This window comes from Patiria miniata, unplaced genomic scaffold (genome assembly GCF_015706575.1).
Source record: "Patiria miniata isolate m_02_andy unplaced genomic scaffold, ASM1570657v1 HiC_scaffold_1, whole genome shotgun sequence".
Classification (NCBI taxonomy): domain Eukaryota; kingdom Metazoa; phylum Echinodermata; class Asteroidea; order Valvatida; family Asterinidae; genus Patiria; species Patiria miniata.
The window spans coordinates 3,768,139-4,037,552 of NW_024037047.1; the positions used below are offsets into that span (position 1 = coordinate 3,768,139).

Sequence of the window (269,414 nt, forward strand, 5' to 3'; positions counted from 1 at the left end):
TATAGATGCCGTGCATTTTAGGTGCTGCAATATTCTAATTCTGTGCTTAATAAACCTTTCGCTATTATTGTTATGTAAATCATAACTGCTTAATCAATGCATGTTTTTTTTTTCACTTTTGTTTTCTTCATAAAATCCCCTTATAATGTAAAGTATATATATATACACCTGCTCTATTGAAAAACTTGAGAACACACTCAGCTTAAACTTTACAATCCGAGCTCTCACAAAATAAATTACTATAAAAACAGTGTTTTTAAATAACCTAGAAATCGAAGAGGAACCACTAATAATTTAGTGGCAGTAGTTGTTTTTATCTGAGGTGGATTGGAACTCACGTCATGGGAACCATGGTCAGTCGTGTCACCAAGAAGAGTTGATCTTCATGTGTACGTGTCAGCCACAAAATCCTCCATTGCCAGGTTTATCTTTGTAAGAAAAAAATACCTTTTCCTCATCAGAAATTCAGATGATATACATCCGCTGAAAATATATCACTCTTTATTCCAATGTGTGTGCGTAAGATTAAGACCGAGTGGTGAGTTTTGACTACATAGGCAAGAACTAGGTGTGGTTTACATACCATAAAGAATCATTATGCGGCGTCAATAAAAAGTGAGTTTAATCTTAAGTTGGCCAGTATCTGGCGACTTTCAATCATGGCATGAAAATAACGTAGCCTACCTGCGCCTCGGTAATCATAGTGCCCAAGATCCTCTTTAAATTGCTGAAAGTTGGGCGCTGAGATGGTGAATTTTTCCAACACTCCTTCATAACAGTGTAGCTATGAAACAAACAAACACAAACTTTCCAGATGTTCCATGGAAAAATGAATCAGTGTTTGCCTATTATAAAGATGGAATATGCTATAATTATTATAACTATATTATAGTATCAGCGATTGTACAATGTATAATGGTTCAATATGCTCTATTGTCACAAAAAAAACATCCATTTCTTGTGTCTGTGACTATTTACTAGAAAATGTGAATAATCGTCTTCCTTTTTTAACCCTAGTATAAATATGCATGAGTGGGTCGGAACCCAAACCTATCAAGCCATGGTTGACCGATCGATATAAAAAAAAAAAAAGAACACATTCCACCAGACACAAACAAAACACATCCCTGGTAGCTCCACTCTGGTAAGGAGTTACCTGGTAGCTCCACTCTGGTAAGGAGCTACTTTGCATATTCATGAGTTAAGGGTTAAATAAGAATGGCAAAGTTAAGCTTGATTGAGTGTAAGAAAATGAGAAGGACATTGGTCAAAAGGTCGTTAGAATTCTAAGGAAAGTGAGGGTGTGGTCTCAATGATTCATATCAGAGTAGATACACAATCACTGCTCGGCTGCAGCGATACAATTTTTTTTAATACTTTAAGGCAATTCAGGCCCTCAGATTTTTTTTTCACAAGCAATCTGGCTTGTGAATTTGCAGCAGCCTAAAATATTCAAATCTCTAGATATTGTTCAAGCAAATTTCTGCCTGATTTTGTTTTCAACATTGGCGTGAGGGAGATAAGTCAGCAACATCGACCGTATCAGTAAACGTAGGTTGAAAATAAGTTAACTGTTCCACACTTTCATTAAAAGAGAAGAAAATGGTGTTTTCCCTTCATTATATTTATTTTTGTCAGATTCAACAGGATTGAGTATTGAATCTAAAATTCGAACGTTTGAAATAATTTAGATTAGCTGTATAATATGTTGATTGTTGCATACCTGATTTGTGTATCGGATGTCGATTTTATTTTTTTAACTGAATTGGAGAAGTAGTCTAAGTGACATAAGATGGCAATTTTGTGATATTTTGAGGATTAGTTTTGAAGACAATTTGAATTGTTACATTTTGTAAAGTAGCGAAATGAACAATTGATTGTTGATTCAGTGTGTTTTTCGAACTGTGACTCAAAATTACCGGAGAGAGCATACTAAAAGTTATAAATTTACAGGCAGCCAACTCTGGTCCTTTAATGGCACTAGAGTAGCAAGAGGGCTGATGGCAGCTTGCAGCATTTGACGTATCTCCTTAGGGTGCATGCCTTGCAATTACGAGAAAGACAGTTTATATGTATTTATATAAATGCTAAATTGTATTGTAATAATAATTGATGTCCTAGATAACTCAGTGGTGAGCCTGCTAATGAAGTCTGTATTTTGAATTTGATGTAACGAAAAATGTGATGTGAGATTGTCACTTAAAGCTTGGGAAATTATTTATATTTGTGACTTCATTCACACAGACCCTGCGGGGACTGGCTTTGCAAAACTGTCATATTTGTAGAAAGGAATTTGAAATTTTGATTCCAATCATACAGCGAAGTTTAGTTGCGTACTCACATATTTTGGAGAAGGTTAAATTAATAACTTGACAGTTTGTGAATCTTGGGTAGATTGAATCGTTCAGATTAGTCGGACTTTTTTTTACTGTAATTTGACTTGTGTGGATTGACTCGACATTCATTCATAGTCAGTTTGGATGCGATAGTCAAACACGGCTGTGACATTTACTACTTATATATTTGATTACAATTTACAAGTGGTGGACTTTAGAAGTATAATATCAAGCTTGACGTATTGTAGTAGGAAGGGGTGAATTCAGAACACAGAAGAATTTGTGGACAATAGTTTATTTACCATTGTCTATTAACAGTATATGAGAGGGGTTATACTGGCTCTGACATTATTATAACTATATTATAATATCAGTGATTGTACATTCTAATGATTGAATATGCTATATTATTACTATAATATAACAACTTGTTTGTGTTTGTTTGACAACGAATGTAAAATACATGTTTATACCTAGTCCCAGGGTGATTTGTAATCAAGTCATCACACGTTATTTCTCTCCCAGCCAATAAGTAAGTCCGTTACGGGACATGTCTTCCTGTCTCAATGCAAGGGCAAGTGAACTATGTCACAATTTCACCTGTGTAATCCCCTTGTGTAACCTTTGACCTGACTTAGAATCTACCCAATGATGGACTTGATTATAACGCTGGTCCGGAGAGAGAGAGATTCGATAGGCATGGTTAGCCTGATATCGTCTGGTTACTAGACTTCTCTGCCAGCTAAACACCACATTTCAGATATTGAGTTGATTTATGTCTTCAAGCCTGATTACGTAAGAAGTCCATTTACTCACAGTTGTTTGCTGCAATGGGAGGGACTGGGCAACCGAAAGCCCTCAACTAAGGTGTCAATTATTTCACTTGCGGACATTCCACGGTAGGGATGGGCACCTGCGAACATATAGTTACAATGGTTCGATTCGAATTAGACAAAACAATGCAAAGAACACTGTACCGCATAAGACATCGGAATATTAAGTGCAAAGTTCAATTTACAGAAGAAAACAAAATCTGCTTGTAGTTTGAAAACTCTGCTCACTGATCATCTTTACAAGACTATCATTTTGTTCTTCGCAAAGAGCAGACTCGAGGATGAACTTGGAAAAGCAATTTACGATTCGTTACTATGTGTGTTCTATAAGCTCATCGTAACTGACATTGTTATTTGGTAGGTTCCATTCCATAACAATTACGTAAGATACAATCACGAAGTCCAAATTTGCCAGGGCAATCTCTCTTCAAACTCTTTTGAAGCAATGTCCGCTATCTTGGGTTACCAATGACGAACGCGCAGTAAACGCACTTTTCGTTTTTGTTTTTGTTTTGAGCATTCCTATTCCTTAGATTTGGCAACATCCAAAGAATAATTGATATTGGGGACATTATTGATGACAGCGACAACAAAAATGCAACTGCAGAACGTGACGTTAGTTTGAACCAAAATGGTGGATTAGTTTTGCTTCATGTCGAATTGGCCAATGGGCATCTACTCCAGTGAGTAATGAGGTCAGTTAAACGTACCTAGAGTGACAATCTTTCACAGCAAGACACCAAAAGACCACACATCGCTCATCGTAGTGTACTTGTTCTCAACTAGACACTCCAAAGCAAGCCAGCGTACAGGAACCAATCCCTGAAATATTGAAATACAAACAGAGATAATTAAAAGTTCCTGGACAAGTGAAGTTTTGGATGTTATGATTTGGGATAAGGACACGGGGCCGAAAGTCAGTGCATGTAAACGTTCGCTAGTACCTTGTAAAGACGTTCACGAATTGTATGTAGGCTTGAGAAATCAAGGTCCTAGATCCCCAAGTTGACACATTTGATCACGAATGACAGACCGCCTCAACATTTTCCGCTTTGAAAAGTATTCAACTTAATAATGACATTTCATTGTGCTTACAGTGTTTTGTCTACAAACTAAAAGGCAGTAAAGAAGACCGTAATAGTCCACTGGTCTAACACTTGTAAAAGGCTCATGTCATGAAACGTAGTTGGGAATATATTTTGTTGCAACGTTCTTATCCTCTTAACTGTATGAAAACCAACTGACAATCCTTTTTAGATAAATCTATTGAAATGTGCACCTTTTTAAACATTATACAATTTCCCATACTTTTCCTAACGAATGAGGGAACTGTTGAAGTGAAGTCATTACAGGATGACACTGTTAACTTTAGGGGTTTTCTGTTAAAATTGTAAAACCTAAATGTGCTTATTGAAAACATTTGTGAGAAAACTTTGCTCATTGGTTTACCGTCATGTACTTAAACAACATTAAACAAAGTTACGACAGCAAAAATATCTTTAAAAAATTGAAAAATGTTGGTACTGAAATAGCTTCTGCTCATTAAAATAAAATATGGAAACTGGCATTAGCATAAAAAAACCAATATGCCTTAAAAGTGGAAACATGAAAATTGATAATAACGTTAAACGGGACACAAAGATGCATTTTCAAGTATTTCATTGAACATAATAACATCACATGGGCCCTTTGAATTAGAACACTTGGCATATTATTGACACCTAACAGTAACGTTCCTTCAAATGTTAACACATATGACTTCAAATCATAAAAGCAAGACAATTAAGGTGAACCTGGTAAAGCTGGACCCTTAGCCCACAAAATTCAACTCAATAGATTCCAAACGACTATTTGTTATAATGTAGTAACTAACTGATAATGTATCACCAACCGATAATGTCACACAAATTGACCGATACTGTATCACTAACCGATAATGTAACAGAAATTGACCGATTGTGTAGTAAATGTTACTACACTATGGGTCAATATTTGTTACATTATCTGTCCTAACCGATTATGTAAAACAAATTGACTGATAATGTAGTACATTTTTACTACACTATCGGTCAATTTCTGTTACATTATCGGTTAGTGATACAGTATCGGTCAATTTGTGTGACATTATCGGTTGTCGATATATTATCCGTTGGTTACTACATTATCAGTTGTAACACTATTATTGTGTCTTCTCATACAAATGTAACTACATCGGGCCGCATTTAGCCCATTCATTAGCGTGACGAGGTAATCCTTTAGGATAGCACTGCCCAGCTCACAAGTGATAGTGGGTGAGTCAGTCAGTCAGTGACGTGCACAGAGAATTATGTTGACTCTCCCTGGGTCCAGAAATAAGAAACAACTCCATATCAGTCGAGAAAGTAGAGGAGTATTGATATATGTTACTACTGATATCAAATTAGGTGTTGAGTCTGGCTCAGTGACATTGCTATAATTAGGCCTATAGTTAATTTACCAGGGATGTTTTCTCATATTGTGCAGTCTCAGAAATGTCACGTGCCAATCCAAAGTCCGACAGTTTGCACACAAGGTCGTCGCTGAGAAGGATGTTGCGAGTAGCCAGGTCACGGTGAATGCACTGCCAAGAGCATGGAAAAAGAACTTAACACAGTTAATACGTGGTAATCGACCAATCATCTCTATTGGCTGTGTAGACCCTATTTTGTTCATGCATTTCTTGCTTAGTGCCTTTCGTGATACTCAATTTATGGAAATTGGATAACAATGTTTGTTTTTGCCTGTAAATGTAATTTTACTCCTACTTTGAGTCTTTCAATAGGTTCAATTCTTAGTACTGGTTCTGATTTTTTTTCGTAAGAAACAACCACAATATTTTTGTTCAGATATTTTGGTGAGAATCCTATGTATTCCGCAGCCATCTTGGAGTTTTTTTTCAGTTCATTTTCAATATGCAACACGCCATGCGCTAAAGGTCTGTTCATGCAATGTGGAACAAAAGCATACACCTCAAAGCGGGTAGCAGGGCAACTTTGAAGTTTGTTATCTGCTCTTTTGTTTTGTAATGAAAAGTTGCTTCTATTTCGATTTGACCCACTTACCCCCATGAAAGAGAGGTATTCCATTCCGGTGGCAATCTCAAAGGCAAATGTCAAGAGTTGGAAAGGGCAAGCAGGCTGTGCGCCCTCAACGGCACCATCTCTCCAGGCGTCTCTCTTCGCCCTCAGGTAATCCTGTAAGTTGCCCCCGGATATATACTCCAATATCAGGCAAAAAGGTTCTGTAGATGTCAAATAGTGAGAGCATTTGGAGCGAACATTTATCCCAAGTTGCGTGCATGCATTGACTTTAAGTCTGTACCTACTGGACTGGCTGTTACGCTGATTGGCCAATGCGCCTACAAGCAAGTGTTCTGCCATCTTGTATCACTAAATATAGGTCTTTTTGCTTTCACCCATTGATTATTTTTTTCCAACTTTCAACGACAATTTCCCTAAGGCCAAAAAATGTCTTCGGTTTCTGGTATGGTGCTTGCCCCAAAAATGGTGCGGCGACACGGTTTCTTTTTTTTTTGGAGACATCATCTTACATAGAAAAAAAAACGTTTTAATTTTGCCGACGCACATGGTTACGGCGACGCGCGCGCAGACCAGAAACCGGACCCCTTTTTTTGGGAGGGGGGGGGGGAGCAATACACTATTCAATTGTGTTCGGATGTTGGCCAGTCCTACAGGAATAGTATTGTTTACCCGGTCATAAAATACATTTCCGTAACTCTGAATAAGAAATACACCACCTACCCGTAAACCAAATGCGTTTACTTTGCCTATGTCATGACAGATCCAACACGGCGGACGCTTTGTCAATGCATGAGCATTGTCGGCTAGTGTGTGCAAGTATACAATTTCCCAAAAGGTCAAACGGGGTTAAAGGTTGATCACTATAAAAACAATAATAAATCAAAAGAGAAATAAGCCAGCAGGAAACCAAACTGAAAGTGTGTCATTGTTTACTCGATGTGTCACCTATTTCTTCCCTGGAAATGAAAGCAGGATCTTCCCTTAGCAGGAAATGAACGGGGTAATAATGCTTGAAACAGTCAGTCCCGAAATTGGGTTGTACTTTAAGCTTTAAAACACACATTTGATATTGCTTCTCAATACCAAACAAATACAGTTTATTTTGATTTGGCAAAGCACAGATGTCATCGAATAAATCAGTGTTTGTATAACACTTGTGCGTTATTATTTTTTTCAAATGGAAACACGCTAATACAAAACTCTGCATAGTGTTCTTTTTTTCACTCCCAGCCTCAACCAAAAGTGGATTTCGCTGATAAATACCATTATCTATATAACGTCCTTTTGAAAAGGGGTGACAACGATTGACCAAAACAATATTAGTTTATATATGTTCAACGCTCATAGTTGACTTACGCGTTTCCATGCAATAGCCCAGCATGGACACGATGTTGGGGTGGTTCATTAGATCTTTCTGTATCGCAACTTCCTTTTTGAAATCAGCAATCACATCCGCATCAGGCGACTCTGAAGCATAATAATCTCAAATGTTATTTTATTATTATTTCGTTACGTATGTCCCATACGTAACGAAAGTTTAAACTTCTACGATATGCATGGATTTCTGTTTGTTTGTTTGTGTTTATTTATTTTTTTTTTTTATTTTTTTATTCTACTGTTGGAGATCTGCAAGGAGAATACCCACAAGATTTGTCATGTTATTAGTCTTTGCGATGACAATGTAACTAAAGAAAACATGGTGTTACGTATAAGGCCAACAAAAAATAACGGGGACCTCTACTTAAAGGTGTCATATATTTACCTTTACTTCATTCCTTTGTTGATTTGTCAAACATTTCGAGTGATGTCTCAATTGAGCAAAATCAATTGAAGTCAGCTACTGACAATAATTTGTAGTTGTCATTTATACCAATGCAAAAAGAGGCATTTAATAACAAAAGAATGGGGACCACTTGTTCCCATTACATGATCTGGCAAGTATAGCTTTATGGTTTGTCATTTCAATGCAATTATCCTTATTTCCTTTCTTCTCAAAGATAGATTAGGCCTGAAGCAAACTATACCAACCCAACAAATACAAAACTAGTCTGAAGTCATGTTAGTAATGTACTTGAATGGCAATTGAAATAGGTAAGAGGCAGCAGGGACATGACATTTACCAAACCTTGGATGTAAAATGTATAGACTCGTATACACATGAATTTATATTCAGAAATTATTTGAAAACACCGCATACAAAGTGATATAAATTCAGGCATCAATATAAACATGATGAATAGAAAAACTTAATAAATGCACATACTCTAAATTCGAAAGGGTAAAAATATACTTGAATCGAGTGAAAATTCACTCCATCCAACTATAACTAGGGACACGAAGTTTTCAAGTAAAATGCATTAATGCATTCGCAACGATCAAGTTTTCAATGTGAGTTTCGTCTATGAACGATTATTTTTCAAAGTATCAGTCTTAAATTAGGGTGATTTTCACTCAAACTGATTGTGTTAAAATTTCAAGGGAGCATCCTTCCTTACTTTTGAGTATTTTGACGGCCACGTCTGACTTGATTCCTGGACGGTATATGCCATCGGCCGTGGCTCGGTACACCAGGCCAAAGTTACCGCTGCCTAGCACCTCATGCAGGGCGATCCTCCCACGAGGAAACTCGTAGTCATTCTGTGATTGCTCGATTGTCTCTCGGGATCCATCGGTAGCAGACATCTCCTGGATCATACAGTACAAATAACTTCTGTTTTCAACTTACTTTTAGGCAATGAAGAATCAAAATGGAAGATAAACAATAATAAAAATGGAACATTAATCACAGTCTTGATACTTTAGTTATATCGATGGAAAACTGAGTGTGTCAAACACAAGTGTCTAAACATTGCTGTCTTAAAAACGATTGTACATCACCTCAGTAATTTGACTGCCGAGGCTCATGCTCTTTGAAAATAAGTTGAACTATATCCTGCCATCAGTTTGACTTCTTTTATAAATTGACAGTCAAATACTCTTAAAATGTCAAAACGACCCGGCAACCGGGATCTGTTTGGAGTTATCCTTATGAGCTTAACAGATGACACTTTGTGGGATGAAAATTACACTCCTCTGGATTTTCGAGGTCCTTAACACACGAAAATATTGGCAAAAGTGTCATTTCGACCCAAGGAATGAATTATTTGAACCTTGAATACTTTTAGGTTAAAAAAAGTATGAACTCGCCGATTCCAGGCCTAAACTGACTAGAGTGTAAAAAGCAGATACAATCATGCAGGGGATACAAAAGGTGATCGAAATATAATTAAGAAAAACATCAAATGTAAATTGCAATTTATTCAAGTTGGCCTACTTTTTTTTCTCTACTAAACTCTACAAAATAGCACTGAATACATACTGTCAAGTTAATTTCGTTTGACGTTGCGACCTCCTCCTTGGCACGAGCATGCTGGTATTTTCGTCTCCGGATGCAGAATATTGCTACGGCAACGCAGATGATAACAAAAGACGTTACAGGAATAACGACAACAACCACCAAAAACATGTGCATAAGCCTTGTGACGTCACTGATTGGGTCATCGGTTGTTGACAGAAAAGTGGTGGCTCGTTCAGGGGTCGATGTGCCGAGATCTGGGGGAAATGAATGAAAATGTGTTTAATTTTAAATTCCAAAATGTTAATTAGGAAACTTTTTTTTCAATGCCTCTCAACACATGTGGGCCATACTTCAGCCTCCACTTTAAAGGAACTATTGACAGCGAATCACTGCTAACGAAACGCAGCTAGTAAGGAATCTTTAGACCATTAGTTTCACGAAAAGACTTCTCAAACATATACTAAAGTAGGTCAGTGCTTAAAGGTATAGTATAGGCCTAACTTGTGTGCTTATATTTACGGTATTTTTGCCAACACTTACTTACTACAGGAATAGTGACAACAGTGTACATGATGGGAAGCCTTGTGACGTCATTGACTTTGTCCTCGGTTGTTGACAGAAACGTGGTGGTTCGTTCAGGAGTCGATGTTCCTAGATTAGAAAAAGAAATGCATTAAAAAGTCTATTAAAATTAAATCCCAAAATTTTAATGAGGAATGGTGTTCTTTTTTCCGTGCCTCGCAATCATGCGGGCCATGCTTCAGCCTTCACTTTAAAGAAACTATTTTCAAGCGAATTGCTGCTAACGGAAAGTTTGTTAACTTTACAGAAGCCATAATAATTCTAGTAAGGAATCTTTGGACCTTTAGTCATGAAATTATCCCAAGCTTTCATGCCTCAAGATTTTCTCAATTGCAGAGCTAATGTTTGCCTAGCTGTTTTTATAGAAATTACTCCATTCATTCTTCAAACCCTTTCACCCCAGTCTGGGACAATAATGACCGTTACTTAACTTGCACTTACTGGGAGTATCAATTGAAAGATACACTGCTACCTCTCCGTATGCTCTGTTACCCGGAAACAATACCTTGCATATTATTCTGCTCGAGGAGTGATCCTCCGTGATATTCAAGCAGATTTCAGTTGACGCCTCCCTGTACATGTTGTTTCCAATCAACCTATCACAAGTGGTCTTTATTTGTTCTTGTTGGCCCTCTTTTTCGATAAGCCACGTGGTGTGATTGGCTGGATTTATAATACCAGACACGTTACACCTGAATCGGTAGGGGCGACCAATCTTTACGTCAACCTTGTCCTTGACTACTGTGGAGTCCATCTCAAGAGTGAGGCTCGTTGCACGTTTGTCTGAAATAAATAAATAAATAAATACATAAAAACATTGCTGATATTTCTTTCCCTTCCGTCTGACTAACTGCTTATTTCACTTTTGACTAAACGTTTTTGTTCAGACTGTTCCTCCCCTTTCAACCTTTATTATGGAATTAGTAGTGAGGCCAATGTAATCACAGTTAATGGACAATATACATGTATTTTCAAAACGATAGCCAGGATTTTGTAAATGGAGTATTAATCAGTGGGACAAGATAATAACAGTTTTGTCAGGTCCCTCTCCTCTAACGTGCTGATATTGGGCCAGTTAATAAAAACAACCGTATACACATTCAAACGACCAACGTTGAGAAATCCAAACATTCAGACACTGATTTTATTTTGTTTGTTTTTTGTTGGGTTGTTGGGTTTTTTTTTAATTGGTAAAACACATCAACAACTGTATGGAAGGCACAAAGGTCTGACACGAAAGTTGAGTGTAAATAAGAAAGTTGATTAATATGCTGATAAAACATGTTTTTGTGGGGTTTTATTGTGGACTGTATTTTCTTTTGGCCCCGTACTTGTTTTCAACGATCGAAGTGTTATGCAACTTACATAAGACCACAAGGTTCAATGATTTGCGAGATGAATGCAAGCCAGTGATTGTGACGTCAGAGTAGAAGTTCCCCTGTGAAGCAATGTAATATTGGTGCTTTTGCTCTCCATCATCGTTTGAGTACCGAATAAATCTTCGCCGTCAAGAGTCCAGCTAACGTAATACGGGTTCTCCTTCACTGCTGGAGGTGTTGCTGTGCATGTAAACTCTGCATTTTGACCCTCTAGGTAATACTGACTTGTCCCTTTAAGTCTAAGTGTCACGTCTGCAGCATAAACTTTTAAAATGGAGATAAAAAAAATATCAGTCCAGGTAAAAGCAAAATCAAATAAAAACACAAAAATATTGTAAAAAAAAAAAAAAAACGCGTGACACGCATTTTAAGGATATTTCTATTTAAAGCAAAACTTCTTCAATGTTTTTTTTTTCTGAAGGTCTTAGCACCCTCGAATGATTACAATAAAAAGGAAAACAAACACACGACATGCATAATGTGAACATTTACATCAAAATATGGTTTCCAAATATTGTTAATCGTCTACTGCCAAATTAAAGCTACAGTCCATCATTATGCACCTATCCCAAAAGTAACTGACGAAGGTAGTGTTAAAAAGCTTACTTGGCTTAAAGATAGTAAAGGGACTAAACTCCCTGTGAAATTATTCTTTCTGGCATGGTGTCATTTGAAGAAAACATTGAAAGAAGGCAATTTCCAACGATGCGTCTAAAGACGCATTCTTGGAAATGTCCGTTAGTAGTTAGTTTTTTAATTCGGCGAAGCAAGCAGGTCATTGACAATAGGCACACGCGCGCGCGGTTGCTATAATTCGTCGGTTAAGTGCACGACATCGCGTAGCTGCAATCGGCTGAATGAGAACGTGTCCCGAAGAATTCGGGCGTGATTCAAAACACGACTCGCCAACTTTTGATTTGAAATCGAGATCCTAAAATATTGTTTTTCTCGGAATATACAGTATTTACTGAGCTAAACGTTCAACAGGTCATTTGTTAAGCACCATATTTAAGATTTTAAGAACTTGTCTTGCTTCAAACGAACATAATGCATACATTTACAAATGATGTATCATGTACTCTACATTTAAACATTATTTTCATCAACCAATTCAACTGAACTTACCTGAGCGGAGGCAGCCCACGAAAAATGGAAAAAGCGAGTTAAAATCAAGAAGTGCCATGCCAGTGCGAAACAAAATATGCAATCTTTGAGGATATGGCTTTCCCGTTTGCAGAACGGCAATTTTTTGCATGCAGGCCTAGAATCTGCAGACTCGGAGATGGCATCCATTGAAGTTTTACTTTCATAATGAGAGTAATGATTCTCATTAAAAAAAAAAAAAATAATTGAAAACATTTCCGCGTTGGCATTGCGTTAATATAAGTGACCTGCCATAGCATAATGATGAAATAACCCCCTCCTTTGACTTTTGACATTATGTACATCATGTTAAAAGCGCAAATCATTGACTTTCCAATGATATCACATTTATTTCCGTAGATTAAGTTTTTTTCTTGGATTCCTTGGCTACTCATAAATACAAAACAATCAATGTCGATTTTGACAATATTTTGTCTAGTATATCCGGCTTCGGGAATTGAAAAAAAAACCTCAAAACAGGGTTTTGGGGAACATTCCTCATTTTGCCTCGGTAGGTCACATAATCACACACTTGCTTGGGTTGTCTGTTGGGTTGTTTGTTGGGTGTTTAGTTGTTTGTTTGTTTGTTTGTTTGTTTGTTTGTTTGTTTGTTTGTTTGTTTGTTTGTTTGCTTGCTTTTTACACACTGAAATATTTTGTTCTTCGGAACGTCACTTTCTCTTTCCAATGAAGGCCCTACATTTTCATGAAGGTTTGGTTTTAGACGATTTTTGATTGCTACCTGCCTGTCCTGTCATGAGATGCTTTATTGTTCAAGGTCTTTCTTTTTTAATCCGACTTACTGAATTTCACTTAGTTGCTTCAGTCTCGCCTTGGCCCAAAAGTTTGAAATAGGATTGCTGTGTATATATTATACGCCAACGAATGGGCTACATCGGGTCTACTGTGTAGGCAACCCGCTTTACTAGACTTGCCTTGGCGTATTAGTTTGAGAAAAGGAACGGACTGAGAAAAGTCAACTCGGGGCCAAAGTGAATTCTTGAAGTGTAATGATAATGTATTATTAATTATGTAAATGTTTGATAATTAAGAAGTTTTGTTTTAATTTTCTTTCTCGTTTCACGGCAAAGCCCCGTCTGGGGGTCCTGGATTGAAACACTTAAACAATGCAAATTGCAGGAAAATACATTAAAAACCGATTGGTTATTAAAAAGTACGGTACATAATACACAGAGAAAATTACATTTTACAAATTAGTAAAAAAAAACAAGGATTTAACCAAATCTCCAATTATACATAGCATGAACCAACTAGATAAAGCAGTAAATCAACATCAATAATTAAATCAGCTGCATGTTTTGCTAATTCGACTTAACCGATGACAGCGCTAAAACGACACTGTAAAAATGGTGCTCAGATTTTAAACACTTCAGTTTTTTTCACATGTCTAGTCTGACACATGTTTATGGCTTTGTACAGTATGGAAGCCTGACAGTGACATTAATAACTGATAAGAGAGTCCAAAGTATACGGTTCGATTTTCGTATACAGATAATAATGACATTGTGATGAAAGTGTGCATTGAAACTGTCATTTGACTTCATTCCGATAAATCATTTATATTTATTTTTCACAATTTATACTTCATGGTACTAATGGGCTTTCGTTTGACACACATCAATAAATCTTAACACAAACTTAAACAAGTGGGTAAAAAAGTGTTTAAACTCTAAACACAGTTTTGACAGTGTACTTTGCGACTAGAACTTTAATAACTTCAATACAATATAAAAAATAATCTACGAGTTAAATAATCTGATCCCCTTTTCTGAGCCATCATCCAATTGTCACCTATAACATGCCATTGCGTGCATGATTTTCAAACCACACGTAATGTAATTAACCGGGATATTTGTTTATTCCCAAACAATAAATTGTTCATCCAAAAAGAGCACAAACATTAGCCACACATCTCAAGAGTTGTTTTTTGTCCAGGCATCAATGAATAGATGCTGATATATGACCTCCGGCATGTTAACCATGTAGCTGGGACAATAGAAAAAACATAGAAATGTGAGTAGTCTTGATTCCAGGCTGACCTCACAGCAATATGGGTTTTAGATTGTGCACAAGTTTGTGTAATCCTTTCACCGCAATTCTGAGCAAGCACCTGAGGCCTGTCAAGTGACACTGAAGGACCTATCCTGATCCATACTAGGATCTTCTACTGCGTGACCTCCAGCATGTTTACTATGTAGCTGGGACAATCTAAAACATAGAATGTGATTGGACTTAATTCCAGGCTGGCTCAGAAAAGCGTTATACTTTCATGACTCGTATGATTAAACAATATACAGCTTACGAAGCAAGACATGGGTTTTTACTATGTACATCATGTTTATGTTTAAAAACAATTTAGTAAGGTTTAGGGGCGGTGTATGCAGGTTGAAACCCCTTAAGCGTCAATTATTTACTAAAACCTGTAATCCATTTCATATAGTTATAGTTTTCCTTTCTCTATTATAACAAACTTGTTTGCTGAATCTACCGAGTTTACATTATTGAGATCGACTGAGAACTGAATTTGGAATGGAATCAGGGTTCCCGACAGAAATTTGGATAAAATAATGAAATTCCACGACAAAATTAGGGCTTTCAATTACCAATCCCCTATCAGTCTTGGCATCTGAAACATAGGAACATACTCCAGTAAGCCATCACTCTGAGGCAAGGGACATCACACCCTTTCTGTCTCCCAGTGTGACACAGGACCACTGACAGCGGCAGCGCAATACGGGGCATCATCCCTCACCCCACACGAGTCTTCCTTGCAAGCCAAGCCCCCCCCCCCCAGCTTTTCGTTTTTTTTGCACGGCATAATAATGGTAGAGCCTGGCCACTGAACACCACAAAACAAAACATCACAACGATACATTGTACGGAGCATACGTGATACGCACAAAGAGGAAATAATACAGGCTAATAAACTAGAAATAATATATGCCTATAGGCCTATAAAAGTAGAAGCATATGCCAAGGCCTATCAGACGGCCACACCCTAATACGCATCATCATCATCATCATAGGCTGTGCACAATTCAATGATATTTTCCATGACTATTACTTGGAACATTCACATCCCATGAGTCACATGGGCGTTGCCAGGATTTTTTTTAGAGGGGAACAACACTTTTCCCCCACCCCCAAATCCCTGTACATCTCGCTTTCTCATTTTTCGAGGGTGGGCACGGACATTTGCCCCCCCCCCCTCCGACCCATATAAATAAACAGCAATATGACTAAGCCCCCACCTCCCCCCCCCCCTTGCCCTCCCCCCTCGCGACGCCCTTGATGACTCATAACATAATAACAGACTTGCATGACCGTTCATGAAAGCTTTCAATTGCAGTATTTTGCAATTGTTAATAACTCCGAGGACCCGTTACCGTTAACCCCGCCGCACACGAGAGCTACGCTACGTGCTCAGCACGTAGCTCACACAATATCCCCGTGTGCGGTGATTTTTTTTTTTTTTGCTGAGCTACGCGCTGAGCTAAAAAGATTAACCAGCCAGTATGCATTTTGCCTCGCGAGGCGAGATAAATCAAACATGGGAGATATTTGCCTCAGGGCCTCGCGAGGCAAAAAAAAAAAAATAACCGGAAAGTCACAGCACACCGGGATATTGTGCAAGCTACATGATGAGCAAACGGCCTCGAATGACATTTTGCTCAGCACGTAACTCTCGTGTGCGGCGGGCTCTATTAAAGCAGCGGAGAAGAGATGGGCTACGTTAACATTAACTGGCAACAATTTAAAACAAAATTGTGTTTCCTCTTTTGTTTCCAAAATTGGGAGAATTCCCTTACATGTATTTTGATTGAATTTTTCTCCCATCGACAAAAGACTGCACATGACGATTTAGAGTGGAATTTATTCGATCGCATACATCGATTGTTTACTTGAGCTTCCCTTCCATTCCGATTTCTTTCAAAGTATTTCAATCTACCGGTGAAGCCCCCCCCCCCCCACACCCCAATCGCCTCTTCCCTTGAGCTTTCACTATTTTTGTATGTTTTAAAGTCGTGCCTATTTTTCCCTAAATGGAACAGAGACAGCATGTGATACTGCGGCGTGCGCCCTGGTCGTCTTTTGCCCGAATATAATACGAACCAACAAATATATGTATACATGTAGATGTCATTTATACAAACACAACATTAAACAAATCTCGACAATACAATATTAAGGCTAATATTTCACATTATGATCGTAGTTATATACAAGATTATGTTATCAGTTTTTCCTACTCGAGCATAGTTTTCCCTTAACAAGTACACAAGAACCCGAACCAGCTGCAGTTGATTACTAGTCTACCGTTTGAGATTCGGATACCGCTTCAGGCGACGGTCATCTGCGGAAGAATGAAAACGCAAGTTTACCATTATTTTTGAAGTCATAATTTTGTATTCTCTCAATTCAAAACACATTTTAAGTTTACATAATTATGTTAAAAAAATTCAGGTATATGTTCTTAGGCTAGAACAATAATGTAAAGGTCCATTTAGTTTTTAGTTATGGCCAAAAGCTCCAACACAATTAATTTTGTTTCCCCGTACTCGACCGTTTTGTGAGCTAGAAATCTTTATTTTCTACCTACAGCCTAAAAACAGATTGGTTAACATAACCAATCATTGGTTAAAATAACCAACAATTGGTTAATATGTGTCCCAACCAATCGATCGGTTGGACACATATTAACCAATTGTTGGTTATTTCAACCAATGATTGGTTAAGTTAACCAATGTTGTTTTTAGAGTGTAGTGCAACATACCTTGTTTGTGCGGATTCTGATCTTTTAGAATTCGTTGCGTTTGTGATAAACGTGGCTTCTTCGGTTTGACTTTGCGGTCTATTTCTTCGTCTGCCGATTCTGCCTCCATTTCGTCTTCTACAACAAATAATACAGCCAAAGAGACAATTATTCTGTCAGTCACTACTCACTCACTTCTTTCTTAATATTTCTTTCCTGAAAGTTTCAGATATAAATGCCACACAACACAGAACGTATACCTCCGATCAAAACGTATCCAAACGCTATAGTAAAACAGGGTACATGTACAATTTCGTTTTTGAAATTATCTGCCCTATCGAACAGAATCATCCGTGACAAAATTGTAGCACGCTTCTTACTCCACTTGAAACTTTCTCGAAGGATAAATATGGACATTTTTAAGTTCGGATCTTTATCAGAAACTGCTTCGACCACATGTTAATGCCAAGAGTGTTAATGCCAAAACGGATTTAACAAAAAAAAACCGATCATATGCTTTTTTGCAATGTCATTCCATTAATATTTCTGTATATCTTACCACTTTCTTTCACTGCTTGATGCTCTACAGAATCTTCCATTTCTATCTCTTCATGCTCGCTGCCACTCTTCGAATCCATTGGTTCATCATCGCTTGAAAGTGGGTTCGGTAAGGGTACAGGTACTTCAGGACTGCCCGCTGCAGATTGTGGATCTTCCCAGTTTGTCGATACAGGCATATCAGAGGAGTTATCAGGTGTTGTTTGTGTGAAACTTGGTATGGGCGTATCTTCGGGAGTACCAACGTGACTCATGTGTGTATCGTCCTTATACGGCGTTGTTTCGGGGACTGGTGTTGGAGTGGCAACAGATGCAGCAGCAGCCCCTATAGAGAAATGTGGTGATGCAGTATCGTTGCATGTAAAAGGTTTAACAGCAGCAATGGGCTGTGTGGGATTTAGATGGTAGTTTTTATTTGGTTGGGTAGGAGCTACATCGGGATCAGAAATGGTTGGGTAAACGGCAGGAGACATGGTGGCATCACCACCTGCAAAAGAAAGAGTTTACAGACAAAATTACACCTTATAAAAAAACACCAGAAGCGTAGAAGAAAAATCTTGGTTTTGATAAAACATTCCATTTTTTCCTGGCTTTTAACACCAAAATACGACTGACAGATGTTGGATTGAATCTCCTTATGACTTTCTCGAAGGTGACATTTTTATTAGTAACCACAAAATTCATTTTCCAGAAAAATTGTGATGCAAGGTTTCTTATGTACAATTGAAGGAAAAGTAATAGTGACTTTTGTGTAGTTCTAAAAACACTGCAGTACCTCCTACCTCGTTCAATTGCCTTGTTTGCAGGGGCTGTAGGATTCATCTGTTCGCAAGAAGGGGGTTCCGAAGATTTCTGCGGCTTCGCATTTTGCACAGACGTTAAGCATGGGGATTTTCGATCTCTCCTTTTCTTTGCAACTGGTATTGTTTTCGACAGTTTTTCGCCGGACACTGCGTTCAAATTGTCATCAATTGGTTCTGGTACAGATGGGACTGGGCGGTTGGGGTTCGATGGACTCGATTCGACAACGGATGCGATGCCTTCAGATCCACATACCGCGACTTGCTGATTTGATGTTTGTTCTGGATCTGGAAACGGAAAGAGTTCAAGCAAATTATTTCGTGCAATTAAGCCTCAATATAAATATTAAGTCGACTATACATCTATCAAGGCTATTATTCCAACAACAAAATATATTCAAACTCATCAATGTTTGTAGCGCTCGTAAAGCGCCTTAGTTTAGACTAGATTACCGGGACTTCCAAATATATTTTTAAAGATGTTTATAGCTAACTCACGAAACGGTGGTTCCAAAACATGAATGTTTCGTGATTCACCTTTTTCTGGTGTTAAACGATGTTCGTCTCTTTCCTTTTTCTGCGCTTTTTTGTCTCCCGGTTGCAGCTGTGATTCTAACTGAGAACCAGTCTTCGATGTCTTCTCATCGTCAGATGTGAGAGGAACTTTAACTGGATACTTTGTTTTCCATTTCGGTTCCACTTTCGGCCTTTCTTTCCACTTTGCTTTCTTCTTGTTCGCTTCAAGCTTCCCCTTTTTGCCCTTCTGATGGCCCGGTGACAAATTATTGTCTCCTTCACTTTTGTCATTTTCAACTTTTCCTGCTTTGGTTTGGTCTTGAGTTGGGTTGGATGACAGCTTTGGTCTATCGGTTGTCCTGCTCACATCAGGTTTTGCTGTCTTCACACCTGAAAAGAAAAACAAAACTTATATTTGTAACATCCGAAGCATGCAAGCATGGCTGCGTTCCATTAAATTGTGCAAATCTGCCTTATGTTGTTAATTGGCCTTGCAAATTACCTTCCTTCTCATCCGAAATTTTCATTTGGACTTTCTTTTCAATTGTCTTGGTTCCTGTTTCAGCGATCTCGGTCGGTGCTTGTTCAGGTGCTGATGCTGTCTGAGGTGTCTCCTCTTCGACCACTGATGTCTGACTGGAACAACCAGTCTCGCTGTCTTGAAGCGCTTGCTGCCCCTCCATCCAATCTGCGTCCGTGAACGTGATCAAGCTCATTGTAATGTTTTAAGAATTCACAATACCAACGTGTCCGTAACATTCATTCGTCACTTAATTAGCATTATATGATTTACCTATGCTTAACAATTATCTTAAGTTTATGGGGCTAAAAGAAAATCAAAATGATGAGTCCAGAGGATTCTGGCTCAAGAACCAGCATTGGCATTTGTTTTTACTTTTGTACATGTAATTACTCAATAAAATGCTACAATCTACTCCTTTCATTCTGCCTGCCAGATATACAGGCAGCTACCCTGAAACTTATTTCATATTTGGCAGTTAAAAAAAAAAAAAAAAAAAAAAAAAAAAAAAAAAGAGTTCCGATGACCATCTTTGTAAATGTCTGACTGTCTCACTGACTGACTGGCTCATTGACTGCACTTGTGAGCCGGGCAATGATATTCTATTGGATTACCAATACAATAGCACCAATGAATAGGCTAACTCCGGCCTATTGTGTAGACCAGATGCAGACTTCTGAATCAATTGAAAAGAATTGTGTACGCTCTTGTACCAGTTTTACTATCCTTGCCTTGTCTAGTCCGTATAAGGAATAAATAAAAGAAGATGAGCTTATAACCTTGGTGATCCTTGTTGTTTCCCTCGTCCCCCAGTAATTTGTCTTGCTGTTGTTCACCACTCGTCTTAGAAGGTATTTCATCTTTCGGCTGCACAATTTCTACAAGAGGAACTTTCTCTTGTTCTGATTTTGCACACTCGGGAGTAGTGGCCTTCTGCAACACAGGCTGTGTTTCACCTGCATGTGTGTCGAAACACAAAACGGTATGCTATATTGGAAAAGGCTATCCATTTTTTATATTTCTGAACTGTCCTGTAGGTTGCGGCAAGGCTACTATTGGCAACTGAGCCTTTGAGTATAGTGCACCACATCTTCGGAACAAACTTCCACTTAATGTTAGGAACACTGCTAGCCTTGGTGTTTTAATATATCAGTGCTGAAGACTCACCTTTTTTAAACAATCTTTTCATTAATGTGTGTGTTTTTGATATGTATTGATTCTTTAACGATTTTTACTGTCAAGATGTTTAAGCCTTTTTACCGATTATTGTGATTTCATACATATTCTTGAATGGGGAGTTCTGGAAGGTTTATGTGAAATTATGAATTGACTGTGAAAGTCTCCAGCTTTTTATAGATTCACTTGTGACATTTTTATAATTTACTAGATCATTTGTATATTTTTAGCTGTTATGCGCTTGTGTACTTGAATGGAATGAGCCCAATATAAATCAATTATTTATTATTATTTTTTTTTCTGAAACGTCTCAGGAAAACTGTCCTTTACCAGCTTCACGATGGCTAGATTTCTTCGGCGTTAAATACTGTTTGGATTTCGGTGCGGATCTCCGTGCAGTAAGTGATGGTTTCTTGGATGTCACTTTAACAGGTTTTTGTGACGAGGCTGATACTTTATGTGGTACCACCATTACCACAATTCTCTCGAAAGTTGTGCAGGACTTGGGACTGCTTCTGATGTATGCATTCGTTTGGTCCGCGTTGGTCCTCGACGAAGAAGATTCTCCTGATGGATGCATCAACAAAATATTACTTAAATAATAGTCTTGGTTAAACTTTGTTGACCGTGATATTTGCCCAGCATTGGTATGAATTTACCTTATTTCTTTCAGGTAAAAAATACCGACTAACTGAAAGAATTTGCCAAGGATTTTTCGCAACTATTAAGTGCATATATTCAATCAATTCAATTTAGCTTTTGTCAGGATTACTCATTACAATACCAATCGTCAAAGTATTTAAACTTTGCGTTATGCGCCTTAAAAAAGTTACAATACAATTCGTATTGTATTATGTGTATTTGCTGCAGTACCTGCGTGGTGACGATTAGTCTTCTTTCAGATCTGACAGATTCAATAATTACTGAATTTAAATACCACAACAAAAAACTATTTCAACAGGCCCTTTCGTTTCTGCGCTTCATTTTGAATGTAAAACTGATTTCAATTCTTGGTCTCTCTTACCACAAAATCCAGTTGTATGACGCGTATTAGCTGCAGTGTCTGCAGTCAACCATGACGATTTGTCGTCTTTCAGATCTAACGGGAAAAAAATGTAATCAAATTCTGAAAAAGCCGGCATATTTTGCAGGGAAAACATCACTACTCATATTAACTGCTTAACTATTGGTGGTATTAACATTGACTGATCACTATTCTTGTCATGCATAGTAACATCTTTGCAGTAAAAAAAAACACAGAAAATGTATTACACTTCCATTGCAGAACAGGTTTCAATCGAAGTCACTGGCGTCTTGATAACTCAAAACGTAGCAAAATAATGTTGCCTTACGTTTCTCTTGCATAATATCATTGGATACCCCCATCTCAATTTAGGTACCGGTATATAGTTTTAAGCAAATTTATCTCAGTACTCCGTGTTGTTCACAGGATTCTTTCATTCCAATATCAAACACTTATTGTTGAATATTCTTATGTTATGCTTTACCCGTGTGCAGTGCTATAGTAGAGTCCATCACAAATCCCTACAAGTCCCCACAAGTCATGCATTCCCAATTCAACTCACAATCTATTCAAATGCACGGTGACTATTACTTGCAAGTTCATTTGTTGTTGTTCACCTGTTATGTGACACTGGACGTGTGAATGGACTTATTTACTTGTGACTGAACTTGTGAATTGGCACTTCTGTAACACAGCATATTTGTGCAACATGGAACTCAGTTGTATATGAAAGGGATTTTTGTTTTTCAGGTGTACTAATTACTTGATTTCGATGTAATATAGAAAGTCTCACCTGAATCTACTGATGTATCAGTTCCAGTGGCTTCAGTCAAAGGTGTTAATTCGTGAAAACCCTCATCTAAAGAAATGAGAAACAAATCAGCTGAACAGATTTTGATCGACGAAGTAAAAAAAAAGAAAACCGACAAGCCTGTCTATGGATAAATAATTACACTTGCATAACCTTGGGTTCTTTGGAACTGTTCGACAATCACGTACAACTACATGTAAAGAGGAAACTTCTACTCCCCCCCCTTATGTTTCAGTAAAAGACAACCCTTTGAATCAGAAAAAAAGAACCCAGATACCTGCAGTCGCCATACTGGTTTCATCTTGGTGTTCCTCAATTGCAATCAGTTCAACACTTGTTTCTGAAACATGGATCCAAAATTGTAATTGCATGCATGTACCACTGGTATTAAGATATGATCTTTTAAAGTTGAACCATCCTTTACGCAAAATTATGCGTCAAGGGCTCATCCAAACAACACTCTAAAAAGAGCAAGGTCTAATTGGACCCGGAACCTGGGTTCTAGATGATCTAAATGACATTTTCTGGTTTAAAATGACACCTATAATTATCCAGGAAAGTGTTATTTTGACCTGCAAAGTGTCATTTTCAATCTTAAAGTATCAGATCAAATCTGGCTCGGAACTTTTTAGAGTGAACATTATTAGACAATGTGTGATCTTGAGCTTTACTAGGGGCTATTTTGAAACCACATCATGGCCCAAAATAACAGCTATGAACTTTTCAGAATAATTGTTATTGTTTGCAGTTCACCATGAATGTCAGAGATACCCACCTTGCCGGTTCTGTTGTATCTGATCCTCAGGCTCGGGAAATGTACCAGAGTGTTTCCACACGAATAGAACAATCGCAACTAAGCATGCAATTACTGACAACAGACCGAAAATTAAACCTAGTATCACACTGAGCTTCACATTCCCAACATGTCCAGGCTCATGAGTAGTTACCATGGGCATCTCGCCTGGTCTCGGATCTGGTACAGGATAACAGGAATAAAAAGTCAACTTTAGACAAAACAAGACACAACATCATTATCGAAAACCTCCTCCTAGCTAGCCCCCCCAAAAATAGATTCCCGTTTGCTCCTTTCCCTATCAACCACCCCAAAAGATAGGCCTGTCACCTTTTCCGTTGACATCGATATACCCATATTGATCTTGACACAAGGAGCACATCTTTTATTATCAAAGCCTCCTAAAGAAATTGTAACTAGCAACAAAAATTGATTCCCAACTGCTCTTTTCCCTATATCAACCACCCCAAAATGGTATACCTTTTCCGTTGACATCGATAATCCCGGATTTTAGTTGTGATCCTGACACAGAGCGATGACACCAGAAACGACTGTAGTTGCTTTTCAGAGAGTTGATAACCAAGGAACTATCGACGGTGATGTTGTATTCCTCAAGGTAAACGTTGGTTTCTCCGTCTGAGAACTTGACTCCGATGATACTCGTAAAATCAGACTCCCCGGTGTCTAAACACCAGTAAACTGTGGCCCGGCGGTTTCCGTTTTCTGGTAGTGCAGCGGGGCATGGAAGTTCGTGTCGTTGTCCGCGGGTGAAATTCTGTTCCTGCCTTGTCGCCAAAGCGTCATCAACGGCGGGAAACTGTTTATCTGAAATAAAAGGGGGGAGGGGGTTCATAGTGAAACTCTCGGCTGCTACCGTATTTCTCATTATGCGTTCAATAAATTGTAATGTAACCATAAAAATATCTATATATGATCGTTCTATAAAAAAAATATTGCATTAATATTTCCATAATTCGTAAAGTAGACCAATGCTGGAGCATGTGAATGTGAGATACTATACACACAGAGACATATAATAACGGCAAACAATAAACTGGTCTGTGCACAAATCACACAGTGGAGAAATACTTGGTAAATAAATTGGTAAATGAGTTGGAACTGACAGAAAAAAATTTCCATAGCCTTAATTTGCCTTTGGGGGACTAAAACAAAATACAGGTGTGAACAATCTTAATGGTCCTGGCTCTACCGATGGTTTCGTGCTAAATCTGCGGACTCGAACCAACCAAAAAGAACAAAGATGATTGGGGACAGGCTTAGATGTTATCAGTCTGGAGAATAAGGAAGAATGGAAAGTTAAAAGCAAATGTGATGAATGAATATCCTCGCTCTAAGACTTTTTGCAAACGCGACACGCTAGGCCATGACGTCGGAAGCAATTCACCAATACAAGTTCATTTAGAACTTACAGCAGGACTGTTCTTAACAGAACAAAAAACTACTTAGCAAAGTTGATAATAAGCAGGACAAGTTCTTCTCAGAACTAATATTTTCTAAGCAGTAGTTATTACCACATGGTGTTACCGCAAACCGAAACGATACCGATACCCCACCATGCAAAGCCTCAAATCTCATAATTCACCAATATGCCTAAAACTCACCTAATACAGTGACATCGGTTGAGCTTCGTCTGCTTTTGGAACTTCCATAGGGTATAACCCTACAAGTGTACGTTCCGCCGTCATCCTGTTCAACTTGCCTGACTATCAGACCATACGTGCCAGACAATTGAAAGCGATCACTCTGGGTGAAGTTGGTATCCCCCGCTACAATCGTATGTCGGGCAACGAGGTCTCCTCCTTTAAACCACAAGAAGACGCTGACTTTCTCGCCTTCTCTTCGGATCGGGCATGGCATGTGAAAAGTCTGGCCCATCTGCAAGTAGACTTGGATGCTGGGTGTGCCGTAAAATGGTTCCTTGATGATGGAGTCATCACCTGGGTTTGAATAATTTTAGTTTTGGTAATTTTCAGTCTTCTAGATCTATCCATTTAAATGTCAAATTAATGAGGGGAGAAAAGTGTAGATTATTTACGGTTCACGTGCATGTGGGTCGGTCTTGAGTGTCCTCGTTGTATCTTCTTCACTGACTATTCATATTCATATTCGTAAATTATAAGACAAATTCGCATTTGAAAGCTGTATTGCATGGTTATAACATGAACTAAAATATAAACAACAAGCAATAATTTGAATTAACAATAAATAAGAACTTCAAAATTATAAAAACAATTACGAATATAAATTTATCAATTTTAGAATATTCTAAAAACACGCAGGGTTCCATAACAATTATATTACTGATTAAGACGTTTTGTCAGAGAGGGAATTGCACTATTGCCATACCTATTGGTTTTGTGATGAAGAATCTGGTAAATGTTGGATTGTCTCAGAGTCATATTGTGGGTACTATTATTGGGTAGAAACCATTCTGCATGTCCGTCTGATTTTGTACATTTTTTTTTAGCAAATTGGGAGCAGAGATGGAGTTTTCTGTCCTCCGAAGTTTGGAGGCCTACCCAATTACAAGCCTATGAACATCACTCATATGGTCAGCTCCAAGAACAATGCGACATGCACGCTTTTGAATGCGTTCAAGTTGATATGTCTGTCTGAGCTGACTAAATGACCGACTGGCTTTCACTTGTCAACAAGAAGAAGTCTCTTTTATTCTTCCATGTCATCTAACTCTTGTGTAACTAGGTCTGGTTTCAGAACTTACTTTTACCCAACAGGTTCCTTACTCCAGCATTCATTCATATCATAACTTCTTAACTTCGTGTTTGTGTCATTTTACATTTGAGCAGCCATTGCGATCATGCTTTTTGCCTAGCGCCCTCTCGCGGCCAACTAAACTTTTTTTTTTACAGCGCGCGCCGCCTAGAATTTTGCTCAACTATGCAATGGGCGTAGCGAGCAGGCGAGTTTTGCATTCCACCGCGCTTTGTTTAAAGCCCGAGTCCATCATTTGCAGCTATCCAAAAAAGTAACTGGCGTAATTATTGTTGAAAAACATACTGGTTGAAAGATAGTAAGGGGACTAAACTCCCTGTGAAATTATCCTTTCCGGCAAGCTCTCATTTTGAAGAAATCAACGAAAGAAGGCATTTCCAACGGTGCTTCTTAAGAAGCACCGTAGGAAAATTTAAATTAGTTGTTCGTTTTGTTATTCGGCGCAGCGCGCACAAGCTTTGGGACGACGCACAGGCGCGCGCGGTTGCTATAATTCGTCGGATCAGTGCGCGACATCGCGTAAAGCTGCAATTCAAAACATGATTTGGCAACTTTTGATTTTAAATTGAGATCCTAGAATGCTGTTTTTCTCGGAATATGAAGCTGAAGCTAAGCTGAAACTTCATCAAGTAAGTTGTTCAGTATCCTTCATTAGATTTTGAACACTTTTGTTGCTTCAAACGAACAAAATACACTAATTACAAATGATGGACTATAGCTTTAAGAGAAATAGCTGACATTCCGGGCGTTTCGGTTAGTTTTCTTGTAAGGCCTGCTGCGAAATAACTTTGATTTCGATCCAACACCTTGTAGCGTTCAGACCATCATTTTGCGAGCTCTTACACTCTCCACTTAAATCTGCAAATTTTGAGTGAGGCTCCCTGATACTTGTGATAGCAGTAAAATATGTTCATCTATTTTAACTGCTGATCTTCGATTTTGACATCGGACACGGAGAATGCATGAACGTAGACCATCCCAAGTGGTGAGTAAATCCCTTGTCTGATATTTCACTTTTTATGCCTAAAACCTTTTTATGCCTAAAACCTTTTTATGCTTGAATCTTTTTTGCCATCATTTATGCAACATTCTGGTCTTTTGTATGCTTTGTTTATTGCCAGAAATTAAGGCCGTCAAAACGGACACGGCCGGAAATTTGCCTTGCGATCACGACTGATTAATAACTTTAGAAATAAATCTGTTGTCGTGATTTGCAAGTATTTTAGAGAATCAGTTTTTCCCCTAATGATTCTCTATTTAATTCCTGCATAAGTGGCATGGCAAAAAGGATTTTCTGTTGACTTTATTTTATACTTTGAACATTTTGTGTAAACACCGTCGATTTATTTAAACACAATTTCATACTATTTTAATATTTTTTTCGGCAATTCCGGAAAACAATGTTATCAGGTACATGTACTTTAGTTTTGTGAATCTCCATTTTTCCTTTTGAAAAAAAAAAAATTGGTAACTTCTGAGCAACACGAGTATGCAAACTTTAACTTAAATTTTAGTGTTGCTATAATATTTATGTTCACATTTATCATTTGAAATAGACTTTCCCATTTTCCCCAAACTATCGGTTTTCTTTAAAGTGCTATGATCATTCGGGAATTCGTTATTAGGGTATGGTATTATATTCTTATTTCATTATTTTATAACATAACTTGGTGAATAATGCATTTCTATTTTCGGATTTAAAATTACACTACATGTATATAAAATATTCATATTCTTGCATAATTGCCATTTAAATAATTCTTCTGTTTGGGCAACAGTCATTTTATACCACAGTTTGTTCCTTTACTGATGCATGTATAAAAAAGTGTTTGATTTACAAATAAGGAAACCGGTTTTTCCCAAATTTCTTTAAATTAAATATCGTTAATAATGTATTTGGATCTGGAAGTTATTCCCATAATTCATTAGTCATTTATTGTTTTTATGCATTTCAGATACCATCCTTGGAGCGACTTCATTAGCCTATTTTCTCTTTTGACTGTCGTTTTTATGCACCCAACAAAGTCGTTTGATATACCCAAAGCTCATATATATATACTGTAATTCTTTTGTAAATACCTAATAATTTGTATATAATATTGTCTCATATTTGTGCTGTAAATAAAACATTTGATATTATTGAGACAACAGAAAACTTTGCTCTACCCAAATCATTTTTTAGTGGAACCACTCGGTTGTAAGGAGAGTGCCGCTTTTTAAAACTAATATATTTCACTCTCCCCGGTTACACTTGGAAAGGATAAAGTTGATTTATCTTCGTCATTTTTAGAATTATTTTCCGGTCAGCCGTGCGTTTTTGTATGGAAAGGTTAAGAAATCGCTAAATTTTTGACAGCTTGGGCGGAGAACTTAATTCAATGACCGTATCTCTGGACCCTCCAAGTTACCACCCATCCCCCCCCCCCCCAAAAAAAAAAACCCTCATCTTACAAGCATTTTCGTGATTTTATTGGAGGAAATTTCCTCCGTCAATTTCGACATCAAAAAGTTCATATGAATAAAAAAGCGTCAGCGACTGTATGCTCTCCCCTTAAAAATATAAATCACCAGAGGCTAGGGGTAAAGTAGTCAACGTGTGTGTCACCCATAACCATCGGACATTTTGTCATCACAATGTATTTCATTTATTGTTAAAAGAAATTGACTGTGCTGCACTTCACAGTGCATGGTCACTGCCGCAGGACCTTCTAGCACCAACCCCGTTAGCCTGAGGCTACCCCGAGCCAGTGTCGAAAAACAACATCTCTTATTTTGCCCTGTCCCCCTTCCTCCACAAAGGAAAACCCACGAACAAACAAAATAAATAAAACGAATTTATATGGACCCCTTAGACCGTATCAGACTGGGAGCAGCTTTACTAAGCTTGCCTATATAGTCTTGTTAAACATAGTGTTTTAACCAACAATTTAATTGCTATCATGGTTAATTGTCCAGGAGAGTAGCAATATTCTCTTCACATTAAACATAATATAGGCCAAGCATGCAGCGGACGACTGCATGAATGGAATACTACTAATAATGGAAAATAAGAATGTTAGCTATTATTATTGCACACCGACTGTCGTGGCTGTGGCTGGTTTTTTTCTCGATATATACGCCTATGTATGCTATTTCTAGATCATGGAGTTACAAGACCAGCCGTTTTTTTCAATAATACCATCAAAAACGTCACACAACATAAGAAAACATGAACACAACTGTGTTATAGGTTATATCCATGTCATATGAACCAGTCGGATACAAAAACATACACGAACATCAAAAGAAGTTTGTAATGGTGCAGCAAAAACGACGATTAATATTATTTAATGAAGATACCTTCTCCGCGCCATACTTAACATTTGCATGGCTGACGTCATGGTAGGTTGAAAAGGGGAAATCCCGCTCATCAGCAACGGGAAGTATTGTTCATTTTAAGGGTAGATCGCCTGCCAGTATTACCATTTCCCGATTTTGTTTGGCCCAGCAATTGTGTACTAGTTGGATCCAATTTGTCTTCTATCTGTGCGAACATCATCATGGAGTATCTGGCCATCAGATTAAATCTATTTAATTTGATTATTATCACATAAATGCTCGGATGACCAGATTTTTTTCAACTAATACACTTGTATTTTTTCTTTAAAGTTTGGTATTGTGTTTGTTTTGTCTTGTCAACCTGCATATTCCTGAAGTTGAACGATCCAAATGTGCATACATTAATGCTATTATATATTAGCTGCGCCCTATAAAATCCATTTCGCTAAATTTATTATAAACGACTGAGTGAACGTTGATATGGCCTCTTTTTTTAAGTAATATTATTTAGAAACCATGAACATTAAGGGTTTAATTGTGAATTTTGTATTCTTCAAAAAGTACTTACTACTTCGTTTGGACCGACTCGCAGCTAAAATTTCAATCCTGCTACGAACACTCGCCCTTGCACGGAACGTGTGTTGTTCGGGTAGAGGAAGGCCAGAAATGCCGTGACGAAGATTCAGTGTACAGAACACAAACAAGGCAAGCAGCATCTTGAGGAATCCACGAACTGGCATCTGAAAGTGTGTGTGGGGGGGGGGGGGAAATATTGTCAATTTTTCGATACATTTGTGTTCATTATTTAAAGTATATAGGAAAATCCAACATTACGTGTCGAGTCTCCCCACCATATGCTATGATACAGCGGTCATGTAGAAATGTATTATGTTTGTTTTGAGCTACCCCGGAGAGCTGGAGCTGTAGTGTAGTAAAACTAGTAGTAGCATTGACCGTCGCAGAAGCGATGTCACTTTGTAAGTCATAATATATGAAGTTGTCCTTCTGAATTCGTTTGTTTGTTTGTTTGTTTTAATTTCCATTCATATAAAAAAGTTACACACAATGGGAGCATGTCAAAATAAATTAAACAAATATTGTATTGAGAACAAAGAGGAGCACCCAAGACTGCTGTCGAATTACAAACAAATATATAATTATACAATCTGTTTCGGTAGCATAACTTCAATTGAGATGTTCATTTCCGGGTTTAATACAAAGTAACTGATAACACCTACTGCCTTGCTCCTTATGGACAGGACAAACAGTTAAGATTGGCACAGAGAAAATTCCTTGTCTAAATAACCCTATTTTAAATGCTTCATGAAAACTGTCACCCGTTTTTTTCACAAATGCACTAAGTCTTATTTCTTAAAAAAAAAAAGTGGGAAAGAATTAACAATTCCATAGGCAAAACATGTCTTTAATTAGCAGAGACAATGTCTAGCCTACAAGTGGTTTGCAAATGGATGAGATTGCCGCCTTGGTAGCACACGAGTGGATACCTGGTTCAAGGGGGAAATCATAACAACTTGATTTTTTTAGAAGCAATTTTTGAAAGTAATTATAATAGTGTGAAGCAAAATTATAAACTTCTTCAAACTGAAGAATTTTAAACTTAAAACAGTGAGAAAGGTGTAATGGTATGGGCATTATATTTGGCATGACAGGCATTCCTAATGCAAGTTCTTCAGTTGTAGAGTTCTAAACAATCCACTTTCGTATGCCAAGACTCCATAATTCAAATACGAATTAACCAATACATTGTAAATAGAAATATAGCCCCTACTTTATCCTATTTTATCCTCATAAGTATTTTGGTTCTATCAAGAACATAATTTGTTTTGGAAATTTTATTACAAACATGAGAAATTTGTTTCTTCCAGAGCATATTGTTCTTAAAATTAATGTGGCCTGACGTTGCGAACTTAGCAAGTTCTTCTTCAGAGGCTAAAACAGAAATGTTTTGAAATGCCTCTGAAGAAGAACTTGCTAAGTTCGCAACGTCAGGCCACATTAATTTTAAGATTTATATATTTCAGGTCCATCCAGTCAGTAAGCAGTTTGCAGCAGTTTTACTTTTTTTCATTTTTTTTTCAGAGCATATTGTTATCAGTCTCAAGACCTAAAAATCTAGTACTAGCTTTTTTGAGAACAGTTTTTTTTTAAAAACAATGATATATCAGGTAAGTACTGTTCCTTAAATTTTGCCAGGATGTTTCATCATATGATGGACTCTTAACCTATTTGCTCTGAACCAATTTTATTATCTCTGTTAACCTTCATATTCAATGCATTCAAGTCATTCCCAGAGGCAAGAAGAGTTGCGTCATCCGCAAAATAAAAAAGGCTGTACAACAAAACACCAAAATTGCGTATCATTAACATAAATTATAAATAGTATAATATAGTGGTCCCAGTGTGGGGCCCCAGGGGGACACCACAAATAATACCTTGGTGGTTGGAATCTACTCAAATTATTCAGTGTCACATATGCATTGAAATAATCCACCAACCAATCAAGTGATACTCCGAATTAGGGCCCAAAATAATGGAGCTTGTTTAATTTACAGAAAATCATGATTAACAGTAGTGTACTGTGTAGTGTCCAAAAATATGGGGCCTATACTAGATCTAAAATTTGAACTGAAGTTAACGCAAAACCTGCAAAATGTTACTTACCATTCCACATAGGCTAAAAATCTGCAAAATAGTGAATAATTTTGCGCAACTACATTACACGTCGTAAACGTATAGGGGTTTCCCACTTTTTTTTAACGGCCGCCTATAGTTCAAGGTTCATCGGAGGGCGCTCATCAAAACATCGGCGCGGCCACGTGACGTCGACGGACGTATCGTGCCGGCAGCAACTTGCATCACCGGTACTTCGCTGCTGCCGATCTATATCTGGCCGTTGTTGTGTCCAGGCGTACATAACTACCTATCTTTACCCTCGACATTAGACAAAATGTCAAATAATTGTGTGTTGCGAGTTGACATCACGCTAGATGAGAGTAATTTAGAGGAAGGGGCCCTGAAATTGTTGAGTATAGTGCGGCCAGAATGGAACCAGGAACAGATAAAGTTCAAGGTTAGCCTAGTTAGGCCTACTCGTTAATAGCATGGAGCAAGGAAAACCTTGCTCCATGATAATAGTCACCGAGCAGAATGATCAGCGACACTACTACTACTAGTACTGCTGACAATGACAATGATATACATGTATACATCATCACGACATGGGGACATTCGCCAGCAATTTTTCTTATTCCTCCTTGAGCTGATTGAGCTTTCAGTTTCAAGCTGCTGCATGCTGATCATGACGTATGCCTAGTCAGACGCTCATCATGACATGACACTACAAATTGTATGAGCGTGGTACGTCGAGGGCAGGGGGGTCATCAGACAGCACGACAACTCGACTCGGCCGGGACAGCTCACCACACCGACCAGTGAGACAACATGATCGTTGGGCATGTTGGGACAACTCAACTGCACATACATACTGTGCGTACTTAAATATTAATGGAAAGACTAGCCCTGCACTAGTGTGGCCGCGCTATGCTAGGTTCAGCCATGGAGGAATATTCCTCCATGGTTCAGCGCAGCATACCGCGGCGACACTAGTGGGGCTATGGCAAGACAAGTCATCCGTTGAGACAAGTCTACTCGCAATATATCGGGGAATATTAGTAGGCCCTACCAGGGCTTTTTCATTGTGTTTGGGTTTGATATTTGGGTTGGGGTTGCTTGACGCGCGGGAATATGCCGGGACTCCCATTTATGCTAGAGCATTTGGCCGTCAGGTATGGGATGTGGGATGTGGAGTAATATGTATTTCGACCCTTTGTGAATTCGAAACGGAGCTCATGAACAACTGACAAGAGTTGAAAATTTACAAAACGGATATGTTTTACTGATTTTCCTACATTATTACACTTTTCAACAAGAAAGGGCATTTATGAATGGGAATTAAACAGTGATGAATGACTCGGTCTTAATGGCTGTTTAAAATCTTGCAGGGTCGTGGCCATGATCATGACTTGCAGGTCACAGGTCACACACAATCTATCCAATCAGAGCGTAAATTCTATCAGCCCTTCCCAGCATCCTGTTTGCAGGGCGGGAGTACGAGCAAACTGGGGTTGCTGGACGGGGTTGGCTTATTTTACAAGTTCAGGAAAATGTTGGCGCTATCCCATTCATCATGTTCATTGGCATACGGGATGGGTGGACATAAGAAATCGGGTAGGTTTCGGATAATGATTGCATTGTCTAAACGATCGAGTTGTCCCGAGTCAACTTGATTCAACGGTCGAGTTGTCTCAACGGTCGAGTTGTCCCGAGTCAACTTGATTCAACAGTCGAGTTGTCTCAACGGTCGAGTTGTCGCAAGTCAAGTTGTCTCGAGTCAATGTCTCAACGTCAAGTTCTCTGACATTCGTGGTATGACTACGTACTGACTTACATGACCAGATGTATGTACACATGTCAGTTTACAACTTGTTGGGCGCAATCGGTCGATATGCGTAGTTGGTCGATTCTGTAGGATATATCTCAGACTGTATATGAACCTTTAAAAAAAAAATCCTCCAGAGTTGTGAATTAAAGAAGAAAAAAGTTGTTCGACCATGGTTCGACTTGTGGCAACGGGATCGACTGAATATGCATGTACATGTAGCATCACGATCGACCGATAGCGTAACGCGATCAACCGATAGCGCACATCAGCTGATGGTGTACACCGACCGAATGCGCACAACATTAATATGGCAATTTTATGTACACGACACTATAACTTGGATATTTAATTGTAAAAACATTTATTTGCTAACTAGGTGAAGTGTTGACCTAGACTGTGTGGGTAGGAATTCATGGTATTTTTGAAATGTACACATGTACATGGTACATACATGTGATCAATGATGCAGATAATGCACCCATCAATTGTACGACGGTTTGACGGACCTAGTGACCCTCCTGCATGGTGCGTCAAGAGTAGGGCACTTCTATGTTCTACATGGCTGTGACGTGACACTGGTGAGTCAAGTCACGTTTTGGTCATGTTTATTGGGTGCGTCACTTTTTCTCTGTCGTGTCAGTATCAGCACACAGGTACATGTACATGTGTACAATGTACATGTAGTTCAATGTTGCTAAATAGTGTCGAAACTATCCATTTGGATTCCACCTAAGGATGACCCACTGTTGGACAATGACACACCATTCCTGGGGGTCATATGGGGTGCGTCATTTGATTGGTGCATAACTGTGCAAAACCTTGCATTTTTTCAACTTCTATGTGAGTGGTACTTAAATTTTGATGAACTTCTTATTACAGGTTTTCACAGCAGGCATCTCCGACAACAAACTCATAGGGGGCTACCTTCCAAAAGATAAGTCAGACATGGTCTTGGTTCGAATCTACGGCAAGAAGACAGAGCACCTCATCGACCGGGAGGCTGAGATCAGGACGCTTGTACTTCTTCACCAAGCAGGATGCGGATCTAAGCTGTACGCCCGATGCAACAACGGTCTGTGCTATGAGTATCTGCCGGGAGTCGTTCTGGATCCAAGGACGGTCAGGGAAGAGAGAATCTACAAGTATGTGCCTTGCCATCTTCGCCTGTACCCACCACTAAATCCAAGGGTACTGGTGATTACTAATCCTTTTCGCAAGAATTGTAGGGAAAACATGCATCAGGTGAAGCCGAAGACCACCATGAGAAACCAATTGCCTCAGTGCCCCCAGGTAATATGGTGAACTTGTGAAGAGTAAGATTAATATCCTTCCAATGCATGAGAGCACAAAGAAAATACAGGTTAGGGCTGTGCATCTGAACAGGGTACCCGAGCACCCAACCTCGTCCCCAGTGCTTACTTTATTTCCAACCGCGTTTCCAATAGTAAACCCTGGATAGGAAACTTTCTTCCTGTATCCTGATTGGATACCGCAATTGGCTAGTAATGGATTTTTATCGTGTACTTGGTGCTATATATTCACAACGTGCAGTACGTGTTTTCGCGATCATTCGTCCACGCCTTCTCGAAAATACTAGTTTCCTTTCCAATTTGCTCATATTAATATGAAATATGATACTGCATGTTGTCTCGATAAGATCGTAACAGTTTGATTTCAAAAATCGTGTTTTCGTAACTCACGCCGTGCTCGCGCTGCTACGAATTGACTGTTTTTACCCCAGACACCGCATACAAAAACGAACACTAATGTGTAACGCATATCCAGGCACCAGACTGTTCCTCATTTGCATACGTGTGCAAAAATCTTGCACATGCAAATGATCCAATACCAGGGTGAGAGAGCAGGTAGTGGTGGGCGCGTACTGCTCGACACCCTGGGTACGAGGTTGCCGAGCACCCAACTGTTCATGTCAGGAACCGGTTCCAGATTATGGAATTGGGTACCCACAACCAATTTTGCAAATTACTTAATAACTTACCAGACAATAACAAAAGAAGTATTACATATATCATTAGTGTAGGATGTCACAAATGAAAACCAGGCTACATGGGAAAACAAAACATATATATTTCGCATTTATGATGCTCGTGAAAGTTGTAGTTTACACCATGAAGTTGTAAAGCTCACTGCACACACTTGTATCTTGCTGTATTAGCGCATCGATGTGGCAGACCTTTATGAACAACCTAAACAGCCACTTCCAAAATTTTGGGTAGGGTTTCTTTCATGGGTACCTGGGTACCCGTGTTTTTTTTTCAATCAGGTTCCTGGGTAACCGTCTTTTTTTTTTTTTCAATCGGGTACCCGGTTCCCGTGCTACCCGTAAATGCACAACCCTATTACAGGTCACCAGCACCCGTGGAGAGGTCCAATAGGTATAAATGAAGCCGTGGAGCCCCATCAATTTCATTTTGGTAGTTTATCAATGTCCCATACATGTACCTTGGCTGTTAAGCTGGGTTGGCTTCAGGCTACCTGTATGCATGATCTTCCTGGCCGTTGGGGATTCCAGCTCAGTAGTGGGCATGGGCAACTAGGGAATTTAAGTAGTCACAACTAGTTGGGATAAAATGTTAAATATTCAAATATTCACAGTAGCAGTAAGTTAGCAGCTAACTCTGCTACCGGTAAATGCAACATAAAGGAACAAAGGTGGGTAAAAAGTTGTTGCATATCGTTGCACTTAGCAGGCAACTCATAAAGTCCCTGTGCACTGTTTCATCTTATTGCCTATTGCAGGGTCACTGCTCATATAGTGCCTAGGTGATACAAAAGAATCCACTGTTGCATATGGTTGCATTTAGCAGGGAAAATGCAAATCCACTTTTGCAAATTTGTTGCATTCTTATTTCAGCCAAGTTGCCTTTTTGTTGCATTTGGCAGGGTGGCCAGAGAAAGCCTAGCTGTTGGGAAATAGGTGTTAATATTTGATTGATGTTCAAATATTCAAATATTCGGTCTAAAACCCTCCGTATACATACTCAAGGCAGTGTTGTAGTTACTAAAGGATGAATCACAAGTATATCACAAGTCAAGTCAGGAGCACAGTCAGAAGTAGCTGGTGAATTGACCCGGGACTGGATGATATGGGATTAGACAGTTATATTAACTGACTTTTAAAAAATACATTTAATATTATTATTCTTTTAACTAGGCTTGTCATCAAGGAGATGATAAAAATGCACAGCATCAAAGCACAAGATGGCGCTGTGACTTCTCCGTGCCTCTTCCGATTAATTGATGAATGGCTGTCCATTCTTCCTGAAAAATTTGAGGATGAAGAAAAACAGCAAAGGTGAGTTTATAAAAAACATTACAATTTCTTGAAATTAGCACACACAGATACATGTACTTGTTGGATGCAGTCGGTGGATCTACGCGATTGAAAGATCGCACTACGCTATTGGTCAATCTTGCCATATCATCTTCAATCACGCACACATTAGCATGATCAAAAAGCCTCTGTATTAATGACGTCACACTTTGTTTACATGCGCAATTTCCTATGGAGCCAGTGGGGGCCCACGGTCCACTGAGCACCATAGGAAAGCACACACGTTTTGAAAAAGGTAAGTAAAGTTTGAGATATCTTGCAGGATCGACCGTTAACCATGTTAACGCAGATCCACCAAATGCGCTCAACATATATGTGACTCGATTTCTTTTTTCAAATTTCAGATTAAAACAGTAATACCTTCAGAGTTTGGATTTGATCCAATTTAAAACCTGTCACTCACACTCACAGTAGTATTGGGCAGGTCCAGAGTTTTTGGAGCCAGTTCTAGTTAAGAAAAGTTCCGAGTCAGAACCGGCTCCAGGGACATTCAAAGAATAACATAAGGCCTTGAAATTGCATGTAAAACGTAAAGTATGACACATTGTGAAGTCCATACTCCATGGTATTTTCGGCGTGTAAATGTTATTCCATTGTATGGACCTGTATGCCCCGCGGCGAAGCCGAAGGGGCATACTGTTTCCGCCTTGTCCTTCCGTGGGTGGGTGGGTGGGTGTGTGGGTGGGTGGGTGGGTGTGTGGGTGTGTGTGTCCAGACAAATCTTGTCAGCGCGATAACTTGAGAAATACTTAACATATGAACTTCAAATTTGGTTTGTGGATTGTCCTTGGCAATCCTAAGAAGCCTTTTGCATTTGGGGCCGAAAGGTCAAGGGTCAAGGTCACAGTGGCTGAAACAATAGAAATTTTGTCAGCATGATAACTTGAGAAATACTTAACATATGAACTTCAAATTTGGTTTGTGGATCGTCCTTGGTAATCCTAAGAAGCCTTTTGCATTTGGGGCCGAAAGGTCAAGGGTCAAGGTCACAGTGGCTGAAACAATAGAAATTTTGTCAGCGCGATAACTTGAGAAATACTTTACATATGAACTTCAAATTTGGTTTGTGGAAATTGTCCTTGGCAATCCTAAGAAGTCTTTTGCGTTTGGGGCCAAAAGGTCAAGGGTCAAGGTCACAGTGGCAAAAACAAAAGAAATTTTGTCAGCATGATAACTTGAGATATACGTTACATGTACATATGAACTTCAAATTTGTTTGTGGATTGTCCTTGGCAATCCTAAGGAGCCTATCGCATTGGGGGTCGAAAGGTCAAGGGTCAAGGTCACAGTGGCTAAAACAATAGAAATGTTGTATTTATTCTGAGATCATAGGGATTAGGGATTAATTCATATAAAACCTACAGAAGACACTAATGCTGTCAATGAACGTTCCATTTGACCAAGGTACATGTAAGTTGATGTTAGAGTGGTGTTATGTCATGGAAACAGTCACGGTTGCGGGGCATTTGTGTTTGTAAACACACCTGACTTGTTTTTATACATGTACCGGTACATATAATCATGTACCCATGTACTCGCAGTTCCGGTTCTGTGGAGCCGGGTAGAGCTGCACGAGTACCCACCGGAACCGCCTGACACTAACTCACTGCATGTTTTTAGAATTCTTTTCAGGCAATTACATTGTCTTTTCACATGATTCAGGTATATGAGGACAATGCCATCTCACGATCAGCTGCGTAAGGAAGTCAGTGATTTGAAGAGCGCCCTCACATGTCTAGAAATGCCCATTGTATTCTGCCATAACGATAACCTCCTTGCCAACATCATTTTCAATGAGCAGAAAGGTGAATGAACTTTCGATACTTTAATAGTACTTGTTTTAAATTGCATGCCAGATCAAGTCTGTTGGATTTTGACACGGTGAAACTTTTGCACAATTTCATATACATGTATGTATGATTAACCCTCCTAGTCTTCTGTGCACTTCACAACCCGCCTTCCAGTTTTGCAAAACCACTTTTGCCCATACATGTACAGTGAGAACCCACGCTTCAAATTCATTTGAGGTAATCTTTTGTGACCAATACATGTATGAACAATCCCTGCACAATAAGTGTGTGTGCCTAATTAAGCTCAGGGCAAGTACACGTTGGGAGATTCGATCGCACTTCACTGCTCTCCACAGTGCTGTTGTGTGTGCAGTGACCATCTGTACTGTTTGACAGAGTCACTTGAACACTTCCTATCCCTTCACCCAGAACTGATCTGCAGGGTTTTAAATGATTTTACATATTGCTCTGAATATTGACTTCCCACTAGGAGGGTCAAAATAACTGTCTACCTGTTTTTAGTAAAATATTAAGCATTTATGTATAGATGTATTGTATTTAAAGAACACCTTGCCATTTTTTTAAAGTGGAAATGGGCATCTACCTTTACCAGCCAACTAGTGTAAAATCTGAAACTCTTGCAAGATGCTTCCTTGGACTATCCAGATCTGGTTGTTGTGCTGAATGATAACAATTTGCAGGAAGAGATATGACAACTATGGCACATTTCTGCCAGATTTTGGCTTTTTAACCCACTTTCTGTCATTGCTTTTCTCAATTTTACAGGTAAAGTTTCTTTTATAGATTATGAATATGCTGCTTTCAACTACCAAGCCTTTGACATTGCGAATCATTTCTGTGAATTTGCAGGTAAGTTTGGCTAACCAAAGGTTTAACCAAGGGCTGAAACACATCTTCTTCAGTTTAAAGTTTGGATTTCATTTCTGTATTGTAACAGGTCCAGAGTGATGCACAACGGCATAAAAAAAGCCTGGAAAATGTAAAGATAGATTCACTTTTTTCCTTCTTTTCCCCCTTTTTTTCGGGGGGGGGGGGGGGGTGGAGGGGGCGGGCAGGAGGTTGAGGCACTGCAGTCAATCCATAAAACCAAAAAGGGGTGAAGCAATGCATCAAGATTTACAAAAATATGTTGGTGTGTTGTCAGGGGCAAAGGAAAATGAAAATTCAGCAAAGTATTTATACTATGTAAACAATAAACATTGGTCAGTAATAGATAATTGGTTGGGTAGAAAGGTGACAGAAAACAATGACCATTTCACATTTGTTGCATAAAGTATACTTGGGTTGGGTTCATGTCATATTTTTGTTGTCAAAAAATTCCAATGCTAAATTTGACCCCAAAAATGTGTCAAATTAAAAAAAAAAATAACAGCGTTGCTGTTGAAACCCCTCAGCCAGAGTCAAGTTATCATCCGGAAACCATTAACCTTTAACACAACGTGGTGACCTTGACCTTTGGCCTTTGACCCCAGAACCAGTCCCAACATGCCTGTACCAATGGGAAACCCCCTACTGAAGTTAGACACCAACATTTCATTTCTAACTCAAGTTATCATTCGGAACCATTTACATTGAACTCACCACGGTGACCTTGACCTTTGACCTTTTGACCCCCAAACCAATCCCAACTTGCCTGTACCCAAGGGCAAACCTCTACCTCAGTCAGACACCAAAATCTCATTTCTAACTCAAGTTATCATCCGGAAACCATTTACCTTTAACTCACCATGCTGACCTTGACCTTTGACCTTTTGACCCCAAAACCAATCCCAACTTGCCTTCTCCCAAGGGGAACCCTCTTCCAAAGTTAGACACCAAAATCGCATTTCTAACTCAAGTTATCATCCGGAAACCATTTACCTTTAACTCACAATGGTGACCTTGACCTTTGACCTTTTGACCCCAAAACCAATCCCAACTTGCCTACTCCCAAGGGCAACCCTCTACCAAAGTTAGACACCAAAATCGCATTTCTAACTCAAGTTATCATCCAGAAACCATTTACATTTAACTCACCACGGTGACCTTGACCTTTGACCTTTTGACCCCAAAACCAATCCCAACTTGCCTACTCCCAAGGGCAACCCTCTACCAAAGTTAGACACCAAAATCGCATTTCTAACTCAAGTTATCATCCAGAAACCATTTACATTTAACTCACCACGGTGACCTTGACCTTTGACCTTTTGACCCCAAAACCAATCCCAACTTGCCTACTCCCAAGGGCAACCCCCTATCAAAGTTAGACACCAAAATCTCATTTCTAACTCAAGTTATCATCCGGAAACCATTTACCTTTATCTCACCATGTTGACCTTTGACCTTTTGACCCCAAAACCAATCCCAACTTGCCTTCTCCCAAGGGCAACCCTCTACCAAAGTTAGACACCAAAATCTCATTTCTAACTCAAGTTATCATCCGGAAACCATTTACCTTTAACTCACCATGGTGACCTTGACCTTTGACCTTTTGACCCCAAAACCAATCCCAACTTGCCTACTCCCAAGGGCAACCCTCTACCAAAGTTAGACACCAAAATCTCATTTCTAACTAAAGTTATCATCCGGAAACCATTTACATTTAACTCACCACGGTGACCTTGACCTTTGACCTTTTGACCTCAAAACCAATCCCAACTTGCCTACTCCCAAGGGCAACCCCCTACCGAAGTTACAACCCCAAACAACATTTCTAACTCAAGTTATCATCCGGAAAATAAGCTGCCCGGACGGACGGACGGCCGTTCTAGCCAGACGGACTTGTGGGGTGATAGCATTGTGTTCCCATTATCCCTTTTTCTAAAGATTCCCTTCTGGGGTGATGTTTTTCCATTGTGTAAAAAGTGGGGTGATGTGTTCTGAAAGGAACATCACCCCACAAGGGTGGTCTGGTCAGAACGGACACACACACATCCGGACGGACGGACGCCCTAGGCGATGACAATACCCCTCGAGCCTCTCGGCTGAGGGGTAAAAATGGTAAAATTTGTCAAAAATGTCAAACTTTCAACAACAAAAAAAGGTAAAATTTTCAGAATGCTGTTAGAGAACTGTTCATTACTCACGTCATCTTGTCCTATATTCTCTTCCTGAAGGTGTGGAGGAGGTTGACTACAACCTCTATCCCAAGAAGGGATTTCAGATGAAGTGGCTGCGAGAATTCCTGACAGCTCAAAATACGGCTAATGGCGTCGAGGAAGAGGTCACGGAAAGAGATGTGGAAACCCTGTATGTCAAAGTGAACAAATTTGCACTGGTAAGGAAAAAGTTCACCTTCTGTAAAATCATTCACCTCATTGTAACAACATTTCAAGCACTCAGTACCAGTGTTGTAGTCGAGTCACCAACAGCGAGTCCGAGCCTCGAGTCACAAACCTCGAGTCCGAGTCCCAGTCACAAGTCCCTTGTTCTTAGTTGTTCACCAAACTATTAAATCATTTTTTTAGATTATTTTTCAATCATCCATTCTGTCTTTTAAGTAAATCCCAGAGTATATAGTTTACATTGTGTGTGTACCACTCCATGTTGTTTAGACCCAAAATGTTTTTTCCATTTAATTCCCATTCCTAAAAAACCTTCTCCATCCCGTCCCTCCATGTTTTATCATACAAACATTATTCCTCAATGATCCTTTCCCATCCCTACGTTGTGTTTTTTTCTTTTGATGAAAACACTTGAATCGAGTCATGAGTCACCAAGCCTGTGTCTTAGTCATCATGGTTGAGTCCGAGTCCGTGTCATTTTCCAATGTGACTCGAGTCGAGTCCGAGTCACGGAAAATCTGACTCGAGTCCGACTCGAGTCCAAGTCCTGGACTCGAGTCCTACAACACTGCTCAGTACTGACAGGGCTATAGACCCTTTGCATTCAGCAGCCACATTTGAGGTGCTCTTTTTATTCTAATTCAATAATGGCGAACATGGTGAAAGCACAAGTGGCCTGCTTATGTATCCCACTGGAATAAAGGCATGCACATCAAAGATGGCTGCTGTGTAAAGGATCTATGAAGCATGATCTCTATCTTTAATTACATTGTCCTCAGAATTCCTCAAAATTAGCTATCACACTTGCATGCTGTGCAAACAATGAAAGTTCACTTATTTGTATTCCTTCAAATTTTGTTTTACTAGGCATCCCATATGTTTTGGGGAATCTATGCCTTGATGCAGTCTCACCATCCGACCGTCGACTTTGACTTTTTAGAGTAAGTGTTCTGTCAAAAGCATTTAGAGTAAAGTGTCTTTTTTGTATTGAGCTGTAAGCCCATTTAGTACATTGCACCACACTGTAATTATTCCTGTATTAAAGGAAACATGCAATAGAAATGTTATAAATGACTTATTAATACATATATAAAGCAGCTTTCTTGCCATGTTACCGGTACTATGACTTTCCACCTCCTTTCATGCCTTTGTAGCAGTAAAAAGGAGACATTTCAACATTTTAGTTTGTATGCTAATGAAAATGTCCAGATTTGTGAGCCAATTGCAAAGAGTGATGTCACTCAAGGCAGAACAGTATAGTTTCTCTATAGATTTGGGTAGAAATACATCAAACTGTCTTTATTTTCTTGGAGTAAGTTCCACTTTTTACTTGTTTATCATGTTAAACAGCTTGTTTGGACGATAGAAGTGACCGATATTTCTTCAAAACTTTTTTTGTGGGTTATTTTGAAATTGAAGGACTAATTTTTGTACTTTTGACAAAGATGACCTTGTGTGACATGCAAAATAGCGCCCTTTAATTGAAAAATAACCACTTTCTTGTCACTTCCAATGAAAATAAGATCTTGTATGTATTGTCGCAATACATAGTAATGTGCATGAAAACAAGATGAGCTGAATTTCAACTGCATGTTTCCTTTCATACATAAAACCATAGAGTGCTGGAGCAGTATTGGGCAGTATAACAAGTATTACAGGCAGGGCACTTTGGAGCAGTAGAGGGGGTAACAGCTTAAATACCATTCTCCTAGGCAGTTTACTAGGAATCTTCTGATTTTGCCAAAATCCAACAGGCTGCAGTAAAGTGCTCTCTAAATTCCAAAGAGTAAACTTAGGGACTAGATGTTTAAGAGTGAAAATCACTCTCATTTTGATTGAAATAGTCTGAAAAAAGAACCACTTCAGTTGAAGCTCGAGTGAAAACTCAATCTTAACGATTGAAGGAATTTCACTCTAAAACATCTAGTCCCTAGGTTCCGACTGTGGGAGTGAATCTTCGCTCAAATGGAGTGAATTTTCACTCTTTAGAATTTAGAGAGTGAGCCAGCATTTCATAGTAAAACAATGTATTACCTCTCATAATGTAACCTCAGTTTAGTGCGCAGGTGCAAATGATGACTGTTAGCCTGAGGCAAATGATTCATATCCCCAACCGCTGAAGGATTGTACACAGCTTGCATAACAATACACTGAAATTGATTAAGGCAAAGAACTTGTTCACAGTGTCCAGACAATATTGTTGTGATCAGATGACCATTGTGCAGTGAGGTGTGAAGGAACCTAAATAAAAGTCGCAGGGGTTGAGGCAAATGCTCAGGAGTATCTGCACTATTAAACATTTTCGAAATTTACTAAGTTGTTTTGTTATTTTCCAAAATATTTAGGCGGACACTTTTCGGGACATACTGTATAGTTTATTAGTGTGAATTATATGTCTTGCCCACCTGTGTTCGATCATGGGACCCTGTTCCCTTGCATTGGGTCTTTAATGGTGTCCACAATTGGGCAAGTTGAAGTCTAAGGCCTGAAGAGGATGTCGTGCTCATGTAGATCCTTTGCATTGCAGCCAGCTTTGAGATACATGCTTATGGCAAAGGATACCTAAGAACACCTGTAGAATCTAGAGCATTCAGTATATATATCTGAATAAAAAAAAAAAAAAAAATGAAAAAATCGAAGGTGGCTGCTGAATGTGCAAAGCAAATGTGATGGGATCAGGCCAAATGAGTCGTTTGTCAGGAATTTTCATTTGGAGACTTCATCACATCTCTAGGTGTTCTGACTTCCATAATTCTTGAACAAAAGATGGTATCAGCATGCAGTTTTCACATCAGTATGATGCTGAGATTGGGGTCTGCTCATAAGTCAGACGCCTCATCAGTCTGACAAAATCGCATCCCCTAACCAAATGAAGGCCCATAAGTCGGAAGCCTCATAGGTCTGATGCCTCATAGCTCCGACGCCTTGTAGGCCCGACAAATTAACCGCCTCGTTTTTCCGACGTCGGACTTATAAGGCGTTGGACTTATGAGGCGTCTGACCTACATGTATGAGGCGAAGTAAATAAATGTTATGCCTCATAAGTCTGACGCCTCATAGGTCCGAAATTTCGGACTTATGAGGCCTTCGACCTATGAGGCGTCGAAGCTATGATACGGCCCCCTGAGATTGTACTCTTTTTAAATCTGTACACCAAAAAAATGACCAGGGTTGACAGATGACTCATTTACCGGTAGCTAAGCTTGATCGCATCACAAATAATGTCAATCATTTTTAATCAAATCATCAACTTTTACCTTTTTGTGCTCCTCTTGCCTAGGTACTCGAAGCTCCGACTGGATGAATACTTGCGTAGAAAAGATGCTTTTTTGGCACTGACACTACCAAAGTAACAATGGCAACTTGACTTTTTTAGTAGCAACTGCCCTCGGGGTGTATAGGCGGACACTTTTCTGGGTTAGCCTTCATTCAAACATTGTCAAACTGTATACGACACAAAGAGAGCTCTTGTCAAATTAAAGAAAGAACAAGGTTGAATATCAAGGTTTCGTTATATTGCCATCCCAACATACGCAGAAGATGTTGAAGGATTCGTGCACCATCGAGGCTAACCCTGACCTTCCCATCCATGCTGATTTGGAAAACCTGCTCAACATGCGCCTGAAGTCCCGCAAGCCCTTCTGGTCTTCAGTCAAATTCCTGGATGACTTTGACCCTGCGTAGTGGCGCGGACTCTTGGCAGATGTGAACACCAACAATGGAGCTCTAGATCATCACAGATCCCAAACTAAAACCACCCGGATTTGACATCCACAAGCAGTGTCTAACCCTGAACAAAATCTGCACCCTCCATGCAAAAAACGCCCATCATCTGCATAAAAATGGGGGATGTCATGGAAGAGCCCTGCTTTGACTGTGGACATCCAGACCAGACCATCCAGCACATCGTGAATGACTGCCCACTGAGGCATTTCCCTGGCGGCATCGAAGCCATCTACACCGTGACCGATGATGCCCTGGCCTGGATGTCTACCCTTGGCCTACAACTGTAGTCTGTGCATGCCATAAGCAAGAAGAAGATTATATTAACCCTATGAGGTTTATTTTACTGCAACTCTGAAACAACAAAACATCACAGCTTTGGTTTACCATATGAATTGTCTAAAAATTTCTGTGTGCACCTGATACATGTACACTGGTATGAGATACAAAACAGCAGATTGTCCTGGGCGAGTTAGTGAATTTTCCAACTCGAGCACTGCACAGAAATTACTCAAGAAAAGTTGAGTACTCGCAAGTAGTTTACATGTTTACCGTGGTTGACCTTTTAAAGGTCTGGAGTATCACTAGTGGAGGAGTAAGGGTTGTAGAAAAATTAAATTCCTTGTACCTAGGTCTGGGTGCTTGGGTCCTGAAAGAAAGCATCATTTTGAATTTTGTCACATACTATGCAAATTGCCAATTTCTTTCATACCTGGCTGCCAGTAAGTTTGCAGTACATGCATTCTGCTAAATCTAAGATTTTTTGGAGCATGCTGAATCGTACAGAATCGAACAGCTACCGCAGAAATTCTTCCTTTTAGACCAACGAAACCCAATAACACTCTTGTAGGCCCTAGATTTATTCAGGAGGGTATATGTAGAGCAAACAGTTTTAATGCTTCTACTAGTTTTTTAAGTGATCTAGGTCTACATGATATATGTATGTTGATTGTTTTTTTTTATGAGATGTACGGGTACATACTGTACATGACTTGTCACGATTATAATGTCATTCCTTGGCGCACAATGTATTAAATATTCATTCTGTTTATTATTTACGATAAATTGTTGCTCCTGTTGGTTCATTATGCTCTTCCAATACAAAATACATTTAGCCAGATTTGATGGACACTTCCATAAAAAAAGTAACATGACCGTAACCCTAACTGCATTATTTAGTTATCACTCACCTCACTGAAACTCTAGTAATAACCCATACCAGGTATGAAGCCTGCCTAACAGAATCAATCTGAACATCCCCACCAAAAATCCACAGTCATTGGACGGCCGGGTCATAATTTTGAATCTGATTGTCTTATGATGACTTCATTGATGTAGGCCTTTTGTAGAATTTGGTTAGCTACATTGTTTTGCTACCAAAGACTGTAGAATCGTCCAAGATTGACAGTGGTTTATGAAAAGTGGTGCAGTTGGAAAAGTTCCAAATTTAAAAGTACGCGAGGATCGGAGTGCCCGAACAAAGCGCGGGTTTATATTCCGACGAAAAACCCGCGTGATCCTATTCGGTCAAAGTTAGTGCGCGAAGTTTTGCGGGTGCTTACGTAGAGCAATTTTCGAAACATCAGCTTGGTTTAAGATTACAAATTGGGACCCAGACTTTGAACGATTACTCCGGCTCAAAAATGAATCTGTGATGAACAATGTATGCTATTTTCGAAAACTTGACCGATGGCAAAAATTTAGCGTGTGTCCACTTCATTGGGAAATTATTACTGAGCTCAGATGGTGGAGCGAGAGCCACCGCTGCAGACGAAACCGATGTTTGACAATCGTGATCAACGGGCTTGTTCCCAGACGTCAAGTTCGGTGAACAGTGAACACGGATGACAGAAGTGCTGCGGCACCACGGTGACCGTTTTAGCCGATTTTCGGCTAACTTTGATTTTTGTGGTTGTTAAAAAAGAGTATGAGTTGACAGAAAATTTGACAGAAATTGTTTGAGGTTCACTGGGAATCGGACTTCGTCGTGACGCGCAACCATGTTTTGCCTGAAATTTACGCAATATAATTTCTTAACATCTTTATGTGACTATAGATTGTTTATAATACGGTATTTTAGACTTAATTAAGGCAATATCACAAATCTTCATGTGATTTAAAGTGTTTATACTGTATTTCGAATAATTCTGGGGAATTTGGCAGATTTTTGATAAAATTGACAGATTTTTGAAGTGCATTTAGCAGAATTTGGTCATGACCTTACGGTCACCCTTGCGGCACGTACCACGTCCATGACATTCGTGTTTGTAATAAATTGGCCTTTTTTTAACCTGCGACATTTAACAAAATGTCAAATGAGTGTGTGTTGCGAGTTGATCTGACACTAGATGAGAATAATTTAGAAGAAGGGGCGCTGAAGTTGCTGAGTTTGGTGCGGCCAGAATGGAACCAGGAAGAGATAAAGTTCAAGGTAACTAGGCCTGTTTTTGTACTGTAGTCTGTACTATGTCTGTATGTAGCAACTACATGTACATGTATAGTCGGACTCCCTATTATCGCGGCATGGGAAATTTCTCTTTTTACAGTGTCAAAACTCCTTCAAGTGGCGATTTCTATCCAGTTCACCAGTCATGTATAAAAAGGACGATTAAAAAATGTTGTTTCTTTCGGGACTTTAAACGATTTTAATAAATATTATTAACGTTTTCCAAAACTTGCAAAATTTTCCCTCACCGTGTCTGCTAAATAAAAGGTACCGTTTATATTTTCGCAGTGGCTATTGTTACGGCAGCCGTAACGCATTTCCCATTTTCTATCGTTACGGTAGACTGCAACCTGGCAACTTTTATAAAAAAACATGACAAGAAAATATAAAATTAGAAGGAAAAAAGTGAATTTGAACTTTATGAAATTCGGACTTTATTTCCCTTTTAAAAAAAATCCTCCAAAGCCTCAGGTTAGAAAAGGAAAAAAATTTGAGTGCAAAACTGAGATTCGAACCCGCAACCTCGCGGTGCAAAATCCTACCCTCTATCGGCTGAGCTGGCGCACTGCTCGATAAAACGTGGGGAAACAAATAATTATATACCTGCGTGCGTATCAAAAAAATATCGTAGAGGGCGCTAAACAACGAGTGCCGTAACGATAGCCACTTCGTTATATTTTAACATAAATCTTTAATTGCGCTCTGTCCATGAAAGTTCCATTGTCTGGTTCCCATTCTTCAGCTGCAAATGTAAGGCGAAATAAAAAAAAAACATGTTTAGCGTCCTGCCTCTTTGACAAAAAGGAAGGAGGAGGCCCTTTTTTTTTTTTTTTTTTTTTTTTCAAAATGGCCGCCCGACACATTTTTCAAGACAACGCGGCCGGGCTATTTTTCAAGATGGTTACCAGCTTTTTTCAAAATGGCCGCCACTTGGACTCAGGAAATGACATATTGGCTTCTTATGGGCAAGATGCAACAGAAAATGAGACCAAAATGATGTAACTATGCAGAACCGAACATCTCTTCTGCGCAGAGATCGTTAAAATTTATCAATTTTTGTCTTTAAAAAAAAAAAAAAAAAAAAAAAAAAAAGGAGGCGGCCTCTAAAAAGGAAGCGGGCGGGGACGCTAAACATGTTTTTTTTTTTACTTCGCCTAAAATGAAGTCGAACGACGATATTTGCAGCGCGAAATCGTAACAACTTTTACGGGATCAAAATAAGCACCGCGAAAATAAAACGGCACACTGTGTAAAGTGAATGGCGCCCTCAATCGCCGATCAGTAGACTTGCCTCAGGGATTTGTGTTCTCCTTTCGGGGGAAGGGCAGGGTCTTAAGAAATCATCCTGCAGACATTTTGTCTTTAATCAACTTGAACGTTACAGGGAAAATATCAGAATTTATTCAGGGGGTGTTTTGGTCAAAGATAAACTATGAACATGATGAACAAAAAAAGTTGGGATCATTATAAAAACCACTTCCCGCATACCGCGATAATAGGGAGTCCACCTCCGTTCGCACACGCCGCACATGTCTATTTTCACAGGCATCGTACACGGAATAAACCACACCACCCGTCAGATTTTTTTATATTAATTTAAAAAGGAAGAGTTATATTACACATAAGACAGGACAATTCTGGAAGGTTAGTGGGCAATCTCTATTTCCGAACGAGAAACGTGATAAGTACCGCAATAATACGGCGTTCCATCCTACATGTACTGATGTAGCAGTAGCAAGCCCCAGCTAGGGCCCGATTTCATCAGCGCTGCTTAAAACAGCCGACTTTGTGCTAACCGAGCATTCATCTATTTCACAGGGACCGTTAAGCAGTGTAAGCTTAGCACAACAAAAGCACGCTTAACCCCAGCAGAACTTCAGAAGATATCCAGTAGGGAAAATAAATGACACAAATCTGCAAAACAGAAATGGGGCCTTTAGTCTAGCCCTAGGCCTAGACATGTATGTTAGAGAAATCTGCAGGATGTGTGGACAATTTCCAACATTATTTTAAACAGCAATTAAGCAACAAGATGTTTCACATGTTCTGCATGATGTACATTTGTAGGCCTAGGCCTATGTAGTTTAATAAAAGTTTTATAAATTAAAGTTTATTATACAATCCAATGATCAGCTTGATCGGTGAATATTTTTTTGCAGATGGCAAATCTTGATGGCTATCAAAGTTTTGCAAGTGTCTTTGTTCACTTTAGGTAGATATTTTGCCGGAGGTAATGCCGGCAAACTAACGTTTACTTAAGGTTTGCCGGTGGCAATCCATATCAACAGAGGGCGCTGTACTCTTTAAAATAGGGCTGAATTATAAGATACATAATTCCTACCAAAAGTTGTGTAGCACATCTGATGTAGTGGTTAAGCAACAACTCTTGTGAGCTGAATGACCTGGGTTCGATCCCGATCCCCGCCACATTTCTAAGGTTTTTTTTCCCATCCCCAAATAAATAAGAATATTCTTCTTTTATTATTTTAACATGTCTCAAACATTTTATTGCAGAGTATTACATTTACTTTTTCAGATTTGTGGCTCTGGAGGATTTATTTTAAAGGGAAATAAAGTCCGAAATTATAAAATGGTCTGATTCCCATCTTGTGAATATGAAGTTACAACGATAATATTGGCATGGAGCCAGAATAAAATTTGTTACCGGAAAATGTTTAAGTGAAAAAAAACAGTAACTGTGCATGTTCAGTGCATATCCGGCAAACTAACGTTTACTAAAGGTTTGCCGTCTCCGGCAAAATATCCACTGCCTTTACTTTAAGTTAGATTGACTATTGTCGCATTCTACTTGGTTCTGTATGTGCTTTGGGTTCCCCAATGGATTTCTATTAAACAAAATATAGAAAGTAGAAGTAGAAAAGTATTATAGAACTTTTCTTAGGCCAAAAAAAAAAAGTCTCCGGTTTCTGGTATGCGCGCGTGTCGCCGTAGCCATGCGCGTCGGCAAAATGAAAAAGTTTTTTTCAATGAAAGATGATGTCTCAAAACCGCCAAACTCACTGGTTTGACTGGAATCCTGCTACTGCACAATTTTAACATGTTTTTAGATGGGGTTATGATCGAGAATAAGCTTTATGTGGCCTCTCTGGACTCCCATATATTTGCACTAGTTTAGTCGGGCACCATTTGCAGTCATCAGCCGACATTTGAAGCAAAAAAGTCGGGTAAAAAAAAAAAAAAGCCGCGTCGCCGCACCACTTTTTGGACAAGCTCCATACCAGAAACCGGAGACTTATTTTTTTTGGCCTTATCTCGATGAACTTCTTTTTGCAGGTTTTTACGGCAGGCATCTCCAACAAACTCATAGGTGGCTACCTTCCAAAAGATAAGTCAGACATGGTCTTGGTCCGGATCTATGGCAAGAAGACGGAGCTCCTCATCGACCGGGAGGCTGAGATCAGGACGTTTGTACTTCTTCACCAAGCAGGTTGCGGATCTAAGCTGTATGCTCGATGCAACAACGGTCTGTGCTATGAGTATCTGCCGGGAGTCGTTCTGGATCCAAAGACGGTCAGGGAAGAGAGAATCTACAAGTATGTGCCCTGCCAAGTTTGCTCGTACCCGCCACTTTACCCAAGGGTAACCCTAGTATTCGAGTATGATATACAAGAGCCATGGGGTCAGTAGTACATTCTGCATACTCAGTACAGAGGACTGACCCAACGACTGTTGGATGTCGTACACAGCATAAATAATTGAGGTGCCCTGTGATTGGCACATAGCCACAGCGTCTTCGTGGTGAGCAAACAATCAGGCATTGTTGGCAATGCCTTCCAATGTTACTTTGAGTGGTCTCCCCTAACTCTTTCAATTCCTTACGTACACAGCATAATCGAGGCTCCCTGTGATTGGCACAAAACCACAGCATCTTCGTGTTGAGCAATCAGGCGTCGTTGGCAACGCTTTCCAATGTCACGTCGAGTGGTCTCCCTAACTCTTTCAATTCCTTACTGTTAGGGGTTACTAAACGGAGCACATTGGGACATTACTCAAAAGAGGGTTCTTACAAGAAAGACGGTTTTGACTTTTTGATACCCTTATATTTGGAGAATTGGAAGTCTCTGTAATCAAGATACCATTTTAGAGAACATGGGCTGTAATTTGGATACCCACTTTTACAAATTATTTACGCTTTATTCAGATGTACTTTATTAGTCTTAAAATAAATGCAAACTGACTTTTCATACATTTGATATTTATTTTGGTTTTAGGCTTATCATCAAGGAGATGATAAAAATGCACAGCATCAAGCCACAAGATGGCGCTGTGACTTCTCCGTGCCTCTTCCGATTAATGGATAAATACCTGTCAATTGTTCCTGACAAATTTGAGGATGAAGAAAAACAGCAAAGGTGAGTTTAAGAACATGAGAATGTCATGAAATTAACAAAGAAAGAAATAACAAATCTTCAATTGAACCAAATAGGGAACCTGACTAGGTGCATTTTGATAATTTTAAAAGTTGAACAAAGAAAGTGACATGAGTGGGATTTGAACCTGCGACCTCCAAGATTCCATACAAGTGATCCCTGGTTGCTGTTCCCATGCTTGATATTTTACATCAGAGTTTTTGACCTTTGAACTTTGATTACTGGACAGGAGCAGATATTTACTTAAGATTGTTCGTCACTGCAGATTTCAAGCTGTAGTTGGTGACGTCTGGGATTGGGTGTGGCAAGCTGTTCCAGCATGGGATTGTCCAGCCTAGGAATGAAGCTGTTAGTGTAAATAAGAGGATGATGGCATCTCGTCTGTTGTGTCAGTCTGATGTTGCTCTTTACATTGTAGTCAATATCAACAAAATTGTGGGTTATCCTGAATATCATGTTAAGCATGGTGGAGAGAATGCTTTACAATATTGAGTTAGTAACATCATGACCTTGAGTGTGATCCCTGGCTATACTGGTTTATGGCTTTTGACTTGTGCCCTTGAACAAATGCAGTGACAAAAGGGAAAACCGCGGCACCGGCACAGGGCTGGATAGCTTAGTTGGCAGAGCCCCTGTCGTGCCTGTACAGTATTCCAAAGGTTGCACGTTCAGACATCATGTAATTGTTGAATACGAACGGTGGATCTACGCTATCTGTCAATTACGCTATCAGGCGATCGTGCCCTCATCATACGCTATCAGGCGATCATACGCTATCAGGCGATCGTGCCCTCCAACATAGGGCTGGGCTGGATAGCTCAGTTGGCAGAACGCCTGTCGTGCCTGTACAGTATTCCAAAGGTTGCACATTCAGACATCATGTACTTGTCGAGTACGAACTGTGGATCTACGCTATCGGTCAATTACGTTATCAGGTGATCGATTCATTTCATGGTTCCTGGGGATTGTTTTAAAAAAGAGAAGTAAAGTCTGCGACATCTTGCAGGATCGACCGATAGTGCAGCCTGATCTACTATTAGCACAAATCCAATGATCGCGCCCAACACACATGTAACTCAATTTTTTTTATATTTTTAAATATTATCAGAGTCACTCACAGTAGTGTTGGGCAGGTCCAGAGGTTTTGGAGCTGGTTCCAGTTCCCCCCCCCCCAAAGCCCCATTTCCAAGTCAGAACCGACTTCCTGGAAATTTAAAGGAAAACAAGCCTTTGAACTTGCAAAACATACATGTAAAGTATGTCACATTGTGAAGTCCATGCTCCATTGTATTATTGTGCAATATGTGTTATTCCATTTGTATGCATGTACCGGTACAAAATGTACATGTATGTTGTTAAATACATTGTACATGTACCCAGTTTTTTAAAGGATTGGCCCATGGAGGAAGGAATTAACAGGAGTTTGAACGGCCCGCCAAGCCGCCACAGGGTATTTACTGACCAATTAGCGACCCTGGCTGACCAGTGAAAAAGGCATGGAGGCCTCCCGCTGTGCGCCCACTGACCAAGTGTTTTACGACCGCGATAAGACTACTCTGTGCACAGGCTTCGTTGCCGCCCTGGTCGCTTCATTGGAGCATTCCAGTTTGGACTTTGAGCCGGGTAGAACCGAGTACCCGCCGGAACCGCCCAACACTATTAACTCACTGTACATGTATCTCAAATTCTTTTCAAGCATTTTACATTGTCTTTTCACATGATTCAGGTATATCAAGACCGTGCCATCTCATGATCAGCTCCGTAAGGAAGTCGGTGATTTGAAGAGCGCCCTCACATGTCTAGAAATGCCCATTGTATTCTGCCATAACGATAACCTCCTTGCCAACATCATTTTCAATGAGCAGAAAGGTGAATTGACTTTCTAGTACTTGTTTTGGAATGCATTCCAGATCAAGTCTGTTGGATTTCGACATGGTTAAACTTTTGCATAATTGCATGTACACATGCCTGGATCCTAGTCTTGCACTTCACAACCATTCAAGTTTTGCACTTTTGCCCATGGAATAGAGTTGTAGTACCCACACTTCAAATTCCTTTGAGGTAATCTTCTGTGCAATATGGATAGTTTAATTAAGCTCAAGGCAAGGAGGCGGATGCGATTTCGCCTCACTGTGTGTACGGAGACCTTTTACTGTGTGACAGAGTTACTTAAACACTTCCTATCCCTTCAGCAGGGTTTTAAAGGATTTTACATACTGATCCGAATATTGACTTGCCACCTCAAGAGTTAAAATAATTGTCTACTTTATATATAGATCAATTTTAATTCCTTGGTATTTTCGTTAGGATGTTTGAAGTGGAAATGGGTCTCTAACTAAATGCCGAAAGACTAGCGAACGTGCGTGTACCTGAAACTCTTGCAAGACGCTAGGGTTCCCTGGACTATCGGAATCAGGTTGTTGCCATGAATGATAATATTTTACATGAAGAGATGACTATGGCACATTTCTGCCAGATGCTTGCTCTTGACCCACTTTCTTTCATTACTTTTCTCGTTTTTGCAGGTAAAATTTCTTTCATAGATTATGAATATGCTGCTTTCAACTACCAAGCATATGATATTGGGAATCATTTCTGTGAATTTGCTGGTAAGTTTCGTTATTAACAGATTTAACCAAGGGCTGAAACACATCTTCAGTTTTACATGTAACTTTGGATGTCATTCCTTAGCGACAGTCCCAAAGTGTAAAAACCCAAGCTAGCATATAAGGATGGAAAATTTAAAGATAGTGCCTAAAGCAAAAATGCTGAAGCAACAGAATCAGAAATGACCATATTATTGCAGGAGCTAAAGAAAATGGAAAATTGGTATATTTTACGTTATGCAAATAATAGTCTTGGGTCAGCTGGATGGGATTGGATGGTTGGTGAGAAAAACATTTTTTTATTTCACCATTGTTTCATAAGATGTCCTTGTGTTAGTGTCACATTTGACTTGCCAAATAGGAAATGTGTCAGCATGTCAAAAAACTTTAATGTCAAATGTGACAAAAAAGTCACATTGTTAAAAACTGTCATTTTTTTTGAAATTATGTTGAATAACTGTTTACTCACGTCAACTTGTGCTATGTTTTCTTATTGAAGGTGTGGAGGAGGTTGACTACAACCTCTATCCCAACAAGGAATTTCAGATGAAGTGGCTGCAAGAATTCCTGACAGCTCAAAACGAGGCTAACAGCGTCGAGAAAAAAGTCACGGAAAGAGATGTGGAAAGCTTGTACGTCATAGTGAACAAATTTGCACTGGTAAGAAAACAAAGTTCCCCTTCTTACAAATCATTCACCTGCATCATATGAACATTTCAAGCACTCAGTACTGCATTTCAAGCACTCAGTACTTACAGGGCTACATGTATGCGGTTTGTTAGTGGGAAGTCAGTTCAGTTTAAACCATGCCCACTGGTCGTTAAGTAGCATTGGAACCAAACCTGAAGCTAATGCAACTTTAGTTTTTATCCAATGGGTGCTACTAATCATGAATGCACGCACGGACGTTTTTACTAACAACATGGATAGACCCTTTGCATTCAGCAGCCTAATTTGAGGTGGTGTTTGTTAATTTAGAAGCACAAGAGGTCTGCTTATGTAAATCCCACAGGAACAAAGGCACGCACCTCAAAGATGGCTGCTGTGTAAAGGATCTTCTATTAAGCATAATCTCTATCTTTTATTGGATTGTCCACAGAATTCCTCAAAATTAGCAACCACACTCACATGCTATGTTAACTATGAAACCTTCACTTATTTTTATTTCCTTCAACATGTTCAAATTTTGTTTTCCTAGGCATCCCATATGTTTTGGGGAATCTGGGCCTTGGTGCAGTCTCACCACTCGACCATCGACTTTGACTTTTTAGAGTAAGTGTCATCAAATCAGTTCGGCATGGAATCTTCTTGTCGATTTCATTGTTTTGTTTAAGCCGTAATCCCTTTTAGTACATTGTGCTCATACAGCTATATTAAATTATTAGATCGCTGACTCATGTACAAAGTGATGCCTGCTGGGCGCATCCGTATTTGTGCCTAAACCTATGGAAAACTGGAAATTTTGTACAGCTATTTGCAATATCTGCATTTGTATTCATGTAGGTGCGTTACCGAAGTTGATACGACCAAAACCGAAATGCACGATCAGCAAATGAGCATTTCATTTTGTTCTGTACAAACAGCGCAACCCGTGCGCATATCCGTGCGCATATCCGCTGCAGATGCCTCTTGCCGTGTGTTTGCTTATGTTCTTCTTGCGCGTTGCAATAAGAGTACACTTTTAGAATTCAATCCATCTAATTTCACTGTGTTCTACAAACACGCACATGAATTCAAAATGTCTGCACCCAGAACGGCTTCAAAGCATGAGGAGTTAGCGCTCTAGTAATTACTATAGCTCTATGACTGTACCACACTGTAATTACTCCTTGATTACTACATAAAACTATGGAATGCTGGGACAGGTTTGGGCAGTATAACAAGTACTACAGGCAGGGCACTTATGAGCAGTAAATGGAGTAATAGGTTCAATAACATTCTCCTGTGCATTTTACTAGGAATCTTCTGAGTTTGCCAAAATCCAGTAGGCTGCAGTAGGCCAAGCCAGCATTTCATAGTTTATATGACCTCTAATACATGTAAAGTAAACCGAACAAGGTTGAATGGACACTGTGTTCCATATATTGTACCCGTTATTGAGAATGAGGCCAATCACAACAACATTGTCATATCGTTTCATTTTGCAGTAACACCATGTGGTAATAACTACTGCTTAGAAGATATTAGTTCTGAAAAGAACTTGTCCTGCTTATTATCAACTTTGCTAAGCAGTTGTTTTGTTCTGATAAGAACAGTCAGTCTCCTGACGATGACTAGAGCAGGCTAGTCGAAACGTTGAGACCAATGACAAGTTCGTTTAGAACTTTCAGTAGGACTGTTCTTATCAGAACAAAACAACTACTTTAACATGTAGCAAAGTTGATAATAAGCAGGACTAGTTCTTTTCAGAACTAATATCTTCTAAGCAGTAGTTATTACCACATGGTGTTACCGCAAACTGAAACGATACTGATACCCCACCATGCAAAGCCTCAAATCTTATCACATTGTCATAGATTATATCAACTTGTACACTGTCAGAATCAGGGACTGTCACTCGCTATGTTGGACCCAACTTGTAGGATTTGGGAATCCCTTTCACACTAACAAGAATCCAAAATGGCTCTGGTGCTCGATCTTCACGGTTACACTTCCACGGTTACACTGTGGTTGGCACTAGGATTAAGAGGTAGAAAATCCAAAATCTACAGCCGACTTGTGTATACAATAGTGTGAATTGTATTTCTTGCCTACCTGTATTCGATCACGGGCGCTGGTTTCAATTCGATAGACCCGTGATGATGCCAACATTGGTCCATGTAGGCGAGTTGATGGTGTAACTAAGGCCTAAATAGGGTGTTGTGACCTCATATAGATCCTTTGCATTGGAGCTATCTGATATGGCACAGGGATATTACCTGAGGGACTCTTGTGCATTCAATTTAGCTGCATTAAAAAAAAAATGCCTGTTTAATAAAATAGGTCTATACGTGAATAATATGAAGTCAGGGCCCAATTTCACGGCGCTGCTAAGCACAACAATTTGTTTAGCACAAAAAAGGTCTGGCTTATAAAAGCAGGTTACCAGCCAAAACTCCATGTGATTTTCATACTAAGCAAACAGCAGCTGAATACTAATCACGAGCAATATACATCACGTGGAGTTTTGGCTGGTAAGCTGCTTTTATAAGCCAGCCTTTTTTTTGTGCTAAGCAATTTTTGTGTGCTTAGCAGTGCCGTGAAATTAGCCCCAGGTCATAAGTTCGATGCAACCATTTCTTGAGAAGTACATAAATATTTTCAATCCTTTTAATCAAGTCATCAACTGTTACCTTTTCTGCTCCTCTTGCCTAGGTACTCGAAGCTCAGACTGGATGAATACTTGCGTAGAAAAGATGCTTTTTTGGCACTGACACTACCGCAGTAACCGTGACATTGACATGAGCCTTCATTCAAGCTGTATGCGACACAAGATGAGCTGTTAAAGTTTAGGTTAAATATCACACTTTTATTACATTAGGCCACAAAAAAAATAGTTCTGCCTCCGATTGCATGGCATTTGAAAATAGGGTAGGTAGGTTGGGATTTTTTTTTTTTTGGCCAATTTTTTTTGTGTACAATCATATGGAGGCATCTGCAAGCAGTCAAGGGTAAAAGGTATAAAGTGATGGTTTTGGGTGTTTTTTCTCATTATTTACAATAAAAAAAATAGGGTAGGGCTGTCAGAGAAGGGTAGGTAGGGAAACCGGAAGCAGAACTATTATTTTTTTTGGCCTTAACTGTATGAGGTTTGTTTTAGTGCAACTCTGAAACAACAAAACATCACAGCTTTGGGTTTTTTCCCATTCAAATCAATGGAACCAAAGCAAGGCTGCAAGGAAAACTAGGCTGGTTCCTTTTTTGCACAAAACAATTATTATTCAGTACTGTTATTGGGTACACGGAACTTGACAGAAATGGTGGCAGCATGATAAAGGCCTTTATCTTCAAGCAAACTTGATTCCTCGATCCTGGTTGGTCGATCCATGGCAACAAGCCGTGCTACATATAACCATACCGCACGACCACGGTCCATACCGCACTCCGGGTATTGTGCTATTCTAAGCCTACGTGACGCGATTAGTGCTGCACAATTCACTGTGAATTCAAAAGTTGCGCTTACATGTAGGTTACACAGCATGCGTGTTTCAACTTTACTGTGCGTCAAGTTTGCTTGAAGATAAATTCGTTATCACGCTCGCGCGAGTGGAACACGGAAAATGTAGTGCGTCTGTGTCCCACATACCACTCGGCCTTCAGCCTCGTGGCATGTGGGACACAGACGCACTACATTATTCCGGAAAATGTAGTACGTCTGTGTCCCACATACCACTCGGCCTTCGGCCTCGTGGCATGTGGGACACAGACGCACTACATTATTCCGTGTTCCACTCGCGCTCGCAAGATAACTAATAATACACCAATGCTGACGATTACAATTTAGCAGGATGTCCTGGGCGAGGGGAGAATTTTCCAACTCAAGTATTCGCACAGAAATTACTTGCGAGTAGTCGAGCACTCGCAAGTAGTTTACATGTTTATACTGTGACAAATAATATTGTAAAGGTCAAGGGTATCGTGGAGGAGTAAAGGTAAAGAAAAATTCAATTCAATGTACGGTTTTCTGCCATAATGATCCAGCTAGTCGTGTTCTTCTCTGGAATCCTGATGCCCCTCATCATAGAGGTCGGTCCTAACATGACCCTGAAAATATCCATCGAGTTGGAAACTGATCTGAGCGGTCCATCTCTTTCCAACACTATGCTTGACAGGGACAGATGGTCCAAGCTCATCAAGTCATCACAAAAGTGAATTAACAAATGGATGAATAAATGTACATGTACTAGGTCTGGGTGCTTGGGTCCTGGAAAAAAAATATATCAAATGTTTGATTTCGTCACAAAGTATGCAAATTGCCAAGTTCTTTCCCATAACCTGACTGCCAGTAATTTTTCAGTACATGCACTCTGCTGAATCTAACTTATATAATTAAATCAAGCATGAGACCTGCTGAATCCTCAAGAGTCCAACAGCTACAACAAAAAAGTCTTCGGCTCGGGTCAATGAAACCCAACAGGCCCTAGATTGATTCAGTTAGGTTCAGAGAAATTGGTTTTGTTGCCTCTGAGGGAGTTTTTAAATTGATGTGGAGTAATTTTTATGTGATGTGATACAGATATACATGTAAATTCATTCCTTTGCACAAATTATATGAATATAAGTATTAACTTGATAATATATGATGAATTGTTTCTTCTGTTAGTGCATATACGTGTATATGCTCTTCCAATACTAAATCCATTTCGCCAGATTTGCACAAATTATATAAGTATTAACTTGATAATATATGATGAATTATTTCTTCTGTTTGTGCATATACGTGTATATGCTCTTCCAATACTAAATCCATTTTGCCAGATTTGCACAAATTATATGAATAAGTATTAACTTGATAATATATGATGCATTGTTTCTTCTGTTACTAAATCCATTTTGCCAGATTTGCACAAATTATATGAATAAGTATCAACTTGATAATATATGATGAATTATTTCTTCTGCTGGTACATATACGTGTATATGCTCTTCCAATACTAAATCCATTTTGCCAGATTTTGACATTTTTTTAATGTAAAAGTAACGGTAACCGTACTGAGTTATTTAGCTATGATGACATCTCTGAATCTAATAGTATCCAATTATAATGAAGGTAAAGAAACCTGCCTTATCCAACAGAATCATTCCATCTTATGAAGGCCTATTTGTCACTTTTCATAACATAATGTAGAAGTATACATGTCTGTAATTGTTTTTCTGTTTTTCTGTAGTTATTCGTCAGTTTTTGTGTAATGGCATGCCTGATACAAGCTATGCTTTCAAGGTTTTGCCACCTCTAGCGGCCTTCCTATCCTGTTCAATACTTATATTATTTTTCATTTGTCATGAAGAGGAAGTAAATGTGTGTTTGAGAATGTCCAACAGAATGTCCCACTGTTGGATGTTCTTAGATTTATTTGCATGACAGTCAGTATTGACCTTATGCCTAGCAGCCATCTTGGAGGGCTATGCCTTTGTTCTGCTAGGATACACAGGATTATTTTGTGCATTCATCGGTACAGAATTAAAATGAAATGCCTCTAAGATTGAAGATGGCGACTACTTTTGTTGTTGTTTTCATTTTGAAGTTCATCATTGATTCATTGTCATTTGAAAGGGGCAGTTACTTTCATTAATGTTACTATGCATTTTTCACTTATTCACAAAATTTAATAAAATGTAGTACATGTAGTATTTTTATCATAGTTTTGAATTTATTAAAAACATTATATTTCTTATGTCCTGTATTAAACCCTTTCAATACATACAAGATGTATTAAATCCTGCATCTTGGGTTTGTTGCTGGTTCACTACAATGTGTGAATATGGAACTGAAGGTGTCAATAGTTCTACCTCATGTTTGTGTCCGATCATTGATATTTGTTTCATGGTTTTGATAAGTACACTCGTATAAAATGTGTTGTATACATGTCGCGAGAGAGCATAACTTCATGTGAATTGGTCTGAATAGATCGGTTGCATTCAGCAGCAATCTTTGATGTAATTCGCTGTGTTAATTCATTGACAATGAATGCAAAAGGTCTCCATGGGTATCACAATGGAGCAAAAACACAACGACAAGCTGCAGTGCAAACATGTATAGTTTGGTAAACTATCCATGTTTCAAGCTTTTGTGTGCTGTTCATCCAATTGATGAAAGTCTAAATGTAATTAAATCATGGAGGAAGGAACACAGCAGTATTAATCGCGGTATCAGGAATGTTGAAATAAGTAGGAACTAGAGGTTATAATATATTCCTGTGTTTTGTTATCAATTTCAATTGTTTTCTCCTAGGCCTAGGCCTATGATGTCATGTGTGATTTGGAAACTTTGCAAAAAAAATTCCTAATTCAGGTTTTGATCCATCCGTGTTATATACCGTACTGAATTTCCGCGTAAACATTTTCATGGGTCCAATTTTTTTCTTTCTTTTAATCGTGATGGTAAATATTGACTTATAAATCAACCGGTAAATATAAAAATAAAATTTTAAATGATAAAATAAAGGCTGAAATAAACTACTTTCACAAGAACAATTTTGTTTTCTGATGGCAAGTTTTTAAGTGTGCTGATTGTGTTGTGAGCCTTTTCCCGCAACAAGTGGATTGGTTTTGGTAATATTACATGTATGTATATCTCCAAATATGAACTAACTTTAGGCCTACTGCAGATGAGGTTTCTGAAGGGTTTAAGTAATTAATTGAGTTTCCCAAGGAACGGTGGCGGGGGAGAGAGAGAGAGGGGGGGGGGGGGAGGGAGGCAACAATAAACGCTGCGTTGACAATGACAATGGATATCATTGCGGACGAATTCGACATCACACACGTTTCTCTGCAGTGACCTACAAATGTAGCTATCAGCAATCTGATCAAGCGATAGCATGTCCTAGAAAGTCAAATCATTAGGAAAATGCTGAAACATTTGCTGAGAAAACACAATGGCATTTTTCTGACCAGTCTTGGCGTTTAATTGTGCACATGGTGTCAAGACTCAAGTGATGTCCAGGTGTGGAACACTTTCCATAAATTGTACTGTACATTTGTACACGTGTACAAATTATGGATAATTATTTTTGTTGGCATAATATTATGTACATATAAATGATGCATAATATTATTAACTGTGGCTGCCACTATAATCATGGAGCTATCCTTTTTATAGCTCCATGCTATAATCAATACAAGTTGTAGTTCTCAAGTAATTAAGCAACTTATTTTTGATAGCCCTCCCCCCCCCCCAAGACCACAAGTGGGGGACCAGGCAGGTGGACCACGTCTGACCCTGGATCTACAGTTATTAGTAGGGTTGCGAACCTGCCCAGGATAAAACAACACGCAATTAAAACCCGAAGGTTTACATAAAGACTGACAATTACGGCCCGAAGGCCACATAGGCTTGTACACGTGGGGGTTGCACTAGGGGTACCAACCACTTGTCAAATGCACAGATAACCCAGGGATTCAACCGCCGTAGCGGACCAATTAGGAACGCACAACAATGATCACCCAAACATGCATCCATGTTCAAAACCATCTCAAACGCCACAGGTCGATTTTGCCTATACATGCGCATATATAAACCATGTACAAAAACCATCTCAAACTTGAACGCCACAGGTCGATGAGCCTGAACATGCATATAAACCATGTACAAAAACCATCTCAAACGCCACAGGTCGATGCACTCATGCAGATTTATTCCGCGGCCAGTGCCAAACACAGGTCGACTTATTCGTTATGACTCCACAGAAATACATGAAAAAGATTCAGGAACAATAAACCACTGAAGAAGGACCGGGTCCGAACGCTTGAGAATTATTTTGGTAAGCATGCTACTTTGCCGGAAATTTTCTATACCTCCATATAACTTGCATGAAATATTGATAATATGCACTTAATTCAGACGTAACTTATAATACAAATTAAGCACGATACATTTGGCAAAAAGGACACGTAAAACATTCCAAAATTGAAATCAGCCTGTACATAATAAAGAAAAACACACAACAAACTTTTTTATAACGAAACACTTCCAGGCTAAATTATCAACGCTAAGCCAGTGAATGACTTGATCAAGTCTAAACCAGCCTCGCACGGCGCCCTCGTGTACGTACGAAACCCCGCCATTTTCCTTCGGATCTTTCTGCTGATGCAGCGTTCGACCTGTGGCGTTTGAGAAATAACATCGACCCTGACAAACCACCCTAACATCTGCCGCACGAATTTGGCTGCATTTCAACCTGTGATACACCGATATACTTCACAAAATGTCAAACGGTGGTGTTTTGCGAATCGATTTGACGCTGGATGAGAATAATTTAGAGGATGGGGCGCGAAAATTACTGTATTTGGTGCGTCCAGAGTGGAACCAGGAAGAGATCAATTTCAAGGTCAGTCAAGTAACGTAGAGCAGCAGTGCTCAAATTTGTATCCTTGTGGAGACACGCACACAATAGGGAACAAAACATAGTAAAGGTCTCCACAAGGCAATTTCTATAGATGAATATAGGTCTCCACTGCAAGGTTTTCACGAAATAGATATATGGATTTTACTCAAAAAAAAGGAATTTCCAAGGTGGGTTGATGTGTCGCAAATGGAAGAGTTTTAGAAAAGGGATATTAAGTCCGAATTTCAGCCAAGGGAATTAATTCTGGTTAAAATAAGAGCATTTTGAAACTTCACTTTCAAAATTGAAAACTTTACTACACGAGAACAAAGAAATGTCTCCACAAGGATACAAATTTGAGAGTGTGTGTTCACGCGTGTGGGTCATCAATTTGAAATGCATCATGTGCAGCCAGCTGGCTAGCTGTATCAGAGCCCCAATGTAACATGGGAAACACCAAGTTGAGCATTTGCTTGGGATTACTATGGAGGAAGGGATTACACTTCACTTTACTTTACTTTATTTTCATCTCATGGTAAATCAATATAGATTATATAGGCCTACAACTTAATTGAATTGTAAATACAGTACATGTAATTTTAATGTGCAAGGGCGGATCCAGAACACAATTTTTTTGGGGGGGCCCAAAACAATTTTGTCCCAAAAAAATTCTGCCAAAAAAGTGGGTCAAAAAAATTACGGCGTGGGGTTCGGGGCCCGCTTAAGGGCCCCGAAATTTTTTTGGATTCTAGATGCTCTGTGGTGCGATCTGAGGCAATTTCTGACCACTTTAACCAATGTTTTTTTGAGGAAAAGATGGTGGTGTACTCATTGCCTGCCTTTATTGCGATGTCACATAAAAAAAAAAAAAAATGGTTTCGTTTGGGGGGGGGGGGGCATGGCCCCCTTTGGCCCCCCCCCCCCCCTGGATCCGCCCTTGTTAATGTGCATAGCATTTTTGGTAAGCTATGAATTAATTCTTATTAATACCAATTAAGAGATGCAGGGGACCCACAAAAAGCAAAGCTTGTCAAATGCGGGACCCCTGAACAAGAAAGAATTAACGACATGCAGGAAAACAGACAAAAACAACTTGTGAACAACAAATAAAACAATATTAATTATTTACAGGATACATGACCAAAAAAACCCCAAAATAACAAACGTATAGATCTACTGATCTCAAAAGACGATGAATTTAACAAATGAATTTAAGGTGACTTTTAAAGAAACTTAAATTAATATGAATAGCTGCGTTTCTATAATGAGGGCTCATGATAGACAATGATGCTAATATACAGAAAGAAAATAATCAAAATATAAGCAATTTAATGATTGGCATGGCTTAGGTCTAATTAGCATTACTAAAACAAGAAACAAAATCAAACGAACGAATCAAACGAAACAATTTTACCAACAATGGATAATGGACTCACAAATATGAATATTAATTAAATTTGTTAAAAATAATTGTTTCTTAATTTTGAATGTATCGATTTCTTCAAAAAATTGGCAAGGGAATTCCAGAGTTTATTTATAGGGCCTTTCGCAAATTTAACACTTTTCTTTGCAAGGGATGTCTAGGTTACTGATGCAAATTAAGTCGGATGAACATTGTTCAAATGTAGGTCTTTATGGGCAATGTAGCTAGAAACTATAACCACTAGATCTGTTTTTGTCTTCACGTACCCTGACTCTCTAAAGGCTTCTTCTAGTTCTGGCTCCGGTGAACGCCGGAATGTAGTATATCCAGCCGCCATTCCAGTGGTTAAAGGGAATATACATCATTTGCTTTTGCTGTAATTTTCAGAAATGGATGGAATTGGGGGGTTGGAAAAATATAGCAAATAGGCCCTATAGTTACACTGACTTTTGTGAGGTTTTGGGTTCGAAAATACTATAAAAACCAAGAAAAACGATCATTTTCCTGTAGTCTGGTTCCCTGACTCCATATAAGAAGAAACAGAGCAGTTTATATACATTGGGGAATTGTAAGGTCAGGGAACCAGTCTAGCTGGCTCGTACCCGTTCATAGGTTTGTAATCGATTGCAAACAAGTGCGATGGTCAATTGGGGCCAGTATTTGAAGAAAAAAAAGCCAGTTGTTTCCAACGCTGATCGGCCGATCAGCGTTGGAAATTGATACAAAAATACCACTTTTCTTGAAAATGACAGTTTACCAGGTGCCATGATTTTACAGGATGCTTTACACTGTCATTCACTAACAGTCCAGCAAGGTATTTCAAAATGATTTGGTAGTTTTATTTTTTGATGTTTGCAAATGTTGTATTTTCCCTTTAAAGTCTATGGAGAGTCAAGAACATTTTCAGTATTTCCTAACAAAATTGGAAATCAGTCCCAGAATCATTTCTTCTCAACATTTTTTTTGGCAATGACTGACCTTCATTGGGATAATTATGCATTGGCGTCGCCAGGATTTTTCCCCTTTTTCCCAAAAAGCACACCCCCCCCCCCCAAAAAAAAGAAAACCTTGTACTTCCTCCAGCATAGTCAATTTATCATTTTTTTTAGGGTGGGCGGGGAACATTTACCCACCCCCATTGCCACCCCTGCAGTAGCCCATTATGTTAAATGTTTATTAAATTAATAATTAAATCAAAAGGCCTCAACGTTTTTACTTTCTCTTCCGGGGGGGGGGGGGGCTTGCCCCATCCTGTCGACTCCCATAGGATGAGGAAAAAATGTGGCGTCATGATGCGACACTCTTTCCAATAATGAATATAATATGAATGATCGACGCTAACTTACAAAGCTGTTAATGATCCTGAACATTATATACGTTAGTGCACGTGACTTGATTAGACACTGAATGATTTTGTGAAGAATAAATGACCATTGTATAGAAACTGTGATTGACATGTAATTTGTGATTGACTTGTGATTGACATGTGACTGACTTTAAAAACATGGACTTGACGGCATTATCCTGATACGCACTGTCATATGTGTCTATTTGTAGAGCGCGCTGGTCCGTACGGTGTTTGACTCATGTGCGAAGGTTCGTGGCTTCGAACCCTGCCAGGAACATAGTGTTTGTGCCCTTGGGCAAGACACTTAACTACAATTGACTCTCTCCACCTAGGAGTTTTAAATGCATGGTACCGGTACCTGTGAGGGTCGAGTACCAATTGAGCGCTGATATCTGCTCGCGTGGTCCCGATCCCGTGGCCTGATGGACGGGGTAATAATTGTAAAGCGCTTTGAGATTGTTGATACGATGGAAAGCGCTTATACATGCATGTATACTTCAGCAAATAACTATTTCTTATGCAGGTGTTTACGTCGGGTATCTCCAACAAAGTCGTAGCCGGATTCCGTCCCGAGGCTAAGTCGGATATTGTCCTGATTCGGATCTACGGCAAGAATTTAGATCTTCTGATCGATCACGAGACTGAGATCCAGACATTTGCGATTCTTCACCAGTCCTCCCAAGCAGGATGCGGAGCTAAGCTGTACGCTCGATATAACAACGGTCTGTGCTATGAGTATCTTCCAGGAGTCATTCTGGATCCAAAGACGGTCAGGGAAGAGAGAATCTACAAGTATGTTCTTTGTAAATCATCATGTAATTTGGGGGTTTACAAAACCCTGGCTTTGTCTATAAAGCTTTGATCGTCGTCAGGCTCAAGTCAGACTGGGACCTTGCGGGAAAAAAACCCCAAAAACATGCAAAACAAAATCAGGTCAACTTTACTCACTCTCCAACAAAATTCTCCAAAATTGTCATTAGGCAAAGACAAAGTCCTCAGTTCATCACCGGCCAAGTTTGACATCTAAATTCAACTTTTAAAGGAGACTTTTCTTTAACATTTTACACCTTAAAGAGTCCAAGTGATTATCAATTTGAAGCCTTCATCTAATTAAGACTAGACTGGTGCCGTACATGTCCAACTTTTTGAAAAGATTGACTGACCCTTCAGTAGTTTGGTGGCATGACCTGCTCAGTGCATGTATGGAGAGAATGTGTAGAACTTTGATGCAGTACTACTAAGGGGTGTTCGACTAGTGTCTTCATTGCAACAGTCCATTTTCTTGTAATACATGTTTTCACTATCTTAAGTTTTGGGACTCTCGTACACAGTACAGAGAGTCCCAAATTTTCGGACTATGTTTGACCTTTTGGTCCGACAGATATTGGATAGTGTGAAAGAGTCTTAACATGGGTGTCGGTATAGCCTTGGTCTAGGCGCTAATTGTTTTTTTATCCGGCCGTAGCGAGGTAATGCATGCAGTCATAATGTCTATGCGCTATGCATGCAGTACAGTGCATTAAAAATACTGCGCGAACAGCGACCTCACGCGGCCACTATTTTTATGCAAATCAGTTGGACCCAATATAGCGCCTTGGTTCAGTCGTCCATGTGAGGTTTTGGGGGTGGAGCTCATTATGTTAATAGCCTTAGCTGACCTTAAATGTCGTTTTCTTATTGGTCGATCGTTGCGGGGAAACTTGCTTAGTAAAACGTGGCACCGTACATAATCCATACATGTACACGTACACGTTATGTGTCTCTGCACACGGCACCAATGCACAAAAACTGTGGTTCCTGTCACGTCCGCAAAAGGCGAATAGCTAGCTGCAAACAATTTGATGACGTCCGGATTTACCAAGGTGTGATTGGACACTCCACATATTAGCCCCGCCTACACTTATCTGTATTCGCATACGAGGTCGTGCGCTAGAAATCCAGCGCAAAATAAAGAAAAACATAAGCTTTTGCCGACGATTGAACCAAGGCGCGATATAGGGTCCAACTAATTTGCATAGAAATGGTGGCCGCATGAGGTCGCTGTTCGCGCTGTATTTTTAATGCACTGCATAATGCATGGCCCTAGCGAGGATATCGTTTACGCGCCACGGCCGGGATGAATAACATTTAGCGCCTTGACCAAGGCTAGTGTCGGTACAAATCTCTCACATCCTGATTGAAAAAACTTCCTGTTCAGTTGGAAACACATTTTCCTCCGATATGTTAGTGGTTAGTATGACAATTATGCAAATTCTTCAAGGGGTCCTTGATGAAAGTACTCTATCCTAAGCGACAGAGTGTGACTGGCTTCAGATTTGATTTTAGAGAATAATGGGATGTAAATATATAGATGCATTGTACACACCTGCAGAATTGCAGTTAAAGTCTTTAATTGACAATCACATCTACAATATTTTGTTTGTGGCTTCGAAATCTGTCCATTTCAGGCTCATCATCAAAGAGATGATAAAAATGCACAGCATCAAGCCACAGGATGGCGCTGTGACTTCCCCTTGCCTCTTCCGCCTGATGGATAGATGGCTGTCGATCCTTCCAGAAACATTTGAGGGCAAAGAAAAACAGAAAAGGTGAGTTAAGCAAGTACTTCTGAAGAGAAGGGAAAGATAGAATAAGGTCATTCACTTATTCAGATGATTTCTGAATTTTGCTGGTACCGGAGAACCAGAGCCTAGTGTACTGACTGACACTTGCAGGGGTTGTAGTATAACACTTGAAGCTTTGTATGGCGGATAGGATAAAATAAGAAACATTTGCGGGTAACACCATGTGGAAAGAAATCTCTTCTCGGAAGAAGTGAGTGTGGTTCTGAAAAGAACCGGTTGGTTGAGTGTCTCAAGACAGCCCGGCACTGCTTAGACATGTACATGTACATGTTGGCCTTTGTATAGACCATGTGCCCTGTGACGTCATACCAGCAGGCAACCGATGGGCAACCCTATATAAGCATCTTTTGCATGTTATTTCTCCGCATTAAACAGTATGTCAACAGTTTTATACCGATCGCATTTCAAGAGATACACGTGCAGTGCAGAAGAGGACAGTTTTGCTGAAAGTTGTGAGGACATGACCACATACAAAACAAGTACAAGTGGCACATGGTCTATAGGATTGGATAAATCCTGCCCTTTAGCAGTTGTGGTGGCCATGCTTTAATACTAAGTTTGCCTACGTGTAGTCTTCTTGTCAATCTAATGCATTTTTCTGGTCATGTGAATTATATAGGTACATTGGAACAGTCACATCGAAGGACCAACTCCGTAAGGAAGTCAGCCAACTGAAGAGCGCTCTTACATGTCTAGAAACACCCATTGTATTCTGTCATAATGATATCCTTCCCGCAAACATCATTTTCAACGAGCAGAAAGGTGACACTACGCGTATCCATGTCTGTGATTGATTTCCTGCCAGGTCATGTACGCTGGATTTTGACAGTGGGAACTTAGAACCAGAATTTTGCCTTTCCATGATTTGTTAGTCACAGGGCTGTTGTGGTAATAGGTTGCACAAAGACCTACTGCTAGCGAGTGTATTTAAAGGGAATATACATCATTTGCTTTTGCTGTAATTTTCAGAAATGGATGGAATTGGTGGATTGGAAATATAAAGCAAATATAGTTACACTGACTTTTTGGAGGTTTTGGGTTCGAAAATGCTATAAAAACCAAGAAAAACGATCATTTACCTGTAGTCTGGTTCCCTGACTCCATATAAGAAGAAACAGAGCAGTTTACATACATTGGGGAATTGTAAGGTCAGGGAACCAGTCTAGCTGGCTCGTACCCGTTCATAGGTTTGTAATCGATTGCAAACAAGTGCAATAGTCAATTGGGGCCAGTATTTGAAAAAAAGCCAGTTGTTTCCAACGCTGATCGGCCGATCAGCGTTGGAAATTGATACAAAAATACCACTTTTCTTGAAAATGACAGTATACCAGGTGCCATAATTTTACAGGATGCTTTAGACTGTCATTTACCAACGTCCTATTAAGGTATTTCGCAAAAACTTGGTAGTTTTATTTTTCGATGTTTGCAAATGTTGTATATTCCTTTAAATGACTGATAGATCTACTTCAACTTATATAAGACTGGCACTCCAGAGTCGCACCAAACCAAATGTTAACGAATTAAGCAGTTGAACAGTTCCACATTTGAAACAGGACCGACCATGTCAAAAGTATCCAAAGAGTCTATACTCAATGGCAAAATGATCAAGTTTGCCTCTCTGTCTCTGAAACGACTCTATTTTGGGTCAAACCGAGACGCTCCTCACACTTTTTAGTTTGGCCAATTACACTCTGGACATGCTGGAAGGACGATCTGGATGGAACAGGTGCTAATCACTTCTCAGGTGGTCTGAATTAGTAACAGAGTCTACTACTTGTAGATGATAAAAAAAAAAATGCGTCAAGAGATAGGACTACTAAGCTGCCGTCTCTAAACGTAACTTTCATGATCTTGACTGTTTTCTTTTTTTTCAATTTTGCAGATAAAGTTTCTTTCATAGATTATGAATTTGCTGGAACAGGTGTTAATCGCTTCTCAGGTGGTCTAAAATGGTAACAGACTCTACAGATGATACAAATTTGCATCAAGATATGGGACTACTACACACTTGTAAGCTGCCGTCTCTAAACGTAACTTTCGCGATCTTGACTGTTTCTTTCTTTTTCAATTTTACAGGTAAAGTGTCTTTCATAGATTATGAATTCGCTGGTTTCAACTACCAAGCCTTTGAAATCGGGAACCATTTCTGGGGATTTGCATGTAAGTCCCCTTCAATTTGATGTCAAACTACATTCCTTTCACATTCATATTTCTAGCATTAGCACTGGTCCCTTTTGTGAAACAGTTTTGACAATACACCCCTACCCCCAACAAATCAAGATTTTAGGATTTTTTTCATCACCACCACCTCCTCAGTTGTAGACACAAGTTTACGCCCTTGGAATGTCGACTACAACCTCTATCCTGAGAAGGATTTTCAGATGAAGTGGTTGCAAGAATTTCTGACAGCTCAAAATGAGGCCTGCAATATCAAGAAAGAAGTCACAGAAAGAGAAGTGGAAACCCTGTATGTCAAAGTAAACAAATTTGGTCTGGTAAGAACAACTTCTCTTTTTTTTTTTTTTTTTTTTTTTTTTTAAACATTACAGGTTTTATTAAGAGCTGTAATAATCTCCGGTAATGATTTGATCTTTGGCAGAAGTTAGGTTCATTTCATGTATAATCCTAGCATTTTATTAAATGACAAACACATACGTTTACCGCTTTTAATTCTTATATGTATATATATTTTTTTAGGCTGCCCACATGTTTTGGGGCATTTGGGCCTTGGCAGTTGCACACTACTCGACCATCGACTTCGATTTTTTTGAGTAAGTTTTATATTTTAAACGATTAATAAACCATAAACCCCATAACAGTAGAGCGTACACCTTGACATTTGTCTTACCCACGTATCTGCAATAGCGAATCTAAAGGGGGTGGTCGCTGACTGTTATGAAACTAGTAAAATGGGGCAACAACTTACAAATGGAATGCTTAAGTTCTTCAGTTTACTCTGAAATTGCCACACAATGCAGGAGACAGCACCGTAAATTTCAAAATGTTCACTACCCCCCCCCTAACCTGAATGCTAGATTCGCCCCTGATCTAGAAGTGTCTATGTGACTCTACAAAAGTGCCCTCTTACTCAATAGGAATTTTAATTCCTTGAAGTTCCAAACTTCAAATTGTGTTTGAATGCTTTAAAGCGTTCAAACACAATTTGTAGTTTGAGTCAATGTGCAAACACACATGCAAGTACGCACACTCTCATGCCATAGAGCAAGGACCTAGCTCTATGCTCAGGCCTACCTTACAGACCTAGTGTGGACCTTCCTTTGCCTTATTTCATGTAAAGAAAATCCGGGAGGAAAAAAATTATCTTACGCGGACTGTGAATAATCTTTTAACCCAATTCCATAATTTCGCCGAGTGTTCCTCCATTTTGTGACAAATAACCCGAACCCAGAAATGCCTCTAAACCTGTTTTCCCAGGGAGGGGAAAACCTCGTGTGGACCTGACTTAGTCCACAACATGTGGACATGTTTTCAGGTTCAGACAAAGACGGCAAGGTTTGCACACATGCTTGCCGACATGTGCACATGGTGATCACCATCTGGGCAATTCCATGGTTACTCACGTTACATTTTTCATGTACTTTTGAGTTTCCTTGGGCTGTAATTACCATACTAAAAAGGTTTACCAACTGTTATCCCCATGGTAGATGGAGTAGACCTAGACCTACCTAAACACCAAAGATGACATCGAGAAAAATGTGTTAGGCCTATGTATGATAAACAAGACGCACAAAATCGGTTACTCACGTTACGAAAATGTAACGTGAGTAACCGATGGTGTGCGTCTTGTTTATCATACATAACACATTTTTCTGGATGTCATCTTTGGTGCTTAGGTAGGTCTAGGTCTACTCTATCTACCATGGGGATAACAGTTATCAAACCTTTTCAGTAAGGTAATTACAGCCCAAGAAAACTCAAAAGTACATCAAAAATGTAACGCGAGTAACCGTGGAATTACCCATCTACTTTCCACTCACGGAGTCCATGTGTGTGGACTCTAGGATCTCTGCACGAGTGCCCCCTCAATATTGATATCAAAATTTACAGATTTCAAGAAGCTTGAACCGATAACGCCCATTACTTTGAGAAGCATAAAATATATTTACATCATGTTTCCTTTTTCAATTCCTCTGGCTTAGGTACTCAAGAATTCGCCTGGACGAATACTTTCGCAGAAAAGACAATTTTTTGGCACTCACATTTCCTGAGTAACCATGATAATTTAACATTTTCTGGACCAATAAACTTGACAAACTATGTCGGTGAAGGGCAAACACCATAATAAATTCTAGGTACTGTTTGTAAGTACACGGTATACACGCGTGGGTCTTAAAATGAACTTCATATTATTTGTGCAAAATATATTAAATTATTTAAATAATTCCCATAGTTTGGACAACAGCATTATTTAAATTTTAAAAGCGTACTTCAAAAAACAAAATAACAAAAAAAAAAGAAGTGATATTTCAAATTCCATTAATTCCATGAATCATGTAAAATTTTATTCAGTACTCTGCATTATTCGTATCGTTGCCACTAAAACATCAGGAATAATTAAGTTAGAAGGTCTACATTATTTGTTTTCTCTTCCTTGGACACTCATTATGCAACTTTAAATTTTGCCACTGGTTTTTAATTCAGTTTTTATTATCCATCTCTTTCAGTTGTTGTAAAATGACCATGCTGAAATATACTCTGATAAACTGTTCATATATCCACATTCCTTATCCTTACCATATTACTATTTCACCAATCCTTGGTCAGTCATCAAGACAGAGTATTATCCATCTCTTTCATTTTTTTTTTTACATTGAACATGCTGAAATATACTCTTGAACTCTCTCATATATCTACATGCCTTATTCTTTCCATATTACTATTACATGTTTCAGTATATCAACTGGATTTTTTTTCATAAAATGGGTTAATAATACTACAGTATTTTCACAAGAACAATTTGTTTCCTAATTGCATGTTGTAATATTTACCTTAATGTGTTGTATTAGGTTCATTTTCCCAAATCTCATGACCTTTCCCCAAAGTGTCCTCTTACATATTTTTTTAACACTGAGCATGCTGTTTTGACTTTTTATACATCCAAATGCCTTATTCTTTCCATTTTGTTATTGCATGTTCCAGTACATCAACTGGTTAAAAAAAATCATAAAACGGTTGAATTTACTATTTTTACAAGAACAATTTGTTCACTTATGTTGTTAAATGACATTTTATGTGTTGTATTATAGGTTCATTCCCCCAAATCTCATGACCTTTCCCCAAAGTGTTCTCTTACATTTTTTTTTTTTAAAGTTGAACATGCTGATATATTATAATCATTACATTTTAATATATCCGCATGCCTTATTCTTTCCATATTACTATTACATGTTTCAGTATATCAATATGCCTTATTCTTTCCCTATTACTATTACATGTGTCAGTATATCAATATGCCTTATTCTTTCCATATTACTATTACATGTGTCAGTATATCAATATGCCTTATTCTTTCCCTATTACTATTACATGTGTCAGTATATCAATATGCCTTATTCTTTCCCTATTACTATTACATGTGTCAGTACATCAATATGCCTTATTCTTTCCATATTACTATTACATGTGTCAGTATATCAATTGGACAAAAAACGATTTTAAGTTAAACGCTTGAATATTACTATTTTCACAAGAATTTGTTTCCTAATTGCATGTTGTTTATTGACGTTGATGTGTTGTATTAGATTCATTTTCCCAAATCTCATGACCTTCCCCCAAAGTGTTCTCTTACATATTTTTTTAACACTGAGCATGCTGTATTGACTTTTTATACATCCAAATGCCTTATTCTTTCCATTTTGTTATTGTATGTTCCAGTATATCAACTGGTTAAAAAAATCATAAAACGGTTGAATTTACTATTTTTACAAGAACAATTTGTTCCCTTATGTTGTTAAATGACTTTTTATGTGTTGTATTTAGGTTCATTCCCCCAAATCTCATAACCTTTCCCCTAAGTGTTATCTTACATATTTTTTGTTTACATTGAACATGCTGAAATATTATAATCATTAACCTTTTTATATATCTGCATGTCTTATCCATATTACTATTACACGTTTCAGTATATCAATATGCCGTATTCTTTCCATATTACTATTACATGTTTCAGTATATCAATTGGACAATAACTGATTAAAGTTAAACGGTTGAATATTACTATTTTCACAAGAAGAATTTGTTTCATAATTGCATGTTATTTATTGACTTGTGTTGATGTGTTGTATTAGGTTCATTTTTCCAAATGTCATGAGCTTTCCCCAAAGTGTTTTTTTTTCTATGCCAATTCGTACGTTTGAAAATTAATCCCAACATTTTGTGTTAAAACTGATGAAACAGTTGCTTGTTGAATTTTTGTAATGTTGCAGTGGAAAAGCACTCGTTCCAGTCAAAAAGGCACACCATTTTTTTCTAGGTATTGATTAAAAACATGTATGGAAAAGCTTGAAAATCACCCTTACCGGAGAAAGAAACAGTTGGGATAACAGTACCAAATGTTTGAAAGGTTTAATCAGTTGGGTTTTTTTGAAAAACTTATAATATTGAAATATCACATTGTACACTGGAATCAAATATCTCCACTAAGGCACCACTAAGTTCCTCTGTCTCGATTCTGCTCTGTGGACCCAACCACTGCATATGTTGCGTAGAATCCAATGCGAGTCACGATGTCGTCACTGACGAAGATGACAACGATGTGATTAGTGTCCGATTGCCAGGATCGGTGACCACCGAAGAGACTCCCACAGAAAGGCTCGGACTTGCGACTGGAGCCGATGTCCAAAATCTGTTGGACACAAATGGGAGAAGAGGTCATTGAATATCCAAAACAGTTAAAGTTAATGAATGTATATACTGGCCCGTAAGCACCTCTGCTAAATTCTATACGTGTAAAGGTACCATTAAGGAGACACGTTATCGTAATTTCTTTGTTAGGGAGACATTCTTCTGTCTCCCTAAGGCTCGGACTTGCGACCAGAGCCGATGTCCAAAATCTGTTGGACACAAATGGGAGAAGACGTCATCGAATATCCAAAACAGTTAAAGTTAATGAGTGTATATATTGGCCCGTAAGCACCTATGCTAAATTCTATACGTGTAAAGGTACCATTAAGGAGACACGTTATCGTAATTTCTTTGTTAGGGAGACATTCCTCTGTCTCCCTAAGGCTCGGACTTGCGACCAGAGCCGATGTCCAAAATCTGTTGGACACAAATGGGAGAAGACGTCATTGAATATCCAAAACAGTTAAAGTTAATGAGTGTATATATTGGCCCGTAAGCACCTATGCTAAATTCTATACGTGTAAAGGTACCATTAAGGAGACACGTTATCGTAATTTCTTTGTTAGGGAGACATTCTTCTGTCTCCCTAAGGCTCGGACTTGCGACCGGAGCCGATGTCCAAAATCTGTTGGACACAAATGGGAGAAGACGTCATTGAATATCCAAAACAGTTAAAGTTAATGAGTGTATATATTGGCCCGTAAGCACCTATGCTAAATTCTATACGTGTAAAGGTACCATTAAGGAGACACGTTATCGTAATTTCTTTGTTAGGGAGACATTCTTCTGTCTCCCTAAGGCTCGGACTTGCGACCGGAGCCGATGTCCAAAATCTGTTGGACACAAATGGGAAAAGACGTCATTGAATATCCAAAACAGTTAAAGTTAATGAGTGTATATATTGGCCCGTAAGCACCTATGCTAAATTCTATACGTGTAAAGGTACCATTAAGGAGACACGTTATCGTAATTTCTTTGTTAGGGAGACATTCTTCTGTCTCCCTAAGGCTCGGACTTGCGACCAGAGCCGATGTCCAAAATCTGTTGGACACAAATGGGAAAAGACGTCATTGAATATCCAAAACAGTTAAAGTTAATGAGTGTATATATTGGCCCGTAAGCACCTATGCTAAATTCTATACGTGTAAAGGTACCATTAAGGAGACAGTTATCGTAATTTCTTTGTTAGGGAGACATTCTTCTGTCTCCTTAAGGCTCGGACTTGCGACCAGAGCCGATGTCCAAAATCTGTTGGACACAAATGGGAAAAGACGTCATTGAATTTCCAAAACAGTTAAAGTTGATGAGTGTATATATTGGCCCGTAAGCACCTATGCTAAATTTTACACGTGTAAAGGTACCATTAAGGAGACACGTTATCGTAATTTCTTCGTTAGGGAGACATTCTCATGTCTCCTTAATGTCACAGCCCCCCTTTAGAGGCAACATTTTACTGTCGCAATTAGATTATATTTGTTGCTCGTGGTCTAATTAGTAAACATACCGAAATTTGTGGAAAAAGGACAAGGGAATATTGGGTTAGGGCACATTTAAGTTTGAAAAACTGTGTGTGCAAGTCTATAGTGATGTTTCCCAAATGTCAAATCCAGGGTAATACTTATTACACTGTATTTATTCCCTTATGAATCCATAAAACCACACAGTCCTTGGGCAGATTGGGATGGTATAAGGAGTAACAAACATGTTTTACATATGTGGCTCACATTTTACATGGATAGAGAGCTGCAAAGTGTGGCTACATCTCCAACAAGTTTGAAGTCCGCATTACCAAATATAACTCAATATCCAGTGAGCGACAAAATAATGATACCCCCTGTAATTGCCCCCAAAAGATAGGCCACTGCAACTGTTGCGCCACGGCGTTCAAACCAGCACCAACTGATTTGCACATCATAGCCTAGCTGTGTAAGATTGCTGTTCGCACTTCATGCAGTATGTGCGAGTCATGGCGTGCGGCTGTGGTTAGTGGCTGGACATCCATCATTGGACACTATAATCAACACCTTGAGCAAGGCTAAACAGGGCAGTTTGAGACAATACAGGACTTGGGGGTAACGGGGTACAATTTTCCTTTCAGTACCATAAATAACACAGTTGACAAGTCCTCCAGATCCTCCATGATGCACATTCTGGGTGTAGCATTTAGGACTCAGTGCATGAACAGTATAGGGCTTTCATGACCACTTGTGGAAGCTCCAATGGAGGGGCAGATTGCATGCGGCACTGGTTAGGGGTACTTGGCATGCAGTCCGCACAAATAACTTTATTCTGAATACAACCCTTATCATGTTTTAGCATGAGCACAAGGCACTTGGACAGCAATGCATTCGAGTCCCTCTGGCTGGCGTTTTCAACACCCCAAAAATAAATCAGGTGACTGTTTTTAACGGTTGAGTGCTCCCTGCATTCATAAAGCAGGATTGCCTGGCTGTGATTGTTATGAAAGAAATTATATCTATGCTTTGACTATATGAGATTGGTAAGCCAACTGTGCCTCCTAGTCACTAGCTGCGTTTGTCTGTTAATGGAATATGAATGTCACAGTACACACAAGAAATAATTATGATCTGAATGTTGGTGACTGGCCTGTGTAAAAGCCATGGCAGGGGAGTCTTACAGACTATTCATAATTTAGGTTTTTTTTTCCATATGCAGTAGGAAGTGCATACTTTGCTCTTTTCTGATACATCACTCAGTTCTACATCTCAGTTTTTACAGATATATGGGTGAAAAGGTCAACTGTTACTATTGATTTCCAGTTTGTGAAATGCTGTATGAAAAGGCCTTTCACTCATAAGTAGCTCTTTTGACTTAATAATAATAATAATAGTATTTATATAGTGCTTTTTGCCAGAGGATACAAAGCGCTTGGGGAGAATGCAACCAAAGCCAGGTAAATGAAGTATATGAACATATGAGACCCATTATGTAGCACCTTTTTGCTAGGTGCTGCGGCGCATAATTGCTGCCACTGCCAGAAACACCGGGGCAAACCCCTCCTCTTAGCGACAAGTGTTACTGGGTTCTTTAACATGCATTACACAACACACGGGACCTACGGCTTTACATCCCATCCGAGGGACGAAGCAATAATGGTAAAGTGCCTTGCTCAAGAGCACAAGCACCATGTTCCCACGGTCAGGATTCGAACCCGTGTACCACGGCACACGAGTCGAACACTGTAACCATTGGACCACAGCACCCCACCACTTGTGACCGATTGTGTTTGGATGGGTAACATGTTTTGTTGAGTATTTACAAATATTTATAAGCACAAGGGATGAATAGTTTTTGGGGGGCTTGGTGGGTTCTTACCTCCACCCGGTCCCATTGACACCCGCGGTGCTCCTCAATGTCCATGAAGTGGAAAGTGACGTTGATCCGCGTACCCACGTCTGTCTCAATCTCTGTGCGACAGTTCTGATCATTGTCGTATTCGTAAGGGAAGTTGGGCGACGTGATCACGCCCCGCTCAGCTGACATCTCAACGTTGCACTTGGACACTGTTGGAAGAACAATGTAAATACTTGAAGTTTTACACGGTGAACCTAAATAATTCTTATTTGTTTATTTGTTCCAAGTATGCCGCAAAATGAAACCTATCGACAGCAGTTTCTCACAAGCTCTCAGCTTGATCTGAATGATCACACTTGATGGCCAACAATTCGTCGGGTGCCTGGAAGAAGGTAGTAAGGGCGAAAAATGGGTCAAAAGGTCAAATTCGAATTTTGCAGGTAATCGATAGAGCTTGGAAATATCCTTCATTCGATATACATATATTGTCTCAAGCGGCTACGTAGTTTTGATGTAATTAACAGTAAACAAAGGACGGAAGGAGGTTTTTCATTATTTGTGCCTGGCAAAAGGTCGTAAGCATGTAATTCTTATGTAACAAAAAATGTTCGAAGTGCCCCAACGTCCCACTCAAGTGATACGCAAAGCCAATTTTGTTTCCGGCAAAAGGACATAAGGATTTAACATGCCGCTTAAGCGTACATTTAAGGCACTGGAAGTTCCCGGTAAAAGGTCGTTAGCATAAAAATTGAAATAACTTCAAAATTAAGTTATATTCTGACATGAAAATGCACCATATTATTTTAATCAATAACGAATGTCATCAGTTGAGATTTCAACCTTATGTGATTTTTAATCTAGAAATGGCAGCACAAAACCTTTCAACTCTATTATCTCCAAAAGTGCTGTTTGCGTGCCTGGGCTGCTTACATCCTTTTCCTAGTCACACGACTAGGAAATGGCATAAGTTAAACAAGAATTAGTTACATTACGGCTAACTGTACATTATTAAATTTGCTCCACACAAGCCTCGGGATGCAGCCTAATACATGTATTGATCTGATAAGTTCTCAACTACATCAGTTCAACAGCAGAGTGATTCACTAAGCCCTGCCCCATGATGTTTTGACCGAATCAAAGCCAATATGTCCAACGTGTGCCAGGCAAATAAGGCGTGTGCATCTAAAGCATACAGCGCGACATGGAGAGGTGCATGTGTTGTTGCCCATGTGTGCGCAGTGGGTGGGGCATAACAAACGTGTCTATTGTTGACAAGTACATGTACACGATCAGAATTAGTTGATTTGTGATTCTCAAGTTACTCCTAATTGGCTTACCTATGGCTGGTAGGTTCTCTGTGGGTGCAGGCACGAGCGGAGCCGGATAGGTGATATAGTGAGCAGTGTATCCCTTCATCCTTGTGCTAGCATCACTATGGAACTCCAACACCACCTCATTGGTCCTGGATACCCAGTTGAAAGGGTCCAAGGTGCCGCAATATTTGTCCATGGGTCCCTCCGGGAAGTTTTTCAGCTAAAAATGGCAAAGTGAAGGACAGCCATTTCATAATTAGTCCTAACTGATATGCATTTTGAGGGGACCTTTTCTGAATCCACCCAAAAATTCATAGGAAAATTATGGCAGATTTCTCTAATTCTCAAGGGTTATCAAGCTTTATGCAAGGTAAAAGTAGATGGGGTCTATCTTCCTAAATAGGGCTGTGCATCGGAACCAGGTACCCGAGTACCCGACCGTTAATATCAGGAACTGAATTGTTCCAGATTATAGATCGGGCACCTGCAGTGTAACCAACTTTCTGATTTACTTAGTTACTTTGCAGACAATGAAAAGGAAGGTTTTGAAGCTAATTTTTTTTAGGTGATTTTAAAAATGAAAACCAGACCACAAGGGAAAGCAAAACAAATTTCATGTTTATGACTTTTGCGAAATTTGCAATTAATACATCGGAAAGCTATAAGTTACTGTACACACTTGTGTCTTGCTGTTTTGACACACAGATGTGGTGTGTTATCGTGAGGACCTTTATGAACAATCTGAATAGCAACTTCGAAGATTGAATTTTTGGGTTTGGTGTGTGATACCTGGTTACCCATTTATTTTTTCAATCAGGTAGCTGGTTCATGTACTACCCGTAAATGCACACCCCCACTTAATACTACGGAATGTTCCAAGACTCCATAATGGATTTTGAAGGTTTGGGAGGTACATGTTCAATGAATCAGTGGGTTTTTCTTAAGGACTCAAGGACTCAGTTTAGTTGAAAATCATGAAATACCCTACTATATATAGTCGAGGAAATGACAAGCAACGTCAAAATCTTGCCGAGTGGGGGGAGCAATATCCTGCATGCTTGCTACATTTGTACAACCATGCGACAAACAGTACCAAATTTATCCATTGAGCTGGTGAAAATACTCGTATTCAGCAAGATCTCATACTTTCTGTGTTTGTTATAAGCGACGTGCTTGCCCATAGAAATGTGCACAAAACTGCAGGGACCTATAATATGTAGTCAATTATATCCTAAATCTTATTATGGCCGAGCTCGTAATAACGGCAGTCGACTGTAATGGGTTACAGATTGTGAATCGTTTGTCATGTTTACAGTTTATCAGCCCCAGCTTAGAAACACTCCGGTTTCTTTTAGTTACAAATATAGATGTAAAAATGCTCATCGGCAAACACAATCCATTTCCTGATATTAAACTTTATAGGCCTACTCACCAGAACATAGTCATAATCGCAAGTCTCATGAAACTCAAACTCAAACTCTGAAAAGTATATCTGGATGACATAGCCTGGTTCCGCTGTGATTGTCGTGCGACAATCCTTGTTGCTTGGATATTTTTGAGGATACAGAGGGGAAGATAGGGTACCATTTGGGGTGAACAGACTCTCGTCACAAGCTGTGCAAAATATGAAAAGATCATGATAAACAACAAGCCATAAAATATACCAATGTACCATAAAGAATAAACTATGAAGTACATTACACCCGAAAATGTATGGAACCATTTCATGGAAACATCCCATGGCCATGGCAATAACCCTAGCCATAACTACAACATAAAAGAACCAACTTCAAAGGTGGCTGGGTTCATTTACCATCTGCACAAAAAATTATAGGAAACCATAAGCATATAAGCTACAACCCATAAACCATACAATTACCATTCCCATGGCAAATCAATAACCAAGACAATAATATCAATTCAACAAATGCTTGAAGTTGCTGGGTACCGGTAGCAACCAACTGGTGGTAAACCAAAGTAAACCACATTCATGAACTATAAACCATATTAAACTGGCAACGCATAGCCTTAACCATGATAAAATCTAACGAACCCTTGAGGCGGCTGGGTTTGGCAACCAGTAGCTTACAGTAAACCAAAGTTCACCATAACCGTTAAAACATAACTAGTAACTCATTAACCATCACCCATAGCTGAATATTCCAGAGGGTATAGCCTTAACCATGATCAAATCAACCGACATTGAGGTGGCTGGTTTAAATTTGGCGGCCAGCTCATAGTAAACTGTTGTAAACCACAAACAATAACTTTGGAATAATAAATAATAGCCGTAGCCACAGTCAGAATCAACCAACCTTTGAGGTGGCTGGGTTTGGCAACCAGCTCATAGTCAGCCTTGAAGCCCGTGCTAGTTACAATGTAATCACTGTGGAAGGTAACTATGGCAACATTCCCAGATGACAACCAGGAAAATGGAGCCTTGACACCGCAGAAGGTTTGTGGTGCACCAATGCCCTGGGTTCGAATCTGAGATCAGGAGAAAAGGAGTTTATCATTTTCATTTCATCAAAAGTCACACCCATTTTACGTCTGGCATTCAGAGTAGCATTCAAGTGTATTAGGAGCAATAGCTGACTCCAATAGATTTGAATTCATTCTGGTGGCATGGGTGGCATAGTGCGTAAAGCACTCGCCTATCACTGCTGTGGCCGGGTTCGATTCCCGTCTCGGGTCATTTGGGTCATATGTGAGTAGAGTTGTTCGTTGATTGTCTCTTGTGCCTTAAGTTTTTCTCCGGGTTGTCCGGTTTTCCTCCCTCTACAAAAAATCAACACTTTCGATCAATTATTCCCGTTCATCAGGCCATGAGACCACACGGTAGCCGACATTTAGTCTTCTACTCTCACAGGTGCCCATTTATACTTCCTTCCACATCTACCAAAAATGACCCCCAATTGAAATAAGCAAGAGACCTTCATGGGCTTTCCCAGCTGAATGTCAAATAACAAAAATGACGTACCACTACGTAATCATAGGAGCAGCTTTCTGACTCCTCAACATCAAATACTGCAAAGACTAGCTGGATCAGGTGGTGCTCCTGCCCTGTTACCGTGGTTACACAGTGGAGATTGTTGCCATACAGGGACGGAAAGCCTGGCGATTGGACAGTGCCCTTATCAGCAGTGAGGCTGCTATCACAACCTGCGTGACAAAGATCAAAGGATGTCACATGTAGCATTAACCAATGTCGTAGTCAAGCCCATCACAAATCCAGTTATATGCAATTACAAGTTCATCAAAAGTTGGACATAAGTAACAAGCTATACAAATGAACTGTGATGAATGCATTTTTGTTGAAGATAGTATCCCGTACTTGTGAATGGAAATGGTTTTGTGATGTACTTGTATGGACTGTGCATGCCCCCTCAACTGTTACATACATGTAAATGTCATGTTCACTGGAAAAGACTCTTGAACGAATTGCCAATGCATGGCGCCTGACACTCATGTGAAAACACTATGGGCTTGTGCACATTCAGAATAAATGTAATTGTGTGTAATTTACGCCATATGTGCAGTATCCATATATACATGTACCAAGTCTCAAAAGTTGCCATAAAGTGTTATCTACTGTTCATGCACGGAGGCCACTGTAAAATTGGCCTTTGGTGGAATTATTCAGTAAAAACATACAAATCAAGTATATATTTATCAGCTCTTCAAAAGAAACAGCACAACATATACACTAATTCTTTTTGTCTTCTGAAAAATACAATAAATTGCATGAAAAGTGTAGCTCTTTTTACCCTAATCCTTTTAATGGGGTGCATGAAAAATCATGTTCAAATTAGAGCATTTACATTTACTGTTAGGGTAAATGTTCATTACAACATAAATAACAGCAATGCAACAGTAATAACTATCTTAGTTGTAAAGCGCATTGAAATGTTAATGTAATGCGTTCATAAGTGTAAATATATATTATTATTATTATTATTATTATTACTATTATGTACACCGACTTACTAGAGAATGGCTCATTGGTGACAGCTTTGAATGTGGCCTTGTAACCTTGGTAACCGTTCTGGTCATCAGTCTTGAATTTGACGATCACCACATTGCCATCAGAGATCCACGTGAAGGGGTCTTTGTCACCGCAATAAATATCTGTGTCTCCAATGATGGCATCTGTGAGCTATAAAACACAAGAAATGCCATGCTCATTAATGTGACAGTTCATTTTGTAATTTATTGTTGATATATTAAAGGGACACTAGGTCCTGGAACAGCCCAATTGGGCTACAAAACACGCTTTGAACGAGATTATGTTAACTGGAAAGAACATTTAGAACTAGGATAGAAACATCCACACAACTATCCTTTAAAAACTGGGCGTTTTTGTGTTATTCCTGTATTATGCGTGCGAGAACGAATTTCTGGGTCCCACAAATTCGAGCCGTTTGGATGCTAGTTGTGATTTCTTTCGTACGCGTAAAGTGTTCGCCTTTTGCAGACGTTGAAGAAACCACAATTTTTTTGCCATTGGTGATTGGTCGCCGCTGTTCCCGAGACACACAACGTGTATATCGTACACGTACTGTATGAGGTGAACGACACGAAAAACATATTCGTACTCCGTCGTGTCCGATGTAAACAACCGTTTGTTTTTCGTCTTTTCTCGGGAACGGTAAGACATTAGGTTGGTTTCTTTTCAACCACATATTTGAAATATGATAAGTAAACAATCCAAACATGAAATTTTCAGGGATTTCAGGACCTAGTGCCCCTATAAGAGAACACTAAGAAATACATGTAATCAAATGAGTCATAATTCTCCGTGTACAGAAAAGGTTGTGAATTCATAACCAGCATTAAGGGCAGGGACATTTCCCACCCCATTTTGATGTTTTTTTCTTTGCCAACCCCCTTTTGTATACTCCTCTGCAAAGATGTATGTACTCTGGCCCTCCACTTTCAGAAATGTTCCACTGTGCAAACACAATGCCTCATGAGGAATAACACTGCCTTTACAGAAATTTGGCAACTAAAATAAGTACCTGCGGTTGCCACACCACCCTGAGGTGGCGCTCTTGTATTGTATTACGCTCGAGGACAGACAACAAAAGGAGCACAAAGGAGCCTTTGACCCTCGGACGACGGTGCCTATTGTTAAAACCGGTCCTCGATCGTACGGTTATGTGCTTAGTCTATGGGAAAGTGTTATATTAGAGGGACAAAGGAAAACACAATAGTTGTCCTCAGGCGTATAGTAAAAAAAGACTGTGCGCACCACCCTTTCACATACACCACACGTAGCCAATGCCAGACGGGTTCTTAAATTTGAACTTTCTCCATATATTGACCACACAAGGAAGTCTCACCTCCACAAAGTCTTTCTGGCAGTTTGGATCGGACTCCACACTTAACACACTGAAGGACAGTATAACGTGTTGGGATGGATCCACCTCTATACGCTGGTAACATATCAAGGAGTTGTTATACGGGTCAGCACTGGAGGCATTGTTTGGTGATTGGACGACACCTGTCTCTGACGTCAAGGTCTCGTTACATCCTTGCAATGGGAAAGAGACATAATTCAAAAGGAAAATGTTATTTTTACAAAGCAGACTTCATCAAAAAATGATAACGTCTGGCCGTTAGGCGGCGCGAGCCAGACACTGGTCCCACACGTGACTCAGCATGTACATGTAGCCCCCTCGTCCCTGTTCGTGTTCTTGGTTTCCCTCATCCAGAGTGCTTCTTTCACCCATCTTGTAAATTGAACTGTTTCTCTGTCCGAAACTTTGCTGTTGTCCCTATCAGTATCAATTGTGTGAATTTCCTGAGCTACATGATCTTTTATTGCCGATTTATTGCAGTCTGCTATTGAAGTTTTTCTCTGGGCTCTTGTGCATTTCCTATTGGACACTCTTTCCACATCTTTTCGATGTTCTTTTCTCACCACAAAGAGACAGTTATTTAATCATTTCACAACCTAAATCCATTTTAACTGAGCATTTTACACACAGGGTTAGGTTTTAACTGTTCAACCTAACCCACCCAGATGCAAAACAATACAACAGGTGTTAAAGTCTCTGGGGCCTTGCTGCATTTTGTGCCAGCAACACCAGTACATACATGTACACTGCCAATTCTGAGACAAATGGTAAATGGAAGCTAGTTCTCTTTGAACGATGCCATATTAGGATCCTGTTGCAGTGGTGGGTGACCACAGATAAATGAGGCAGTTTGGCCTTGGGAATTTTGACCTTTTGGATTTTGTTACATCGTGCATGGTTTTCCCTCTGACACTCTAGTCTGGTCAGGGTTTCTAGACAATATACCTTGGATGCTTAGGGTTAAAACACAACACATTTTAAAGACCATTAATTAACCTATTGGTAAACAGAAACGTTTAAGAAACAATACCAGAAACAAATTGACAGTAAAAACCTGACACTTTGAAATTTGAAAGAAACTCGAGGTTCTGCCCATACACTTTTCAACATGTTTTGTCTTCAGAATATTCCACATCATAATTTTGTTATTTAAGATATTTGTTCAAAATTCATCAGAGCTAACCTGCGACTTCAGGTATCCGTGGCAACACCGTGTAATACGCTGAGTACCCAGGGTACGTGTTGGATTTGTCAGATTCAAATTCTAAAAGGATTTCGTTGCCCGTCGAGGACCAGGTGAACGGTCCAAGGAGGCCACAAAGTGTGGTGGAGCGACCTGTCGTAAGATCTGTGAGCTGTTGAGAAACAGGTAGACAGGAAAGTTGTTTGAACAAATGACAAATCTGGTTCCTTGACCTAGTACCCGACAATCACCTGATGTCTTTTAATGGATCACAGGTCAGGCAACTGTCAATTTAACTATAAAACAAAGTGCATTCCTAGTCCGAGTGCATGCTTGGTAAATACAACCATTTTACCCCGGAAACAAACCTGAGCGTGTTGCCAACACATGTCCGAGTGGCAATAAGAATATGTTTGGAATCTTCAGGCATTTTCAGAAACTCAGGAAACTGCTGTTTGGGTCACTTTGAAACTGGTGAAACTGGCACTTTTATGACCCGAAGTCTTTTCAGAATATTTCATTTGAAAGTTGAACAAAGAAATTGTCTGTAGCGGGGCTTGGACCTGCAATCTCGAAAAATATTGATCTGCTGAGACTAGTTTGCTGCAGCACCTCGAGATCAGCACAATCAGGTACCCATTCATCTGTTAATACCCTGGTGTGGAGGGTGACAATTGTGTTAAAGTGTCCTGCCCAAGAACACAACCACACAGTCTTTGAATGAGATTCTTACCTTGAGATAATCAGTTGTACATCCCACGTCTCGAGTCTCCTCCTCGAGCTCAAACTCATTGAAAACTATCTGTACCCTGTTGCCTGTCTCCGCGTGTATCAGTGTTTGACACCCTATGTCTGTGGGGTAGTGTAAGGGGTAGTTGACTGACTGGAGGTCCCCTGTGTCGCCAACCAGCACTTTGCTGCAGTCTGAACAAAGAAATGTACTATACTTGTAAGCAGGAGGTCAGGGGTTAGAGTCCCACCTGAGAAGCTTGTGAATTAATGTTAAGCCCTCGTACAAGTATATACAGTGTTTATACAAAAGGCAAGAAAATGCCGGTGATGAAGGGGCCCAATGCACAATATTGAATGCACAGTTCTTACAAAATTGCATCATTCAATGGTAAAACTGGATGTGAAACTTTAATGTACTTAGCAGGAAGAACTAAAATCAGTTTGGTATATTACCTGTTGTTTTTGGTTTCCTAATGTGGGAGAATTCCACAACTAATTGCATCGCGGAGGTATTATTCGTCTTTGCAAATCGAATCATGACTTCGTTGCTGTCCGACTTCCAGGAAAATGGCAGCTCTGGGTCGCAGTAGCGGTCATAGCGCAGCGAGGCAAGGTCTTCAACCTAAAAGCAAAAAAGAAATTGGTTTTGTTTGCTTTACTACTTCCAAATAGTCTCACACAGAAACAATTTGTTGTTTATTTGCTCTTCAACATAGTGGATACAAACAGAGGCCCTACTTCACTGAAATCTGAGTTCTTCTAAGACATGCCGATGAGATTTAAGTGGACTCTTCACATTTTTGCCTGAAATTTGAGGTACGCAGGAAAGGTATACACACATGCATGGTGCCAATATACTATTTAAAATTTGAAAAAGCCTGAAATCAGGCAATTGCTCAAATCCCTGATGCTGTGTTCCTAATTGTTAAGTTTGAAACCTGACGGGCCTTGCACCTGCATTGGAATGTTGGTTCTTAAAGTGTCAGTTTCTAAGGTGGCTAACATGGCTAAGGTCTCAAACTTCTTTGGATCAAACTTCTTTGGATGATTACCTACAACCCTGCAAGTTCCTCCTAAAAAAACATGAATATAGGAGAGCTAGGGTTAAATAACTAAAATAGACTTGTATAAACGTTTCTGTCTCATTTTGTAAAGAGCAAGTCACTGTTAAGTATACATTTTGTAACAGCAATAGACCATGTGCATGAACAGTAGATGGTGCTTCATCATCATCTGTCAGATGAAGATGTCAGATGAAGATGAGATCGATGAAGCGTCCTAGATAGTTAGCTCAATGGAAGAGCTAGTGGTACAATTGCCAAGTTAAGCACCATTGACTATGGTCAGTACTCGGATGGGAACCCATTCCATGTATTGTTTTGGTCGGTGGCTTGTCTGGGACATGATAGGGCTCTTTCAAGTCCGCGTCTTTCGGATGGGACATAAAACTCCCAGTCTCTTCAAACTTCCACTTCATAACCGATGAGAAGATACTTGTGTATACCTCAACATAATGCCTCTCGCAAACAGCACCCGGCAGCGAGAATTCTCGGAAGATGAGATGCACTGCCTCCTCGGGTGGGAGGGTGAGTAGGATGTGGCAGGCAGCATCCGTTGGTAATAAGAGTAAAATCGGCCGGTATTCATCAATTGATATCGTCTCGGGAGTTTGATCAAAGACGTCCGTGCATTCGACTGTGGAAAAAGAATTACAAATATGAGGTTCCTTTGCATTGAGCTGGGGCCAATTTCATGAAGCTGCTAAGCACAAAAATGTGCTTAGCATGAAAAGTCTCCCTTGGCAAAACAGAGTTACCAACCAAATGTTCATGTAATGTATACTGCTTGTGATCGGTATTCAGCTGTTGTTTGCTTGGCATGAAAATCACATGGAGTTCTGGCTGGTAACCTGCTTTTACTATTAAAGCTATACTTTTTTTTTGCTAAGCAAATTTTTGTGCTGAGCAGCACCGTGAAATTGGCCCCAGCTATCTTTTTCTTATGGTTGGGGAAGAGGTATTTTCATTTGTAACAATAAATGCACAACTCATGCAAACATTACCCCGTTGAAAAAGCCCAGCTCCTCAGAGAAGGCTGCAATGCAAAGGATCTACAGCCTAAAGATTTTGAGGTAAAACCATGCACTAATATCTCTTTTGTGAGATGTGCATGATTTGAAGAACCTGTGCAATATCAACAGTGTAATATGAGCATTTTTAGCACAAATCATGGCATGGATATGGGCATATCCTTCCTTGGACCCATCTCAACCTCATGAGTAAATAAGACAATCTGTCTAAGACTTTTCAGACTGTAGTCACCCCCCCCCCCCCTTACACCTGCAGCTAGTGACCTCTTCGTACCTATCCCGTTGACTGATGACTGACCGACTAATTGGGAGCTGGGCAATGCTATCATATAGGACTTGTAATGCCAAAGCCACCTCAATGTGTACATTAGACCAGAAGCCTGCACAGACTTCCCATGGACAGCCATTCTGAATCCAGTGAACAGAATCTTTTAACTGTTCTGGGAACAGCAACACTAGGATTACCCTGTCTTGTTTAAATACTTTTTGGCAAAAATAATAAAGGAACTGTTGTGGGCTGTACATTTTCGAATAATTTAGTATACGATTATTCAAAACCGTGTTTGACCAAATGTTTGAAACTCTCCCATCAAGTTTTATACATGCCAGCTGCAACTGCATGCCAAACCGATTAAGAGTTGCACGCAAAGCACGCCAGTTACAATTTGCGTGCGGTGCGGTGCGGCGCGGTGATCGATATTATGGGCCATTGGAGTGTTTTGCAAAAAGATGAAGCTGACAAGGGCTTTAACATATTAAATGGTTGGGAATAGTCAGATAGTGAACCGCAGTCGACAAAAAAGTTACGATCGACAAAAAAAGCACTACAACTTTAAGATTAACCCCAACTCCCTAGGGGGTGTGCAAAATCGTATTGCAATTGGAGGACTCAGGACTGTTAGGGCTATAATACCATCACAGCTGTGCTTGTATGGGGGTAGTTTTTTAATTTTATTTTTACATTTGAATTGGTAAAATCTATTCGAATATTAGGTTGATGATCGAATATTTGAATATTTGTTATATTCGAGACAGACCTACTGTCTTATACCGAACCATTCTGCCTACACACCAAACCACACCACACATCTGGTACCCCTGTTCTCCGTAAAAATCAAAGTTACACCCTAAGCACAAGACCACATCTTCACCTGGTGTTACTTCTCTGTGAATGGACTCCCAGCTGACAGTGAAATCAGGCAGAGTGGTCTGGTAATTGATATAACCAAACGCTATCTCGTTAGTGTCAGAGGTGAAGACAAGGTCATGTGACACCTCACAGATGATCTTGCTGCGCAGCGTCGCTATGTCAACAATCTGAAACAAAGTGTTGTAGATGCATCAATTTGGTTGTCAAGCCTTCACAAATTTCAGATTTCACAGATTGGCATTGCCAGACAAATAGACATACCTGCTACAAGCTACCGGTAAAATACAGCTATAAGAATAATATACATAACCAAATAGGGTACCTTATAGAGACATTCCAAGGTTTTAAATTTTATTTCCACTTCATTCACAGGCAGAAAACAAAGAGAATATAGCATTGATAATCACAGAAATACATATACAAAACACGTTAAGGACAGTGAAATATGAAGCGTACAAACAAAAACCTTTCCATAACCCCATTTGTAAAAATACTCCGGTCCTCGCTCCAAATAGCTTTGTAATTATACATGTATTATTGTTGACCCAAGAAATCCTTTTAACCCCTTACTTACTGTAGCGCATGAAACAGCCCAAGCACTCTGTGGTTTAATTGATTTTTCAGTGAATTAATACACTGTAATACAATGACATACAGGTTTAAGCTTCTTCCAACAATAACATATTTCTAGAAATGGCAGTTAAACCTAAGAGTGACACTAAAATGTCTCCTTGATCATGCTAATAACCAATATCTCCCCATGACCAATTTCTCCCCAGTGTCAAATAATTCACTAAAAAAATGTCTTCCCAGCTACAAATTGTTATAATAAAATTATTATAACATTGTGTTGTATTGTATTTTGTAATGCATTATATTTGTGTATAATCATTAGTAGTGTATGCAGGGCTCCAATGGAAACCAGTTTTGAACTGTTTGGGCACACCCTGAGTAAAGAAATGTAATAAATCAATCAATAAATAAAGCATAACTTGTTCGTTTCTTTTTTTTTTCATAGCAGGTTAACCAGCCCTGCAATGGTACTGAGCACTGTGTTAAAAACGATTCCAATTCCTTGCAATGGTCCAGGTACTAAGCTCAATTCTACTTACGGTGACCCCAGAATTCCCACAGTCCTCTACTATATGGACACCCTCTACCAGTAGACTCAATCGATTGTCGGGAGTGGTGTGTATGATCAGTTTGCAAGACCCCTGCCACACCTCATCGGGTTTAAGGAACTCTGAAGATTTCATGGATCCGGACTCACCCCGCAGAATCCAGAAACAACCTGTTGAGGAAAACAGTTTTGTCAAACTATTTATACATTTGACCTAAAAGAACAACGTATTAAATTTAATCGAGTTTCACTTTCATAAAAGGTCTTGTTTGCTCGGTCATTCATGGCAATGATGTAAAGAAATTAATACCATTGGTTGGATAGAGGACATCCTGGCCTTTTTTGTGTCGTTGCTACTTTCAAAAAAATATTCAAAACATTTTTTATCATTTTCATTAAAAAAACTGTATACTTACTTTGAGACACCCAGCATGGAAGAAACATTAAACCCCGGTTCATACTCGGCATGAAAGCGAAAGCGAACGCGATTTTGTCACGTCATGACGAGTATTCACGCTGCAAATTCGTAAAAGTTGAACACATTTCAACTCGGGTGAACTTTGCAGCGAATGTTTCATGACGTCAAATTTGATTCGCATTTCCAAGAAGTATGAACTGGGCTTTAAACATGTTAAAACTATATATTCATGAGAAATCCTTAATAAGTGCATGTCAGTACATTAATATTACTAACCTTTTGAAACATCCACCTGCGAATGCGTCATTGATATTCCTGATGAGGCAGTGTCTTCATCTGTTACCATGGTAATAGCAACCTCATTTCCTGATGTGGTCCATGCAAATAGGCCATGAGTTCCACACAGCACTGAGCTGTAACCACTCGACAAGTCATCAAACTAATGAATCGGAGAATAACACAAACTATGGTATCAAGTTTGAACAATGATGAATGGAGGATGAATGCCTTTAGCGTTTATATTATATTGTACTACTCCTCGATAAATCCATAATACCATTGAGTGCTGGGGTAGTAGAAGGAGTAACAGTTAGTGCAGTCTGAAGCAGTACAAGGACTAATGATTTAAGCCTCTAAATCTGATTTTCAGTTTAACCAGGACAAGACTAAATCCAATTTTGATCACAAGTCATCAAAAGTCCATCACAAGTGTAATACGTGTGTGTGTCATCACAAGTCCATAACAATTTCTCACAGGTCCTCACAAGTCATCAAAGTCAAAGTCATCAAAGTCATCAAAGTCAAAGTCATCAAAGTCAATCACAAGTCACCCAATCCTAATTCTTTTTTTTAAGAAGCTATCCAACAGCATTCCTTAGTCAATCACGTGCCATCCAGTTCTATAAGTTTTGCACAAGCTATTTTTATTTAAGAAATCTGCAGGCACTGCTTCCAGATAAACAGAGATGGAAGATATGAGCTGGCGCACATGTACGGTACAATGTATGACCACCTCTTCACGTGACAGGTCACATGAGGGCCTCAGTAGCGCCCGTTGACGGTGTCGCAAGCTTCTGTTACGAGCTCTTTGACCCTTTACCCTCCAGGGTACTTAAGCCCTGCCAAAACAGCAATATGCAACACTTGTCTAAAAGACAAGCCTGCCCAGTGTAGCAAAATTCATCAGGCCAAAAGTCTCAAGGCCAAACTGCCTCAGAGTCTGTGGTCACCAACTGCAGCAGGATACAATTGTGGCATTGTTCAATGGTATTAGCTCTCATTTTTCGGAACCTGCCATTTATGCACTGGTGTTGATAGCTAAATGCAAAGTGCACTAGACTTTTCCACCTGATGCACTGTGTTGCGTCTGGCAGGTTTTTTTTTTTTTACTTTTATGGTGGCGTAAGTAAACAGAGTAGTAGGCACTCAGGAAAAGTGATGGTAGGGATTAACATTCCTTTTGAAACAGGACAGATCATAGGTTGGAGGGAAACAAGCACCAGGCAAGGAATTCCAAAGAGAATTGAAATGCATTCCATTGTTTAACTTGTTCATCCCCTATTACTTGTGACTGGACTTTTGAATTGACTTGTGATGTACATGTACTTATGATCCATCACAATTACCTTAAGTTTAATTACAGAACAAATGTCATACCTTGACGTAATCTTTACTGCAGTCGACAGATTCTTCCAACTCAAAAGAATCAACCACCAAGGAAATGATGTAATCCGGGGGAGAATGGACCATCCAGCTCTGCTCGTGGGGAGATGGGTAACCCTCTGGAAAGTTTGTTGATTGAAAACTACCGCTTTCCTCTGAGGTGTGTTCAGAAGGCTCTAGAGAACAAAAGAAATAGGTCCGTCCGTCGCGTTCAATTTATTCTCAATATGACGACATATGTAGTGTGAAAACCTCCAACCTCAATTTTCTTGAGCTGTACGGACCTTTGGTTTGCGTATACATTTGTAGTACTCATGGTGCTTGTAACAGAATTTGACCGCACAAGCTATACTGCAGAATCGCCTTAACGAAAGTCTGATCTAACTGGTTCATTATCTACTTGGCACACTGTTTGATTGACATCCATTGACCAACATGGGTTCGTCACAGCTATTGTTTTATGTATTCCATTTATTTTTTAGATTTCTTTATGCAGGGTATGCCCAAACAGTTAGGCCTAAAAACTGGTTTTCACTGATGCCGTGCATACATTACAGATGACCACATTATACGTACAATTACAAATTCTTTACAATACAATCAAATAAAAGCATATGGAATTAATGCATAACTTATTATAAACAACTTTTAACTACTGGTATTAGAACTATTCACACATTAAGGTGAAGTAAACACAAAGAATGTGTATACACATTTGTGTAATAAAAAAACCCTTTTGGCAGAAAACACAGGGAAATATCAACCCAATGAATAAAAAAAGTCTCATTTTAATATACAAAATTTGTCAACAGAGAATGAATTCAATAAAAAATAAATAAAATTACCTCTGCCCCTGGTCACTGTTTCGTACTTGGCTCTGAATCCATGATAAACGATGACAGGGTTGGTGAAGAAGGTTACAAGGACGGCGTTTGTGTCAGAGAGCCAGGAGAAGTAGGAATAGTGACCACAGAAGATACTCTTGCGTCCGTTGGTTATGTCTTCAACCTTTAATAGCAAAACAGAACCTTATTCCTATTATTGTGTGCTTAGATACTGTAATTTCATTTGTCTAGGACGGCCACGCGTCTGGACAATAAAAATGCATCACAAGCCGAGGGTGATATCCATGGGCGTCGCGAGGGGGGGGGCAAGCCCCCTGGAAAAGCAAAAAAAGAAAAAAAAAAAAAAAAAAAAAAGGAAGGAAAAAAAAAGAAAAAAAAGACAAGAAAAAAAGGCGCAAAGACAAAGTGGTGTAAATTTAATGAGTTGGGGGGGGGGGGGGCAAAATGTCCCTGCCCCCCTCTAAAACTGATAAATCGAGAATGAGTTGAGAAATACAAGCATTTTTTGGCAAAAAAAAATTTTGCCCCCTCTAGAAAAAATCCTGGCGACGCCCATGGTGATATCGCAATGCGTTCATTGGGTGCGTTGAACTCTTGTTCGTTTTTTGCTACAGATTGCGCATGCACATCTATATCCAAGATGAAAATACAGGAAAGCTGGAGGGAATTAATCGAACACGCTGATTGTTTACTTCCATCTTATGCTCACATTATTATAGTATACAATAAACTCAAACTCCAGGCATCCAATTAAACACAAAAAAACGAGCAAACTCCAAAGCACACAAGACTTTATAAAGTGTTTTCAATCTGTAATGGCATTTCTGAGCAGTAGAAAACGAGGAAATCAGTGGATCCGAGGTAAAGTTGCATGCCTGAAAGTCGTACCGGTACTTGAACCTTACCAAAACAAATTCAGGATGGCAGTTCACTGGTGTATTTTCATCGGGTTTTGGCGGCTGCTCGCCAATCAAAAAATCCTGGAAGTGGATGAGGATTTGCTTGTCCGAGGGAACCTCAATCATCACTGAGCAGTTGCCGTCCATCCATAAGGCTCGCGAGTGATCCAGGGAGGAAAACTCACCCTGCTCCTTGCGGAAGATGCGGTGGTACTCAGCAACATGCTCAACTGAAATTTGGATAATAGGCTTGAGTGAAGTAAGGTGGGAATGTGAACAAAAGGCAGCTGGTAACACAAGGTTTACCTCAAGGGTTTACAAGGCTTTAGAGTATTTTACGGGCTATCTCGGTTTTCAACCTCAAGTAACCCCACTTGTTTAATTCGGGCGATTCACAATGCAGTATGCCACCAAGAGTTTGCCATGGAGAGTTCATTTTTCCCAGTGCATTGTGGGAGATGGTTGACAAATTCACAGCGCAGGCTATTTGAAATTGTTAGTTTGTCCGGTCAGTAGTTTCGTTAGCGTATGATTCCAGTATCTGTTTGCCCTTTTCTTTACTTTTATCAATATGTTTGTTTTTTTATGTAAGGCGACAAAACACTATGCCCTGTAACAAATCAGCTGAAGTTGTCTTCTGACACTCTTTCAAATAGGCCATGTTTTGTCGACCGTAATTTTGACAAATGAAGTCTCCGTGACAAATTCTTGGTGGCGCACTGCATTGTGAATCTCCCAAATTTTGCATTCGTCCCTAAAACAGTTATATACACTTGTCACATTTTGACAAGTTGGCCCCCGGTCTTCCACAAATGGTCGCCAATATACGAACATGTACATTTTACAGTGCACATTGTATCAAGCTTTGAAATGCTTTTTGCTCACATCCACATATTATATTTTCAAAAGGACAAGTTTCTGCTGTGATGATAATTTCCAAAACGTTGCAAAATGTGAACAGCGGCCTTCAAAAGTGAATAACACTGTGAACAAAGAACCTATTCATTTGAGGCTTAAGTTTTCTGTTTTCTCCATCCAAAGTTAAGTTGATTTATGCTGGCAAAATTTCACTTGAGTCAAAATACATTTTTTGAGAATTTCAAGAGCTTTTATTAATCCTTACCACCCCAACTCCATCAAAACCTATTCCCCCATTGTGGTAGATTTTGGGGGACTTGGTCCAGAAGTCTGGCGTGACTAAATATTGATGGAGTATGATGGACTTGGGCCTAATGGCCTGAAGCAGTGCTAGGGGTATCCGATTGATTTTGCCTAGCTTCCTGTACTGCCATTGTGATAAAAGCCATGAGTAGGAAGTCCATGAATGTTAACCAGTGCGTCAAAGGATGTTATATCATGTACATGTACAGTTTTGTATTGGAACAGTGATTGATGGATTTTGATGGACTTGGTCCAGTTCCTAGTAAACGACGCTAGGGAGTTAGGGTTAAAACAATGACCCTTGTAGGATTAGTGAACAGGGAGCTGCCATTTTGAAGAAAAAAAAGAGTTTGTTCATAACATTTTTCTTCCATTTGGGATAATTAGAACATTGGCGGGGCCAAATTCAAGTTCATGAATGCGAGTAAAAAGCTAAACTGCTCACCTGCTTGCAGTGGTCTGTCCATCACATAATGCCTCACAATGACTGGCTCATTATCCCCAGACAGCTGTCGTCTGGCATTCCCTGCCATGCTATTGGTCCATTTGAATCGCAGTCGTATCTCATTGGCTGTTGAAATGATCGAAAACGGCTCCTGGGCTTGACAGTACGTCAGCGTCCTACTCGGCTCAACATCAATCACCTGGATGCACATGAAATGTACATTTACAAATGTTTGAAACATGCAGAATTCCAATAAACCTTTTAACGATATTCGCAATGCATTATCGATGTAACTGACAGACAAACTAGGGAATGTTTCAAAGCTTAAATGACTGGGTTTTATTCTCAACGTTGTAGTTTTCAGATTCTGTGTATTCAATTCAGGAAAAGTACTGACATAACAATTAAAATTGAACTGGTTCATAAATATGCCGCCATAAGTTTGCTGCAGAATAATCGCAAGAAGAAAAAGAAAAAAGAAGAAAAGAAAAACAAAAAACGAAGAGAAAACCCCAAAAAGTTCAGTTTAACTGAGTACCAAAAGTGTCATGCAAACGAATGGAGTACTCGCGCGTGTTAGTTCGCAGCCTGAATCACGTGCTAATGTATTTTACACACATTTTGTGCATGTCATGTATTCACTTCGGTATTCTATAGGAGGCAGATCTATACGTACCTCAACACTAAGGTCTCGGCAGTTGTTCCCTGGTATGTCCAGCTTGTCGAAGGTCAGAATGACTCGATTGAGTGGATGGGAGTGAAGGGTCAGCTCACAGTCTGTCGAAGCTGACGAAAAGTCAGTCGGCCAGCGAACGACTCCAGTGTCTTCTAGTATCATCCCACTACAGGCTGTGAAATGAAGAACCAGAAATCAGTCTTTTACTTTGGTGAGGGAAGAATCCAAATTTAAAAAAAGCAGTAACTCAAGGTTGAACCTCGAGGTACCCCATGAAACCTCATCAAACTTCATTAAATTGTGATGTAAACTCTATGTTTATCTCATATTTAATTCTGCACTTTTATAACATTTCTGCATCTGTAATTAAAACAATCCCTTGTATCTGGCAGTTGCACTGTACATGTGTGTATTCAAAGTTTAAACTTCTCTTCCCCACCCAAACTCCCCCCCCCCCAAAAAAAAAACCCCAGAATGTTGCAGCCCATGCAGCTCCTACTTAAAAAGGTTTTTATTAATCTTATCTTTACAAAATTTCCTGATGTGTACACATTTAGTTAAATTATTCTACAATTTGTTTCTAAAACTGAAAGAGAACAAAATCAAGACCTCAAAATATGGCACACTAGTTTTGGACACACCAGAAAATTACAACCTTCAGATTTTTCTTGACTGATGTCCTTTAGGATCCACCCCACAACAAATGCCCAAAAAAATTTAATGCAATTTTGATATTTACTGGAAGCTAGAATCAACTGGGAAGTAACAAAAGGATGAAATTTTAAACTCTACAAGATTTTACAGTGTTTTATAAATTTAATGGCATAAGTGTGAAGTGAAAAAAAAGTACACGTAAATCAGCACATCCGAAGAAAAGTTGGACCTTTATTATTCTCGTTGGTGCATTGGATTTTCATGCAGATGAAAAGAAAAGAAATTTCAAAAAGGCAGAGAGGCCCTTTCTTTTGTTAAAGTCTCAGAGCTGCATGTAAAGGTCACACTTCTTTTCAGTTCAAGCATTGACCAAGGTGTATTATACTGCTCTCACACAATGCAAACTGAACAATTCCAGAACTGAAAAGCTTGCAGGTTTCTACTACTTGTGCACTGCACTGTACTATCAACAGCAACATTGTACAATCTCAGAGCTGCATGTAAAAGTCACACTTCTTTTCAGTTCAAGCATTGACCATGGTGTATTATACTGCTCTCATACAATGCAAACTGAATAATTCCAGAACTGAAAAGCTTGCAGGTTTTTACTACTAGTGCACTGCATTGTACTATCAACATTGTACAATCTCCTGTATAAAAACCTGTCTCTGGCTCTTTATTTTCTATACTTTCAACGATATCAGGAATAATCTCTTCAGTATCACGACTGCTCCATCATGACGGATACCAAAGCCAATCTGCAAGCAAAAGTTCAACGTCGTATCGTAGTAACCCTCATATTTGGCACATCAATTGCCTACATAGCATGGGTTTACTACCCCTTTGATGCACCCAAGGATCCAACCCTTGTCAATCGCCTGGTCTTCACTCTGCGGTGGCTGGTGCTCTCAATGCTACCAATTATTTTTGGAGTTAAAGTAAGTGTTCTACAATTTACAAATGTACAATGTACTCTATCTTTAAGTTTGGAATTGACAGGCAAATAAGGAATTTGAAATTTTCCGTAGAAGAAGCCATAAAAAAAGACTTGGCAAGCATAGTAAAGCTGAACCCAGAGTGCAGACATTTAAAAATGATTCAGAATGGGTAATATTCTGTTCATGCCTTTGGTCTACAGTCACTCTACACAATGGGCTGGATTTAGCCCATTCATTGCCATATTACAGGGTACTCCTGTGCAATAGCACTGCCCGGCTCACAAGTGACCGTGGTGACTGTTAGCCCAGTCATTCGGCGAGTTAGTCAGAACTGATTGCCTTAATTTTAGAATTCAAACAATGTTGAGAGCAAATTATGTGGCTCACCATTCACAATTTAAGATTTGAACCTTAATTATCTTTCCGCTTCAAAACGTGCAATTGCAGGCCTGTTGTATAATATACCATTTTCTAAGTGAAGTATTAGGCCTATACCATTTTCTAAGTGAAACCAGTTTTATCTGAATATATTTTGTACTTGGTTTTGTATTAACACAGCTCGTGGCAGATGTACGCTTCCACAACATGGATACCGCTGGCGTCATGACAACCACACAATACGCTGAGCAGCTAGTGCGCCTCAAACAACGGGCTCTCCAGAACACTCTTGAACAAACAGCGCTGCACGTACCCATAATGCTCATCTTCAGCACCTATGTGGATTCGAACCACCTCAAGCTGGTACCTATAGTCATCTGCATGTTTAACCTTGGCAGGATAATATTCTTCATCGGGTACCTGGCTACTGGTGACCAATTCAACCGCGCGTTCGGATTCGTACTGACTTTCTTTTCAAATGTCATACCTGTGGTGTACTGTTTGTATCGCTTGTTTGTCAGTGGGGCAAGCTATGGAATATAGGGCATAAACAAACTGTATGCATTTGAAGAGAACAATATACAGTAGGCTACTTGATTGTATTAACTCTTTCGCTACTGCGAGCCGCTGACAGCCGCACACAACAACTGTACATGTCGTACGGCAAGCTGCTGGCTGCGGCTCGGTGACATCGCTGTGATGAATAAACAGGGTATCCCCATGACGTGGGCCTTATCTACATAATTTATATCGCACAACCTCTGACCCTAGTTTGAGCCGCTGCCAGCGGCTCTCCGTCTCGCCGGGGTCTGCTGCACGTTATTAGTGAGCAGTTTGTTTACAGAGAGACATTGCAAGATGGCGGCGTCCACATCGACACACGGCAGAATTTCCAGCGGTTTATTACGTCCAAACGGGGAAAAATTGGTAAATTAAATTCCGTAGCGAAAGAGTTAAAACTCAACAAAATAATCTAGTGTTATTGTATATGTGTCCATTACGTATAAATCTTTTGCAGATTTCTAAGCTAAGCTGTATTTGTTAAGACACTTTTCGTATGGTAACAGTATGTAAATTGCAGTACGTGTCAATCTTTCTTTAGTTAAAAAAAAAAGGAAGTGGGAATGTTATAGTTTTTAACTATGATGACATTTTGTTAGCTTAATTACATGTAACTCACCCAACAAGACATAAAAGGCAAAGGTTTGATTAAAAAAATAAAAACACAAAATATTTGTGGGAAAAGTTTTCAATAAATAATGCTACAAAGTACACATGTATACATGTAAATGCATATCTGAAAATGCTTTCATAAAAAAAGTTTGGCTTTTCATAAGCATACAAGTTTATTGTGCAGCAAATTCATTTTAGAAATCTTAGAATTATTTTTTTTTCATAAATTGAATCCATTTGTTTTACAAAATTTGTAAATAGAGGTATAAATAGCCTATATGCCACATGTATAAAATCAAAACAAACAAAAACGAAACCATAAGATTAGTGCCAAAACTATTTGTTTTTGTAACCTTACTCTACATAACAGAAAAAAAGCAATTGTTAACATACATAAAGTTAATTAAATCACTGGATCAGGCTTCAAATAAAGTTTGTTTTGTGACTGAAGTTTTCTGCATGGTGCATCTTTTAATGAAGTTTCTTTAGGGAGTGTGGGCTGTGGGGTGGGGTTCAAGGTTCAAGTAGTGACTGGCGCGGCATTGTGCTATTTCTACAAGTGATGTTTACCTGAACTTTTCAGCGTGCTTTGATAATATTGTCACCTTAACCACACAATGAATAAGCATACTGGGTATCAACAACATATTGTTTTACTGGTCTGCTATGCCTCAAATTGTTCAGTGTTTCAGAGTCATCACAGTAAAGAGTAGATCTAGAAAAATCCTGACAACTGCATACATTCAGAATAATTAAGGTAAGTAAGATTTGAGGCTTTGCATTGTGGAGATACTAATGAATGAAAGGTTTGTGGAAACACCATGTGCGAATAATTTCTCAACTAAGTGAATGCTTCTGAAAAGCTAGCTTGCGGCAAGCTTGCCAGCTACATGTACAGTAGCTTGCGGCAAGCTTGCCAGCTAGCTTGCGGTAAGCTTGCCAGCTAGCTTGCGGTAAGCTTGTCAGCTAGCTTGCGGCAAGCTTGTCAGCTAGCTTGCGGCAAGCTTGTCAGCTAGCTTGTGGTAAGCTTGCCACCTAGCTTGCGGCAAGCTTGCCAGCTAGCTTGCGGCAAGCTTGCCTGCTAGCTCACACAGGATTTTAGCTTGCAGGCAAGCATACATGTACAGGCAAGCTTGCAGGTAATCTGGCAGGCTGCAAAATTCTAAACTGACATTTACTGTTCCTTTTTTTTTGACCAGGTACATGCATGAAATGTCAGGGCACGAAGTCATTTCCACAAATTAAAACTCAAATTTATTAGATTAAAAAAAAAAACTTTCAGTCAGAATCAATAAGGTACATGTACCTTGCAGGAACTTGATGTATTTAAAACTATTTTGAACGGCAAAAAAATCAAAATGGTTTATACTTTCCAAGACAACTTTGAAATTAATCTGTTTCTTTCTAGAAGATGTCTTGTCAGAAGATTCCAGGCAAATTGTTATTGACTTTAATTGATACTATTGTTAGAGCTTAATTTGGCAGGAATCTTGTGTGCACTGTTGAGCTTGTCTTACATACGCAGTGTGGACTTCCGAACAAAACACGTCCACATAATGTAGGTAGCACCGACGTTGTGTGGACTTGCCCACGTCCACACAGTGTTTCCCCATTTCTGGAAAACAGGTTTAGAGGCATTTTTGGGTTAGGTTTATCTGTAGCAGAATGAAGAGAAACACTATAGGGAATCATAGAAAAAAAATTGGGTTGTAAGAGTTTTCACAGTTTGAGAAAAATGAGTTTTTCCACTGGTGTTCCTTAACTACACGACAAGAAAGTCCACACTACGTATGTGAAACAAGTCTGTGTGACTTTGTATTAATTGATTATGAAGTCTGGTGACAAATTGCACATTGATCATTTTGTAAACAACAAATTTCGACCAACAAAAATTGAAATCAAACAATCTTGAATCAGCAAGTGATCCTTAATTGGGAAACAAATTGTCCCAAAACAAAAAGTTACTCTATGATTGCCGTTTGTTTTTGGTAATATCACAACAGGCTGGCATCAACAACTTTCCATTGTCACTATGCATCCAAAAATAATGAAATCCAAACCCATCCTAATCTAAGCCTATAACCATATGTTTTTCAATTTGTAAATCAATTAAAACAAACTAATTCAAAGCGATTACACAGGGTAATTTCTGTTTTTGAACTTAAAAGCAGAAAAATCAGTACAGGTTGGGGTTGTATTCTGTCACATCACTTACTGCCCCAACTTTTTACTTTATCGTGTTTAAGAAAATATTGAAAATATTACTGATTGAGAGAATTCAGCTGCAGTAATCTGTACTTCATGTATATACATGTATAATGCAATTTGCACTTTGCCAGACTGCAAAGTGCAATTGATAAAATGTCATATTGTCTGGAAAAACATTAAGTTAACTTACCGCTGTGACAAATTATACCAGCAGAATTTGATCTACATACATAGCATGATTAGGTACATGGTTATACAACATGTACAGTACATGCACATGTACACCTACATGACCTAGGTTTGTCTACATTATGTCCATATTTTTCCCAATTTCTTCAACATGTAGGTTGAATTTACAGCAAGACATGTACTTTCATGCATTATTAGTATTGAATCATAGTTTTAAACTACATGTACCAACACTGACCAATGTCTGTTCTCTTGCAAGCACATCCCTGCTGCTTCCATAGTGTCCAACCGACTAAATTCCAAACTTGCTGTGTACAGTTTTCTGACTGTTCACAATAGCTGTTTTGGAATGTGAGGTCACTTGTTCACAGTGACTTGTGGCCCATGCATGCACTGTGTATACATGTATACACAGACCTGGTACTAGCCTACAGTTGGTTGTCTACTCCTGGTAATGTACATGTATTTAGAAGATGGAATTTGCGTCCGGGTGATGTATATTTAATATAAGGTTTTGCCCTTCACCAGCATATAAACACTGTATACTCACTCTGGAGGTAACACACTGAGTATTCAGTGTTTATTTGTCGGTGCAGGGCTAAACCTAATGATATTGAATTTACATGTAATATCCTGACCTGCCATAGAGAACAAATGGACTGAACAGATCATGGGAGTTTATACACTTCTTTTGTGTGTGTGTGTGTTGGGGGGGGGGGCAGGCTATGAAATTTTCTTTTCACACAATTTTCTTTTGTTCATGAGCAGATCTGGGTATTAAAGGTTAATAAGAGGCAGTTAAAATTACAACTAAGATATGATTTTGTTTGAATTGGAAACTTTGTGAGCCAGCACATCAAAGTACACGAAGTTTTTGTGCATTGTAGGCACTTGCAGTAAGCATAAGCAGTCCATCCACTTGTTGTTATACACGCTTTAAAGCCACGTCTACATGATACTTTAATGGAATGTGCTTGATGCATTGTATGTAAAATCACGATTTTACATGCAACCATGCAGCTAGGAAAGTAAGCCAGCATGTGGCAAGCTTGCAGGCTTATCACGCAAGCTTGCAGGCTATCAAGCAAGCTTACCGCAAGCTTGCAGGCTATCACGCAAACTTGCAGGCTCTCACACTTGGGGCACGCAAGCTTGCAAGCAATCATGTAAGCTTGCCGGCTATCACACAAGCTTGCAACAAACTTGTATTTTGCTTGCAGAATTATAGTTGTGAACTTATTTTAGCTTGTCGCGAGCTGGATAAGATTGCAGCAAGCTTGCAGCCTGCAGCAAGCCTGCAGCAAGCCTGCAGCAAGCTCCCTGCAACCTTGCAGCAAGCTTGCAGCATTTTCTGTAAGGGCTCTGATTGTCTTCAGGAGAGTGCCTATACATGTAGGCACTACTCTAAGAAAGTAAACATGCAAGGAGCAAAAGCGAAACCAATGAAGTGAAGTTGCATCCTGTGTGGAAGCCAAGTAGCTGGGAGCCTAGCGCAAGTGTGCCCAGGCACAGGTAGTCGTGTACATACTGTACATATAGGCGTGTACATATACAAGGTGAAATGTGATTTCAAGAATTGTCATCACAGTTGTCTTCAACCACCAACAGGGATCAAAACCTCAGTTTAAAAATTAAAAATATTCCATAAAGTCCTTTTGAAGGGCCGTCTTTCCCCCAAAAAGTGGATTAACTAAATAATATTGTTTGCCTAACTAAGGTTGTTAATAAAGATACTGTGTACATGTACCATGTTGTTGACTGTTGTGGAGACAAGTAAATCTTCTGATGGGGTTTTTAGATTATGGGTTGACAATGTCACCTCAATATTTCATTCTTTTGCTATTTCCTGTTTTTATAACTCCCTCATAGAGCTATCACAATGGCAAACCAGACAACAGCACATCTCCAATTTAGAAAGCGCGTCTGTGTCTCAGCGGCCTTTGGCGTCTCGCTGACCTACATTGCCTGGGTGTACGCCCCCTTTGCGGTCCCATCTGACCCTAACTTGACAGATCGACTCGTCTTCACACTGCGATGGCTGGCACTGTCCATCCTTCCAATTTTTGTTGGAATCCAAGTGAGTTGATAACTTACATGTAGCTCCTCAAATGCATTCAACCTAAACTTTACACCCAGATTCCATAAATGAGATGTCTACTTCAATACCGGTTAACAGCAACCCAAGTGTTGCATAACAGTTCCCATTTTCCAACAGCTGAAATAAATCAGAATAAATCACTTTTGGGAGGATTTTGAAAGATTTAGGATGGTTATTCCAAATGTGAAATGTGTGTTAAATCCACTACCAAAATCTTTTTGAGTACCTAGTGCACCCGTACTGCAGAAGTGTACCCGTTGATACCGAGTATACCCAAGTTCATCAATTGGACTCACCAAAATCCAATACCGCACATGCCTACATGTAGTATCAATCCCATATGACTATATTTTACCTTCGTCAATCCTCCCAAATCCTCTTACTTATTCTCTGGATTTTGTTTAGGAATCGTGTAGGGTTATGCTAGGTTTCAGTAGGATTTCCGAAAACTTAAGATGATCGGTTTTGTTATTTCTTCTTTCAACAGCTTGTTGGTACAATTCGATTCGCAAATATGGACACGGCAGGGGTTGTTACAACCACAGCATACGCCGAGGGGCTTGTCCGTCTGAGGCAACGCGCTCTCCAGAACACGCTGGAACAAACAGCGATGCACGTACCCTTAATGCTCATCCTTGGTACCTATCTGGATTCTAACCACCTCAAGCTGGTACCTATCATCATCTGCTTGTTTGTTCTTGGCCGGATCATGTACTTCATCGGGTACCTGTTTACTGGGAACCACATCAATCGCGGATTTGGTTTTGTTCTGAATATGTTTCCAAATATAATGGTACTCGTGTACTGTTTGTATTGCTTGGCTGTAGGTGGGGCTAATTATGGGTTATCTAGTACTGTGGCCTGAAACGTTGTTCTAGATTATGTGTCTCTAGCAATGATGATGATATGTCAATTATAAAGAAATTCAGGTGTTTGACATGTTTGATGTTCTTTAGTGCAAAACGCTATGTAGCATGCATCCCATCACATTTTACAACTAAATGTACAAAATAATGTATAATTTTGTTACAAGTTACATGTACTGTTTGCTTGAAGAAAAGTAGCTGTAAATTTCCAAATGTATACTTGTACATGTATGTACAATTTTGCAGCTTAAAGTTAGAATTGTGTGGTACGTAATGGACATCATATGATTGCAATCATAAAGAAAATATCAATTGGTAAATCTCAAATAAAGTAGACTGCCTATTATTTTTGTTTTCCTTCATTAATTGAATCCGCTTGTTTTACAATGTACAAAATTTGTAAACAGGTAATAGCCTAGATATATGCCACATGTACTTGTATAAAATAAAAAAAAAAAAAAAAGAAAATACAAGATTAGTGCCAAAACTGTTTGTTTTTGTAACCTTACTCCACATTTAACACAAAAAAACCCTATTGTTAACATACATGTAGTTAATTAAATCACTGGATCAGGCTTCAAATAAAGTTTGTTTTGTGACTGAAGTTTTCTGCATGGTGCATCTTTTAATGAAGTTTCTTTAGGGAGTGTGAGGTGTGGTGAGGATCAAGGTTCAAGTAGTGACTGGCGCGGTATTGTGCTATTTCTACAAGTGATGTTTGCCTGAACTTTTCAGCGTGCTTTGATAATATTGTCACCTTAACCACACAATGAATAAGCATACTGGGTATCAACAACATATTGTTTTACTGGTCTGCTGTGCCTCACATTGTTCAGTGTTTCAGAGTCATCACAGTAAAGAGTAGATCTAGAAAAATCCTGACAACTGCATACATTCAGAATAATTAAGGTAAGTAAGATTTGAGGCTTTGCATTGTGGAGATAATCTTTTTCTTTCTAGAAGATGTCTTGTCAGAAAATTCCAGGCAAATTGTGGTTGACTTTCTATTGATGATGAAGCATGCCATTAATTGATACTATTTTTAGAGCTTAATTTGGCAGGAATCTTGTGTGCACTGTTGACTTTGTATTAATTGATTATGAAGTCTGGTGACAAATTGCACATTGATCATTTTGTAAACAACAAATTTCGACCAACAAAAATTGAAATCAAACAATGTTGAATCAGCAAGTGATCCTTAATTGGGAAACAAATTGTCCCAAAACAAAAAGTTACTCTATGATTGCCGTTTGTTTTTGGTAATATCACAACAGGCTGGCATCAACAACTTTCCATTGTCACTATGCATCCAAAAATAATGAAATCCAAACCCATCCTAATCTAAGCCTATAACCATATGTTTTTCAATTTGTAAATCAATTAAAACAAACTAATTCAAAGCGATTACACAGGGTAATTTCTGTTTTTGAACTTAAAAGCAGAAAAATCAGTACAGGTTGGGGTTGTATTCTGTCACATCACTTACTGCCCCAACTTTTTACTTTATCGTGTTTAAGAAAATATTGAAAATATTACTGATTGAGAGAATTCAGCTGCAGTAATCTGTACTTCATGTATATACATGTATAATGCAATTTGCACTTTGCCAGACTGCAAAGTGCAATTGATAAAATGTCATATTGTCTGGAAAAACATTAAGTTAACTTACCGCTGTGACAAATTATACCAGCAGAATTTGATCTACATACATAGCATGATTAGGTACATGGTTATACAACATGTACAGTACATGCACATGTACACCTACATGACCTAGGTTTGTCTACATTATGTCCATATTTTTCCCAATTTCTTCAACATGTAGGTTGAATTTACAGCAAGACATGTACTTTCATGCATTATTAGTATTGAATCATAGTTTTAAACTACATGTACCAACACTGACCAATGTCTGTTCTCTTGCAAGCACATCCCTGCTGCTTCCATAGTGTCCAACCGACTAAATTCCAAACTTGCTGTGTACAGTTTTCTGACTGTTCACAATAGCTGTTTTGGAATGTGAGGTCACTTGTTCACAGTGACTTGTGGCCCATGCATGCACTGTGTATACATGTATACACAGACCTGGTACTAGCCTACAGTTGGTTGTCTACTCCTGGTAATGTACATGTATTTAGAAGATGGAATTTGCGTCCGGGTGATGTATATTTAATATAAGGTTTTGCCCTTCACCAGCATATAAACAATGTATACTCACTCTGGAGGTAACACACTGAGTATTCAGTGTTTATTTGTCGGTGCAGGGCTAAACCTAATGATATTGAATTTACATGTAATATCCTGACCTGCCATAGAGAACAAATGGACTGAACAGATCATGGGAGTTTATACACTTCTTTTGTGTGTGTGTGTGTTGGGGGGGGGGGGGGGGCAGGCTATGAAATTTTCTTTTCACACAATTTTCTTTTGTTCATGAGCAGATCTGGGTATTAAAGGTTAATAAGAGGCAGTTAAAATTACAACTAAGATATGATTTTGTTTGAATTGGAAACTTTGTGAGCCAGCACATCAAAGTACACGAAGTTTTTGTGCATTGTAGGCACTTGCAGTAAGCATAAGCAGTCCATCCACTTGTTGTTATACACGCTTTAAAGCCACGTCTACATGATACTTTAATGGAATGTGCTTGATGCATTGTATGTAAAATCACGATTTTACATGCAACCATGCAGCTAGGAAAGTAAGCCAGCATGTGGCAAGCTTGCAGGCTTATCACGCAAGCTTGCAGGCTATCAAGCAAGCTTACCGCAAGCTTGCAGGCTATCACGCAAACTTGCAGGCTCTCACACTTGGGGCACGCAAGCTTGCAAGCAATCATGTAAGCTTGCCGGCTATCACACAAGCTTGCAACAAACTTGTATTTTGCTTGCAGAATTATAGTTGTGAACTTATTTTAGCTTGTCGCGAGCTGGATAAGATTGCAGCAAGCTTGCAGCCTGCAGCAAGCCTGCAGCAAGCCTGCAGCAAGCTCCCTGCAACCTTGCAGCAAGCTTGCAGCATTTTCTGTAAGGGCTCTGATTGTCTTCAGGAGAGTGCCTATACATGTAGGCACTACTCTAAGAAAGTAAACATGCAAGGAGCAAAAGCGAAACCAATGAAGTGAAGTTGCATCCTGTGTGGAAGCCAAGTAGCTGGGAGCCTAGCGCAAGTGTGCCCAGGCACAGGTAGTCGTGTACATACTGTACATATAGGCGTGTACATATACAAGGTGAAATGTGATTTCAAGAATTGTCATCACAGTTGTCTTCAACCACCAACAGGGATCAAAACCTCAGTTTAAAAATTAAAAATATTCCATAAAGTCCTTTTGAAGGGCCGTCTTTCCCCCAAAAAGTGGATTAACTAAATAATATTGTTTGCCTAACTAAGGTTGTTAATAAAGATACTGTGTACATGTACCATGTTGTTGACTGTTGTGGAGACAAGTAAATCTTCTGATGGGGTTTTTAGATTATGGGTTGACAATGTCACCTCAATATTTCATTCTTTTGCTATTTCCTGTTTTTATAACTCCCTCATAGAGCTATCACAATGGCAAACCAGACAACAGCACATCTCCAATTTAGAAAGCGCGTCTGTGTCTCAGCGGCCTTTGGCGTCTCGCTGACCTACATTGCCTGGGTGTACGCCCCCTTTGCGGTCCCATCTGACCCTAACTTGACAGATCGACTCGTCTTCACACTGCGATGGCTGGCACTGTCCATCCTTCCAATTTTTGTTGGAATCCAAGTGAGTTGATAACTTACATGTAGCTCCTCAAATGCATTCAACCTAAACTTTACACCCAGATTCCATAAATGAGATGTCTACTTCAATACCGGTTAACAGCAACCCAAGTGTTGCATAACAGTTCCCATTTTCCAACAGCTGAAATAAATCAGAATAAATCACTTTTGGGAGGATTTTGAAAGATTTAGGATGGTTATTCCAAATGTGAAATGTGTGTTAAATCCACTACCAAAATCTTTTTGAGTACCTAGTGCACCCGTACTGCAGAAGTGTACCCGTTGATACCGAGTATACCCAAGTTCATCAATTGGACTCACCAAAATCCAATACCGCACATGCCTACATGTAGTATCAATCCCATATGACTATATTTTACCTTCGTCAATCCTCCCAAATCCTCTTACTTATTCTCTGGATTTTGTTTAGGAATCGTGTAGGGTTATGCTAGGTTTCAGTAGGATTTCCGAAAACTTAAGATGATCGGTTTTGTTATTTCTTCTTTCAACAGCTTGTTGGTACAATTCGATTCGCAAATATGGACACGGCAGGGGTTGTTACAACCACAGCATACGCCGAGGGGCTTGTCCGTCTGAGGCAACGCGCTCTCCAGAACACGCTGGAACAAACAGCGATGCACGTACCCTTAATGCTCATCCTTGGTACCTATCTGGATTCTAACCACCTCAAGCTGGTACCTATCATCATCTGCTTGTTTGTTCTTGGCCGGATCATGTACTTCATCGGGTACCTGTTTACTGGGAACCACATCAATCGCGGATTTGGTTTTGTTCTGAATATGTTTCCAAATATAATGGTACTCGTGTACTGTTTGTATTGCTTGGCTGTAGGTGGGGCTAATTATGGGTTATCTAGTACTGTGGCCTGAAACGTTGTTCTAGATTATGTGTCTCTAGCAATGATGATGATATGTCAATTATAAAGAAATTCAGGTGTTTGACATGTTTGATGTTCTTTAGTGCAAAACGCTATGTAGCATGCATCCCATCACATTTTACAACTAAATGTACAAAATAATGTATAATTTTGTTACAAGTTACATGTACTGTTTGCTTGAAGAAAAGTAGCTGTAAATTTCCAAATGTATACTTGTACATGTATGTACAATTTTGCAGCTTAAAGTTAGAATTGTGTGGTACGTAATGGACATCATATGATTGCAATCATAAAGAAAATATCAATTGGTAAATCTCAAATAAAGTAGACTGCCTATTATTTTTGTTTTCCTTCATTAATTGAATCCGCTTGTTTTACAATGTACAAAATTTGTAAACAGGTAATAGCCTAGATATATGCCACATGTACTTGTATAAAATAAAAAAAAAAATAAAAGAAAATACAAGATTAGTGCCAAAACTGTTTGTTTTTGTAACCTTACTCCACATTTAACACAAAAAACCCTATTGTTAACATACATGTAGTTAATTAAATCACTGGATCAGGCTTCAAATAAAGTTTGTTTTGTGACTGAAGTTTTCTGCATGGTGCATCTTTTAATGAAGTTTCTTTAGGGAGTGTGAGGTGTGGTGAGGATCAAGGTTCAAGTAGTGACTGGCGCGGTATTGTGCTATTTCTACAAGTGATGTTTGCCTGAACTTTTCAGCGTGCTTTGATAATATTGTCACCTTAACCACACAATGAATAAGCATACTGGGTATCAACAACATATTGTTTTACTGGTCTGCTGTGCCTCACATTGTTCAGTGTTTCAGAGTCATCACAGTAAAGAGTAGATCTAGAAAAATCCTGACAACTGCATACATTCAGAATAATTAAGGTAAGTAAGATTTGAGGCTTTGCATTGTGGAGATAATCTTTTTCTTTCTAGAAGATGTCTTGTCAGAAAATTCCAGGCAAATTGTGGTTGACTTTCTATTGATGATGAAGCATGCCATTAATTGATACTATTTTTAGAGCTTAATTTGGCAGGAATCTTGTGTGCACTGTTGACTTTGTATTAATTGATTATGAAGTCTGGTGACAAATTGCACATGGATCATTTTGTAAACAACAAATTTCTACCAACAAAAATTGAAATCAAACAATGTTGAATCAGCAAGTGATCCTTAATTGGGAAACAAATTGTCCCAAAACAAAAAGTTACTCTATGATTGCCGTTTGTTTTTGGTAATATCACAACAGGCAGGCATCAACAACTTTCCATTGTCACTATGCATCCAAAAATAATGAAATCCAAACCCATCCTAATCTAAGGCTATAACCATATGTTTTTCAATTTGTAAGTCAATTGAAACAAACTAATTCAAACATGCCAAAGCTATTACGCAGGGTAATTTCTGTTTTTGAACTTACATGTGTAAAGCAGAAAAATCAGTACAGGTTGGGGTTGTATTCTGTCACATCACTTAATTACTGCCCCAAATTTTTTACTTTTCGTGTTCAAGAAAAGATTACTGATTGAGAGAACTCAGTAATCTGTACTATCATATAAGGCAATTTGCACTTTGCCAGTGTGCAAATGATAAAATGTCATATTGTCAGAAAAAACATTTAGTTAACTTACCACTGTGACACTGGTAAAATTTGATTTACAATGTACATAACATGAACAGGTACATGGTTATACAACATGTACGGTACATGCACATGTACACCTACATGACCTAGGTTTGTCTACATTATGTCCATATTTTTCCCAATTTCTTCAACATGTAGGTTGAATTTACAGCAAGACATGTACTTTCATGTATTATTAGTATTAATGATTTTGAATCATAGTTTTAAACTACATGTACCAACACTGACCAATGTCTGTTCTCTTGCAAGCACATCCCTGCTGCTTCCATAGTGTCCAACCGACTAAATTCCAAACTTGCTGTGTACAGTTTTCTGACTGTTCACAATAGCTGTTTTGGAATGTGAGGTCACTTGTTCACAGTGACTTGTGGCCCATGCATGCACTGTGTATACATGTATACACAGACCTGGTACTAGCCTACAGTTGGTTGTCTACTCCTGGTAATGTACATGTATTTAGAAGATGGAATTTGCGTCAGGGTGATGTAAATTTAATATAAGGTTTTGCCCTTCACCAGCATATAAACACTGTATACTCACTCTGGAGGTAACACACTGAGTATTCAGTGTTTATTTGTCGGTGCAGGGCTAAACCTAATGTTATTGAATTTACATGTAATATCCTGACCTGCCATAGAGAACAACTGGACTGAGATCATGGGAGTTTATACACTTCTTGTGTGGGTGATGTGTGTGTGTGTGTGTGGGGGGGGGGGGGGGGGGGGGGGGGGCAGGCTATGAAATGTACACAATTTTTTGTTCATAAGCAGATCTAGGTATTAAAGGTTAATAAGAGGCAGTTAAAATTACAACTACATGTACATGTGTAGATATGATTTTGTTTGAATTTGAAACTTTGTGAGCCAGCACATCAAAGTACATGAAGTTTTTACTTAGGAAAATATAGTTGCTTAATTTGTACACTAGCTGTGCATTGTAGGCACTTGCAGTAAGCATAATTAGTCCATCCACTTGTTGTTATACACGCGCTTAAAGCCGCATCGCTTTAATGAAATGTGCTTGATGCATTGTATGTAAAATCACGATTTTACATGCGTACCTTGCAGCTACGGAAGTAAGCCAGCATGTGGCAAGCCTGCAGGCTATCACGCAAGCTTGCAGGCTATCACGCAAGCTTGCAGGCTATCACGCAAGCTTACCGCAAGCTTGCAGGCTATTACGCAACTTACCACAAGCTTGCAGGATATCATGCAAACTTGCAGGCTCTCACACTTGGGCACGCAAGCTTGCAAGCAATCATGCAAGCTTGTCGGCTATCACACAAGCTTGCAACAAACTTGTATTTTGCTTGCAGAATTTGTCGCGTACTTATTTTAGTTTGTCGCGATAAGATTGCAGCAAGCTCCCTGTAAGCTTGCAGCAAGCCCAGTGGGCAAAATATGTTGAAATAACGTTGAAACAACGTCAGATTCCGACGTTGAACTAACGTTGAATAATGATTGAATTTGAAAGTTGATCTGACGTTGAAATGCTGACGTTGAAATGCTGATGTTGAATCAACGTCAACAGTTCAACGTTGATTTAATGTTGAAATTTTACGTTGATTCAACGTTGATTAATGATTGAATTTGCAAGTTGATCTGACGTTGTTTTGCGGACGTTAAACCAACGTGGAAAGCACAACGTTGAATCAACATAGATATTTCAACGTTGATTTAATGTCGGACATTCTACGTTGATTCAGCGTTGATTAATGATTGAATTTGCAACTTGCAGCAAGCTTGCCGCAAGCTAAATTTTCTGTAAGGGCCCTGATTGTCTTCAGGAGAGTGCCTATACATGTAGGCACTACTCTAAGAAAGTAAACACGTAAGGAGCAAAAGCGAAACCAATGAAGTGAAGTTGCATCCTGTGTGGAGAAGCCAAGTAGCTGGGAGCCTAGCGCAAGTGTGCCCAGGCATGGGTAGGCGTGTACCGGTACATACTGTACATATACATGTATAGGCGTGTACATACAACATGTACAAGGTGAAATGTGATTTCAAGAATGGTCGTCACAGTTGTCTTCAACCACCAACAGGGATCAAAATCTCAGTTTAAAAATTAAAAATATTCCATAAAGTCCTCTTGAAGGACCGTCTTTCCCCCAAAAAGTGGATTGTCTAAATAATATTGTTTGCCTAACTAAGGTTGTTAATAAAGATACTGTGTACCATGTTATTGACTGTTGTGGAGACAAGTTAATCTTCTGATGGGGTTTTTAGATTATTGGTTGGGTTGACAATGTCACCTCAATATTTCATTCTTTTGATATTTCCTGTGTTTTAACTTCCTCATAGAGCTATCACAATGGCAACCCAGACAACAGCAGATCTCCAATTTGAAGGCAGAAAGCGCATCTGTGTCTCAGCGGCCTTTGGCGTCTCGCTGACCTACATTGCCTGGGTGTACGCCCCTTTGCGGTCCCATCTGACCCTAACTTGACAGATCGACTCGTCTTCACACTTCGATGGCTGGCACTGTCCATCCTTCCAATTCTTGTTGGAATCCGAGTGAGTTTAGGCCTATAACTTAGCTCCTCAAATGCATTCAACCTAAACTAAATTTACGCCCAGATTCCATAAATGAGATGTCTACTTCAATACCGGTTAACAGCAACCAAGTGTTGCATAACAGTTCCCATTTTCCAACAGCTGAAATAAATCAGAATAAATCACTTTTGGGAGGATTTTGAAAGATTTAGGATGGTTATTCCAAATGTCAAATGTGTGTTAAATCCACTGCCAAAATCTTTTTGAGTACGTACATGCAGTGCACCGTGAAAAATGACACACTTGGGCATGTTGGGGAACTCGCACAAACTAAGACTCTATGGGATTAACTAACAAAACTAAACTAAACTCAGGATCTTTGAAGTAAAAAGTCGCGAGGAAATTGAATTAATAGAGACCAGAGACGAATTCTAGATTTCAAACAAAAAAGGACCAAAAAGAATTTATTCACAAGAACCTTAAACAAAAACCAGAAACTAAAAGCAGTGTGATTAGTGGATCTTTCAAAGAACACTCAAGCGGGAATAAAGTCAAATGACTCGAGCAGACAGAGCTCAAACAGGACAGGCTCTCCAGTTAGGAGGAACATAAAATACCGGTATAAATACATGTACTATGAAGTTGTCTCTGTTGGTCTGCTGGTTGATTCAAGTGTGGCTTGACCATGTGGCAGCTTTTATAGGGGAACATGTGGGCTAAAGTAAACAACCAGGGGGACACACTACCAAGAAAGGGGGGGGGGGAGGAATCTTAAGTGAAACTGAAATGGTCTTCTTTTCTAAGGGAGCTACTCCTATTCAATACACTATACATTTCATACATGAAAAATATACAAGATAAATTTGGCCCTGCCACACACCCATACTGCAGAAGTGTACCCGTTGATACCGAGTACCCAAGTTCATCAATTGGCTCACCAAAATCCAATACCGCACATGCCTATAGTATCAATCCCATAAAAATTGACTGACTTTATTTTACCTTCCTCAATCCTCCAAATCCTCTGACTTATTCTCTGGATTTTGTTTAGAAATCTTGTAGGGTTATGTTAGTTTCAGTAGGATTTCCGAAAACTTAAGATGATCGGTTTTGTTATTTCTTCTTCCAACAGCTTGTTGGTACAATTCGATTCGCAAATATGGACACGGCAGGGGTTGTTACAACCACAGCATACGCCGAGGAGCTTGTCCGTCTGAGGCAACGCGCTCTCCAGAACACGCTGGAGCAAACAGCGATGCACGTACCCTTAATGCTCATCCTTGGTACCTATCTGGATTCCAACCACCTCAAGCTGGTACCTATCATCATCTGCTTGTTTGTTCTTGGCCGTCATGTACTTCCTCGGGTACCTGTTTACTGGGAATCACATCAATCGCGGATTCGGTTTTGTTCTGAATATGTTTCCAAATATAATGGTACTCGTGTACTGTTTGTATTGCTTGGCTGTAGGTGGGGCTAATTATGGGTTATCTAGTACTGTGGCCTGAAACGTTGTTCTAGATTATGTGTCTCTAGCAATGATGATGATATGTCAATTATAAAGAAATTCAGGTGTTTGATGTTCTTTAGTGCAAAACGCTGTTCAGCATGCATCCCATCTAATTTTACAACTAAATGTACAAAATAATGTGTAGTTTTGTTACAAGTTACATGTAGATGTACATTTTGCTTGAAGAAAAGTAGCTGTAAATTTCCAAATGTATACTTGTACATGTATGTACAATTCTGCAGCCTAAAGTTAGAATTTTTTTGTTACGTAATGGACATCATATGATTGCAATCATAAAGAAAATATCAATTGGTAAATCTCAAATAAAGTAGACTGCATTTTTTTTACAAATAATGTACATGTTCTGGTAGTATTTGATTATTCTAACTAAGACTCGAATGAATAGTCAAATACCCAAAATGCGCTGACCAAGATTAACCCTAACCATCCCTAATCCTAGCTCCAAAATCCTTTTTGCAAATTGGAGGAATTTGCAGGATTAAGGTTACATGGCAAAAGTGCGTTGCTGATTTCGGAGGACGCACTGTGTCAAGGTCTTGGGCCGGACCTTGTGTTAATGCTCAGCCGTGCATAAATTTAGTCCTTGATTACACTTGAAATCCTCCGCACTGCTGCAGGACGGCACTGCCTTTGCCTCATCCTATTGACAGTCATAGCCGGAAGATTTTGCAGGATTCAGGCAGTTGTCACCACTCCACGAACCATTTTCAAAAAATAATGGAGGAATTTGCAGGATTGAGGCTACATATATTTTTCCATGTGGCCAATTGAAGGATTTTGTAGGATTGAGGCTACATCGTAGCAAAAAGGCCTAGGGACTCCAGCCTAAACTGTCTGCTGGTCTGGATTTGCACGTGCCTGGGTTAAAAATTGACAAAGAGCTTTTCAAAATAATGAAGAAAAAGGTACTGGTAGCAGACTGGAATGGCTGATATTTGACCGATTCTAAAGAAGACATTTGAGGTAATAATTGTCAAAGAAGCTCTCAAATCATGCCCGCAAGTGGCTTTTGACAAAAGTGTGGCACGTGACAAACAATAGAACTACATGTATACACAATATGTATGATTAAAAGAACATAGTAGACATTTTTCATCATCTCATCTAGACCGCTCACACGTTTTGAATAATTGAGTTGACAGCATGCTATTCGGCCATTCGTTTGATATTTGGCGATCGAATATTTGGTACGTTGATCACCACAGCCCTAAACTTAGGTTGTGTGATGTACTGGACTGTGGTGGGTGAAATTAAAAAATGAATTTGCACGTTACCTTCATCTTTTGGTTTAGAAATTATAGAGGTGGAGAGGGACGGCATAAGACTTCATAGTCAACCAAAAACAAAATTTTTGAAGCTTACATGTAAGAACTGTAACAGAGGGGAACTCCAATTTCCGTCACAAAATAGAGGAAATTGCTACTTGTGTTTCTCGAAACTTCAATCCTTGATAAAAATAAATCCAAGTGCAGTAGAAGAAAAGCAAAAACTGTTTCCGAAAGCTTAGTTTGTCTATTTTCCAAGAAAAAAAGTATTACAAAATGCACTTTGAAAATTCATGAGTTTGTAACTTTTATCCGAAATTAACCTACTTGTGCAGAATGATACATAGTATGTATCCTACTATCACATTTCAAAACAGAATATATAAGTTTGCTGGATGATAATTAGACATGTACATTAATTTCCAATTAACACGCTATATAGCCTAAAGTTTGTTCGCCGATAGAGATTGCTTATACATGTATGTGCCTACACTTGTTGCAAAAGAGCTTATTAAAATATAAAGGAAGAAAGGTAGAAGAATGGCTGATATTTGACCATATTTCTCATGGAGGTTCTCAATATTTTTGGTTTCATAAACTTAATCCATTTGCTTGACGATATTATTTGTAAATAAGGGTATAAAGCCTATGCTACCACGTACATGTACTGGTACATGTACAATATTACAACAAAGTAAACAAAAATAAAAGATAATGGAAAGATTCCCATATCTGGTCATCACTTGCTGCCCTGTGCACAAACCATATGAGACGGGTCTGAAAATTTCTAAGCGTTTTCTCAGTAAATACTTCAATATTTTCCCTGCTAAATTTGACTTTTTAGGACATATTATTATCACTTTCTGATGGCTGACAAGTCCCTGAAGTGAAAAACTTGTGATGGCCAGATACATGTGCGGGAATCTTTCCAAGATAATTAGTGACAAAACTTTTGTTGTTCAATTTTTTTCCATCCAACAGACAGTGTATTCTAAAAATTGTTCAACCATTGATAAAGTAGTGATCAGGCTTCAAACAAACTAAGCGTGTTTGTAACAGAACTTGTCTGCAAGACACCACTGTTATATTTACAGAAGTATTTACAGAGAGCATGACGTGTGTTGGGGATCAAGGTTCAACCAATGACTTGCATTTTGCTTTGCCTGAACTTTCCAGGATATAATAATCCCATCATTCATATCAACAACACTGGTCTGGTGTACGTGCCTCACACTGCAAGCTTTTCAGAGTCATAAAAGTACATGTATGCTTGAGGAGTAGATCTACATAATTTAGGCTTATAGATCTAATTCCTGTCAACTTTGTGTACTACTGGCACTGTATACAGGTAGGTAGGCAATCCTGTATGCATTCACTAATATTAATAATGTACATGTACAATGTATGTATACATGTACAGTGTATGTACACTTTTTGCCATGGATATAAAGAGCTGGATATGTACATTATGCAACAAGTTTGGAGTCTGCAGACCAAATATAACTGGAGATAATTTGACATATACATGTACGCATCAATGCTTTGCCCCAGTTTACAATGTATTTGTGTGCGTTATTTCATTGGTATAACAATAGTGAATGCACATGCAGTATCAACAAAATGCAAGACATGTGTGTGTACCTGTAAGTCATAACATGGATTGGAGGGACAACCACACATAGTTTCTCTTTGAATGGCCAAAAAAGAACATGTACAACTTACAAACATGTAATTCCTGCATATAAGTTTGTAAATGTACCATTGGCATGATGTTTGCTAATTGCTTATAATGTTTGTATTTAGTCCCCCGAAAAATCAGAAATTGGTCCACAACAAGTGTACATTTACAGTCAGTTGTAACCCCTATCACTGTGGCTCAAATTTATAAGTGGTACATATATGTTATGGTGTATACAGGGGGTGTAGCTGGGGGGGGGGGGGCCTCTTCAAAAACAAAAACAAATTGTCGCCCCCAGTCCCCCCACTGGAAATGGTATTAATCCTATAATTGACCATTAATTAATGGTTTTAACAGAAACTGAACCCACCCCCACCCAATCCACCCACTGTAACATCCAGCCCTAGGTGAGAACCCTGGCTACACTATCGGGTGTGTACAGTGTACTCTCTTTCTAGAAAGTAAAAAAAAAATCCCTTCATTCAAGTGAAAATTCAAGTCCCACTGAAACTGGGGACAGGATGATTGACAGTGAAATTCACTTGAAGTTCACTCACTTGACGTTCAACTGAAGTGCTCCTTACAGTCATGACAGTGTACTTCAATTTACAATTTGAGGAGTTTTCAATGTGAAACATTTGGTCCCTTCTGCAAAATCTCCTGCTGGTTTTCTGAGGTTACGGGTTGATAACTTCACCTTTTAGGCCATGTCATTGTTTTGATATTTCTAGTTTTCATAACTTGCGAAGAGACACATCACCAAACTCATCATGACAACCAAGACCAAGGCAGATCTCCAATTTGAGGTCAAAAAGCGTATCAGTATTGCAGTGACCTTGGGCCTCTCGCTGACCTACATTGCCTGGGTGTACGCCCCCTTTGCGGTCCCATCTGACCCTAACTTGACCGATCGACTGGTCTTCACGCTGCGATGGCTGGCACTGTCCATCGTACCAATTTTTATCGGAATCCGGGTGAGCTAAGTAACTTACATGTAAGCTTCAATTGAAGCTATATACTCACTTGTCTGACATACGAATAAATCAAACTTTTGGATTTCAACAGCTTAGCATAGGACAGGAATTTCAAACCTCACAAATGTTTCTAATGGCAGTGGGACGTCCTTTTAAAAAAAAAATTGTGGGGGGAGGGGGCAGGGGTATTTGGATGAGATTATAGGCTGCCCAGAAAGGCCGGTACCTGGTACTGGCAAATACTGCAGTATTTTTTACAACAGAATACAGCCGTAGATCCAGGGGAGGCCTTGCTCTGACACAACAAAAGAATAACAATTACTGCTCTGACACACAAAAAACTCAATCAAAACAAAATCTGACAGGCCTGACCTCCCCCCCCCCCTAAATATTCCTGGATCAGCCCCTGGTATACATATATTGTGGCTCCCACACCTTCACAAGTCTAGCATCCCATACATGTAAACATTAAGAGTGACTGGCTTTACCTTCCTGCAAAATCCTCTAAAATCTCCTCATTTTTTTTTTATCTTGGAGGGTTAGTAGTAGGTTACATGATTTCAAAAAATCAAGAAGAAATGAGTTTTTTTTTTTTTTCTCGTAGCTTGTGGGTTCTATTCGATATGAAAATATGGACACAGCTGGGGTTGATACAACCGCGCCATACTCCGAAGGACTAGTCCGTCTGAGTCAACGCGCTCTCCAGAACACGCTGGAACAAACAGCGATGCACGTACCCTTAATGCTCATCCTTGGTACCTACCTGGATTCCAACCACCTCAAGCTGGTACCCATCCTCATCTGCTTGTTTGTCCTTGCCCGGATCATGTACTACATTGGGTACCTGTTTACTGGGGACCACCTCGGCCGCGCATTTGGTTTTGCTTTGACCTTCTTTCCAAATGTAATCACACTCGTGTTCTGTTTGTATTGCTTGGCTACAGGTGGGGCTAACTATGGGTTGTCCAGCTCTGTGGCCTAAAATTGGCGTACATGTAAGTCATGGGTATGCAGCATTGATGCTGATTGGTCAATTCCATATAATTTAGTGGTAGGATGTTCTTTAGTGCACAGTGCTCTGCAGCATGTATCCCACTATTAGTTACAAAGCTCTGCATACATACATAAGAGTTTGCTTGAAGATACATGTAATTAGCTGTACATTTTCAAATATAGCTTTGCAAAGTTAATGTGTTGCTGTGTATGGAAATTAGCTGTGCATTTTCAAATATCTAAAGTCTGTACTTCTGCAGCCTAATGATAACATGTTGCAGTATATGGAAATCACATGACTTCAGCCATAAAGCCAATACTCATTTGTTAAGTTAAAGTAAATTAAATGTGATATACGCTTCCATTGTGGGTGAAATTAAACTCACAAATGTTTTGACAACAAAATTAACGTGCACTATTTGACTTGTCATATAGAGCATCTCACAACATTACACAGTTGCACTCAGCAAATCAATTTTGGTAAAGACGAGAAGTGAAATTGTTAGAAAATGTTGGATGTTGGACCAACGTTTCAATCTCTTTAACCCTAACCTCACAGAAAGCTACAAAATACTACTGTCTAGTAACCTGTAGTACCGTTATGCATTTCACAAGTGTGCACAATACCTGTAGCATTCTATGGACTTGACCCTCGTACTTGTCATTTTTCTGCAGAATACCTAGGCCTACATGTACAGGTATGTACATACATACATCATGGCCTTTTTATAGCTCCAAGCATACATGTAGAAGTTTACTTGAAGATCAATCTCGACACCTTAAAATATTGGTAAGATTGATTTAAGCAATGCAAATTTATGCAAATGTACATTTAACATTAGTTGGTACATCTCTTGACATATTATGTTAAAATGTTTCATATAATTCAAATGTAATCTGTCCTAAACATCATTCATTATTACATGTATGTTAGCATGGTTCTGTTTTGCTTTTGATGTATAGATGCCTTTCTCTTTTACTGCCAACAAAAATAATACATGTAGAATGAAGTTATACAGATATCATGTAAACCATGTAAACAGTGGAAAATGTCTAAATCGCTATATGTTTTTCCTCTACTGTTGAGCTCTTATCTGTCTTCTAAATGGCTGACGTGAAGATTCAAATTATGTACTATGCAATAAATGTTTTGAGATTTGTTTAAATGGTTCAGAGTCATATGTTGCTTGTATTTGTATTGTCAGCTTTTTCAAACTTTATTCTACCACAACCTGTTGTTTTACATCAAACTAGAAACCTGGTACTTTTTGTAATCCTTGTATAGGCCATCAGCCTGGGGGTTTGGCCAGTATCAAATCAGGGCATAAATGATTATAGTGCGCATGCGCAAGGTATACCGCTCCTACATGTAGAGTGGTAACAAGCATTATGATGGACATTTTGGGGGAAAAAAGGGTGATAACACCCAAAAAGTTGCCACCGCTGCAATGCTATCACATATTTTCCAACTCTGGATGTGTACACCTTGCCAAAAATCGCTATGACGATTATTCCCCTCAGTTGATACCGGTGGCCAAAATTTTGGACCGAGGCTGATTCTTGGTGGTTCTTGGTTGGTTCTTCTCCTAAATACTCCATGTGGGAGTTTATACAGGAGGCCAGAAACACCGGGGCAAACCCCTTCTCTTGGCGATAAGTGTTTTACTGGGTTCTTTTACGTGCATTTATACAACACACGGGACCCATGGCTTAACGTCCCATCCGAAGGACGAAGCAATAATGGTTAAGTGCCTTGCTTAAGAGCACAAGTGTCCGCCAGCGGGCTCGAACCCACGTCACCGTTGCCTCTGAAACACCAGAACGTGAGTCCGGTGTTCTTAACCGCTAGGCCATGACACTTCACTTTTCGTAATCCTTATACCAGGCATGCAACTGGGATTTTAGAGAAAACGAGGAAATTCCAAACCACACAAGACTTCGTACAGTGTTTTTCAGTTTGTAATGGCATTCATGAGAACTAAAAAACAAGGAAAAGTCACATGCCTGTTATAGGCCTACAGGATCCTTTTACCATCTGAAATGACCCGGCTCCCTTATCGACAAGGTTCTTGGACAGTAGATGATGTCTGTACTCTACAATTACTATTCTGATGTGTGCAAACTAATGGCACCTTCCGGCCCATTACAATCAGACGCAATTGACCTATCGCGGTAGAATCGTGTCAACGCAGCTTGTGAAATATTGTCCGATTACATGATATACAAATGGACGCGGAACACACGCAATCTGAGACAAACAAAACTTAGTGTACAAAAACTCCATAGCATTGTCTAAGGGGCGTGGCTAGCTCGCAAACGGCAATAGTTCAATCAAGGGTATGTATGTACATGTTCATCTTTTCAAACTGTGGACGAAAAATACCAGAGAACAAAAGAGAACAATATCGTCCTCAATTCCCAGCATACGTCCGCGATTGGGGTCGTGTTCAAAACCTATTGGAGTCTTGCTAAAAAGATAAAGAACAAACAAAGGAGGGACAATAGGACGTCCACGATCGACGATGAACACACGTTTGTGTGTACATCCTTATAATTGTTATATTACCTATACTCCTTTGACTCACCTTGCACAGGACGCCGTGCGACTTGGTAAGTACCGTGCAGTCTCACTGAAGCAATGTCGCTGCTCAGCTGCGTCGCAACTATCACCAGTTCATTGCGACTGCTGGTCCACGTGAAGGACGGAAGATGCCCTTCGAGTTTCTCAATGTGACCGTCTCCTTCTAGAAACACATCACGGATCTGTCAAGCGCGAATAAAGGGGAAAAAAATTAAAGTAAATGTTGTTGATGTATTAAGATGTACAGTAAAACGCTGCTATAATGAACATCGCAGGATCCACTATCGGAGTTTAGAAACGATACTCACCTCAACAAAGTCGGGTTCATAGCCTACAGGTGGTGGTTCGATAGCCAATGTATCAATGTTTAAGATGATGCGTTGGTCCGGCTCAGCAGTAATGAGGATGAAGCAGTAAGCATCGCCGAGTGGTGGGTTACCTTTGGACATAGGGAGTCGAATGTACTCTCGGCTTTTGGTAAGATGTTGTCGGCAGTCTAGAATGAAAGCAAATAAATAAACATGCAGATTAACACTGCAAAATCCTGTGATGGAATTTTCTATTCAGAGCGGGAACAACAATTACGGCAATTGGAAATTAATGTAACAACAGGTTCTTAAATCCCCCTAACACCAAGAACAATGAGAGTAAACTTAAAATCTTCTCAAACATGAAATATGAAATGTGACTATCTAACTTTGTCATATGCACCACTAGCTGACACTCAGTTGCACGTAAGAGCGCTGCAAGCGCATTTTTTTTACAAAACCTGGATATTTTGGGTTTCACGAACTGACATCCCCTACAGTGCGGCACTTTTAGAGCGCACCCCATACATTTTCGATTTCACATACTGACACTGACCTTAATTTCACCAATTAAAACAGTTTTTAAGAGTCATTTCGTGTAAATACTTCATATAAGTGTCCACGGTCAAAAAATCAATTTTTTTTATTCTCTGTTGGATGAAAGTACTTGGTGAGTAAGTAACCAAAATAGACTTTATAAATCAAATTTTTGCCCGTTGCCATGGTAACAGGCGTTTATGTGTTTTTGGCTATTTTGGGCCATTTTGGGGGCTGCAAAAACTGAATTTGGGTGATTTTTTAAACGGCTGTCCAGCCAAAATGCAAAATAATTACACTTAACCACTTATATCATTGCAAAGCACTGTTCTTACCCTTCCTTGAAAAAATAAGAAATACATTTTTGAACACCTCCTTGTATTGATTTTAGATCCTTCAAAACAGGTGGAATTTAAAACTTGTAAAATTGATTTTTTTTTACCCCATTTTTACCCCCCAAAAACTCAACTTGCCAGGGCACCCAGAATAATTTCCTTCTGGCTACAAGTAAGACAACCATTGGTCTTTTCATATCTGGTGAGAAAAGTTTGGGTTATTGTATACTTTCGGCGCAGGAGTGTTTCAAATATGGCCTTTTTGGTTTAAAAAAATGTGAAAAAAGTTAAAATAGCGTTTTCCGGTTCTTTTCTTATAGTCAATTTCGCAAACAATGATGCTTATATGGCTCTTCAACCCTTCTCAAAGACAAATAGTGTTTGAGTTGTGTCACTGAAAACCTCCATAAAATATTAACCCCCCCCCCCCCCCTTTCCCAAGCCCCGCCCCATGGACTTTTTAAGATGTATATATATATATTTTTGGTAAAGTAATGCTACTTTGTGTAATAAAATATAACTCCAGGTTATGATAAAAGTATAGCTTGTGGTAAAATATATTTTGTTTAAATTGGATGCTAACTATGAGGACCATTTGCATCCCCCAACCTACTACATTAACAACTGGCTCAACTTTTTCTATGAAGTTTCAGTACATTCATGCACATTGTGTTATAGCGCCCTCTGCAGTCAAAATGTAGACAGTCACCAATTTGGGAATTTTGATTCACCACACATGTCTGCAGCATACAGCAGCGGGCTGGTTTATTTTACAAGTTCAGGCATAATGCTAGTAAGTGACATACTTTTCTATTAAATATATAATTTTCAGATGTAAAACGTCAAATGTGTCCCTTTTTGAAAATAAAAGGAAAGAAATAGTGTATCCAAGTCGTACTCTCAGGGTTATTTAGCCCCACTTGTGTGGCCTCCGGATTGCTGCGCTGTACGTTAGGCCACACGTCTGGTTTTCCAACCTACTGATAATACATGTAATATGAGGAGTTTAGTAAAAACTCTGGCGCACCCTTTTTTGGCACTTTTTACCGGCACCACTGTATATGGTTGTACTCTTTGATTTCTCATCTTTTGCCCCCTGGGTAGATGAGGTAAACTTTCTTCAAATTTTTCTAGAAATTTAGACATCTTGCTGGAGTCCATATGCGCCAAATTGAGACTATAAACTCCTCAGTAGGTTGGCTTACTAACGTCCAGCTCAGCAACATGGAGGCCACACAAGTGGGGCTAAGCATTGTTGGGCTATTAACAATCATACTGTGGTAAGCACTAAAGGCATATTGACAATGATAGGCGATTGTGTAGTTACGGGCCCTTTCGTTTTGATTTAGAATTCAAGATTTTTTTTGTATTATTCACAAAATTACCTTTTCAATCTAAAGCAAACTTCTGCCAATTGTCAATTGTAATGACACCTTTTGGGGTAAATTTGGACAGTTCTTGGGCTACAAATTATCATTTTTGTACGTAGATTACAGTTGTAATGTCATTTCCATGCGATTCATTACGCCTTTCGCATTCACCTTACATTGCAGTGATCGCTATCTTCATTTTTGTGCCGCATTTTGTTGTTGTCATCTTCATTTTACCCTCATTTCCATAAAAATGTCAAACCTTGCGGCCATGAGATACAGTGAGTCAAAGTATGTAAAGATGGCAAGAAAAGAATGCAGTTTTTTTTACTGGTTATTCACTACAAATATCAAAATGAATTGGAATTTTGTATGGAGCTGAACATTGTGACATTTTTGTTTTTATCACAGGAGTAAATAACTATGGCTTGCTCCTTTCATGCAATGACTGGTACCGTATGCGGAGCTCACCCTAGAAGTCCAGGTGATGGCCACATAGTTGTGCCACTGCAGTCATGTAGGCAAGACATCCAGTCACATTTAACTTCTGTACACATACCGACAAGTAGACTTGAATCTGAAGCTGAATTAATTTTAGCACGAGTAGGCATATTTCAACCAGATCCAAAGGACTTCACCATATGCCCTTTGCATAGAGGTAACCTGGGTATTCATTGGAGGCCAACAGCAAAACGATGCCAAGTGCCAACTGATGCTGCAGGACACAGTTCCAAGAAGAAAATCCCACCAGTTGGTGACAGGGCCATTGGTTTCTTCCAGTCAAAGAAGATAATGGAGTCTGTACAGATTCTTGTTCCAGTTGGTTCAGGTAACCGGAATTCAACTTATAACAATGTAACAGTGATTTTTAGTTTAGGTAAATAAAGAAGACGTCACCAAAGACCCTCGGCTTTAGTGCCCAATTAAGTACCCCTTTTGTCTATCCTTATTAGCTGCTGTTTGGCCATGCATTTTTATCAAATTATGCTTAATCTATATCAGGAAACCCTCACATTTCTATTGATGAAACTTCATGCAAGTATTAGTGAGAAATAGTTTAGTGGGTTTTAGTGAAGGGCAATTATAACTTCATTTAGACACTATAAATGTACTATCAGTGTTGTCCAAGGGATTGTGAGCAAAAACAGGCTTGATAAGTTAACTTGGGATGGTTTCAAGCCTAGGTCCTTCGGGATCAGTTTCAAGCAGGTTCTGCTGGTGACAGGTTTGACATGTTTTTGTTTTCAAAAGAGCTATATATAACTTCAATAGGGAGGTTCTTTTCAAGTTCACAAACTTGGATTATTGTTTCTAAATAATTGAATGTTATGTATTGTATGCCTGTTTTATTTTGTCAGCAATATGCAGACAGTGTAGAGCAAAACTGGATGGTGTAGATATCCTCACCAGTCAACATGGGTTGTCTCAAGCATGTGCTATTGCAGAGGTCATCGAGGATTTTGCAGCTATTGAACTGGTAATTTTTTTCCAAGTAATGGATGTTATTAAAGAAAAACAATGCAAATGTGTGCCTAATCTACATGATACTGCCATTCAGTTGAAAAGTTCCTATCATCATGCTCTATTTTTTGTTTTTGCAACAAAAGGGAGAAGATGATCAAGCCAGTGAAGAGATGACTGAACGTGAACCTGAATCATCCCAAGACAGTGAGCCGGTACCAGAGACTCCTGGTTTCATACCAGATACTCCTTTCATACTGCCTTTTGTCAGTACCTATAGCTCCAGTGAGTCTGAGCAGAGTGAGGCTTCACGTGACAAATCACAGATGTGTCAAAAGCTGTTGTTTAGCTTTCTTGCTTCAGTTGGAGTTGAGAAACCACATATTCTCAGCATTCCTTGGAATGAAACAAGGTCCTCAACAAAAAGACACCACCTGAAACATGCTGGCCAAGCAGTTGGTGCAGTTTTAAATGTTCTTGCACCAGGTGAAGCTGATTCCGTGTGGAATGCTCTCAAGAACTCAACCATTGTCAATCAGTTTGTTGGTTTAGACAAGAATGATGTTTATTCAGAGACTATCCAGGCTCTGGTCGAGTGTTATAGAATGGCTAGTACGTGGGATACCAGGCGGCAACTATTGTCACTTATGGCAGATACATTAACAGTAAAGCAGTTGCAGAAGTTGATTCCAGGACTGTCCCAGTGGAAAGTTGCAATCGCAAAGAAACATGCCACAGAACACGGAAGAGGTACTGAAGTGCTTCCAAGTCATACGCCAAGAATGAAGCTAGATACTGCACAGGTGGACCACTTCCTCACGTTTATTACCAGTGGGCACATTGTCCAGGATCTTCCATTTGGAGAAAAGGTTATGAAGCTGTCCACTGGGGAGAGTCTAAAGGTGCCAAATGTTGTCAGAATGATGATCCCTCAAAGAATCATTCAGCAGTATGAGCAATACTGTGTTGAAGTTGGATGCAGCCCCCTTCGCAGGTCAACGTTGAGGGTGATTCTTGGTGAGTGCACAGCATCAATCAGGAAATCTCTCCAAGGATTGGACTACTTTGCTGTCCAAAGTAAGTTCTATTTTTGATATGCATGTACATTGTAAGTAGACCTACATATATTAAGCAAGTTTGAACTACTAACTGGTCTGATATGAAGCGCAGTCAGGCACCAGACTATTCCTAATTTGCGTACATATCCAAAAATGTTGTATGTGCAAACAATCCATTTCAAGGGTAAGAGCAAGTAGTGGTGGGAGCGAACTGCTCAACAACATAGCAACGAGGTTGAAAGAGGTGAGTCTGCGTCCCGCGTGCCACTCACCCTTGGCCTCCTGGCATATGGGACACAGACACGCCCCATTTTTCTGTTTTCGTGCTCAAATCTTGATGTGGCCTGCTTTATGTGTGAGGTAATAAGATTCAACAGGTAACGTATGCTATTAATTGAGGGCTCTGAGCACATGTTTTTTCTTCTTCTTCAGGTGGTCAGGCATTTCATAACTTGCATAATGCCGTGGACAAACTTGTTGACTTGGGTGTAAGCCAGGCCTGGGGAAAACAGCAACATGTTGCCTTGACTTCATCAAAACAGTACCTCGCCAGTGATTACAAGGTATTTACATTATTTGTTTTATTGGGTACAGATGGTCAACTACTAACTCTTGACCAATGAATGCAATCATAGTAAACTACAGTTTGGAGATGGGGTTTTATTGGGGAACCTGGGCAACTTTATGCAAAACTATGTGGAGGGTGTTTGTGTGCATTATCGTCAAATCTGAACATTGGAAGCATGATACCAGCCCCCCCCCCCCCCCTTTGATTTTACGAAGGCCAAGTGTTCAGAAAAAAAGAAAGAAATTGTCAACACTTTTTCGATGATAAAAAAATCAAATGGACCTGACCCCCATCTGCAAAATTTCCTGGATCTGCCCCTGTGTTGGATGCTGCTTTCAATAATTTTCTACAGAGTTTTCTTTACAAGAGTGGGACTACATGTACATAAAAGTATTTTTCATAAGTACATGTACATGTATTATCCATTTGTAGCCTGACCTGGTGCCCTGATGGAAATTTGTTACTTACCTCGTGGGGCTTCAAATGAAGACTTGTACCTTAGAGAAGAAACATGGTGGCATACTTTTGACTTCAGAATTCATGGGTACCACTTTCAAATAAAGCGTCTTCATTCAATTTTCAGGTATTAGGGGGCCTACCCTCTGTGAAGTGCAGAGAATCGTCACTTGTTTATGCACCAGCTTCTGAGGATGTGTATTGCTAAAAAAGTAATCCTACCATTATTGTCCAAATTCCTGTTCCAGGTGCATGTTCAAGACACATCTGCAGTTGCAGATCACTGTATCCGGTGTGCCCTTGGTTGTAGCTCTCTTGCAGAAACCCAACATAAACATGATGCTGCATGCGAAAGATGTGAGGAACTAACAACTACCATGACAGGAATTTCTGATGCAGTGAAACATTCTCCTCCATCTTCCAGAGATGTATTCGAAGACTTGACTTTCACAGTTGATATGGCAACCCAGGATATTACTGCCTACAAGGGCCATCAACTGCGACACATCAATCAAGACAGGGCACGAACTGATGCACTCGCACAAGTAAGCAATGTGCGAATGTTGTTCACACAGGATTGGGCAATGAAATTTCTACCCAGGAAATACAGAGAGTCACAGACACAATGGTTTGCCAAGCGAGGAATATCCTGGCACATCACAGCTGTGGTAAGAAGGAATACTGACACAGGCAGATTTGAAACCCGGACCCTTGTCCATGTGTTTCAACACTGTACACAAGACAGCTCAGTTGTTGCTAGCATAATGAGGCATGCTGTGCAAACCGTCAATGACGATCATCCTAATCTGCAAGAAGTATTCGTCCGCAGTGACAATGCAGCCTGTTACCACAGTGCAGTTACCCTTCAAGCAGTTCCTCCAATCTGCAGTCGATATGATTTCTCAGAGCCTCAAGGTGGGAAGGGTCCTTGTGACAGGATGGCTGCAACCATCAAATCTCACATTGGTATCTTCATTAATGAAGGCAATGACGTGGAGACAGCTGAACAGTTCCAGAAAGCTGTAGAAAGTAATGGAGGAGTATCTGGTGTTCAGGTGTTTCTCTGTGAGACCCAAGGGAAGGTCACTGGCACCAAGACCATAGAAAACATTACTCAGTTCACCAACTTTGAATACAGAGAGGATGGCGTTCATGCCTGGAGAGGCTATGGCATTGAACCAACAACAATCATACCTTCTGATCAGTTCAATAAAGTTGAACCTCCAACCCTGACAATTCGAAAGAATAGTGGACCTTCCAAGCAGTCATGTTCAAAGAAGTACAAGCGAGACAAAGACCAGTGTTTGAAGATGAGGCATTACCAAGTGAAAGTTACCAAGGTGATCCTGCACATGTACCTGATTTAGGACTTTTTCCCTGTCCAGAAGAAGGTTGTATCGACTCATTCAAGACAGTGTGTGATGTGAATCAACATATACTATGCGATAATCATACACGAATGCTGGAGAAGTATACACTCCATGACAAGGTGAAAATTATGTATGCAGAAAAGTTGCAGGCTGAGAAATGTGGAGTGCCATGCTTCACGGCAACTGAAATCCAAACTACAGAAACCCAAGATACACTTCCACCAGGATGGGCAATTCAGAAGCGCCGACCAGCTAAGCATTTCAACAAAAAGCAGAAGGATTTCTTGAATGAAAAGTTCAGTTTGGGGGAATCAAGTGGCTCAAAATGTGATCCCGCCGTTGTTTCCCAAGAAATGCGTATCAAAAGAGACTGTCAAGGAAACAGAATGTTTGCTGCCACAGAGTTCTTGACTACTCAACAAATATCGAGCTACTTCAGCCGTGCGGCTTCCAAGACTAAAGTAGCAGGTGTAACAACAGAGGACGACAGGGACAGAGATCGTACACATGTACTGGTTTCTGTTCTCAATGCAGTCGGGCTAAAGCACCCCATTATGTCAAACACACACAACATTTGTGAACTGACAAGATCGGGAAAACTACATTGTCTTGGAATCAAACTTCTGAAAACAATTTGCCATGATCTAAACGTTGACACTCAAGATCTACAGGATAAACGCAAGAGATCTGCCTATGAAATGAAACTGAAAGATCTTGTCAATGCCTGCACTTGTTCAACACAATAACTACAGTTCAGTAAACCACAACATTCATAAGTTTAATCAGTTTTGCTTCTGAATCCGTTAACATTATTTATTTAATACAAAAATTTGTTCCAACAGTACAACATACCGGTAGTACCTTTAAATCTTCATGTCCTTAATTATACACTTATTTGCCTAAGTGAAGCGTAGATAATAATAATAACAGCCTTCTCAACTGCCCAGTCTTAGTGAGTGGTACCGGTAGCTTTTCCTAAAATGTCTACCTATTTCACTCTAAAAGCATTATAGAATCATTTTGTTGTATTCCCAGCAAATTTGTCATTTTCCCTACATCGCATAGAAATTTATTTTTAGCCTGCTATGAAGTGTTTGTCACTCTCTATCCCCTCCGGTTAAGATATTAGCAGTTATGAAAAGGCAAAAGCTTAAAATATTTTGCAAAACAAAATGTCTAAAATTTAAAATAGTAAATGTGTAACTATATCTTTTAGTGAAAAACAAACTGAACATTAGTCCAAATGTTGCGCAAAATGGCAGTGATTCATTAAACTACATGTACATGTAAATTTGGGTGTAGAAAGGTACCAATGTGTGCATTTTTTTATTTTACAGCCCAGCTTTGTTTCAGATATGACAGGAGAATTGCAAAAATATGTCATAAACAGCAACAAAATCTAACCTAAGTTGAATGGGGCGGGGCAAGGGTGCTAAATGGGGGGGGGGGCACTCTATTGCCTGCTCATTCATCAACCAATTTCAAGCGAGACTTGTTTATATAAAAAAAAAAGTGGCAAAACTCAGGAGGGCTTCATTTGTTGGCATTATAAACACTTAAAAAAAGAAAAACATTGAAAAACCATTTTTTGACTTTTTGCCAAAAATGACCATATTTGGAACACTCCTGCGTCAAAAGTATACAATAACCCAAAGTTTTCTCACCAGATATGAAAAGACCAATGTTTGTCCTACTTGTAGCCAGAAGGAAATTATTCTGGGTGCCCTGGCAAGTTGGGTTTTATGGGGGCAAAAATGGGGTAAAAAAAATCAATTTTGAAAGTTTTAAATTCCACCTGTTTTGAAGGGTCTAAAATCAATACAAGGAGGTGTTCAAAAATTTATTTTGCATTTGTTCAAGGAAGGGTAAGAACAGTCCTTTGCAATGATATAAGTGGTTAAGTGTAATTATTTTGCATTTCGGCTGGACAGCCGTTTAAAAAATCACCCAAATTCAGTTTTTGCAGCCCCCAAAATGGTCCAAAATAGCCAAAAACACATAAACGCCTGTTACCATGGCAACGGGCAAAAATTTGATTTATAAAGTCTATTTTGGTTACTTACTCACCAAGTACTTTCATCCAACAGAGAATAAAAAAAATTGATTTTTTGACCGTGGACACTTATATGAAGTATTTACACGAAATGACTCTTAATTATTTGTTTGTGTAAGTACACAAATATATGGAAGGATTAACTTCATGTCTAACCTTTCAAACTGTGTTATCCATTCTGTATTGCCGCATTATGCTTGGGTGTAATTTCGTGAAAAAAATATATATTCCTACATGTATATTACATCAGTGTCTGATGTGCACGGGCATTACCAGGTGTCAGTTTGTGAAACTGAAATTGTTGATAACGTGGTTTTCACGAACTGACACCCACATACTGACACTGCGTGAGTGTCAGTTCGTGGTGCCGATGACGATCGTCTTTCCGTCAGTTTAGCTCATCCAAAAAGAGCATCTTGAAAACTTGTTTATCACTTGTACTCTTGTATATATGTGGAAGAAGACTGTAATAGGACATGAATTTGGGACAGCAGAATTCCACTTGGGAGCCTCAGTCCCTATGGAGTACCGAAGTGTGACGTCATTTAGAACCAGAAAGTATAGTGCAAATAAACGGAGCACATGCGTGTGTTGGTTCACGGGCTGAGTCACGCGCTAATGTCTTTCACACACATTTTTTGCATGTGACGTATTCACTTCGGTACTCCCTAATTACCTCTTTTTTGTTTTACAAACAAAATCTACCGCTCTAAGAAATACATCCCTCAAATCAAAATCCCCACTTTTGTTCCGAATACACAATTCTGTGGATAGAACCTGTGAAGTTTCCACGAATATACATGTGCATGAACAGTACACTTAGATGGCACTTCAAGCGTAACACCTGTTGTGAGAGCTGCGTTGCAAGGACACATTGCGTGAGTGCACAGATTCATACATTTATTTTCAAGTAAACTTGAAACCTCAATCCTGATTGGTCAATCCATGGCAACAAGCCATGCTACATACATGTATAACCATGTAGCATGGCCAAGGTCCATACCGCACTCTGCGTATTGTGCTCATCTAAGATGTGTGCGCCATTCCGTACAACAGGCACTTGTAATAGGATAAACGCTGAAAAGTTTGTGTATAGCGTGCGCATTCCATCTTTACTTTGTGTCAAGTTTGCTTTAAAATATATTTGTTGTCCCACTCGCGCTCGCACTGCATCCCACATATTCGGTTTTGTGGTATGTAGGACTTAGAGGCACTAAATTATTGCGTGTTCCACTCGCGCTCGCGGGATAACTAATAGTATATGTACAATAAATTGTATTATAATTTATATCAGGTTTCCAGCGGTAAAAATAAATCTGTGTATTGTATGCTTTCATAAAAAGTACCCGGTTTACTGCAATGACATTATAATTGCAGTCATTCGGGCATTTTCGCTGGTTCCCGCACAATAAAAACCACAGAAAGTCACAGTTGTCAACCACTCAACACAGCGTACTGGTGGTCACGAACACGGTACACGCTGCGGACATGCAGTGCGCATGCAACACGCAGAAGGCCAGGTATACGCGCATTGTTGTGAACAATATCACAGTGGCAGCTTCAAATAGTTTATGACGAAAAAAAAAAGAAATGAGGACAGTGCCTTGAATTGTATTTCTTTCGGATCAAGTCAGCCTGATATAAATAAATAATAATAATATTGGATGGCTTTTTTCGGTGGATACAAGAATACATTGCGCTCGCTATGATTGTGCAATATATTTTTGTATCCACCTCAAAGCCATCCAATATTATATAATCATACATTGTTTTGTAAATGTGAAAAACCCCTATATGGTTTTTGCACTACCTAGCACCAGGAATATGGCGGCAATTCATTCAAGCACATGCCCCTCCTAACTTTCTTTGTCGGAGGGTACCTGGGCACAGAAACCATACCTCTTTCTGGAGCACTCTTTGGAGGAAGCTGAGACGCCAAGGAGAATAAATGGAATCCTCCAGCCTGGACGATGTCATCGCTTCTGAAAGCAATTTGGACCTCATTGCCATCAGACGTCCAAGTGAAAGGAGGCATGGTGCCACAGAAACGATCCGTCCGCCCGGTTGTCAGGTCAGTAAACTGCAAGTTAAATCAGGGATTGGTTGCTGGTCTCAAAAATATAACTGTCCTTTAACCCTTGTACTTTTGAGGCCTTTTCACACTATCTCCGTTTCGAACCGTGTTGAAACCTACCCGGATCCAACCCGGTTCAGCCCGAGTATTTTTCGACACGGATCGGAGAGACGCGACGTTCACACTGTCCTTTACGGGAACGGCCGCTACGTGAACCGTGTAACGTTCAATCCGGCTACGGCCCCTGTGAATTCACACTACAAATTCTCGACACGGATCGCATTCGGCACAGGGCGCTGCGATGATTTTCTCAATCCCATAATGCATTGCGACGCACGCGGCTGCTGCGCGCACGAGGCTTACGGACAGGCCGGTGTTCAGCGTGAATTTACTACTCTGTGAAATACGGACTCATTGGTAGTATTGCGCATGCCTATTAGGAGAAGGACCTGTCACGTGAAAGGGTTTGGCCAATAATAAGAGAGTAAAGGAATCCGATTTGGGAGTCCGATTTTTGTACGACACCAGCGCAGCTGTGTGCAATATTTCCAAAATGGCTCCGGTCATTTCGTTAGACGATTCGTTCTATTTAACATTAGAAATGTACATTTTTGGGGTACATTTTGCAGACCTAATACAAGCCCAGACTCGGTAAAGGATGCTCCATACACCGATACATTATTGGATGATAATTAGGGAGCAATTGTTTCGTGATCGGTGTTGTGACGGCGATAGTGGTGGAGGGAAATATTATGCACGGCGTGTCAGATTTTCGGTAAAATGTCGGCCTCAACTCAACACGGATCGGCCGTGAGTGACTCAACCCCGGGCGGTTCACACTATCACTTTGGACACGGTTCAGGCCGAAAAATGCAATTTCGATCCGGGTTGAGATTTTCAACCCTGGTCCCTCCCAGGGTTGATTTCGATCCGGCTAGAGCACGCTACCCGGGTCGGAACCGGGTTGAAATGTTAGAAGTGGGAAAAGGGTTGAAAAAAATCTCGGGGTTGGAACCGGTTCCAACCCGGAGATTTTGGACAGTGTGAAAAGGCCTTAAGTGTAGTTTATTGCAAGTCAGTTGTGCATGCCAAAGCTCTCCAGCAGAAGTGCATTGGAGGATTCTTTGACTCACCAGCAAAGGATTTTACCACAGACATGACAGACTTGTTTACTTTGGTCTCATTGTTTATTGCTGACCAAAGAGTTTCCTCACAGCATGGCCAAGCTTTCTGTCAATACCCTTTGGCAGTTCTTGGAATGTACTGTGGTTCACTCCCAAAGATATTGGAGGGCTGTGCAAAAACATGGATGTCACTTTTTTTTCAAATACTGAAGTGATGTGGAATTCAGGAAGAGCAAAGGGTTAATATGGAAAGTTCATACTTCATGCGAATGGGATGCGAATTTGACATCACAAAGCATTCGTTGCGAAATTCACTGGAGTGGAATGTGTTCAAATTTTGCAAATTCACAGTACGAAAACTTGCCCTGTGTCACAAATTCGTGTTCGCATTCGTTTGTATGCCAAGTATTGCCGTTCTTAACTCTGTCGGTATTTGTGATAGGGAACTTCCTGGATGCTTCCTTTAATATCCACCATTGTGCACAAAACCAATGGTTCATTCTCTGAACCTAAACCTTTCAAGGGGGTATAGAGCTCTCTAGCACTCCTGCCTACATCCAGGTACTGGAGCAGCAGCATCACCATTGTTTTAGACAGAGATCACATAGCGCCGCTAGCAGTAGGTAGAAGACAAGCCTTTGATGAATGGCAAAATCTTTGAGAAACATGCAGAGCCAACACACAATGCTGTGTCTGTTGGCACAATAATGACAACTGCACACGCACAGCTGGTGACCATTATGCCATTTTTTGATGAAGAATTTGCAGTTATTTTACGTGCAAAAAAGCCATGATGTCTAGTTTTACAACACTAGACATGTTTGCTAACAAAACGCTTGCCTATGCAATGGTGACCGATCACTGGGAAACCGGATGGTCACATGGTACTTTGACATCATTCCATCGGAACCTATAGAGCAACTAAACATGTAAAGTGACTTAACTATTCCTCAATTGTATGGATCCTCAAGAACCAGCTGGTAGATTTTGAAGGATGTGGGAGGCTTAAAGTTTATATAGAATCTGATCAAACGATAACAAAGCTAGTTCAGATAACCAAAGAACAAAACCCCAAATCTTCAAATCTTCACATGGGGAATTGTGATTGGCATCTTTACATTAAACCGAAAACTCTCATGGTTGCATTCAAATTCCAGAAAGAAAAAAAAAATTCTTGGTTAAAACAAGTATTGACGTGCACCTTAACCACATATTTGCAAACTTTATCTCACCTGCAGAGAATCTTTTTCGCATTCATCTGACTCCTCAAGGTCAAAGGTCGAAACCTCAAAGATGACATAAGTATCAAGCTCCTGGTGTATCGTCAAGTAGCACTCACTGTTGCTAGGATACGACTGGGGATAGAGACTGGTGGTGATCTCTCCTGCTGTTTCCTCATTTTCAGTAATCACCAAGCAATCTTTGGAGGTTCAAAGGAAATAACGAATCTCGTGTGAGGTTTAATAAATCATTTTCATAGAGGTTTGACTAAACTGTTTTAAAACTGTCAACAACCCCAAACACAGGGTGTTTGTCACTTACAGAGTATCAAGCCTTGTGGCCATGCAAGTCTCAGAGGTATTACTCACAGAGAAGTTTGGTTTCAGAGGTTCAATTCAACCTCAAGAAGTTCTCATGAGAATATTATATGTTCCTGGCTCAGGGTGTTTCACTCTTGCAGAGAATCAAGTCTGTGTAGGCTTGGTTTCATAAGGTTCAATTAAACACATTGTGTTTGTAGTTTACAGACTATTGAGCCTTGTAGCAAACCTCAGAGGTATCACTTACAAAGAGGTTTGGTTTGATGTCTTTAAATGAGGTTCAGTTATAAACCTCAAGAAGATCTCATGAGAACATACATGTGCCTGGCACAGGGTGTTTCTCGCTTGCAGAGAATCGAGTCTCATTACCAGTGTAAACCTCATCACGTAATAGGTTTGGTTTCATAAGGTTCAATCAAACCTGAAGAGGATAACAGGTGAACCTGCTTGCTTAGGATGTTTGTCACTTACAGAGTACCAGACCTTATAGCAAGTGTCAGCCCCAGAAACATCAGTCACAAGTGCAGAAATTCTATTTAATGTCTTTAAATGGCGTTCCATTAAACCTCAAGAAGACTGTAGGTGAACAAACCTGGTTTGGGCTACAGAGTTCTGAGCCTGATAGCCAGTGTACACCTCAAAGGTTTTACTCACAGTGAGGTTTGTTTTAACGCCTTTAAATGAGGTTCAATCTAACCTCACGAATACACGTGTGTCTTATGAGACATACCTGGTTCGGGATGCTTGTCGCTCACGGAGTACCGAGCCTCATAGCCAGTGTAAGCCTCTGAGTTATCACTCACAAACACAATGAGAACCTCATTGCTGTCCGAGGTCCAAGCAAACGGCTGTCGCATCCCGCAGAAGACATCAGCCCGATCTGTCGTGACATCAACAATCTGAAATACATTAAAAATAAATGCTGAAACCACCATTTTTAACCGTCTTAACTAATTGTATTGTACAACAGAAGTATACTCAATACAAACAAGCACATTTTCATATTGATTTTCTTTATTGGATTTTTTTTATTGGAAGCTAACAAGTCACGTTGTTATGCACAATAGGCTAATTGCATTAACCCTAATCCTCCAGGGTATTTTGGCTAGAACCCTGCTTAAGGCAGCAACATGCAACACTTGTCAAAATGACAAGCCTGCACAGTGTAGCAAGATCCATCGGGTCAAAAGTCTCATGCCAAACTGCCTCAGAGTCTGTGGTCACCGAATGCAGCAGGATTCAGCTGTGGCATTGTTCAATGGAACTAGCTTAGTTCTCATCGTCTCATTGTCGTCTATGCGCTGGTATTAATAGCTGAATGCATCAGATTTGTGCACCAGACATTTGCCAGACCTTTGCACCTGATGCACTGTGTAGCGTCTGGCAGGCTTAGGGTAAGGGTTAGGTACTGCTTACAGAATTCTGAGCAATTTTTTCAAATCAATTCAAATAAGTCATCAATTTATTAAACAACGTTGATAACTTTATTGAAGGAAGATTCTGGGAAAGTACAAAAATGTAGTTACTGAATTCTGCTTGCAAATAATACCTGATACAATGAGCCTACATGTACTGTGGATAAATTTGCTCGTATTATGCTACACATTTAATGACATTACTCATAACAAAACCAAATTTCGACCATACCATCAGGTGGTCAAACTGGCATGTCTCCATTGGTTCTCCGTTCTGTTTGTTCGAGGGCTCAATCATAAACTCCCGGAAGGCAACCGTGATGACTTGACCAGGGTCTACCATGATGATGGTGCGGCAGTAGGCGTTGTCTGGGTAAGACTCGGGATGTCCAGGCGAAGCGATAACCCCCTCGGTAGAATCATGGATGAACTGGCTACAATCTAACCAGGAACAAAGATTGAATGCCATGATCTGGTAGTTATTCTTAGCCAACACTGAGAAAATGTGACCGGCTCCACAAAAAAGGTATTTTGTCGCAAAAAAAAGAAAAACTGAGTTATACACATGGTTGGAAAGCCCACAATGTAAGCTTTCATTTGGTATTGGACATGTAATAGAGCTCCATAGCCCCTCCCGTTCTGGAGATATGATTATTTGCATATTAATTACTTCCTTGGAGTTCAAATTACACAACTGAGAAAAACCGGCTTTGAAATAGCTGGCTTTGTTGTAGAACAACAGAACGATGCACACAAAATGGCCGTTTTTTCCACTTTGTTCATCAAAATCAACATTTCTGTGCATGAAACCTAAAACTGTAGGTATTAAAGATGTCATTCAAAAAATGAAAATAACATTTTGATTATTTTGAAACAGTATGCCCCTTCAGCTTCGCCGCGGGGCATAAAAAGTAAGAACACATCTGAATTTACTGAATTGTCCTCCACATATTTTTTGAGTTTAACTGCAATTGCTGCTTGCCAAACGATAATTGTGAACAGCATTGTCACGCTGATTGCTAGTGGCAGGACGATTCCCTTACCGATTTCTGCTGCTTCTGCTGGTCCAAACTTGAGTGGTTCATACTCCAGTTCAATTTCCCAATTTTCCTCCTCATCTGCGGTCGGAATCTCGTAGGTCAGAACTGCTTCGTTACCAGTCGACGTCCAGGAGAACGGTTCGTGAGTTCCACACATCGTCTTCTCTACACCAGAATCTATGAATGTTATCTAAACCAGAAATGTTCAAACCAGGGGTTGGAAGTCTGTAAAGGTGGATTCATCCAATGCTTGTCAAAATTGGTGGAAAAAGTACACATGAAGTTAAAGGGAATATACAACATTTGCAAACATCGAAAAATAAAACTACCAAGTTTTTACGAAATACCTTACTAGGATGTTGGTAAACAACAGTCTAAAGCATCCTGTAAAATTATGGCACCTGGTGTGAAGTCATTCTCAAGAAAATGATATTTTTGTATACATTTCCAACGGGTTGGAAAAACCTAACTATTTTTCAACTACTGCTCCAACTTTACACTTTTTTCAGTCCAAATTTTGTGTGCTATTGGTTACATGTTCATCAATGGGTGCAGGCCAGCTAGACTGGTTCCCTTACAATTTCCGGCATCTGTAAATTGATCCATTTTATCTTTAGTGGAGTCAAGGAACCAGACTACTTGAACATTTTGGTTTTCTTGGTTTTTCCAGCATTTTCGAACACAAAACTTTAAACATGTCAGTGTCACAATATTTAATCTATTATACTAACCCCTCAAATAGTTTTTTTCAGAAAATTACAGCAAAAGCCAATGATGTACATTCCCTTTAAATCATGAAGTTAACACATGAAATTATCCATCACTGCATCTATAGTTAATAATAGGCCTAACTCTACACCACGGACTACAACATTATTAAAATAAACTGATGAAAAAGCCATTTTACTGTTCAACTTTAAAAAAAAAAAATTGCCGATCACAGAAGGCCAGCCTAGTGTTCTCTTTGTACCTACTTCATCTACCGACTGGCTGACTAATTCACTGACTATCACGTGTGATTTACACTGGTTGTAGACCAGTGAAGAGACCAGGGCCCAATTTCATAGCGCTGCTTAACAGCTGACTTTGTGCTTACCGAGCCTCCATCTATTTCATAGGGACCGTTAAGCAGTAAGCACAGCAAAAGCAGGCTTAACCTCAGAAGAAAACTTTGCTTAAATCAGTGACGTAACAATAGAAATATCCATGCGCGCGCAACCGTTAGCATGAAATAGTGCTTAAGCAGCAGCATGATTTTCTGCTATAGTAAGCACAACTTTTCTGCTTACTGTTAAGCAGTGCTATGAAATTGGGCCCAGTGCTATTGTATAGGATAACGCCAATTAATTTGGCTAAATCCAGCCCATTGTACAAACCAGATGCATGAAAGACTTCAAGTGAATATTTTTAAACCACTCTGAATCAATTGAACAGAATTTTGAGCACTCTAGGACCAACTTTACTAAGCTTACCTTGTCTTGTTTTTATTATTGACTTGAAACAGTATTGGGAGCTTATTCCTCAATTTGATAGAATAAATGAACATGAACTTAAGCTTACCAGCACAGGTTTGGTGCAGAGAACAGTAAACACGGCGAAGGACAAGGCTACTTTATCATCTGGCGCAGCATGGAAGAGCACTTCACAGGTTCCTGGCTCGGATCCTGGTGACTGGACTTCGGAGACGTACATCCCCATCGGTCCATCAAAAACAGATGAGCACTCTTAAAAAAGAAAAGCATGCTATTAATGGTGCAGCACCTTTGTTGGAACAAACTACCTACTTACAGTGTACATGTGTATAAAAGTGTTGTAGATAACGTACCCATGACAGATCACAAGTCAATCACAAGTCACCCAGTTCAAAACCAAGTCACAAGCTATTGAAATACAGTGGAACGCCGCTTTACTGAACACCGCTATACCGAACATTCGGCTATACCGAACATCATCCTTGGCTCCCGGTTTTAATGTACAAAACATACCAAACATCGTTGCTGAAAAAAGTCAACAGATTAACAAAAACAATTCCGGTTGTACATGTATTGAACACTGTTTGGGCCACCTTTAATTCCCGAACATCAAACCACCCAGGGTTACATCGTGTTTGAATGTTGAAGAGCGATACATGGCTATTACTTCCCCAAGGAATAAAAGGGAAAACCACCCGTTGCTAAAGTTTTGTGACAACTTCGTGCGGCGGCGGATGTGAGAAATGCCAGTTTAGTGACTTCACTATTGGTCAAAAAAGGGTACCAGCGGTTCAAAATCGCTGTACCGAACGATCGTTATTACGAACACTTTCTGTGGATCCCACAATGTTCGTTATAGCGATGAATGGAACATTCCGTCTGTCACCTTATGAAATTACTCTTACCATTGCACTCATAGACATTAATTACTTGCATACCGTTGCTTCCATACCTGTGGTTGGTGCTGTTTGGATTGCGATATAAGTTGCGTGGAATCGATGGAAGACGCTTCTTGACTCGGCACTGAATCTGATCTGGACACGGTTGGAATCTGCCGTCCATGTGAATTCATCGTGCGTACCGCAGATTACTTCGGAGCGATTGGTAGCCATGTCTTCAATCTAAAAATGACAATATGATGACAACGTTTTATAATCTTACTTGATACCACATGCCGGTACATACATGTATAACGCCACAAGTGCATACATATACAACATACTTCCATACGTAACAATCAAGCACAAGCCTTGAAAACTGGTCCCAGAGCACTATCATTCAATTAAAGCAGACTGGCTGTTTAATAATAATAATAATAATAATAACAGGTTCTTATATAGCGCTTTTAACTAAGATCAAAGCGCTTTACATTATCATTACCCCTAATCATTGGGCCAATTAAACATTCCATATACCATCTCAGCTCCCTGGGGAGTATACAGCTCGATGCTGCCTGTTAAGCGCAAGGAAGCTAATTCAATCACAATAACCATCACTGCCCTCATAAGTACCCATTTGCTCCTGGGTGGAGAGAAGCAATGAGTGACAAAGTGCCTTGCTCAAGGGCACACGCACCATGACCCCGCCAGGACTCGAACCCACGACCTGCAGCTTTACCCACAGACCACGAATCAGTGCCCTTAACCACGAGGCCACAGCACTCCACAAGTCTTTTCATCCATCTGGTCCAGGTTAATTAAGCCCACTTTACAGAGGTACTCCTATACAATAGCACTGTCTGTCTTTCTTCATCAGTCCACAATGGGCCTACATGTTAGTCACAAGTGACAGTCAGTAAGTCAGTCAGATAAGTATGTGTGTACAAAGAGGATACTTGGCTGACCATCTAAGACCATGCGCATCAATCTTCAATGTGCTCATAAGGTTCGGCTCAGTCCAAGTATCACTCGTTGCCTGACCGTGTCCTCTCCATATATCCAACGTCTGATATATCTAAGCATGCATATTGTATTTCAGCCAACGCGCCAGCCAGTCGGATTTGACTTTATTTCAATGTGACTCATCTGGATCAGAAACGTGGACTGAGCTGTTGATTGGTAAATTTGAATGCCATGTTTTTGTAAAACAACTACGTGTTACCGAAGACCCGATTGAAGGCGCCCTCTGAATGGTCAGAATCTCGAGGTCAAGAGACACTCTTGTTTTGCCCTCACCCTGCTGAATCCAACAGGATCCAACTATGTCACGTACCCATTGGAGCCTGTTGGATTGAGCAGTTAACCCCTTGTGTACATTCCTCATGCTAAATGTTGGGATTCAGCAGGCAACTGAACCACATTATAACGCATTGTTGGACTCCATTGAATTCAGCACACAACTGAAAATGAGGCACAGTGTATTGAACAGGAAAGTCCGGTTGGACTCTGTTGGATTTAGCAGGGGAAGTACGAGGGGGTTAGGATTGAATCGCTAGATCTGCTCAGATATCGTATGTACAAAAATGTAGACGCTTGTATACATGTGTACAAGTGGATATTCCATAGACTACATGTAGAATCTGCAGCTTGGTGGCTACTTTTGATACATTTTTGCAGCAGAAAGCATGGAACATAACATAACATCTCATCAGTGCAACAAGGTCGTAACTCCATTCTGCAAAAAAGTTGTATCTCGTGCGAATACGCTCCATGCAAGAAGATCGCATCTCGACGTCTACTGACATCTGTTGACTATTTGTGTGTACATCCCGGTTATTTTAAGTGAGATACGACCTTTTTTGACATTCTGAAACTCATGTTTCATGTACCGCCCATTTTAGGAGATACGACCTTACAATACAAATTTGGCTATTAAATAAAAGGTTAGTGGACTGGAGAGTCTACTTCAACTAACCTCAACGTAGTTCTTTTCTGAACATTCTGCACCACCCTCCAGGATAAAGACATCAAAACTCAGCCTTGGTCTTTTATCCTCAGGCAGGACCAAGGTCAGCTGACACTGAAGGAAGCGGACGGATTTCAACGGCCAATCCGGGGAGGTCACCTCGCCGGTCTCTGATTGGACGATTCGGTCGCAGTGCACCGGAGAGAAGTGAGCAGGGGATGTCGCATTGTCATCCTGGCGCTTTGCAAGCTGGTCATACAGGGCTATGATTAGCAAAAAGCAGTTTTCTCATAACAATTTGTTAATGTTTACCTCTTTCAACGTGATTGTTTATACTAGCCTAAGAAGTTTTGCCGTCACCATTGGGACCATTTCCACAGTTGGGGTATAACATTACCATGTTATTTATTAACCCTCCTTCAAATTAACTGAAAGTTTCAGAAAATGTTTTGCAATGTACAAGGATTTAGGAAGGTACAAAAATGTACCTAGTCAGCCGTCGGCACATGGCATGAGCATGATGGCCTCCATTCGGAACAAAAACATGTGGCATGCATTTGTATAATTGATTTATACCCCCCCCCCCCAGACAAATTTTTTTCGGGATAAACATTTCATCGTATGCGTGCAAAAGCATAGCCGGGTACCAGCAAAATGCGATCGTCGTGTTCTGAACTTAACTGAAAACATAACAATTTTCCCCACAAAATATGCTTGGACATCAACAATGAAGTGTTTCTAGGTCCAAACCTTGGCGATCGTGTAGGGGCCTATAGTGTAGGGCCCCTGTTTTGTTTTGATCAAATTAGAATCAAGAATTGTTTTTATTTAAAAAAAAAATGACATTGTCAACCTTCTCTCAATGTAAGCCTAGGCTAATTTCACCTTATTGGTAATTTTTGAATAGATTCTTGAGGTAGAAATTACAATTTTCTGACGGTGTTTACGGGTCGGTTGATGCTATCTCCATGATGCCATGCAGCGCGACTTGCGTGCTCATGGTACACATGGTACATCATGATCACGCGGTGATCGCCATCTTTGTTTTTGTGTTGTGTTTTACTTTTGACGTTGTCATCTTCACTGTACCCCCAAATTTCGCTCAAAAATTCAAAACCCTGCCCTTTATCTAAGACATACCTGTATGTTCTTAATGTCGCCAACTAGTTTGGTTGGTCAAATAATTTAAAAGTAGATTTTGTTCCCATATAGGAACCGGGCCCGTAGATACACGATCGCCCAAACTTTTGTGTGAACGAAATTTTCCATCATCTTTTTGGTTGCACATGTTGCACGAAAAATTGCACAGAATACAGATTCGGTTATCACCTGACCACGTCCCAGGACCCATACCCATTTATCTGCCGTGTTTATCCCGGGGAAAAAAAACGCCGAATCTTGTTGTGCAAATCATAATGTGTAGGCCTGGTTGGATTCAATACAAATTACAATTATTTATAGGCAGTGTATATTTTGCCGGAGACGGCAAACCTTTAGTAAACGTTAGTTTGCCGGATATGCACTGAACATGCGCAGTTACTGTTTTTTTGTACTTAAACGTTTTCCGGTGACAAGTTTTAGTCTGGCTCCATGCCAAAATTATCGTTGTTACCTCGTATTCACAAGATGGGATTCAGACCATTTTATAATTTCGGACTTTATTTCCCTTTTAAAAAAAATCCTCCAGAGCCACAAATCTGAAAAAGAAAATGTAATACTCTGCAAAAAATGTTTGAGACATGTTAAAATAATAAAAGAAGAATATTCTCATTTTTTGGGGGATGAGAAAAAAAAAATAAAAATGTGGTGCGGTCGGAATCGAACGCGAGTCATCCCACTTACTAGAGCCTTTGCTTAACCATTACCCCAAACGTGCTACACAACTTTTGGTGGGAATTTAATACATCTTATAATTCAGCCCTATTTTAAAGAGTACAGCGCCCTCTGTTGATATGGGTAGCGTCAGTATCACACTGGGAGGAAGGTACACTTATCATAATTTATGCCTACGTCACCAAGTCGATGAGCAGGTCGTATGACGTTGCTAGAACATGAATTATGCAGATCCGTGCCAACGGCCGAGGCATGCATGCGCCAGATGAAAGCGCTGGCTCGTATGCAAACGATAGCCTAGCAAAGCTGACCGTCAACTCAAGATAGCGGCGGTTTATTCCCCCATGGTCGAACTAGCCCGTTTTGGCGAGTCAAACATTATTAGTACAGCTACGGGCAAAGATGAAAAGAAAGGAAGGAATAAATCATTGCATTCAGAAAGCAAATCCGTTGCTGTATCAATTTATGGTTAAATAGATCTGTTTATTAAAACACTGACGAGATTGCCTCAGGATACTCAAAAAAGGACAACGCGGCGGGCAAGCACAGTAACCGGCCCTGATCAAATTACATTACATTTGAACGGCATAAAAACAAAAACGACATCGACAATGCATTTTTTCTTTCTAGTTTATTCATTTTTGTAGATAAAGGATCTTGATACAATATTATTCCCGTTCCTTTTTTACGAAACTTTCAGTTTTTATATCCATGTCCATGCAAAATTAAAAGGAATTGTACGTGCCCGTAAAGTAGTTTAAAAACACTGAGCAATGTCAGTAATGTTCATCAACTTTTTCGTTTGCAACAAAAGTGCTAAAAACTTAACTTGGCCGGCCGGTGCTTAATTGAACAACTAACCTGATTGCAACTTCGACAAACATCACCACTGAGAAATAACTTGAACCTCAGTTTAAAAGTTAAAAATATTCAACAAAGTTCTTTTGAAGGCCCATCATTAAAAAAAAAAGTGGATTTTATAAATCATATATTGGTTGCGAATTGCTAATGACTAGAGCTTGTTGTTGAAACAAGTATTCTGTGTCAATTTCTTCATTGTTCCAAGCAGTCAGAATGATGCACAATAAATTGCTTTTTTTGATGAAACAGGTTTCTAGGGTCATTGCGTTTTAATGGTGATATTATTTGAACGGATTGAGCAATTTCAGTAATTTCTTTTTTTTTATCTAAAAGTAGTTTCTGAAATAGGTTTTCCAGTCATTATACTTATTTTGGTGCTACATATTTTTTTTTAAATATGAAATATATTTTTGGAGGTTTGGGTTCAGCTTCTTTTTTTTTTTAACTCACCCTGCACTGCTGTTTTATTTAAATAAATGAAACGAGAACTGTTTTATACTCGAGGCTTCTGCACAGTTTTCAGGAGCCGCGTCAGTCCACGACGCGGCCGCGCTAGTATAGTATAGCGCCGTGCATGCGATGCACGTGTTCGCAATAAGGTATGCATTATGGTATGCATCTACTACCATCATCCGGGACATCCATGTGCATACGTACTGCATAATTCATGTTTCCAGTGATGCTAAATGACCTCCGTGGCGAAATGGTGACGTAAGCATAAATTATGATAAGTGTACCTTCCTCCCAGTGTGATACTGACGCTACCGTTGATATGGATTGCCGCCGCCAAACCTTTAGTAATTGTTAGTTTGCCGTCATTACCTCCGGCAAAATATCCACTATCTTATTTATACAGCTGTACAATGAACATGATGGATCATTCATAAACTTACCGCAGTCGCCATCACAACTTCTTTTCTCCGGTATAACTGGTTTGGGAACACCGTGACAAGCTGCGTAGCCCACCTCATGGCTTGTTGTCTCAGAGACACATATTGCGCGGGCTTTCAGTTCACCTTTAGTTTGGGTAATAATTCAATACAAAAATTGACAGTTCAAATGTTGCATGTTGGCGGTATCGATCGTGTACAATTGTATTTGTAGTTCACGCATGGTTCACCTGTACCTGTTCACAATCAGGCAGACAACGAGATCAGCTGATTGATTGTTCGGTCACGTTTAGTCTGGTGCAAAGTTCAAAATTACACGATCACACGGTACAGTAATTTCAGAAACAAGACAGCATAAGCGGTGGACTATGGAACGCCGAAAATACAAAACACAAAATAGCTGCAGTTAACAAACACGAAAAGGTCAACGACCTGTTTTCCATATCTTGTTGTAGAGAGAAAGTAAGCAATCATAGTGCGCTCTCACTGTGAACAAGTAAGGTTATTTGAATTCAGTGACAAAACATGAGGACTACAGGGGAACGAGACCACCACAGTGAGGGCGCTCTGTGCAAACCCTGTAGGCCCTAGGTTGATTTCCGTTAGCCGGTGGAAGATTGCTGCGTTTGCTGGGTTTCATGTGTGGATGGATTTAGCTTTCTTTGCCTACCTTGGCCACAACCCCTGCTGCAATCTCCCCACTCTACATCCCAGGAAACACGGTGGTTCGGCGTGAACAAGCGTTTTGTAAGAGGCGTTTTCTGTTGGCAGAAAATAAACCTAGGCCTATTAGGTCAAGCTAGTTCAGAATAAAACCATTAAAACAACGATTTCCGATTTTTTTTTCTCCCTGGGCATTAAATCACTCATTAAATAAAGACTCAGTGTGTCGAATAACATTGTGTTTCCCCCCACAAAGTACATGTACATGTATAGGCTTAGTAGTATAACTGAAAAGGTTGGCTCATCCGCAAATGAAGAGAAACGAGAAGTTTTTGTTGCAGAAGCGAGTGTATACATTTTGTGTACAATTATAAGAACTACGGGCGTAGACAAGCACAAAACACATGCACAATTACATTAACCGGAAAGATTATCCCGTGTTTAAAAAAGAAGAAGTTTATTGTCCATTTCCTTCCAAAGGTTTTGCCGGTTTACCTTTCTTACTAAATCTTACTGTATTTGATCTTGAGGCATACAATTATAATTGTATACGAAAGCATCATTCCCTTTTTCTTTTTCTTTCATTCTTCTTCTGTATAAAAGAAATATCCTCGACCACACTGCAGTGACTTACCTCCCAACCCAAGACAGAATTTACGAGAAGGACGAGGATGATTGTTACGGCTACCGCCACACGCCTCCCCTCCACGCCTGTGAGTCGCCCCATGACAATCAGCTGTAATTCCCGGTACACAGAGTTTACTCCCCAAGCAGGACGCACGTTGCAATCGGGTGCGCGCTCTGTAACATTATGAAGTCAGGTATGCTAATTATGCAATAGTGGTATGAAGAATGTTAAGTCATCTAATTGACCAAGGGGTGTGGCCGACCACGTCCTCCGTAGTAGAGGGTAGTAGAGGGGGCTGAAGCATATGTACACGCCCACCGTATTGTATTTAAACGAATTTATACGTTATATTCTTCTTTTTTTCTATGAGCGTATTTTTATATCCTTATGTAGCAACCCCCTAGTTAAAAAAGGGAACTTCCAAATAGGCCCATTATATTAGGTTATTGATATGGTTATACATTGGATTTTGACAATTTACAACGAAAATATCCATCTACAAACTAGAACTGCAAGTCTGATTTTTTCGGTTGGCTCACCCACTTGACAATATTTACTAGCGAGAGTTGTTTAGAAATATTTTTTTCCCCCAATTCCACATTCATTTGGTTGCATGTTCATTATTGCATTAATTAATTGATTAACGAAACGTTGATTGCGACGGCTGGCCGTACCAATCAAGTAGCGGAGGTATTAAAAACGAACAAGCAAACAGACTCAGCCACGCGTTTGCGAAGTTGCTTCAAGTTCTGGCTGTGTTCGAGAATTAAGAAACACTAGAAAAAAAGTGGAGTGTTAGATTCTAGAAAGTTGCAAAACCTTTAAAATCTTAAAAGGAACTTATAGAGGCACATGGGAATGAATGTGCGCTCAAGACACTTCGACTAACTTCACTAAGATTGGTTTCTTCAAAGAGAAAAAAATCCCATAAACACAAGGTATTTACCCTGTTTCACATAGTGCACGCGCACATAGGCTTGCTGTCATCATGGACATGATGGAGAAAGGAATTCCTTCCTCCATGCTGTCATCAGATCAGGCCTTACAACAGTTGGAGGTTGAATACGTGACAGAAAATTTTCCGAACGAGCTTTGCAACTCGGAAGTTAAAGGGTACAAAAGCAGTTCAGATGGATCGGCTTTCGACAGTAAAATGTGAAGATATCAAAAGTGTCGGATGCAGACGAAACGAAACCGAAGTACGGTCCATACGCCGACACAAAGGTAAGGTTCGTTATTCAGAGTCGGACTAAATCTTAAATGTTTGTCAAATATTTATTAAGTATTATCCATTTTGTTGTGTGTATTTGTTTTGTCCCTTCATTTAAAATTTTGAAATGAACGTTGAATCGTATTTAGGCCCATACGAGTTTTAAGTTGGCCTTGCCTTTTTGGAAGGTTAGTTTAGCTCTTCAGTTTCGCTATATCGTGGCACCTGTTTTGTACGTGTTCCCAGGCGCGGTTCTATATAGAGCCAATATTTTTTTTTGGGGGGGGGGGGGGGGCTAGCACAGTGGATTCAGATTTTTTTCCGAGAGGCGTGCTGCAAAAATGTAGACCGGTTATTTTGGGGCTCGTGCCATATTTTCAATGGGGAGCGCTGATAAAATCCTATCAGCTGGCACACTTTATTAACTATTTAGGCGGAGACCGTTCGCATGTACGTCACATTCTTAGGCATTTTGCTAGTGAATTTTTTTTTTTGGGGGGGGCTAGACAAAATTGCCCCGCCTCCCCCCCCCCCCGCGAACCACCACCGCGTGTTTCACCGCCAACCCCGAAAAAAGGCTATGTCGGCGTTTTCTCTTTCTTGAAATAAATCCTTTCAACCGGCCCTCGAATCGAGGATGTAATAGGCCTGTCTTTTGTTTGTAAACATTGGCGCCATTTTGTATGGGCTGCCGTAAGCGTATCAATTGAAGCCGCGGTTGGCAACATATTTTTCCAAAAAAGTCATAACGCCATCAACACATATTAAAAAGGCATGTGTAGGAATTATTTTGTAGCTTCGTTGAACATGTAGTATTTTTAAGTATCAAATAATATTTTGGTGATCTGTGATAACTTTTCTTCATTTTTGCAATGTTGGACCTTCCATAGTTTTGTAGACCGTGGTTGGCAAAAATGCAGTTTCCCAACCAAGCGCAGAAAGGTCTATAGTCTATAGGGCCTAGGTCTAATGCGCCAATCATTTTTTTTGGGGGGGGGTGGAGAATGTGCTTCCCCCGCCCCCCGCCCCCTAGAAAAAAAACCTGGAGACGCCCATGCAAATGAGGGATTGATGAAATGGATCGCAGTTCTATACTTTAGTCTAAATCGGTATAAACACGATACATGTACATGCACAGAAAATATACCCAACAAGAATATGGAATATTAGGCAAACACCCTTTAAATAAATTGCAATACATACAATAAAATTGCAACATTCTCTTAAAATCTAATCAAAACAATTTAGTAAAAAAAAATGCAACTTTAAAAAAAAGTTGTACTAAATAGTTAAACTAAACATTTTGAACATGTCTAACAAGTAACAGATCGGCCAACAATTATGCAACCAGTCAAAGCCAGGTCACATTTCGCCCATGATACTGAGAAATTATACTTCCAGACCGTTTCAAAACAAAGGTTTACAATAGAACACAAAACATTAACCGGTCATAGAGCAGGACATGTGCATTATTATATCAAATAAAAAAAAATCGAATTTCCCGCATGTGTACAGACATTGCTTCAAACTTACCAACAAAAAATAGGAAGGTATCGCACTATTTACAAAAGAAAGTAAGCGAGTACGGTTTGTATAATCAATTAAACAGTCCGTTAAGCAGAACTTTTAAATATGAATATATATTAAGACAAGATGACTTTGTTTTAAGTGAATGCCGCTAATAGGAAAATGGAGCGAAACATATGTTTCACAAATGTGACTATAAAGCTAGTAGGCCCTATAGGTTTTTGCGTTCAGCATGAACATGAAGCCTTATTAATGTATCTATTTTTTACAATAAGAAAGGGAGATGTAAAGTGTTTCACTAAGAAAACATTGTTTATTCAAGTACAAATAAACGAACGGCACGTGAAACTCTAAACGTAAAATAGATTTACTCGGTAATAAAGTTTCAGATAAAAGAGAATCGAGTTTTATCAGAAGGACAATTTGACTCGAGACATTTTTACTTGTTGTAATTCTAATTTGGAGTGATGGCTGAAATATGTGCTGAATTATTGATGATTCCTTCATTGGGCTGAGTTCTACGGCAAGCCAAATTAGTTTATAGTGATTTAAATGTTTGCTTCCTCTGCTACCGTTGCGACGCCATTTTCTACCGATTCTTGCTCCGAGAGCGAGGCGTGAATAACTTGAGCGGGCAGAACGCCATGGCAGCCGTCTTTCACGAAACCTGGACAAAAGGTAAGAAATGTTATGTTTTAAACAAGCCCAATTTGATGGTTAGTATAGCATTTATAGTAGCGACGTTAAAAGGGGATTTCCAAAAACAAAAGAGGAACCGGGTCTATATAAAGTTGTAACTTTTGTTTTCCTGCTCAGTTTTTTGAAGAGTCTTCAAATGTCTATGAATAACATTGTACGGCGCAGGTTAAAATGTTGCTTAACCCTTAAGTTTCTAAAGAAATACTGGTCTCAGTAAAGGTTTGAAGAATGGCAATGCACACTTCAAACTAAAAGCACATTGTGCAGGATTTGCTCGTTTTTGTTGAACGTTAAACTGCGTGTATTTGTTTATTGAGAATTGTATTCCCGATCCCGCACTTGAAATCGTAAATTGCATGGAACTTACTTGAATTTAGACTCTCAGCTGTGCTTCCATCTCCGTCAACTTTGACTTCAATAAGGTTAGCCTCGCTCGACCAGCCGTGTCCGTAGCTGGACAGTGGGTAGGCAGGTTCACCGTGTTTAGCAATATCGAGTCCTGGTAGGAAAACGGCAAGAAAGAGACTATACTATTTGCAAAAATCACCTTCAGTCTACATTTCACAAGTGAAGTAAAACTTTCAAAAGCGGCAAATTGGATGCATGATGTGTACGTCAAAATCCAAAAAAGTATATATCTTATATACATGTATAATAGCGTACGCATTCATATTTTACAGATCGTGTTTCAACAACAGTAGTATTAGAAATATGATGATTACCATTAATGTTTTTAATAGGTTCTTGACTTTGATTCTTAATGTACAATATGTAATTGTATTTAAATAAACGACATTTACCTTTCTCCTCAATCTCTGGCGATACGCGGAGAATGCCAAATAGCCTCATCAGTCCAAACAAGACGGCCGTCAGAATTCCCGTCCAGAACATGATGGCTACCGCACCTAAGATGTTCCAACCAAAACTCTGCAAAAAGTTGGACAAACAATTCTTTACACAACCTTTTCTTCCTTCTTTCTCTTGGATCTGAATCACTAGTCCTTCGGATCTTAGAGTTAGTTTCATTACTGCATACTTTTGTTGCGAAGAATGAGGGACCAGTTTCAGGGATCTACACAACACAAAACTGACTTCTGATCACACGGAAATGTTGCAAAGCCAAGCTTTCACCATACTACAACTTGGTAAAGACTTGGACATCGCTTGAGTTTTGCTAAAATAGGTTGACAAATCAGAAGTCGAGACTTACAGTGAATGCAACTTGGCTCCAAGTGAAGACCACGCCGGTTTCGAAGCTGAGAAGTGGAACAGAGAACACACCCCACAATCCGCCACCAAGGTGAACTGCAAAAAGAAAGAAACAAGCAAGTGAGACACTGTTGTCCAAACAAGAGGGCGTGCCCGAGTCACAAGGATAGAGTACTGTTCATCAGTCTGGGATCCCCACCATAAGGAACATAAATTACAACTGGAAGGGGTTCAGCGACGATCTGCCAGATTTGTCCTCAACAACAACACAAAGAGGGAGAGCGTCACCAAAATGCTGTCCCAATTGGAATGGGAGCCCTTGGGACATCAGAGCTGTCCAGAGATTGACCCTCCTCTACAAATCCGTCAACAAAATCGTCATCAATACGGACTCATACCAGGCCAAACCTAACCATTCCACAAGACAACAGGCAGCGAACTCTCTTTCATCAAACCATCCGCACATAAAGATTGCTACAAGTTCTCATTATTCCCAATAACTTTTGCAGAATGTAATCATCAGGGGGCCCACTTCATGTAAATATCTGCTCAGTCACCTCGCGCCTGCATATTACATCCCCGCTGAGGAGATTATGCAGTATACCACCAGAGCCAGAACCAGATCTCCTACTTTCACAATTAATAGTCTACAGGGATAGCGAGGAGTCGGCGCTGACTGGCTGACCGCATAACAAAGAATGCAGGTTGTAAAACTATGTTTAACCCTTCCCAATCACAGCATAATAGAGTTGAACCATAGGGTTATTTACCTGCCACGGCATCCAATGGGTCATCGATCTTCAGCTTGCACACCAGCCAACTCCAAAAGACATAGACAGCACCTGACACAATACCGACGATGGCGGCGCCCCACGGTGCCAGAGCATTGCAACCAGCACAAATGGCCACCTGTTAAAGCAACGACACGTACACGAACAAATGTGATTTAATGTTATTTTGTATTTGTAAAGGAAGCATTTCATCCCATCCATAACTTCATATTGTGACGGACATTGGCTGTTTCTCAATCCCGGCCTCGTCTCCATAAAACGGGTTCGTTGCCAAACTATATTCGTTGCCGGCATATACCTAAAGCCGGAGACAGGGCCGGGGTTTGAGATACGGCCTTAAACGGCAAGGTATTGTAAGATACTGGTTAGCTTGAAGACATTTGGCACTTCACAGCCGCAGACGATTATACTGTTTGGAACAAGTGTAATGAGCGTCACTCGAAGGCCAACGGAATAAGCTATTCAACAATCCGAAGTATCTAACTCTTGTCAGTTTTGTATATTCACCGTATTTTAGATTGATTTCTGCAAACCTCTCAGCCAAAATAGTGTTGTGCCGAGAACAATACAATAAGTCAAACCTCAAGGGAACCGGACCAAAATTTGACTCCTGCAGAGTTTTGAGTTAAGCAGGGTCGTATGTCATTGTTATACTACTGAAGGCAATGAATTCTTTGTTTGACTTAACAGTTGCTTTGAGTTATCAGAGTTTCACTTGAAGGACAACAGAATAAGCTATTTGGCAATTTCAAGTGTCTTACCCTGCTTAGATTTTCTATCATGGTATTTTGAAAAGTTGTATGTAACCCTCCCACTATCTTAACCACGAGTTCTGTTGAAACAGCCCACCGACGTATTTCCAGTAAGAACCAGAAAGACTGAATTCAACCTTACCATTCCTGTCAGTGCTCCGTTGATAGTGATCAGCAGGCTCCACTGCCCATTGAACCCAAGCTTCTTGATCACCATGGCAACCAGAGCCGCGTGACCCCCGCTGATGATTGTGTTAACTATGGAGATGGCGACAACCTCCCCATCACCTGGCTGAGAGATGCTTGCTTGAGAGCCGCCATTGAAGGCAAAGAAACCGAAGAAGAGGATAAACCCGCCCAAAGCTGCAAACTGTCAAGAAAGAAAAGACAGAAAAAACCATCAGTAGGAAACACTCTTCCTGGTCTGCAACATTCCGTAGTATACACATGAGAAACAAAAGCTGACTGAGGTACAAACATTTGGATTCAGTTATTTCTTACTTCTTGAATTACTTAATCTGGATGATGCAATGACGGTTCTTTGTTGGTGGCTCGGATGGGCTGCAGCCTACATCATCTGACCAACAGTGTGTCACCGAGTTTAAATAATGCCTTCGGACAACCGGGTCCAGCTCGACTACAGATCTTGTTTGAACACAAGAAAACGCTTTGACAGTGTATTGCAGTGAGATGAAGTTTATTCAGCAGGGAGACATTGGCACAATTTTATTCAAATCATTTTTCTGCCCTGGAACTTTAAATCCGATGGAAAGTCCATAACATGAGAAAAAAGATACTGTAGGCCTCATACATTACAATTCCGCAAACTCTAAATGTTGAACTCAACCGAATGATTTGGGAAGAGTTTCGGAATTCCCTATAGTTGTTATTTTGTATCAGATGTTTTAACAATACCAGCATCCAAATTTAAACACAATCTCCTAAGATGACATACCGGCACAGTGTGGCCCGGGATAGTAGTTGGGTTCCCCTTTTTGTCGAAGCGCCCCAGACGGGGACCAACGATTGCAGCGCCCATCAACGCGGCCATTCCTCCAACCATGTGGACCACGCCGCTACCGGCGAAGTCCTGAAAATTAAACACATAAAAACAGTTAATAATTATACTCTTCTGGTGAAATACAGAAAACATTCCACATACACTTCTAAAACTGAGTATTATCGGTTGCTCTAAAAAAAAAAAGTCTTCGAAATTTCGACCAAGAAGTATGTTTTTCATCAGCAGGATAATACGTGTGGACACGTGATCCCATAACTTTGCGGACACGTGATCCCGTAACTGGATCATAGACTACGGGAAGTCGGTACCTCCCGGCTGGACAGTAGTTGAAATTGTCAAATACAAACATACATCAACATCTACTAAACTTCCAATGACTTTTTCGTGGAAAGCTTACAATTTTAGTTTTTCTGTACTCTGTCTCACCTGGTAAGCAACGCCCTCGATTCCTGGTCCTGCAGCCAGCCAGCCTTCTCCTGACCACGCCCAGTGACTTACGATGGGATAAACCACACCTGCCAATCAGTTACAAAAATAGTCTTCTGTATTTTGTGTTTAGCTGTAGTTATACAGGCAAATATCATTCTTCGTTTCTTGTCTGATTGCATTTTGTTTCCATTATCTTGTTAACTTCATTTTTTTCGCTGTGAATGAACTTGTACTTATTGTTGCCTGTGGAACAATTCTTTTGTCCCTTTTTACCTCCGTCTATGAGTTAGTTGGGTTAGCAGTCTTTCGACGGCCGCCGTTGGCAAGTCTTTTGCTTTCCATTTTTTCTTTTCTTTTACAGAGTTAGGCCTATAGTCGAGGTGCTTGCGATGCATCACGTCAAGTATACCATAAGTCTGGTCTCAGTGAATCCATGCAAATCAATCTGCATGTCCAGTCACATCTTGTGAGTTGACTTGGGGCTGAAAGCCGTGTGAACGGATTCATACCGGATATATCGACTAGGTACCACTATCTGTATCTGCATGGGCGTTGCCAAGATTTTTTTCTAGAGTGGGGCAAAACATATTTTTGCCAAAAAAATTCTGTATTTCTCAACACATTCTCGATTTATCAGTTTTAGAGGGGCAGGGACATTTTGCCCCCCCCCCCCACCCATTATGTTTACAAATGTACACCACTATGACTTCGCGCCTCTTTTTCTTTTCTTTTTTCTCTCGTTTTTTTCTTCTTTCTTCTTCTGTTTTTTGCTTTTCCAGGGGGGAGGGGGGGGGGGAGTGCCCTCGCGACGCCCATGTACTGTGCAAACTCCTTGATAGGATATCCCGCACAGTAAAACATGGGTCTCTTGATTCTTGAAATTGTTTATCCTTACCGGTGATGAAGCAGCTGTAGATGAGATACGCCCCAAACTCTGTCCTCTCGGCCATTGCCCCAGACACGATGGTAGTCGCCGTGGCAGCGAACACGAAATGAAAGAACCAGTGAGAGTACAGGCTTGGCGGCATGCTCTCGAAGAAGAAATACCGGTGTCCCAGGAAGGCGTTGCCCGGACCGAACGCGAAGGCGTACCCAACCGCCCAGTATGCACAGGCGCCAATACCTGTTAGACACGGACACAAGACGGAGGGAATTTCGTTGTCGGATGCATATTAAAAACAAAACAAATAAACTCAAGAAACCCTTAAAAAAAAAAAATTGCATATCAGACTAATAAAAGTCCAATCAAAAACAAAACAGAACAAAGCCAAAAAAACTGAACGGCTAAGGCCCTACTTCAAACTTATGCCTTTAAGAATATCTGAAGTCATCGCTGCGAGTGATTCGTAACATCAAATTGGCTTTCTTGTGAAGTGACCGGCCTCTACAGTTACACGACAACGGTCTGAAACTAAGAATGACCCCCTAAAAAAAAAAAAATAAATAAACACACACAAAACAAAACAACATTCCAATCCCATCCACCCCCTCAAAAAGTGGAGAAAACAAAGCACAGACAGGCAGATTGGGAATGTTTTGGAAAATTCAATTATGAATTGCCATTCATAATTAACAGAACATACAAATATGTTTTTCATAATGTTTAACGCATTGTAGGTTTGTCTATATATTTTCCGGAATGGAAGTGGCAAATCAAAACAGAAACCACGAGAGTTTGATGCGATTTCAATTTTTAAAAGTAAAATTGATGTACTTACAAACGTCCAGGACATTCTTGATGAGAATGTTGGTCGTGTTTTTACTGCGAACTGAACCAGCCTCCAAGAATGCAAAGCCGCACTGCATAACTGTCAATAGAAATAATACAGGTAACTGTAAGAAATAACGAAAGATTGTATTTCTCCAAAATTACAGAAAAAGTGGGCAACGTTTCTGCCTGCATATTTATTACTTTAATGTGCATGTAGAGTTCATTACTTCTTGTTTACTTCCAACAAATTGAATTTTTTTTTCAACTTCAAATTAGGCTAATTGTTTGGTGAGGAACTTTGTGAGGAATTTCCGATCATTATTTTAGATACATGTACAGTCGAGTCTCGTTACAACAAACTCGTTCGGACCTAGCCAAATTGTTTGTTATATCAGAATTTTGTATTAAGAGGAACATCAGTCCCATTCATTGTGTACATAAATGCACAGTCGGGACTAAGGCTTTATGTTTGTTATAACCAGAATTTTGTATTAACAGAGTTTGTACTAACGAGAGTCGACTGTACTACGTTTTAAAATGAATTTGTTGTTTAAACCATGTTTAAACACAGGCGAGTAGATGATCAACAACCGCCATGCGTTCACGGTGTGGACACTAAATTCATAACTGAATTTATTTCAAATAGTGCTCAAATAATAATGGTATGTAAATAAAGTTTTGTTGCTCTTTTTTTTTTGGTTTTGTCGTTTATCGTATTCACCATGAATTTACTTATCACGAGTGTTTCGCTGAATTCAATATTGAAAGAACTGTAGTCGTATTTACTTTCATTTGTGATTAATATGAGAAAATAATGCATGAATTCATCTGAATTGAGCTGTTACTTACAGAAAATAAGACACGCCATTACGATGAGAAAGAAGGTATCAGCGTTGACCTGAAGCGAGTTGAGGGAAGATTGGATGCCGGCCAAAGCGTCATCTCCTCCCGTCGAAGGCTGGGCCGGGCCCGCTTCGGTGGTGTTCTGAAATTCCATTCTCCGGAAATGTTTAATAACGCAGGCGTCTGGGAAAATATCAAGTGAAGGCAAGTACGAAAGAACAGAAAACAACGTCCTCGTCCTTTGCTGCCTGGATCTTGTTTGCTGGAATATGTGGGAGTTAAAATTCCAGACTAGGGAAGTATATTACAATAGCGAATTTGTATATCATCTTAATTGGCGCGCACCTAGTAAAGGCACCGACTATTTATCACCGGTGAGTATTCAAGAATTGGTCAACTTCTATAATCAATCCAAATCAACCTACAAACCAACACACATTAATTAACATTTATTAAAGGTTAGATAATGTAGACACCATTCGATTGCATAGGTACTGCCAAAGAATCCCTTCTATTTTGTCCGGAATGAAAGTTTTGTTGGTTTGCTCACCCCTGCATTCAAGTGGTGCGGTCCAGCGCCATGTCAAGACGGCGTGATGCATTCATGACTGGGGCAGGTCCAGCATCCTCGGAGCTCGTGCTCTTCATTGTCCCCATACGTGGTCAAAAGGTAGTGTCTTTTTGTTAGCCAGCACGAGTGGAAACAGTGTGGCGGTAGGTATCCATTGTAATTACATGAAACGTTTGTGCCCAATTACTGATCCAATAAGTGCAACAGTGGAGGTCTGCATGCATGAAAGTATCCAGTAGAGGCCTGCAAGCCCATTAAGCAGGGCTGGGTTTCCCATAAGACCAGCATTAATAGTTGCATCATAGAGCTCCATAAGACCATAGGTCTTGTTTTGTTGTGTTGTGATGTGTTGTGTTTTGTTTTGTTTGTTTTGCTTTGTTTTCTGTTTGTTTTCCCAGCCTTGGTATAATATCCATGTTGTTATGTTTTACAATATTCTTCCCGTGAAAACTTGTAATTTGAATGTTTTTAACTTTTAATCTAATTATCTCTTTAAACTTTATTTTTAATGTGGTCTTATTTTTCATTCAACTTTGTATATCGATGTTTCAATGTATTTTTGTATGTTACCATTCAAGTTAGGATTGACAGTCTTTCGAGTCACAGTGTTTTATTATACTTTTGTCAATCCTGGCCAGCTTGGATTGGGTTGTTTTGTTTACTTTTTTGCTTATTTTTGTGGATTGCTTCTTGTAGTTTGCAATTTGGCCGAATAAATGATAATAATGATAATAATACTACATGTAGTTGCATCATGGAGCAAGGAACAGAAGGAGTCAGAACTCTGGCAAATTTACATTTTTTACCATTAATATTCCGATCCCTCGGGGATGTCCATAGCTAAAGCACTGTGACCGCTGAGCCTGGACCATTCATTGCGTGACTGCGATCGGCCTTTGAACACAATGATCGTCACCGCCTTTTACGTTTTAGTAACCAACAACCTCCCTATAAGTCTGTCACGTCGTTGCTCTTAAAAAAAAAGGTTTTAACAACTGCACAGTTGTTAGATGTGAGTTATGAAATCAAGTTATCGATGTGCAGTTGTTGGTCTTTGAAAGCGCTATCTGTTCCTGTTATTTCAAGAGAAATTGATTTCTCCCCGATAAGTTAATATGTATTTTCGAATTGTATTATTGGCAATACATTATTTATGAAATGTGACATTATGGGAAATTTCTTAAGGTTTCCTACGGAATGTGCACGGAGCATATTGTGTTAGTCATGAAATGATTGTTTCAGTAATGTTGACCACATTGTGAGCCAGCATTAGCCAACTCCGAACAAACTGCTTTGAAAATAATTCATTTTTGGCGATGTACAACTGCGGCAGCGCATTACCATGGTGCTTTCCACAAAGCAATCCACAGTGAGCGCGGATCTCTAGTGAGGCAACTGAGTGAGCTTGCCGCCAGGTGCTTTCTATTGTTCAATTCAATTCAATTCAATATAACATTTATATATATCCAACCATGAACAAAATACAATTCATATAGCATGTATGATAAAGGAAAATAATTATAAAATATATAAATTTTGTCTAGGAGAAACAAATAAGTAAAATCGTAAATGACAAAGCAATTAATTCAAGCCATAATAAGCCTAAGCTTGTCTATGGCAGGTGCTTTCGAGCGCGGTTACGATTATAATCACTTTGAAGTAGGGGAGTTTTTACTCCTTTTGTTCCTTGCTCCATGCATAGCGCTACAACCCATGGTTGCATGGACAGATAAGTCACCAACAGAGCGACTCACTGACCGATTGAGCACGGACTCAGTGAGTCACTAAGGCTTTTGTGTCCAGCATGTACCTCCATGTCATCGAACATGTCCGCCCCCTCCACTTTTTAAAGTGGCATATCAATCCCCCCCCCCCACACACACAAACTGTTTGCTGTCCCCGAATACAAATTGGCGTGTATTTGATTCCAGTTGATTCATTTACCGTTACTGCAGAGTGCAGAGCTAACGAGGGTAATTTCATGCATTTTATGAAAGCATATCTTGACATCGAGCGTAACACTAAAGAGCATCCTTAATTTCATCCACAAATATTAAAACTACGCCAAACATGCCAATCTCTTCTCCCCTAAAGAAGGGAGAAAATTGAAGTCAAAATACATAATTCCCACGTAATAATGATGAAACCTATAGAAAGAGCAATATAAGACCTATTTTCAATTGAACTTAAAGGAAACATGCAGTCCAAATTTTTCATAACGTATTTTATTTTATATATACATTAATTTATGTGTATTAAATGTGAATTAAAAGCAGAACTGGTTCTGGTGTACGTTTAGTGTGGTAATTTGCCGTCCAAAATTGAACCCCCCCCCCTTTTTGATTTTCGCGGCAACTCCAAATGTGACCCGCTCTGCAAAAATGAGTCTGTTGTGGCAAAACTGACATTTTGAGTTAACTACATTAATACAATGGGAATGAAATAAGTTTCCATTTGGTATATCATGGACCTCTCTAGGACGTTTGGTTGCACTGTTGTGCTTGTTTCATTCTGTAAAGTTTGTGCAGAGCTAGAAAGGTCTCAATGGAGAAAAAAGGCTTTGAAAAATGACAAATACACTGTAACTAACCAAGAAAAGCACCAAAGATTCATATTTTTTCCCCTTTTCTTACAAAATTTACATTTCTGTGTAAGATATTTGAACTAAAACTATCAAACAACCAAAATAAAACAAAAACAAAAAATCAAAATTTTGAGCAAATTTTTACTGTTTCCATTTCAAAATGGCAAAAGCTTGAATTCAAATTATGCGACATCAGACTCATTTTTGCAGAGTGGGTCACAAATGAGGGCGCTGTTCATGACGTAAACAAAGGCTGAGAAATCCAGGGCCCGTAAATGACGTCTGGGTACAAGACGGATTAGCGAAGCTACTGTGCTGTGTGTATGTGTGCAGCCGCCGCGTACCCGTACGTGGCATTATATGCACACGTACGAATGTGTCTACATGTACAGTACATGCACACGTGGACGTGCCACGGTGCCACCGTTGTCGAATGAACACAACGACGACCGTCATGACCGTGAAAGTTCCGAAGACCGTCCTCTTCTTTCCTTAGCGAATCCGATGAAACTGGTACAGATTCGAATCAGAGTTCTAATGATTCAGACACTGACTCGATGTTTTTTTAGGGGCATGCCCAAGTTGCTGTTCAGACCAGCATCAAAGCACGACGGCTCAAAGTGCAGCGCAGAGGGCCGCGAACTCACTGGGCCCGGACCACTTTGCTCTGGTATTCACCTTCACTTTGGCTCTCCAAATGCGCCGATATTTCGAATTTACTGGAAACAAATGAAGGCTTACTCCATCCTTGGTAGTTTTGCTACACCCAGCAGCCACACACCTTGTCGGCATGGCCGAAAAACGGGTGTTATTTCTCCTCGATTCCGAACGAAACACCAGAAAAACTTTCAGTGCCGCAATGTATATGTACATGTATTATGATGCACGCCGCAATGCCGGTGCCCCCCGCAGCGCGGCAAGTCTCTGCCTTGATTCGCGTCATACCCCTCGCGAAGTTTTATGTTAATGAAGCTTCCCTTTGTGGGGCGGAGTAGTTTGACCAAACATGTTCACAAATTATTTTCCCCCATTTATCCCAGAAAATAAAACCGCCATACACAAAATATTGTTAAGAACATCATCCTTTATTGATTTAAGCAAAAAAAATGCAATCAAAATTTTATTTCATGTTCCCTTGCAAAAAAATTAAAAAATGCTCCTATATAATTGGCTAAAGTGACCTCAGATTGCACCACAGAGCATTACATCCAGAATCAAAATTCCCCGGAGCCCGTAAGCGGGCCTGGACCCCACGCCGTGGGCTTCACGCTCAGCGCGCTCGCATTATTCCAATATTAAATACCAGGGGAAGGTATCCCCCCGGTCCACACTTTTGAGAAGCTATCGACGCCCAATAGTACACATGAACATCACCTTCCTAAGTTTTGTTTTGGCTTCAGCGATTAACTGCATCTCAGCTCGCCGCGGTGACCTCGGTTCTAGTTCTCAGCACTGAGTCGAGGAAATAATGTGCTATACCCCGTTCTTTGTATACTATCCTCCCAAGTTTTCCCCCGAATCTTGGAATATAATCTTAGGTTGCAGATTTGCAGAGTGCGGTCATCGATCATCGGCTCAACTGTATGAGTTATAAAGTGTTGCAACGAAATTGCCCTATGTATGCACAGTATGTTCCTGAGTGCGACAAAATAGGCTTATCCATCATTTGACGTATTTGTGTAGTGCCATATCTGAGACTTATCCCGGTATCGATAAACATTTGTATATTTTTTTTAGCATTTTCTGTTGTTCAAATCAGAGTACGTACAGCTACGTCCGTATATACATGTAGTTCCTTATTGCATTTGAGCATGAATCACACAAAGATTGTGTCCGACTTTAAGGCTTTAAATACTAACAGTTTCGTGTAGGCTATGCCTTTAATTTGAAATTCGTTTTTTATTTTTAATGTAGACGTATTGTGCGCAAGTCTTTTGTTTTGTTTTATTTGGTGTTTTGTTGTGTATATCCTGATAGCCTTAGCCTAACGTTGTTACTGTTGGGATGTTCTAACATATAGGAAAGGACAGGGGTAGGCCCCTTATGTTTTCAGGAATTATTCTTAAAACAATCAAATGTCCCTCACAGATTACAATAATTTAGTGGGCCTTATTCGAAGTTCCATTTGCAATTTATTGTCCATACAAATCAACAAATCAGTCCACAATGAGTATTTTTATTGTTTTGTTTTTTTTCATTCAGTTATCAAGCGACACAGATTCCACCTTCGATGTACGTGCATCTACGGTAGAGGTTAAGGGTTAAGTTCTGAAATCATCCAAGGATGTATTTCGATGTTCTTTAGATAAACAATTTTTATTGACATAATTGCCGTTCGCTGACCTTTGGTTACATTGCAGTCTCTGAACGGCCAGGTACGTACTGGTGCATGCGGATCCATTTTGCAGTGCACCGCCCCAGCTTAAACTAATATGGATATACCACCTGCGATAATTTTATCCCTGCGCTGCATACGGCATACTTTTTTTCTTCATTTGGAGAAGGAACTATAAGAAGTTCCATTATGACATGGAAGGCGTTCCATACATTTAATGTCCACTGTGTTTTTCCGGAAAGTACAATCTCCCCCAGTGAGCAACAGTTCCCGGAAGCACCGCATTGGCGAATACATGTACAAGTACATGTGCTTCACTGTATTGGCTTTTACTAAAGAGGTAAGGTATACATCAACGTTTTACATTAATTCCGTGGGTTTTTCTTTCAGTGCTATCACTGTACACTCACGAAGGCCCCCTTCAATGGCGAAAGCATTGTGCAAGCTATTGTATAAAACAGCCGCCCAGTGACTGTATTTGAACAATAACTGGCACAATATTTCCGACATTGAAAGGGGTCTCCCATTAGTGTACGTAGGCTAGGAGTAGGACTACATCGCTAGCTTGTTCTATACATAAGTATATGCATACAAAACCGCTTGTATTTGACTGGCTACAGTTTGTTCCCCAACTAGTGCCTGGAAGTCAAATTAAGACATTTATTGATTGTCATTCATTTATTTATGAATGAGAATGATATGCCTATAGATTCTATCCAACTCTTTGAAACAAATAAAACGTACCCTTTTGATTAGGCCTAGTACATTGTATTATACTATTACTGCTTATGTCACGGTATTTGTAAAGTTTGTTGACCATATCGTATTATTATTGATTATAGTAAGTTGTGTTCCCTGTGCTATTTTCCAGCTTCATTTTTAAAATTAGATTCTAATGGCTTCTAGAAATGATTAATTATGTTTGAGCATTGTTCCCACACAAAAATAAGTATCGATAATAATTTACGTTTGGGCCGAGAGCCAGTTTGCTCAAGCTTGAGTAACTCCAGCTCTAATGCTTATCGCATCTAATGCGGTAATCATTAGAGCTGGAGTTACTCAAGCTAGTTTGCTCACGAAGTAGATCTGTTGGTGCTCAAAACTAAACAAAACCCTTGTTTTTTTTCCCAGACGTTTTTTTTTTTGCAGACGTCCAAAAATGGCAAAAAGAAATTTAAATTGAACACTTGGGCCTAATGGAAAACAAAATCGATCTGTTGCAGTGCACATAAAACGCAATTTTAATTAAAAGCAATGTACACGCGAGGTTGGCCTATGTCAGGGTTGTGATAATCATTGTGTCCCAGTCACCTTTAATATACTCGAGCAACAACCATTACTCATCTTAGTTCCCACGTTTAAAGGGAATATACAACATTTGCAAACATCGAAAAATAAAACTACCAAGATTTTACAAAATGCCTTACTAGGATGTTGGTAAATGACAGTCTAAAGCATCCTGTAAAATTATGGCACCAGGTGTGAAGTCATTTTCAAGAAAAATGTATTTTTGTATACATTTCCAACGGTGGTCGGCCGACCACCGTTGGAAAAACCTAACTATTTTTCAACTACTGCTCCAAGTTTACCCTTTTTTTTCAGTCTAAATTGTGTTTGCTATTTGTTACATGTTCATTAACGGGTGCAGAGCAGCTAGACTGGTTCCCTTACCTAACAATTTTCTGGCATCTATAAATTGATCCATTTTTATCTTTAGTGGAGTCAGGGAACCAGACTACTTGAACCTTTTTGTTTTTCTTGGTTTTTCCAGCATTTTCGAACACAACATTTCAAACATATCAGTGTAACAATATTTGATCTATTATACTAACCCCTCAAATAGTTCATTTCTGAAAATTACAGCAAAAGCCAATGATGTACATTCCCTTTAATGGATTCCCAATATGGCGGATGTGCAGACCCCATATACCAAACCACATGGGAGCCGAAACCAATTACGGATGGGCATAGTTCAGAGGGCATAGTACATTCAGCAACTCATACGAATCATGCAAAACGAAAGTTTGGATTGCGATGCCAATAATATTATTGTTTTCGATCTTCAACATTGTAGGTAAACATCCTCCAGTAACCATGTGGCTCTTGCGAATATCTTGTCTGGCATACTTTGTGACAACCTGCCTGACACAAAACACCGAAGCACAAAATGTGTACATTCCTGCTGGAAGCCCAGTGCTTAGCATCCCTTGCGTGAGTCTGAAACCAGACGAAACAGTTGGCATTCTGTACTGGTACAAGGGAGAAAGCTTCGAGGAGGCTTTGGATACCGTTCTCATACGGTATGACAGCAGTGGTGATGTAAACTCCACGGCAAATGAGAAGTATCAGTTACTTCCATCTTTTAACTTGGGGATCTTGGACGTAGAGGCGACCGATACGGGAAAGTATTGGTGCCGAGTGGTGGCGCTGAACACTGGTGAACAACAGGAGGGTTCGGTCATTGTGACTGTAGGTAGGTGTGCATTTTTTTGTAGGGGGGGGGTGCATTGTGGGGGGGGGGGTGGTTGGGTGGGGGGGCGTAGGCAGGTGGGGGCGTAGGCAGATCCAATTGTCGGATGCCAACAAGGGCCATCCCACATTAAGGTTTTTGGTGGTGGTAATTAAACCGGGAGTGAAAGATGTTTTTTAATCGATGTTACTTGCCCTCTTTCCATCTACGGATTGTTGAAATAGTAATACTGATAAAATAATAAAGATAAACTGGGATTGAGCGCCTCAAAGCCTCAAAATAAGGTCCACTCAACCCCCATCTTTTTGTTCGATTTTGCAACGGCCGGATGGCCTTTTCCCCGAAAATTTAGTTCTGGATCCGCCTTTGGGGAGGGGGCTGGACCCGAAAGACTTTAGCCAAACATCTGACTGGCAACTTCTGATGAACAAAAATAGTACCCTAAACTGGGACTGTCGGGTTCAGGTCAACGAGGCAAGCTATTCTTAAAACGTCAATAACAAGTCTATGACCAGTAAATCACAAATCAGATCGCGTCAAGTCACAAGTCGGGTTAAAAGGGAATGCATTCGTTTGTTTTCATTAGCATAGCTTGCCACTTGACCTGGAACTGGGCGACTTTTGATGACTCGTGACAGAATGTGACGACTTGCAATGACCTCATTAAACTCTATACACGGCTAGCTCTCGAGGTGCCATTCAAGCTGTTAAAATCTTGACTAATCAATAACCGAAAATGGCATCATCTTACCTGTCAAGTTGTTGACATGTTTGTTTTTGTAGCTTCCGGGGTGGGTGGCATTAGGGTTGATATCGAGGTGTTTTTTTTTGGCAAACCACTTCATGTCAAACTGCGTCAAGATAATTAATATAGCCTATTGGGTTGAGGGCTGATCAGCTTCGACTTCGATAGCCCTTTCCCATTTCGTTGACAAATATTTTGTTCATAGACAAAGGGGGGCACCAGCATGCTATAGGTGGCACCATGGGCAAACCCGGGGGGGGGGGGGGGAGGTTGCCTCTGCCCCAAATCCCCCCCCCACCCCTGCTACGCCACTAGAGGGCAAAACCCTATATTGAAATTGCCGACACAATGATCTACGAATTTCAGTCTCGGTGAACGGTGTTTTCTGGTCGATTTTATTTCTTTATTAAACGTAATCAGAATATTTTTGTTTCCAATTAGTGAGCTCAGCGAGTCTTGCCGAACCTGTGGTGTCCCCATGCAGCAATTCAGACGATGATATATGCAATGTCGTCGAGTCGCGACGTCTGGTAGTCGATTGTTCAGTAACAAATGCCTCCCCGAGACCAACCCTGACCTGGTCGTTCATTGGTTGCTCTGGCGGCAACAATCAGTCCCAGCAGTGGTTTTTGTCCAATAAACAGTCGTATTACAACGAGGACACCCTAAGCTATAACGTGAGCCAGGGGATCTATCTGGGCAGGCTGAAACTTGAAAAAGACGACACTTGCTCGTTCGAATGTGAGACAACAGGTGTTGTGGTAAACAATGGATCATCAACGATTGCCAACGGATCAGCGAGTGTAACCGTCGTTGTCACAGGTACGTACATTTTTAATGTTCCAGTCAAAGGGCCCATGTAATGCATTTTTTATGCAATCCTTGAAAAGTGCACCTTTTGTCTCCCATTAAACCTTATTTTCAATTTTCGTTTTGCCATTTCCAAGGGTCTTTTGGTGCCTTTTTTGGTTTTTATGCTAATGCAAGTTGCCATATGCATGAGCGAATGTGTGATGTCATTTCAGGCAGAAACCTTCATGTTACAGCTATTTCAGCTCAAAATTTTACCAGACGTTTTGACATTTTGCTGTTGTAAATTTCCTTTTCTTTGGTGATTTGTTGTGTCAGTTCATGGCAGTTAGCCAATGAGCATTCTTTTCTCACAAATGTTTTCAATGAGCAGAGTTTTCGGTTCTTATTTGAACAGAAAACCCCTAAACTGAACATTGTTTTACTGAAATGACATCACAACAACAGCGCCATCAGTTGTCCGGAAAAACATGGATTGTTTTTAAATGTTTAAAGAAGTGCACTTTTGAATAAAATTAACCACAAAGGGATGTCAAGTAGTTTTCATACATTTAAAGAGGAGTAGAAAGTTACACAAAATGTGTTGCTAAGCAAAGGTCATTTCAGGGACACTCTAAGGATGACATGTCACAAGGTCAGCAAAGTGTGACCTTATGCTGACCTACCCGGGGACGCTCTTTCGATGTCCTTTTCTCGGCCATAATCTATAACATCAGATGATCTCGAAATCAGCAACAAAATTGCTTTTGATGACAATCATGCATGGAGCCTTAATTGATTGAATGAAGTGGTCATTTGATTATCCGTTACTATCTCTAAACTTCAGAGGTTGACTGAGGTTGTACAGTAGAATGTCAAATGGTTGACAACAACTAATTAGTCACACTTATGAAGGTAATTAAAAATATCATAAAATTGCCATTGAAAAAAATAAAGAATGACATGTCTTCACCTGTTTTGGAACTCGGAGCCTGAGGTCAAAAAGGTATAACCAAGATCTAACAAATCTGTCACTTATGCCCGTCACTATTAATGCCACAGGAAAGGATAAAACCGACAATGACAATGGCCCAGACGACACAAATGACGGTGGTGGTGCCACACCGACCAAGGGACCGAATCTGGCTCTGACAGCTGTCATCATTGTCCTCGCCTTTATTTCTTTGGTGTGTTTAATTGGCATTGTGTACCTCATATCCAGAGTGTGGTTCACTCGAGGAAGAACCAAAGTGGATGAAGAAATTGAGATGAGAAAAACTAAAGGTTAGTACGGATGTAGCAACACAACAGAACACCCTGTGGAGACATTTCTTTGTTCTCGTGTACTAAAGTTTTCGAGTTTGGAAGTACAGTTTCAAAATGCTCTTATTTTAACCAGAATTAATTTCCTGGGCTGAAATTCGGACTTGATATCCCTTTTCTAAAATTCTGCCATTTTCGACACATCAACATAACTTGGAAATCCTACCTTTTGAGTAAAGTCCATATATATTTTTCTTGAAAGCCTTGTGGAGACGTACTCATCTATAGAAATTGCCCTGTGGAGACGTATACAATCTTTTGGTCCCTATTGTGTGCATGTCTCCAGGGGGCACGGTGTATCAGATCATTCCTCCAAGCTCTTGCACCATTTCGTAACACTGGCCCGTTCTAACTGTTTTATCTTGTAGGTTTAAATATCCATCCACCGTGCCTCCTATGTGGTCTTCCCCTTCTTCAGTTGCTGTTTCTTGCATGCTAGCCTCTTAACCTCCTCGTCAATCTGTTGTTATTCAATTTAGCTGTACATTTTTAAAAAGTACCGGGTCAGATATGACCTGATAAACTTTTTTGGGTTAAAGATACACCTTTTCGGGGTCAAATGGACAAACATCCAGAAAATTGTCATTGTGACCCATAAGGATGTAATTCTGACCCTGAAAAGTATCAGGTCAAATAATTTATGGTCAAATCTGTTCTTGACTTTGAAGAGTGCATGGCTCGCCCACCTCCACTTGATCTTTCCTATTTCGTACAGTGTACAGTGTTCAGGCTGATTTATGTATTTCTTTGATTCGCATTTAACAGATAATCAAGATGAGAAGATGTGTCTTCTAAACGCCGAGACCGACAAAGGAAGGACCCAAGACATAACAGGTACTAAACATAACTGCATTCGAAGCAATTACCCAGTTTTTTGCATAGGCAGATTTCCACCTTTAATCCACCACTTTGTTATCTGGCGAAAATTGAACACATTGGGGCATAGGGGAAATTGTGCCTTTGATGAAACAAGCGTGACATGGCACACAGTCAGAGTATGGCATGTGAAAGATATTTGGCTATAGCGCCATTATCGCAGATTAGTCCGTTGAAAAAAAATGAAATATATTTCGGCAGAATAAGGAGCACTTTTCAAAACGTTCAAAATGGCTGCCATTGCTTGTCATTCTACCTTCTCGTGGGTTCGAATCCAGCCTGTGTTGTTCGGCTTCAAGCATGATATTCTGGACCAAGAGGATTCGTGACAACTAGTAGGGGCCTGAGCTGAACCACCAAACAGATCGAGCCTAATGACTAAGTGATAAAAAAGTCTGCACTTTGGAAACGGTGGTTGGGGAATCAGACCGTATTTGAAGAATTTCTGACCGTGTGCAATTTGAGCTTTGTGTAAATATGATCTGCTTTCTTCTCATCTGTTGTCTTTAAGTTCACGAGATTAATATTCAGTCTCCTTCTGGAAACTTTTTTTTTTCAGGTGAGATGACCCGCTGGCAATATAAGGGCAAGCTGTCTAAGAAACAGAAGGGATCGGGAGACGCCTTGCAGGGGGTGACAGGTGTTTTACCCTCGGCAGGCGGAGGCCTGGTGGTAGCCACTCAGAGCGGTCTACAATGCTTCTCAGCAAACTTTACCTCTATCTCAATGAAAGAGGACTCGGACCTGTCTCAGGACAACATCATCAGCATTGCAAGCCATCCTAATACCCACTCGTTCATTGTCGGTCTGGAGACAGGCGGATTGGTCTTCGTCAACGTCTTGACCGGTAAAACCAAGTCGATTTTCCCAAACGAGGTTGACCCCGACTCCCAATTTAATACCTCAGAGATCGCAGTGGACGACCTGGGCGTTATCTTCGCCGGTCAGAGGAACGACCGGACCGTCTTTATGTTGGAGACCTGCACCACTTACATCAAGAAGTTCAGAGTCGAAATCAACATCTCGACCCTCACGGCGTACGGCTCCAAGCATGTCTTTGTCAGCAACGGAAAGGACACCATCCAGAAGTACCACTTCAAGAGAAGCAAGAGTGGTTACGACATGATGAAGTTCAAGAATAAGATCAGTGTGAACCCCATTGGGAGTTTTGGTATCAAGCAGATAACTGTACACGCGGGACTTTTGTACGCCGTGAATGGCTACGACACAGGCTGTAGAATACTACAGTACGATGTGGAGACCTTTGACCTCTTGCAGACTTTCTGTTCCAGTCTCTGCGATCTGCAGGGGCTGTGCTTCTTTGGGGAGTTCAAAGTGGCCCTTTACGAAACACACTCGGTGAAAATATACGAAAAGAGCGAGTCGGACAAACTGGACAACTATGTTCTGGTGTGATGTGAGTTAATCCACTAAATTGTCCAACGCCGTGGCTCCGTACACTGTAAAAAAAAGTTGGGTGAAACACTGTTGGCAATGTTATTTGCCCAACAGTGGTATGAAGTTTAATCCCCATCGACAAACTACATTAAGAAGGGTTTGCCCAAACACACTTGGCACTATACTTCAATTTTTAAACCACCAAGGAATATGGGTGTGTACCTGTGCAGTGAACAGATTACTCAATCTTGAACTGCTGCAGAAAACTGATCTCATGGCCTGATGAAGAGGGATATATTGTGAAGCCCTTTTTTTATGAGATTTTTTTAATTGCAATGTAAATCAGTCAGGTTCCGAAACAAGGAAACCTCTTTCAACATCTTCCCATGCACAGGCATACACCTTTGACTCGGGCCAGCTGATTTCCTCGTTCGTCATTTCACACTTTTACAATAAAGGAAAAATGGAAAACACAGTAAGCTTAAAATTCCCCACTGTTATTGTTGATTGCAAGTTGTAAACCTGTATGGATTTCTCATGCCCCGGGCTTGATGTTTCTATCAATGTAAAATATTTCTGGAATATGTACATATGTAAAAACTGACCAAAATGAACAGGTGGATTGGATGTGTTTATATACGGAGCCAGAAATCATCAGTGGAATTCATTGTTTCGTTACACAGATATGAAAATGAAATACAATGAATACGTGCATTGTGGGACTCTGGACAAATCATTTTTAACAACAAATAAATCAAAACATGTTTCAGTGTCAATTGAGAAAAATCCAGATTTACTACTGCCAATAATCGTGCCACAGGCAGATGAATTAGCCTGAAAAACAGAAATGAAACGGCAATAATATGTTTGTTATAGGATGAAATATCGATATGAAATTGAAAGCAACAACGTTTTAGTCATTTTCAATGCAATGGTTTCACTCTACTTCGGCTTAAACTTACGTGATTATTTTACCCAGTGTTTGATTTTTAAGCACTTATTTCAAATATTGCATTTAAATGAATGAAATTGTCTAAAGAATTGATTGGTAGTGTTTGAAAATTAGGGAATTGTAAAACTTGTAAATATCTTCAGGTCCTAATTATGGTGCTTGCCATTGCAATATGTCCCCTTCCCCCTCCGATAAATAAAAAGATTTTGAAATTTAGGATTTTTCACATTCATAATTTTTGACTGAAATTTACATTTCTTTATTACTGTGCCTCAACTAATAAGACACACGGCTGGAATTTAATGGAATTGATAAATGTATGATGTCTCTTACTTTAATTAGGCTTCAAACAATCAGACTTTAATTATAGATCACTGTTGTACTTGTCTTTGTGCCAGTCTGACAAAGAAGCAGGTAAGTGTATAAAATACTGTGTGGCTCCGATGCATGTCATTTTATTGTTAAATTGTATAAACAAACGTTTATTGTGAAAAAAAAACTTGTTAATTTAAAATGTTTGCCCAGCATGAAAACTAAATACATGTACCTCAAAAACCTCAGGAATACTGATTATTTCATTTGACATAATACTGGTAAGAGAGTGCTGATGTTCCAGTAGATTGATTTAAAATTAGCTGTCATAGCAAGGCGTTCAGTCCTCATCACAAGAGAGAATATACTGACCAAGCAGTTTGGATGCTAATTTGAAATTCAATGACATCATTTTACAGGGTGTGTAAAAAAAACCCGAAACCCAAATGTCGGAACTATTGTTTTATTGACAATCTGCATGTAGCACTTTCAAAATCTAGGACATAAAAACCAATTTCATAAGCTTTCTGTTAGTACAATAATCATTCAAACCACTCGTGTACTTTTAAGTTACGAAATTTTAAACACAACCAAATTTCTGTTCTCACGGATCACAAAAAAACAAGGTGTGCGCTCTTTCAGCAAAACGAAAACAATTCACACATATCCCTGTGATTTACATTCGTTTTGCTGAAAGAACACTGAACTTTTTTTGTGTGATCCGTGGACAAAACCTTAAAACAGTGGTTGTGTTTAAAATTCTGAAACTTAAAAAGTACATGAGTGGTTTGAATGATTCTTGTACTAAAAGAAAGCTTATGAATTGGGCTTTCATATCCTAGATTTTGAAAGTGCTACATGCAGAACTTCACTAAAAACATTTGGGTTTTGTAATATTTTTACTCATATTGTAGACTAAAAAAAAAAAAAGTTCTTTCAGAACAAAGCAGAGTGCATTTGTTAGAAATCTACTACTACACTTTGCCTACATCGCATTTATTCACAGAAAAAAGTGAATAATTTGACTCATCAAATTAAAAAGAAAACGAGTCATTCTGTCCGTGTAGTGACACACTTTGAGCCCTAGTGTGTCACTACACGGACAAAATGACTCATTTGTTACGATAATGAGTCAAAATACTCACTTTGGGTTTTCTGTGTTGGTACCTGGCAGCTAATCTGTATTGTGCTCTTTGTAACTTAGCCGGTTGTAGACTCGTGAAGAGAGCCGGGCAGTGCTATCGTATATGATTACCCATACCGGCAGTGAATGGCCTAAATCCAGCTATTGCTTAGACCAGATGCATGAATGAACTAGTGATCTAGTACCAGCGTTATTGGTCGTTTTTTTGCCACTTCCTGTATGTCAAACATTATTACCTATATGTTGTAATCAACCTCTGGATGATAATTAATCATTTATCTTTGTTTATTTTCTGAAATATATTGGAGCTTTGCGAGTCATTTGATTACAAACCGTTGACGTTTGCTACCAAGAAATTGGCCTTGTTTATATTGGCGTGAATTCGTTTCCTTGTAACTTCAGAAAGTGAAATGAGCAATTTCAACCTCAATGTTATCGAAACAGATAGGCTTACATTAAAAAGAGGTGACGCTCTGTGTCAGTGTCTTCTGTGCAGTGAAAATGTGCATTAGAACTGGCTTGAAATTCAGTTGCATTGCATTTCACGGAGATACAACTCAGTAGATTGTGTCTTCGTGCTGTTGAAGCCACACAGTCCTCAACATGGCTTCGAATACAATCTGGTTTACATTCTTGATATTGGGTGAGTGTCAGAGTATATTGTTGATATTCTCGTATTGTCTTTTGCAACCCTGCAGTTATAGAGGACGGGGTTGCAATTTTATTTTTATTCGTTGACTTATGTTTTAAAAACTAGTAAAATGGGGCCACAAATAATATATGGAATGCTAAATTACCAATGATAAATACATGTTATGGGGTGGGGTCGCAATTTTATTTTTTATTCTTTGCCTTATGTATTAAAAACTAGTAAAATGGGGCCATAACTAATAAATGAAATGCTATTTTTTTTCAAAATGTATTCGTGTATTGCCTTAGCATTTAGGAGAACTCTACCCATACTTCAAAGTTTTCCGGGGGTCAGGGGGGGGGGGGGCGTGCATTTGGCACGCCTTAACATCAACCCCCTCTTTGTATCAACAACCCCTCCCCCCCCCCCCCCCCCGTTTCCGGAAAGCTAAATCCGCCCCTGTCCTGGTAGGAATAGTGCTTTTTGATATATGTAGGCCTATATGAGACAGATTAGAACTTGATAGCATATAATGCAAGCGGCCTGATATGACCACTTTACGAGATTACTTTCTTTCTATAGGCCTTTACCTTTTTTTTTGTTTCTTTTCTTTTTTTCTTTTTTTTTTCATTTCTGGGTTGGCGTTGACAATAAGTTCGTAGGGCTATGTGTGACCTCAGTCTATGTCATAGATTGAGTTAGAATTATCCAGAAAGCCAATCCAAAACATAATAACTCTCACTGATTGTTAGTTGCTTTCAGAAAATCAATTACAACGTAATGGATAAATGGAATTTATATAAATAAGTTTCTATGCCGACTGAAATGTGTGATTTGTTGGTAATTTGTTTTCATCATGTCCATGCAAATTTGTAAGTTAACCTGGGCCTATAATATTGCACCAACACTGAGAAGAAAAACATAATTCGTGGAAAGACGGCGAAGGAGGGAAAACCCCAAGGAAGTTAGTGGAAAGCAGAAATAGCATGTTTTTCCCATTAGGGAAATTGGGACAGGAAATGTGAACGTAACCTAAATATAACTTAAGATGTCTAGTTTTGTTTTCTCCTTTTCCTCTTCTCTTTTTTTCATTCAGAAATTTTAAACTAATAACAATAATCCCCACAGTGTATCGGTAGCGGTAACCAGTATATTTTGTATTAAACTGACTTCTTATCAGGCCAAATAAACAAAAACAAGTTAGCGTTCCCGCCCACTTCCTTTTTGGAGGCCGCCGCCTTTTTTTACCGAAAAAAAATATATGAATTGTACAGAGTGTCACTTTGGCCTTTTTGTCTGTTGCATCTAGCCCATATAAAGATGATATTTCATTTCCAGAGTCGAAGTGGTAGCCATTTAAAAAAAATAAAAGCTGGCGGCCATCTTGAAAAGTAGCCCAGTGTGGCGGCCATTTTACAGGGAAACAAAAAGGCCTCCTCCTTCCTTTTTTTTCGAAAAGGCAGGACACTAAACATTTTTTTTTTACTTTTTGTATTTTGCTATGACAGCTTGGAAATAAAAAAGAAAGTGTGCAGGAGTGGCCATCAAACAAGACTGACAAAAATTAGAAACTGATTATATGAATTTGTTGTTTTGTTTTGGACAGGTTTGTTCTTGCCCCAGTGTCATCTGTTGGGCAGAAAAGGCAAATCCGGAGGACGCAACTCGAAAGGTAAGCGAACCAGAAACAAACGAATGGGTCCTACCGTGGTATACCGTGGTATACTTTGCTTGCCATTCTATAGCCTTTATAAAATATGTGACCATCCCACCAACCGACCGATTGACTGGTTAAAGGGTCCATGAAATTAATTTAATAATGGAACATATTTGTAGCAAATCCATGAAATGTATATAAGCTAGGAGACGCCCCTCTTTTAGGTAATAAAACATTCCAAATTGCCCCTTTTTTTGTTAATGTTTAGAATGTTTCATGCTTCTCCTGAACTGATGGCTATGTTGCTTGATGTCTGTCACTTTAGGAATTACACTCTTCAGATTAGGATTTTTCTCTTCAAAATATTGTGAACCCTAAATTCAGCTAATTGAAAACGTGTGCATGAAGTTTTCTCATTGTACATACACTGAAGCAACAACGAACCATTGAATGCAGAAAATAATCACAGCTTACCCCTAAAATTCTGGAAACTTGAAGTTCCTTTCTTGCAGAAGCGTAAATCCGTTGTGGGGGTGGGGGGGGGGTATGTATAGCCCCTTTTGACCGGGGGTGTGTGGGCCATTGGATCATATCCTCCCCCACTTTTTCGTGTTGAGAAACAAAAAGGCGTAATTTTCGAACTTTCTAACAAGCAAAATGTACTTAATAGTACTGAAAAAGGGAAAATAAGTACAACAGCTTTAAATGCGCCGTTTTGATGTAAGGTTAAAAATCTGTATCATGAACGGCGCCCCTTAGTGTCATGTGGTGTCCCCGCTTTTCGAATTTTCAAGGCCGGGAAATTGTGTGGTTTTAGTCATCACCCATCCCCTCCCCCCCCCCCCCCCCCCAGTCCCCGGCACAGATTTACGCCACTGCCTCCGTGAATGACATCACAGGTTTGCTCATGAATACAATTTACATTTGCATAAAAAAAATAAAAAATGCTCAAAACGCGTTTAAATGGCAAAAGGTAAAGGGGATGAACCTGTGTTCACGGGAACGGATTGCCCACCTCTCTTTCGAAGCGATTGGACCAGACTCGAGTCCATGACATTCTGCAATGGGGGATTTCCACATCTCTACAGCGAGTCTGTTACCCTCCTCAAGGGCACAACACGCATGGCCACGGCGGGGCTCGAATCCACAATCTCACTATCATGAATCCTATGCTCTACTGCTGGACCACACGTGCCCCTTAAATGGCAACGTGAAGATTTAAAAATAAAGTTAAATGTAACACAAAAGTACATTTCAAGGGATACATTGATGACAGCCGGGCAGTGCTATCTTATAGGATTATCCGGTAATGTCACAAAATTGGCCTAAAGCCAGTCCATTATTTATGGGCCAGATGCATGAAAAGATTTCCAGTGAATATTCAATCGTGCATAAAGTGGGTGGAGTACTCGCTCCAGCGTTATGTTTCCTAACGACAAGAGTGAAAAGAGCTGTATTGGACTAGGACACCAAAAGTTAATAATATGAACCCAATAAAAGCCTTTCTGAAGTAGCTTTTTGGTTTACTTTAATTGATCAATATCAAACACAAGTAATTCTTACTCTAATTCTATGCATGCTTCTTAATAATGCTCTTAAGGCCCCCACCCACCCCCCCCCAAAAAAAATTCGCCTCTATTTTTAATTTTCATTCCATTCAAGGCTCTTGCGAGTTGCACCTTACCAGGAATGTATCAGCCCTGGTAGAGGGGATACCCGTTCAATTCACCTGTTCTAGTGGGCGATATTGTAAGCTCGGTGAACTCATACGTTTGTTCCTCAACGGCAGCCGGCCTATCGATGAACCAATAGGCAACGCCTCGTCAAGCAATCTGAGCTTTGTTCCTGACAGAAGCCACTCAGGGCTGCTGCTGGAGTGCCGAATGCATCTTGACAATGTAATACTTCCATTGATAAAGAACATCACATTGAATGTAACATGTGAGTATGATGGCTGTTCATTGAGTGGTAGGCCTACGACAGAAGCGTTTGCCAGATTTTGAGACTGCGCCATTAAACAAAATATTTATGCAAAACGATATGACACCAATGAAATCCGTGTTGAACAAGATGTGCGAATACAATGTATTGTGAACAGTATGCAGATGCCGAGGTTCGATTCCCGACCCTAAAATAATGTCTCATTGGTTTACTGTTCGTTTAATTCTGATGCACCCCCACACAAGACCCATTACAAAGTTAATACAACGATGTCATTTTGTTACTGCATCTTGTTAGTTGATATAATTTGGCTGTACCCCCCCCCCTAGTCTGAGTATCACCCGTTATCCACGGAGCCAAGTCTTCTGTATAACGTCTGATATGTGAAGAAAAAAAACATGCAGATATATGCAAGCCGTGCACCAGCCAAACGGAGTCGGCTTTACTTAAATCGTGACGTTATTTCATTCCCAAATCAGGACCAATGTTTTGATTGGTCAATTTGAATGCAGTGTTTGTAATACAACAACAGCCCGCTGCGTGCGTGTCGCGTATTGCAGTGCGTGTCCATTTGCTGATTCTAGCGGGGTTATTCTTATTCAAATCTAGACGCAACAAAGGTGAATGACCATAGAGTGCGCCCGCTGATTGGTCAAAATCTAGAGGTCAAGGTGTGGCTGTCTTGACTGATTAATCAGCGGATCTGTTCATATGTAATAGACCGTGGCGAAAGCCACGGTCTATAATAGACTACCCCCTCCCGGCAGTCTATGGTATTCTTTGCGTTCGAGTACATTAGCACATTCTGACCGTTTGTTTGTGGCTTTAGGTTTGTTTTGTTTCACTTTTCCCTTTTGTTTTAAGTTCCACCTAAACGAGTCGCTGTGAGTGGCAGCTCAATGAACTGCAACCAAACCTGCCGAGCAGAACTCACTTCATGGCAAAGCTACGAGTTCAAATGTCAATCAGTTGACTCTAATCCACCCTGCACATTCAACTGGACACTCGAAGATCCCGCTGGACGCGCCCCCGCTATTACTCCTGAAAATGCGATCTCGGTGGTGAGCAAAACTCTTGATGCGGGATGGGACGCGACCAGCAGTGTCAGGCTGGAGGCTCTGCTGGACTACCACCGCAGAATCCTGCGCTGTAGCGTGTTGCATCCAAACAACCTGACCGTCTTCAGAGAGATCAGTTTGGAGCTGCGTGTAAATACAGGTAACCTATCAGTGATGTATCCTGCGACATTTTTACTGGGTCCGAGGGCCAGGCTATTGTCCTCTTTGTACACTCACCTGTCTCACCGGCTGACCGACTGAGTTACTGTCCCCTATTGTACACCTCGTATAGTTGTCACTGACACCAAGCAAGGTCGGATCCAGGGGGGCAAGTGATGTAGTAAAGGCAGGCATTGCGAAGACCGCCATCTTTTCCTTAAAAAAAATGGTTAAAGTGGACAGAAATTGCCTTAGATTGCACCACAGAGCATCTAGAATCCAGAAAAATAACCCCTCGCCGTAAATTTGTGTACCCCACTTTTTGGGCGACCATTTTTTTTGCCTCCCCCCCCCCTATTTTTTTCTGGATCCGCCCTTGACACCACGCAGTAACATCGAAGTGCACATACATGTAAGTGCTACTTCTTGAAAACCGCTAAATGGCAAGTTTTGGTTTCACGAAGTATAACACTCCAGTGTGGGCGCACATCGGACACTGGCACGAACGATTTTCGTTTTCATAAAAAATTGTTAGGCCTACAACACTTTTACGGAAAAAACTATTTGGATAAAAACGTTTTAAAACGTTTGACAGGAATGTGATTATTCCATATTCTTGTAGGATTGCAGAAAAAATTAATAAAAAAGCCTTTAATCTGGTGAAATACAAATGAGTGTTACTTCGTGAAAACGAAATATACCGATTCCGTGCACATTGTACATGAGTGTTACTTCGTAAAAACGAATTTCACTCTTTTCTGTAAAATACGCGCGCGTGGTGCGAACTCAAGTTCACTTGAGTGTTATTTTGTGGTGTCGCTGACAATATTACACCACTGAATGGGCTGGATCCAGTCTATTATGCAGAAACATCCATGAAAAGATTAAAGTGAATAACCATTCTGAATCAATTAACTACAATTGCGTGCACTCTTGAACCAGCTTAAATAGGTTTGCATTGTCTTGTTTTAGAGGACGAGAAAATTGTGAGCATTCTCATCATAGTGTTGCATCCCGATTCATGCATTTTCATTTTGCTATTTTGCATTTTTTAAAATTTCTTCAAGCATTGTCAAAAAGTTCTAAGCAGTATAGGAGGGAATGTGACAATGATGGCCAGAGCATGCTGGCTAGAACTTCGAGTGAACACATTTGGTTGTTTTTAAAACCTGTGGTTCTAAAAGTGTTTACCTTTTACTCTGGAAGTTGTTTTTGTCTCTACTCCAGTGGGCATCGCCACTATAATCATCGTCGGCTGCAGCCTCGTACTGTTAGTAGCTCTCTGCATCCTGGCATATGCAGCATATATAGCAGCTATGTACATACACTTCGTGATTGCGCGTAAGAGGAAGAAGAAACGTACAATTACACCTCCCGAACCAGACCAATCATCGGCTGTTCAGGGAGAGGTAGGTCTTCATCCGGCCAGAAAGTTTTGAGGATATCATGTTTTTGAACTACAGCCCAGCTTATTCATAAGATGCAGACTCGTCTATCCTATTCCATCCAGTCCCCAACCCGTCCCAACCGAATCCAAGATATCCCAACCGTACCAGCCTCACCCATCAACTTAACCCAACCCTTAGCCTCTCAATCAATTGCATGCAAATTAAACCTAACCCAAACCAACCCATTCCATCCCAACCAATCCCCTTCCATCCAAACCCAACCCTAACCATGGGCGTCGCGAGGGGGGGGCAAAGGGGCACCTGCCCCCCCCCCCCCGGAAAAGCAAAAAAAAAAAAAAGCAAAAAAAAAAAAGAAAAGAAAAGGAGGCGCGAAGACATAGTGGTGTAAATTTTATGGGTTGGGGGGAGGTAAAATGTCCCTGCCCCCTCTAAAACTGATAAATCGAGAATGTGTTGAGAAATATAGGAATTTTTTTGCAAAAAAAAAATTTACCCCCCCCCCAGACAAAATCCTGGCGACGCCCATGACCCTAACACAATCTAGCAAACTTCACCCAACCCAATTCAAAATGCCAAATTAAACCATGAATTCCATAAACTGTAGCCAGCAGCCCATCCCACCCCATCTTATCCAACGCAGTAAACCAAGCCAACCCCAATCCATCCTGACCCTAACCAACCAAACCAAAACCAAACAGTAATGTCGGTCATGTTCATCTCTCAGAATGACTCGCCAGTTGAGATCGAAGACAGCCTCCCCGAGCACAATGCCCCAAACGCTCGACGATTTGAACGAGACCGCATCACTTTTCTCCACAAACTTGGCGAAGGTGCATTCGGCGTGGTTTACAAGGGGCTAGCGGATGGCATCATACAGGAGGGCAAGCAAGAAACAGTGGCTGTCAAAATGCTGAAAGGTTGGTTGAAGCATAGAAAAGCCGCACTAACCTTTACATTATCATTTGCGAACTTGGATAAAAACTATACCCATCATCCTCTACTGCCCGAAATGTGATACTGAAAAACTTATTCTGAGAAATATCTATCGTTTTAAGTTTATTTCTCAGCGGAGGCAGGGGGCCGGGCCCTCGGCCTCTCTGACGAGCAACTGCCCCCCCCCCCCCATCGGCAGAGACCATAAGAGTAAATATATATTTGTTTTTTCTTGTGATGTGCCCCCTAGTTTGTACTATGCCCCCCCCCCCCAATGCCCGGAGCTAGCGACGGTGCTGACCAGCTGGCAGTCGAACCCGAATAGGCCTTCTAATAAGCACTACATTTCCAAACTGCATGGTATAGGGCCTAATAAGCGTGCTTATATCGTTTTCTCAAATTGACTTTTCACCCCCCCCCGCCCTACTTTAGCTAGGGAACCCAGGTCAGGCGAAGTAAGTGATTTCATGAAGGAAGTGGACATCTGCCGAACTTTGGAGAAACACCCGTTTGTCATAATGACCCTTGGGTGCTGCGTGGAGCAGGGTAAGAACAAATTTTGCACCTTTAAAAAAATGGCAATGTAGTGGCATCATGCACGGTAAAGCGAAGATCGTATGCGTACGGATACTCCGACCATGGCATGTTGAGAAGTAGACTAGCTAGCTGGGTCCCCCCCCCCAAATATGGAGACCGGTAGCTAGTTCCCAGTGACCATTGGTTGAATCACCTCTGCGCGTGGCAGTATGGGTTTGTATGTTTTTTTTGCCAAAAAAATGATGTTTACTGCTTTGCGCAAGGATGACAGTTGAACACATGGCTATCAAAAAAGTTGGCTGTAAAAGCAAAATCGCCAGAGACCTTACGAGAGCAACCTTTCAAGCGCGCATGTCAACTCTATTGGTTTCAAATACTGAAAAGTAGTACCCCTCTTTTGATAGCTGCCCGGGACACTTTCTAATTCAGTGAAAATCAAAGCACATTAAAATTCAAGAAGACTTCCGTTCTTTACCCGCGTGGAGTACTATATGTTAAAGTGTGTTCGGCGGATTTGTTTGTTCACTCGGTTAAACTTGTTTCACTCACAGCTTTTTGAAATTTCAGCTTTGACTTCAAGAAGATGTGAAAGTTCGGTTGAAATGTTGCGTTTCAGAATGTTCTTGATTGGAGCCGATGCAATGTATAGCCACGAGGCATTAACCCTAACCTTCGCCCAAATCCTCCAAATTATTTTATGTAAAATGGAGGATTTTTGTTCAGGATTGGGGCTCTATGGCAAGAATGTGTGGCTGATTTTGATGGATGCACAGAGATAGTTGGAGGATTCTGCAGGCTTAAGGTTACATCCTATAAACAAAGGCCTAGGGAGTTACGGTTAAGTCCTCGTTGAAGTATTTTACGGTGCTTATTTTTAGAGCCCTACTGTCTGATTTTCGAGTATGCGCCAAACGGAAACCTGGCGAATTTTCTGAAGGAGAAGAAGCGAGAATGGAGGCAAAAATCTCATGTCGCACCAATCAGCTCCAATCAGATCATCAAGTTCGCCTGTCAGATTGCCAGCGGCATGCATTATCTGTCGTCCATGAAGGTGAGTTTGTCTCTGCATTCAATAGGGAACGTTGAACAAAAGAGGCCAATAGGGTCCCCAACTCCGAAAGATCCTCGATTTGGCGATGTGTACTGAACATATGGGTGGTCTTCATAAAAAGTTGATGTACAAACAAAACAGGGACAGTAGGGGTCCCCAATTGCAGGCAAATACACACTATGGAATACTTGTAGGCCTATGTACTCCCGATATACGAGTAGTGTTTTGGGGATGAGGACTTACTGACGTAGAGGGCGGTATACCATTTAAGCAGCACCGTAGATACAGGATGTACTGCAACAATTTAAGCCCCTTTGGAAACAGTTTAAAATCAACAAAGTTCAGGGCCAAATAACATGCAAGCAGACATCATTGGGGTTTCTCAAACAAAAAATAAATTACTGCCTTGTCCTTAGTATTTTCATTTCTTTTCGAGGTTTGGTGGTTAGCCAATTGCATTTTGAAATATTTACACAAAAACAAACTCACCTCCCGAAAAGTGATACTTCCCAAGCCTGCATGAAGCCAGTTTATAAATGGCATCCCTCCACTTTCACAGGCAAAATAATGGGACCCATTTTTCAACCGTAATTCTCATCAAGTCTGCCCTCAGACTTGGAGGTTGATCCTCCGCTAAATTTACACAATCCCACTTTTTTTTTAAACCAACCGACTCCTTTTTTCAAGAAAAGTTGATGGGGAACTTTTCATGCAAATGAGCTCGCGAAGAAATTCTCACTTCAGTTGGCTTTTGTTTTTACTGTCCGCCATCTTTGTTGCCCATACACGAGCGAATAGTATTTGTTTTCTTCAAAATCTTAACATTTCAGTGATCAGTATAGTACGGGGAATAAAGATGGTGGAAATGCTGCTCGCTAGCTTCAAATCTATAGGCCAATAAGCGTTTAACAATAGAAGCCAGTCCAGTTGTAGAAGTCAGTGAGCGTAACCTCATAGTACTCCATTTTAAGCCTCCTTCCAGTAGGCCTACTTCAAAACTTTCGCGAGCTCTGTCCATATAGCTGGAACCCCATGTTAAATTACTTAATCTAAAATGAAAAGCAATGTCAAACTTTTGAGACGTTGATGGCAGCAAACATACATTTTTGCAATGTTTACGTTATATTGAGTATGCGCGCTTTAGATTAAACATGATGTAAACAATATTCAAAAGGACCGGTGTGTTTGCTGCCACCAACGTCTCAAAAGTCTCCCATTACCAGCAACCCCTGAAAATGGAATAACCAGCCCACCCCTACAGCGTGCACCAATGGAACGTTCCAATTATGTTTACACTCCAATGTGCATAATGTTCCCCCTGTACAGTTATAAATATTTGACCTTTGATTCTTGCATACAATATCGATATTATAGGCTAAAGACCCATTATTTGCATGCAGGAACCTGTACATGTACATGTACAGGTTTCTGTTTTTATGTATAGGCCTATGGGCCTGTAACTCCTGCTGCCATGACTGTTTTTTCCCCCGATTTCTTTTTACCGCTTGTTGGTAAATCTACAGTAAACTTAAACTTAATGTTGTGAAACATTCTAATTCAGCATTTAAACGTGAACACAGGTCCGCCCAAGCATTGTGTCCATCTATAATTGTAAAAATATTGGGCAAATGATTCGTTGGGTAAAATATAAACAACGCGATATGTATAGGCAATGTTTTCCCATAGTTGAACGTGTTAACTATTCGCACATCGTTGGGCATTTATTTGCCCAATATTTTTTTACAGTGTACAAAATGAATTTGTTTTATAAAATCCTAAAGGCCCAATGCAATGTATTTTGTTAACGCAATCCTTGAAAATGCACCTGTGAGTACGTCCATTATTTTAACCTATTTTCGATTTTCGTTTTGCGATTTTAAAGGGCATATTCTGATGCCTTTCTGGTTTTTATGCTAATGCGAATTTCCAAATTCATGAGCAAATTGTGATGTCATTTCAGGCAGAGATCTCTTTGTTACAGCTATTTCAGCACAAAAAAAATACCAGAATTTTGGATGTTTTGCTGTTGAAAATTCTTTTCTTTGGTGATTCATTGATGTATCAGTACATGACAGTAAGCCAAATGAGCAACCCTTTTTTCACACATGTTTTCAATGAGCAAGTTTTGGGTTCTCCATTTGAACAGAAAACCCCTAAACTGAACAGAGTCTTCCTGAAATAACATCGCAGCAACATCGCTCTTAGTTGTCTGCGGAAAAGCATGGGCAATTTTATATGTTTTAAAAAAAGTGCACTGTTAAAGAAAATAATAAAAAAAGGATGTCAAGTAGTTTTCATACATTGAAGAGGAGTAAAAAGTTGCACAAAGTGTGTTCCTAAGAAAAGGTCATTTCATGGGACACTTTAAATGCCAAGCTTCATGACCTACTGTTTATTTCTATCAGATCGTTCACAGGGATTTGGCCGCTCGCAACATCCTCCTAGGCGAAGATCTGATATGTAAAGTTTCAGATTTCGGCTTCTCTCGTGATGTCATAGCCGAGGATTTTTACAAGATGTCCTCATCTGTGAGTCATTAATAAAAACAAAAATTCGGGGGAAAACATCTGGTCTATTTCCAAATTTCCAAGTTGAATGCACTGAAATGTAATGAAATATGCCCGCATTAAATTAGCAACAAGGCAGTACTGAAAACTTCGAATGTGAAGGAATATGAAATTGTTCACTCACAGACAGACAGCCGATTGAAGGATTTTATGAATATTTGCCAAAGGAATCGGTTTTTTTCTCACTCTCATCTTTGTATTGTTTGCTGGTCCCAGAGTGCCAGCCTATTGTTTTGACTGACTCACAGACTCACCGACTGACTATTTCGTGTCAGCCGGGCAGTACTATCTTATAGGATTACATAAGGATGTCTATGAATGGGCTTAATATGTCTGATTGCGTAGACCACGAAGAAAACTTTCAGAGAAGACCCATTCTGAATCAAGTAGATAGAATTGTGTGTACTCAAGGAACAGGTTAATTAACTGTGCTTCCTTCATTTCTGTTTGGGACAGGGAGCTGTTCCCCTTCGATGGATGGCTCTCGAATCGATCGTCGACAATATCTACACTAGCAAGTCCGATGTCTGGTCCTACGGAATCTTGCTATGGGAGATGGTTACAATGGGTGAATATCTAATATTTGCTTTGAAAATAAGTGTTCTCCCAGGGCCTCCATCAGACAGAGATCCCTCCTTTTCCCAACAGCTTGCCGACTGGTTCTGTCATCAGCATCTATCTCCGGATGTTTCCTTTAATTTACATAATATTTGCATGTCATTATAGTAATTTATGTAAAACTTTGAAACTATCTATACACAAATATATGATCATTTTTATCTTGCTACAGGGGTCCATCCTTACCCTGGAATCGAGGTCTCAGATATAATTGATGCCTTACAAAATGGCAGACGTTTGCCGAAACCCTCTCACTGTGGGGATAAACTGTGAGTGGAATCAGTATACCTTCACTGTTATATTGGTGCTTAGCTCTTATAAACACTTTTCTTGTACCCCCATTTTTAACATGTTTAGTCTGAAACATGTTTTGCACAGGATGAAAGCCTGAAATTGTCATTTATATAAATTATAAAAAGTTAAAGGTATATTTTTGTGTTTGTTTATCGTAGACAGATCATAATGAAAGTGTGATCAAAGTGTGCATAAAGCCTGTCAGTTTGTGTTCAATCCAATAAGTCATTTTTATGCACTTTTACAATTGACACCTGATGATACTAATAGGCTTTCGTGCATGCCTAAGCATGTCCAAACATCCATAAATCTAAACATGTTGTAGATTTCAACATTTTTAAAAAGTTGGCACATAAAAGTGGTCAGCAAATGTGTTTAAACTCTCAACACTGTTTTTACAGTAAAATGAAGAATGTTACAATGTTTGTCGTATTTCAACCGAATTATGGAAAGAAACGACATGAAATTCGCTATCTTTATGCTCATTTCAAAACTGAAACCTTATCCTCGCCTTCTTTCGTAAATGTATTGCTCATTAAAAAAAACAAATCCAATAGAGGGTGGTTTACTGTCGTAAACAAGAATTTAATAGAGGTTGGTTTACTGTCATATCCAAGAATTTATTATCAGTGTGTCTAGGCATCTTAATAATGAAAACGCACGTACATGTAACTATTAATGGGGAAAATGTCCAGAGATGTTAAAAAAGAGGTCTCATGATTGATAGTTATGTTTAGTTGAAGTTCTATATTTTGGTTATGTTTTTTTTTTTTGTTCAAAGTTACACTATCATGAAGGAGTGCTGGCACCCCACGCCAACGTCACGCCCCAACTTCGATAGTATACTAAACAACGTTGATCCCATGTCCAAGAATCCATCGGTAGGAAAACATTCGCAACATACCTCATGATCAACTATTTTTTAAATTTGTTTTGTATTTTTTTTGTTGGGGAGGGGGGGGGGGGCGGTGAGGGGCTCGGGGCAATGAGGACCTAAGAATAAGGGGACCAGGGTTCGACCGTTTTGAGGATATTAAAGTGGATCTGATAATGGATCATGTTGTAGCCGAGTCAATCGTCATGTCCGGTCAAACGTTTATCAAAAATTACCTACAACATTCGAGTCAAATAGCAAGTAACAGAGATGCATAAACAACAATACATTTTGGCACATTTTATTTGCAAAACTAGTGACTTGACTTGGGACTGTACAACTTGTGATGGACATGTGATGGACTCGACCTACTCTTACACTGAGTCGGCACCGTTTGTGTTTATGCAGATATCTTTCTTTCCTCTTTTTTTTTTTTTAAGTGAAACCAGTGGCTGCAAATTACCCTTATTTTGTTTATATGTTCAGGTTTATGCAATTCTGAGATAAAAAAAATAGGCATAAGCAGACGCATTTCGATTTTAATGTCAATCAACATAGTTTTCATTTTGAACTGATGTGCAGAAGCTGTGCAGTTTTCCTTTATTTACTCAAAAGGGGTGTTCAGATCACTTATAAGGGGTGTTCTTTAGAGTAGGAGATATTTATCAGACAAAATTGTACCATATTTTAACTTAACTTAACTTAACTTAAACATGCTGTACGATTTTAAGCCAATATATGTTTAGCCACAATTAAAAGTAATATAACTAGGCTTTTTTGTCATTCACAGAAATATCTCCAGATGTCAAAGTTCACAGAAGAGTATTAAGGTCAGAGGGCAATGAATCTGTCTTCCCATTCAAGCATGCCTGTGAACTTATACAGCCTTCACCGTGGCCCAAAATAATGGAAACATTTTCTGAACTAACTGTATCGGGAAAAGTAGAACAGCGTAAGGGGTCTCGCATGTTAATACTACTAGAGTAAATAATGGTATTTTACCGACCGGGTTCAACGAGTTCACCTTCGCCTAGCGAGCTGGCCTGTGTGAGCTAGACAATACGCACTGGTACGGTGTACCGTTGGCGAATTCGTCGGTGGTTTCAGGATAAAACTTCACTCGTGTCGCAGTCTACCTACATGATGAAGTGTCGTTAAAATGAATGCAATGAAATAGATGCCACACAGGGCCGTCCTTGCCAAATGTGTTAACTGTAAATATGCTAAAGCATTCACAGAATTCGTTATCTTCTGGCATGACGTCCGTGAAACAGGAAAGCAGCCATTTTGACAAAGGAATTGAATATAATATTAATTATTCGTAAGCAAAACCACAACATAGCTTTAGCACCGTGAACATTAGTGGCATATATGATATACCATAATATATTTCAACACCACCCGCAGAAAGAGGGTTTGTTTATACGATTTATTTGTTTCTTGTAAACAAAAACCTACTTGGAATATTTGTACAATATGTAGCCTAGTTGAGATTTGAACGTTTGTGGATTACATGATAGGCCTAATACTATGTATATTACAGTAGTAAATAAATAATATGAGCCATCATTATTTGAGTACCGGTACAACAAATAACATTCAATCACTTCTAAGCAGTAATGTTATCGTCTGTCTGTCCAACACGCTGTGTTGTGAAACGGCAAACAACTATACTCATTGTCCACCCGGAAACAGGCATAACTATCTGGGGGAAACCGGATTGCGGAAAAAATGCTACAATTTCCAGTAGCCAATATAACATTCGCACACGCTGTTCAAGCAGGGGGGACCCTGTGATTACAAAACCAAAACCTGAACATTCAAGCATAAATTAGACTTGAGAACAAGTCCCTTGGTACTATGTAAATATTCAAATTCACAGAAAAAAACCCATTCCTGAATACCGTTTGAAAAATTAACATTTAAACTAATAACTATAATGCGTCCACATAGGCTATATGACCGTGATTATTGTTCACATATGTTGTTAAGCAGGTAAGTGTACAATTTATAAATATATATATAAGCTAGCCACCAAAAATACCGAACAAGTTGCAGAACTATTCACTTCATGGAATTTTGCGTCGAGGTGATGTAAATCAAATTAGGTTTTGCCCTTCACCGACGTATATAAAAACTGTATACTCGGTGTTTACCTCCCGAGTGAAAGGTTTTTCCAAACTTTCACTCGGGAGGTAACACACTGAGTATACAGTGTTTATACGGCAGTGAAAGGCAAAACCTAATTTGATGAAGTTGCAGAACATTCTAATTTTATAGACATGACCAAAAAACCGCATTGCCCCAGGTTCGTCGATGAAATGTCAGGAAATGAAGACAGTCCAGTATTAATTACCACACTTGGCTGATTTCAATTCCTATATTTAATTTGCATTTTCTTTGTCTTATATGACTGCCCCTTCAAATCCAGTAACATATTGTACCATATTGTTAGAAGTGGCTTATTTTTTTTGGGGGGGGGGGTTGCTAATGACATATTTTACTTAGAATATTTGGAACGAATTGATGTTGGTTATCAATAAAAGACAATAATACGTAGAATAGTTTTGAAAGTGTTCGAATGAAATGGTAGGCCTAAGTATTATGTATAGAGCCTATGTGACACTGGTAAAGGAATTGCCATGAAGGACATTGGTGAAAGTATCAACAGAAAAAAAAAACTTTTGGAAAAAAAAGAGCAACTGAACCAGTTATAGGCCTCACGGTATTCATTCTGCGATTTCATTTGTCCAAAGTCGAATGAAATTGATTCGAAACCGATGATTCTTCACTGACAGTAGGCTACTATTGCTAGCAAGGTTCCCTTTTGCGAGGTGGATATATATATAAAAAAAAAAAAACATTTTGAACAACATGACATCAGTGTTCCCGTAACAAAAAAAGTTTGGCCAACAATTAAATGTTCAGTATACCATGGAGGAATAAGAACACAGTTCAAGGGGATGCTGTATTATTATTATTTTTTTTTATCTGTGCAGAAATATATCCACAAGTCAAAGTTCACAGCAGAGTGTTTAGGTAAAATGTTAGGGCAATGATGCAACTGTCCTAAGTTATTTCTGGCATGCATGTCAACTTCCCGGGTTACAGCCTTCAGTATGGCCTAAAAGGGTGGATTTTCTGAACTTACTGGAACAGTATCCCGCCAGAGGGGTGCCACCATAATGTTCCTCGACTATTAAATAACAAAAGAAGATAATAATCCCCATGATCGCCATGCCATTCAACGAAGTATAGCTAACGTACAAATATATACGTGCATATTTTGATGCAATGTTCAACTGATCGCATGACATGTACATATCGTGAAGGACACTTCCCCAGCGCTGTGTGTAAACCGTATAGGGGTCGTCTCTACCGTGTTGAACGAGTTCAACTTCGCCTAGCGAGCTGGCCTTTGTGAGCAAGACAAACGCGGCGGTGTTTACTCGGCAATCTACGCACTGTATACGGGTGTAAGAACCGTGGCAAATTTGTCGTTGCTGTGTAAAAGAAAAATGTCAAAACATGTGGCGGTCTACCTGCATGGTGAAAAACGCAGAGCACGTCCTAAACTGTATGCCTGTGTAGCTACAGTGAATGTATAAATTAGATGACAAAGATATACTAACAATTTTTCAAAGTTCGTTATCTTTGAGAATGACAACCGTGAAACAGAAAAGCAGCCATTTTGACAAAGTAAAGGAATTTAATATTAATTGTTGTTAACCAAAACCACAACACGAGTAACAATTTATTTTAACAGCACCTGCAGAAAGACGGTTCAGTTATATAATTTATTTGTTTCTGGTAAACAAATAGCGTACTACTTAATTGGGATATCTGTATCATAAGTAGTTGAGAGTTGAGATTTGTCGATGACACGATACTGACAGACCTAAACTATTATGTATATTACATTTAGTAAAACAAATAGTGTATTTGTGTACAGCAAATGACCATAAATCCATGGAGCTATAAAACACATGTCGTAGATTTGAACATTTTTAAAAAGTGGGTGTAAACAGTGTTTAGGAGATGTGTTTTAAACTCTAAACACTGTTTTTACAGTGTAATGAAGAAAGTACATTGTGTTTGTCGTATTTCTACCAAATTATGGAAATACGACATGAAATTCGTTATCTTTGAGCTCATTTAAAAACTGAAACCTTATCCTCAGTCTCCTTTCGTAAATGTATTGCTCATTTAAAAAAAAATAGGTGGATAGGCACCTGAATATGAACTAAAAAAACACGTACATGTTAATATTAATGGGGAAAATGTCCAGAGCTGTTAAAAAAGTGGTCTCCTAAACACACAAATGTACACGATTCTTGACTAGTGAATAGTGACATTTTAACTTTACTTCATCTTTTTCTCCTATTTTGAATTAAACATGCTATACGATTTTATGCCAATGTACTTTTAGCAAAAATTAAAAGTACAATAACTAGGCTTGATTTTTTTTGTATCTACGCAGAAATATCTCCAGATGTCTAAGTTCACAGAAGAGTATTAAGGTCAAAGGGCAATGCTTGTCATGCCTGTCAACTTATACAGCCTTCACCAAGGCCCAAATTCACGGATGGATTTTCTGAGATAAACAGTAGTCTTGTATGACGAGTCTCCAATCATAGTCCCAAACTATATAATAGCAAAACGTGTTAAATAACACACAAATACATTCATTCCAATGTTCGCCGTGCCTTTCAAATAAGAGGTTGATGCACAAATATATGCATATTTTGTTGCAATTTTCAACCTGTTAACATGATATACATGAAGGCCACTTTTCCTAACGCTGTGTGTAACCCGTAGAGAAAGTCATGTAGAGCGACCGAGAGCGAGTTTCCCTTCGCCTAGCGAGCCGACGTTTGTGAGCAAGACAAATATGGCGGTGTTGATCGCCTCGGCTGGTGATCTACGCATATATGTACGTTGTTGCGAATTCATTGTTGGTCGTGTATAAACGATTAAGTATGTCACGGTTTACCTGACGAAACACGCAGAGCGCGTTGTAGGCCTATAAACTGTAGGTCTGTGTAGTTACAACGAATGTATAACATAGATCACAATGATATGCTTACAATTTCTCAGAGTTCGTTATCTTTGGTAATGACAACCGTGTAACAGGAAAGCAGCCATTTCGACAAAGTAAAGGAATTTGATATTAATTATCAATTATTTATTTGATTTAGCACTGTGAACATTAATGGAGTGCAACATGACATATTCACCACCAGCAGAAAGACGGTTCATGTCATTTATTTGTTTCTGGTAAAAAAATAAAGTACTACTTGGGATATTTCTATCTTTTAAAAGTAGTTTAGATTTAAAAGTTAATTGCCAAGGACATGATACTGCTACTGCTAGGCCTATACTAGTATGTTTATTAAATTAGTAAATGATTAATATATTTGAGTACAACAAATTGACACTCGAGCACTTCTCATAATGTATAGTGCCTTTATCGTCCATCACACTGTGTGAAAATGTCACTGTAAATATCGCACATGTAAAACAACGCATTTTTACAAGAATATGACCATATAGGTTCAGACATAAATATCGATCCGGGGAAAAAAGATTGCGCAGAAAGGTTACAAATAGCCGATGGTTATCCACCCTCCATGCGTTGCAACACATCAGCTCAAGCCGGGGGACCCCCCATGATTGCAAAACCTAAAAGCAATACACGCTTCAGACTTGAGAACCAGTTCTTAAATTGGTATGTCACCCAAGGTCGTAGATAAAATGTCATGAATATTAGTGGCAGGGAGGGTAAAATTGCATATGTTTAACACCATCTGCAGAAAGGGCTTTCTGTTTGATTTATTTGTTTCTGGTAAACAAACAGATAGCACAGCAGATAGCATTATGCAGAAAGGGGAGCTTAAACACCGTTCTTCAAATTATTGTTGTTTATCACAGAAGAAAACCCTTAAAAAGCAGCCACCGTACGGCTCTGGCCAATTAATGTTAATATAAAAATAGTGAGTGTTAAGATATCTCTATTATAAAATTCAAACATTTGTAACATAAAAAAACGCCACAATTTATTTTAATCCCCATGAGATACGATGGACGCGTCCGTTAACCCTTTCGCACGTGCTATGCATCGCGCGTGTGATACAGATGCGATACACGTTGGATGGAGCGCATAGACATTAAAAACGCCTTATTTCCTGTCAAATTTATACTTGTGTGCTTCACTCCCGGCTCCAGTTTGGACGAACGTGTTAGAGAAACAGTTTTGTTGAGCTTCAGCCTGGTGAGTACATTGATAGTGGTAAATAGACGTTGACATCATGACGTGACTAATTCGGGTAAACCATGAGACAGGAGCTTGCAAGGGTGGATCCAGAACACAATGTTTTGGGTGTGGCAAAACAAATTTTGGTCCCCCAAAAAGTGGGTCAAAAAAATAACGGCGTGGGGTTCGGGGCCCGCTTAAGGGCCCCGAAATTTTTTTGGATTCTAGATGCTCTGTGGTGCGATCTGAGGCAATTTCTGACCACTTTAGCCAATGTTTTTTTTGAGGAAAAGATGGTGGTGTACTCATTGCCTGCCTTTATTGCGATGTCACATAAAAAAAAAATGGTTTCTTTTTTTGGGGGGGGGGGGCATGGCCCCCTTTACCCCCCCCCCCCCCGGATCCGGCCTTGGGAGCTTGACGAGGCAGAACGCAGGACCAAAGAAGAATAGGGAAATCTACACCCATCTCATACCAAATCAACTTTGCCCAACCTAAATAGGGAGTCCGACACATTTTGGATTTTGTTTACAACCCTGGACAATTTGGTTTCATTGAAAAGAAAATCACACAAAATAGATAAGGTTGAAATCGTTTTCAGTTAAGCTCGCTTTGTGAAAATATTCTGTCACTTTTAGTGTCAAAATAGTATTTGAATAACACTAAATTGTCCAACCCTTTCCAAAATGCTATCATTGGCGACACCCATCAGCAAATGCACTAACTTCAACGCTACAATTGACGTGTTTGACCATCTTTTTGGTTAGAATATTGACAATTATTTAAGCATTTATTTAAGCATATTTTTATTTGATCATTGATTTTAAATTCAGATAACCCAAGAAAATTTGCGAATACGATTTCGGACATCGCAATTTCGCTGGACTCCCTAGCTACGGTAATTAATTTAGATTGGCTTATCCAGGTATACAAACTGTAGCTTTTCAATGATACTAACATTGTTGATGATTTTTAAAAAAAATGAAATTTACCAGACCCCCTATCAATAAAACCGTACTAATTCGTGTACAATTCTTGTTATTGTTATTGTTTATCAGCGGCAGAGGCATCTTTTGCCTCCCACATGTTGACGTTAAAAATGTCACAATAACCCCCCTTTTTCAGTCATGAATCTTTGTTTTTTTTTAATTCCAGATTTAGCTCATCAGAATGAATTGCATCACAGTGCTGCTCATTTGCTTAAAATTTTACGTGTTCCGTGTTGCCAATGGACAGTATTGCAGGCGTATCCCAATTACGGACAACAGGTGGATGGCAGCAAAACAAAGTAAGACAGTATTTCTATTTCAATTATTTAAAAGTAATGCACAAACTTTGCAAACATCAAAAAACAAAACTACCAAACTAATATAATATTATACCTTAACTTGATTATAGGTGTAAGCATCCTGTGAAATCATGGCACCAGGTGTGATATCATTTTTAAAGTACTTGAATGCTTGTACCAATTTCCAACGAATTTCTAACGATGGTTGATTTTTCAAAGATTGCCCCCAGTTCACCAAATTTAGTGAGGCCACATTTTGTTTGCAATCGATTTCGGATGCAAACAGCATCCGTGAACACAAAACTTTTAACAGGTCAGTGCAGTGTAACAATATTTGCTATACAATGCTAACCTCCAAATCCGGCCATTTCTGAAAATTACAGCAAAAGCAAATATTGTATTTTGCCTTTAAATGATGGTGAATATTTGATGTGAAAGGGAGTATTGAATAAATGGTGTATTGCTAAGCTGTATGTCGATGCCATGGTTGTTTGCAAGAGTTCCTTAGTATAGGTTTGGTATTTTAAAAACGATTTGCTTGTGTACAGGTTTGATTTTTTTGTCCATGATATTTGGTATTTTTTACATGTATAGGCCTAACGCATCAACTTGCATACTGTTATTCCTCAATTAGTATCCCTTTATTTTAACGACTGACATTTAGATGATTGTCTGAATAGGATTGCAGCATTCATCAAATCGAGTCAGTTTCTATTCTCCATTAGCTATGAATAGAAAATGTCTACAACAAAGTAGGCATATAGCACCGTACATTATCGCTTTCCAAAGCCCGGCAAAAATATAAATATAACTAAAATCAAGGAAACAATTTTTAAAACCCAAAACAATTGTGAAGTTCCCATCAACGTTCTTTTAGTTTTACCAGCCACAGATAACAGATATTAAAAATTAAGGTGTCAACCTTTTTTTAACTGTTTGAACAAAATCAAATAAATGTACTTACTGACTTATGTGACAGATTCATGTACATGTACCACTACAAAACCTGATTTTGTTTCGTCAACAATTGGAGTAGGCCTATTTTATTCCCACCGCAGTCCACAATTTAAAATGAATTAGTGTACAAACATCACCTTAATACAGTACATCTTGCTCATCTGCCGAGGCATTTAGGTTAGTCGTTTTGTGTAGTCAACATGATGCCTTTGCCACCACACTGTGAATGATATTGCACGTACATGTACATGGTAGTTTTCCCGCCAAAACACAAACGAATATACCATAGTGTCGAGACTTCCTGCGCAGACGTGACCTTTAACCAAAATCAATTGTGCTTCATTATCATAATGCACAATGGAATATTATGTTGCTGCGGTTCGTAGCTATATGTAGCTATATTTACAGTGTGCGTCTCCATACAGGTGTAATAAAGGCTCTTGTGTTTGCCCATGGCTTTGCCCAAGGCGTTGGCCTGGTAGTTTTATCATCTCCAAATGATTTCCAATGAAAAAAAGCCGGAACGAGTCATCATATGTCGGTGCAGAGTCCGCCATGCCACTAGTATACATGCAGTTTTCCTAGACGAAATTCTCAATTGTACCCGAACCTTGCTCAGTAAAACATATATGCCGTTCTTCCAGCTAGGTTGATGATAAGAAGAGTATATAGGGTTCAACAATAAACGTTAATTATATTTGAATGAGTTTGAAGTCCACGATGCAGATTACGTCCCCACTGAAAGTGCGTGTTAGCGTATGACACCCAGGACCACATAATAGTTCAGCGTCTGTGTGGAAAAAAGGGAGTGTCAGTGTGTGCTCATATTCTGAATAATAAAAATAGAAAACTGACGTCAGAATTTTAAAAAGCGAGTCAGGTGTGTGAATTAAGGATTAAAAGTATTGAGTTTGGTCACGTTCTGCATTTGTTTCAAGGGTAATCTTTCACGCAGTTTTACCTATATGAATCCCAAAATTATTTCTCTGAAAAAAGGGCTATGATATGTATATTTCTCGTGTATTGTCTAAAATACGCAATGAATGATGTTGTTTCCCAGAGTCATACGTGTATGAGTGTGTATATCATTGTCAGACACAGTGATATATTAATATGATAGACGAGTCCATTTAACAAAAAAAAAAGAGAACAGCCACATCATTTAATTGGGCATAATAATAATTGTCCGGCAAAAATGTAACACATCCCAAAACTGTATCATTCCATTACGGCCACTGTGTTTTTTTTTGTGTGTGATTTTGATCTGCATTGAACAACGTTTATATATTGATTGATGTATGGTGGTGCGTGTTGTGTGCATGCAGATTTTTCTTAAATACACGAAAACAAAATAATGTCTTCACTAGGTCGTGTGTGAAAAAGGTTATAGCTGAAGGTTGTAGATCAGTAAATAAACTGCCATATACCCCAATGATAAACACCACACCTTCCAAAGCACAAACAGGAAATCATCGAAGGTTGAGACACACATGAAGTTAGGCTAATTATTTCATCATCTTTCAGTTTCTGTATTTTTCGTGTGGACATTTTACGACTTTTCGAAGAATTCCCCATCATAAGATGATCACCCCTAAAAGTAGTCATGAAGCCCATCGCCATGTTGAAAATGCACTCCATTGCAAAATAGAGTATTTTAAGACCCAATTTCATCCAAATTTCACAGAAATATTGGCTCGCAGTCTATTTTGGGCCTGAACATTTTCTGTACAAAAATGTTCGGATCAATGTTTTACAAAATGTGTGAATTTTCACTCAGAATTCTGAGCATTGACTCCCACTGAAAATCCTGTGTATAGCAGCAAAATGAATTGCAATTATCCAAACATGGCGATAAACTTAATTGCCCTTTCATGACTCGGTGAACAGTATTTTGTCACGATTTAAATGAAGCTCTGCATCAGGCAATTCTATCCTTTTAAGCGCGCTTACTTCATTATAAAATTAACCAGGTTCGTCACATTCACACAAGTGATCGATTGACATTCAAGGCATAAAACAGGCAGACGTTTATAGGGAATACATTTTCTTTTTGTCCTAATCAATCAGTAGGTCCATGAACACATTTCAACTTTTTTGTGAGGAAATGGCTTCTACATCTTATATTTGTTCTCTATGTATTTTATCTATTTTGCAGGCTGCAATGAGCCCATGTGGGTAACAGCCGATACGGTGTACCTGCAAAAAAACACGACACATTGTCTTCCCTGCCCTATTCGTCCAAATGGCGATAAAGCTTCCAGTGTGCTATGGCAACAGCAGTACCAAGGGCACGCAGTCGACATTGCCCGATATGAAAGTGATATGGGCCAGGGAACCAACTGCTCCAGTAATGGCTACGGAATGTCCAGCAAGTATGAACTGGTAATCGACAGCGCCAAAAGCGCCGATAGAACCAAGTTCATGTGCAGGCTGGTGGATGTTGGCAGTCACCTCCCAGATAATGAACAAATTACCGTAGTCGACGTACTCGGTGAGTTATGGCAGTCACCATAGCTATAATGTTTTAAAATGCACATGCAATGTAATTTTTTTAAATGCAATCTTTGAAAATGCACCTTTGTGCCCCACTTAACCTTATTTGGTCATTTTCAAGGGTATTTCGGTGCCTTTTGTTTTTGAGAACTGACATCACAGCAATATAGCGCCCTGAGTTGCCCGGAAGAGCATGTCAAATTGCAAATGTTTAAAGAAGTTCAAAATTTAAATGTTTAAAAAGATATGAAATAGTTTTATAATTTCCAATACTACATTGCAAAGGAGCAGAAACTAGAAAGTTGCAAAAACTACGAAACATTTATTTCATGGACCCTTTTATCTCTTACGTTTTGCTTGTATTTCTTTGCACGCACGATACTGAAAATCCATGTATATTACTCGGCCAGGTAATTCGCAAGCTATAAAGTGCGGTACCCCCGCCGTGATGTACGACAGTGAAACTAGGATATCTGGGATGATTTTGAGTGAAAATCGCTCAGATTTTAGACTGAAATACACACGTGTTCTCTGAAAAAAAGTTAATCCACGCAGTGGGGATATACTCGAGTAAAAACTCATCAACCCGATTAGATGTATTTCACTCTAAAAGTCTGACCACTAGTTTCAGTCGGTGGGAGTGAATACTTGATTTAAACTGGTCTAACTATATGAGAACATTTACCAGAGCATGCAAATTTAACCTAACTCCCTGCAAGGTAGGCTATCCTTTTCACCTTTTTTCCTAACTACTTCGTGCCACCAAGTTGAAAATCAAGTAACTTATATGTGAAGCTGTACAGCAAGGACTAAAATAGAGAAATGTGACATGTTTCGGAAAATGATGTTTTATTTTGGGGCGGGGGCATCTTACAACGTGTATGCACATGTTGTCTCTGGTTGACCTCGAATCAAAAGTGCATGGGCCGAGGGGAACAATGGATTTCACGTTGATGCAAAACTATAGGTGGTGCAAAAGAAGAAAACCCACTTTTGACGTCAATTTTACCTACTCGTAGAGCATATTTCAAAAATTCAATTTTATGGTATTCAAAGATTGATCTTTTAGAACAAGTGATACTACAAATGCATATTTTTGTCTTTGAGATATGGTAGTTTAAAAATGTCATGTGCCAAACCTGTTTGTCCATGGACGGCTTTTTCCATCTGCTTGACTGAGCTCCGCAGCTTGATTTGAAAAAAATAATACATTTATAGACTTATACGTGGACAACAGTGATTTTGGTGACTTGTATTCAAATTAGCATAATAACACTATTCTTGAGATTTTTTAAAGATTATTTTTTTTTCACCACGAATGGTTGAAGAGCTATATTTCACTACATTATAAAAAAAAGTTAAGATTTAAAAGTACGTTAAAATTTCTGTCAAAGGTGGGTTTCATTCTTTTTGCCCCACCCTGTACTGAGGATTTTTTTTTTTTTTCAGACATTAAATTTCCAATGAGTGGTGTTGATCCATTCAACACCTCAGAACTCATTCTCGAGCGTGGATTGGAACACCATGTGATGTGTCCACTAGAAATTAAGAGCGGATCGACAGTCTACTGGACCCTGGACAACGGAGATATCATCGCGGCTAAGTTCTCCAACAGCAAAACCCTGCTGCTCGATCATTTCCATGTCGACTACATCACAGAGAATGGGTCACTGGTCCTGCAGCCGCTCAAGATGGCGTCCAGTCGTCTATGGTACCACGTGTTTCCAGGCCGCGATGAGCCTGGCATGACATCAGGATATATTAATATAACTGGAAAAGGTAGGGAACGAACATGTACTTTCTTTGAACATGTGTTTCACTTTGTGTGTTTAAGGCTTATTAATTCATTTGTACGCATTGATATCTTTCTCCTGTATTTCCTGAATTGGGGGTCACGGCAACAGATATTCCTCTGTAAACTTAGAGCACTTTATCGGTTGTGTCGTCTTTCACTTAGTTTTACAGGTCATCCTACTACTTTTACCTGCATTTTCATACAAAAGATGGATGTAGGAAGTTATATGACACTGTTTTAGGGATATTTGTGATTTGCGGTCCACGCAAGATGTTAGCAGAGCATTTTTACTTAACTTAAGAAACGCACATCAATCTGTATCGACTTTTTTGTCTAGTGATGCCAAAACCTGGGTACCCCTATATTGCCGGATGTGGGACCAACGGAAATTGCACCATCGAGTTTAATATCTCGGGGAGTGATTACAAAGTGAACTGCTCCGTGATCGACTTCTATCCCATGGTGGATGTGGTTTGGTCATCGGACACCCCGACTGGAAACGTATTTTATAAATACAAAGTCTTCCCAGTCTTCGACGAAGTTAATGAGACGTACAGAAAGTCTGCAGAGCTCAATCTTGAGACAGACGCTGCTGCCTTCAACGGCACATTTACGTGCACAGTTTCAGGATCAGCCCTCGGATTCTCACCCGCCTCCAAGAGCGTTCACTTCATCGGTAGGAACTCACTCCTCATTAAATTAACAAATACATTATCTATTATGTGTCAAGATGTGGTTCATTTTCCAGTGTACAGTTTCATGTTTTGGAAGCGCCACACTGGATTTAACATTGATTGAATGATGTGATTGAGTTAGAAAACCTCCCTTCGGGGGGGAGGCGTCAATATATTGTTTTATCAAAGTCTGAAATTAATAGACACAGTAGCGAGTGTATTAATCACGCTGCCACCATTTAAGTCATGTTTCCTGTATCCAATAACAATAATGAATGATAATGTGGGGCGGGGGGTTATGCAAAAAGGAACCAGACTAATTTCCTTCCAGCCTCGCTGTGGTTACGTTGATTTGAATGGGGAAAATCAAGATGGCTGCATAATGATAATGGTTTGATGTGTTCGTTTATAAACAGGCCAACGTTTGCTAAACACACCGACTGACGATGGAGGCAATACACCGTTGGTTGTTGGTGTGGTGGTATTATTCGTCGTCGGTGTAGCCTGTGTGGGTTTGTTGTGTTGGTTCTGCCGGAAACGCCCCAAGCCTGAGGAAAGCTCCGGAAACAACGATTCTCCGTGTACGGCTAAAGGTACGTAAAGCACTGATTTCTTCTTTTATTCGGGATTTAAATGCGAACGGTATCTGAAAGTTGTATTTCAAACAGTGTTGCTGAGTTGTTTTGAATGTACAGGACCATGGGCGTCGCGAGGGAGGTGAGGGGGCGCTTCCCCCCCCCCCCCCAAAAGAAAAAAAAAAGATAGGAAAAAAATAGAAAAAAAAGCAGAAGAGGGGCGAAATCATATTGTTGCTTATTTAATGGGGGGGGGGGGGGAGCAAATATCCCTGCCCCACCCTCCTGCAAACAATGCGGATTTTTTTGGGGGAAATGTACTTCTTCCCCTTTAGAAGAATATCCTGGCGACGCCCATGTACAGGGCAACTTTGATAGAACGTGGCAGACTAAATCGTATTTGTATACTTTTTTCTTTATGCATTTCATTAATGTTTGATGTTTTAATATATCAGTCTGATAGATGGGGACATATTTAATAATGTGTGGAATTTCAGTCAGAAACTGTATTTTTTTTCTGTTTATATTATTTTAGATGACACTTCCGGTGAACAGAAGGATTTACTTGGCGAGCAAGAACAAGCGACAGAGAGCAGCCTTTAAAGACATCACTGTATACTCTCACTTGACCTGCCTTTAATAAAACACCGGTAAAAATAAACCACCACCATACTTTTCTGTATGATGGGTTCGAGAGCAATCTTCATTAGAGACTATTGCGGCCTAGAATGCGCCCGATTAAGTTACAAAACGTGTTTTAAACGAAATGATATTAAACAGAAAGTGCATTTAAAGGTAGAATATAAACGTCCACACAACCATCCTTTAACCCTAAAAGGGCCGGGGGGGGGGAATCCCTCCATCAACTTGTTCCGCGATAGCCTTTAGATGTTTTTTTGCTGTTATGACTTGTTAGCCTCGAGTTTTGCGCATCTTTTGATACCAAAAACATAAAAATCAGACCACGGGTTGCCGCGCAGCGAAAAATGTGGACTAAGCCGTGTCCACATAACGTTTCGCCCTCTCTGGAAAGCAGGTTTTGCGTGCTAGGGTAAAAACGTATGGGTAGGCCCTATGCGACAAAAGTGTCCGTCTCGTCCAATGAAAACAACCGGATTTTTTTCGTCTTTCCTGTGGGACGATAAGACATTAGGTTTGTTTGCTTTCATAGACCCAAAAGATAAATGCCCCCACTTCAGAAATTCAGGGAAAATACTCACAACTCTCCAAGGTGTTCGAGACACACATCAAATTAAAGGTTATTATCATCATCTAACCTTTTCTTTTCAATTTTCGGGGGGGGGGTGTTTAACTGATGACTTTTGGGGGAAATTTCTATCCGAACATGATCACCCTTTAAAATAGTCCTGAAGCCCATCGCCATTTTGAAAAAAACAACGATGCCTACTCTCCACTGCAAGTTAGAGCGCTTTTAGGACCCAATTTCATCCGAATTGCACAGAACTACAAGCTCACTGTCCTGTGCACAGCTTCCACCCATATTTTTTTACAAACCCTCAAATGAAAGCTGTTGCAAAAAAAAATAGAGTATAAGCAAAGGAACGGGAGGAGGAACAATAGAAAATCCTCGATTTACACCATAAACAAACGTGTATTTGTGAGGGTGTGTGCAGCGTGTCTGTCTGTCTGTCTGTCTGTCTGTCTGTCAGGCTTTTGGTACGTTTATTGGGGTGTTGGGGTGTTTGTTTGTTTGTTTGTTTGTTTGCATTTTCTTAGAAGAGGGTATTCAATATACTGTTTATTTGAAAGCGTTCACGTTTATTACACAAGTTTTAACGATAATTATTTTCTTATTACGAAAAGCGCAGACGCGTGAGCATTTCATATTTAGCATGGATGGGGATATGCGACAAATAGCCTGCAAATGACCAGTAAGTATTATTGTAAGTGATGACGAATGATGCAGACACCCTTGTCAAAACAGGTGCTCAGCTATTTCTATTGACATGCACCTGAAGGTTTTCTGTAGGTAAAGGTTTAGTGTCGTGATTATTTGAAACGTGCTATAGTTTAAAGAAGAAGAAGAAAAAAGTGCATTCCATAACCTCAGCCGACAAAACATTCCCTCCGTGTCCAATATTTATTCATAGGGTGTGTATGCTTCTCGGGGCATTTGTGCTTTTCTTTTTCTGATGTAAATCGAACACTGTATAGGCTGAAACATCGGTTACATTAAAACAAGTAACCATTGTCAACCAATAAAGAAGTAGGCCAAGTGCTTAACTAAAAAAAGGCCCTAGCACACAAAAACAAGACATTAGTAAAGCTATGCAAGTACACTTTTTAATTTTCTATTTAGATTTTTTTTTTTAATGAAAGCAGGGTATTCAAAAAGCATAAGGATTATGTAACTATTAGTGAAAGTTGGAAGTGGCCTTTTCTGCCGGACTGTGACTTACAGAAGATTATGCAAAATAATGTTTCTAAAGTTTACGTAGGCAAAGCTGATTATTGCCCTAGCCAAGTTTTAGATTAATTCGAACAGTTGTTGTTGTTGTTGTTGTTGTTGTTGTTTTAATTCTTATCGACCCCTGAAATTCGATTGCACGTTTTCCAGTGAACACTCAGCAAATGAACTAGAACTTGTGACAAGAGAATGCTGGTGTAGTAAGCAATCTTTTGAAATGAACTTTAGTGTGCCCGCCGAGTACTAATTTTAATTAGAAGGTCGAATCAAAGAGTACTGTTATTATTTTTGGTGTATACTCTCCATAAAATATCAGGTGAAGTGTGAAACAAAATCTTCATCCTGTAAAAATGAGTCCTTACGTCGTATAAGGATGATCAATTGTAGAAAACAACATGCGAACAAAACTCTTCTTTTTTGTTATTTTGTATCAATTTATTATAACCATTTGTGTTTGCATTACTGTTAAGTTTACATTACATAATAATCAATAACAAGCAATGTACGTACTGCATGCCCATTATTCTTGACAAAAGCGGTGTCCGTAAAATTGTACATGAATTCGTTGGTACCCGTGCTGCCAGGTAATTTGCCGTTACTATACTATTTGATTTTATTGGGGGGGGGATGGCGTTGCCAATAAATTAACAACATGGCTTTGAAATACGTTAGGTTAAAGTTTCGTGGTAACTTTTTGGAGTGCAGATAGCTGGGGTAATTGTGAAATGGCAACATTAAAAAAAAATATTTTGACCAAGAATCCAGCATCATCAGAATAAAAACGTACAATTCTAAGAACAGGCAAATATGGACTTTGTTGAGTTATTTTGTTGAGTAAGTTTCCCGCCCTTAGCAATATACACGCTGGAGATTAGTTCGTAACTATGTACAGAATTTAACCCCTTTCGTGTACTGAGTGAGCTATGTTACGGTAGACACAAACTCATTGCAAGTTCGTCCGTTTGTAGTTTGATTACGGAGATAAGCGTGAATTTGAGGCCAATATTTTTGCACGTAACGTCGAATTGAAACCTGGTAATGTTACTTAGTAGCGGTTAATGAGGCCCTTCGCCGAATTTGCAAAAACATGAATGTTATAGCTACTTAGCTTGTAGCTATATAACAGACCTTACGACATTGTACCCCCAAAAGGTTAATTAACAAACAACGTTTTATTAGTTTTAAGAGAAATAGTCGGGTATAACATGACAAGGAAACGTTATGCATGCATAGGCCTATTATGAATAATATGCCGGCAAAAGTGCTACATATTTGATCATGAACGATTAGACACACAACAAAGACTGGCAAAAAAAACCTGACAGAAGTTACATTTTTCTGTGCAGTCGATCTTCATAATTTTGATTGAAGAAGGGAAACTAGGTGTGGCGTTATCACTTAGTTGATTAACATGTTTCTAAATTACGTGAAGTCCCATTTATGGCAATGTTCCAACTATATAGTTGAGACTGTGAATGGTCTTAGGATCCAAGGAAAGTCTTAGGATCCAAGTCGAAACAAGCCTTTGTATTGTAACTGGCTTTGGGAGCTATCCTACCTTGGAGGGAATCAACTGTTTGCGTATCTTGTATTTTGATCATCTCAATGTTTGGGGGTTTTTTTCGTCTGAGTAATAAAACTAAAGACCCGTTGTCCAGCATTACATTTTTAGGGGTAAACATATTCAGCAAAACAAGAGTAGAGACTACTTACAGAAAGTCCATGTCAGTGTCAATGACAATTGGTGTTCTGTAATATGAGGACATTATGAGGACATTGTTTATAAACACCGTGAGTGACAGAGTAAATATTTGAGCTCCTCTTTGCCATGACCCTTGTGAACCACACGAACAATTTACCTTATTCAAAATGTGTTGATTTTCCATCCAAGAAATAAAACAAGGTGAACAAATGAACTTAATACTAGCTCGTTAAATAAGGGAAGAAAGGTAAACCCTTATCTGATATTTCATAAATTAAGGGTTGGTTTTCAAAGGACCTTATTTCGTTTCCATAACTATTGTTAATGTTCAGCAATTTTCAATAAACACTTGTAACTGTAAATAAACTTTTTAACAAAATAAAAAAGTTTATTTATTTATGAATAATAAATTCAACCAAGTGTATACCTAATTAATATATATTTTACTCATAAAATCAACTAAAAGCGTACATTGATGTATATTTACGGATTTGAACGATGAGTTTCCTCATTCATCTAGCTGTTATGAAGTGTGGCTTTGTGGTGTTCTTCCTTGAACTACCTGCTTTTTTTTGGAGAAACAGGGTGGGAATTGAACCCACATCTCCACATTGACACACTCACCAGAGAGAAACTGAACATCAAGACATGGACAAATCAAACTGTACAGCGGGCTCACCTGACCCAAATCTTCATGGGACCTTCACCTTGGTCACCTTTTAGCGGGCTCGCCTGACCCAAACCACTGACCTTACTTTTGGTTCTATTTTATGATCATCATGCATACATACTTCAATGTCAAACAATATTCAAACTCTGGAAATGTTTCTTTCCCAATTTACCTCTTATGTTTAAATTGCATGTGATATTAACACGTCTGCTGTTCAATCGTCGTACGGCTGGATCGAACAATATAATCTCATGGGGAACAGCAGGAGAGATTGCAATTGATAATTTCTCTGATTAACAAACACATTATAACATACTTCATTCTACTAAAACAGTTTTCCAAGAACTACTATGGCTGTGTGAATTCCGCAAATTAGGCAGATCCATTCATTAAGGCGGAATGAAGGGGAGGAGCGGGATGACAAGAATAGAAGCTTTGGTCAAGTTTTGGTCAATAGCTGCAACGAAATGACGGCCGCTAAGCCCAGTGGTCTTGGCTAAATACACAGCATTCGGACATCTGATTGGTCAAAGTGGGATATCTTAAATTTTCATTAGTCAATCTTAGCCTCTTAATTTGCATATCCACCAAATATGACCATATTTTGGTAAGGAATTTGTTTCCCCTCTTTCTTGCGCAATTTTACTAAACGCCAAACAACGTTTTTCTGATTTCGCAATCAACTCGAACCGAAGGCTGGACGTTTTGGGTGTTGCGCAATTCTCTAAACGACATAGAAACGTCCATGGTTGCGCAATGCATTCGAAACGACTGCAATACGTCTTGAGACAATTTGTGCACCAAGTAAAAAGCATTTTATCTTCTAGAGATAAAATCAATTTTTACAAGTGTTAATATGACAGATTGACGTCAAATGCCCTTTCAGGTTTTGAACTATTAAGGAGATGTTCAGAATACAGTCCAAAGATAGTGTATGTTTAAATACTTTGGACAGAATGTGTTTATACAAATGTTCATTTGACATTTTCAATACAACGGGGATAGCTCTGCAGTGAAAAAAAATATCAAAGTGTTTTTGTTGATTTGACTGTCATTTCTGCATTTTTTTTTTAAAGTAATTTTCTGGTTGTTTTCCATTTCCCTGGTTTTAATGAACGTCCCTGCGGGCATTCCCCTACAATGCAAACATTTATTCACCGTGACCCATGATAATACGTTTTTCCCAGGTCAATGCACTTTCTTTGTCCAACCGAGTCCATGTTCCGTCACGTAAAACCATGAAGTGTGACCGACCGGGTTCGACGAGTTCACCTTCGCCTGGCGAGGTGGTCTGTGTGAGCTAGACATTGCGACACGCCGTTCAAGCACGGGGACCCCCATGATTACAAAACCCGGACAATTACGCATTAGACTTGAAAAAAAAAGTCCATTGGTAGTATGCAACAACCCCCACATGTAAACTGATATAACCATAATGCGTCACGATATGACCCTGATTAATTTCACATGTTGTTGAACAGGTAGCAAGGTGTACAATGTTTATATGCCACCAAAAATGCTAAACAATTTGCTGATCATTAAAAAAAAAAAAAATGCCCCGGTTTCACTGTACTAATACATATATGAGTTTTGAAAGTGTTCAAAGGAGATAATAGGCCTACTATGTATAGATCTAGTATATCATCATGACTGAACACTGGTGATCAAATATCATTTGTAGAAAACTTGTAGAAAAACGAGAGCTGAACCAGTTATAACGGTATCCAATCTGCGATTTCATTTGTCCAAATAGTAACTTTATCGTCTGTTATTGACATAATGTAAAACGGCAAACAACTATTTACATTATACACCGGAAACAGACATAATGGGGGAAAAACTGATGGGCGGGAAAAAAAGGTTACAATACCCAATAGCCGAATTATCCGCCCAGGGCATTGCAACAAGCCGTTCAAGCAGGGGAACCCCCATGATTACAAAACCTGAGCAAATACTCATTAGACTTGACGGAGAACAAGTCCCTTGGTAGTATGTAATATTCAAAAGCAAGGTGAACAAATGAACTTAATACTTGTTTGTAAAAACCATTTTACACATAGGCGATTAGGCGTATTTTTATGGATTTGGACGACAATTTCCTCATCCATCTAGCTGTTATGAAGTGTGGCTTTGTGGTGCTCTTCCTTGAACTACCTGTTTTTTGGGGGAAACAGGGTGGAAATTGAACCCACATCTCCACATTGACACACTCACTGCCCAGTGAGAAACTGAACATCAAGACATGGGCGTATCAAACTGTCAATATAATAGCAAAGTGACAACAGATCGACTCGGCGTTTGAAACTTCCCCTCTGTAACATGTAGGTCTTTTAAAAATGTGCCAAGAGAGATAGTTTGTGTGGTTTTCCACTAGGTAAATGTGCATGTAACCCCCTTAACGAATCAGTGGTTAATTAACAAAAAAAACTTCTTGAGATGGTCTGGGAATTGAAACCGCTCGGAACAGCATGTCGTCTTAGGAACACTGTTTGCCCTGACCTATCGACAAAGTGGGCTTTGCATATCACCTTAATCAGTATAGCAATGTGAATAGGTTTAGGTTTGGAATGAATCGTCATATCATCAAACTGGTTCAAGGGATACAGATGAACCTTTTTTTCACAGTTGTAAATATAATTGTAACGTCATGATGTCGTCATCAAATATCACATTGCAAGCGATTTAAGATCAAAATATATAACAAAACAAATTGAACTACTCAGGGTGGCCCCCACAAAGTTCACGCTTTTTCAGACGCAGATTTCTCAAAACTGGGGAGACATATTGAAATCGTTTTAAGACAACTATTCCCAAACTACAAGGTATTGGTGGCGTATGGTGAAAATGCCATTCGAAATAAAGCCTTAATTACAAACAATCCTTGCAGGAATGGAAGATTTAAAGGTGGGTGTATTATTCCAACACATAATTTGAAAACCAAGTCAAGTGCCTGAAGGTATTAAGTAGACAATCCATTCAAAAATATCATAAATCAACATGTTAAACATTAACCATCAGCAAAAGTACTTATCTACATGTCAACTTATCTACTTATCTACCTGACAGCGTCAAAGGGCTGGCTAGAGCAATACTTGTTGAAGAATGAGTTCGTTTCTGTCCAGCATTATAGTCGAGGAGGCTGAAATTATGCCAAAGTGTATGCCGAGCTCTTGAGTCACTCTTCAATTATGTTTCCATTGGAATGTATACAAAGCAAACTCCCCGCCAGTGATTAAAGCTGACCCATTAGATTGAAAACCACTTGTTAGTAGTCGATAATAGTCCCTGAAGTCAAGTACCTTCGGGATCGAGCTATTTGTAATTTTAGAGAAGAAATACAAAGGCAAAATTGTCAGCCAAAAAACAAAACACGTTCCCACGTCGATGAATATTTCTTCACATTCATAGTCTTCTCACTTTTTTCTTCAGGCTATTGAGCTAAAACTCCTTTGCACTATTGAAAATTAGTAGGGGTTTCAGTACCGAAAATAATAAAATGATATTTTGAGTAACGGGGCAACACCTGATATTAAGGAACATGGATCAACCCGTTCGTGCCTTGCTTCCTAAGGTCATTTCCTTGTTTTCGAAAATCCATAATTTATTAACAGAGTATCAATGTGTACTCTTTGAAAGAATTTTTACTTTGGCACCCCTCCCCAAACAAAACTTACATGTACTTAATTGGATTCTGATCAGAAACCGGGTACGTTTTGTTTTGGAAATCTATGCACCCAGATTAGTTTAATGAAAATCAGTAAATTTGCAAGTTGAACTAGAGATTGGTTTTGTTCGTAAGGCTCAAATTTAAAAACCCTGGAGCGTGGGAATCGGACCTTGAACTGATTAAGAGGAGAGCCTTTCCGTATTGTTATTGTTATTTTACAATGTTATTCACTGCGTGAAAACATTGTGTTACCCTATCGTGAACATTGGCACTGACGGCTTTCGTCACGGAACCTTTTGACTATACATGCGCACAGTTCGCCTAACGAGACATTTCACGGTGAAACACAGTGATGAAATTGAGTTTGAAACGTCTTGAAGGGTAAATTAATGGTATATTTTAGTGAACATGTCGCTTCTTTTCGGCTTCGTCAATGCTCGCCAAATACCGCTATTGCGTGTTATAACTATGGAATTGTTTCGAAAAGGTCCGACAGCTGGCCCTCCTGCAGGGAGTGATTTCACAACTCGATGGCTGATGTTGGTGATCCAGTAATGACATATTGATCCGTCTTTATTTCATTACAAAAAAAATATCTCTCGGACAAACACGAAGTATATGATTTGTTTTGTTTTCACCTTATCGGCGGTTGAATAATTACTTGGCAACAAAAGTTTCAAACTTCACATCATCCGAAAATTATAGATACAAACCAAAATTCCCTAGTTTCTTTTAAAGAAACAAAGAAGTTTCTTCAAAATTACTCAGGCGCCAACTATTATGTTGTAAAAGGACCTACATGTAAAGTATCCCGTAGGTTGGTCCCATAATGATTGAAATAATTATTGAAATCGAAAAGGGGCATTTATGGAAATAAACATGTAACGAATTTATATACAGATAACCTAACCCCAGTTTCAATCAGTCTTGGGCAGCACAGTGATGTGCTCTCCTATAGCATTACCGTATTTTGCATGTTGCCACTTTGGACTACTGTCAACAAACCTAGAGAACAATAGGTCACGAAATAGGTGAATTTTCTTTAATTCATTTGAAATAATTGCACGTCATTGTAATGCCTTTGTTCATTTTACTAATTGATTTTTTGTGTGCAAAATTTAAGTTCAAAACTTATTACCGATACAATAAGAACACATTAAGAGGATGATCTTTTAAACCTATAGCAAAAATGATCATGAATTTAGCATTTCGAGGTTTACAAGATACAAGTTAATTGGTCCATACTTTAAAAACAATTTCAAGTCACACGCTGACGACGACATCGTGACGTCACCGATGTTCAGGTCTTTAACTCGTTCCTGTCTATTATTAATTTATTATAAAATGACTTGTAATTCGGAAGATAATAGGGCTACAAAGTTCTCATTTTCTGTGACGTCACTTGATGTGTCATCTTGGAATTACTGCTCAATACAAATCTTTATGTGATTTGAGTCTAAGTCAAGTTTCAGGTTTATACAGGATGAGTCAAAATATGACCCTGGAGACGTTCAAAATGACGTGTCCTTGTGTCAACACGTGGCATGATCTTTGACCTCTAACCGTCTCGTGAAATATTTATTTATTTATTTATTTTTTTTAACAAATCAAAACTGAAATATATCTTGAAGACTTTTAATTCTCTAAAAAATATTGGATATCATATAGTTAGAGGATGAAAACTTAAAACATATGTATAGATGTTTTTATCAGTCATAAAACAAACTGCAAATCTCTATAATTTTGTTTGTATTATAATGATATAGGCAGAGGCTTGCTTGCTTGATTAAACATTTCATACACCTACCATAGGTAAACAATCAATTATTTATCGGATTTGAACACAAACCAAAGGTTGGCAGCAGGATATTTCCGCCATGCACTACAACGTGTATGTATCTCACATTTCCCGCCGACTCCAAAGGGTTGGATACAATAGTTCCCCCGTCCGCCCCCGATATTGACAAATCGCCGGTGCTGATGTGCGAAAGAAGGCAGTTTTGAAGTTGCGAAGTAAAGTATACAATTATCAAATGGATTTGTTTTCCAGGAGTTCATTTGCTTGCCCGACTTGTGTATTTTATGAATAAGTTCTGCACGATCCGTGTATGCGTAAACAGAACATAAACGGCCGACAGTAAATACGTGTTAAGTAGGTACAAGCACCACTAACTACATCCGACCGCATTTCAATTGTATGAGTGTCACTCAATGCAAACAGTCGTCTGTTCTGTCTAAAGCCGCTTATAAGTGGCTAGAACCGATGCACATGCTCAGAGCGAAGCCTTTTTACAAGCAACACCCAGAACAGCAATCGCTCCTCTGGCACAACCACATTTCAAGTGGATTCATGACGTTCGGGCAGAAGACACTGTGACGATGAGTACTGCACCGCTTTCCGTGCTGCTAACAGTGACAATCACATTCATCGGTGTGGCATCGGCTTCAGGTGATTTTATGGCAAATTGTCTTATACAAGCTATTATATTATTTGAAAGTATGCACCTAATTTGTTTTGTCTTGTTTGCGGTAAAACCATGTGGTAATAACTACTGTCACTGAGTATATTTACTTCCGATAAGAACAGTCCTGCTTAGTTCTAAAAAGTACTTGAATAGATGAAAAGAGAATGTAGAGAAGCAAATGTAGTCCCAAAGAGTCTCCGCCTACGACACCAAGAAAACAAGAATACAAGAACATTCTATACTTAAGGAGCAGCATCTCCAACTCTCCTCTGTCTCCTGACGATGACCAGAGCTGGCTGGTCGAAACGTTGAGACCAAACTGATCTCACTCAGCCTCAGTGAAGATAATTGCGAGAAGTCCCACCGCCTTTCAACCTACTTGGCGAACGTGTAAGCAGAACAAGTTCTTTTTAGAACTAAGCAGGACTGTTCTTATCGGAACTAAATAAACTAAGCGACAGTAGTTATTACCACATGGAGTAACTGCAAACCGAAACTATATCGATGCTTCACTATGCAGAGCCTGAAATATTAGTAGCCCTGACTGTTCTATATCTCTGTTGACACATACTCGGGTTTTACAAATGATTTTCCAAGGTCCGACGCTTTCATATTTTTCCCCCAGATTGAGTCTTTGTTTGCACAAATATTGCAGCAGATACATTATTGAGTGTTCATGATAAACAACAGCTTTTTTTCTCACTCGAGTGCAGTTGATTTCCGCGCACTTCGATATGAAAATCCTTTTAATATTCACAGATAATCATCAATTAAGTTATCGACATTTGATACACACCAAATGCGATAGCATGCAGTGGAAGTTTCCACTGCTCGCCACAGTTAATATTTAAGCTAGCGCCAGCAGCTATCGCGGTTAAGTTTAATTATTAAATCAAATTGTGCAAACCGGTCGAATATCATTTGATAGTCTGTGCCAATAAAATGTTAGATTACATTACTTTCATTTTTAAAGATCAGTCACATTGTCGCAACCGGCTCCTTCGCCTCTAATCAGTGAGCGTTGCAGCTTGATAAAAGGCCCAGAATCAGAGAACAAATTCACTGGGAAATTGTTTTATTTTTTTTTAAAGCACGCCAACAGTTCAAATACAGGACTGGCCAAGTGAGAAATGAAACATTTGTTGTTTGTAAATTTGCTAACATGATAGTTAGTGTTTGAGGGTAGTTTCACGGTCGGACATTTGTTCTTAGGCAAGACGAGATTCGTTAAAGAGGAGCCTTTAACCCAGCAGAGACATTTCTACTTACTGTCACCTTTTGAGTCAGCCTCGCGCTATGGAAGTTTAAATCCAGTGTTGATAGACGAGTTAATTGTACTGCCAAAATTGCATTTTGTCATGCACAAATCTCAGAAAGTAGCCTTGACTGATATTACATGACTGATGAATTAAAGTCACATGATGACGACGACATTGTGGCGCCACTTAACTGTTCGTCAGTAACTCGTTGATGTATATAATTAATTAGGAAAGGACTTGTACTTTGGAAGATGTGTCGTGGTACTTGGGTTCGAATATCAAAGGGATACCTTTCTTCCAGGTGTTCATTTGCTTTCCTGAATTCCATATCTGCTGATATTTGTGATAAGGTATGCATGATCCTTGTCCATGTAAACGCTCTAATACATTGTTAGTAGTTGATAGGTACAAGTACTAGAACTACATCCGACCGCAGTTAAATTGTGAGTGACACATGCTAAGTCGTCAGTATGCACTCGCTTAATTAATTACTTGTGAATTGCACCAGCTGTTATCTCGGTCAGCTTAAGTAGCGATGATGCGCATGGTCAGTGCGGCGAAACCCATTAACAAAGCTACACCTGAACTGAGAGATCTCTGGCAGAATCACATTGCAAGTGATTCATCACCTGCGGGCAGAAGAACTGCGACTATGAGCTTTGTACTGCTTTCCGTGCTGCTAACAGTGAAAATCACATTCATCAGTGTGGCATCGGCTTCAGGTGATTATATGGCAACTATCATTGTCTTAAACAAGCTATTATATTATTTGATGTGAAAAAGTTTCGGTTTGCGGTACCACCATGTGGTAATAACTACTGTCGCTAAGTATATTTACTTCTGATAAGAACAGTCCTGCTTAGTTCAGAACTTGTCTTGTTATCTACTTTCAAGATATACCAACGCTCTTGTACCAAACGTTGCAAACTGAAATAACCTGACTTTTTCTGAAGAAATGTAGAGAATGGAGATGCAAATGTAGTCCCAAAGAGTCCCGCCTACGACACCAAATACAAGAAAACAATTTTATACTGAAGGAGCAGAATCTCCAATTCTCCTCTGTCTCCTGACGACGACTAGAGCAGTCTAGTCAAAACGTTGAGACCAAATTTATCTCACTCAGCCTCAGTGAAGAAAATTGCGAGAAGTCCAACCGCCTTCCAACCTACTTATCGACAGTAGAAAACCACAAGTTCTTTATAGTACTAAACAGGACTGTTCTTATCAGAACTACATCTACTTAGCGACAGTAGTTAATTATTACCACATGGTGTTACCGAAAACCGAAACCACTATATGATACTTCACTAATTGCACCCACAATTTAACTTACTCATGCAAAGAAAATTAGTTTTCAAAGTAGCCCTGACTGATCCAAGGTCCCACGCTTTCCCTTTTTTCAATATTACTCTTACTTTGCACAAAATGTTGCAGCAGATACATCATTACGTGTTCATGATAATCAATGCTCTGATATTCATTAAAAAATTCGATGTCATTGCTTGAACATACAGTAACTGAACAGTAACTGCATTCGAGTGCAGTTGATTAAATATATCCTTTTCATATTGACAGATTAACCATTCAATTAAGTTACTGGAATTTGATACGCACCAAACGCACGTAGTAGTGCATGGAAATTTCCACTGTTCACAACGGCTAAGCACCGCCGCATGCGCAGCTATCGCGGTTAAGTAAACTTGCCTCGGCGCGTGAAAAAAAGCGAATACATTGCGCAACGACGCGACGCCGCATGCTCAGTCCGAACCCCGTTATTTTACAAAGCAAAGGAACTTTGTCATAACCAAATGCTTGTGTGGCCTTCACCTCTTTCGAACAAGAGACGCTGCCATGGTGACCATGATAGTGAACAACTGATCTTCGGGTTATGCTGATCTTCGGGTTATCAAGTGTTTTGCATAATGAAACGTGTGACGATGAGCATTGCACTGTTGTTTGTGTTGCTACTATCACACTACTGGCATGGGGCTCAGGAGATTATTAGAGCAAATTGTACAAACTGTCATAATATTATTTGATAGTCAGTGCCAATAATCAATTACAACTAATTACATTACTTTAATGTTTAAAGACCAGCCACATTGTGGCAACCGGCTCCTGCCGGCGCCTCTAATCACTGAACGTTGAAGCTTGATAAAAAGGCCAAAAATCAGAAAGCAATTTCAATGGGAAATTGTATTTTTTTAAAGTTCGCCAACAGTTAAAATACAGTACTGACCAGGTGACAAATCAGACATTATGTTGTTGTCAAATTTGCTAACAAGATGTATAGTGTTTGAGAGTAGTTTCACGGTCGGACGTTTGTTTGTAGGCAACTTGTCAAAGCGAGATTCGTTAAAGAGGAACAATTAATTAAACAGCAGTGGCATTACTACTTTGTCATTTTTTTGTAATTGGCCACGCGCTATGGAAGTTTAAATCCAGTGTTAATTTTACTGTCAATATTTCACTTTCTCAGGCAGAAATCTCAGAAAGTAGCCTTGACTGATACTACCCTCGTTTTACACTTTCTCTAAAATCATTTGTATAACTGATATTCTAAAGTTTGAAGCTTTCCTTTGTTTCTTTAGATTGTGATTTTGCTTGAACAATTGTTTCTGTGGATATTATAACATGTTCGTGATAAATCAACAACACAAATATCGATGTCCTTGCTTGACAGTTTCTGAACAGTCACTGACTACCAGTCACTGAACAGTTACCATGGTAACTGCACTCAAGCATGGACAAAAGCAAACTATTTACTTTGTAGACCTACGTACTAGGCCTACACATACTGAGTGTCAAGAGGGCCCATGCATTCAGAACCCCCTCTGGGTCCAGTAACTGACATAACATTTGGTTTCCTGAATGAGAAATTTAACAGTGATACACAGTTGATCGGAAATGGAGATTGGAACACCTGCCTAATGTTCAAGCTATTTGTGCCGCACGTGAGCGTGTATAGGGAGAGGATAAGCCTATATTTCCCTCCAACTTTTGATCTGGGAATGGGCCGTTGGATCATCCCCCTAGATTTGTGTGAGGAGAAAAACAATGCTGAGTTGCGCGTTATCTTCTTACTTCCAACAGACCATTGTATTAAATATTAAAATAAAAGCCTAGATCAAAAAGTACGTAAAGTGCTTGACTGCGCAAATTTGTTTAATATACATTTGTATCACAAACAGCACGGCAGGTGTCATTTGGTTTCCGCCCCCCCTCCCCTTCCCTGCCCCCCCCCCCCCCATTTCCTAATTTCGGCATCGGGGAAATTTAGGAATGTTGGTATCCCTTTCCCCCCCCCCCCAATTATTTTTTTATTCAAGTAGGGACGTCGAATCGCTTTTACTGGACTATGGATGTTGGTGTTTGAGGTGCAGTTGATATTTCTGATCATTATGTCGCAGGTCCGAAGCAGGCGATGTACCTCAGCAATGAGGTGTTTCTTCTACAACGAGATTTAACTCAGCACATACGCTGCCCAGTTCCGAGAGAAGATGACCAATTTGAGTGGACCAGGGATGTTCTACGTGAGGGGGATTGGCATCCAACGCTGGTCGCCCGCTTTTCGAGCCCAGAATCCGGCACCAACTACACCATCAGCGATCACTATGGGCTGATGCCCTCCTCACATGACCTCATCATCAAAAATACAAAATTGAGTGACGAAGGAGTATACCACTGTGGTCCAAGTGGGAAGGAATTTCGGTTTGAAGTTTCTGTCTTGGGTGAGCTTTAATATAATTTTGACGTAAATTTAAGTTATTCCAACAGTATGTGTTCAAAACATATGTTCTATGTGTGATTGTGCGTTTAGGGCCTGTTTGGCTAACATACAATGTACATCTATATCATTATGCATTTTGATCATCCCCGTTCATTTTTGATAAAAGCTCTACCCTCCTCCTAAATCATTGCTAGGCCTATTGGCCTTTGGTCTCACAATGTATTTGATGTAAACACTGTACCCATTAAAAAATGGGCTTAAACACTGTCTCCCTCCCAAAAAAATAAAAATTTAATAATAATAATTATAATAATAAATACAAATCCCGAATTCGCCACTGAAGTAGGCCTACCTACATGCATTATGACAAACTGTGAGTATCACTTTTCTTTTTAGGAGTTTTTTCTTTCTCTCACATGCAGACACAACGTTTCCTGTATTTGATGATATTCTGCGTCCATCAAACGAAAGTCTGATGCTCCCACGAGGACAAATGCACATCATTAATTGTCCCGTTACAACCGCATTGGATATTTCCGGCCATGATACAGTGTACTGGACATTGGATGTTGGGAAGGAGAATTACACAAGCGTCATCGGTGCAGTATTCTCCGATGGGGAAGCCCTGGTTACTGATGCCTACCAAGGACGCTACAACATCAATGAGGAAAGGAATCTAGTCGTGAACTCACTAGAAGGCGCTGAAAACCGCTACTGGTGTAACGTTTTCAAGATACCCCACGGCCTGTCCACTGGGTATATCGACGTGACTGGAAAAGGTAAGAAGCATCACAGTGCCGTGAAATCTGCTTGTGTTTCCCTTTTTTTTTTAAATTCAAAACAATGAAGACTGAAAAAAATATAGACGGATGCTTGAAAACAATTCTTTTTTTCCCTTCAAACTTTTGGAATTGTCATTGTAAGAAGTAAATAGTCATCCTCCATACAATCCACCAGCGTTGGAATACACTCCGCACTACACATACCCTCGACTTAAATAAAACCGCAAGTCCCAAAAAAGGGTGCTGAACGGTACCCCCATGTGAATTTAGTGTGTCTGCTTGCTGTGCAAAATTAATATTTCTGTTTGTGGGGAAAAAAACTGTACACACGTAGTCATCCAATTCAAAATGACATGTTTTGCACAGACGCGGTTCTAGAACCAATATTTTTTTTTTTTTTTGGGGGGGGGCTAGCAGGGTGGATCCAGAATTTTTTTCAGGGAGGCGTGCTGAAATGTAGACCGGTTATTTTCTCCAGACACTTAGGCCTCCGAAAATCAATAGGGGGGGGGGGGGGTCCGGTCATGCCATATTTTCAATGAGGAGCGCCAATAAAGTCCTAAAATCATTCACACTATATTAACTAATGCAACCTTGTCACGACTATTTCTTTAGGGGGAGACCGTTCGCATGTACATCACAATTCTTCTTTTGGCTAATGCAATTTCTTTTTACGGAATTTATTTTTGGGGGGCTATACACAATTTTTTTTTTGGGGGGGGGGCTAAAGCCCCCCCCCCCCCTAGCCCCCCGTAGAACCGCGCCTGGTTTTGCACTTCGGCACACTGAGCTCCATCACAATGGTCATGAATAATTCATATACATTCTTTTGCGTCGGCCGAGTCGTTCCAGGTGACCTTCAGAAGCGGTCTATTTGCATGTCATTCGCCATATTCGTAGTTCATTCATAGAGTAACTGTACAGCAGTTGCGGTCGAGTTAATGAATATTCAAACCAAATTTGAATGAAATGCACACATACTGTATGACATGCAATATTCGCACCCCCCCCCCTAAAAAAAACTTAGGCCGCGGGCGTGCGTGCAACTCTTCACGGTACTGTATGCTGATTGGCTGATCCTCGAGTCTGTTTAGGCCTACGGAACATGCATGCGGACAAGTCAAGTCACCGCGTGATCGCTATATGATTATTACTTACTTCCCAAACCACCATGCGCTGAAATTGGCTGTATACGAATGAAGTGATGACATCATAGCTCATTAAAGCTTATGCATATTATACGTCCCTGAAGGGAATAACAATTATATAATATACATTACTGCGGCACAAATTCATCTTATGAATAGTTTAATTGCGGTATCCGCTGCTACATGTACATGTACATAAGATTCGAACCAGCCAACCGATCCCGCAAGCTCGGTGGGCACCAGAAAGCAAGAGCTAGGTCGTAGGTTCCAGTGTGTGTTGAAGTGGTTCATTCAGAATTTCCCTTGCATGATGGATCCACTTTATAAAACATTCCAATACCATTCCATTCCAATACCATATAAATTCATTTATTTTTTCAGTTACGACTCAGCAAGAGTTCCCGTACATTTCCGGCTGTGACAAATCTGAAGTCGAATGCTCCATCGAAGTCGACCAGATTACAAGCTTGAATTGTTCCGTTGCCAACCTCTACCCAATGGCCAACCTGTCTTGGTCCCTCTCCGGGTGTGAGGCGGGTGACAGACCCCCGTTTCTTACCAACACGTCCTCCGTCTTCGACCCTGGCTCGGAGACATTCAACCAGTCACAGGAGTTGACAATCTCAGGGAACACCACCTTCAGATGCACATTCACCTGTGAGGCGTCCGGACTGTCCATCGCTAATTCTTCCATTGCGAAATCAGTCAACGTCACTTGTAAGAAACCTTTTATCTTTTTATTAGATTGTCAATATCAACACAATTGGAAACAGTGGTTGACAATGGTTGCCAGCACTTGCCACAGGGCACAGATGTAATTTCTTGAAAAGTTGATATCCCGTGCCGTTCCAAATTCTTGGATTTACCTTTGTAAACACTTGGCAATGGACGGCTAAAGGTACATGCATGTCCCTGAAATGAGAATCTAAAGAAGCTGAAATGGGTTCATGCTTCATCAGTGCATGAGATCCGGGGAGGCAAAGGGATAGGGCATTGTTTTTTGAGAAAGAAAAGGAAGATTCGGTTTGGATGTTGCTGATGGTCTGAGATGGCCAGCCATATAGGGTCCTCTTTGTACCCATTTCACTGACTGACTGACTGACTGACTGACTCCCCGACGTCACTTGTGCTTTAACTAGTTGCAGACGGAGCCAGAGAGTTCCATTGTATAGGATTATCCTGTAACGTCAAAATGTGGAGGAAATCCAAGACCAAAATTACTATGAAAAGCCACTCTGGATCACTAAATAGATTGTTGTTCTCCCTGCACAACCTAATGACCTTTAAGTACCTATCTCAGGGACTGTCACTTGTGATGTGTGACTGGTCTGGGACCAGATTTACTAGACTTGCCTAGTCTTTCTTTTACATGTGTGAGCCTCTCATTTTGTTTATTCGTTTATTTTTAACAGGGAAAGAACACAATGTCATCGAGCAGGGAAACCCAATCGGCATTGCCTTAGCCATTGCTCTCCCTCTTCTGGTACTGGTTGTGGTAGTTATACCGATAATCATCGTCGTATGCAAGAAGAAAAGGACACGAACAGAGAACCGGCACATCCGGTACACCAAACCCCAAGGGGAAGAAAATGGAGTTTCTCCTTCCAAAAAAGGTAACACATTCAGTTTTTATTTTATGATATACCCCTCCCCCGAATGTGACTAACTTTACTATCAACCCACTTCCAATGCGATGCCAGGAAATAGCACGGTCCAATTTTATGGAGCTGCAGCTGTGTACGGAATCGCAGAAATAACTATTAGTCGGCCTATACCATACGAGAACCAAACACATTACAAATTTATAGAAAGCTGATGCCTGTTTATAACTTGCAACAGCTCACACTTATAGTGACCATCACATTTCCTGATATGTACTAATGCCTTTCTCTGATTTTTTAAATTTTCATTTACAACAATTTTGTTCCACATTTTAGATGACCGCGATGACAATGCTGCCGATGGAGCGGAACCTTTGTGTCTTCGGCCATTGAGTCTTCCGTGAAGATGTTGCCTTATATATGTTTCATGTTGTTTGTGTGAGGTCCAAATCAACCAGGCGACTACTGAAATGCCTATCTAGTAGGGGGAGCAGCACAATGAATTAAGCGGTGAATTAAATATGCTACTTGATAAAATGTTTTGTTTGTTTGTTGAATGAATGTATCCGCATGCTACTGACTTAGAGTAATTAGATTAGATTCCTTTATACTGGTCCCTAAGCCATATTTATTTCCTTTAAAGGGAATATACATCATCTGCTTTTGCTGTAATTTTCAGAAATGGATGGAATTGGGGGGTTGGACATATATAGCAAATATAGTTACACTGACTTTTTTGAGGTTTTGGGTTCAAAATGCTTTACAAACCAAGAAAAACCATAATTTTCCTGTAGTCTGGTCCCTGACTCCATTTAAGAAGAAACAGAGCAGTTTACATACATTGGGGGAATTGTAAGGTCATGGAACCAGTCTAGCTGGCTTGTACCCGTTCATAGGTGTGTAATCGATTGCAAACAAGTGCGATGGTCAATTGGGGCCAGTATTTGAAAAAAGCCAGTTTTTTTCCAACGCTGGTCGGCCCATCAGCGTTGGAAATTGATACAAAAATACCACTTTTCTTGAAAATGACAGTGTACCAGGTGCCATGATTTTACAGGATGCTTTACACTGTCATTCACTAACAGTCCAGGAAGGTATTTCAAAATGATTCGGTAGTTTTATTTTTTGATGTTTGCAAATGTTGTATTTTCCCTTTAAGCTCTTTATTATGTATTTGTATTTATTTCATTTTATTTATTTTGCTTTGTAATACATTTGTTAGCTGTTTTTCCATGCATAAATTAGATTAGATTAGATTTGGTTTATTGTAATTTATATAGAATTGTATACAAAAGAAAGTGTAGTGGTTTTCGTGCTAAAAACATTAAAATACATTACATTAAAACTTGTTTTTGTTGTTATATTTAAAGGAATATGAAGTACATATTTGCACCTTTAGAATATATTATAGATATTTATGTAATAGCCAATAGTAACGTCTTCTTTTTCGTGGTAATCTTTTGAAAGCATTTTGTGAATGAAGTTTACACGTTATTTAAGTACAAATTCAACCCTGACATTGTCATAAAAATGCACGGTCCCCACCGCAGAGGTCATTCACTGAACAAACGTATTTCTGTCGCGGAAAAATGCCACGTACACACGTATTTTGTTCATAGCTATCTAGTAGGCCTAATTGTATTTACTTTTCAAGATTTTTGTTTTTGGCAATGTGATTAGGTAGAATATAGAATACAGTTGAGTAGGCAGGTACCTAAAAGAAAAAAAAATTATATGAGTAGCACGTCCATATCATCATTTTCCCCTTTTGATCAAGGAGCGGGTCAAATTAACGTTAGTATGCCAAACAGGATGATCCTGACGGTCTTTTACTTGAACGTTCTATTTCTGCTATTTTATATCAATGTAATATTATGTTTCTCACCCATTAAGTATATAACGATTTTTTTTCACAAATCAGCGAGTTGTCATTTTTTTTTCTTTTTGAGTCATTTATAGACTTATGAAAGTAAATACTGAATGGAAATATAGACGATAGCCGGTACCGATAGGTTATTCCACCGTACACTTTCTGTCGTTGCGCCACTAGTTCATGACGAACGAGTATATATTATTATTATTATTAATTACCGATAAAGTTTTTGGTGTTATGAATATGCTACATAGTAATGGAATTAGTACATTGAATAATTTCTACAGCTGAGTGCTGTAAAATTGTAGTCTGTTGAATAAAACCCGGGCATTTATTGATGTGTCTAAGCAGTACCGGTAGGCAAGCAGCACATACACTATAACAGTAATCAACTTGTGCTATTCCATTCAGCTCATTCAAGATCCTCGTGTTAAAATCTTACATGGCATATAATTGGATTATATAATATAATGAATGATTTCTAAAGTGGTAATAGTGCATCCTATATCCTGTTGCAACAGCTAGACAGGTGTTTATTGTCGTATTTTAAATTATCAGTGGCACATGCACACTAGCAGTATTCAGTCTGTGCAATTCCATATTTAGTCATTTTTATTTATCGATTCATTCAAGAATTTTGCGCCATAAAGACATAGCGATGGATTTAACATAAAGCATATCGAACATTTATTATACGATGATAATCTTGCAGTCTGTTACAAGTAACAGGCAGGTATTTGTTTACGTTCTAAAGTGAAATTCCATGTTTGTTTTTTTTAGGGTATATACACTGTACCAATTTTTAGCACGCTCCTCAGAGCCCATCAAGCCATGGTAGATTTTATTTCCTGTTAAGGCAATTCTTCCAACTTCCACAGGCACACTAGCACTATTCTACGTGTGCAGTCCATTCAGACATTTTGTTCGGTGATCGTTAGTGATTGACCTACAGGCCTAGCTCTATGGTTACAACAACATGAGAAATACTCACAGTCTGCGTTGAATGCAGCGCACACTATCACGATGGGCCGACGCAACCGCAGTTTGAATCGTGTCTACACATCAGTACAAATGCTTGTAACCAACATTTGAAACTGTCTGGTCTGTCATCAGGCGATGGCCTGCTATACTTATTGCCGTGTCCTTGCTGAAAGCCCGCTAATGATTCAGGCAAAGCCAGTGATATGGCGGAGCATTGAGAGCGGCACCATTTTTGTTCGTGGCCAAGTACAATGGAATAAAAAGATGTCACGTGAGGCTGGAGGTACAGGGTTCAATATATTTAGTGCCTGCCCTGCCGCCTCAAACTCTATAGGCCCAACCGTCATTTCACAATGAGATTTTTCAGTTGAATTGATTTTGAATTATGTGAATTCAAGGAACTTCTGAGAGTTACATTCCCAACTTAACTGTAATCCTAAGAGAAATTGTTCTATTATTTTTTTTAAAATAAATACCTAATATTTCCACATACATGACTGTACGTGTTTCTTTTCTGTCAGTTGTTGAGTCAGTGTTTGCCTAGGGATGACAACAAAAAAATACAGCTTTTGCAAATTAATGCATATCATGATCATACAATGAACGTAGCATTTTTCCCTATAAATGGGGTTGGAGTCCAAAATCAACCTAGTAGGTATATGACGATCATAAATTGCCCACTGCATGTTTTCATTTCCGTGCTTGACGGCTGAAGATATGTAGCCTACGCTCTAAATGAACCATGGCATCGTGGAAACAACCATTTTTGTGAGGTGAGGTGAGGTATATTTCATATTTTCCCACAAAAAGTAGCACATACACATGTATTCAGGAAGTCATTTGTCTATCCGATTTTTTTCTAATGAACATAATGGCAATAATTAAGTCCCCTTTATTTTTTTTTCAATCGTAATGTGTAATACTAATGTCCCTTTGTTAAATCAGTTCCCTTTCCGTTGACAGATGCGTGGGCCCACCTAAACAAAAAGTGGAAGCTCTCTCTATTGCCTTTACCATGCTGGCACTACTTCAGTCTTGTTCCCTGTGTCGATAATACACTGATGATAATGTGGGTTTTTTTTCGCTCAAAAGGAGCCAGATTACTTTTTATTCCATCGCTTTGGTTAGGCCTACGTAGATTAGAATGGGGAAAAGGAAGGAAGTTAGCGACGCCTGAGCGGTCCAGGAATTCGCGAACTTGAAACCTAGTTATTTACAAAGGAACATCCGTTTTGGGGTGTCTTCAGTTTTTTCCCCAGTGTGTTAACCATGGGACTTGTAAGGATCATCATTGTGCCACTCCCCGTGCTGCTAACAATCACATTAATTGGTTTGGCATCGGGCTCAGGTGAGTATATTGATACAGGCCTACAAGTGAATATTCCTATACGAAATTGTTCTGGTTTTTTTGTGTGTGCGAGGCATTAAAACATTATATGAAAAAGTGTCCCGGTAAATGTCAAGATTAGAACACGAAAATGATTCAAACTGCTGCAAACTTATCACTGATTGGATTGACAAGAATATATGAATCAACAAAATTAGTTTGTTCTTAATTGCAGACCAGTCACGCTGTGACAACTCGCTCCCCCGCCAAAACGGTTTGACAATCGTTGAAAGTTTATAAGGATTGCATAGTTTTGCACCCGTCTTTCGGACCTTTAAACGTGTGAATATTTATGGCTGTCTTTAATGATTTGTGTTATTAAAAAAATATTTGATGAAAAAATGTTGGTAAAAAAAAATGAGAGCGGAGAGCTGTACAACTCAGTTTCAGGTTGCTGGTGGGGCTCAAGCGGTTTTTATTTTAGTTTTGTTCAGTGTGAGCAGTTTGTGGAGGACAGTATTCGGGCTTCATAGGAATGGGCACCTGATGGTTATATGTTTTTAAAACATGTGTAGTGTTTTCGGTTGCGTCAGTAAGATTCCCAGAAATTATTACGAGATAAAGCAGAATTTGTCATAGTGATTTTGCGTAAAGAAACAGAAATGACAAAAGTAGTAATTAACGAGAAGAGGTGCAATTTGCTAGTAAGTTATGCAGCAGCAGTTATGAACATTTGTACCGCTTTCCGTGCCGCTAACAATCACATTTATCGGTCTGGTATCGGGCTCTGGTGATTATATGGCAAATTGTCTTACGCCAACCATCTAAATATTATTTGATAGTCTTTACCTACTTTGATTTGAATTAAATATCAGCCACATTTTTGTAACCGGCTCCCGCGCCGCTGATCAGTGAAACTCGAAGCTAAAAGGGCTCAAAATCAGAGAGCAAATTTACCGGGAATTTGTAATGTTTTGAAAGTATAAAGTCAACAGTTACACGAATGGCCAATTGATCCTATTTATGACGTTCTGAAACCAGTACGATTTTCAAGTAGAGGGAAATCAGACAGTTTAGTGTTTGAATATAGTGTTGCCGTATGATGTCTGTTTATAGGTGATTACTCAGGGCAAGATTCGTTAAAGAGGAAGGAGCCTTTAAATAAACAGCAGAGGCATGTCTACTTCCAGAACTAAAAAGCACCTTTGAGTCGGTCACATGCTATGACATTTTAAATCCAGCGTTGATAAACTAGTTAATTGAATCCAAAAAATCAAAAGAAAATTCTCAAAAAGTAGCCCTGACTGAACTAGATTGGTCAAGCCAATGATTAACTTTGCGGGACAAAGTACGTACCCCTCTGGATCCAGTAATTGGAACAGCAGTTTTTTTCCTGAACGAAAAATTTCACAGTAATACATAGTTGATCGGAAAGTGAGATTGAAACACCTGCCTGCACGTGAAGGGTTTTAAACGGTAATTAGTCAACATGTCGCTTTTCCTCGGCCTTGTCAAATTATTTGCTCTCCAAATACCACTATCGGTATTCATTTGTTACTATGAAATCATTCTGAAGAGGTCCGACGACTGGTCACACTTACTGTGAGTGGTGTCTCAATTCAATGGAATGTTGGTATTTTGACGATTTTGAAACCTTCACGTGTTTTCATTCAAGTAGGGACTTCGAAACGCTTTTACTGAACTATGGATGTTAGTGTTTGAGGTGCAGTTTATATTTCTGATTATTTTGTCGCAGGTCCGAAGCAGGCGATGTACCTCACCCCAAATGAGGTGTTTCTACAACGAGATTTAACTCAGCATATACGCTGCCCAATTCTGAGAGAAGATGACCAATATTATGCTTTTGAGTGGACCAGGGAAGTCCTACGTGAGGGGAAGTGGTATCCTACGCTGGTCGCGCGTTATTCCCGTCCGGGATATGGCACCAACTACACTGGAAGCGACCACTATGCGATGATGCCCTCCTCACATGACCTCATCATTGAAAATGCACATCTGAGTGACGCAGGGGTCTACCACTGTCAAGTTAGTCCCAGTGGATTGACATTTCGGTTTGAAGTTTCTGTCTTGTGTAAGTTTAAATTGTCACTTAGACGTAAATTTGTTATTTTAACGTAATGTGTTAAAAATCTGTTCCTTGTGGTTAAGGTGGTCGGTTTGGCTTACATACTTCATTATGCATTTTGATCATCTCCGTTCATGTTTGATAAAACGCTCCTCCCTCGTCGTGAATCATTGCTTGGCCTACGGGCCTTTGTTTGGTCCCATGATAAGGGGCGGTCCGGGGGGAGGGGGGCTGGCGGGGCTGTGACCCCCCCCCCCCAAAAAAAAATCCATTAAAAAATGGCATTAGCCAATTTTTGAATTTGACATGCAAAGATCACATGCGAATTGTCTCAACCCCCCCAATAAAAAAAAATAGTTGTGAGAAGAGGGAATGTGTACACTATTAGTTAATAATTATAGTGAGCGTGATTGTCAGACTTTATCAGCGCTTCCCATTGAAAATGCGGTAAGAACCCCCCCCCCCTTTATTTTTCGGAGGCTAAAGTGTCCGCAGAAAAACTGGTCTACATTTCAGCACGCCTGCCTGCAAAATCATCTGGATACACCCCTGCTAGCCTTTATTCTTTTGAGGGGGGACCCCCAAAAAAGAAGAAATAATAAAGGCTCTGTTGATGTAGCCTACACATTCTAGCAACCCATTGAAAAACCTTGGACTTGAACACTCCCCCCCCCCAAAAAAAAAACAAAAACACCCAGCAACAACAACAACGACAGCAGCAGCACGACAGCAGCAAGATTCGTCAGTGAAATCCCTACATGTTTGCGACAAACTGCGAGCATATGTTTTCTGTCTTCAGGAGATCTTTTTTTTTCTTCCTCTCACATGCAGACACAACGTTTCCTGTATTTCCTGATGCTCTGCGTCTATCAAACGAAAGCCTGTTGCTCCCACGAGGACAGATGCACATCATTAATTGTCCCGTTACAACCGCACTGGACATTTCCGGCCATGATACAGTGTACTGGACATTGGGTGTTGGAAAGGCGAATTACACAAACATCATCGGTGCAGTATTCTCCGATGGGGAAACCCTGGTTGCTGATGCCTACAAAGGACGCTACAACATCAATGAGAAAAGGAATCTCGTCGTGAACTCACTAAAAGGCGCTGAAAACCGCTACTGGTGTAACGTTTTCAAGATAGACCACGGCCTGTCCACTGGGTATATCGACGTGACTGGAAAAGGTAAGAAGCATCACAGTGCCGTGAAATCTGCTTGTGTTTCCCTTTTTTTAAAATTCAAAACAATGAAGACTGAAACAAATATAGAAGGATGCTTAAAAAACAATTCTTTTTTTTCCCCATCAAACTTTTGGAATTGTCATTGTAAGAAGTATATAGTCATCCTCCATACAATCCAGCAGCGTTGGAATACACACCACACTACACATACCCTCGACTTAAATAAAACCACAAGTCCCAAAAAAAAGGGTGCTGAACGGTACTCCCATGTGAATTTAGTGTGTCTGCTTGCTGTGCAAAATTAATATTTCTGTTTGTGGGGGGAAAAAACTGTATACACGTAGTCATCCAATTCACAATGGTCATGAATAATTCATATACAATCTTTTACGTCGGCCGAGTCGTTCCAGGTGACCTTCAGAAGCGGTCTATTTGCATGTCATTCGCCATATTCGTAGTTCATTCATAGAGTAACTGTACAGCAGTTGCGGTCGAGATAATGAATGTTCAAACCAAATTTGAATGAAATGCACATACTTTATGACATGCAATATTCGCAACCCCCCCCCCTCCCCTAAAAAAACTTTGGCCGCGCGCGTGCGTGCAACTCTTCACGATACTGCATGCTGATTGGCTAATCCTCAAGTCTGTTTAGGCCTACGGAACATGCATGCGGACAAGTCAAGTCACCGCTTGATCGCTATATGATTATTCATTACTTCCCAAACCACCATGGGCTGAAATTGGCTGTATACGAATGAAGTGGTGACATCATAGCTCATTAAAGCTTATGCATATTATACGTCCCTGAAGGGAATAACAATTATATAATATACATTACTGCGGCACAAATTCATCTTATGAATAGTTTAATTGCGGTATCCGCTGCTACATGTACATGTACATTAGATTCGAACCAGCCAACCGATCCCGCAAGCTCGGTGGGCACCAGAAAGCAAGAGCTAGGTCGTAGGTTCCAGTGTGTTTTGAAGTGGTTCATTCAGAATTTCCCTTGCATGATGGATCCACTGTATAAAACATTCCAATACCATTCCATTCCAATACCATATAAATTCATTTACTTTTTCAGTTACGACTCAGCAAGAGTTCCCGTACATTTCCGGCTGTGACAAATCTGAAGTCGAATGCTCCATCGAAATCGACCAGATTACGAGCTTGAATTGTTCCGTTGCCAACCTCTACCCCATGGCAAACCTGTCTTGGTCCCTCTCCGAGTGTGAGGCGGGTGACGGACCCCTGTTTTTTTCAAAGGCATACCCTGTCTTCGACCCTGGCTCGGAGACATTCAACCAGTCACAGGAGTTGACAATCTCAGGGAATACCACCTTCAGATGCACATTCACCTGTGAGGCGTCCGGACTGTCCATCGCTTATTCTTCCATTGCGAAATCAGTCAACGTCACTTGTAAGAAACCTTTAATCTTTTTTTAGGTTGTCAATATCAACAAAATTGGAAACAGTGGTTAACGGTGGTTGCTAGCACTTGCCATTGGGCACAGATTTAATTTCTTGAAAAGTTGATATCCCGTTCCGTTCCAAATTCTTGGATTTGCCTTTGTAAACACTTAGCATTAGACGGCTAAAGGTACATGAATGTCCCTGAAATGAGAATCTAAAGAAGTTGAAATGGGTTCATGCCTCATCAGTGCATGAGATCCGGGGAGGCAAAGGGATAGGGCATTGCTTTTTGAGAAAAAAAAAATCGGTTTGGGTGTGGCTGATGGTCCGAGATGGCCGGCCATATAGGGTCCTCGTTGTACCAATTTCACTGACTGACTGACTGTCTGACTGACTCCCCGACTGACTAACTCCCCGACTGCCACTTGAGCTTAAACTAGTTGCAGACGGAGCCGGAGAGTGACATTGTAAAGGATTATCCCGTGATACCATAGTATGGACGAAAAAACAGAAAATACTTTTAAAAGCCAGTCTGAATCACTGGATTGAATTTTGTGCTCCCTGCACAACCTAGTGCCTTTTTGTACCTGTCTCACAGACTATCACTTGTGATATGACTGGTCTGGGACCGACTTTACTAGGCTTGTCTTTAGTCTTGCTTGTACATGTGTGAGCCACTCATTGTGTTTATTCGTTGTTGTTTTTTTATACAGGGACTGAACACAATGAAACTGAGCAGGGAAACTCACCCATTGCCTTAATCATTGCACTCATCAGTGCCTTAGCCATTCTGGTAGGAGGTATATTGATAACCATCCTCGTATGCAAGAAGATGAAGTTTGCCGCATTCAAGAAGAAGCACGGGTACACCAAACCCCACCGGGTAGAAAATGGAACATCCCTTGCTATTATCGAAAAAGGTAACGATTCTTGTTCGTATTTAAATATATACCCCCCCCCCCCCGCAAGTGACTAGCTTTATTATAAGCCCACTTCCAATGTTATGCCAGAAAAGAAAAGAAAAACATTATGACGAACTAAACATATTGCAAATTAATAGACAGCTGATTTCTGTTGACGTGCAAAGGTGATGGCTCCCGCTCACAAGTGACTTCATTTACAACAATTTTGTTCCACATTTTAGGTGACCTCGATGCTGTCCCAGACAACCCTGCTATTGCAGTGGACTCTCGTCCTTAAGTCATGCCGCGTTTGGGTATTGTGTCTTCCGTCAAGATGTAGCCGTTTATGTTTCATGTATTTTATTTGTATGAAGTAAAAGTCAACCATAATTTTCCATTCAAACTTCAGAAATGTTTCATTAATATAGTGAGGAGCTGCAGCACAATGAATTAAGCTGTGAGTTTAATATGTCACTAAAAGAAGTGTTTTTGTTGAACGGATTCTTACGAATGCCGACTAACAGTAATTACATTAAATTCCCTTTCCTGGTCCCTAAACCACATTTGGTTTCTGTAATGTATTTGTTTGTTTCGTCTTTCATTTATTTTGTTTGGTTCTGCATTTGTAAGCCGCATTTTCATGAAATTTTGTTTACTAATCTCAAAGGTATAAAAGTAAATATTTGCACCGTTATACAGTTACAATGTATATTAAAGATATGTTCGCACATTAATAGCAAATACCAACTTTTCCTTTCTCATCGTACTATTTTTAGGGCATTAGTGTGAGGTTTTTTTTTAATACATGGTGAATTAGGTTTATAGTAAGGATAACGATGGTACATATTGAATATATACGTTGTCAAAAATGAAGAAGTCAACAAACACCACAAAGGTAATTCCTCAGAAAAAAACAATTATGTCGCGGTAACTTGCCACATACTAATTCTGGGTAATGGTTATCTGCTCATTTTATTTATGATTTTTCAAGACTTTTGCTTTGGGCAACGGAGTTTAGTATGTAGCATATTAAATAATGTTCACTTCAGTCTGTGGCAACAGTCGGGTTTCTATTGACATATCTAATATTATCAGTAGCACGTGCAGTTCATAGTAGCACATCCGGGAAGCCAACACACTTCAGCTCTTCAAAAATAGACTCAAAACCCATTTATTTGTTTAATCATGCCATATGTTATTTTGCTTGTATAGTTGTTTGTATCTGTATCAATGCATTTTTTGTTTGTATCTTTAATTAATTTGTCAGCTTTTGTAAAGCGCTCCGATCTTTGTGGGGCGCTATAAAAATGCCTATATGTATGTATGTATGTATGTATATCCCGTTTCCCCTTTGGAGGAGGCGTGGGTCAAGTTAACATATTAAGTATGAAATAAGTATATGACGATCACGACGTGTCTTCTACTTGAACGTTTTATACTTCCGCGTTTGTATAAAACTGCATAACATATTTTTCATGATAAAGATGCTTTTGCACATATCAGCCAATTGTCCAATTGCCTTTTTTTTTCATTCGGTGGCCTTCGCAGACTTATGTATGTTAGTAATGCTTAATGATTTTACACTTATTTGGATGGTAGCCATGTTATTCCGCCGTACAATTTTTTTTGTCGTTGCGCCACCCTGGTTCATGATGAATGGGCTATTCCAGATTTGTGCGTTATAAATAGGCTACATAGAAATGGAGGAATTAATGTTTTGAATATTTAACAAGTTCTACAATGCTAATATTTTAGTCTCTTGAAAAAGACATGTTTTTGTTGATAACCTAATAAATAGTGTGTCACGTGCACATCCTAGCAGTACTCAACCTGACAATTCACTTCAGTCATTTTCATATCGTCTAATTCAAAATCCTTGCGCTCTTCATATCCAATATGTTGAATGGTTCCTACAGTGGTAAGCAGTCTGTTGCAACAGCCAGGCATTTATTGACACATCTTAAATGATCAGTGGCTCATGCACACCAACATTATTCAACCTGTGCAATTCCATATCACTCATTGTCATTTACCGACTCATTCATGATGTTTGCGTTATAAATACATGCATTTATATGGATTTGCTGTATTGAAAAATTTCTATTACAGTGTTTTGCAACAGAAATCTTTATACTGATATATGTAAAACTATTAGTAGCACGTGCACACAAGTAATATGGCCTAATCATACATGTATTTGTTGACGTATTTTATAAGTGTTCCATGCAAACGAGCAGTATTCAACATGTGCAGTCATTATTCCGTAAGCGACCAACAGGCCTCCACAGTTATGTGCGTCTCATCCACACGTCACAACAAAATGAGACATACCTGCCACAGACTCAGATCCGTTGAATGTAACGCTCTCACGCGGAGGCAACGAGGCAACGAGGTTCCAGATTTCATCGTGTGTGCACATCCACAGAGAGGCATGTAACCAATTATGTAGAACCATCTGAGAAAATTAGTCCTCACGTTATTTCCTGACGTACAGTATGTACTGCCATGACCGGGCAGAACGTCCCAAATATAACTGAGTCAAAACCAGTGATGTGGCGCAGTATTAATGGGCGCCAGTTTTTCCGGGACCACAATACAAAAAGGCCTAGTTTATTTGATGCAAACGTCACGTGATGTTTGGAGGTGCATAGTTCAATAGATTGATTGCCTGCGAGCTGTTTTCTTATACATGTAACCGTCATTCTACTTTGTCCTTTTGCTTGTGGGTTTTTTTTTTTACCAGACAAGACCTATAAAAAGTATCCGTATCTGGGCAGACCCGCCGAGGTCGCCAGGGTGCACTGAAACGTGCACGCTAGTCATACGCTAGACAATAAATGATTACAATGTATACATTTGAGGCGCGGGAAAAGAGTACGCGCAACAGGAAAAAACGGGTTGCAGAATGATATGTGGAAACACGAGAGAAGTTTAGGCATGATTTTCGGTAGACAGAAGCAGAATAGATCAGCTCGACAAGTAAATCACATAGAAGAGTCAGTGTGTATGTTTTCGTTCCAGTTTTATTGAAACCTATACCCCTTTGCTTCACGGCAAAATAACACTACATTAATATTGTTGCTATTTGTATTTTGCAAATAATCTTTCATGACGGTTAGTTTATCAATTTTGTTGTGGGCTGAGGAAAAGGCATGAGTAGCAGTATATTTGATATGGACTTGGAGAAACCTATGCAACCTTTCAAGTTCCAATGTGGATCCCAAACATCTTGCCACCTAATATGGATTCAACACAACTTTATTCTGAAATGATATAAATGAAATACAATGTTCCGTTCTATATGTATACAAACAAGGTAATGTAGTGATTGTACTGCGCAAAACTATCCTGCGATCATCGAGTTTATGTGCTGAGAAACTTTATAACATGAATTGGTTGCTCAGTGGAAAAAGAAAGCAAGACCACACAACTTGGCTATGAAAGCTTGTACCAGGGCCAACAAATTATATTCAAAAGATTCGACATGCCTATTCACTGTCTTTTCTGCACTTCGGTCGGATTTAGCCCATTCAGTGGCGAAATAGACTCATTCTATACCATAGCACTGCCCGGCTCACAAGTGAGAGTGAGTTTAGTAGATCAGTGTGGTGCATACAGGAATTATCAGCTGGCCCGGTCTGGGACTAGTGTAGTTTGAATTTTAGATTTAAACTCCATAATGCCATTGTGAACATCATTAAGTTAAATAATTGACAACACCGATGTAACTGATGTAAGTATCGGATAAATATAGGCCCTTGTATATAATTTTCTAACTTCAATTTATATTGCAGCTCGAAATGTCAAATTACCGACTTACCTCTCGCCGAACGAGGTCATCATACACAGAGGTCAGACTCAACACATCCGGTGCCCCAGCTACATAAAGGGTGAACGAGTGAGCCTGGTGTTCTGGTTCAAAGGGGAACAACATCTCGCCCGATATACCCATCCTAAAGTTGGCCGTAGTTATGCTTCGAGTGCTTGATATCGGATGTCCCACTCGCATGATTTGATCATAAGTCACGTCGACTTACAAGATCAGGGGGATTATGTTTGCAGTGTTGTCCCCAGCGCTACTGCGTTACAGAGGAGGCAGTCTATTTCTGTCACTGTCCTGAGTAAGTACATAATTTATTTGCATTACTTGTTATTGATTGGAGACAATTTATTGGGATTAGGGCCCTTATAGCTAAAAATTTACATTATTCACCTGGTTATCATCATGATACTTTTAAAGATGTTTTCACATTGTGTGTCCAAGTGCATTCTCCCCAATTACGTTAAGGTAAACGAGTCATTGTTTGCCTGTTAACCAAGTTTTACACTTTGCAACAACAGGAGCTTCGTGTAAGAGGAGATTTTGACATTAGTCGCATCAATGAGAAGATATGAATAAACAAAATAAGTAAAGAATTGTCACCAACTGCAATTCCCCCATGTTTTAATATTCAGCAAGAATTATACTTATCAATAAAAAATAAACATCTTCCAAATGAATTGATGAAATCGAGTAAGTCGCTATATTATCAGAACATTAAAATGATAGCACTAATGTCAAAATCTTCTCTTACACTAAGCTCCTGTTGTTAATGTTGCATCCATTTTAGAAATGTTTGAATTTATTTTTATTGAGCTGATGTCCCGAGCTTTAAAGAGGCCATGGAACTTACAGCAGGTGAAGTCTACGTACACCGGAACCGGACTCATCCCATTCAGTGTCCAAGCTACAGGGAAGGGGAGTCCGTGAGTTTGGTCTTGTGGTTCAAAGAAGGCCAACTTATAGCCCGATTTGCTAACCCATCAGTTGGCACTAACTTTATTTCGAGTCGTCATTACTGGATGTCCTGTTTGCACGGGTTGGTATTAAACCAAGTTCAAACGACTGATGGTGGAGACTACTAATGCTTTGTGCCGCCGAGTGCAACGGGAACACTGGGAGTTACTGTAATAGGTGAGGCATCTTCATGTTTGAATTGCCATAACTGTTAATTAATTACACAGTGGTTTCTATGATGGCAAGCCTCTTTTCCAGGCTGTTGGATCTTGGTTCGAATCCCACCCAGTGTCAAACGTGAAGCTGTTAGCGTTCTTCCTGATCGCTTTGTTTTTACTGGGAACTATTATCTCCACAGTTTTCCCAACATCATATTTCTTTAATTTCCTTAAAGGGTTATCAAGGAAAACAGAACACCCCCTTGATTTGTTTCCTTTAAGTGGCTCTGAAACCTTTTGATTTGTCTTCATGGAATTACGGTCTATGAGATTTTCAGCGAACAAAAAAAAAAGGGGGGGGGGGGACTGTTACCGTGTAGATTATGTAAAACCACCCCTCCCCCAGTTGGTCACTGCGAACTTCCTGTTTATACAGAGGTATATTCTTTTATATTTCCCACAGGTTCCAACTTTCCAATTGTGGACGATTCACAAGTCGTAGTCAAAACTAGTCTCATTCTTGGAGGAAAACAAACACACGAGATGGCCTGTCCTGTATTGCGCATGCGTCAACAGCCCGCCACAGTCTACTGGTCCCTTGGCAACGGGGAGACCATGGATACCAGCATCATCGGTGTGAAGTTCGCCGACGGGGAAACCATGGTATCGGATGACTACCGTGGCGATTACATCGTCACCGATGGTGGCTCGTTGGTTTTGAACACATTAGACATGCCAACCAGACGTGTCTGGTGTCATGTTTTTATGGATCAGCCGGGTCTGTCTTCTGCATATTATGACGTCATTGAGACAGGTAATTCAAAGACCAACGCGCTTGTTCATTAATTGCCTGTTATTGCAAACTTTAGTCAATTCCTTGCAGGGCTCAAAGCTCTGTCTGCATCTAGGGCCTTATCTTTAATACTTCAATCTTCAATTAGGTTTGGGGCTTTCTTCGTGCTATGTTTCTGTCACAAAGAAATCCACCTGAACAAGGTCATCTGCATGGGCACATTATTCGATGCCAACTTATTCAGTCATCGTTTAGTTTTGTTATGAAACCTTCAGACTCTGTTTCACCATTGAAATTAACATGTGTTGATAGTTTTCGGCTCAACAATGGAGAGTGCGACCAGCGGTAATCATAGTGACGAAATAACTTCACAGCAAAGTGGTTCCATTGGAGGTGAATTCAGGACATAGAACTAGAATATCACAAAAAAGTATGGCAATATTGTCCCAATGAAAGTTAAAAGTGTCCATGAAATTAATTTTTATTAGGTACATGTCTTCTGCAACTGATACTCTTAAATGTATGAAAACTACATCCCTTCTTGGTTAATAATGTTATTGAAAAAATCTCAAACATCCCCATTGCATGACTCGCGACTATTTTGTTCGGAATGAAACTACATGTCTGTGGAATCTCCCCTGGTTCAACCTCTTGACATGGTGTTGATGTCACAACAAAATAGTCGCTAATTAGCGTGATTACAATCAACCACATCGGCCCAAACAGTTATAGTACATCCAATAACATTTTGTTATTTCACCCACAACCGTGTACACATGTCCAAACTTATGTTAAGGGTCTGTTTCTTTTCACGGAGTGAAAGAAAACTTTTCCGGAAATGTTGCTGCAGGAATACGGAACGCTATTTTTTGCTGGCAGCAAAATTTCCGGAAAAGTTTTTTTATTCCGTAAAATAAACAGAACCTTAACATGAGTTTGGACATGCGTACACGGTTGTGGGTTAAATAACAATATGTAAGTTAGATGTACTATATTAGGCCTATGTTTAGGTGTTTGGACAAATGTGGTTGATTGTAATCACGCTAATTAGCATAATTAATATTTCCATTTACGGAAATTCCGTAAAAATACGGCGAAAATACGGAATATTTCACTTTACAGAGTCTGTAAATTTACGGGACATTTTTAACAGTGTGCCTCAATCAGCATTTTCATGTTCTTCCTTTCACTAGGCATGGCACCTTACAATTCCTTAGTTCTATCGCCAGCTAAGCTTCCAAATGGCTCGGCTCTGCCGTATGTCGTTCCTGTAGTATGTCCACTCATTGTTTTAGGCATTGTCATATTGGTGAAGAGGGGCATCAGAAATGAAGATGCGGAGAGTGGTATGCAAAACCGAGGTAACAAGTAAAAAAAAATAATACATTGTACATGAGTAAGGTGTTGTAGCATGGTACTTCAACTGTCGAGTTATTGCTACTGTAGCTGATTTTGCAGATGTTGCGGTGGAATGTGCTATAAAGGCTGCATGCTTTTCACTAAATTCTTAGTTTATAACCTTTTAATATTTCAGGACAATCTTCTAACTCATGTCCCCTTCCCATGTCAGCTGTGATGTCATGTCGACAGCAGGCCAATTCGCAAAACGAACACATCAGCCTCCTTCTGATTTTGCTAGCATTCAACAGTAAATGACAACACTTTTAAACCGCCCATATTTCAAGAGATTACACATACAGTGCAGATTAGATGTTGGCTTCATGTTGCTACAGCACATTTTTGTAAATAATGGTTTCATGTTCCATACCCCCTGCATCTTCAAAATCACACCCCTCAAATCCTCGAGAAATTATTTTGTAAATTTTGTTGAAAAAGAACGAGGAGCTATTCTACTCTCCTCCCTTTATATAAGTATCTTTAAAAAGTGAGGAAAAAGAAATGTGACCGTTGACAAACTAAGAGAGATGGAGGCCATGATGCAGTCAGTGTGACCTATGACCTGTGACGTGACCTCTGCAATTTACTTACAGATGGAACTGATGGTTCCACGCACGAAACGAAAGAACGGGCCATTACGATGGCAAGCTGGACAGAAAGGAGAGGTGTTGTTGTTGTCGAAATCCTCCCAAGTAAAAATAATTTCGTGAATCGTAATATTTCAGTTCATAATCGTTAAAAAAGAGAAAGACAGTTGAAAAAATGATGAAACTATTATCACAGTGTAATATAATATCACTTTTATAAGACGAAAACAAGACAAGGCCAAGCTAGTAAAGCTGGTCTCGGAGTGCACAGAATACTCTTCAACTGATTCAGAATGGCTATCCATATGAAGTCTTTCCATGCATTTGGTCTACACAATGGGTCGCATTTAGCCAATTCATTGGGTTCTATGAGGTGATCCTATACGATCGCACTCTCCGACTCACACGTGATAGTGAGTCAGCTAGTGAGTCAGATAATGAGGTAAGTGAAAAAGACAAGACACTAGCCTGACCCTCTAGGATCAGCAAACACCTGTTTAACTGTAAATATAACTGTAGCTTTATCGTACATTGGAATATATGTCCACTCCACGCCCCCTCCCTTTCATCCCTTCATAATACTCCCATTAAATCCCAAAGAAATGTAATCTGATGTCATTCATATGTGACACTATATTTACCAATACAGCTGAATCTTGTGTTTCCACAGACAATTCTTCAGCTGACAGAAGTGAAACCTGTACAGCCGTTCGGGAATTTGCAGCGTTTCTGTTGTCGCTGTTCAGCATGGTAAAAGATAAATTAGGTTTGTAAAATAACAACCACGAAGCTGTTCCCAAAATGTTTTTCATTGTCTATTGGACGGTACAAAATGATTGAATGATTTATTAAAAGACTGTCACTTTTAAAATGTATATTTTCTTGAATATTTGCACTTCCAGTAACATTGGAAGAAGGGTCACATGACCGTCACATTTCATGTGACACAACTTCAGTACACTGCAATGCAATATGCCTCCACCCCCCCCCCCTAAAAAAAACACGCAAAAACTCTTTTTTTCTTTTTCCTTCCCCCCCCCCCCCCCCGGAGAGGGGGGGGGGGAGGGAAAAGAAAAAAGAGTTGCGAATCAGTATTGTTGTTAGTTTGATGGGGGTAAGGTAAACGTTCCCCTGTCCACGCTCGGAAAAATTATATATTGAGAATATGTTGAAAAAGTTTAGGAATTGGGGGGGAGGGAGAAATGTGCTTTGCCCCCCCCCCCCCGAAAAAATCCTGGCGACACCCATGATCACACTGCTGACTTAATTGCTACAAAATTGTCTAATTAAATATGCATGACGTCATAACAGTATAGTGCATGGTAATGTTAAGCAATATTGTTTTATGTTTCAATGTCGCTTCATACTCATAACCCTATTTATAACCCTATTTGGTTGATAATTAGTGAGTTGTGTGGTTCTGAGAAGAACCAGTTGGTTTGACTCGACGTTTCGAACATTATTCTTTGTTTGTTATCAGGAAACTGCTGGACTCTTAATGTTAATTACTTCAAAAATATAAACAACTTGAGACTGTATCTAGATATGCAAGATTGAGGCCAAAACGGTTGGACAGATTTCACGATATATGACTAGACCTTTATATTTTAAGATACTGTTAAGTTACACACAATCAGTTTTCATATATAATACTTCCCTGTCTATATAGCTATTAGGTTTGAAAGCAATCATTTTATTAATTCGATAGTTACAGGAGTATAAAAATTACTTTAAATTGATTTCACGTGACCGCTGATGAGGTCATGATGACGAAATGTTTTGGTACATATTTTCAGATGATAAACCAAAGACTGCAATATCCTTCGTCATGCTACTTGGTGTGTGTATAAAAGTGGTATTTGCTAATAATTTCAAACTGCTCCGCTTTTAACATGTATGTAAATAGTTAATTTTATCATTGCCATTCTTATGCAATTTTACTGTAGATGTAACTAATATGATACATGGCAACAATGTAAACACTTGACCTTACAGTGTGTATGAGCCAAATTCCATTGCATGACAACTACCTTTGGTTCGTTACAACATCTGCATATACCCAGCACGATTTGGGGCAGAGGGGTATACCCCCAGTATCCTTTTATCCTATACATACAAATTGATGAATTAAATTTAATTTTCCGTCACTTTTTTTCCCCTTTTATTTTTAAATAAAAATATGATTCAATATTCAATAAAACATCGGGATATAGGCCTACAGCTGTATTTTCATTTTAATTGCCTTTTCGAATCTGAAAAATATTTTTTTGTAAAAATTTAAATTTACGATCGTGAAATAAGTGGAAGTTGGACGTAGCCTTTCTACAAGACCGAGACTTACAGAAAATTATGCAAAACAAAGTTAGGCTAACTCAAGTCACATTTTTTTCCATAGGGCAAAGATGAGAATTGTCCAGCCATGTTTTGGGACAAATGATTCCAACTTCATGTATATTTTTGTATACATGTAATACTAATACTGGAATATCCTCTGTCACGAGTGAATGCTGATCTGAAGAGCAACTAATTGTCATAAAATTCATTGAGACGCTCGAGTACTAATTTATTTTACATGGACGGCTCAAAGAACGTGAAAATGCCTGAAGGTATAGCTGAAACTGTAAAAATAAATTATTTTACTCGACCGTAGTTAGTATTATACGCTTTATCTTTTATAAATAACTAATAATTGTCTATTCCATCTAAGGACAATTTATTCAAGAAAAAAAAAAATTTTTTTGGTAAAGTACAGGTAGCCCAATTTGGATTGATTATAGGAGAAAAAGAATGGAATGAGTAGCCCCATAAGAATAAAAATGTACAATACAATGGAGGTTGACTTTGTTGATCTAATTCTGGAGGCAATCCGTTTCCCAATCCTTAAACTACACGCTGGTGATTTATTTGTAACTGCATATGTATATACAGAAATGAACACCTAGATCTGTGGAAAGTGAATACCCGCGAATAAAATATCCTGTTTAAAAGGACAATAACAATTATTGATTGTTTCAAACATGCAGTTTCCATCTTGTGCATAGATAATGGAAGCATGTTCCATTAGGCCAAAACAAATAAGTCTCCAGTTTCTGGTATGGAGCTTGCCCAAAAAGTGGTGCGGCGATGCGTCTTTTTTTTTTTTTTACCCGATTTTTTTGCTTCAAATGTCGGCTGATGACTGCAAATGGTGCCCGACTAAACTTTAGCGCAATTATATGAGAGTCCAGAGAGGCCACATAAAGCTTTTTCTCGATCGTCACCCCATCTAAAAACACGTTCAAATCGTGCAGCAGCAGAATTCCAGTCAAATCAGTGAGTTTGGTGGTTTTGAGACATCATCTATCATTGAAAAAAAAAAAACTTTTTCATTTTGCCGACGCGCATGGTTACGGCGACGCGCGCGCATACCAGAAACAGGAGACTTTTTTTTGGGCCTTATTCCGACGCCACCCTTTTCATCATATTTTACTCAATGTTGAAAAGACACGAATCTGGGTCTGAGAAACACTTCCTGTATTGTTATTAAATACTCTGAATATGCACTCGACCCTCCATAGACTTACACAAAACCAAAGAAGGTGCGTCCGGCTACTACACTCTTTCCGACACGTTTGACGAATACGTTATTGCGCCCTCTCGTGATGTCTCAGTTTAATTTGAACTATGAACCCGGAAATCACGTGCAGCAATCGACCAATCTGAATGTCTAGGCGATGTTGTGCGGTAAGTACGAATCTAAACCATTCACAAGCTTAGCGATGAGGCGTCTGCACGGTTGAATGAAAATGGGTTATTTTACTTTTTTAGTTATTTGGTTTGGTTTTATCACAATAACTTCTGCTCAGTACTTTGGAATGACTCGTTCTATCGGTGATGGTCATTTGACAAGGAAACGTAAGTACGAAAGCGAATGCTTTTCAGTCGTGTCAGTTCAGTATGAACTAACCCCATAAATGTGGCTAATTGTCCAGTAAATTGGCCACATTTACCGGGCTGTTTATCGAAAGCGAAATAAATTTGCATATAATCAACTTGTTCAGGATATATTCTTACTGTACGTTGCCTTGTCACAGGTGGGATATATATTTTCTAGTCTAATTTAAAAAAAAAAAACACTAGCCTAATATGACTCAGATTATGGAAATGACATAGGCTTTGGCCCTTACCAATGTTTTCAGTGTGTGTACCCGAAGTCAGTCCATATGGGTGTGTTAACCGGTGCTCCCAAAACATCCCTGACCTCCTGACTTAAACCTTCGGTAAGACTAGACGAGCGGTGATCTAGGGGATGCCTCCGTTTGGGAGACTGTGCGCCACCAACACGTACAATGTAGTCTCCTTATAAGGACCGACACAAACCGACCATGGAGGAAGAAACTCCATGAACTGACAGACTGTACACAGACGACGAAGGAACATACAGGCTGACACCTTTAATTACCAGATAACAACGATAATCAAGTTCCTTTAATTCTTATTTGCTTCACTTGGAATGTACAAATCGGTACCTGCGTCAAACTCAAAGGTGCACTACTCGCAGGCGCTTTCCGCCACGCTCTAGCGTCTCTAATTATCGGGCAAACCCATACCAGGTGACCGGGACCGTCCTTCCTTGACCTGGCCTGTCACCGCAAGTTTCAGTCACAACCAGTGTCGTGGCGCAGTATCCAAAGGCACCATTTTCCGTAGCAAACAATGCAAATATAATGAGTTATTGACGCATACGTCACGTGGTGGTTGGATTGAGATGCAGGGTTCAATAGGTCGGGACCCTGCGAGTTCCCGCTTTATAGCTGCACTGCAGACGATACCATTATTTTTTGAGGTGAGTTACATTCATCATAATTTCCTAAAACAGTGTTTACTATTATTCTGCAAGCCAAATTTTATCCCGATAGGTTTTTAATCAACAGAATGACATTAAAGTATCAATTATTTACTTGTATTACTTATTTTTTGTTATTTTTTTTTTACTGTGTGTTTTTACTTATGTCCCTTTTTGATATGGGTTGGCTTTCCCTCAATAGAAGTTCGTCTACCAATAAAAGGAAAGCGCCCTCAATTTCCAACCTCGAGAAAAGTGGGACATTGAAATTCAAACTTTTAAAAATGGATCTTAATTTTCCAATTTTAATGGTTGCATTGTTCGTGTTTGAAACATATGCTTCACTACATTACTTAGAAGACCAACATCCAATTGGTGCAGGTAAATTTACGAGAACAGGTAAGTACGGGACCCAGATAATCAATTTTTTTTTTAATTCTGGTATATAACAATCGATATAAGGCCTAGGCTTGTTACAATTGGATCTCAATGCTATTGCTATTGTTTGTCTACAAGTTAACATTTTATGGCGGTTAGTTGATCAATTTGGTTGTGGGCTGCGGAATAGGCATAAATATCAGGGTATGGATTTGGAGAAACACATATGCAAATTGTCAATGTGGATCCCAAAAGCTCTTGCCTTCTTGGATTTGACACAACTTTATTCAAAATAATTTAAATGAAATACAATTTTTCGTTCTTTATATCAAGGTGATAATTGGTACAAAGCCAAACTATCCTGCGCTCATCAAATTTATTTGCTGAGAAATTGTGTAGTATGTTGGTTGCTCAGTGAAAAAGGGTGGGGGGGGGGAGACAGGTCAAGCTTATTAAAGCTGGTCTCATGGACAAAAAAAGAGCCGTTGTTGATTCATCATGACTATTCTCTGGTCTTTTCAGCAGCTGTTTTACAAAGGGTCAGATTAAGCCCATTCATTGCGAAGCCATGCAGGGTAAGAGTACTAGCTGTTGTTTGTATTTTTATACAAACGCGGATATACAGATTAGTTCAGAGTAGGCTTTTCCCTGATGATGGCGAATGGAGGGGAAATCAAAATAACTGTAGGAAATATATAACGATCATGACGTGTCCTCTACATGAACTTGTTTTCTTTTCGTGCCTGACGTTTTATCCTCAAATTTCAAAGGTCAGTGACCTCTGACACTGACGATACCATTAATTTGTTAGGTAAGGTACATCCATCATAAATTCCTAAAACAGTGTTTACTCTCATTCCAGAAATCATTTTTAGCCCGATTAATTGGTTTCTAACAAATAGAATGACCATTAAAGTTTCACTAATGTTTCAATAATGTTTCAACGTACTTTTATTTTTAAATATTTTTTTTTTCATATCGGCTGCCGTCCTTTCAACAATAGACAGTTCAAGCTTATCAAAGCTGGTCTCATGGACAAAAAAAGAGCCTTTGTTGATTCATCATGACTATTCTCTGGTCTTATCAGCAGCTGTTTTACAAAGGGTCAGATTAAGCCCATTCATTGCGTAGCCATGCAGGGTAAGAGTACTAGCGGTTGTTTGTATTTTTATACAAACGCGGATATACAGATTTTGCACCTATACATCAAGATGAATAATTTCTAATTTGTAACATTTTGTTTAAATTTTAATTACATATCAATGGGAGTTAATAAATACAATATTGAATGATTAATATTGCACTCTATTGCAACAAACATCAGGTACGTATTGATGATCTAAAACTATGAGTAGTGGATGCAAACAAGAAATAGCTTTGCCCTCTTCTACCTGTGCAGTTTTATTAACTAAGTTCACATGCAGACTGGTATCTGTTGATGTATTTTATTAGTGAAAACATGCAAACTAGCAGCATTCAACCTGGTCGGAAATCGTTATTTGTTAGACGTACACGTATATGCGTGTTTCATGCATACACCAAAACAAAATGAGAAATACCTGTCACAATCGCCGTAGAACGCAGCACCCACTGTGGGTGTGTAATTACATGCAAAGACTTGTAGCCAATATGAACCATCTGAGAAAATCGATCATTAGGTGATTTCCTGGCGTACAGTAGGCCTACGTATTTCAGTGTGGCGCGCTATTATTTGGCGCCATTTTCTGAAGCCAACAATATGCAAATAGACTTTGTATGCAATTGATGCAAACGTCGAGGTGCAGGGTTCAATGGGTTGCAATTGAGTGCCTGCGAGTTGCCGCCTTATTGCCTAACCATCATTAATCTATTTTTAACCGTTATATTGAATAAGGTTATTTTAATAAATGAGGTACGTAATTACACGATTTGATGATTTGACATACACATGTAATGTGGTGTGTTTCTTTTATGTCGATTGGTGCGTCAATTGCACTATATGTATCAATAAATTGTTGTTACATGTAAATGATTATACAGATTAGTTCAGAGTAGGCTTTTCCCTGACGATGGCGAATGGAGGGGAAATGAAAATAATTGTAGGAAATATATAACGATCATGACGTGTGCTCTACATGAACTTGTTTTCTTTTCGTGCCTGACGTTTTATCCTCAAATTTCAAAGGTCAGTGACCTCTGACACTGACGATACCATTAATTTGTTAGGTAAGGTACATCCATCATAAATTCCTAAAACAGTGTTTACTCTCATTCCAGAAATCATTTTTAGCCCGATTAATTGGTTTCTAACAAATAGAATGACCATTAAAGTTTCACTAATGTTTCCATAATGTTTCAACGTACTTTTATTTTTAAATATTTTTTTTTTCATATCGGCTGCCGTCCTTTCAACAGTAGTTCGGCCACCAATGAAAGAATGATAGCGCCCTCAATAACCAAAGTGGGAATTTCAATTTCTGAAAATGGATCTTAATTTTCCAATTGTAATGGTTGCACTGTTCGATTTTGACGCAAGCCATGCGCTTCACTACATTAATTAGAAGACGAACATTCTAATCCCTGCAAGTAGATTGCCGAGAACAGTCGCGTTTGAATATTGTCTAAAAACCAACATGTTTTTTTTCCCGTCGGAATTGATTAAAAGTTGTGTGTAAATGGTCCTCTGTCGTCATATAAACACTTAAAATTAGCGCTACATGCTTATATTATTCATCTCTGATATTCAAATACTTGCTTCATAAAAATCAAACTCTCACTTTAGGTTTTTAGACCCATTTTGCTGGTCAGAACCTGCCCTCAAAATACATTGAGTACGATTTCAAAAAAATACAAGTTTGTTGAGGTCTGGTACTACGTATCGAGCAATCCAAAAACATTAAAACAATACTGTTTATATAGTGGGCTTTTAAAATTGGTTAGTTTTATCAAAACAAACCATCTAGCGATAAGAAACCTATTCTATGTAAACAAAAAATCACTATGTCAGGTTTTATGTTCAGTATTTGTTTGCCCTGTGTGGTAGCTTCAAATATCTAAAAAAAAAAAAAAAAAATCTCAAGCAAAAAAGCGACCCACAGAAACGATCGAAAGTCTTTTTGAATCACGTACGTGACCCCAAACAGTGCGAAGTTTGCGATTTAGCACGCATGAGCAGCTGAGTAGAACGACAACAATATACACCAGCATTTTAGATATGCCGGAATGTGCCCGTTGAATACAGCAATGTAAGCAAATAAGCAAGGGCGCTACAGCAAACGTTTTCTGTAACTACAGAGGGAACTGCTTCTCAAAGTAAATGGCTCATCCTAACGTACAGCCTATGCAGTAGTAACATTACGTGTATTAGAAATGTTCCCGATGAGACCTGTCTGTTAGAATATCGACTGGTCACACAAAAATGGCATGAAGGGTCAGTCATAATTAAACAGTATCACTGCTCAGCAGCCTCAGCTCACAAGTGAGAGTAAGACTTCCTCTATCAAACTCCCTTGCGTCATTGTCAACATCAGTCAGATAGGTAATTGAGAACACCGATGCAACTTAAGTATCAGGCTAATTTAGCACCTTACTTATTTAAATTCAATTTATTTTGCAGCTCGGAATGTCCGATTACCGACTTACCTCTCACCGAACGAGGTCGTTCTTCACAGAGGTCAGACTCAGCACATCCGGTGCCCCAGCTACATCAAGGGTGAACGAGTGAGCCTAGTGTTCTGGTTCAAAGGAGAACAACTCCTAGCCCACTATACCCATCCCAACGTTGGCAGTAGTTATGCATCAAGTGGTCGTTATCGGATGTCCCACTCGCATGATTTGATCATAAGTCACGTCGACATGAGGGATCAGGGGGAGTATGTCTGCAGTGTTGTCCCCATCGCTACCGACTTACAGAGGAGGCAGTCGATTTCCGTCACTGTTCTAAGTGAGTATATACTTTTATTGATTGAAGGCAACTATTATGATTTATATATACAATAATAATTAATAATTGTGCTTATATAGCGCTTTCCATCGTATCAACAATCTCAAAGCGCCTTACAATGTTTACCCCGTTCATCAGGCCATGGGACCACACGGCAGCCGATATCAGCGCTCAATCGGTCCTCGACCCTCACAGGTACGCATTTATACTCCTAGGTGGAGAGAGGCAATTGTTGTTAAGTGTCTTGCCCAAGGGCACAAACACCATGCTCCTGGCAGGGTTTGAACTCACGCACCTTCATACATGAGTCAAACACCGTAACCACTGGACCATGGCGATCTACAAAGCTTAATTTCAAAGCAAAATAATCAGTTGCATTAAAAAAGAGGCGGGTTTCATGTGAAAATAAAGCACTTGAAGCGCACACATTCATATACAAATAATCCCTTCGCCCCCTCAAAAAAATAATAATAAGTATAATAATTTAAAAAAATACCCACCCGTCAGTCCCCCCCCCCCCCCGCTTTAAATCTCAGCAGGAATAACTTGTTAGTATAGTTTTTCCAAATATGGCTTTAAGAAATCAAGGAACATTCTTAGTTGCTTTATTAATAAAACAAAATTACTGATGTCACAATCTCTTCTTACGCGGAGCTCCCGTAGGTGGTTACTATCCATTGTAAAAATGTTAATTTTTGCATTCAGCTGATGTCGCGAGCTTTAAAGAGGCCATGTACAATACAGCAAGCGATGCCTACGTACAACGGAACCAAACTTATCACATTCAGTGTCCAAGTTACAGGGAAGGGGAGTCCGTGAGTTTAGTCTTCTGGTTCAAAGGAGGCCAACTCATAGCCCGATTCGACAACCCAGCAGTTGGCACTAACTTTATTTCAAGTCGTCATTACCGGATGTCCAGTTCGCACGGGTTGGTCATAAACCAAGTTCAAGCGGCTGATGAAGGAGACTACGTGTGCGGTGTGGTGCCGACTGCAACAGGGTTGCAAAGGAAAGGATCAGTGCGAGTTACCGTGTTAGGTGAGGCATCTGCATGTATCACTTGCCATAACTGTCAATTAATTACACAATAACTTCTATGGTGGCTAACCTCTTTTCCAGGCTGTCGGATACTGGTTCGAATCCCACCCAATGACCAATACGAATTTGTCTGCCAGTACCCACTTAATCACTCTTGCTTTCCTATGGACTAAATTCTCCACAGTTTTCTCAATATCTAAAGTCTTTCATTCCGTAAAAATTCCCTTTCGCTATTTATGGAAAAAAGAGCATTGTCCTTGATGTTTCATTTTGGAGTGTCTTAATTCAAACTGAATTCATTTTGGTTTTATCAGTATCACATGGAGTTTTAGGCAAGAAACATATTTTACCCTCCGTGTACATAAATATGTAAAGCCCACCCTCTCCTCAAATAGTTATTGCGAACTTCCTGTTAATACAGATTTGTTCTTTTACATTTCCCACAGGTCCCAAATTTCCAATCGTGGACGATGCACAAGTTGTAAACAAAACTAGTCTCAATCTGGAAGGAGAACAAGGACACAAGATGACCTGTCCTGCATTGAGCATCCGCCGACAGGCTGCCACAGTCTACTGGTCCCTTGGCAACGGGGAGACCATGGATACCAGCATCATCGGTGTGAAGTTCGCCGACGGGGAAACCATGGTATCGGATGCCTACCGCGACGATTACATCGTCACCGATGGTGGCTCGTTGGTTTTGAACACATTAGGCATGTCAACCAGACGTGTCTGGTGTCATGTTTTTATGCATCAGCCGGGTCTGTCTTCAGCATATTATGACGTCATTGAGACAGGTCATTCAAAGACCAACGCGCTTGTTCATGAATTGCCTGTTATTGCACATGTTCGTCAATTCCTTGCAGGGCTCAAAGCTCAGTCTGCATTTAGGGCCTTATCTTCAATGCAGTGTAATTTACCTTTTACGTTTGGGGATTTCTTCGTGCTATGTTTCTGTCAAAAAGACATCCATCTGAACAAGGTCATCTGCATGGGCACATTATTCGCTGCCAACTTATTCAGTCATTGTTGACTTTTATTATGAAACATTCAGACTCTGTTTCACCATTGCGATTAACGTTTGTTGATAATTCTTGGCGCGACATTGGAGAGTGCGAACAGCGGGAACGTTGAATATATTGACGAAATAACTCCACGGCGAAGTGGCACTGTCCAACGTGAGATAAGAGATTAGAACTAGGATAACACACATCAGTATGGCATTATTGTCCCACTGGTAGTGAAAAAGTCAGTCATGAAATGATTTTTTTATTAGAAACACATTTTCTGCAACTGCAATTTGGATTTTTCTAGCATTTAACAGTAAATGACAACACTTTTAAACCATTCATATTTCAAGAGATTACACATACAGTGCAGATTAGATGTTGGCTTCATGTTGCTACAGCACATTTTTTTGTGAATAGTGGTTCCATGGTCCATACCCCCTACATCTTCAAAATCACACCCCTTATAAATCCTCGAGAAATTATTTTGTAAATTTTGTTGAAAAAGAACGAGGAGCTACTCTACTCTCCTCCCTTTATATAGTATCTTTCAAAAGTGAGGAAAAAGAAATGTGACCGTTGACAAACTAAGAGAGATGGAAGCCACGATGCAGTCAGTGTGACCTATGACCTGTGACGTGACCTCTGCAATTTACTTATAGATGGAACTGATGGTTCCACGCACGAAACGAAAGAACGGGCCTCTACGATGGCAAGCTGGACAGAAAGGAGAGGTGTTGTTGTTGTCGAAATCCTCCCAGGTAAAAATAATTTCGTAAATCGTAATTTTCAGTTCATAATCGTTAAAAAAGAGAAAGACAGTTGAAAAAATGGTGAAACTGTAATCACAGTGTAATATAATATCACTTTTATAAGACGAAATCAAGACAAGGCCAGCCTAGTAAAGCTGGTCTCGGAGTGCACAGAATACTCTTCAACTGATTCAGAACGGCTATCCATATGAAGTCTTTCCATGCATTTGGTCTACACAATGGGTCGCATTTAGCCAATTCATTGGGTTCTATGAGGTGATCCTATACGATCGCACTCTCCGACTCACACGTGATAGTGAGTCAGCTAGTGAGTCAGTTAATGAGGTAAGTGAAAAAGACAAGACACTACCCTGACCCTCTAGGATCAGCAAACACCTGTTTAACTGTAAATATAACTGTAGCTTTATCGTACATTGGAATATATGTCCTCTCCACGCCCCCTCCCTTTCATCCCTTCATAATACTCCCATTAAATCCCAATGAAATGTAATCTGATGTCATTCATATGTGACACTATATTTACCAATACAGCTGAATCTTGTGTTTCCACAGAAAATTCTTCAGCTGACAGAAGTGAAACCTGTACAGCCGTTCGGGAACTTGCAGCGCTTCTGTTGTCGCTGTTCAGCATGGTAATAGATAAATTAGGTTTGTAAAATAACAACCACAAAGCTGTTCCCAAAATGTTTTTGATTGTCTATTGGACGGTACAAAATGATTGAATGATTTATTAAAAGACTGTCACTTTTAAAATGTATATTTTCTTGAATATTTGCACTTCCAGTAACACTGGAAAAAGGGTCACGTGACCGTCACATTTCATGTGACACAACTTCAGTACACTGCAATATGCCTCTACCCCCCCCCTCCCTAACACCCCCCTAAAACACGCAAAAACCTCTTTTTCCTTTTCCCTCCCCCCCCCCCTCCCCGGAGAGGGGGGGGGGGCGGGGAAGGAAAAAGGAAAAAGAGTTGCGAATCAGTATTGCTGTTAGTTTGATGGGGGTAAGGTAAACGTTCCCCTGTCCACGCTCGGAAAAATTATATATTGAGAATATGTTGAAAAAGTTAAGGAATTGGGGGGGGGGGAGAAATGTGCTTTGCCCCCCCCCCCCCGAAAACATCCTGGCGACACCCATGATCACACTGCTGACTTAATTGCTACAAAATTGTCTAATTAAATATGCATGACGTCATAACAGTATAGTGCATGGTAATGTTAAGCAATATTGTTTTATGTTTCAATGTCGCTTCATACTCATAACCCTATTTATAACCCCGGTTTGGTTGACAATTAATGAGAAGTGATAATAATAGATCTAACGTTAACGCTTCCGGTAACACCCGGAGTGAGTTGTGTGGTTCTGAGAAGAACCAGTTGGTTTGACTCGACGTTTCGAACATTATTCTTTGTTTGTTATCAGGAAACTGCTAGACTCTTAATGTTAATTACTTCAAAAATATAAACAAATTGAGACTGTATCTAGATATGCAAGATTGAGGCCACAACGGTTGGACAGATTTCATGATATATGACTAGACCTTTATATTTTAAGATACTGTTATGTTACACACAATCAGTTTTCATCTATAACACTTCCCTGTCTATATAGCTATTAGGTTTGAAAGCAATCATTTTATTAATTCGATAGTTACAGGAGTGTAAAAATTACTTTAAATTGATTTCACGTGATCGCTGATGAGGTCATGATGACGAAATATTTTGGTACACATTTTCAGATGATAAACCAAAGACTGCAATATCCTTCGTCCTGCTACTTGGTGTGTGTATAAAAGTGGTATTTGCTAATAATTTCAAACTGCTCCGCTTTTAAAAATGTATGTAAATAGTTAATTTTATCATTGCCATTCTTATGCAATTTTACTGTAGATGTAAATAATATGATACATGACAACAATGTAAACACTCGACCTGACAGTGTGTATGAGCCAAATTCCATTGCATGACAACTACCTTTGTTTCGTTACAACATCTGCATATACCCAGCACGATTTGGGGCAGAGGGGTAGACCCCCAGTATCCTTTTATTCTATACATACAAAATGATGAATTAAATTTAATTTTCCGTCACTTTTTTTTCCCCTTTTATTTTTAAATAAAAATATGATTCAATATTCAATAAAACATCGGGATAGATGTATTTTCATTAATTGCCTTTTCGAATCTAAAAATTATTTTTTGTAAAAATTTAAATTTACGATCGTGTAATAAGTGGAAGTTGGACGAAGCCTTTCTGCAAGACCGAGACTTACAGAAAATTATGCAAAACAAAGTTAGGCTAACTCAAGTCAATTTTTTTTCCCATAGGGCAAAGATGAGAATTGTCAAGCCATGTTTTGGGACAAATGATTCCAACTTCATGTATATTTGTGTATACATGTAATACTAATACTGGAATATCCTCTGTCACGAGTGAATGCTGATCTGAAGAGCAACTCATTTTCATAAAAAAAATTCAGTGAGTCGCTCGAGTACTTATTTATTTTACATAGACGGCTCAAAGAACGTGAAATTGACATTTTCTTTGGTATAGTAGACTTATCCCTGAAGGCATAGCTGAAACTGTAAAAATGAATTATTTTACTCGACCATAGTTAGTATTATACGCTTTATCTTGTATAAATAACTAATAATTGTCTATTCCATCTAAGGACAATTTATTCAAGAAAAAAAAACAAATACAATTTTGTAAAGTACAGGTAGCCCAATTTGGATTGATTATAGGAGAAAAAGAATGGAATGAGTAGCCCCCATAAGAATAAAAATGTCCAATCCAATGGAGGTTGACTTTGTTGATCTAATTCTCGAGGCAATCTGTTTCCCAATCCTTAAACTACACGCTGGTGATTCATTTGTAACTACATAATATACAGAAATGAACACCTAGATCTGTGGAAAGTGAATACCCGCGAATAAAAAATCCTGTTTAAAAGTACAATAACAATTATTTATTGCTTCAAACATGCACTTTCCATCTTTTGCATAGATAATGGAAGCATGTTGCATTATTCGGACGCCACCCTTTTCATCATATTTTACTCAATGTTGAAAATACACGAATCTGGGTCTGAGAAACACTTCCTGTATTGCTATTAAATACTCTGAATATGCACTCGACCCTCCATAGACTTACACAAAACCAAAGAAGCTACTACTAACACTCTTTCCGAAACGGTTGACGAATACGTTATTGCGCCCTCTCGTGTTATTTATTGTCTCAGTTTAATTTGAACTATGAACCCGGAAATCACGCCAGCAATCAACCAATCTGAATGTCTAGACGATGTTTTGCGGTAAGTACGAATCTTAACCGTTCACAAGCTTAGCGATGAGACGTCTGCACAGTTGAATGAAAATGGGTCATTTTACTTTTTTAGTTATTTGGTTTGGTTTTATCACAATAATTTCTGCTCAGTACTTTGGAATGACTCGTTCTATCGGTGATGGTCATTTGACAAGGAAGCGTAAGTACGAAAGCGAATGCTTTTCAGTCGTGTCAGTTCAGTATGAACTAACCCCATAAATGTGGCCAATTGTCCAGTAAATTGGCAACATTTACCGGGCTGTTTATCGAAAGCGAAATAAATTTGCATATAACCAACTTGTTCATGATATATTCTTACTGTTGCCTTGTCACAGGTGGGATATATATTTCCTAGTCTAATTAAAAAAAAAAAAAACACTAATATGACTCAGCTTATGGAAATGACATAGGCTTTGGCCCTTACCAATGTTTTCAGTGTGTGTACCCGAAGTCAGTCGTATGGGTGTGCTTGTCTTACATACGCAGTGTGGACTTCCGAACAAAAGACGTCCACATAATGTAGGTAGCACCGACGAAGTGTGGACTTGCCCACGTCCACACAGTGTTTCCCCATTTCTGGAAAACAGGTTTAGAGGCATTTTTGGGTTAGGTTTATCTGAAGCAGAATGAAGAGAAACACTAAAGGGAATCATTGAAAAAAAATTGGGTTGTAAGAGTTTTCACAGTTTGAGAAAAATGAGTTTTTCCACTGGTGTTCCTTAACTACACGAAAAGAAAGGAAAGTCCACACTAGGTATGTGAAACAAGTCTGTGTGTGTTAACCGGTGCTCCCAAAACATAGGTCGCCCTGACCTCCTGACTTAAACCTTCGGTAAGACTAGACGAGCGGTGATCTAGGGGATGCCTCCGTTTGGGAGACTGTATGCCACCAACACGCACAATGTAGTCTCCTTATAAGGACGGACACAAACTGACCATGGAGGAAGAAACTCCATGAACTGACAGCCTGTACACAGACGACGAAGGAACATACACGCTGACACCTTTAATTACCAGATAACAACGATAATCAAGTTCCTTTAATTCTTATTTGCTTTACTTGGAATGTACAAATCAATTAACAATAATCACTGAAACGGTACCTGCCGTCCTGCGTCAAACTCAAAGGTGGACTACTCGCAGGCGCTTTCCGCCACGCTCTAGCGTCTTTAATTATCGGGCAAACCCAGGTTACCGGCGTCAGGACTCTCGAGATCCCCAGTGGATAGCAGACACACGAACCAAGCTCCAGACCCTGATGTGTCTCCGGCAACGTCCGTTTTCTGTGAAGCTCTGTGATCAACTGCAGCTCTCGGGAACGTTCTGACCGTAAGGTCAGAACCAAATTCTGCTGAATGCACATCAAAAATCTGTCAGATTTATCTAAAATCTGCCAAAATCCCCCAAATTACTCGAAATACACTATAAACGCTTAAAATCACATGTAGATTGGTATTATTGCCTTAAATAAGATTCAAATTACATAATAAACAATCTAGTCACAGAAAGATGCTGTGAAATTATTGGTAAATAATTCGGGCGTACGCGGATCCGGCCACGACCAAGTCCGTTCCCAGTGAACCTCAACACCTAGACCAGCCGACCTGTGCACCTGTCCCATTTGCAAGGGTTGTTTGAAAAGATTGAAGATTTTTAAACAAATGTACACTGTTTTGTTCAAATTTACTGGTTTTTTTCTGTCAAAACTCGTTTTTTTCGGGATTTTTTGACAAGGTTGGCCGAAAATTGGCTAAAACGGTCACCCTGCTCGGGAACGCGCACTGCTTCACCAACAGAGGGCACTACGCAAGCTTGCTGCTGCTCGCGCTATAGAAACTCGCAGCAAGCACGAGGAGCGCTATAGTATTCTAAATAATAAAAAGGGCACTCACGGTGACTCACCTTCGGAATTCAAGAAATAACCTGTTTATGTTTCCGGTATTGGAAACTACATAACAAATAGAAAGACAAAATAAAATCGCAACATTTGACGATGTTGGTTTAGGAAGGCAATTTCCTTTGATCGCAAAAAAAAAACCTTTCTTTGATCAGCAGTCAACTTAATATATAAAGGACGCAGGTAGTATAATTTTTTATGTTTTCCTTACAATTTGAAAATGCACCTATATGTGTACGTCCCATTTTAACACTATCTTCAATTTTGGTTTTGCCACTTGGAAGGTTATTTTGGAGCCCTTTTGGTTTTTATGCTAATACAAGTTTACATATTCACGAGCTAACTGTGATGTCATTCCGGGCAGAAACCTGAATGTTACAGCTATATCAGAATAAAACTTGCTAGAATTGTGGATATTTTGCTGTCATAAAATGTTCTTTTCCTTGGTGATTCGTTGTTGAGTAAAAACATGGCAGTAAGCCAGTGAACAAACTTTTCTCGCAAATGTTATTTAATGAGCAAACTGATGCTGGAAAAACCAAAAAAAAAACTGTTCTTGTTATCTGGTTCCCTATCCTACTTCAAACGAAGCAGAGCAATATATATACGTCGGAAATTGTTGAAACCGATTTCAAGCAAAATGTCAACTGCATTTTATCTGCACATTGCCCAACTTTACGCCAGATTTTCAGATTTTTAAGCCTGCAGGGAAAGTCAATAATTATTTCCACATTGCAGGTTTCAAACAATCATTTTTATCTTTATTATTATTAATGTTATTACTCTTATTATTATTATTAAATCTTGGTGTAACAGAATTAAGTTTGAACGTTTAATTGTCATGTATTTTCAGCTCGAAGTACCCAATTACATGTATCGACTTACCTCTCACCGAACGAGGTCATCATACACAAAGGTCATACTCAGCACATCCGGTGCCCCAGCTTCATCAAGGGTGAACGAGTGAGCCTGGTGTTCTGGTTCAAAGGGGAACAACTCCTAGCCCGCTATACCCATCCCAAAGTTGGCAGTAGTTATGCTTCGAGTGATCGTTATCGGATGTCCCACTCGCATGATTTGATTATAAGTCAAGTCGACTTACAGGATCAGGGGGAGTATGTTTGCAGTGTTGTCCCCAGCGCTACTGGGTTACAGAGGAGGCAGTCGGTCTCCGTCACTGTTCTAAGTGAGTATATACTTTTATTGATTGAAGGCAACTATTATGATTAGGGCCTGTATAGACGATGGAACATTTGCTTACACATTGCATTTGGCTGTCACCTGATGCAAACTTTAAGCAAACGGGTATCTTCTGCACTCTGTATATAGCACTTGAATATGAATTTTTCAAAAGAGTGTTGACATGTACTGTTTAATGTGAGCGAAATACCATAGAAATAATGCTTAAATGTTTGGGTTGCCTTCCTTGTCGGCATGACGTCACAGCTAGAGCACATGGTGTATACTACTACTATCACATTGTTTGTCCAAGTGCACTTTCCCAAATTATGCCAACGTATAGAATGAGTTCTGATTTACATTGACCAATATTTTATATATACAATAATAATTCATAATTGTGCTTATATAGCGCTTTACAATTATTACCCCGTCCATCAGGCCATGGGACCACGCGACAGCCGATATCAGCGCTCAATCGGTTAATTGTGGTTAAGTGTCTTGCCCAAGGGCACAAACACCATGTTCCGGGCAGGATTCGAACCCACGCACCTTCGTACATAAGTCAAACACTGTAACCACTGGACCATGGCATCTTACAAAGCTTAATTTCAAAGGACGATAATCAGTTGCATGAAAATAAGGAAGGGTTTAATTTGAAAATGAAGCACTTGAAGCGCACACATTCATATACAAATAAGCCCCCCCCCAAAAAAAAAAAAATAATAATGATAATAATAATTACCGGCAATGGGGTAATAGGGAGACTTTCCCATAGACCTGTGCACAACAATTTTCCGATTTAAATGTGCCCTTACCCAATATTCCCTTGTCCTTTTTCCACGAATTTCGGTATTTTTCGACAGCAAAGTTTTTCCTCTAAAGGGGGGCTGCGCCAATAGGGAGACACCTAGGTGTCTCCCTATTAAGCCCGTGTCTCCTTACTATCGAAATTTCTACGCTAATGTGTCTCCCTAATAGTACATTTGACTTTAAGAAGTTGTTTTATTAATAAAACAAAATTGCAGTGATAGCACTGATGTCACAATCTCTTCTTACACGGAGCTCTTGTGGTTTTCTATCCACTGTAGAAATGTTCATTTTTATGCCTTGTCCTTCCGTGACCACGAATTCGTATCCTTGTGGAGACACACACACAAAAGGGAACAAAACATTGTAAAGGTCTCCGCATGGCAATTTCTATAGATGAATAGGTCTCCACAAGGTTTTCACGAAATAGATATACGGGTTTTACTCAAAAAATAGGAATTTCCAAGGTGGGTTGATCCGTCGCAAGGAAACTAATTCTGGTTAAAATAAGAACATTTTGAAACTTCACTTTCAAAATTGAACACTACACGAGAACAAAGAAATGTTTCCACAAGGATACAAATTTTAGAATGTGTGGGTGGATGGGTGGACAATAGGGGGTCCCCGATTGCAAGCAAATACACACTTGGGTGGGTGGGTGGGTGGGTGTGTGTCCGGACAAGTCTTATCAGCGCGATAACTTGAGTAATACTTAACATATGAACTTCAAATTTGGTTTGTGGATTGTTCTTGGTAATTTTAAGGGTGCACGCCTGTAAATAGGCCCAAAAAACATCCGCCAAGCTCATGAATAAAAGTTGTACCCTCTAAATATTCAATATTAGAGAGTTTTGAGAGCCATAAAACTGGGGAATTGAAAAGATATGGTAATGAACCTCTGGCCCGGACTTGGGGCTTCCAATTCTGAGCATTTTGGATGCCATCTAGCTCGAAAGTGGTTGGCCATGTTGTGGAGGGATCGTTTTTCAAGATGGCTTCTTTTCCGCTTATGGGGGTCGTCTTCTTTGGGTGAGAATATCTCGAAAAGTCAATGGGCAACCCACCAAAAAAATGAAAAAGAAAATGAAAGATGACACATTGATCATCATTTTTCTGTGCAGCTTGAATACCTGTGGGAGTTCTGAGTATTTTGAAAACAATTTTGAAGTAAGCGCATTTAGCACTAGTGTCTATGGGATTTTTTTTTTCTGCAGGGTTGCATCGCTAAGAAGCCTTTTGCATTAGGGACCGAAAGGTCAAGGGTCAATACGTAAGGTCACAGTGGCTAAAACAATAGAAATATTGTGAGCGCGATAACTTGAGAAATACTTTACATGTGAACTTCAAATTTGGTTTGTGGATTGTTCTTGGAAATCCTAAGAAGCCTTTTGCATTTGGGGCTGAACAGTCAAGCGTCAAGGTCACAGTGGCTAAAACAATAGAAATCTTGTCAGCGCGATAACCTGAAAAATACCTTACATGTGAACTTCAAATTTGGTTTGTGGATTGTTCTAAGAACTAAGAAGCCTTTTGCATTTGGGGACGAAAGGTCGAAGGTCAAGGTCACATTGGCTAAACAATAGAAATCTTGTCAGCGCGATAACCTTAAAAATACTTTACATGTGAACTTCAAACTTGGTTTGTGGATTGTTCTAAGAACTAAGAAGCCTTTTGCATTTGGGGACGAAAGGTCGAAGGTCAAGGTCACAGTAGCTAAAAAATAGAATTTTGTATTTATTATAAAACCCACAGAAAAACACTAATGATGTCAATGAACGTTCTTTGTGACCCAAGTACATGTACATGTAAGTTGATGTTAAAAGAGTGGTGTTATGTGGAACAGTCACGGTTGTGGGGCATTTGTGTTTGTAAACACACCTGACTTTTTTTTTTTTTTTTTTTTCATTTAGCTGATGTCCCGAGCTTTAAAGAGGCCATGTACCGTAAAGCAGGCGATGCCTGCGTACAACGGAATCAGACTCATCACATTCAGTGTCCAAGCTACAGGGAAGGGGAGTCCGTGAGTTTAGTCTTCTGGTTCAAAGGAGGACAACTTATAGCCCGCTTCGCCAACCCAGCAGTTGGCACTAACTTTATTTCGAGTCGTCATTACTGGATGTCCAGTTCGCACGGTTTGGTCATAAACCATGTTCAAGCTACTGATTGTGGAGAGTACGTGTGCGGTGTGGTGCCGAGGGCAACAGGGGTGCAAAGGAAAGGATCGGTGCGAGTTACTGTATTAGGTGAGGCATTTCCACGTGTCACTTGGCATAACTCTTAATTAATTACACAATAACTTCTATGGTGGCTTAACCTCGTTTCCAGGCTGTTAGATCATTCTTTTCGAATCCCACCCAATGACCAATACGAATGTGTGTGTCAGTACCCACTTAATCCCTTTTGCTTTCCTATGGACCCAAAATATCACCACAGTTTTCTTAATGTACACAATTATTCATTCCCTAATAATGCCCTTTCGTTTTGGTGTCTCTTAGTTCAAACTGAAACCTTTTCTGGTTTTATCAGAATCAAATGGAGTTTTAAGCAAGAAACACATTTTACCGTGTACATAATTATGTAAAGCCCACCCTCTCCTCAAATAGTTATTGCAAACTTCCTGTTAATACAGACTTATTGTTTCATATTTCCCACAGATCCCGAATTTCCAATCGTGGGCGATTCAGAAGTTGTAAACAAAACTAGTCTCCTTCTCGAAAGAGGGCAAGGACACGTGAAGTTGACCTGTCCCGCATTGCGCATGGACCAACAGGCTGCCACTGTCTACTGGTCCCTTGGCAACGAAGAGACCATGGATACCAGCATCATCGGTGTGCAGTTCTCCGATGGGGAAGCAATGGTATCGGATGACTACCGTGGCAATTACAACATCACAGATGGTGGCTCGTTGGTTTTGAACACATTAGACATGCCAACTAGTCGTTTTTGGTGCCATGTTTTTACAGATCAGCCGGGTCTGTTTTGTGCATATTATGACATCACCAAGACAGGTAATTCACATACAAACGGCACGTTCGTGCGCATGTAAATTGTAGCGCTCAAAGATGTTTGTTTGCGTGTATACTTCCATGTTTACGTTTGACCTTTTAATTTTGTGCTAAACCCTTCCATATTTCTGTCAAAATGATATCCACCTGAACAAGGTCCTCTTCATGGGCATTTGATAGCCAGCTTATTCAGTCATTGTTGAATTGTGTTATAAACCATCAGACTCACTCTGTCTATTTTCAATCCATTTTATTGATAGATCCTGGCTCAACAACGGAGAGTGCGACCAGTGGGAAGGTTGACCGTAGTGACGAAATAATTCCTCAGGAAAGTGATTTCTACAAAGGTGAGATAGAACTAGAATATCACGGAAGAGTATGGCCATCTAGTCCCATTGATATAGTTAATCAAAGAAAGGCAAAGTTACAGAAGGCAATCCATGCTTCACAAGTATTTTGTTATGAACTCAAAGTCTATGGAACCTCCGTCAACCACTTGATGTTGTGGTTATACTCTTGGTCGGGTCACACACAAAAATGTTCCATCGGCTTTGTAGGATCATTATCCTAAAAGCGAATGGATACAACAGCACACAACAACATACCTTAATCCACATGTTCATTTTCTTCTTTCACTAGGCAAGGCACCTTACGATTCCATAGCTCTCTCGCCAGCAAAGATTCCAGGTGGCTCGGCTGTTCCTGTTCTTGTTCCTGTAGTGTGTCTACTCGCTGTCTTAGGCTTTTTCATCTTGGTGAAGAGGGGCATCAGAAATGAAGATGCGAAGAGTGGAATGCAAACCCAAGGTAAGAAGTGAAACATCAATACATGTACGTGAGGAAGGGGTTGTTGTAGCATGGTACTTCAACTGTGGAGTTATTGCTACCGTAGCTGATTTTGTAGATGTTGTGGTGGAATGTGCTATAAACACTGCATGCTTTTAACTAAACCCTAAGTTTGTTCTCTTAAAACGATTTCAGGGCAAACTTCGAACTCAATCCCCTTCCCATGTCAGCTTGGACGTCATTTCGACAGGTAGCCGAAAGGCAAAACGAACAACTCAGCATCTTTCTAGTGTAAAACTTGCTAATAATTAACAGTAAAATGACAACACTCTTAAACCACCCATATTTCAAGAGATATAGTGCAGATTAGATAATGGTTTCATGTGATTACAGCTAATTATGTAAATAGTGGTTTCATGGTCTATACCTCTTCATCTTCAAGATGTGTACACCTCTAATCCTCGAAAAAATATTGTGTTTGTTGAAAAAGAACGAGGAGCTTTTCTACCGCCCTCCTTTTATATCATCCTTCAAAAACGTTTTAAAGGAATTGTAACAAATGTTTGGAAGCCATGTTGCAATCAGTGTGACCTATGACCTGTGACACGACTTATGTCATTTATTTATAGATGAATCCGAGGCCAATCAGAGTGCCAAGCCGAGAGAACCGGCCTCAGTTGCCGCAAAATGGACAGAGAAGGGAGGCGTTGTAATTGTAACTGTCACTTCAAGGTAAAAATAAAAAATAAACAAAATTAATGGGTCATTCGTTGTGGAAAAAAAAGACAATTGACAAGCAAACTTTATTTACAATTCAATAACTTCACTTTGAATATAATGAAACAAGACAAGGCAAGCCTAGTAAAGCTGGTCCCAAAGCGCACAGATTGCTCTTTAATAAATTCAGAATGGATGTCCATTTGAAGTCTTAGATGCATCTGGTCTATAAAGTGGGCCGGATGTATCCCACTTATTCTAGTTTACAGCATAATCCTATACAATAGAACTGTCCAGTTAAACACCTGTTTAACTGTAAATATATAAATTGTCCCTTTAGGCCAAAACAAAAAAGGTCTCTGATTTCTGGTATGGAGCTTGCCCAAAAAGTGCTGCGGCGACGCGGCTTTTTTTTTTTTTTACCTGATTTTTTTGCTTCAAATGTCGGCTGATGACTGCAAATGGTGCCCGACTAAACTTAGTGCAAATATATGGGAGTCCAGAGAGGCTACATAAAGCTTATTCTCGACCATAACCCAATCTAAAAACACGTTAAAATTGTGCAGCAGCAGGATTCCAGTCAAACCAGTGAGTTTGATGGTTTTAAGACATCATATTTCATTGAGCAATTTTTTTTTTTCATTTTGCCGACGCGCATGGCTACGGCGACGCGCGCGCATACCAGAAACCGGAGCCTTTTTTTGTGGCTTTATCAGGTATTGGACAATTATGTCCTATCCGCCCCTCCCTCTGTTTCAAGCCTCCATATTTTCTCCCATCAAATATCAAGGATGTAACTAATGACATTCATGTCTGAAACTCAATTTTCCAATACAAATGAACCTCATGGTTCCACAGACAATTCTTCAGCTGACAGAAGTGAGACTTGTACAGCCGTTCGGGACTTCGCAGCGTTTCTGCTGTCACTGTTCAACATGGTGAAAAATAAATTCTAAATAAAGGCATCATGAAAAGAGGCTTAGGTGCTATGAAATGACACGCATAACAATAAAATTAGTCATCGTAGCATATAGAGCGCCCTCACCGATGACTTGCTTAGTCCCACTGTATATATGCTTGTTTGACACTTTGCACTTTCATTGTCGCTAAATTGAAGTCACAAAACAAGGGGCTGACTGACACCAATCAACACTTAATGCACTAAATAAATCTTTCATTTTAGTTCTAGAGGTTAATCTCAACCGAAACTCTGTGCATGTAGCCATGTACACCTGTTTCCGAAATACATATGCAATTTGTAAATTATTTCTAACTGCTTCATGAAAGATGAGCCTTTTAAATTATGTAAATTGTTGATTTTTATTGTCATTCTGCAATATATTTTACATGTACATGTTGTAAGAAAAGGTGCTGTAACAAGGCGTATACTAAAGTTTAATAGTGTGTAGAAAGCGAATTACATTGCATTTTTATCTTTGTAAACAACTAACCTTTTTGAAACATGCAGTTAAAACGCCTGCAGATTTCACTCGTTGTAATGTGGTTGAATGATTCAGGTGGAACCATCTTGCCAATGGTGTCGATGAAGTTAACCACTTGAGCAGAAAAATCAGTTTCCCCGATGCACGTGAGACATGTGCAAGTTGCGTGTCTTGCATTTCTTCAGCCTAGTCAGAGCTATGGAGCTGCTGCATCGTACAAAATAATGCATATTACAACCAAAATACTATTTTTTTTTCAGTAAGGAAATTTGACTGTCCTGTCTATTGCATTGTATATATTCTTCCATCTTGAAGAGTGATATTGATATCGATGTGTGAAGTCGTAAGTTAATTGTGAATCGCTAGCACGTGAATGATTCTATCGTGAATAATAAAATAATAGTCATGACTTTTGGAAGCTTTTTTACACCGACATTTCTGTTATAGTTCCACTGAAGCTAATAGGAAGGAAGTTTATCATGTTAAGTTATTTTCATGGCAAGTTGCTGCAAAATTATTGAAGATGTATTTTTTTTTAATTGGTGTATATACCTACAATCTATTCCAGCTTTCTATTCTTTTGAGTACAGCTTTGTTGAAAGTAGTTTAGGTGATCAAGTTCAACATATTAAGATCATTCAAAACCATTGCTTTTATTTATGTAATTGAGTTTATTGCTCACCAAATTTAGCGTGAAGTACGGAGTTAACTCTCCATTGCACTACTTTAAAGTGATGAATAAATTCGTGCATGCCGCATTCGAGCAAATCACAATTTTAATTTGTTCTGTGTTTTTATTTTGCCAGTCCCAGCAGTTTACAACAATTCGCTGCACAGTGTTTCCTTCAAATTATAAACACATAAAAGCTAAGGCAAACACTTCTTTTGACACCCAATAATTTCAGTCCAGAATTGTAACCACATTAGCCATTCTACAAGAAATTAAAAAGTCACCAATTATGCTTCAGCTGTCAAATATCCCCAAAGAACGAGTTGATATATACGCGCTGACTTAGCTGTCCTTTCCTTAACCCTGATAAGAAAGTGCATGTGCGCTAACTTAGTTTTCCATTTTCTGGACTTTTCGATTACTGTTTTGTTTGCATTACTCCAAGCACAATAGTAAACTATTACGTTTGTACATCTCATGTAAGCAGAGCGTGTGGGCCTGGTGGTAGGTACTCTGACACTCATGCCGGAGGTTGTGGGTTCGATTCCCACCCGGGTCGATATACCAGCAGAGCAGTTTATTCCTGGATTCGAACCCGGTTCGCCGGAACAGAAGCTCCGTGATTTACCTCCTGGCCACCGGCACTTCTGCAGCAGGACTTTTAATTGTAAATATATGAAGCTTGTTTGTACTTATAGAGTGAACGAAAAAATACAACTCTAGCCGGGTTTTCAGCCTGCTACCTCTAGACTCAGAGCAGAAAGATCTACCAAGAGTAGAGGCCACCACCATTTTCGAGGGGGGAAACAATTCACATATCTGTAGCATCGTTTTCTAACTGGAAAATTATTTAAAAAGAAATAAGATGTGCTGGGTTGGAATCGAACCTACGATCTCCGACTTGTGAGTTATCAATCTTCGATGACACTGACGTCTTCACTGGGAGTTCCTCTCAAATCTCAAATAGATAGAGATTCGTTTTCTACTCGAAAGTACATTTTGTACTCCCAATTATATTTTATACTCGACAATAAAAAAGCTCACTCTTTGAACGGGGCTAAATCAACTTATATTCGAGTTTTCGGCACTCAGATTTGGCATGATACTGCCGGCTACTTTTAAAATGGCGCCCTTTAATATCTAATCTCCTTCTTGGAGATTGGACACAATTGGGGCTGGTACTGGGCCGAAGTGAAACCCTGAATTTGAGAACGATATTTTTTTTGGGGGGGGGTTCGATGCTTCAAGATTTAAAAATCCTCAAATTTCTATTACTGTTAATAACAAACTGGTACTTTACGGAGAACTTCATCATCTAAATAATTATCTGCGCGTTCAGTCAAGTCCGGCAATTTAAATTTTACCAGTAGGCCTAGATAAATGATCTTGTTTTCTTATTCCTTCTTTCCACAACAGACTACAGGATGAGTCAATAAGACACTTGGATTAATGTTTTCCCCTTAAAAAGCAATTACATTTGATACACCACTAAAGCACGTGTTATATACGAGGATATTCTTCCACTCATGTGGGAAAAAAAGAAATACTGAAATTGATTCATGGTATATCAAAAGTTAGCCATGTTTTAATAACAGAACCCA

General features: G+C 39.5%; 15 protein-coding genes and 3 pseudogenes across 22 annotated transcripts; 14 read left to right on the forward strand and 4 right to left on the reverse strand.

Annotated features, from left to right (window-relative positions):
• Positions 1–383: 383 nt before the first annotated feature.
• On the reverse strand, positions 384–15,432 carry LOC119728176 (annotated as a pseudogene).
• Positions 15,433–17,952: 2,520 nt separating this feature from the next.
• Positions 17,953–36,984, reverse strand: LOC119728238 (proteoglycan 4-like). The gene is made up of 14 exons (XM_038200433.1): positions 36,639–36,984; positions 30,282–30,453; positions 25,264–25,599; positions 24,122–24,466; positions 23,624–23,821; positions 23,126–23,188; positions 22,831–22,896; positions 22,038–22,112; positions 21,344–21,580; positions 20,617–20,793; positions 19,820–20,005; positions 19,339–19,707; positions 18,784–19,089; positions 17,953–18,488 (listed from the first exon to the last, which is right to left on the reverse strand). The coding sequence occupies exons 2-14, from the start codon at positions 30,451–30,453 to the stop codon at positions 17,953–17,955; spliced, it is 3,066 nt and encodes a 1,021-aa protein (XP_038056361.1). The 5' UTR covers positions 36,639–36,984.
• LOC119739792 (ethanolamine kinase 1-like) lies at positions 32,578–46,682 on the forward strand. 2 transcript variants are annotated; one of them, XM_038214906.1, is made up of 8 exons: positions 32,587–32,804; positions 35,055–35,317; positions 37,351–37,491; positions 39,193–39,335; positions 40,107–40,190; positions 42,437–42,597; positions 43,472–43,545; positions 45,885–46,682. In XM_038214906.1, the coding sequence occupies exons 1-8, from the start codon at positions 32,682–32,684 to the stop codon at positions 45,955–45,957; spliced, it is 1,062 nt and encodes a 353-aa protein (XP_038070834.1). In that variant the 5' UTR covers positions 32,587–32,681; the 3' UTR covers positions 45,958–46,682. The 2 variants fall into 2 exon arrangements, with proteins under 2 accessions (XP_038070917.1, XP_038070834.1); XM_038214989.1 differs by lacking the exon at positions 40,107–40,190 and having other exon boundaries at positions 32,578–32,804.
• Positions 46,683–48,410: 1,728 nt separating this feature from the next.
• Positions 48,411–59,291, forward strand: LOC119739930 (ethanolamine kinase 1-like). 3 transcript variants are annotated; one of them, XM_038215112.1, is made up of 8 exons: positions 48,411–48,758; positions 52,068–52,327; positions 53,006–53,146; positions 54,891–55,033; positions 55,690–55,773; positions 56,270–56,430; positions 56,969–57,042; positions 59,125–59,291. In XM_038215112.1, exons 1-8 carry the CDS (start codon positions 48,636–48,638, stop codon positions 59,195–59,197), a joined length of 1,059 nt encoding a protein of 352 aa, XP_038071040.1. In that variant the 5' UTR covers positions 48,411–48,635; the 3' UTR covers positions 59,198–59,291. The 3 variants fall into 3 exon arrangements, with proteins under 3 accessions (XP_038071040.1, XP_038071117.1, XP_038071190.1); XM_038215189.1 differs by having other exon boundaries at positions 48,632–48,758; positions 52,068–52,373; XM_038215262.1 differs by having other exon boundaries at positions 48,632–48,758; positions 52,068–52,343.
• A 5,259-nt stretch (positions 59,292–64,550) lies between these two features.
• LOC119740853 (ethanolamine kinase 1-like) lies at positions 64,551–71,114 on the forward strand. Its single transcript, XM_038216341.1, has 3 exons — positions 64,551–64,796; positions 68,088–68,356; positions 70,012–71,114. Exons 1-3 carry the CDS (start codon positions 64,674–64,676, stop codon positions 70,154–70,156), a joined length of 537 nt encoding a protein of 178 aa, XP_038072269.1. The 5' UTR covers positions 64,551–64,673; the 3' UTR covers positions 70,157–71,114.
• Positions 71,115–74,673: 3,559 nt separating this feature from the next.
• On the reverse strand, positions 74,674–151,834 carry LOC119740124 (cubilin-like). 3 transcript variants are annotated; one of them, XM_038215362.1, is made up of 33 exons: positions 151,652–151,834; positions 151,025–151,115; positions 150,358–150,480; positions 146,780–147,033; positions 144,879–145,047; positions 144,015–144,178; positions 142,458–142,644; positions 141,647–141,855; positions 140,730–140,898; positions 139,691–139,878; positions 137,160–137,340; positions 126,053–126,240; positions 125,749–125,926; positions 99,421–99,593; positions 98,745–98,943; positions 97,145–97,368; positions 96,240–96,402; positions 95,389–95,570; positions 94,009–94,171; positions 93,307–93,485; positions 92,196–92,361; positions 90,460–90,650; positions 89,409–89,577; positions 88,957–89,147; positions 88,224–88,395; positions 87,023–87,213; positions 85,668–85,836; positions 84,661–84,842; positions 83,996–84,167; positions 83,113–83,294; positions 81,705–81,900; positions 80,389–80,576; positions 74,674–77,053 (listed from the first exon to the last, which is right to left on the reverse strand). In XM_038215362.1, the coding sequence occupies exons 1-33, from the start codon at positions 151,742–151,744 to the stop codon at positions 76,859–76,861; spliced, it is 5,841 nt and encodes a 1,946-aa protein (XP_038071290.1). In that variant the 5' UTR covers positions 151,745–151,834; the 3' UTR covers positions 74,674–76,858. The 3 variants fall into 3 exon arrangements, with proteins under 3 accessions (XP_038071290.1, XP_038071440.1, XP_038071358.1); XM_038215512.1 differs by lacking the exon at positions 74,674–77,053 and adding an exon at positions 77,458–77,885; XM_038215430.1 differs by lacking the exon at positions 74,674–77,053 and adding an exon at positions 78,247–78,300.
• LOC119740772 (transmembrane protein 79-like) lies at positions 100,551–101,962 on the forward strand. The gene is made up of 2 exons (XM_038216226.1): positions 100,551–101,012; positions 101,571–101,962. The coding sequence occupies exons 1-2, from the start codon at positions 100,812–100,814 to the stop codon at positions 101,931–101,933; spliced, it is 564 nt and encodes a 187-aa protein (XP_038072154.1). The 5' UTR covers positions 100,551–100,811; the 3' UTR covers positions 101,934–101,962.
• LOC119740636 (transmembrane protein 79-like) lies at positions 102,180–108,460 on the forward strand. Of its 2 annotated transcripts, none has more exons than XM_038216113.1 (3): positions 102,180–103,320; positions 106,830–107,037; positions 107,546–108,460. In XM_038216113.1, the coding sequence occupies exons 2-3, from the start codon at positions 106,840–106,842 to the stop codon at positions 107,921–107,923; spliced, it is 576 nt and encodes a 191-aa protein (XP_038072041.1). In that variant the 5' UTR covers positions 102,180–103,320; positions 106,830–106,839; the 3' UTR covers positions 107,924–108,460. The 2 variants fall into 2 exon arrangements, with proteins under 2 accessions (XP_038072041.1, XP_038071967.1); XM_038216039.1 differs by lacking the exon at positions 102,180–103,320 and adding an exon at positions 105,190–105,411.
• LOC119740492 (transmembrane protein 79-like) lies at positions 108,552–113,164 on the forward strand. 2 transcript variants are annotated; one of them, XM_038215926.1, is made up of 3 exons: positions 108,552–108,833; positions 111,467–111,674; positions 112,183–113,164. In XM_038215926.1, exons 2-3 carry the CDS (start codon positions 111,477–111,479, stop codon positions 112,558–112,560), a joined length of 576 nt encoding a protein of 191 aa, XP_038071854.1. In that variant the 5' UTR covers positions 108,552–108,833; positions 111,467–111,476; the 3' UTR covers positions 112,561–113,164. The 2 variants fall into 2 exon arrangements, with proteins under 2 accessions (XP_038071854.1, XP_038071784.1); XM_038215856.1 differs by lacking the exon at positions 108,552–108,833 and adding an exon at positions 109,616–110,043.
• Positions 114,754–118,737, forward strand: LOC119740320 (annotated as a pseudogene).
• LOC119740407 (transmembrane protein 79-like) lies at positions 120,393–124,329 on the forward strand. Its single transcript, XM_038215742.1, has 3 exons — positions 120,393–120,866; positions 121,928–122,170; positions 122,775–124,329. The coding sequence occupies exons 2-3, from the start codon at positions 121,967–121,969 to the stop codon at positions 123,150–123,152; spliced, it is 582 nt and encodes a 193-aa protein (XP_038071670.1). The 5' UTR covers positions 120,393–120,866; positions 121,928–121,966; the 3' UTR covers positions 123,153–124,329.
• Positions 151,835–154,014: 2,180 nt separating the features above from the next.
• Positions 154,015–162,155, reverse strand: LOC119740932 (putative ammonium transporter 1). Its single transcript, XM_038216465.1, has 11 exons — positions 161,844–162,155; positions 161,002–161,091; positions 160,179–160,406; positions 159,281–159,369; positions 158,789–158,923; positions 157,976–158,203; positions 157,061–157,199; positions 156,292–156,386; positions 155,882–156,008; positions 155,449–155,580; positions 154,015–155,049 (listed from the first exon to the last, which is right to left on the reverse strand). Exons 1-11 carry the CDS (start codon positions 161,989–161,991, stop codon positions 154,931–154,933), a joined length of 1,530 nt encoding a protein of 509 aa, XP_038072393.1. The 5' UTR covers positions 161,992–162,155; the 3' UTR covers positions 154,015–154,930.
• A 5,076-nt stretch (positions 162,156–167,231) lies between these two features.
• LOC119740996 lies at positions 167,232–176,106 on the forward strand. The gene is made up of 6 exons (XM_038216587.1): positions 167,232–167,667; positions 169,402–169,800; positions 170,984–171,364; positions 172,394–172,615; positions 173,420–173,488; positions 174,090–176,106. The coding sequence occupies exons 2-6, from the start codon at positions 169,422–169,424 to the stop codon at positions 174,944–174,946; spliced, it is 1,908 nt and encodes a 635-aa protein (XP_038072515.1). The 5' UTR covers positions 167,232–167,667; positions 169,402–169,421; the 3' UTR covers positions 174,947–176,106.
• Positions 176,107–177,939: 1,833 nt separating this feature from the next.
• On the forward strand, positions 177,940–191,895 carry LOC119728318 (tyrosine kinase receptor Cad96Ca-like). The gene is made up of 13 exons (XM_038200550.1): positions 177,940–177,979; positions 179,574–179,639; positions 181,287–181,565; positions 182,430–182,783; positions 184,010–184,191; positions 184,916–185,108; positions 185,557–185,670; positions 186,540–186,712; positions 189,118–189,240; positions 189,736–189,847; positions 190,070–190,166; positions 190,973–191,072; positions 191,856–191,895. Exons 1-13 carry the CDS (start codon positions 177,940–177,942, stop codon positions 191,892–191,894), a joined length of 1,872 nt encoding a protein of 623 aa, XP_038056478.1. The 3' UTR covers position 191,895.
• A 28,816-nt stretch (positions 191,896–220,711) lies between these two features.
• On the forward strand, positions 220,712–225,201 carry LOC119741055. Its single transcript, XM_038216718.1, has 5 exons — positions 220,712–221,022; positions 221,444–221,800; positions 223,333–223,668; positions 224,364–224,564; positions 224,889–225,201. Exons 1-5 carry the CDS (start codon positions 220,716–220,718, stop codon positions 224,954–224,956), a joined length of 1,269 nt encoding a protein of 422 aa, XP_038072646.1. The 5' UTR covers positions 220,712–220,715; the 3' UTR covers positions 224,957–225,201.
• Positions 225,202–230,469: 5,268 nt separating this feature from the next.
• On the forward strand, positions 230,470–241,425 carry LOC119728403 (annotated as a pseudogene).
• Positions 241,426–248,374: 6,949 nt separating this feature from the next.
• LOC119728484 lies at positions 248,375–253,335 on the forward strand. Its single transcript, XM_038200782.1, has 5 exons — positions 248,375–248,381; positions 250,837–251,163; positions 251,869–252,201; positions 252,648–252,998; positions 253,256–253,335. Exons 1-5 carry the CDS (start codon positions 248,375–248,377, stop codon positions 253,333–253,335), a joined length of 1,098 nt encoding a protein of 365 aa, XP_038056710.1.
• A 582-nt stretch (positions 253,336–253,917) lies between these two features.
• On the forward strand, positions 253,918–266,670 carry LOC119728570. Its single transcript, XM_038200896.1, has 8 exons — positions 253,918–253,969; positions 260,058–260,390; positions 263,104–263,436; positions 263,848–264,201; positions 264,459–264,545; positions 264,838–265,005; positions 265,614–265,716; positions 266,539–266,670. Exons 1-8 carry the CDS (start codon positions 253,918–253,920, stop codon positions 266,540–266,542), a joined length of 1,434 nt encoding a protein of 477 aa, XP_038056824.1. The 3' UTR covers positions 266,543–266,670.
• The last annotated feature ends 2,744 nt before the right edge of the window (positions 266,671–269,414 follow it).

Bases quoted from the DNA above. Each gene is read 5' to 3' on its own strand.
- LOC119728238 (XM_038200433.1), bottom strand. From the start codon at position 30,453: ATGCCAGTTCGTGGATTCCTCAAGATGCTGCTTGCCTTGTTTGTGTTC. The intron at 22,897-23,125 runs GTATCTGGGTTC...TCATTTCTTTAG, and splicing joins AACCAGTATGGCGACTGCAG to ATGAGGGTTTTCACGAATTA. The intron at 19,708-19,819 runs GTAATTTGCAAG...TTTTCTTTTCAG, and splicing joins AATTTCGGATGAGAAGGAAG to GTGTGAAGACAGCAAAACCT.
- LOC119739792 (XM_038214906.1), top strand. From the start codon at position 32,682: ATGTCAAATAATTGTGTGTTGCGAGTTGACATCACGCTAGATGAGAGT. The intron at 35,318-37,350 runs GTATGTGCCTTG...TCTTTTAACTAG, and splicing joins AGGGAAGAGAGAATCTACAA to GCTTGTCATCAAGGAGATGA. The intron at 39,336-40,106 runs GTGAATGAACTT...TCAATTTTACAG, and splicing joins CATTTTCAATGAGCAGAAAG to GTAAAGTTTCTTTTATAGAT.
- LOC119739930 (XM_038215112.1), top strand. From the start codon at position 48,636: ATGTCAAATGAGTGTGTGTTGCGAGTTGATCTGACACTAGATGAGAAT. The intron at 52,328-53,005 runs GTATGTGCCCTG...TTTTGGTTTTAG, and splicing joins AGGGAAGAGAGAATCTACAA to GCTTATCATCAAGGAGATGA. The intron at 53,147-54,890 runs GTGAGTTTAAGA...CACATGATTCAG, and splicing joins GATGAAGAAAAACAGCAAAG to GTATATCAAGACCGTGCCAT.
- LOC119740853 (XM_038216341.1), top strand. From the start codon at position 64,674: ATGTCAAACGGTGGTGTTTTGCGAATCGATTTGACGCTGGATGAGAAT. The intron at 64,797-68,087 runs GTCAGTCAAGTA...TTTCTTATGCAG, and splicing joins AGGAAGAGATCAATTTCAAG to GTGTTTACGTCGGGTATCTC. The intron at 68,357-70,011 runs GTATGTTCTTTG...TGTCCATTTCAG, and splicing joins AGGGAAGAGAGAATCTACAA to GCTCATCATCAAAGAGATGA.
- LOC119740772 (XM_038216226.1), top strand. From the start codon at position 100,812: ATGACGGATACCAAAGCCAATCTGCAAGCAAAAGTTCAACGTCGTATC. The intron at 101,013-101,570 runs GTAAGTGTTCTA...GTATTAACACAG, and splicing joins CAATTATTTTTGGAGTTAAA to CTCGTGGCAGATGTACGCTT.
- LOC119740636 (XM_038216113.1), top strand. From the start codon at position 106,840: ATGGCAAACCAGACAACAGCACATCTCCAATTTAGAAAGCGCGTCTGT. The intron at 107,038-107,545 runs GTGAGTTGATAA...TTCTTTCAACAG, and splicing joins CAATTTTTGTTGGAATCCAA to CTTGTTGGTACAATTCGATT.
- LOC119740492 (XM_038215926.1), top strand. From the start codon at position 111,477: ATGGCAAACCAGACAACAGCACATCTCCAATTTAGAAAGCGCGTCTGT. The intron at 111,675-112,182 runs GTGAGTTGATAA...TTCTTTCAACAG, and splicing joins CAATTTTTGTTGGAATCCAA to CTTGTTGGTACAATTCGATT.
- LOC119740407 (XM_038215742.1), top strand. From the start codon at position 121,967: ATGACAACCAAGACCAAGGCAGATCTCCAATTTGAGGTCAAAAAGCGT. The intron at 122,171-122,774 runs GTGAGCTAAGTA...TTTTTCTCGTAG, and splicing joins CAATTTTTATCGGAATCCGG to CTTGTGGGTTCTATTCGATA.
- LOC119740124 (XM_038215362.1), bottom strand. From the start codon at position 151,744: ATGGGGCGACTCACAGGCGTGGAGGGGAGGCGTGTGGCGGTAGCCGTA. The intron at 97,369-98,744 runs GTGAGCAGTTTA...TCCAAATTTCAG, and splicing joins GGACAGACCACTGCAAGCAG to TTGAGCATGTTGCTGAGTAC. The intron at 88,396-88,956 runs GTAAGAATCTCA...GTTTCTCAACAG, and splicing joins GTACAACTGATTATCTCAAG to CTCACAGATCTTACGACAGG.
- LOC119740932 (XM_038216465.1), bottom strand. From the start codon at position 161,991: ATGGAATTTCAGAACACCACCGAAGCGGGCCCGGCCCAGCCTTCGACG. The intron at 159,370-160,178 runs GTAAGGATAAAC...ACTGATTGGCAG, and splicing joins CTACAGCTGCTTCATCACCG to GTGTGGTTTATCCCATCGTA. The intron at 158,924-159,280 runs GTGAGACAGAGT...TTTAATTTTCAG, and splicing joins TCGAGGGCGTTGCTTACCAG to GACTTCGCCGGTAGCGGCGT.
- LOC119740996 (XM_038216587.1), top strand. From the start codon at position 169,422: ATGTGGCTCTTGCGAATATCTTGTCTGGCATACTTTGTGACAACCTGC. The intron at 172,616-173,419 runs GTTAGTACGGAT...CGCATTTAACAG, and splicing joins TGAGATGAGAAAAACTAAAG to ATAATCAAGATGAGAAGATG. The intron at 173,489-174,089 runs GTACTAAACATA...TTTTTTTTTCAG, and splicing joins AAGGACCCAAGACATAACAG to GTGAGATGACCCGCTGGCAA.
- LOC119728318 (XM_038200550.1), top strand. From the start codon at position 177,940: ATGGCTTCGAATACAATCTGGTTTACATTCTTGATATTGG. The intron at 189,848-190,069 runs GTGAATATCTAA...ATCTTGCTACAG, and splicing joins ATGGGAGATGGTTACAATGG to GGGTCCATCCTTACCCTGGA. The intron at 191,073-191,855 runs GTAGGAAAACAT...TGTCATTCACAG, and splicing joins CCATGTCCAAGAATCCATCG to AAATATCTCCAGATGTCAAA.
- LOC119741055 (XM_038216718.1), top strand. From the start codon at position 220,716: ATGTACCTCAGCAATGAGGTGTTTCTTCTACAACGAGATTTAACTCAG. The intron at 221,023-221,443 runs GTGAGCTTTAAT...TCTCACATGCAG, and splicing joins GTTTGAAGTTTCTGTCTTGG to ACACAACGTTTCCTGTATTT. The intron at 221,801-223,332 runs GTAAGAAGCATC...TTATTTTTTCAG, and splicing joins TATCGACGTGACTGGAAAAG to TTACGACTCAGCAAGAGTTC.
- LOC119728484 (XM_038200782.1), top strand. The intron at 252,202-252,647 runs GTGAGGCATCTG...CATTTCCCACAG, and splicing joins AGTGCGAGTTACCGTGTTAG to GTCCCAAATTTCCAATCGTG. The intron at 252,999-253,255 runs GTCATTCAAAGA...TGAAACATTCAG, and splicing joins TTATGACGTCATTGAGACAG to ACTCTGTTTCACCATTGCGA.
- LOC119728570 (XM_038200896.1), top strand. From the start codon at position 253,918: ATGGCAAGCTGGACAGAAAGGAGAGGTGTTGTTGTTGTCGAAATCCTC. The intron at 263,437-263,847 runs GTGAGGCATTTC...TATTTCCCACAG, and splicing joins GGTGCGAGTTACTGTATTAG to ATCCCGAATTTCCAATCGTG. The intron at 265,006-265,613 runs GTAAGAAGTGAA...ATTTATTTATAG, and splicing joins GAGTGGAATGCAAACCCAAG to ATGAATCCGAGGCCAATCAG.